The 281,606-nt window shown below is 43.6% G+C and overlaps 5 protein-coding genes and 1 long non-coding RNA gene across 15 annotated transcripts; 4 read left to right on the forward strand and 2 right to left on the reverse strand.

Annotated features, from left to right (window-relative positions):
• The first annotated feature begins 4,941 nt into the window (after nt 1–4,941).
• Nucleotides 4,942–17,140, forward strand: SCRN2 (secernin 2). Of its 3 annotated transcripts, none has more exons than XM_061592212.1 (9): nt 4,942–5,130; nt 5,786–5,964; nt 7,385–7,566; nt 9,041–9,240; nt 10,461–10,676; nt 12,683–12,848; nt 14,667–14,847; nt 15,539–15,712; nt 16,360–17,140. In XM_061592212.1, the coding sequence occupies exons 1-8, from the start codon at nt 4,977–4,979 to the stop codon at nt 15,695–15,697; spliced, it is 1,437 nt and encodes a 478-aa protein (XP_061448196.1). In that variant the 5' UTR covers nt 4,942–4,976; the 3' UTR covers nt 15,698–15,712; nt 16,360–17,140. The 3 variants fall into 3 exon arrangements, with proteins under 3 accessions (XP_061448196.1, XP_061448197.1, XP_061448198.1); XM_061592213.1 differs by having other exon boundaries at nt 5,038–5,198; XM_061592214.1 differs by lacking the exon at nt 5,786–5,964 and having other exon boundaries at nt 5,038–5,198.
• Nucleotides 16,697–26,186, reverse strand: LRRC46 (leucine rich repeat containing 46). 2 transcript variants are annotated; one of them, XM_061592215.1, is made up of 8 exons: nt 26,032–26,186; nt 21,426–21,528; nt 21,206–21,314; nt 20,893–20,939; nt 20,429–20,535; nt 19,218–19,287; nt 18,555–18,721; nt 16,697–17,506 (listed from the first exon to the last, which is right to left on the reverse strand). In XM_061592215.1, the coding sequence occupies exons 1-8, from the start codon at nt 26,075–26,077 to the stop codon at nt 17,142–17,144; spliced, it is 1,014 nt and encodes a 337-aa protein (XP_061448199.1). In that variant the 5' UTR covers nt 26,078–26,186; the 3' UTR covers nt 16,697–17,141. The 2 variants fall into 2 exon arrangements, with proteins under 2 accessions (XP_061448199.1, XP_061448200.1); XM_061592216.1 differs by having other exon boundaries at nt 25,009–26,185.
• On the forward strand, nt 26,077–31,243 carry MRPL10 (mitochondrial ribosomal protein L10). Of its 2 annotated transcripts, none has more exons than XM_061592217.1 (5): nt 26,077–26,218; nt 27,423–27,589; nt 28,738–28,902; nt 29,639–29,783; nt 30,581–31,243. In XM_061592217.1, the coding sequence occupies exons 1-5, from the start codon at nt 26,143–26,145 to the stop codon at nt 30,826–30,828; spliced, it is 801 nt and encodes a 266-aa protein (XP_061448201.1). In that variant the 5' UTR covers nt 26,077–26,142; the 3' UTR covers nt 30,829–31,243. The 2 variants fall into 2 exon arrangements, with proteins under 2 accessions (XP_061448201.1, XP_061448202.1); XM_061592218.1 differs by lacking the exon at nt 26,077–26,218 and adding an exon at nt 26,248–26,415.
• A 4,866-nt stretch (nt 31,244–36,109) lies between these two features.
• OSBPL7 (oxysterol binding protein like 7) lies at nt 36,110–87,004 on the forward strand. Of its 5 annotated transcripts, none has more exons than XM_061591294.1 (24): nt 36,110–36,381; nt 50,564–50,623; nt 51,018–51,234; nt 51,599–51,721; nt 52,744–52,797; nt 52,996–53,109; nt 54,421–54,552; nt 56,253–56,379; nt 58,280–58,383; nt 59,204–59,296; nt 59,516–59,645; nt 62,560–62,708; nt 63,794–63,889; nt 66,632–66,763; nt 68,929–69,022; nt 70,330–70,643; nt 71,451–71,588; nt 73,502–73,565; nt 74,141–74,219; nt 77,853–77,997; nt 79,215–79,359; nt 80,635–80,761; nt 80,985–81,107; nt 81,580–87,004. In XM_061591294.1, exons 3-24 carry the CDS (start codon nt 51,136–51,138, stop codon nt 81,686–81,688), a joined length of 2,691 nt encoding a protein of 896 aa, XP_061447278.1. In that variant the 5' UTR covers nt 36,110–36,381; nt 50,564–50,623; nt 51,018–51,135; the 3' UTR covers nt 81,689–87,004. The 5 variants fall into 5 exon arrangements, with proteins under 5 accessions (XP_061447278.1, XP_061447279.1, XP_061447281.1 ...); XM_061591296.1 differs by lacking the exon at nt 36,110–36,381 and adding an exon at nt 36,543–36,648; XM_061591295.1 differs by lacking the exon at nt 50,564–50,623.
• Nucleotides 86,952–179,735, reverse strand: TBX21 (T-box transcription factor 21). The gene is made up of 6 exons (XM_061591299.1): nt 178,555–179,735; nt 95,598–95,752; nt 92,454–92,575; nt 92,164–92,322; nt 91,331–91,392; nt 86,952–90,890 (listed from the first exon to the last, which is right to left on the reverse strand). The coding sequence occupies exons 1-6, from the start codon at nt 179,166–179,168 to the stop codon at nt 90,224–90,226; spliced, it is 1,779 nt and encodes a 592-aa protein (XP_061447283.1). The 5' UTR covers nt 179,169–179,735; the 3' UTR covers nt 86,952–90,223.
• Nucleotides 179,736–267,122: 87,387 nt separating this feature from the next.
• LOC133366218 (uncharacterized) lies at nt 267,123–279,123 on the forward strand. 2 transcript variants are annotated; one of them, XR_009758368.1, is made up of 3 exons: nt 267,123–267,250; nt 272,488–272,611; nt 278,378–279,123. It is a non-coding gene; the product is annotated as an uncharacterized LOC133366218 (long non-coding RNA). The 2 variants fall into 2 exon arrangements; XR_009758367.1 differs by lacking the exon at nt 267,123–267,250 and adding an exon at nt 270,907–270,991.
• Nucleotides 279,124–281,606: the final 2,483 nt, after the last annotated feature.

Consider the following 281,606-nt stretch of genomic DNA (forward strand, 5'->3'; position numbering starts at 1 on the left):
GGTACCCGGAGGAGGACCTTAGATACTGAACGAAGTGAACGGGTAGGTTCATAGCGGGAGAGGCGTTCCACAAGGTATTGCGGTCCCACACCGTGTAAGGCTTTATAGGTCAAAACCAGCACCTTGAATCTGGCTCGGAAACAAATAGGTAGCCAGTGCAAGCGAGCCAGGACAGGTGTTATATGCGCGGACCGATTGGTCCTTGTCAACAACCTGGCTGCCGCATTTTGCACTAGCTGAAGTTTCCAAACAGTCTTCAAGGGCAGCCCAACGTAGAGCGCATTACAGTAATCCAGTCTAGAAGTTACCAGAGCGTGAACAACTGAGGCGAGATCATCACTGTCCAGATAGGGGTGTAGTTGGGCTACTAAGCAAAGATGGTAGAACGCATTCCGTGCCACCGAGGCCACTTGAGCCTCAAGCGACAAGGAAGGGTCAAAAAGGACCCCCAAACTACGAACCTGTTCCTTCAAGGGGAGTGTAACCCCATCGAGAACAGGAGAAACATCCACCATCTGGGCAGCGAAAGAGCTCACCAACAGTGTCTCAGTCTTGTCTGGATTGAGTTTCAGTTTATTAGCTCTCATCCAGTCCATTATTGCGGTCAGGCAACGGTTCAGCACATCAACAGCCTCACCTGAAGAAGGTGAAAAGGAGAAGTAGAGCTGCGTGTCATCAGCGTACTGATGGCAACGCACTCCAAAACTCCTGATGACTGCACCCAGAGGCTGCATGTAGTTAAAGAGCATAGGGGACAAAACCGACCCCTGAGGGACTCCACAATGGAGAGTCCAGGGTGTCGAGCAATGTTCCCCAAGCACTACCTTCTGGAGACGATCCGCTAAGTAGGAGCGGAGCCACTGCCAAGCAGTGCCCCCAACTCCCAACTCCGCGAGCCTCCCCAGAAGGATACCATGGTCGATGGTATCAAACGCCGCTGAGAGATCAAGGAGAATCAACAGAGTCACACTCCCCCTGTCCCTCTCCTGACAAAGGTCATCATACAGGGCGACCAAGGCTGTTTCAGTGCCAAAACCGGACCTAAAACCGGATTGAAACGGATCCAGATAATCGGTTTCATCCAAGAGCGCCTGGAGCTGGCCAGCGACCACCCGCTCCAAAACCTTGCCCAAAAAAGGGACATTCGCCACCGGTCTATAGTTGTTCAACACATCTGGGTCCAAAGAAGGTTTCTTTAAAAGAGGTCTTACTACTGCCTCCTTGAGACTACCAGGGACTACGCCCTCTCTCAAGGAGGCATTTATTACCTCCTTGGCCCAGCCGGTGGTTACAGCCCTGCCAGTCTTCACCAACCAAGATGGGCAAGGGTCCAGAGCAGACGTGGTCGCCCGCACCATTCCAAGCACCTTGTCCACTTCCTCGAGCTGCACCAACTGAAATTCATCCAATAATAAAGGACAAGGCCGCGCTCTGGACACTTCAATGGATTCATCTGTCATAACATCAGAGTCTAAGTCCCGACGGATGCATACAATCTTGTCCTGGAAGTGCTCCGCAAATGGTCATTGACCATGTTTGCTGGGGCTGATGGGTGTTGTAGTTCAGCAACATCTGGAGAGCCAAAGGTTCCACATGCCTGCCCTAGCCCAACAAATTCACGTTAAAAAAACAGAGTTTTTGCAGTTAGGAAATGCTCTGAAAAGTATAGAATAAATTAATTATTAATGGGAAGATTAAGCAAATCAGGATAAATGCCCATTGTTATATAAACAAATCATAAACAAATCAGAATGAATGCTCAATAAAGACCAGACACAGGGTGCTTCCAGACTGTTGCTACTTTCGGGTGGGATTCAGTCATTAGGCTGGTTTCAGACATGGGGCTTATTCCGTTAGTTCAATGAATTAAAATGGTAGTGTTTCTGTCTCGATTTCTAAAATTCCTTTCACACAGCAGTACCTCTTTCATTAAGGAACAGTAACTTTTTCAGCCAGTATACCAGCGTTTTGCGCAAATGTCTTTCATACGGCTGCAATTAATAACGTCTTGTTTTCAACCCTCACTCATTATACACATGTGCACTGTAGTTCTCCACTGTGTAGGTCTAAGATCTCATTCCATTGCCATGCAACTCCTCCCCCTTTAGCATCTGACTTTTTTTGTTTAGTTGTATAGACACAGGGGTGAGTGTGGGAAATGCTGCTGCTACCTGCACTTAAGCTGGGATACTAGTACCATTTTCATTAGGCAAAAAACCCCACGCCTCTAGAAGGCAGGAACGCACTGCATGCTGGGACACCTTTCACATGTACGGCTGCAGCTAGTGAAAAGCTGTGGTTTTCCAGGTTCCCAAGCTTGCAAACAGATTATTTCTGGTATTATTTATCACAAAAATTAAGCCTAAATTTGCACTATATTCCACAACATTTCCTGAACTAACCTGTACGTCGTGTGAAAGATCAGATGTAACGCACAAATTACCAGGTAAGAAATCATCAGAATAACAGAAGAAAGTACACTGTGAAAGCAGCCAAATACCAGCAAATTCAAAATGTGCAATTATAGTTGATGGAGAGGTTTTGCACAACAAACCCACTTCCCCCAAAGACTGGACTTTTTGCAATAAAGAAAGTGATGTGGAAATGCATTGGCAAGTGTGGGATAACTTTTACTTTGGCACAATGTCATCTAACCTCCCCACAAACAAATCAGAATGAATGCTCATTAAATAGCCAAAGTCGTCCAATCTCCCTGCAAACTAATCAGGATGAATGATCAATAAACAGGTCATCTGGAGGAGCCCTGATAACTTTCCATGTTGAGCATCAAAATGTCTTGTTCCTTTCCTGACAAAGAGTAGTAGAGACAGAGTGGAGGAGAGCTGGGAGGAGGAGGAGGAGGGGGAGGGAAAGTGCTGGCAAGACAGGTGAGACTGGAGCAGATGAGGAAGAAGAAGCAGGCCTTAGCAAAGGAGGCCGTTAACTAAGGCTGTTTCCAGACAACCTATTCACTGAGCATTCATCCTGCTTTATTTGCACCAAGCTTGTGGAGAGGTTAGACAATGCTGGCTATTTACTGAGCGTTCTTTCAGAGTTGTTTGAGGGGAGATTATACAATGTTGTGTCAAGCAATCGTTATCCACGCTTTCCAGTGCATTTCCCCATCACTTTCCTTATCACAAAAAGTCTGGGTTTTGGGGGGGCAGGCAGGGGAAGTGGGTTTGTTGCACCAGATCAACTTTCAAATGCGCAACCTGAATTTGCTGGTGTGTGATTGAATCCCACCTGCAAAATAGCAACAATCTGGAAGGAGTCGAAGGCAGACCTGGCCCAAGACATTTTGATGCCTGAGCAAAGGACAAGATGGTGCTCTCTCTCTCTCTTTCTCTCTTCATGTACAGAAACTGACCAGATTGTGACAGGTGAATTAGTGGTGGAGGAATAGTATCCATCACACCCAAGGGCATCAGGGTAGCTTAGAGGGCACAGGATGGGCCATGTGGCATACATGACAACCCTGCCCTCCAGCATCTTGCCATTGCTGCCCGTTCTCTAGCCTCTGCTGGCTGATGCAGCTCCCTCCCTCCCTCTGCCTAATGGTAGGGCCAGCCCTACATTAAGGGTGTGGGTGGGGGACAGGTTTGCCACACGGAGCGCAACTCGCTGGGAAATTCTCCTTTCCCACCAAAATGATTTGGAGCTGCTCACGGGGATGCCAGAATCAAAAAAGAGATGAAGCAAGGAAGAGAAGCAAAGCAGAGAGCAAGGAACTGTCTTCCCTGCTCAGTGTTGACCAGTGGGGCCAGGTTCCTCCTCTCCACCCACAGGGATTTTCAGAACCAACTGCCCTGTGAGGAAGAGCCATAGATAATCTTCTCTGGGGTTGATGGTATTAACTGGGCCTCTGTAAGCTTTATCTGCTATGATAATGTTTTTCTGCTTTTTAATGTTTTTGATTGCTGTAAACCGCCCAGAGAGCTTCAGCTGCGGGGTGGTATACAAGTGCAATAAATAAATAAATGATGGGAGTGAAAAGATGCTGGCAGATTCCAGGAAGGTCCCAGAAGGTCAAGGCCCCACCCTGCAAGGTCAAGAAATTCTGGCTGCATTTATGTCAGACCCAAGAAAGGTGATCCACCAGACAATCTCTTAGGGGCCCACTAAGGCCTGTTTCTGAACTGTGAGCAGCCTGCTTCCATCCAAGCTGGCCATTATTAAGAACTTTATAACAGTAAAAATGTAGTACCTGAGTTTGTTTGTTTTTTTCTTCCCTCCCCATCCCTTTTTCCTTTTGTGTCATGCCTTTTGATTTGTAAGCCTGAGGACAGGGCCTGTGTTGTTTTTATTGATCTGGGAGCCTTTGCAACTGAAGAATGGGATAAGCCTTATTTAAATAAATAATAAAAATAAAAGAAGGCAGGCCTCCTGAAACTTTAATAGTTGTGCAAAAGAGGTAATTTTAGCAGATGAATTTCAGCAGGTGTAGCTTGCATGACAAGCTGTCAGATCTGTTCCGCCTAGCTCAAGGCATGACAAGCTATACCTGCTGAAATTTCCCCTTATATACTGTTAAAAGGCACAGGAGTCTTAGATCACTTTTGCATCTGGCCATTCTAGCTGTGCTAGAGCACAATGAGGTTTGTTTAGGAGAATGGCCAAGCCTGCCCAATGAGAATTGTCATGTGAGGAGGTGCTATTTGGTTTTTTTTCCATCTCAGGCCCCAAATACCTTAAGATAGGTCAGTTTTCTGCACGGTTCTAGCTGCCGAACACACAACTGGTAATTTAAACATTTTTTAAAAAATCGACCCAAAAAGAAGCAGGCATCACAATTGCCTATTCGACTGGGCCAGTACTGTATGGGAAGGGTTCAGTAAATGATCGAAGGGTGCCCTCTAGTGTCCCTCTGGGCAACAACATAATTTCTTCTTTCTCCCTCTCCCCCTGCCCCCCTTTTTAAAATCTTCCTGCCACCGTCAAATACAATCCAGCTGTAGCGCTGTTCTCCAGTCCGGATGTCAGCTTTGCAAAGTTTGCCCCCGGGTTGCTACGCTAGTTCCTTTCTAACTGCAAAAGACCCGGAAGAAGTGAGGGGAAAGATAATCGGAGACTGCTTCCTGCTGCATCCGAAGCCTGTAATACCCGAGGAGGAATTAGGAGTGGGAGAGAGTAAGGACGAAATCTAGTGTAAAGGGTCGTGTGCATGAGAGGACGCCCGTAACTGGGCAAAGCAGAAGGTGGGACGATTACGTGTCTAATTGCAAAGGATAAGTATCGGAGATTAGTATCGTAAAGCTCGACTGGAGGGGGGTGACAATGGGGGTTGGTGGAAAGGAGTGCAATAGGCGATAATTGCCTCCAGGGCCTGGACGGCAGAGGAACATGGGGTGGGGTCTGATCTGATCATTGCAAAGCAATGGACGTTCCGGCTAGGTTAGGCATGGACGAGTTGGTGCGTGCATCTCTTGGGAGAATAAGAAGGTGCAATGCTCTTTACCCCCCACCGCAGACACCGGAGGGAGGAGTTGGGTTTTAAGTATTACAAAGAGTGCATGAAGGATTTGGGCATTGCAAAAGGGTTCGTGGAGGGAGGTTATTGGGAAGATCATTGGCATGATTTCTTATAGCGCCATCAGTGGGCATGGGATGTTAAAAGTGTGAAGTGGCAAATCCTGGCCCTGAGGAGCTTGGAATAAAATGGAACTGAGTAGCGGAGGCCAGGGGGACCCTTCCCTCGTGTGAGAAAGCGAAGAGAATTTTATCCAAAGCTTGGAGGGTGTGAAAGCTGCAGTCTTCAGCTTTTGGCCTGTGGTTTTGCCTGTAGGTAGAATGGCAGCCCCTGGCTTCTGTGGACCCTCCTCCTGCGACTGCTTTGTCTCTCTTTCCCCGGCCTCTGCCGCCAGAGAGATCATCTTTGGCAAGAATTCAGACCGGCCAAGGGATGAAGTCCAGGAGGTAGTCTATTTCCCAGCTGGATGCCATGCCAAGGGGACAAAGGTCCAGGTGAGCTGGAACCACTGGGGGAGTGTTTGCCAGGGAGGCCACTGTTATGGAAAGCAACAGGGAGTAGGAAATCCAAAAATATTTGTTGCCATAACCCTCCCATGACCAGGACCCTCAAATTACTGGCATCTACATTCTCTGCACAGTACCTTCCAAACAGTGCCCTGGTCTGTGTGTAACACTAAGCCAAAACATAACTTACCACAAATGTGTGAGTGTGCAGGTTCCTGGAGAGGAGATTGTGGTCACTTGCTCCTGCTGCTGTTTTGCTGGGAGCTAAACCATGGTTTGGCTTAACATGCCATCCGAACCTGAGCTGTTCCTGCTACTGTTTTGCTGGGAGCTAAACCATGGTTTGGCTTAACATGCCATCTGAACCTGAGCTCACAGTTTGTCTTGCTCCAGATAAACCATGAGCTGTAGCCAAGGTTTGTTCTTGCCTTGTTCTCATGGTTTGTTTGGAGGAGACAGGGTTGGACAACATACTAAGCCAAACCATGGCTCAGCTCATAGCGCAATAGCAGGACCATCAGAGGAGCCCTCATGCTTAGAGTTAGGTGTGAACTGAGCCACTATCAGGAAAGAGGAGATGGAATCTGTCCTTAGTGCAGTGTCAGACCTAATGATCTGGAGTCTTGTGTTCCGATCTGCATACCACATTTTAAGAAGAACATTGAGAAATTGGAGGGGGTCCAGATGAAGGACTAAGATGGCAGGCTATCTGGTAACCATGCCCTGTGATGTTGAAAGAGCTGGGTATGTTTTCCCTTATGAGAGAAAAGTAAGGGGAGATATGATAGCGGTCTTCAATTATCAGAAGGGCTGTCATGCAGGAGATGGATCAGACTTGCATCTTCTGTTGCTGCAGAGAGCAGGAATAGAACTAGTGGGTAGAAAACTGCAGGGAAGTCTATTTTGGTTAAATGTTAATGTAAACTTCCTGATGAAAAGAGCTGTTGGACAGTAGAACAGACTACTCCAACAGATGATGGACTCTCCTTTGCTATTCAAGCTGAGAATGAATGGCCGTCTGTCAGGGGTGCTGCAGTTGCATCCTGCTTTGCAGATCCTTTGTTGAGCTTGGGGTTAGACTAGATGGCCTCAAAGATCCCTTCCAGTGCTAGAAATTCTGTCTCCTCCTGGCAGTAGATGAAGGAATAGGTCCAGCAGTATACTTAATGGCTCTGATCTAATTCTATACCTTTAACTGGAGGCACATGGAAATTAGTAACGACAGCAAGCTTTGAAATTCAAGTGTGGTTATAGGTGCCAGATTCACCCCCTTTTTTAAAAAAATCCATCTCAGACTCTATGTGTTTTTCTCAATGCAAACAGGGAAATGTATCAGTGTGTGTGTATGTAAACAAGAATGAAAGCGTCTTTAGCATAAGTGTGTTACAAAGGCTGACTTTCTTCCCAGTGCACTTATATTGAAGTGGACCAGGTAGAGAAGACACATGCAGTCATTTTCAGTCGACCAGCCTGGCTGTGGGGAGCTGAGATGGGGGCTAATGAATATGGTGTCTGCATTGGCAATGAAGGGGTATGGACCAAGGAGCCAGTTGGGGAGGAGGAAGCCTTGCTTGGCATGGATCTGGTCAGGTAATAGACAACGACATGCATAGCATGAGTTGATGAAGCCACACACAGCTCATGCTGGATTGTGTGCCATTCTGTGATTGCACTGCTAGTCTGCATGGAGGCTGAGCTATTGGGCCTGCTTCTGGCTCCCCACCGTGTCAGCGACAAAACAGATTATGTCTGGTCTTTGTTGTTTGTTCTTAACATCTGTAAAATGGGAATGACAGTGGCCTACCTCTCAAAAACTGGTGTGAGAATCGGTGAGCTAAGAATAGTTATAGCACTAGTTACTCATAATAGTATCTCGGAGAATCAGAGTTATTATTTTATTTATAGAAGTATTTTTATACTGCAATATCATAAAATATCAGGATAGTGTACAACATTAAGACATAAAACATTATTAAAGCAATACAGATGATCATTAAAGTGACTGGGACTTCAAAAGAGCCCTAAGGGACTTCAGAGGTCACCTAGTTCAGCCCTCTGTCCATGTGGGAAATCTGCTACAACAGGTGTGGGGACTTTGGGCCTCTGTATGTTGCTGAACTACAACTCCCATCAGCCCCAGCAAGCAAGGCTAGTGGCCAGGGATGATGGGAGCTGTAGTTCAGCAACATATGGTGGGCCAAAGGTTCCCCACATCTATGCTACAGCATCACTGATAAGTGGCCATCTGGGCTCTATTTAGAAACCTCCAACAGAGGAGAGTCTACTACTTTCCAAAGCAGTCTGTTCTGCTGTCAAATAGCTGGTACCATCAGGAAGTTCCTTCTACTCTTTCATCAGAATCCTTTTTTTTTTTTTTTGGTAATTTAAGCTATTAGTTCATGTCCTATTCTCTTGAATAGCAGGAAACAAATTTGCCCCATCATCTATAGAGCAGACCTTTAAATAGTAAATATTATCATATGCTATTATTATGCTTCCCCCAGTCTTAATTTTTCCCCAGGCTAAATAAGAATAATAGACATTGATAGTTGAAACGGGTGTCTTTTAAACCTGGATCTTTCACAGTATCAATAGGTCTTGAAAGCTGTTTATTTTTGAAGACATTTTAGTCTAGTAGAGTTATTGCAGAATACAGGGAGTTTTCTGTATGCCCAACTGGATGAACAAAAAAGTGTTAAATAGCAGCTGTCTTTTTAACAATGAACAGTCACTATGTGCAAATTATCTTACACTTAGAATAAACTTATCTTTTCTTCCTGATTCCCCCAAAATCCTCTTTTAAAATCTATATTGAGAAAATATATTACTTGTTTAAAATTACTATAAGTTAAATGCATTAATTAAGACAGGGGTGCTTAACCTATGACTCTCCAAATGTTGTTGGGCTACAGTTCCCCTCATCTGTGACAACTGGACATGCTGGCTGGTGCTGATGGCAGTTGGAGTCCAGCAACATCTGAAGGGCCACAGGTTAGCCATCCCTGAATTAAGTAGTTGACAGCCAGGTTTGCGGTGTAAATAATGGCTACATAATGTGTTTCAGGCTGGGTTTGGAGAGAAGCAGCAGTGCCCAGGAAGCTGTCCAGGTTATAACGGCACTTCTGGAACGCTATGGCCAGGGCGGCAGCTGTAAGGAGGAGTCAACCCCTTTCATTTACCATAACACCTTCCTCCTTGCGGATCGCACTGAAGCTTGGGTCGTAGAAACAGCTGGGCGGTTCTGGGCAGCTCAGAGGATTCAAGGTATTTTGTAAAGAGAAATGATAGGAAACTTGGATCTTACTGGTGCACAAAAGTAACTGGTGTTTTTCTTTTGCGCACAGTCAGGGCTTTGTTTGCTTGGTCTAGATTCTACACTGAGAATAGCTCAGTTCTGAAGCTGGATAAAGTCAAGCACGTATGTTTGCATGCGTATTTTTTGTTATTCTCATAATTATGTTCTTATGTTATTACAGAATAAATTATGAAAACAAGAAAAAAAAGGCATGCAAACATGCTTGAGCGGCTGACTCAGACTTGTGGCCCATCTAGTCCAGCATCCTGTTCTCACAGTGGCCAGCCAGGTGCCTATGGGAAGCCTGCAAGCAGGACCTGAGTGCAAAAGCACTCTCCATCCGGTTTCCAGCAACTGGTATTCAAAAGCTGCTGCCTTCAAGCATGGGATCAGAGCATAGCCATCGCGGCTAGTAGCTCATCCCGGCTGAACCGAAACCAGTGTAAATTATGCCAGCATAAGCCCTGAGACATTGGTGTTCATTCAGCTCAGTCACATGACCTGGCAACACAGCTGAATTTCCACTGGTGTAAGTCAAACTCTCTTTTTTATTATTCTTTGATTTTTATTTGATATATGGGTGGTTATAGTCTTGCGTTCCCTCTGTCAGGCTTGGGCCAGCTCAGCTGGCAGTAGCCTTGCTCCTGAACAGGGTTTGGATCTGGCATATATTATGCCGGCTTAATTTAAACTGACATAAATTACATCAGCTTCCATGATTCAGGATTGCACTCTACATTCCTGAGTACGCTTGCTGGAAAAAAAATTTCAGCAGATGTCTAAAACAAAATAGCGAGGGCACCTGTCTAATGTCACTAGGCAGTGAGTTCCAGAGCAAAGGTGCTGCTCAAAGATCGGCTTCTTGTGAATGTGGAATGAACATAATGGGGCACATTCTGCGGATTGAAGCAGCTGAATAGGTATGTATGGGGCAAGGTGAAACCTCAAGTAAACTGGTCACAAGCCATTGGCTGTAGATGCCAGTAGTAACACCTTGAACTTGGCTCGGGAACAAAAGGATGAACAAGGATGAAAATCCAGGAGTTTTAAGAAGCTGCTTTCAAAACTAGATCCAAAGTCTCAGGCTGTCACAGTGTATTATGGGACTGCATTCCAGATCAGCTAAGCCATTCTCTTCTTTCCACTTGTTGAGCAGGATCTCTTGTCTTTCCCCAACCCCTTTCCACAGAAGGTGCTCGGAATATTTCCAACCAGTTGAGCATTGGCACCAACATTACTGCTGAACATACAGGCCTAAGGGATCATGCCCAAAAGCAAGGATGGTGGAGTGGCAAAGGGGAGTTCAACTTCACAGAGGTGTTCTCGCTCACCCACCAGCCTGTCCGCATGGAGGCAGCCAAAGCTCGCTATTGTGTTGGCCAGCAGCTGCTGCGCCAACATTCAGGTGTGTTTCCAAAATTTTGGAAGGATGGGCTTTGGATGCTAAATTATTGGCTTTATTTTGTGTGGGGAGGTGGGGCTGTAGGATCTGGATGAACAGCAAAGGTGTCCCTTAGAGCTGCTAAGCTGGTCCAGATATTCAAAATGTTGTCCATGTCATTCACCTTAGCTGGTCATGTGATCCCCCTGCTGGCGACAGCTGAAAACTGCAGTACCCTCTTGGTTGCCTCCCAAGCATGACTCAAGATGGACAGTGCTGTAATCTGCCCCTGGCCTAGGTCCACTGAACATACAAAGCTGCCTAACCCAGAATCAGACCATTGGCCCATATAGTCCCGTACTCTGTTCACAACCAGCAGCAGGATTCAAGGATCAGGCAAAGAAAAGCTTTCCCTAATCCTGCTAGCTGAGATCTTTTAACTGGAGATAGGAACATAAGACTTTGCCTTATATCAAGTCAGGGCCTTGGTTCAAGTAGCTCAGTATTGTGTGCACTGATTGGCAGCAGTTTTCCCGGGTTTCAGACGGGGATACCCAGCCATAGATGTCAGGAATTGAACCTGGGGCTTTTTGCGTGCAAATCATGTGTGCTGCCACTGAGCCACAGCTCTTCCCTTGATGCTAGGAACGTTTCCCATGCTAAGGATAGGTGCAAAGAATCATGTGTGCTGCCACTGAACTACAGCTTAATCTCCATTGCTAAAGTCAGAGAGAGCGTTGCTACAGGACACTAGCAACCACCTGTAGAGGCAGGACACTGGTTCTGTTCATAAATTGTTCTTGGTTTGCTGTAATGTGGGAAGGATGCTAGCATGGGAGGCGCTTGTGTGGTCCAGGCTACCCACGTCATGAAAGCATACATACCGATACAAAATAGGAGCTGGCCACACCTAACACACCCCACAGGTTATGTTTGGGCTTGGCCACAGTTCTGCAAACATTTATGCTCCATTTACCCCGCATCCTTCATTATGCATATGGAGGATATTGGGATTGTGTGATGGTATTCTTTATGTCACTGTTTGACAAGTATTGAATGTGAGAAACCTGCTTAGACTGTTGCAATGTGTTGTTTCTGGGGATGCTTTTAAAAATGGCCCAGAAATTGCAATAGGGACAGAAAATTATTAGCTGGGACTATTTATGTTATGCCTGTGCTTTGTCAGCTGTGTTGGCTCCCAGCCTTTTTCCAGGCTCAATTTCAAGTGCTGGTTTTAACCCTTAAAGTCATGCACAGCTTGGGGTCCAGGTTACCTGAAAGGCTGCCTCCTCCCATACATGTCTGTCTGACCGCAAGATCCTCTTCAGGGGCTCTGCTCCAATTGCCCCTGCCAAACAAAGTATGGGCACCTTTCTGTTCACCAGACGTTCTAAATAATTTTTTTTGTACTATTAATGCTATAATCTAGTAAAATGAAATTTTAGATGTGGTTGGATTATCTATATGGTAATAATGGGTCTCTCCATAACACTGAGACCAAATTGCTAGATTCATTATCTTAAGATTTCTGACTCTTCTGATGCTGCCCATTCTTGAAGACCAAAAACTGTTTGGTGCGGTGGTTAGTGCATTATGTTTGGGAGTAGGTGAGTCCTTATGAGCACATACAGAGTGCTTTTCTTACCACTTAGAAATCCCAGCCATTCCCTCCTCATCTAGGCTTAGGTGGGACAGAAATCAGAGTTAGAGGTGGTTTCTGACAAGTATTAAGGCTGACAAAGGACATTTTGGTGCCTGATGCAGAAAATCCAAATTGTAACCCTCTTCCAATAAGGCTTGTGCAGGAGACCTTCCCAGGGGATTATGCCTAGTTGGGCACATCTCTCTGTCTCCCACTTTGACTCTATTAATGGTTTTCCAAATCTGCCACTTTGCCTTGACTTCATAATATGCCACCATCTTGCATTTGTGAGTTCTGACACCTAGGAATTTTTTTTTTACATGACTGATGGGATTGCCAGTTGTTTGGGTGTTTGTGCAGTTTCCCATCATCTTCTTTATTGTTATAGGGCAGATCACTGCAGAGACCATTATGACCATCTTAAGTGATAAGGCCAGTGGGATCTGTGTTGATTCTGAAGGTTTCTGCACCACAGGAAGCATGGTGTCTATTCTTCCGCAGGATCCTCACTTGCCTTGCATCCACTTCTTCACAGCCACGCCAGACCCATCCAGGTGAGCCAAAAACTCTTGCTTGATTAAAATTGGTGAATGTACCTAAGAAGTTAAGAAAGAGCACTGCAGCATCAGATCAAAGGCCCAACTAGTCCAGCATCCTGTTTCCCACAGTGGCCAACCAGAATACCTATGGGAGGTCCCTAGACAGGGCATGAGTGCAACAGCTCTCTCTCCTCTAGCCACTAGTGTACAAGAGACATGCTACATCCTATACTGGCACTCTATATAGGGATGCTTGTTCATGCTCTGGTAACCTCTTGATTGGACTACTGCAATGCGCTCTACGTAGGGCTGCCTTTGAAGACGGTTCGGAAACTACAGCTGGTGCAAAATGCGGTGGCCAGACTAATAACGAGGACCAGGCGGTCTGAACACATAACACCTGTTCTGGCCCGCTTGCACTGGCTACCTATATGCTTCCGGGCCAGATTCAAAGTGTTGGTTTTAACCTATAAAGCCTTATACGGCGCGGGACCACAATACCTTTTGGAACGCCTCTCCTGATATGAACCTGCTCGTACACTACGCTCAACATCGAAGGCCCTCCTCCGAGTTCCGACTCATAGAGAAGCTCGGAGGATGGTAACAAGAACTAGGGCCTTCTCAGTGGTGGCCCCCGAACTGTGGAATAGTCTTCCCGAAGAAGTGTGCTTGGCGCCGACATTGCTATCCTTTCGGCGCCAAGTTAAAACCTTCCTATTTTATCAGGCATTTTAGCTTTTCTTAAATATGTTTTAACTGGTTTTAGATTATGGATTTGCATTTTTTTTTGTATTGTTCTATGTGATTCTATTGTATTCATTATATTTGTTGTACACCGCCCAGAGAGCTATGCTAGTGGGGCGGTATAAAAATTCAATAAATAAATAAATAAATAAATAAATATGCTTTTGTTGGGAATGTCAGCTGGGCTAGACCGTAGTGGCCTACTTCTTATGGAAACTGGGACACTGTGAATGTATTACATCAGTAGTTTGCTAATGATTGCCTTCAAATTCAGTGTGTTTGTCTGAAAACTATATAACCCTAAACAGGCTGCCTTAATGTTCCATCTTAAAAAAACGAGAATGCCCTCTTGGACTTGTAGATGGCAGTCCCGGGCTAAAATCACATGGTTAAGCTATCTTGGATGGTCTTGGGCAACTTCCTTGTTTGATTACTGTGACATATTCTTAGTGGGGCTGCTGTTGAAGACAATGCAGAAGTTTCAGCTCATTCATAATGTAGTTGCATACTTTGTCTGCCTGTTCTGCACCAGTTACCCAGAAGTCAATTTGCTTCTGGGATCAACTGAAAGGACTGGCTTTAACCTTTTAAAGTCCTTCTGGACCCATGTACCTGAAGGGCTGCCTCTTTCTATATGAGGCCACACATGACTTGAGATCTGCACAATTGGTATTACTTGTTGCTTTGTCCTTGGGGCAAGTAAGGATAGTTACAGCTAGCACTTTTGCCTTTATAGTAGTGGTCTCTAGACAGTTGATCCTTTAATCCAATGAAACATGAAAATTGCTATCTGCTGGGATTACAAGAGAGCTACATAAGACTTTTCCTACACACTTTGACTGATTCTGCTTTAGTTTCTCTGGCCTATTTGTTACATTGTGTTTATAGTGGTTTTGTGTTTTGTTTGCCACTTTGAGCTTCAGAAAAGCAGCATTTTTATTTTTGAGTTTGGATGTATATATCATGTTAAGTTTGTTTGTTCCCCCTACCGTCTCTTTGTCATGCTTTAGGGATTTTGAAATGGCAAAAAATCAGAGTTCCGGAATGTGAATGATGCATCTGACAGACTTATCTTCTCTTCCTTCACAGGTCTATCTTCAAACCCTTTATCTTTGTTCCCAACGTCACTTCATTTCCTCAGGTGCAGTCGCCAAGCTTTAGAGACAAAGACCCCATCAGAGAAACCCCCCGCTTTCAGAGCCGGGTTGACAGACGGCATGACCTCTACAGGCAGCATCAGTTAGTCCTGGAAGTCATGGATCATAATGAGGTGACCCACGACACTTCTGTGCAACTCTTATATCTGTTAAGTCTGCTTGGCAAGAGGAGGGCCGTAGCTCAGTGGTAAAGCACTTTCTTTGCACATTCAGTCACCGGCTGGGAAACACCCTTGACTTGAAGCCCTGGAGAGCTGCTGCCAGTCTGCATGGATTGGGGATGGGGAACCTGTGGCACTGCAGATGTTATTGGACTACAACTCCCATTATCCCCGCAGCAATCTCTGGCTGCCCCCCACCTCATTCTGAATCCCAGACTCTACCCAGCTTCCCGTCATCCAGTATCTCCAAACTAACTTGGTTCTACTTTCCATGTCCTCTTTTATTCTTTCTCTGGGTGCGCTCTCTACACCACCACCCCATACTCCCTACTCCTTTCAGTCTCTGTACCATCACTTTTGCTCCACCTTTCACTGTGCCTGTTGCTCTGTAAATGCCAGTGCCTCAGGATGTGGTCCCACCCAGTAGTAGCCCACTGCATTATTCCAGCATGTCATGTCAGATTTTGGGGTCAGCTAATGCCTTCCAGTGCTCTGTACCCCCAACCCTACTATGACATAGGCTATGGGTGTTGGGGTCAGCATTGGCCATGGCAGGGGTGGGCAACAATGAGGTGTGGCAGCACCCTACAATCCTCATAAGTACTACCCCATTCTTTTTCCTCTTCTCTCCCCACCACTCCAGCATGAGCGCCAGAGACTCCAGGAGACTATGCAGAAACTTCAGCGGCAGGCCCTGGAGGCTATGAAAAACTTGTTGGCGGGCTCCTTCACTCTGAAACTCCAGGAGTTGGCAGACCTCTTCTATAATTCTGTGGACACAGAACTCAAATTATATAAATGATGAATGCCATGGCAGGTAATTTGAGGTTTACTCCTGCTACTAGGAGTTCCATGTGTGAATTTTGCCCTACTTGGATCATGATAACATTGTACTTTTTTAAAAAAAAAAACACCCTTAAAATCCTGTATGCTTACACAGACTTTTGAATTCGTTGTTACTGAAAGTTACTGCCATAGTGTTGTTGAAAAGCTCATGAAGGCTGGGTCTAATGGTGGTTATCAAGTGTGATCGCTAAAAGGAAGCCTCTTTGTCCAAGGACTACAGACAAATGAGAGGGGGTGAGTTAGTGCTGTAGTGTACTTCTAGGGGGTCTGACTGGTTACTGCCAAAGGTAGTGAACTGGGCTAGATGGACCAGTAGAATTCTAAAGGGTGAGCTGTTGCGGATCCTTTCGATAGATGGGTCTCAATTAATTTTAGATTGCCACTATATTCTAGTTTAGTGAATTTGGAGGGACAAAAAAAGTAATCTGGGAGAAGATTTGTATTTTCTAAAAACTGAGAACAGTTTTCCAGATTTTACCATCTGCCTGAGAAATGAGAAATCTCACATTTTTTTCTTAAAACACCCCCCACCCATTCCAGCATATACTATCAATATAGTATTCTGGAAAGAACATAGCAGAATAGCCATCAAAGGTATATTCCTGCTTCCCTTTGCAGTTCTGAGAACATCAAAGGATCAAGGAGAACCTCTTGCTGTCTTCAAGTCCTGCAGCTGTAGTCCTGACTTCCAAGCTCCATATCATCAACCTTCCTGCTGTTCTCTGTTGCTGAGATGATTTAAAATGGAGCTGCCTGAAGAACAAAGATCCCATCCCAAGCCTTTCAGAGTTGATGATGCAAATCTATGATAACCCCCACACCTTCGTAGACTGGCCCCTACATACAGCACGCATGTGCAGCTTGCCAGATTGAGGAAACTGGAGGTGATGCAGTCTCTCTTTAAAGGGCATATGTGAAGATTCAGACCCGTGTAACTATTTTACCTTCTAACCAAGTTTTAGAGAGCTCTAACCATCTCCCACAACAGAATTCTGCGCAGCCTTGTTAACTGTTTTCTTTCCAGGTTCCTTTTGAAATGGCTGTTGCAGTCAAACCAGTTTTCATCTAGTCAATATCTGTAGGGCAAAATTCCAACAGGCACAGGAAGCCTCCCTGCATTTCATTAGAGGGTCAAACCGCATTGGCCTGAGTAAACTTGCAATTGGACTTGCCATCCGTGCCCTTTTCTCAGAGGAAATACTGCCTACAAGTTTCAGCAGAGGCCATCTGGATGCCTGTTTCTGACTGGCAAGCTTCCTTGCCCTGCCCACACATGCACACTCTTCCTTGTATGATTAAAAAAATAGATGGAGAACAACCCATCTGCCTGTTAGATTCAAAGAAGTGTTATATTTGTTTGACGGAATAAAACATTTAAATAAAAATAATGCAATAATCAGTTATTTACTCTTGCTTGCAGTTTTTGCTGTACCAGAAACCTCTCCTTTAGAAATTTTTGACTGGGTCTGACTTGAGCCCCCAGCCTTCCCCTTTGGAGCTCTTATCCCTGTATGAAGTGTTGGATTTGCAAGTGGGTTAGGAGCAGGATGGTGCTCACTTTGGAACCTGCTGTCCTCCAGGGATGGGGTTGTTGGTCCTGATATATTCAAGGGCTGGGGCCTCCCTTGGCTTGTGCTGAACACCAGCTGTCTCAGATCTTGCCGCAGCTTCAGCTCCTCCAAACGGTCTTCATGCTCTTTCACTTCCTCCTTTCTTCTCTGGGCTGAGCGGCCGCTAAATTCATTGTGGAGGTCCATGAAGAAGTCTGCCAAAAGAAGAGGCAACAGCATGTATTTGGTCAAAACAAAATAAATTAGTTTCAATAAGATGGAATTGGCATCACCTAGAAGATGCTTGCTCAGCAGGCACAGGGAGCTCTGCCTCAGCGGTTGCTGCCACTGGTATACATGCACAGAGTGTTCCTTTATAATTTATATGAATATGACTAGTGGAACCCCATGAATTTTGGACTAGGCCATGCATCATTGGAAATATGACTCCTTTGGCTCAGACTTAGCTCAGCTGGAAGCTGGAGAGTTGCCAAAGATCTCCTGTATCTATAGTCCCAGGCATATGAGGTAGCCACCTTGCAGACGCTAAACAGGGCTGGCTCTGGTCTGTCTAGGGAAGGGAGACTCCCTGGAATCCCAGTTATGCCACCTTGAGTTCCATAATGGGGAGAGGTGGAAAATAAATGTAATTATTTAATTAAATAAATAAATATTTAATTAATTGAATAATTATTAATAATCTTGATTTTCTGTTAAACGCACACAATACAGAGATTAAGATCTACCAGCTCTTATTTTTTAATTTATGTAAATTAGGCATAAAACTGGTATACAAATAGGGCTGGTGGTGAAGATAAATGGTGTAAAGATTGCCGCCCTGGGCTCCTGCTGGGAGGAAGGGTGGGATATAAATCAAATAATAATGATTGAGAAAGGCCTTTTAAGAAGGGCTGTACAAATGATGGTCATGATATCTTCCTTAATGTGCATAATGTTCATTACATGTATATCATCTTTCCTCCAAGGCGCTAAGGGTAGTGTGCATGGTTCTTCCATCCCTACCCCTTAAGTTCTTGCAACAACTCTGTGAGGTAGAAGAGACAGTGACTGGGCCAGTCATCTAGTGAGTTTCATGTCTAAGTGGGGACTGGAACCTGAGTCTCCCTGGTCCTAGTCCAACACTAAATACTGCATTAAACTGTCTCTCAATAATATATTCTGACTCCAGCACCTGAAGGTCTTTGCCCCCCCCCATCTTCCTAATACCCAAAACCTGGCCTGGCAACTAAGCATTCAGGATACCTTTTTCCGTGCTCAGAGGAGTAGAGAGCTCAGGCCAGCCATCGTAGTCACTGTCTTCTGAACCTTCCTCCTCCTCCTCTTCCCTGTTTTGGACAGGGGCTTTCCAGCTTGGGACACCCTGAGTATCCAGTTCTTTCAGATGGGGCAGCGCCGCCAGCACACGCTCCCTTGGGGTGGCCAGAAGAAAGCAAGAGTTCTCAAGCTGGGGTCAAACAATAGGCTTCATCTTCAAAACACATGGCAGTCCCCATAGTGAGGTACAAGCTGTTGCTAAAGGAGATGCAACTTCCCGCAGATGCTTCCTAGGTGCATCCATTTCTTTTGTGCTTGAACACAGAGAGAAGAGCCTCTACACTCAACCCACAGAGATTTAATTTCTGAGAGAAATGCTAGAAGCCACACAGCCTGGCTTAAAAAGCCCTGCTATGTCTTCCCATGTGTCCATCAATTCTGAGCATTATCTTTATTGATTCCACTCATTCTCTGGTGCTCTGCATGGAGACCTCCATTGCTGTAGTGTGTCCAATGTGAGGACAACAGATAGGGAGGTCCCAAAGATGGGGCTGATGAGTGCACTCTTGATTCCTAAACAGGTACACTACGTGGCCATAGAGCTATTGGATGGGGTATTTTGGAGGAGTGTGAATTGCTTCCTGGCTTTACCTGTAGCCATTCTGCTTAGTGCATTTATTTCCTGTCAGGTCAAGGACCACGAGGCTCTGGGGCAGCTCATCTGTACAGAAAGTGAAGTAGAATCAGGGAAGCTGAAGAGGAGGGAAATAAATACAGGTTGCTATATAGTACTGAGGATGCAGGGCTGGCTCATTAAAGTCTGGCACCTGAGGGCAAACATCACACCTCCCCAATTAACATGGGGCAGCTGTGTCTCTGATGTCAGATTCTGAGACCAAAATAAGGGTGGCAGACAGATCTGATCAATATAAGGCACATAACCCACTGGGAAGTTCCCTTGTGCAAATGCAGTTTAAATTAATCGCTCTGCTATGCACAATATGACAGCTCCTGTTCATTGTAATGATGCTTGTGTAGGGACTCATCCTGGTACGTTACTTAATTTACAGCTTCTGCCAAATACTAAATACAGAAAAACACTAAAAAACAAACAGCACATATGAATTTTGCACAGTATAACGTGATAAATCAGAACTAGAAACTAATTAGAACCCCTGGAGTTGTGTCCGATGAGTCATATCTGCCTGTCTTTCCCCCACCCCTCTGCTACCCTCAATAGCAAAGTCATTGGCAGACCTAGAGCCTGAACCCAGGATGCTAAGATTCACATCTGGCATTCGGCATATGAAGCTGTTAATGCCTTTATTCAGAGCTGTGTTTAATCTGTGATATCACCACTGTACCAGACAAGTGCAGAAATAAGTATTGGGCATAGAATTACAAGTAGTTTCTAGTACTTAGGAGCTACACTAGGGGAAACAATAGAAACCAGAGGTGAGGTTGAATCAGACTTCTGGTGGCCAGGGTAGCAGGACAAGGGTGGTGCTGAGCAAATTGCCCTTGGCAGAATGAATCACACAAAATAAGTAAATACACATTAGGCTTAGTTTGCCTAATGCTGCAGTTCTACTGTATGTACATGTACAGGGAGTAAGCTCATTTGAGCTCAGTGAGTAGACGTGTTGCGCTGTAAGAGAATTTGAGTTAATATTACTGTTGGATTTTATTTTTGTTGTCAAACTGGCTTGACAAACAGCTGGCAGATTTGGTGTAATTAATATCCATCAGAGTGAATGGCTGAATGAGTTGTTTTCTACAACAGGGCCCTAGCTAGCGCTTTGAGAACTTCCAAATGATAGCCCACAGAGAGAATATGGGTGGTAGTGGTGGAATAGTTATACCTGTGTCCAGTGTTTCAATGCAGTTGTGTGAGAGATCCAGAAACTGCAGCTTCAGGAGAGCCTGGAGGTTCACTCTTCTAATGCAGTTCCCAGCTAATGACAGAAATCTGTAATTGTATGAGAAGAGGAGAAAACTATGATATCCAGGAGACCAAAGTTGGTACTGCCTTCCAGAGAAGGTGAATTCCTACACAGATACACTTCATGGCCATAGAGCTATTTCTGTTTTCCCCCAGTCCACCTCTTCTCTCTCCCTCTAGCTCATATTTTGTTGGCCTCCTTTGTCTTCTCTCACTCTGGTCTCTGGCTGTGAACACATTAATGGAAATGCTTTGTTGTAGGAGACTAGACAGATCTGGAAGGGGAACAGCTTGATCTGCTAGAATCCTCTGACAGACCTGCTTTTTGTTAAGCTGCTTTTTTAAAATTTGTTTCATGTTGTAAAAACAAGAAATATAACTTACTTCAAGTTGGGAAAGCAGCTTAGGTTTTCAATTTTCTCTATTTGGTTCTAAAAATGAAATTAACGTTGGTCAGCTTCAGAACCTCTGACTGATAAATAAGTTTAAAACATGCATGTGTGTGCATTAGTTAACTTATTTTTGGCTGCTTCTGTTTCTGTGCTGTTGAGTGCTCTTACGCACAATCTATGCGTTTCACTATATCCTTGGAAGTGGTTGCTATCTTTCTCCTGGGATGCTCCTACTACCCCTTCTTTCCAAGAGAGTGTTATTGTACCATGACATGAACCATGAACAGTGTAATGAAATATTTTACCTGTTGTAGGTATATGCTGTGGATCTGTTCTAAACCTTCCAGATTTGTGATACAGTTAATTCTCTCTCTGTCTAGTCGGAGGATCTGAAGAGAAGTCAAGGCTTGGGATCTGAAGGAAGAGATGCTTCTCAGAAATCAGCACTGTACCTCTTCTCCTTTCCTGCATTTTATCACCTGAGTAAAACCTCAACCCCAATTTAAACTTCCATAGGATACTCACATGCTCTCCAGGGCTTCATTCTCCACTGGAATGCTCAGGTTCCTCTGGGCAATGAGGGATTTTGTCAAGCTCACCCCTCCTTTGGAGGACCTCTGTGAGTTCTCTGGAAGCAAAAACACTGGAAGTCTTATTTGTCTGGATCTCAAAACGAGGTGATATTTAGCTAACAATTCACCTGAAGTACCAGATTAGACCAAGGATAGTAATAAAAAATAAGCATGTCCAGGTGGGGATTTGAACCTGAGCCCCCCCCAGACTTAGTTTGACACTCTAGCAACCACTACACCTCACTGCTGTTGTTAAATCTAGATAACCATTTAGGATGAGTTCCCTCAATTAGTTGAATTATGATTTTAAACATACCTGTTATTACTTTCTGTTCTTTCATTGTTAGTCTGATGTGATAATAAAAAATTGCTGAAAAGCACAGTTCTCATGTGTCTGAAAGCCAGGCTGATCTGTAGAGTTCTCTCTGCCCTCAGTCTAAGACTTGAGCATGAACTGTTATTGTACATGGGTCAAGAATAGAGAAACGAAGGCTACAATCGTATACACACTTAACTGGGAGTAAGCCCCAGTGAACTCAGTGGGGCTTACTTACGGGGGTGGTGGTGGAATATCCTGGGAAAAGACATTGTTGTCTGTCTAAGGTCCTGAACAGGAGGCCACTACTGCAACATTTTGTTGCAGGTTCCACTTCTATAGTATAAATCGTGAAGGGAGGGAGCTTGGTCTATGGATACTTCACCAATGGTAGATAGTTACAGGTGAATGGAAGCATTTGCTTTCCAGGAAAAATGTGAGTGTTCCCACATTAAGGCCCCTTTACACTATTCAATCAATGCTGTTCTACGTTCAATATGGTCCTTCTGCTAATCTTTATTTGTGCTAAGAAACACAAGGCTGCAGTAATGTGGCAGTCTCTGTAGAGGATGCCAGTTCAAAATATTCCCCTGTCTCCGAACTTAAGAGTAAATTTCCTTGTTCTAGAATGGAAGTTCACCAAACTGCACTAAAATGGCACTGAGGAGGAGACAGAGATTTCTACATATCCTCTTGGATTGTGATAGCACAGTTGAGCTGGTAATGTGCCACATATCCTTTCCAACTATGTTCATTTTAAAGAGAGTAGTAAGAAGTCAGTGTCTGGATATATCAGGGACTGGGAACAAGTGTCAAAGTTTAAGAGTCTAAAGGGGCTCAATACCATGGATCAATGCCAAAGAGGCTCAATGCCATGGAAAACTACCAGAATAAATCTCTGCTGTGTGCTCAGCCCCCCATGTTTCACTATGAGAGCTTGTTGTGGGAGTATCAGGGAGACCAAGTTGGACTGAACATCAACCTGCTTCTGGACATAATTGTTCATACTTTGATATTTATCAGCTCTCAAAGTGACAGTGCTTGTTGTGGATAAATAACATTGGAGTAATATCTGCGGCCCACCCCACCCTCACCATTCCAGAACTGAACGACAGGGAACCTATGTCTCAAAATGACCCACATCATTGTATTTTTAGTAATGTTTCAGAACTGATGATAATATCTGTTCTCCCTTCCTCCCACCATTTTTGGTCAGCACAGAGTACACATTTCCCATATAACCACCTCTTTAATTGGCATCTTTACAGTCAGGCCTTATGAAACACCAGAGCATCCAGACAGATAACCAATCCATCCTTTCATTCATTTTATTTTTCCCTTGATCTGTTTCAGTTGCCTTCAGATAACAACACAGGTCTCCAACTATTGAGGACAAAAAGAAGAATGAAGCGAAGTAGAGAAGCAGGTGAGGCAAGGTTTGCGTGTTGCAGGCTACACAGGCACCACAAAATGCAAGGGACCATAAAGGATAGACTCTCCGTCACCATCCTTAAGGCACATTTGGTTCCTTCCCCACAATGCACCCCAGATATCAGTAAGCAGATTTCCATTCCACAGTAGTAACAGCGGTCGGTCTGAGCCTTGTAAAGAAGGCAAGCTTTATGTCTGCAGAAGCTTTAGGCTAATGGAGCATTCCTTTCTTCCTGCTAAAATACAATTCGGTTACAGCTTCCAAAGTAAATTGTATGTCACAGGTGAAAGGTGACTGACCTGGTAGGCACAGTATCCTAACCCACATTTGTCTCATTAGTCAGCTATGTATGATAAATTCTATCTGCCAGGACTTCAGAAAACTGTAGTAGTACAAACTAAAGCATGCATTCCATAGCCACACAGTTGTGACCCATGGTAGCCGTTTCCATCACAAAATGTTTTAATAAAGTAATAATTATATTCACTTCCTCTTGGGATCTTTTGTGCACCAAGCAAAGATTTGAATGTAGGTCTCCCTAGTCAAAGCGCAAACACTGCTCACTAAACCAGAAGTGGGCCTTAAGTGAGCCTTCATATGTACTCTTACTTAAGAACACAAGAAATGTCTTACTAATCAGACCAATATCCCCATAGTCCAGCAGTCTTTGCAAGAATCCCAGGTGATCAACAGGCACTAGGTCAGCAATGGTGAACCTGTGGCCCTCCAGATTTTCTTGGGCTCCCATCATCACAGGCAAAACTGGCTGGGGCCGGTGGGAGTTGGACTCCAACAACATGTGGCGGGCCACAGGTTACCCATCTGTCTGCAAGGGGGTCAAATGGAAACTGGCCAATGATCTACCAGTAGATCAAGGACTAGTACTGGGGTTACCAATATGGTGCACTGAAGCGCCCGTGTGCCCCCTCCAGGACCTTGCAAAAGTAAACATCTGCTCAAAAGTTCACAATGCATGAGAAATTAGTTGCTCCTGCTCAGTTCCCCCTTGCGCTAGCTCAACCTTCCCTATCCTGAATACATCCTCTTAAACATGCTCACGATTCATTGGATGCTAGGACTAGGAACCCATCATCTCTGCCTTCTATTATGAACAGAGGAAAGGTGCATTGAGCTTCTCTCTTTGACTGACGTGATGGCAACAGTGGGTAATGCAAAGCACTTTTTTCCTGTTAATTTTTTATTTGGGGGGGTCAGGAACGTGTCTGCATCATTCTGTGGTCTTGTCTCTTTTTCTGCTTTTAGATGTGGCAACCATGTTGTGCTATCCCATGTTCCCATGGCAGCCATGTTGTGACTGCCTTCCATGGCACTTTCTCAAAACACCAAATGGGCCCACTGGCTCAAAACGGTTGGCAAGCCCTAGAATAGATTTCTGCCTATCCTTACATTATGTTACATTAAAAGGCCTCTAGTTAGAAAGTTCCACTTTTTAAAAGTTCTATGATTTCTTACACTTACCCTTCATCTATAACCTGTTTAATTTTTATACTGGAAAGCAAATAAGATCTAACAAAGTCTTAACTATTATCAGCACTTAGTAATGGAGAGTACCTGAGGTATCCATAATGTTGATAAGGAAGATTTTCACCAGTCGGATTTCTCCCTGTAATGCAGGTGTGAGAAGCCCAGAAGCCGCCCTTGATGCTCTTCCCTCAAAAAGCCAATCTTATGCAAACAGTTGTGGGTGCCTATGCATCTCTACATGAAACACACACACAAAGCCAGCCCCACTTAGAAGATGAGGCCCCTTCAGACAAGATTACTCACCTTCTGGCATAATTGATGAAAAGGTTCACCAGCCTGGAGACACACCTCCCAGTCATGCAACTGTCCAACAAGGCCTGAGAGATGTATGCGAGTGTGGGGCAGTCTGGAAATTTGTAGAGCTGGGGAATCTTGTGATAGCTACAGTTTGGGAATCTCCAACGCAACAGTTTGAAATTAGTGGTAAAGTCCCCCTAGCAACAAGCGCCCTGGGGTGGGGGTTGAGGGGAGAAGAAACAGCATTAGCAATAGCTTGGGCGTTGCTTAGCAACTGATGGGAAGTCGTGGGATCACCTTAGTAACAGACAGGGGTTTTTGTGGAATTCCCCTTAGGAACGCTTGTGCAGTCTCCCCTCCAAGGTTTGGTCCAGTGGGTGTTCTCTTGCCTAGCAATAGCTTGAGGCAGGAGGGGTTTTTTGTGTGGTGTGGGGATGAGGCCGCCCTAGAAACAACTTGGGGAAGGAGTCTGCAAAAGGATTGTCCTCAGAAATCTCTATAAGCGTTGAGAGAGTCTTTCTGAAATGCACGCTGGCAACAGATTGCGGCGGGATCTTTCCTAGCAAGGGGAAATGGATTTCTCGTTTGGAATGTCTGGCGCCTAGCGGGGTATCCCTTGTAACATCTCAGTGACTTGAGAGGGGAGTTTCTTCTTACCCCGTTGAGGAGAGGGGTGTCACAGTCTGAAGTGGGCATTAAGTAACACCTGAGGTGAGGCCTTGAGGAAGATTCTCTGCGCTAGCAGTAGCAAAATCCCGGAGGATCTCTCAATGTGATTTGGGGAGGAGGCTCTAGCAACAGCTAGGGGAGAGTAGGGCTGGCGAGGGGAACCTGAGCTGAGCTCGGTGCAATGGGGATTGATGGAGACCGTGAAGCTTCGGGGTTCACCTTAGCCACAACAAGAGAGAGATCGGGAACAAAAGTCGCTCTCGCAATGACTGTGGAGGTGCTGTCAGAGCCTCCGCCTTTCGCTTAAAAATGGCTTTCTGTGAAATAGTTACATTGTGTGAGACAGGAGAAAGAGCGTACCCGTTGCTAGGAAACAGAAGGTTTCTTTTGTAGCGCGCTTCTTCATTGAAAGGAAGGCTCCGTCTCCTTTAAATCCCCCCCAGAAGGAGGACCTTTGTTTCCCATCCCATAATGCTCAGCTTCTGTTGTCCACACCCCCTCAAGATGGCTGCCGCTACTCCTTGGTGCAAAAGATTTTGCAAAACTGGTAAGGGCAGGGAACTTTTGTTCTTGCTATTAATGTATGTTAATAGATGTCCTCTGCATGCGTTGTATCTTCTTCTCTTCCTATGTTTCTCCCCATTGGGATCCAGCGTTCAGGAGTCCTAAATCTCGTCCTGCTGAAATCCAGAATCTAATCATTCCTTCCCTTCCCACTCCCCAAGATCAAGCGGCTTTTCTAAGGTTGGTATTTTTTAATTGGCAGACTGTGTAGCGTCTCCACTCATTCATTTCAAGACGAATAAGATGCTTAACGCAGCTGTCTCCGTTTTTTAAACCGGTGTAATCATGAAGACTCTTCAGGAATGCCAGACTCAAATTTCGCAGCAATTTAGGTTCTCTTCTCCCCCACCACCCCCAGCCGTTGCACAAATGTATGCTCAAATTCCCTGTGGCAAGGGACATTTCCTTATATGACCTGTCATTCTTGTGAAATGTATTGTTACCCATTGGGATGTTTATTTAATATAACAAATCTGGACAAAATCTGCCCATAGACAAGGCATCCAAAGTACAAACAGTGTATAAAAGTACTTCCTTCCTCTGATGCCATAAGCCTTCCTAAATGTTGTTTGCTATTTTGTTCCTTGCTATTAACTACACATTCATAATTTATATTTACTTTCCCAGTACCATTGGGATCCAGGCTGTACTGTTGTCTCTCCTTCCAGTTCACTAGCATTTAGCATCCTCCTCCATTTGAAGATGTGTTAAGAATTCTTATGTGGATATGCACCCATGTGTGGACACACACCTGCCAAAAAAATTAATGCTCTTTCGTACCTTCTTCAGCACATTGGATGTTGAGCAACCAGAGCTGCATACAATACTTAAAACTATAGATATGTAGAACAGCATCACAATATTGCTATTTTCTTAGGCCTGGACATTTTTCGCCTTCTGCTGCAGCCTATAATTTGGCTGGTTTGTATGAGTCATCTGAAGCGATCTCCTCTGTAAGGTTAATGTTGCTGCCTTTTAGAGAACTGTAGGCTGGATTGTGTGAATTAATTTGTGGGGTGGCATCTTCTATGGCATGGGGTGACGATTTTATGCTGCTCCTTAGCTCATTTTTTATAGTTGAAAAAGATGGCTTTGCACAGTATGGGAGCCTATGTAATGTTCTACATTTTGGGATTGTGCCTTGGGGGTTTAACCAGTCTGATTGTTCTGTTTTTCCACTGCCCCAGGCTGGCTGCCCACCCTTCAGCTTATTCGCCATGGCTCCAAATCTGTCACTCGCCACTGGAAGCCTATGAACATTATGCGGCAGAAGTTGTTGGCGGTGACAGAATACATACCACCAAAGCCTTTGATCCCAGAGAAGTGCATCAAACCCCGTGAAAGAGTTGTTGAGGTAACAGCACACCTCATCCTTCTAGGCTGGTTGTAACTATATAAACTCTACATTACAGAGGCCCATTTGTGGGCAGAATCCTTGAGTAGACTAGCCACACTCCTTTGTCTGTGGCGTTGTCAATTGCAGTGGGGCTTATATGAATTCTGTACCAGATAACCATTTTAGCATGATGAGGATACCACACTAAATGCAAAAGACAGTGATATCTGATGCTTTGCTCTTTTTCTGAACTTTTAGGGTCTAGCTGTAGTGTACTGCTTTTGACCTAAAAAGCTCTAAAGAACTTGCTTCAGGATCTGCATCTTTTATTTTTATTTCTTTGTTCAGAAATTTATATGCCGCCCTTCATCCAAAGGCTACAAGGTGATTTACAGCATAACATACATATATGATATTATATCCCTTAAAATGCAAAAAGCTTTTCCACCATGATCTTAAAAAAAGTTTTGTTCTAGAAAATGGAGTCATTGGGAAAAAGGAGTCATTTACAACTAATCTTAATAGCTGGGATCCAAAGAGATTAGGGTAATGCAAGGAGTTTCAGTTACCTTGTACAATTCACTCTCTTAAAATATGTGGCATGGGGAGACTGCTCTTCAGTCTAAAGTCGGTTTTAGTTTCTGTACACTGCATAGATATATATTTATATGAGTTTGCAATATAGTAATTAATATATAATAATAATAACTCTACCAGTTTTGTACATGTTGCCTGAGTTGTTTTTAGTTCTTGTGCTTTGCTAGGTCTACTGAACATTGAAGTGTCTTATTCCCTGGTCAGGGTAGGTAAATTGAAATAAACATGTATTTTAAAAAATTATTTAAATCATTAAAAACTGTTGATCAAGCTTTTAAATTTTCTAATTCATGTGTTTTCTGAGCAAGCATGCATACTAGTTGCAGTTAAACGCATCTGTTTGCAACTAAACAGAACCTTTATGTTACCAGAAGCATAATTCAAAACCTCTGCTCATCTATCCTATGTGCCTTGTAAACTATAGAGTTTGCATCTCTATAGCTTTAGACAGTCTTGCAGTCAAATCAAATCTTTATTTACAGTCAACTGACCACAAATACTAGACAGCCTTGTAGTTTTTCACTCTTCTCGGATCTAATGGTGGCAAACAAAATTCTCCCCTCTCCCAGGAAAATGGCTACGTGAAGTTGTTGCGGCGACATGCGAAACAAGCATTCCTTGAGAGTAAAATGATTGCTGTGTGCCAATACAACTCTGTTCCTGGAAATGATATGGTACTCATGAAGCATCGTCTGCGGAAGTATAACATCCATGTCAAATTCTTCCCCAACGAGGTATAGTTCTATGCAAACAGTTCGTCTAGGAATTCAGAGTGCAATCTGCCTGAGATTCCATTTTTCTAGGCAGCTTCCCGTATCCTGTGAAAGCAAGACTCATGCAGAGCCAAACTTTCACATGTGGATCTGCTATGCTGGATGTGCATAATGCAGCATGGGGTGTGGGTATTCATTGATATCTTCATGATCTTTGTATCTAGACAGCAGGAAAGCACATGCTGCTTTTGGCATTTAATTAGAAACAACCAGTGCCACTAAATTTTGCTTAAGGTGAAATTTTGAGACCCATTTGAAGGTGGCTGCTCGGAAGCAACATCCAAGGAATTTTGAATGAGGCAAAAAAAGAGCTTGGATTTAACTGATAAAATTTCCCAGGGGGTCTTCTCACCCTCTCCAATGTATTCCAGTGATTTATCAAATGGTAATTCAAGACTGAGCCGTCGGTTGGGTTAGTCAAATCATATACCAGTGCAACTACCTCCCCAAACCCTTCTTGTTTTTACATCTTCTCCCCCTCACTAGATTGAGCCTTTCCTTCAACTGGATGCTCCTTTATAGTGAGAGGTGCCAGACCTCAACCCAGAGATTCTTCCTGGTCCTTTAAAAGTTCCAATATAGTAAAATAGGATGTAGCTGCTGCATACTTACTGTGTTCCTTGACTACTGTATATCAAAACTGAAGGCTTGCCATCTTAGTATGTATCTTCTCAATGTTTTGCTTCCACCTTTCCAGATCTTGAAACCCTTTCTTTTGGAATCCAAATATAAAAATCTCCTCCCTCTCTTTGTGGGGCGCAACATTCTACTGATGAGTCCAGAAGCAAGGGCACAGGAAATGCTGCGAATCCTGAGGAGTATGCCACAGATTAATCTCCTAGGTAAGTCTTGAAAGCTCTAATGAAGAACCTTGATCTGTGCCCTCAGAGCACTAGACACTTTACAAAATGCAGTGGTGGTGCAGTTCCTTCCCATAAGGATTTAAATCTGTGTTCAGTTAATAAGATGGAGTTGGGGAAAGAAGTCAAGGCTTGACAATGAGGAGTAGGAATGGCAGAGGGCAGTCGTGTAGCACTAAAAGAAGGCGCTTGATAACAGAGAGGAGACAGATAAACATAGTTAAGGTACTGGGAGAAACCCAGAGAATGGTCTGAAGACACATGATGCAGATTCCTTGCAGGGGCTAAGATAGTCTGGCCCTGTAAATTGCTTGGATGTGAGACCATTTGGGAAACATGGAAAGTTCCCTGGAAAGAAGAGTTGGGTATAGTGTGAATATATAAAAGGTCCATTAATGGTGTGGATACATGAAGCTTGGTTTCAGGGAAAGCCAATCCTTGCATATATTGCACAAACATGACGGTGTATGTAAATTTACCTCCTAGCATTAGTTTGATCTACCTAGAGATTATGGGTTGTATCCATTGCTAGTTCTGCTCAGAATAAACCCATTGAAGTTAATGGACGTGACTAACTTGGTTCCATTAATTTATTTGGGTATATTCTGAGTAGGACTTCGGGCCTATATCTCCGTTTTAAAAACAATTCAGTCAACACTGTGTGTCTACAGTTCTGTGTATAAGTTCTGGACCCAGTATTATAAAGTTCAGACTCTGTTATCTTCCAAATTAGTTTAAGTAAGAGTGTTACTCATGTTCCTGTTTTCTCATCCTCCCAGGAGCTTGCGTTGACAATGTCATCTTAAGCAAACAAGGTTTCACAAACTATGCCAAGCTGCCGTCCATGGTGGCTGCCCAAGGGGGTGTAGTGGGTGCACTCTCTCTCATGACATCCCAGACTAGCACACTTCTGCAACGTGGCCCTGTTCACTTGACTTCCTTGCTGGAACAGTATGTTAAACAGCAGAGTTGTGAAGCAGTTGAAGCAAAGAACACAGGGATGCCGGACAAGTTGGAAGCACTTTGAGAAATGTTCTTCAATGCCTCTTCATTGCTTCAGACATGAATTGCCATCTGTTTGTTGCTTGTTAATAGCTTGGGTGGGTGTAGCTTAGTTGGGTGGGCTAAGTAAGTTCTTTATATCAAGAGACTTAGGAAATGAGGAACAGATTACAAATGAGAGATGCTAGAGTACAGATTTCCACCTGGATATCAAGGCAATACTTGATTCACATCTTCATTGATGTAGCAAGCATGGAAGCAACCCAGGAAATTGAGCAGCCCAATGGAAGTTTATTATTGATCAAAACAGACTTTGCAGGCTGGTAAATAGAGAAGCAAAGTATTAAATGTGGTATAGTGCTCATCTCTGTGGTATAGCCTCCTAAAGAATTATGTCACATGCTTACCATTGTAATATTAAATATTTTTTAAAGATCCTACTATTTGTATTACTGTGTTAGATATCTAATATTAATAGGAAAAAGGTGGGCAGCACCTTGGATATGGTTTCCTAGACCAAATAAGAAATTCTGCAATCTCAATACATAAAACATTTTATTAATATAAATGCTGGCTTATGTGGAGTAATTTTCTTTTTTTTTTTTGGGAAGAGCAAAAACTCTCAGTGATAATTAAACTTTATTTATTTAACATAATCAGAATAGATTCCAGGGCAGTGTACAAAAATTAAAACAGTAACAGCCAGATCAAAATATAAAACTATTAGATACCAGATACAAGATACAGCAATATTTTAAAATGCCAGGAAAAATTTTTTTAACCTGGCACCTAAAAGCCAACAACATTGGTACCACGTAAGCCTACCTGGAGAGCTTTCCACAATTGGATCCTATCTTTAGATCAGTGACCTGCACCCTGTGGACTTTATTTGGTCCCCCAATACGTTTTTTGTGATTCTGCAAGACCCGTCCAAAATTCGTCATTAAAAAAAATAAATACTACTTTAAATAATTTACCAGCAACTCCCATAGGTCCCCTGCTGGAATATTGTGTTGTGGCCCTCTAAGGCTCTCCCAAATGTGTCCATTTTAAAAATAAATTCAAAATTTAAAATGATTCTACTTATTTTTTTTTTTACTGGTGGTGATGCCAGAAGGGTTGGTTGTACTCTTCCCAATTTGGCCATGCCCGCTTTTGCATTTTGAGCATGCCTACTTTGACATGTGGCCTCTAGAGGACTAATCATGGGTGTGACTCTCAGTCCAAAAAGGTTATCCGACCCCTACTCTTAACAATATGAATCATATCTCGGATGGAAGAAGTGGGTGGGTGGGCTTGACAGACGACCTTATGGACAGAGGTCTTCCATCAGCTACTTGGGTCCCAAGCTGTTTAGGGATTTAAAAGCAAGCACCGGCACTTTGGATTGGGCTCTTAACCCCCTTACCACTGAAAACTGCTGAACTCTTTCACGCATTTTGACATTTAACAAAGCATTGCCCACACACTTTTCAAGGCTATTGTCAAAGGGAGGAATTTGCTTTTTAAAAGTTGCTGTTCTGAGTAAAAACAGAACTGGAGGCAGTTTAATGGAATATAGACCTTTATCATCACTTTACACCTCTGGACTTCATGCATCTTTGCTATGTTTCCACTTGAGCCTTTGTGTCCTAGCAGGAATGTATGGCTAAACATGGCCAACCCTCTTTTTCCCTTGCATTCCTCCAACTGACCACTGAATGACCTGACGAAACATGTAGCTGTTTCCAGCTTCTCTGTGGTTCAATTCTGTGAAACCAGCCAGTAGTTCCTGAAAAGACAAAAATCCTTTCCCCATTTGTGGCCTCCTAAGAGACCGCTGAAAAGGTAATAGACATGACAGAGCAAATCATTGCTCTGGGAATTGCAGTGTTGGGAGGGATATGAGACTTTGCAGCCTTTTCAGAGTACAGTTGCCAGGCTTCTTTAATGGAGAGCCTGGACAATTAAAGCAGGTTTGAAACAGGTTAAAATGTGTAGTGTAGTCAGACATTAGGAGGTAATGTTGAGATAGACCAATGAGTCATCTAAGATGTGTTGTGGCAGGTTGTATATGCTAAGTGGTGAAAGAAAGGCATTTGGAGACATTTCCCCCTCTCTACCACCTGCATTATGTAGAGAGAGAGAAAGTATTGAAGAGATAGACATTCTGAACTCAATGCTTTTTCTTCATAATCCAAAATGTGCTTAGGCTGGTTTTAATTAATCAGTGGAGAATGAAAGGCACTTTGCAGATATTGGTCAGTTGTACCGCCTTTTCAGAACCTGACGGGATAACAAGTGTAACTCAGTTGCACACTGATAAATGCTATAGAAATAGGTAATGAGATTAGTTGAGAGGCTGAGGATGGTGAGTTTCAGCTCTGATAATTATCCTCCGCCAGAATTTAACACCAGAAAGTAGATATGCTTGTTGCACGTTAAGGGAACTAGGGATTTGTGATGTAATAGAACAGTAAGTAAACCAAATAAATGCTCAGCCTCCATGAGATTCAGCTATACCTTCTGCTAGTGTTTTTTTTTAAAGCCTCAAAAACAATTTAATTCCAAGGAAGAATGCACATCAGAGTGCATGTAATTGTATTGTAATAGCATATCACAGTGGAGAACTGTGAGAGGTGTTCGAAATTTAAAAATATATTTGTTAGTCACTTTCCTCACAAAAATGACCCAAAACAACTGACATTAAATGAATTAAAACAAATGCCACCTATAAAAACCTAAAAACACATCTATACAGATTAAAGACAGTTCTTACAGATCTGCCCCACTAAAAGAAGTCACAAATAACTGAAACCCTTCAAATTATTATTAATTCAGTATTTGGTGGAAAGGTGTTGTGACATTGAATTCTAGCATCAAACATTCCTGACCTAGCCAAATTAATGCAGTGAATAGTCAATGATAGCTAATCTGGATCACAAAGTAAGGTAAATGCAAATAAGGTAAAATGGCACCTCTTACAAGATCCTGCTGTCATAATTTATGTAGATAAGAACAAGTAATTCCTAGTACAGGGATGGGGAAGCTCTGGTCCTCCAGATGCTGTGGGACTACAACTCCCTTCATTGCTGGTGCTGACCATTGGCCATGTTGCTTGGGACTGATGGGAGTCCAGTACCATCTGGAGCGCCACAAGTTCCCCATCCCTGCTTTATATGACCAAGAAGAGGAATCTAGAGGAAAGCTATCTAGGTTGGCTTTGTTTTCAACAGTCGCATTTGGATGAACAAAGGCTTCATAAATCATGGAAGCTATGGATAAGTGTCTCCATCCCATTGCACACTGTCTTCAGAGCTAAAATCCTGGCATGCATTAAGCCAGAGTTCCCCATAAGCATTATTCTTGTTCTTGGCTTGTGGACATGTATATACAAGTATTTAAAGTAACACTTGCTCAATAATTTGTTTTTAATAATGTTATTTGTTATTTAATTTTGAGAACTGCTATTTAATTTTGAGAATTGTATTATTTTATTGATGTATTATGTTCTATTGATGTACTGTTATGTTTGTGCTTTTTGTAAGCCGCCTTGAGGGCCTTTTGGCCATAAGGCGGGGTATAAATTTAATAAATATATAAATATATAAATTTAATAAATAGATAAATAACATTTGAAGCGGGCAACTCTGGCTTAATGTTGATCAATAAATCAGGAAAAAAAGCCAGGACATCTTTAAATGGGACTGAATTTGAGACACAGTCAAAAGAGTTGGGGCAGAATCTGCCCCTTGCCCCAGACTCTAGCAAGGTCAAAGAGCAGATTTAGCTCCCAGCTTGGTGTGCAAAGGAAGAGCTGCTTTTCCCTCCTCCTGTGGGAAAAATACTTTGCTGATAAGATTAATCATCCTCGGCTTTTAGACACACAAACCATTGTTTTAGTTGCTATGAGAACAGCTGATGCTTTGGACAGGCAGTTGATGACACTTTAAAAGAAAAATATAAAATTAGTGGGCACAGTCTAGCAAACAATTCTCCTGCACAAGTCTCATTGGCATGAGTGAGACAAACACACTGACACCTCTCACTTTAATAGGGCCTGTTCAGGAGAATCTGCTGGATTATACAAATAATGTGTTTAGCATAGGAAGCTTCCTTATACGGAGTCAGACCATTGGTCCATCTAGCTCAGTAATGTATACTCTGACCAGCAGCAGCTGCCCACTTTTCAGGCAGGAGTCTTTCCCAACCCTGCCTAGAGGTGCCGGGGACTGAACCTGTTACCTTCTGGATGTAAAGCATGTGCTCTACCACTGAGCTTCAGGCCTTCTCAATTATTATTCATGTATTGTTTTATATATAAGGTTTTAATTGTGGATGTAATTGTTTTGAGATATTTCACAGGAGGTGATTAATAAATGGAATGAATAAGGGTAGTATTCAATGCTAGTCGTACTTACAGTAGACCCATTGAAGTTAGTAGATATGACTAATTTAGGTTCATTAATTTCAGTGGCTGTATTCTGAGAAGGACCTAGCTGAATGCAACCTTCAATAAATATTGTTTCTCTATAAAAGCTTGTCATTGCAACAGAGCATATCTTTTTGTAGCACTTCACAGGTATGTTGTATGGCGTAAAACCTTTTGTCAAATAAAAAGTGTTATCAGTGAGCAGACATGCACATGCACACAACTAAAGATTGAAAAAGCCCTGTGAGTCAGTTGGCCCTGGGAATGCAAGAGGTATTTTATATTTCAGGCCCATCTGATCCCACTGTTTATCATTTCTCCTCTGTAGTTGCATTGCTTGCTCAGGAGAGCATCTGATCTCCCAAGCCTCTTTCAGTAGTATCAGTAATTATTTAAGTAGGGATTTTCTGATTAGATGCGGCCAGAGTGCAAGATGAAAGCATTTTGGAGAATATTTAACAGGAATAATTGCACATACACTGGCCACAGTTCAGCCAAAATGGAGATCCTTTTGATACTGATGGGAGAATTTTGCAGAAACACACACACACCCTACTCCTACCCCTACCTCATGGGACACTTCCCCACAGCAGCTCAATAGGGGCTGAGCATGCTTAGTACAGTTGGGGGTGGCGGGTGGGAAAGAACACAAAAGGAAAGGGTGGATGATAAATTGAGTATCCCGGAGGAGGGCATGATTGACTGGCACTATGAACGAGCACTCCTAGACCTGAGGATGCCCTGCATTTCTTGCAGCCCTCATTTGTTTATTGTAGCAGCCCTTGAACTTACTGTTAATTTAACTTAATTTAACTAGGCTCCGCCCTGATACTGCAAACAGATACCGGGCGGAACCCCGGTTCTATTTGGACGATATCAAAAAGCCAACTTCTGCCATCGAGGTGCGCCCTGCACACGGAAGAAACGGCTTGAACCAGTCCTCCAAGAGGCAGGGCGGCAGATGCGAGCCCAGCGCAGGAGAGCTGCAAAAGGTGGATTAACTAAAGCGCACCAGCGAGAGGGAAAGGCACGAACTGGCTGCTTTCGGCTTAGCTTGGCAGCTGCTTCCTGATTCCGGTTTGCAGCAGCAACAACAGGCGTTGCTGCAGGAATCGCAAAACAGAGTGTCCAAAGGGGGGAGAAAGCAAGTATCGCCTCTGCACCCAGGTAAGGGGGAAAATCAAGAAAGGAATTGTTCTCTCCTCCCTCCCCTTCCAATGTCACTCTTGCCATGGCGTGGGTGTTTGGGAGGGCGTGCATCTCGTCCCAGAAAGGGAGGGTTGTTTAGGACTTTGCCCCATGGACTTGGCAGATGGGGAGAGTAAGGCGAGCCTGCGTTTTCTTTCTATTTTTAGTGGGGCAAATGTTGCAACCAGGCAGAAAAGGACAAGAGTAGGGGGAGGATTTCGCCCCCTCCCAATTCTCAAAGCTATGGTGTGTGTGTGTTGATCTGCGGTAAAGTGTTAAAAGAAATTTCGTCCCAAAAGCAAAGATGTTGATGGGGAAATGTAGAAGGAAATGAAGCGTTGTGCAGAAGTAGGTTGATAGGAATAGAGCCAATGGAATGCATAGATCTGGAGATTGTGGGATGAGATGGTTCTGGATGGGGGCATCTAGCCCATGACAAAAGCAGATAGGGATCTGGGGTTTAAGGGATTGGCAACAGATTGGCCCATGGGGAAAGTTTGTCCCCATTCAAAGATATGGAGGGGGGAGGAGAAAGGGGAATTTTGAGTTCTGGGATGGTGAGTGTTGACCTCTAATTTGTTGTTATGTGCCTTCAAGTCAGTTACGACTTATGGCGACCCTATGAATCAGTGACCTCCAATAGCATCTGTCATGAACCACCCTGTTCAGATCTTGTAAATTCAGGTCTGTGGCTTCCTTCATGGAATCAATCCCTCTCTTGTTTGGTCTTCCTCGTTTTCTACTCCCTTCCCCCCCCCCAGCTTTATCTAATATGCCTCCATAAAAAATCCAAAGGTTGGGGAATGTCGATCTTTGGCAGAGAGAGGGAGAGTTTGTCATTGGAAAGATTTTGCTCCATTTGCAAATATATAGGAGAGCTTGGACTTAGGGGTTGGGTTGACTAGGGAACTCTTGCCCTTTTGCACAAAATGGGCATCTGCAGGTTGAGAGACTGTCAACTGGGAGCAAAGAGAGATGGGAGGGTCAGGTGAATTGTGCTCCTTAGCGAATATAGATAATGGGTTATTCCAGAGCATAGAGAAGAATGTGGAGGAGAAAGGGAGGGAGAGGTTAGGTGCAGAACTACCAGCTTAGTGAAAGAGCAAGGTGCAAAAGGGAAAAATAAGTTCAGAACTGCAATCTTACCCAGTTTATCCGTTGCTGGATGGTTGGTTTGCACATGTATATGTATGTTGATTATTGTATGTTTTGGGCTGGGTTCACACGTGCATGTTCATCACTTGATGACTACAACATCCAGCAATGACTTGCATGCTTGAACCAGCCATCCCAAATCTACTGTTACAGACAGATTTTTCATATTGCCTCTGACACACTGATTCATACTGCAGTCCATTCGCACCATTAACTACCACTCATTCAGTGTCACCAATGAAGTGCTGAGAAATCAAGCGATGTGTGTGCTTGTGTAAACCTGCTTTTGGTTTCCTGAACCTAAATGTATGAATTATCTCTATGGAACAGTGTTGCATTTGGGTTGTCATCGGAAGATCTGGAAGTTGTCTGTGGAGTAAGATCTGTGATGGTGCATTCACACACATACGCACAAGTCATCACTTGACATTGCAGTCATCAAGTGATGAACATGCACTAGTGAATCAGATTTTATTTTTCGCTGCCCTTAGGAAAAGTATTCAAATATTCCAGGATCAATGACTGTCCAATCTTTGCAAGGAAACTCCTTGGGCCTTTATTCTTTTACTGAACTGATCTTTGCAGTTTGATAACTTATTGTATTTTAAAAGTTTTTATTCTATGGTGGTGGCTGTTTTTAACATGTTGTAAACTTCTTTGATGTTTTGAGTGAAATAGGGTTATACAAATATTTTTAATAAATAAATAAACCCAACAGGTAGATGTTACAACAAAATGTCACTGTGTTTCCCCCCCTCCCCAATCAGGAGTGCTTCTGTTCGGGATTCTAGCTAACTATTCCGTCAGGACATTCCACTCTTCGCACTCCCCTCCCTATTCTGTTTTTTGTTTTCCAATTGCCATTCTACAATCCTGTGGCTACTGAGCATGCTCAGCCCTCATTGGGCTATTTGGGTTGTGGTTGTCTTAGACACATTTGATTGTTTTTTTAATGGTACTTTTTCAAAATCTTGGAATGCTGATAGTACCCCGCTCTTGCTTCTGACTGGCCTTGCTTCTGACTGCAACTCTGGCAGCACTCACCACCTGTGTTTGCTATTGGAAGGAGTGATGTTTAAACTTAATTTGCTTCCTTGCACTTTAAGCCCATTGCCTTTTGTCCTGTTGTCAGAGGCATTGCTTGGTACTTTAAAAAGTCTGGGCCACAGGCCTCTCACACAAACGTGCATAAAATTTGCATGGTTGGCGATCACTCGTGGCCGAGTAAGATTGTCTTCCAAGATAATTTGGTTGGAAGACGCCTGTTTGTTTTATGTGGGGAGATCGGCACACGACGATCAACACACGATCTTGACAGAAAAAGACTTTGATCCAATGGCATGGATACCGCGATGATTGGAAGTCTTTTACATATGCTAATCTATATGTACAGATGCAAATTTAAGCCAACTTTCAAAAGCAGAAATATCAAGCTTTGTCTGTCAGGGCTTACTCTGAGCTGTGGGGTGTCAACAGATTTTCTAGGCCCAGTACACTTTATATGGATCTAGCCCTCTGTCCCACCTTGCAATTTGTTGGCAAGAACTTATGTAAATATTAAAACTAAAATGGGCAAATGAAAATGGTGCATGACTTGGGTCTCAGTGTCCCTGCACTTTGTAGCACACACAGTTGCCTGGAAAAACTGCAATTTAAAAATGGGAAGGGATAGGAGATTTGGGGGGCCGGCATGAATAATCCAGGGTTCAGGCCTCTGGGCCACCCCCTAAAAACACCCTTGCCTGTTGTTGATATTCCCTCCCTTCTCTTTCACAGTTCTTTAAAAAGATTTGCAAACCATCAGTGTATCAGTCATCTTTATGCATGGTCGCGCGCGCACACACAAACATCATTCCTTTTCAGTGAACTCTTCTGTAAGCTAAGTACGCCCAGTTCCTTCAGCCTTTCTTCATACAGTTTGCAATTTAAGCCCCTTTTCTTGCTTGTAGCTCTCTTTTGACTCCTTTCCAATATTGTCAATGTCTTTCTTGAGCAGTGGTGCTCAGAACTGAATGTGCTATGATTCTAAATTGAGCCTTGCCAGTCACCAAGTACAGCAATTCTATTAACTTCCCAAGGCTTGAGAACTATGCTTTTGTCTCTACAACAGAGGTTCCCAAACTGTGGTCCCTGAGCTTCATTCAGGTGGCCCATGGCATGTCTGCATTAAATATCCATGTTGATTTTTAATTGTATTTTTATTACTACTTTTATTTCTTGTATTGAATTTAGTGTATTACAGTTTGAGTTCTATGGAATGCAAATTGTAATACAACAAAATACTATATTAGAACTAAAAAAAACCCAAGTAGAATACAATTAAAAATCATACAACATCTAGCACAGCATGTTACAACAGGCAGAAAAAATCATTAAGTTGTCCACCAAGACAATCAACAATTTCAAGTGGTCCGTGGGGAAAAAAGTTTGGGAATCACTGCTCTACAACTAAAATGTTATTGGCCATTTTTCTGGCATACAGTCAGAAACCAGGGGCTGGTAATCACTGGACTTCTGGTTCCTGTTTATAGCTCCAGGGGCAAAATGGGATGTTTTGGGGTTAAATGGGGTGTTCCACCTCAATGTCTGGCAAAGGAAACTAATCTGAGTAATAGCTGAGGCTCTGAAAACAAAAGTAACCTTGGGGTGGTATTCAGTGCTAGTCCTGTTCAGAGTAGACCCAGGAAATTCTAACTTAGATTCCTTAATTTCAGTGGATCTACTCTGAGTAGGACTTAGCTGAGTACAACCTCTGTTGTGTTTCCTCCATTGCCACCTCTGCCACTGTTTTATAGTGCAATCTTAGCCACTAAATTGAATTCTATTGAATTGAATGAAGCTTACTTACAGGTAAGTGGGGTTAGGACTGCAGGCTTACTTTGGAACCTGGCAAAAGCTCATATGCATTTTAGTTAAGCCACATGCACATTGGCATTTGAGAAATGTAAAAGGTTACCCATGGGATTCTAATTGTAGTCATTGTTATTGCAACTGCTGTAGATGTCCTTGCTGCAACAGCCAGGGGTGTTGTTGCCCCATTATCCTTAAATAATATCTTGACTCTTTCAGTTCCTGCCTTAGTTTCACTTTGGTGTCACCTGCTTGCTAAAGCTCTGGAATGTGGTCTGAATGGGCTATCTAAATACCTAAAGTGCTCCTCATGATTGACACAGCTGCCCTCTTCTACAGAACCATACCTGTTACTGGAAGACAGATCTACCTAATGCTGGTAGCTGTATTTATTTTCACTATTATTCACTAATAGGCAAAAAACCTTACGGTTTAAGAATGTACCTATAGCCAACAGATATTTCTATCAAATGTTAAAAAGCAGGTAAATTGAGCAGCTATAGTGAATGCACCAGGGGAGCAGGAGACCTGACTTCCTCTCAGAGATATTGTACTGCCCTACAGATTTGTAACAATGCAAACACAATTTGGGTTGGTCTTTCACAGTCCAATCCACTTCCTGTGTAGCTTGGAAGAATTTGGTAACGTGTGTCTCTGAGCATATGGTGAGTGGTGGCAACATCTGCCATCTCCAAAGATGGAGAATTACATTTTTGTATGTTTGTTAGTGTTCTTCTTACTTTGCATCTTTCCTGTGTTACTACTGTTTCTACAGAGAATCTAACCTAGAAAATCATATTTCTCTCATTATTCATCCTAGAAATCTGTGTCAAATGTATTTTTATTAATTTCAAAGCCTTTTTATTTGTCAGTGTCATGTGATGGCAAAGACAGCCTTTTGTGTTTCAAACTGGAGGTTATGCTCTATTTCTGTTTTGGGTGCATTAACAGTTGAAATTGAAACTGCAGTTTGATGTAAAATCAGACTGATTACAATAGACCTAGAATTTTGCTAGAATATATTTTACCTAGTGTTGCAAAGTGTTGCTGTACTTCACATATTCACAGAAACTGAAACAAAAGAAAATGATTTAATATAGGAAACTTCACTAAAATTACAAAGTAAATCAAACATATTTAAAGTGACTATCTGTATATCAACTGTTTTAATATTGTTGCTTCCTCCCTGCTAAAACAAGATCAACACAGCACATGTCTTGTTTCTGTTCTTTGGGCTGATCGCGTTGCCACCACTCACCATATGCTCAGAGGCACATGTTACCAAATTCTTCCAAGCTACACAGGAAGTGGATTGGACTGTGAAAGACCAACCCAAATTGTGTTTGCATTTTTACAAATTTGTAGGGCAGTCCAATATCTCAGAGAGGAGGTCAGGTGTCCTGCTCCCCTGGTGCATTCACTTTAGCTGCCCAATTTCCCTGCTTTTTAAAGTTTGATAGAAATATCTGTTGGCTATAGGTATGTTCTTAAACCGCAAGGCTTTTTTTACCTATTAGTGAATTTCTCTGCTTTTTAATCCAGGAGGTAAGAAATGGGATCCTGTGCAAGTTTGCTGAGAATGGATTGATCATTTGCATGGTTATTGAGGTCACTGGGATTTACTCCCCTGCAATCATGCTTGAGATAGGTGAAACTGACCACAGGGAATGAAAAGGGGAGGAGGGGGATAGGAGCAGGCAGGAGGGGGAGGAGGAGGGCAGGTTTGATCATTTGCATGTTTATTGAGTTCAGTCGGATTTACTCCCGTAACACAGTGGGGAGAAGAGCCTGGCTGGGAGTCCAGAGTCTGTGAGTTCAAATCCCCACTCGTGTCTCCTGGGTGTCAAGGGCCAGCTAAAGATCACCCCACAGTGAGTGGCTCAGGGGTTACGTGCCCTGCCACCTGTGCAGCCGTGGGCAAGCTGCATAGTCCCAAGGAGCCCAGTTGCCCCCAGCTGGCAGTTGCGGACAAGGAAGGGGCTGGCTTGTGTAGCTGTGGCTAGCCAGCTGGGGAGGACTAGCCTCAGAGGGAGTCAATGGTAAACCCCCTCTGAATACCGCTTACCATGAAAACCCTATTCATAGGGTCGCCATAAGTCGGGATCAACTTGAAGGCAGTCCATTTCCATTTCAGTTATGCTTAGGATAGGTAAAACTGACCATGGAGAGGGAGGCCTGCAGGGGAGGAGGAAGAAGAAAGAGGGGAGGAGAGGAGGAAGGGAGAGGAGTAGGAGGGGAAAGTCATATCTGATCATTTGCATGCTTATTGAGTTCAGTGGGATTTACTCCCATGCAATCATGGCTACGATAGGTAAAACTGACCATGGGGGAGGGGGAGGGGAGAGTAGAAGGAAGGAGGAAGGGAGGAGAGGGGAGCAGAAGGAGGGGGAGGGGGAAGGAAGGGATTGGAGGGGGAGGGGAGGGGAGGGGAGGGTGAAGGGAGGGGGAGGGAAGGGGCAAAAGGGAGGTGATGGGAGGGAGGAGGAGGACAGGACAGATTTGATCATTTGTATGCTTATTGAATTCAATGAGATTTACTCCCATGCAATCATGCTTAGGATAGGTAAAACTGACCATGGGGAGGGGGAGGGGGAAGGAGGGCACTGGAAGGGGATGGGGAGGGAAACACAGGGGTGAATGAGGGAAGAGGAGGGGAGGGCAGGTTTGATCATTTGCATGCTTTTTGAGTTCAGTGGGATTTACTCCTGTGCAATCATGCTTATGATAGGTGAAACTGACCTGGGGGAGGGTTAGGAAGGGGAGAGGAGGAGATTGGATGGGTGGGCACTAGGCAGAGGGGAAGCCCCTTTTCTTTCCAAAAGGAAAACATTTTAAACAGTATCATTCGTTTTCAGGGTTTCCCCCACCTTTTTATTCTACAACAGGCACATGTAGCCTCCCACCCAAATTTAAACAAAAGTTGTCCCTGGCCACATCCACACAAGACCTTTATTTCACTTTAGAAAGTCATGGCTTCTCCCAAAGAATCCTGGGAAGTGTAGTTAGTGAAGTGTGCAGAGAGTTGCTAGGAAATGCCCTGTTCTCCTCGCAGAGCTTCAGTCGGAGTGGCTTAAACCATTCTGGCCACTGGAGCTCTGTCAGGGGAATAGAAATCTCCTCTCAGTACCCTTCACAAACTTCTTTGGGGGAGCCATGAGTATCTAAAGTGAAATGACGGTCTGGTGTGGGTGTAGCCTCCTGATTAGGCAAGCCCAGCAGCTGTGAGTCTGGCTTTTAGAACACTGACAGTTGGTTCTTAGTGAGCATGCTCAGACTTATTATTGAGTTCAATGCTAAATTTCTTAAATTAATTAAAAATCAGCTAGGCATTTTTTAAACTTTTAAACTGCAGAAGGTGAAGGTCAACGTATGGGACAAGGTCAGTAATAGGATTACAGGTACTCTGTGAACATGGCTGTTTTTTAATTACTTTCAACAAATTATGAGAACTCTGACAGAAAAAAGTCCAAAAGAGGTCTGTTTTTCCCCTCTCCCTTTTTACACTTTGAACTCCCAATTCTCTCTGACTGTTTTGTGTATTGCCATGAAAATTGACAGGGTTGTTAAGCAAGGCTTTCTGTGTTCAGGACTATAAGTTTTGTAAGGTTTTGTTTCGAAATGAGCTTGTGGGAAGCATCAGAATGGCATGTGGGGGTTATTTTCAATTTAACATTGCAGAATGTGAAAAATCCATGCTGACTATAGTATACAGCCACTCTTGTGGCTGTATAATTTTTATGCCATCTTTCTAGAAACCACTGAGGCAGTGTACAGCAAATAAAAAATGAGAACAACATAATAAAAACAGTAAAAAACCATTACAAATGCAACACTGTTAAAAGATTTAAAAGGCCAAATTTAACACCCAAGACCACTCCTGAAGAAACCCTCCTTGGACCCAGATAACTTGAACAACTATAGACCTGTGGCGAATGTTCCGTTCCTGGGCAAGGTTCTGGAGCGGGTGGTGGCCGACCAGCTCCAGGGGCTCTTGGATGACACTGATTATCTTGATCCGTTTCAATCCGGTTTTAGGCCTGGGTTTGGTACCAAAACAGCCTTGGTCGCCCTGTATGATGACCTTTGTCGGGAGAGGGACAGGGGGAGTGTGACCCTGTTGATTCTCCTTGATCTCTCAGCTGCTTTTGATACCATCGACCATGGTATCCTTCTGGGAAGGCTCACGGAGTTGGGAGTTGGGGGTAATGCTTGGCAGTGGCTCCGCTCCTACTTGGTGGGTCGTCAACAGAAAGTAGTGCTTGGGGAACACTGCTCGATACCCTGGACTCTCCATTGTGGAGTCCCACAGGGATCGGTACTGTCCCCCATGCTTTTCAACATCTATATGAAGCCGCTGGGTGCAGTCATCAGGAGTTTTGGAGTGCGTTGTCACCAGTACGCTGATGACACGCAACTCTATTTCTCCTTTTCATCTTCCTCAGGTGAGGCTGTTAACGTACTAAACCGTTGCCTGACCGCGATAATGGATTGGATGGGAGCTAACAGACTGAAGCTTAATCCAGACAAGACCGAGACGCTGTTAGTGAGTGCCTTCTCTGCCCAGATGGTGGATGTTCACCCTGTTCTGGACGGGGTTACACTCCCCTTGAAAGAACAGGTTCGTAGCTTGGGAGTTCTTATCGACTCTTCCTTGTCTCTTGAGGCTCAGGTAGCCTCAGTGGCAGGGAATGCTTTCTACCATCTCCGATTGGTAGCCCAGCTACGTCCCTATCTGGACAGTGACGACCTCGCCTCAGTCGTTCATGCTCTGGTAACTTCTAGATTGGACTACTGCAATGCGCTCTACGTTGGGCTGCCCTTGAAGACAGTTCGGAAACTACAGTTAGTCCAGAATGCCGCGGCCAGATTGTTGACGCGGACAAGAAGGTCCGCTCATATTACACCCGTTCTGGCTCATCTGCACTGGCTTCCTATTTGTTTCCGGGCTAAATTCAAAGTGCTGGTTTTGACCTATAAAGCCTTACACGGCATGGGACCGCAATACCTGGTGGAGCGCCTCTCCCAATATGAAACTACCCGTACACTGCGCTCAACATCTAAGGCCCTCCTCCGAGTACCATCCCATCGAGAAGCTCGGAGGGTGGTGACTAGAAATAGGGCCTTTTCGGTTGTGGCTCCCGAACTATGGAATGGTGTCTCTGATGAGGTGCGCCTGGCGCCGACGCTGCTATCTTTTCGGCGCCACGTGAAAACCTTTTTATATTCCCAGGCATTTTAATGCGTATTATTATATGTATTGTTGTATTTTGCTACTGTTTGATTATTTTTGTTTACCTTTGTTGGTTTGATTCTATTGTTTTATTGTATTTATATATTCCTGATTGCTTTATTTTATGTACACCGCCCAGAGAGCCCTTGGGCTTAGGGCGGTATATAAATTAAATTAAATAAATAAAAATAAATAAAAATTAAAAAATTAAAAAACAAAAACAAAACTTCAGAGTCAACAGGCAGGATGCATCTGATTATATGAGCAAACAACAGGGTATCATGCAATACATGCACTTCTAGCAGTATGGTGTAGTGCTTAGAGTGTTGGACTAGGACCAAGGAGACCTGGGTTCAGATCCTCACTTAGCCCAAGGACTAAGGCCAACCACTATCTCTCAGCCTAACCCTACAACACAAGGATGTTGGGGGGGGGGAATGGAGGCAGGCAGAACCATGTATTCTACCTCCAGCTCCTTGGAGGAAAGGTGGGATATGAATGGATTAAGCAAATAAATAAATAGCCTTTGCCCTGGTCTTACAAGGTAGTCTTTATGTTCTATGTTTTAGGAACATGTCAACTTGTTACATCCTGTTGCAACTGTTTTTTATACATCTATTTGTAATGAGAAGCTGCTGAATATTAAGTGCTGTCCTCTGAATAGGGCTTTCCCAACGCAGGTCCTTCATTCTCTTTACATGGCTCTGGCGGTTGTTGCGTGCAGATTCTAAAAACCCAAGTCACACTCAAATACACACACACCCCGCACGTGTGCGTGTGCATTGTATGTATGAATCTAAGAAAAGCAGGGGGATAATCCCATTGGGAGGGTCCCTTGTGCAAGCCAGAGATGAGCAAGTTGAAATGAGTGGGGGTTGCAGAAGAGCCACTCCTGTGCTCTTGATGGCTTCCCATTCATTTCAGCCGGGCGTGCACAAGAGAACTGTGGTGGATTGAGACGGACTGGTGAGGACTGGATTGCGAGGGAAAAGGAAACACAAATGATAATGTGGAGGAGACCATGTCAGGGCTTCCAAGCTACAAATTCACTCTCCCGGGCGAATTTGCTGCACCATAGGGTAGTTCCTGGTTGCTTCCTCGTTGTGATGCCATGCACCCTGTTTTACAGAGGACAGTCCTCTAGTGGCAGAAGTCCTCTGTTTGGAGGGCTGTGTGTGGTATAAGAAGAGAGAACAGGATCTTCAAGATGTCCATCAGGGGTGAACATAGGGGTGGAGAACCTCAGGCTTGGGGGGGGAGTCAAATACAGCCCACTAGGCCTCTCCATCTGGCCCTTAGGATTCTGCCCAGGCCATGTCTCCTTTCCCTAACCATGCCCCTCACTAGCCCTGCACTCTCCTCAGAGTGCTTTGGCCTGACTGGAATGTGCTCATGAACTATGAATGTGCTGTTCGGTTACCTAAATGGAGGATTGAGAGACAGGAGGGAGGTGCACAGAAAGCCTCTGACTTTTCCCTGGCTGGAATGTAGCCCACTCTTCAATGGAAAGAGTTGAATCCATTCCTCCGCTTACTTTTGTCTCTGGGCCCACCTACCACAGGCATGTGGCCCCTAGAAGGTGATCCATGAGGGAATGTGGCTCTCATGCTGAAAAGGGTTCCCTGTCCCTGGACAGCAGGCACACGGGACACCTTGTCAGTTTTCCTCACTAAGGTGGGATGGATTGTATTTTGATTTAAATTACATCAGTTATTTCTACATTTGCACCTATGTGTACATATTAGCATATGCAAATTTTATGCAAACTCGGGTCACCTTTAGTTCTCTTCAGTCCATGTGTCAGTAGCTGCTCTATTTTGTACCGAGGAAACCTCAGATTTTGTGCTAAGAGAGACTATTTTCTTCATGCAAACCCAATTATGTAAATCAATACAACATGTTTGCAAACGGGCTTCGTTTGCATCAACTTTGCTCAGTTTGTTCAGATCCAGATTGTTGCCCAGAGTGGTGGGTTTTTTGTGTTTTTTTGGTAGTTGCTAAATTTATAGGTTTTGGGCAAGGCACGGTATAGTAACAGAAGGAGAATGAGAAATGAGTGGCAACAGTGTGTGTGCATGCATGTGAGCAGAGATGGGGTAGAAGAAGAATATTACAGTGGCCACAAGGGAGGATAACTTTGTGGGGGGAGCAGGTAAAAACAAAAAACCTGTTCCCTAACACTGCATTTTATTTATTTGTTTGTTGAATTTCTATCCTGCCCATCCTCCCAAAGAAGCCCAGAAGGGCAAACACTGAATCAGCAAAATACACTTTTTGAAAGAAATCTAAACATATCCAAAAATAATCAAATGTAAGTCAGTACTGGTTAAACTAGGTAGTATGAGGTGGGGAGACTGATGGGAGCTTTCCTAAGGCCACTTAATGAATCAAATTCATGGCAATGGTAACTCGGGGTTTCCTGGTCCACAGCTCAACCTCTTAGCCACTGTGCTAACTGTCATGTATGGTGCTGAAGTGACTCCTTAGCAATGTCACTTTCCCCTTGCAACTCATCCCATTCCAGCAAACACAATGGGTGTGCAAAATCAGATTTTTAGGCACAAATCTGCTATGCAAAAGTCAACCCACTGTAAACACAACACATGTATTTCATTGGCTAGCTCAGACACAAAGGTGCTTCTAAGATTCCCTGGTATCAAACTGCTTCCTGTATGCTTTCTGATATTTGTCCGCAACCTGGAAGGCTGGAAACGGAAATTAAAAGCAACCACATTAAAATAAGAGATTCTCAGGAATTCTGTTTCTGCTCTCTGAATATCTCTTTGAACTTAGGCTGCTAACTTCTGAACAGGGTAGGAAACGGCCTTATCTGTATTTTAAGAGGTCCTGGAAATGGTGCCCAACACAGTGCAATGACGTCTGTGGACATGCACATTTTGGGGCAGACATCTTTGCACATTGAGTAAAGAAATGTGGTTAAGGTGTGTTAGGGACATGTAAACCAGGGATGGGGAACCTGTGGCCTTCCAGATGTTGATGGACTACAAATCCTATCAGTCTCAGTCATCATAGCCAATGGTTGAGCATTGTGGGAGTTGTAGTCCAGGATCATCTGAGTTCCCCATTCACTGGGTTAACTGGATTGAGAAAAGGTCCAGTAGCAGTCAGCTGCATTCAGACATCACACTAAAATTCATTGAATAAACCAAATTTATTAGCTCATCCTTGTGGGAAGTGATCTAGATGAGTTGCAAGTTTGTGTACTTCTCCCTCCCTTTGTCTCTGGCATGCCTGTGAAAAGATCAAACACTTTTGCTTCTGTTTTTGATTAACTTCCTTTTAGTTTTGCACCTGAACCCTAAACTGTGGCTAATTATATCTATGGTTTATTGAAGCAAGCCAGATTCATAATACAAGATTTGACGTTGGCTTGTTTTAGTAAACCATAGTTGAGACTAACTGTAGTGTTGCTGATTTCAGACATAATGCTAAAAACTGTGCTAGTCAAAAACAGGAGCCAAAGCTTCTGATTTCCTCTTGGCCATGCTGGAAAAGGGGATGCAGGGGATTGTGTGAGCCCAAGACTCACCTTGGCTTGTACTTGCCATGCTAAACTGTGGTTTATTGTTAAGTGTGAATGCAGCCAATTCTTCCTCTAACAGTTGCCCTCACCTCCTTCAGGCAGCCCAGCTTATGCTTTGAGATGCCTAAATCAAGGTCATGCTTCTCCCCTTTCGTCTCACTGCTTCAGCTTTCAACAAGAAACAGAGAGGGAATGAGACACTTTAGTCTGCAAACTTGAGCACGTTTTCTCTGAAGTAGCTCCTGTTGAATTCATTGGGGCTTGCACCTTGTTAAACATGTATAGGAGCAGGCTGCAAACTGAGAACTTGTTTGCCAAAGGAGGATAGATGGAAAGTAGGTGTAGCAGAGCAGTTTATCTTTAGCAGTAGCAGCTGCTGCTCCTGCAGCAACTGGAAAAGTGTTGTGGAACAAGTAGGTGAGATTGCTAAGAAGAGGGCAAGTTGCAAAGATTGGGTTGCAGGAGCCAGGCCTTTGGAAGAGGGGTACCATCCAGTCATCCACTTACTGGCGGGGTAGGGAAATGAGTCACATAGTTATGGCCTTATGATCTCTCTCTCTCTCTCTCTCAAAATCTTATATTTTTCCTCTGTCTTTGTCCTCTCCTGTGTGTGTCCTGGGTCACATTCACACCATGCTTTTAAAGTGCATGGCTTCCCCCCAAGAATCCTGGGAACCGTAGTTCACCCTTCACAGAGCTACCATTCCCAACACACCTAACAAACTACAGTTTGCAGGATTTTTTGGGAGAAGTCGTAAACTTCAAATGTGCCTTAAATGTATGGTGTGTTATGTGGCCCCCGCATTGTAGCTCTGAGGGGTAAACTACAGTTCCCAGGATTCTTGGGGGGAAACCATGTGCTTTAAATGTATGGTGTGGCTGTGACCTTGGTCTAGAGCAGCCTTTCTCAACCAGTGTGCCTCCAGATGTTATTGGACCACAACTCCCATCAGCCTCAGCCAACATTGCCAATGGTCAGGAAAGATGGGAATTGTGGTCCAATAACATCTGGAGGCACACTGGTTGGGAAAGGCTGCTCTAGAGGGTTTGTTTGCTAAATCCTGCAGCTGGATGAGAGGGAATGCAAAAGTCCATATTTTGCAGTCAGATCAAACATTGCAGATGAGGAAGATCTTCATAAGTTTACTTGGGTGGCAATGCTTTGTTCTGTTTGTAGAATTAGGGTTGTTCTTTAGGGATAGGGATGGGGAGGAGGATAGGATTCGGAGATCAGCTTGCAAGAAGCAGTCTGTCAGATTTTGGGATGTGTGTACTATTTACCTGGCTCTATTTGAGAGCCAGCATAAGATTTTCTCTCACCAGCCTTGCATTAAGGCATAAATAAATAAATAAAATCTTACATATCATTCTCAACCTTCTAGGAATCTGGGGGACCATGTGGCTGTACTGGGTGGAACCTGGAAGCGAAGGCACAAATAGAGGTAATGCCTTTTAAGAGGGCAGTAGCAGTGCCAGGATGCTCCTAATACTGTTTAGATACACGCAAATACAGATGAACTGACCAGCTCCTTGTATTGAAAATAATCAGCCACTGTTCCATCATTGAAAATAATTAGAGAATAGAAATACCGAACTGAACCAAATTCATCTTTCATTTCCAAAACGAAATAAAGACTAGCTGTTTAGAAATGTAATTATTCATTCTCTTCCTTTTATTTTAATAACATGATTGTTTTGAAGGTTCTCCCACACTTTTTAAAAGCATTCCTCTGCGGAAAACCCAGATTCTCTTTGGCTTTCTTTGCGCTATACTTGAATGAAGGTGTTGGGCTGTTAGTCAACCAGTCTGCTTCTTTTCTCTCTCTCTCTTCCCAGCCAGCCTTCTGAATGTGATGCCCAGGAGAGGAAGGCAAGGTTCTGACCAACAGGTGTATCTCTGAGACTTTCTTGACACCCAGAGGGAACATTGGTAAAAGAGACAGCCTCCACAGGAATGGGTAGCCATGAGAAAGATCCATCTTCTCCTAAAAGGGCACCACCCCCCTCCCGCTGCAACAGCACCGTGTCTTCCAAACACAGCGTTGCTCGGCAGGTGAGATATCTCTCCACTGAGTGAGAGTGGGCAGCCTGTGGCCCTTCAGATATTGTTGAACTCCAACTCCCATCATCCCTGACTGTTGGCCATGTGGCTGGGGCTCATGGAAATTGGAGTCCAGCAACATTCCAGGTTGCCCGCCGTTGGAGGAACCACATGACCAATCTTCATACATCCCTTAGTTTGTTGGGAGGGGCTTTCAAATCAGACGGTGTGGCATAAAACACTTTTCAGTTGAGCCATTAGCCAGTAGGTATGTCTTTTAATTGAGCCTTTGGGCTACAATGCAACGCTTCACCCAAAGTTTTTCCTTGGGAGAATGCACCTATTCTTCTTTCTAACATTTCTGCTTTTTTTCTAGGGCTCTGAAAGCTGGGAGGTGGTGGATGAGCTACGGATCCAAAGCGGAGTCATTCAGGAGCCAGAGAGGCAGGAGGGCTACCTGCTAAAGAAGCGAAAATGGCCTCTGAAGGGCTGGCATAAGGTGAGAGATTTAGGAGGTATCAATAATTGCTGCTGGTGGGTGGCTGTTTTGCTCATTTCTGCACAGCTATGGCTTCCTGTGATACTAAACGAGGAGTGGGAAACCTCAGGCCCAGTGGCCCAATGGGGTCCTCCAAGCCCCTCTATCTGGCCTCAGCTCGCCCCCCTCCCAGTCACATCCCCTCCTGGCCCTGCTTTTCACCCTCCCTGAGTGTTTTTGCCTGCCTGAGATGTATCCTTGAACTCAGAGAATGCCTCTTGCTTCTCTGAACAGGGAGGAATGTGTGAATGTTTGTAGAAACTAGTCTAGAAATTGTAAAAAATTGCATCCACTATTCCACCCACTTTTGCCTCTGACACTGCTTACCACTGGCATGTGGCCCTCGGAAGGTTGCTCAGAAGAGAATGTGGCCCTTGGGCTGAGAGAGGTTCCCCACCCCTCTTTTAAACTGTCATCTGTCTCAGGGCTTTAGAATGTAGATCCAGTCAGGTCAAGGCCAGAGTTGATTCCTCACAGCTTCCAGCGCTAGAGGGAAACCAGCACACCATCAGATGCACCATCAGCTCGGGGAGGCTTGCACCTTGGTGAATGCCAAGGGGTGTGTCTGAGCGTGTCATGGTACTCATGGGCACCACTTTAGGAATCGCAGCTGTATTCCAATGTGCATGGCACTATGATGACAACAACAGTAATAATGATTTATAATCTCTGGGATTATATTCTCACCCCTTTACCTTTAATACTCTTTAGAAACTTTTCTCTCACGTTTTGGGATTCTGCCAGTGGTCATGATGGCAAACAGCTCTGAGGTTTGGCCAACCAGCCTTTTCAGGATCTCAGAGGAGATGGCATCAGGTCATAGAATCATAAATTTGGGGTGAGGGTGGTGGACTTTTAGGGCATCCAGCCCAACACCCTGTTTGTTAAAGGAAAACCAGAGCTGGGACATTTTTAATTAATTCAGACAAGCCATTTATTATTGATTACTTGTGACTTCTTCCTTTTCTCTCTCTGTCTCAAAGCGCTATTTTGTTTTGGAAGATGGAATCTTGAAATATGCCACGACACGCCAAGATGTGAGTACAGGATGGGGAGTCTGGGATATCTGGATTTTGGTGTAAAAGCACTCACAAGAATCCAAGAACTGAAATGATCATAGGGGAACAACTGAGATCAATAAGAAGCACTCCTTTAGTAGGACAGAGCTCAAAGGGAGGGTCAGTATTCAGTTCCCCAGGGTGACTCCATGCTGTGGCTCCCTCCCTACCTCTCAGGTGCTGAAGGGGAAACTTCACGGCTCCGTTGATGTCCGTTTGTCAGTCATGTCAGTCAACAAGAAGGCCCAGCGTGTAGACCTGGACACAGAAGAGAACATTTATCATCTCAAGGTAATGGGTGCCGTCCTGGTTGTTGGGGTGGGGTACGGGATGGCATGAGGCAGATGGCATTGGAAATTGGAATGTAACATGAAAAAGGAAAGAATGGAAGAGTGAATAGGAAAAATCATTGCAGACCTGAGTTCAAATGCCAACTGATCAACTAGCCTTGGGTAGGTTAGTGATGGATTTCCAGTCTGGGAAATGGGAGAGCTAGCATGAGGATGGAGACGCTGAAAGTCCTGATCTGGCAAATGACATCCAAAGCCAGGACTTGAGTGCAACAGCCCTCTCTCCCCACTTGGGATTCCCAGCAACTGGCATCCGAGGCATATCGTCTCCAGCAGTGGAAGCAGAAAATAGCCATGGTGTTCTGCATACACAGACATTTACTGGGCAATGAGACAATGGTTTGCGGCTCATTAATGTGCAACTAATAATAATCATGTGTGTTGCTTGGTAGGGATCCCTGTGTTGCAGTCAGGGTGAAGACTTGTGTGCTGGGTCTCCACATGAATGTAACGGCTTACAGTTCTCTGGTTCAGGGCAAGGCTTGTCTTATTTGTGTGGCTCAACTGGTTTTTGATCTGGGTTGAAATCCAAACTAACTCACATCTAATGTAGGGCTTAGGGTCACCTCCCAGCTAACCCATGGTCATTGGGGCCCATTCCTGGGAGGCTTGTAGGGGCATGTGGAGTGTAGGGAAAGGCTATATCAGTGTCTCCCAAGCCATGACAGACCAACTGTGTGCAGCCATTGCTCTTCACAGGATTTAGCTTTCAGTGCATGTCTTCCTGGCAGTTCCTGAAACACGTGGAAAGCTGAATCCCATATATATCAGTGGCTTCATGCGATATATTTGCTACAAGCTTGGAGCTCTCACTTGTCTTTCAGTTTTCCCTGCTTCGACCATGAGCCAGATAGTTTTGTGGACTCGGTGGTCTGGGACAATGCCAATGAAGTCCTAATCCACTTTGAGGATTCCCTGTGCCTTTGCCTTCAAAAAAAGCTTTAATCTGCAGCCAGGAGGACTAGCACCATGCTCTCTCTTCTTCTCAATAATGAAAACTGAGATCCTCAGAATCTGATGGCTACACTTGTGTTGATAGCCCATCTATGCAAATTGCTATCATGAAATAAATTAATCCCCAAGATTTGTACTGAGGATTGATTGTATTCAATACCTACCAGCTCTTCTAGGCAGGCCTCCAATGTTTTCCAATTTCAAACATCAATGCATATCTCTACTTGGATGGGAATCTTAATTCCTCTGCACCCAAACTGTGCTACTAAAGTTTTGATGTCCACCTCATTCCTTCTAGATTAAATCCCAGGAACTCTTCAATAATTGGGTGGCCAAGCTGTGCTCACACCACCAAGCAGAGAAACTGGAGTCTTCCCAAAGACAGTACCTGACAAGTAGTCATGGCGGGAGAGCCTCCCATCCCACACAGGTGAGTTGTGGGGGAAGGGGGAAAAGAACCTCCTTGTGCTGTGCAAGGTGGATGGTATGTGACATCTTGGCTGTATCAGTGGCCCCTTGTGCGCATGTGTATGGGATGACAGCAGAGCAAATGGGCCAATAGGTGTACTCTAGAGTCCCTCCTTGGTTCTCATCACCTAGTCATATGCAGGAAAGGGAGACTTGGGGGCCCCTCTAGGCATCTTTTTTTAGTTGTGCATTTATGGTCATTAGTGCTCCTTATGGTGTTGGGGAGGCAGTGGCGGCTCCATGTCAGTGGGGCAGTAGGATCCGCTCCAGGTTTTAGTCTGAACTTTCAAGGAGCTGTCCTATGTGCTGACCACCACCACCAATTTAGGTTCAGTACCTCGGACAGTTCCTTGAAAGTTCAGGCCAGAACCCGGAGCATTCCACTGCCCCACTGACCTGGAGCCACCAGCCACCACTGCGGGGAGTTTATATGCAATCCCACTTTCCATACTGTTTGTGCCTGCAGCAGTTTCAGGGATGATATACTGCTTCATTTTCAATCAGTGCATGTCCTGCAACTTTATTATTTATTACATTTAGATACTGCTTAATCATTTGCATTTCTAAGCAGTGTATGTAAAAAGGAAAGAACAATAAAATAATCGTAAAACCAAATGTTGCCTTAAAATGCCTGCTGGAACAAGGAAGTTTTAGTTCTGCACCTCAAGTTCAACAAGGAGGGTGCCTCTCTAATCTCAGTTGGGAGGGAGTTTATTTAATTTAATTAATTAATTTATTTAATTTAATTTATATACTGCCCTAAGCCCGAAGGCTCTCTGGGCGGTGTACATAAAAGAGTTCCAAAGGCTTGGGCTCATTACACTGAAAGCACAGCTTCTTGCTGAGATCCTGTAACTTCTCACACCATGAATGTTCCAAGAGGGGGGAGGGTCCCACTTTTGTTGCACTGTCGTGCAGGAGTGCTCCTCCAGACGGCAATAACACAGTGTCATTCAGGAAGCATTGCAGGATAACTAATACAGTAGAATGATGTGCAGACACTCCAGGATAAATCCACCGTGAACATTCTATTCATCAATGACATGTTGCAGAATAAATCCACAAAAAAGCCAGTCTGAAAGGATCCTTTTACAGTTTTTGCAGCAAAGAGTTACTTTATTAAACATGAGCCAAAGCAATCTTAGTGGTTTTGGTGGATGTGATTAATACATCCAGCATATACATTTGCGATGTTCGCCTGCTAAGTTGTGTTGGCTGCAAGCATAATGGAACCTGTACTAGATGTTGCTGGACTACAACTTCCATCATATCTGACTGTTGACCCTACTGGTTGAGGCTGATGAGAGATGGAGTCCAGCAACATCGTGAAGGCCATTGATTCCCTACCCCTGGTATAAGGATACTTGTCCTCCTACAGAAATGCAGGTTCTAAGTTTATGTGGCACTGTGTAAGTAGAAGGGTAAGGTATTGTTTGCTAATGGTGCCCATCTAGTTTCATCTAGTGGATTTTTAGAGAAAAGTGGCTTTCGAGACCCAAACTGCCTTTGCCTCTGTTATGTAACCATTCACCCTTGTGCCAGAGTCCCAGGGAGCGCTTCTGGGTGAATAAGAGGCAAAAACAGAGTGAAATGGACTGAGCTATCAGAATCCTTTGCTCCTAGTTTCTGTTGTTCCTCCCCTCCCTTGGCTTGTTCTTGCAGGCCTGCAGCTCGCGGCACCGCATCCTGATGTCAGAGAGCGCCCCTGCCTTGTCTTCGCTGGCTAGTCCCCGAGACAAGGTGAATTCCTGGCTGAGTGACAGCAAAGGCCTGGAGAGGTGCTCGGCAGGTAAGATGGGATCTTCTTACTGCTTGCCTAGAATGACACCTGTGAATCCCAGCTCCCTCTCCTCTCTTCTGAGGCTCCTTACTAGCCAGCACTCTTCCTGGACCACCATCATTTCATGGGCCACATCTGCACTGTGCATTTAAAGCACTGTAATACCACTTCCCTAAACAATCCTGGGAACTATAGCTTCTTAACCATTTGCAGCACCCATAACAAACTAGAATTCCCAGGTTTCTTTGGGGGAAGCCTTGACTGTTTAAAGTGGTATCATATTGCTTTAGTGCTTTAAATGTATTGTGCGGATGTGGCCATGGTGTCTGTGCCTGCTCCTACTGGTTAACTCTTTCCTACTCCATTATTCCCTCTCTACTTTTTATCAGTCAGCGGGGCAATCTTCACCTTTCCAGTATGAAGGCTCTCCCCTGGCTGCGGAGGGTCAGAAGATCAGAGTAGGGCAGGGGAACCTGTAATCACCATGAGCCAGTCTTTAGAGTTAAGTACAAGGGAGCTTCTGATTAGAGCCTCTTCCTTGGTTCTGTACCTGTCATTGTTAGGATGCAAGTACTGACCTCATCCAAGGCACAAACTGATTGCTAAAGAAAGCAGAGCTCTAGCAGTGCTTATGCATCAGTCTTAGACTGAGCTTTATATAGGAACAGCAGTTCTGTCTTAAGTGTAAGCTCTGCCTTTACTGAAAGATGCCTCTTCATTTAAAGGGGCCAAGTCTTTTACTTCAATGGAGCATGGAAGACTCTGGTTGTACTGGGACTTCTGTGAGGGGGGTCCAAGGATAGCAATGTGACATCCTTCGAGTAGAGGGGTGCTGGTTCCATGTATTCATCTTAAGGATGTGGTTCTGGGGCTGGCCTTGTGTGCAATTCACCTGACTCAGTCCTCAATCTTGTCCCCTGATGCAGGGGAATCTGATCACAAAGTCATGACAGTCATTATGTGCACACCTGTCTCGGGCCTTGTTGAGCATGACACAGAATGGGCACATTTGGACTATTCCTAGTTTAATAATAAGCCAGGATATGTACAATCTCCATGCACCTGCCTTCACTCTCCTTTTGTGCAAATGGAGGAACAAGCTAACCAAATTTCCAGTTGCTTACAATCCAGGAAACTGGTTAATGGCTTCCAAACAAGCCAGGATAAGAAGCTGTGGTATTAAGCTGGTTTCTGAATCTTGGTTTGCTTGGAAGCCATTAACCATAGTTTCTTGGTTTGCATGTAATGGGAAGCTATGGTTTACTATGGTTCCTTGGTTTGTTTCCCTGCTTCTGGAAAGGGGAGGAGTGAAGGGGCTGTATGTGGGTGACAAGAGATTGTGCATATTGTAGTTTTGGTCATTGCAACTCAAAAATAATATTGTAGAACTGGGAAAAAGTGCAGAAAAAGAGCCACCAAAATGTTCAAGGGGCTGGAGCAGCTCCCCTATGAGGAAAGGCTACAGTGTTTGGGACATTTTAGTTAAGGCAAGTAAGAGAGGACATGATAGAGGTGTATAAAATTATTCATGATATGAAGAAAATTGATAGAGAGAAGATTTCTTCCTTTCTCATAGTCTTAGAACCTGGGGTCACACAATGAAGCTCATTGGTGGAAGATTCAGGACAGACCAGCACATAATTAAACTATGGCATTTGCTCCCACAATGTGTAGTGATGACCACCAACCTGGATGGCTTTCAAAAGGGATTAGAAAAATTCATGGAAGATGAAAGCGATCAGTGGCTACTAGTCATGCTTACAAGTCGTACTTAACAGACAGGAAGTCCTGCCCCCTGAGATCCTGGCCTGTTTCTGCCACATTAAAGCTGCTGACATTGCCCATGCAAGCTCCTTTCAGGCACAAAATGTCACCCGCTCACACACATGTTTGGCTTCCTCTTCCTCAGAACTCTCAGAATGTCAGGGAAAGCTACAAGAACTCAACCTTATGCTGCAGAGCTTGGACTCTCTCCACCGCATTCCGTCAGCTCCGCTCATCTCCAATAGTCAGGTACGTACAGTGGTGATGGCAACAGCAACATCCCGTCTGCCTAGAGAATCCTAATCTTTTACTTAACCTGAGCATCCTTGTTGCCACTGGCTTCACGGTTGCGTTCATGCTGCTTCATTAATGTAATAACCTCCCGTCCATGTGCTTAGAACTGATTTGCATGGTTATGCACCCACTCCTATAACTGCCAATTCAGGGAATTCCTGAGGATGTACAGTGCTCTGTGTTCTGACTCAGAATAAGCATTTGAGGGTACCTGGGATAGAAGACCCCTTCTTCATTTTGAATTTTTTAATTGCAAAATTAAAGCATATTCCCCCAAAAAGAGACTTGTCATCAATCAAAATGCAATATTGGTCAAAATATAATCAAAAATAATATAGGAACATAGGACACTGCTTTATATTGAGTCAGACCATTGGTCCATCTAGCTCAGTATTGTCTACACTGACTGGCAGTGGCTCTCCAGGATTTCAGGCAGGGGACATTCCCAGCCTTACCTGGAGATGCCGGGGATTGAACCTGGGACCTTCTGCATGCAAGGCAGATGCTGTACCACTGAGCTGTGGCCAAAGGATAATAATATAATATTCTATACAATAAATTAAAACAGATTATAAGAATGGCAAATACATTCTGACGATACTGTTAATCTAAACAGAATATATACATTTACTTGAATAACTTACACCGTCCCTAAGAATATATATTCTTACTTAGGTTCTTACTTAGTTGCACCAATACATTGTGACCATACTCCATTTTTCCACAAAACATTAGAAAGTTGCCTTTCCTCCCTAACTTTTTCTTGATTTTACAGAGTTCAGCCAGCACAGAGAGACCCAGGAAGGGGAAGAGATCCACCCGGATCTGGTGCACTCAGAGTTTTGCAAAGGACGACACCATAGGCAGGGTGAGCCAGCTGGGGACTGGTGGTGTCAGCTGTGATGTAGGGTGAGAGAGAGGGTGAGCCTAGCTTAGGAAGAGGGGATGGCATTTTGCTGTTACGGAGAACCCAACGCTTTTCTGAGTCAGAGCCATTGTAAGTAACAGGATGGGGAGAGGGGGTGATTGGAAAGGTGCTCTGCTGGGTGTCTGAACCTGAGTGTTTTGTCCCGTCCCCCCCCCACAGGTGGGACGTCTGCATGGTTCTGTGCCCAACCTCTCAAGATATTTGGAATCCTGTCAAAACCAAGCCATCTTTAGCATCCCTCCAGAATACAGCCAGCTGCAGAGAAGTTTCTGGATCTTAGCTCAGAAAGGTCAGATTGTGGCAGGTGTTGGCTGCTGTTCCTGCAGCACCCAGGGATGACAGTCCTACTTTACCTCTGCCACTTATTTTTGCTGTGGGTGGAGAGGGAGATGCTGATTTCCATCTTTTGGAGGTGGAAAGAGAGCAAAAAATTTGGGATGAAAGATTGCCTATGGACTTGCTTTTTTCTTTTTAGTTTTATACATGTTCACCATTTCTAGAGTCATGTATCTATTATTTGCTACGGTAAATCGCCATGTTGTGAAGGGGGGAACTGTCCTGCCCGAAGTTGAGAGACTCGAACTCGACAGTGGTGTTTTGTCTTTTTATTAAAGTAATAAACAGTTGCAATGCAGAGCGCCTCATGAAGCTAACTACTCTTTCTAGGAACTTAGTTTCTCTCTAGTACTAGCCAAGCATGACTTTATGACTACAGACGTTGACTTAGCAGCTGGGTTCCCCCCTGAGTCTGCTTAAGTAGGTTGGGAGTGCATGTACAAATGGAGGCTCCTCCTCAGTTGAGAAGGCTGTTGAACTGAGAGCAGGGCGAAGGTGGAGCTTCAGCCAGTCTTTTGTCTTCCCCTTCTGTTGGAGGGGGGCTGCCAACTGTCGGGCCAGGCAGAAGAGGTGGAGGTGTTGCCAGCTGGGAAGTGTCTGACGGGCCGGGCTGAGCTCCCACACAGGGGTCTGGAGTTGCGGGGGCTGTGGAGTCCAAGACAGGGGTTTATTTTATTTATTTTATTTTATTTCATTTATAAACCGCCCTTAGCCAGTGGCTCCCTGGGCAGTGTACAACATACAATAGTAACAATAAACAACAAAATCACTAGATATAAAATACAAATACATAATAGCACTACATTAATGTTAAGATAGCTAAAACATTAAAATACATACAAATGAATTAAAATGCCTGGGAGAATAGGAAGGTTTTAGCCTGGCGCCAAAAGGATAACAACGTAGGCGCCAGGCGTACCACCTCGGGGAGACTATTCCACAATTCAGGGGCCACCACCGAAAAGGCCCTGGATCTTGTCATTACCCTCCAAGCTTCTCGATGGGTCGGTACTCGGAGGAGGGCCTTAGATGTCGAACGAAGTGTATGGGTAGGTTCATAGCGGGAGAGGCGTTCCATCAGGTATTGCGGGCCCACACCGTGTAAGGCTTTATAGGTCAGCACCAGCACCTTGAATCTGCCCCAGAAACAAATCGGCAACCAGTGCAAATGGGCCAGAACAGGTGTAATATGTGAGGACCGATTGGTCCTCATCAACAGTCTGGCTGCTGCGTTTTGCACTAGTTGGAGTTTCCGAACCGTCTTCAAGGGCAGCCCCACGTAGAGTGCATTACAGTAATCCAATCTAGAGGTCACTACAGCATGAACAACTGAGGCGAGGTCGTCTCCGCAGAGATAGGGGCGCAGTTGGGCTACCAATCGAAGATGGTAGAACGCATTCCGAGCCACCGAGGCTACCTGAGCCTCAAGTGACAAGGAAGGATCGAAAAGAACCCCCAAACTACAAACCTGTTCCTTCAGGGGGAGTGTAACCCCATCCAGAACAGGATGAACATCCTCCATCTGTGCGGAAAAGGCATTCACCAACAGCGTCTCAGTCTTGTCTGGATTGAGTTTCAGTTTATTAGCTCCCATCCAGTCCATTATCGCGGCCAGGCAACGGTTCAGCACATCAACAGCCTCACCTGAAGAAGATGAAAAGGAGTAATAGAGCTGCGTGTCATCAGCATACTGATGGCAACGCACTCCAAAACTCCGGATGACCGCACCCAGAGGCTTCATGTAGATGTTGAAAAGCATGGGGGACAGAACCGATCCCTGAGGGACTCCACAATGGAGAGTCCAGGGTGTCGAGCAATGTTCCCCAAGCACTACCTTCTGGAGACGATCCGCCAAGTAGGAGCGAAGCCACTGCCAAGCAGTATCCCCAACTCCCAACTCCGCGAGTCTCTCCAGAAGGATACCATGGTCGATGGTATCAAAAGCAGCTGAGAGATCAAGGAGAATCAACAGAGTTACACTCCCCCTGTCCCTCTCCCGACAAAGGTCATCGTACAGGGCAACCAAGGCTGTTTCTGTGGCAAAACCGGGCCTAAAACCGGATTGAAACGGATCTAGATAATCGGTTTCATCCAAGAGCGCCTGGAGCTGGCTGGCAACCACCCGTTCCAAGACCTTGCCCAGAAATGGAACATTCGCTACCGGTCGGTAGTTGTTCAGATTATCTGGGTCCAAGGACGACCTCTTCAAGAGAGGTCTCACTACAGCCTCCTTGAGACAATGAGGGACAACTCCCTCTCTCAAGGAGGCATTGATCACTTCCTTGGCCCAGCCGGCAGTTCCAGCCCGGCTAGCTTTTACTAGCCAGGAGGGGCAAGGGTCCAGTACCGACGTGGTTGCACGCACCAGTCCAAGCATCTTGTCAACTTGTTGGGGCACCCTCTAAGTCCATTCCGCTGACAGCCCCCTCCCCAAGTGATTCATTCCAGTCCGTGTCCTCATCCTCTGTCTCTCCTCCGCCCATCCACTCTTGCCCGGTGGGGGTCATGACAGTAACCCAGATTCTGTACAAAGGAAAGCTGAATGTTGTGACCTGTATGAATTGCAGGATTTTTCTCAATTTAAATTCCTAGTTCAGCTTCTGCAGAACAAGGGGAGTGTGCAGGAAATAAACATCCTTGACTCTTGATCTTTCTCACATGTGCACACGTTGCTCCACTTCTTGAGCTTTTATTGACCATTGAATGCATTATTTTTAAGCTGGCCCTACTGGCCTTAAGGGCTGGGAAGCATGGGCTTCTTTCTTTACAAAGAAAGTTGATTGTACTAAGGATTCTGGAGTCCTTGTCCAAGATTGAATTCCCTAGAATGATGGGATTTACTTTGGTGTGTATTTTCTAATTTCCAGTTCATGGTTCCCTCAGCAGCGTGCTGGCCGTGCTGACTGTGGAGCGAGACCGTCTTCAAGAATTGCAGCGGACCCTGGATGTGCAGCATTCTACCATGCCTTCTGCACAGGGTGGCCGTGGGGGTGGCATTGGCACTGCAGCAACTGGGGTAAGGGGCCACTGCCCTCTGGCAGGGTTGCCAGTTGCTGGTTTAAAATCTGTATAGAAACTTCTTAAAAATTAATTTCAGGAGATCTGGAACATGGGAGCTAATACAGGGGGAAAAAAGGCCTGTGGAGTATATGCAGAATGCCCTACCATTGGTTCAGTGGAAACTCAGTCAGGGTGTATATGTGACCGATTAAGGACATGAATAGAGAACCACTGGCCCAGCAGGACAGGGGGCAAACATTGGCCTTTAGCCTGATTTCATAAAGGCAGGGCAAATCTGGAGGGAGAGAGAAGGGATGTGTGGAAATGGGGAGGAAGCGAAAGTGGATAGAATGATGGAAGGAATGGGGGGGGGACAGAGGGAAGCCCACTACAAGCAATCACTTTGTACTTCTGGCAAGAGCAATCTGTCCCTTCTGCTGCTGAGTGGGGAGGAAGAAAGGGAGGAAGAAAATGGATGGCCACACCCTCTTTGGCTCTGGCTCCACCCACTGCTGGTTTGGCCACTCCCAGCACCCCCAAGGGAATGAGGATATTGACCAAAAAAATCCTTGACTTTAAGTGTTCCAAAGTCAGAGAATGTAGGACCCCTCCAGATGTCCTTTTTATTGTGCATTCATGATGATTTGTGCTCATGATGGTATTGGGGCTTTCAATACTGTTTACACCTGCAAAGGTTTCTGGGCAGTCATGCTGCTTTGATTCCAATCAGTGCATGTCCCGCAACTTCCTGCTGAAATCCTGTAACGTTTTATACCACAAATGTTCCGGTTTATTTTTGGTCCTATGTTTGCTGCGCTACAGTGCAAGAGTACAACAATGTGATAACCTTGAGGAAGCCTCGCAGAACTACTACTAAAGAGGAATGGTGTGTGGACATTCCAGTATAAGTCCACCCCTAATGCACTGTTACTATGTCAGTGACATGTTGCGGAATACACCTGCAAGAAACCACCAGTCTGGAGGGATCCCATGTTTTTCTGGATATTCTGAGCACTGGTACTTCAAATCTGAGAAACTAAGTATTGCCTGGTTTTGATCTATGATGCTCTATCTACCTCTCATGGGCCCCCTTTTCTGCAGACACTGGACAATCCGGAATGTATGCGCCGCTTCCATTCCCTTTCCATCTCCTTGGACACAACCTTGGACTCTTTTGCCTCATTCAACCCTGATGAGGTGAGCTGTCTTTTTTTGTTTTTAGGGCAGAGAAAAAGACTGGTCTTTGAAGTTCATGCCATCCTGTAGGACACAGTAAAATCACAGTATGATTTTATATTTGTTTCTACATACATACATTTTTATTTTTTTGTCAAATGTTTATATACTTTTGTTCTGGTTGCTCAAAATGGTTTACAACGGATTTTGTTTTTAAAATGCAGGTAATAATACTAGTACTTCCAAGTGATCATAGTGCTTCACAGGCATAATTTAGTTGTAATCTTTACCATAGGGATGGGGAATCCTGGGGCCCTGCAGATGTTGCTGGACTACACCTCCCATCATCTCTGATCATTGGCTATGCTGGGTGGGGCTGATGAGGGTTGGAGTCTGACAACCTCTGGAGAGCCACAGGTTCTCCACTCCTGCTTTATAATCACTGTGTCTGGCAGCCTTTCCCAACCTTTGGGTCCCCAGATGTTGGACTTAACTCCCATCAGCCCCAGCCAGCATGGCCGTTGGCCAGGGATTATGGGAATTGTAGTCCAGCAACATCTGGGGACCCAAAGGTTGGAAAGGCTGGTGTAAGGTAAGCCATATAATTTCCTCCACATATTGCAGATTGGGGGTTGGTGGGTTCGAATCTGAAAAAGAGGGGTGAGTTTATGGCAGAGGGAAGATTTCAACTGGAGTCTTCCTAATTTGTAGGCCAGTCTCTTCGCCACTATGCTACAGAAGATTAAACTAAATCCCAGCTTTAAAAATAAAAGATCTGCAGCCCTTGTGCAAAGAATGCACAGAGAGTTAGGTATCCTAACCTTTATTGGAATGAGGTTCCAGAGCTTTGGAGTGCCTGATGCTGTTCTTCCATGCTGCAGAAATGGCACAGTTAAAAAAACCCTATTTACTAATTGTCATTACGTGATTGGGCTCATAAGAAGGAAATGGTACTTGAGTTATGAGAGTCCCAGGCGATGTACAGCTTTGAAGGTTAAAACCAGCCTCTTGAATTGGACCTGGAAATGAATTGGTAACCAATGTAATTGGCACAGAACTGGTTGAATATGGCCATACCTTCCAGCACTTGTCAGAAGGCACTCAGCAGTATTTTGCGTCAGCTGGATTTTCCAAGGACAGTCCCAGGCAAAGCATATTGTACTAGCAGGTCTGAAAGTTTACAGAAACATACTGTAGAAAGGTCTGCCCTGTTCAAAGAAGTCTGAGATGGAGTCTGGGGGAGGCAGTCATAGCCACAACTCCAACCTGCTTCTCAAAATGCAGCACCAGATCCAAGAATGTTCTATGCCAGCTTTTGCCAACTTGGTGCCCTCCATATGTTTAAGACTATAACTCCCACCAGCCCGAGCCAAGATGTGCTGGCTGAGGCTGATGGGAGTTGTAGCCCAAAACATCTGGAGGGCTCCAGGTTGGTGAAAGCTGCTGTAGATTCTTAACCTGATTAGAGAGAATTACAGAAAGCCGCATCAGCCACAGGCACGTTAGTGATGGATTAAGCAACCTAATACCATCTCATTTTAGTTTCACTAGTGCTCATTCTTACATCTGTTTCATCTTGTTGTGTATGGTTTTTTAAATGAATACACAAAAAGCCTGCATTTAAATTGTATGCATTTTGTCTGGATGTTTAATATAAATTACACATTTTCTAATGTTTTCAGTGCATTTCCCCTGTAAAATATGCATTTTGTACATTTTCTTTATGTATTCTTTGCACGTTGAAACTGCATTGTAAAATCCAGATTAAGTGCATAATTCAACTAGTGTAGTGTTCCAATCCACAAGCAAGTACTGGAGCACTGGATCAGGTTGGTTTACTGTGAAAAGCAGACTGAACAAACTCCTCCTCTGTTTCTAAGGCAAGCTGATCCCCTCCAAACCACTGAGAGCCATCACTTATGCAAGATATGACTCTGGACAATAGATCAGATGTAAGAAAAAAGCACTAGAGAAATTTGTGGAAGGATAGGTTTATCAACAACTATCGGCAGTGATGGTCAAAGGGGACCCCACCCCTGCCAAATTGTCCAAAGGCACTATACTTCCAATATTATTATTATTTATTTATACCCTGCCTTCCGTCTGAAGGCCTTCAAGGTGGCTTACAAAAAACACAAATATAAAAAATGCAATATAAAATGCATCAATAAAATACCATTTACAAAATACAATTTACAAAAGTTAAATAACTGCTCTTAGGCTAACAATGTAAGATGCACGACACATGAGGGAAAAGGAACAGGGAAGAACAAGGAAAAAAGCATGCTCAGGCACCAGTTCTTAAATTACAGTTCTTATCATGACCAGCTAGAATGGAAGCAGGTAGCCTGATAGCATGGTGGCTACTGGGGAGGGCAAGGACAGCTAGTCGCTCAGCAGAGGCGATGAAACAGCTCTCGGATGGATCAGCTTTGGCATGGAAACAAAACACATCTTTGCTGCTGAAGCCACGAGGCAAGTTGATACAGATGCTTTGGACAGTCAGGACCTCACCTGTGAGTGTGCATCAGGTTTCATTTGCTCTTCACAGGCTCAAGCAAAGTACGTGCTGTCAGTTAAGAAACTAATCCCCCAGTGTGCTTCAGTGTGCTTTAGTGTTGTCTAATTCCAAAGCACAGAAGAAGAAAACCACAGGGACTGCGGGGTGATGTGCTCCTTAGGCATTAAATGTCCCATTTAAAATGGCCATAATAACTCTTGCATATTGATCTGTTGGCAATGTTTTCTTTCTCTGCCCTGTAGCCAGATGCTGTGTTGGTTAAAGGTCAGGAGCAGCAGTTGTCCAATCGCAGCATTGTGTCTCTCTCCGATTCACACACGGAGTTCTTTGATGCCTGCGAGGTTTTCCTGTCGGCCAGCTCATCGGAGAACGAGGTTGGTGGACATAGTCATATAGAGTTTAAAATGGATGGGAAACCTCCAGCCATCCAGATGTTGCTGGACTGCCACACTCATCATCCCTGACTGTTGGCCATGCTGGCTGGGGGCTGATGGGAGTTGGAAGTCCTGCAGCATTTGGAGGGAATGAGGTTCTCCATCCCTGCTTTAATAGTTTCCTTGCCCAGTACCTACATGCCTCTCCCCTCTGTTGAAAGGGACATCTCTGTTGTGGGTCATACTCTGAATTACTTTGAACATAATCTAGATAAATATCATATCATCATCATGATACTGTTTAGAGTAAACGGGTGAAACCCAGCATTTATGACAGGACCCATTGACAGGTAGAAACATAGCTGATCACAGCATAATCTACCCTGCTGGAGATTAATTGCAATGTCTTTTTGCAGGCCATTAAGAGAGAGAAGTTGTTTCTGTGGAATATCTAATTTGAACACTTAAAATTGAAAAGCATCATTTGCATAGTCTTTCTTGAGAAGTTCAATTTGCATAGTCCTACTTTGTTTAAAATATCCCTAGCATTAGGAAGTCAAGGTTAACTCAGGGCAATAGCATTGTTTTAAGTGAAACAGTGTCTCCTCCTGCTTATGCCTGAAGAAATCGCCGCCAACTGCATGCTTTTGTTGTTGCTGCTGTTATGTGCTTTCAAGTCGATTACAACTTATGGCGACCCTATGAATCAGCAACCTCCAGTAGCATCTGTCGTGAACCACCCTGTTCAGATCTTGTAAGTTCAGGTCTGTGACTTCGACTTCATATATTTATAAATATATATGTATAACCCAGTTATACTGTTGGTGAGTGATTTGTTTTTAAAAAGATAGCCCTTTTCAGGATTTCTTTAAACAAAGCAATGGGAATGGTAAATAACTTGAATTTAGATTTTAATCCAGGTTTAAAGGGTATGATCTTGTGTTACATGTTCTTTATGAGATTTTCTTCTTTTAAAGAAATCATCACGTCTTGTTTTTACTTTATTATTGTTTCTTTTTCTCTCTCATCCTCTTGTGACTTAGCCAGCAGCAAAGCCACTCCCCCCTGCCTAGTAGCTGCTGTTCCCCCTCCCCCAATGACCCATCCCCCCCACTCCCCATATACAACCACAAAAATCTTTATGTCCACAGCCTCCCTCTCTCAACTTACTATTCCAAGTAGAAGGTGCAGGCTTAGCCCAGTGCACATTAGTGTAGGCCTTTTTTTCTTTTCCTCCTGCTCCACCCACCACCTTTTCTCTTTTAGAGACAACTTTAGGTGCCTGCTTCAAATTGGGAGACTCTGGAACACTACTGTATCAAATCCCACAATTCCCTGGGGCATGCACCTTCTCCTATGAGTCTTCAAGGCACCTGAAGAGATTGGTGGGCTTTTCCAACTTGCTCTTCCTTTTCTTCAGAGGCCTCAGGCTGTGGTTTCCTCTTTCTACTGCTTCAAAGAGCTCAGAGGTCCTGAGAAATATTTCTCTCTTGTTGATTCTGTCTCCTTTCAGCCTTCTTCCATCCTGCTTCAGGGCAGAAGCAGCCGCCACTTGCCACTAAACCTCTGGCTCTCATGTGCAGTCATTTTGCTGGGGATGAATTTCAGGGCATAATTGCTTCTACCCCATTTTCTCTACAGGGCAAAGATACCCAAGGCTCAAAGGTTGCCCAGCAGCCTCTTCTCTTCCATTTCATCAGGAATGGGGAACCTTTGGCCCTCCAGAGGTTGCTAAACTACAACTCCCATTAGCCAGTGGCAAGGGATGATGGGAATTGTGTCTCAGCAACCCTCTGGAGGACCATAGGTTCTGCACCCCTGCTTTAAAACATGAGTGGGAAGGAGAAGGGAGATCATGTTGATTAAATATATGCTGTGGCAGTGGCCAGAGGAGGACTCTCCCACCCTGATTACGCCCTGATGCTATTTTTTAAGCATTTTTTTGCGGCTTGTGCGGATTGCATCCTGCTTTTAATCTTAAATTGTGCTGGGTCTTTTTATAGGTGATCCACCTCCACCCAGCTTTCCCCTGCCTAAGTTCCAGGCTTTTATCCTGCCTCAGATTCCACTTAAACTAGCATGGCCATCTCCTTCTGCCCATAGTGCCTCTTCCCTGGCAAAACCACCACTTCCCTTGGCCTGTGTAACCTCTGTTGCTCCTTCAGGCAACGGATGACGAATCCTGCATCAGCGAAGTGACAAACAGCATCTTGGAGGAAACGGCAGACATGGCGGGAGGACCTGGGCATTGCCACAAAGGTATTTCATCCAAGAAACGAGCAGGTGGCATGCTTGTAGGGGGAGGAGCTACAGAACAGAGCTGTGGCTAGGGGAGGGGGATAAGGAGGAGGGGTTAAAGCAGGGGCGGGGAACATGTGGACCTCCAGGTGTTGCTGGACGGTAACTCGCATCAACCCTGGCCATTGGCCATGCTGCCTGGGGCTGATGGGAGTTGTAGTCCAATAACATCTGGAAGGCAGAAAAGAGGTATGGGCTGGGCTGTGTGTAATCCATCCTTTTTGAAAAACTTACCCTATGATGCCTGAGTATATTCTGACCTTCCAGAATAAGTTACTTAAAGTAACAGCAGTACAAGAGTTAAGACAAACACCAAAGAAAAAACTTCTTCACATAACAAATTATTGACTTTATGGAATTCACTCCCACAGGGGTGTGGGGCTGTCAAGAGCTACAGTCCCTGGGGGTAATCTGGTGGGGCTGGTGTGTGGGGCCAGAGCTGGAAGTGGGTAGGGGCACCCTCTTTTCTCTTTCTTTTTTTCTCCTGCCACCCCCTTTCTCTCTCCCTCTTCCTCTACACCCAGTGGGTTGCTAGGGAGGCACAAATCCCTCTTGCCAGAGGCCTGATCTGATCAATTGCAAAGGGCTTTTCCCTCTCCTCCTTTCATTGCTCCATCTCTTTCGTCTATCCTTTCCCCCCCGTTTCCCCCTCCTCTCCTCTTTCTTTCCCTCTAGGCTCACCTCCCCCACCCCCCGGCAAGGCCAGGGGTGCGTGTGCAAGTTTCTCCTCCCTGCACTACCACAAGGTGTGGTGATTGCTGCTAGGTTAGATCGCTTTAAAAGCAATAGAACAAACCCCTGGAGGCTGGGGGCTTATCCCCAGCTATTTGCTTCGAAGTGGAGCCTCCGCATTCCGAGGCAGTGTGCTTCTGAGTAGCAGAGGCTTGTATCCAAAACAGCAAGGAAAGGGTGGTACCTTCTCAGCCTCCCAGTGAGCTTCCCAGAAGCATCTGGCTAGATGCCGTTGCAAGCGGAAAGCTGGACTTGATGGACCTTTTGTCTGGTCCAGCTGGGCTCTTTGTGCGTTCTTAGGAACATTATGTGTAAAATTGGCAGAGTTTGCCTTTTTTTTTTCTGGCTCAGAATTTTTGGGTGTGTTTTTTAAAGCACAGAAGGCCTCGTACATCCCCACTCTGGGCAAATTATAGTCAGAGGGAGTGTCAGAAGTTCCTGCATGGAGGAGAGATGGATTTCTATCTCCTAATCCCAAGGCCAGCCTTGGGGACTCTTTAAGCCCTGACAGTGACTGCTTCTGTACCTCCCCACAGGCCCAAGCGCCGGGCACTGTGTTGGGGACTCCTCCGAGATGAGCTTAGGCCTCCCAGTGCCTCTTCCTCTGTACCTCCCTGGGCCGGGCCCTGGGATCACACGACGGAACTGCCTCCCTGCTTCCCACGTCCATGCCAGTGATGTCAGCCTCTGGAACATTCTTCGCAACAACATTGGCAAGGATCTTTCCAAGGTCTCCATGCCGGTTCAGCTAAATGAGCCCCTCAATACGCTGCAACGCCTTTGCGAGGAACTTGAGTACAGTGCCCTGCTGGATGCGGCCAGCCGCAGCCTGGACCCCTGTGAAAGATTGGTATGTACCTTACCTTCTATTTCCTTATCTCTTGGAGCAGGGTTTGTGAGGGCAGGGGTTGACCAGCTCTTGATAAAAAATGAAGCCATGATTAATCTTTCTTTCTTGCTCTCCCTTTCTACCCCACCACCACATTAGAAGTAGGTTGTACCTTCCCAGTATCCTTGTCCACCTGGGCAGCCCCATCCAAGGCTCACTCTTGAAAACTATGTGGAATGCCAGGGCTGAGCCCTGGAATGTAGAAGTAATAAGAGCAGCAAGTGCCGTTGAGCATGTGCAGAGTACTTTTCCCCATCAGCTGTCAGTGGCCGCAGCCAGCCTACCTGCATTTCTGGGATTACCAATTAAAAGGTTTTGACCATCAAAAGGCATTTAATTTCACAGCCTCATAGGATCTTCTCCCATATTGGCTGAAGCTTCTCCCTCCTTCTCTGAGCACTGAGGTTAGCTTGACAAAGGGTGCAAAGCAGGGCCGGTGACGGGTGTGGCCTGAGGAGACACCCTAGGGCCAGATAGAGGGGATCCATTTGGCACCCGGGCCTGAGGTTCCCCATCCCTGAGACAGATCTTTGGTCTGAACCAGCAGGAGTTTTCTTATGTTCATACAAGGGAGTGGCCTCAGGTTGAACCACACACCCATTTGGAGAGGCAAAATCTCCGATGTGATTGGTGGAACATGTTGGTCCTTTCTCTTCTTAGCTCCTCCCTTTGCAATCAAAGTCCCTTCCCACCTGGTTGTGAGCTCTCGCCTGCCCCGCCGCTCTCTCTGCAGCCACCCGTGACGATTCCTCTCCTTCCTCCCCGCAGCTCTACATGGCCGCCTTTGCCGTATCTGCCTATGCCTCCACCTACTACCGTGCTGGCAGCAAGCCCTTCAACCCTCTGCTGGGGGAAACGTATGAGTGCGTGCGGCCGGACAAGGGCTTCCGTTTCATAAGTGAGCAGGTAATGAGCTGATTTTGGGCAGGGCAAGCAGGATAGAGGGGAACACGGCACGCATCTACTGAGGAATACGGTTGATGCATTTGTCGTACAACCCAGAGGGGTTGGGAGAATTTTTTTTGCAGGGTGGCAAAACAATGGGGGCTTTAATATATTTTTTTAAAGCTTTGGAGGGACGGAAATGACAGTTGAGAACATGAATAATGCAGAGAGAAATATGGCTGGCCGATGGGACGTGGGTGGGATAGAAGGAAGTTTATTCTCCAGGCTCTGATTCACAATAGGGATGGCATGATCTGTCAATTTTGGTTCTTTCCATTTCTCATTTTTCTAATCTTAAATTTGGTTCTCCACGTTTCTGCAGCAATTAGCCTCATTAAAATTCTTCAGCATTTTAATGCAAATTTGTCCTAATAAATACATTTTTCTAGTTAGTTTTAATTAATGTGTGCATTTTTGCAAGCAATGTATCTTAGTATAATGCATTTTTGTATGTTATTTTCACCAGTATATCTATTTTGTACACACTTCCCCTAATACATGCAATTTTGTAAACTTTGCTTAGTTGGAGAACTGCATTGCAAAATTTGGATGTGCAAATTTCAAAGGATGGCTGTGTTTCAGTTCTCATGTTATTTTGGAAAGTGTGATAAATTGATAAATTTGGCTTTAAATGTGAACTGCATCAAATTTCTCTCCCATCCCAAATTCAGGACAGGAGAAGACATGCGTCAGTCTTGGGCTGGGTGAGGTCCATCTGCTCAGCCCTCCTCCCTTCCCTCAGAGGTCTACAGCAAGAGCATTTGCCTGCCAATTGCCAAAAAGAGAATAGTTATTTACTGAATTTGTATCCTGCCCTTCCTCCTGTATTCTAAAACACAATTACAGTTAAAAACATTGTTTCATTCAGTGATCTCTGGGTTGCCAGGAAGAGTTTCCTTCAGTCATCAAATGCCTAGGTAAACAGGAATGTTTTCAAATTCCTCTTAAAAGGAAGGAGACAGACACATCTCATTTTTATTTTATTATTTATTAAATTTATATCCCACCCTTCTTCCCAGAAGGAGCCCATTAGGGAGGACATAACACTAGCAGGGAACCACCACTAACAAGGCCCTGTGAATTGCCTGCAGTTTGGATTGAGTGAGTTCCCACCAGACAAGGGAGTGGGGCTGAGCAACAAGAACTCACTCATCCCAAGATGGACACAAGTCTTCCCTTGCTAGTGCTTGTTGGTTGTCGGGCAACAGCTCCCGCTGAGGACTTCTGAGGTGGGGATTTGAACCCAGTTCCTTCTAGTCCTAGTCTGATACTCTGACCGCTACACCACACCGGATCCTCCTCCTTATGTGGAAGTCTGTGAGCTCTAGGTGTTGGTTATCTACAGGTGGAACATTTTGATTGCTCCTCTTGCCTTGGGACTGATGAGTTAGAAGGCTGTATCCGCATCTTTATTCTCACAGAAGCAACTTTTGGGTACTTGGTCCACATTTCCAGTGGGCCATAGAGTAGATTTATTATATTTTCACCCTGCCTTTCCTTCAAGGACCGTACAAGCACCTCCTCTCTTTTTTATCCTCACAAGAACGCTGTGTGGTAGGTTAGGCCAAGTGTTTCAATCCACCTGCCTAAATTTGTGAAATCTGTGTTGCCTTGTGCAGAGTGTGATTCCTGGATCAGGGTGTTGAAGGTGTAATCCAGGGAACACTTGGAATCTTTAAATCCCATCTTAAAAAACAAAACAACCCACGTGGAACAGTACAGTCATGACCTGAAGTCCTCCTGATTTCTATGAAATTTAAGTAGGCAGAAATAAAAACTTCCTTTTGAGACTGCGTCCTTTTTGTAGGTGGCCGTCCTTGAAAGGCTGGTGCTTATTGTCTTCCTCCTGTTCCCCCTTGCCTCCCAAATTGCAGGTCTGCCACCATCCTCCTGTCTCCGCTTGCCATGCAGAGTCTGACAACTTCGTTTTCTGGCAAGGTGAGGCTTCAAGGTAAAAGCAAAGACATGGCTGGAAGGAGGGCAGAGGGGGAATCGGGGGAGTGGGGGGAGAAGGCACTCAGAAACTCTCCTTGGGGAAAGGGTTTGTGCTTTGCTTCTTGGGTCAAAAAGACCGTGCCAGATTGTTGCCAGAGTTCAGTCCCAGATGATACTTTTGGAGTCAGCTCTTGAACATAAAAGAAGAAGAAGGAAGAGTGTTTTCTGAGCAGGTGCAGAGTGATTACCTTTCATCACTGAGTCACTAAAGGAAATTTCATATGTATTTGACTTTAGGAGGCCAGGATTCCTATGTCAGAAAAGTCAACTTCCAGGTATCATTGGTCACAGCATTAGGGTGTTTTTGTTTCGTTTCGTTTAACTTCTTTTTTTACAAAAATATCTTCCTAGAAGCATACCTTTGGAGGAGAATCACCCTCAGTGCTCCAGTCACCCCTCCACCATCTCACTTCAATATTTGGTTTATGTCCCAAAGACATAGTTAGTGTGATCTGACTGCTAATCTCTCTTTCTGTCTCTCTCTCTCCATCCCCTATCCTATATTTTGTTTCACTTAGACATGAAGTGGAAAAATAAATTCTGGGGCAAATCCTTAGAGATAATCCCTGTGGGTACAGTGAATGTCCAGCTTCCCAGGTGAGTTGCCAATCCTGTTTCCTGCCCCTTTCATCCTTTGTGGGTACTTCTTCTTACCCCCACAGCTGTAAGATTTCTGTAATGCGCTCTATGTGGGGCTGACCTTGAGACTGATCTGGAAGCTGCAGCTGGTGCAAAACATGCCTGTGCAGCTGCTCCCTGGAGCAGGGTATCGCCAACATGTTACCCCACTGCTGAAATAATTTCACTGGCTGCCCGTTAGTTACCAGGCTAAGTTCAAGGTGTTGGTTTTGGTGTATAAAACATATACCGCTTGAGATCAGGGTACCTGAAAAATTATCTCACCCCTTATATACCCAGTTGATCACTGCACTCTGCATCTTATCAGGAGGTCTGCTCCAAACAACATAGGAAGAGGACCTTTAGTGTTGTGGCTCCTACCCTTTGGAATTCCCTCCCCTTAAATATCAGACAGGCGCCATCTCTGTTGTCTTTTTGGTGTCTGGTAAAGACCTTCCTCTTTCAACAAGCCTTTTAAATAGAGATGTTATCCCAGTCTGCATGTGTGTTGGAATTGTTTAAAGATGTTTTTAAAGTTTTTTAAAAACATTTTTTCCAGATGTTTTGTTTTTAAAGATGTTTTGTATTTAATATGTTTTATAGATGTTTTTAGTGTTTTGTTGTTTGCTTGCCACCCTGGGCTCCCTCTTGGAGGAAGAACAGGACTATACAGGCACAAGAGTGGCTGTATACTATAGCCAGCATGGATTTTTCGCTTTCTGCAATGTTAAATTGAAAATACCCCTCATGCCATTCTGATGCTTCCCATAAGCTCATTTCAAAACAAAACCTTACAAAACTTATAGTCCTGAATTCACAAATGCTTGCTTAACAACCCTCTAAGTCTTCATGGCGATACACAAAACACTCAGAGAGAATTGAGAGTTCAAAGTGCAAAACAAGAGAAAAAAATCCAGACCCCTGTTGGACTTTTTTCTGTTAGTGGTCACATAATTGGTTCAAATTAATTAAAAACAGCCATGTTCACAGAGTACCTGTAATCCTATTACTGACCTTGCCCCATTCTCTGACTTTCATCTTCTGCAGTTTAAAAATTAAAAAAATGTGTGGCTGATTTTTAATTAATTTAAGAAATTTAACATTGAAGTCAATGATAACATCAGGCATGCTCAGTAAGAACCAATTGTCAGTGTTTTAAAAGCCAGACTCACAGCTGTTTGGCTTGGCTAATCAGGAGGCCACACCCATGCCAGACATTTATTTCTCTTGAGACAGTCATGGCTTCTCCCAAAGAATAGGAAGTGTAGTTTGTGAAGGGTGCTAAGACTCCTACTGCCCTGACAGAGCGCCAGTGGCCAGAGTGGTTTAACAGTCAGTCCCTCTTCTGGGGATTGTAGCTCTGTGAGGGGAATATGGCATCTCCTAGCAACTCTCAGCACCCTTCACAAACTATACTTCCCAGGATTCTTTGGGAGAAGCCATGACTTTCTAAAGTGAAATAAAGGTATGGTGTGGATGCGACTAGGGACAGCTTTGGTTTAAATTTGGGTGAGAAACTACATGTGCCTGCTATAGAATAGAAAGTTGGGGGAAACCCTGAAAAATAATGATATTGTTCAAAATGTTTTCCTTTTGGAAAGGAAAGGGGCTTTCCCAGTGCCCACCCACCCAATCTCCTCCCCTTCCTACCCCTACCCTTTCTCCCCCTCTCTCCCCCCTCCCTGCCCCTCCCCAGGTCAGTTTTACCTATCTTAAGCATGATTGTATAGGAGTAAATCCCACTGAACTCAATAAGCATGCAAACGATCAGACCTACCTTTCCCCTCCCCCCTCTCCTCTCCTTCCTCTTCCCTGCTTCCTCCTCTCCCCTCCTCCTCCCTCCTTCTTCCCCTCCCCTCTTCCTTCCTCCTTCTTCCCCTCCCCTCTTCCTTCCTCCTTCTTCCCCTCCCCTCTTCCTTCCTCCTTCTTCCCCTCCCCTCTTCCTTCCTCCTCCTCCCCTGCCCACTCCAGCCCTCCTTCCTCATTCTCCTCCTCTCCTGTGGTCAATTTCACCTATCCTAAGCATGATTTCAGGGGAGTAAATCCCACTGAACTCAATAAGAATGCAAATGATCAAAGCTGCCTGCCTGTTCCCCTCCCCCTCCTCCCCTTCCTCTTCCTCCCCTCCCCTGTGATCAGTTTCATCTATCCTAAGTATGATTGCAGGGGAGTAAATCCCACTGAACTCAATAAGCATGCAAATGATCAATCCATTCTCAGCAAACTTGCACAGGATCCCATTTCTTACCTCTCAGATTAAAGAGAAATTCACTAACAGGCAAAAAAACCATGCGGTTTAAGAATGTACCTATAGTCAACAGATATTTCTATCAAACTTTAAAAAGCAGGGAAATTGGGCAGCTATAGTGAATGCACCATGGGAGCAGGAGACCTGACATACTCTCTGAGATATTGTACTGCCCTACAAATTTGTAAAAATTGGACTTTCACAGTCCAATCCACTGCCTGTATAGCTTGGAAGAATTTTGTAACGTGCTTCTGAGCATATGGTGAGTGCTGGCAACACCTGCGATCAGCCCAAATAACAGAAACATGACATGTGCTGTCCTGATCTTGTTTAAGCAGGGAGGAAGCAACAATATTAAGACAGTTGACAGAGTTCAGGTAGTCACTTTAAATATGTTTGATTTACTTTGCAATTTTAGTGAAGTTTCCTGTAGTACATCATTTGCTTTTGCTTCTCTTTCTGTGAATATGTGAAGTACAGCAACACTTTGCATAATTTACACTAAAAAAATTCCAAAAACATTTGTGGAATTATGGCACTGAATATTCTGCAGAATAGCGTCCAGTGGACATGAGGGGTGTCTCAGTTTGCACAAAATAAAACTGAAATATATTGTAGCAAATTTGTAGGTGTGCTCTATGTTTTTAATTGACCATGCCCACCCTTCCTTCAATGGAGTGGTTTAATCATAGCAGACTGAACACATGCATCTTGGGCAGGCCAAGTTTGTTTTTTCCCCAACAACTAGATTCATTGCTTAAGTAGCAGCGTATTGTAATGAGTCTGATGTTACATCAAACTGCAGTTTCAAATTCAACTGTTAATGCACCCAAAATAGAAATAGACACAAAAGGCTGTCTTCACCATCATATGACATTAACCAGTAAAAAGGCTTTGAAATTAATGAAAATAAGTTTGATGTAGTCTTCTAGGATGAATAATGAGGCAAATATAATTTTTAGGTTAGATTCTCTGTAGAAACAGTAGTAATACAGGAAAGAAGCAAAGTAAGAACACCAACAAACATATAAAAAATGTAATTCTCCATCTTTGGAGATGTAGTCCCAATTGCAGGTGTTACCATCACTTACCATCTGCTCAGACCGTGTTACCAAATTTTTCCAAATTGTGTTTGCATTTTTACAAATTTGTAGGACAGAGAGGCGGTCAGGTCTCCTGTCCCCCTGGTGCATTCACTATAACTGCCCAATTTCCCTGCTTTTTAAAGTTTGAGAGAAATATCCATTGGCTGTAGGTACGTTCTTAAACTGCAAGGGTTTTAGCCTATTAGTGAATATAAATTTAAATGATTATGATGATGCCTGGATCCCCTCTTTTGCTTTCTCTTTCTCCCAAAACAAAAGGTTTGGGGATCACTATGAATGGAACAAGGTGACTTCCTGCATCCACAATATCTTGAGTGGCCAGCGCTGGATTGAGCATTACGGTGAGGTGCTGATTCGAAACACGAGAGACAGCACCTACCACTGCAAGCTCACCTTTTGCAAAGTAAGTTCTAACCTGGGACTGCTTTGTCTGTGTTCCTGCCTCCCCTTGTGCCCTTTTTTCCCCTGTGCTTGCCCCTCTCTCTGGTGTCTTAGAATCCCACACTTCTTGGCTCAGAACCTACTCTCTTGTACCTGGATTTGAACATAACAAAGCTATATTATACTGGGTCTGACCCATTGGCCTATCTTGCTCAGTCTTACCTGCGTTCTGACTGGCAGCAGCTCCTCAGGGATTCAGGCAGGGGTCTTGCTCAGCCAGACCTGGAGATGCTGGGGATTGAACCTGAGACCCTCTGCAGGCAAAGTGAGTGTTGTACCACTGAGCTATGACCCTGCCCTCTGCTGCCTCCCTCCCTTTATCAGCACACCTTGTAGTGTTTCGTGGCGCCTGGGTTCTTTCTCTTGGACTTCCTCGCCCTTGCCCCACAGTGTCTTCATTTTGCACTCCTCTGTTCTCACTCCATCCTTTTTTGAGCCTTCAGTCTCTTCACTTTTCCCTCTCCTTGCACCCTGTTCCTTTTTCTGGAGATTCTTCACTCTGTAGCAGTGTTCACACATCAGATTTAACCCATTGTTAAGGTTAACTATGGTTTAAATATGAATACACAGCGGGGAGCTCAGGTAGCAACAATCATGGCCCTTTCACTCGTCCCTGGCTCCTGCTACTGCCACACTGCCTAGAGCTAAACTATGGTTTGGCTTAGCATCATGTCTGAACCCAGGCTTGTGGTTTGTTTCCCCAAAACAATGAGCGGTAAACCAAGAACAAACCATGGTTGTTTGGTGAGAGACAAGCCACGAGCCTGGGTTCAGATGTAATGTTAACCCAAACCATAGCTTAGTTTTTGGCAACGCTGCAGGAATAGAAGCAGGGGAGAAGCGAAGTGGCTGCAGTTTCATCCATACATCAGCACACTGCATGTTCACCTTTAACCCAGAACTAAGTGTAACTATGATTTAAAGTGACATATAAATCAGGCCTGTGTCTCTTTAACCATCCTGATATTCCCCTCTCCCCTCCATACCTTTTATCTCTCACACTAACACTTGATCCTCCAATTGATTCCCTCCCTTTTACTCCCAGATTTTTCCCTGTCCTCCCATCCTTCACTCTCTCTCTCTTTTTTTCTCCCTCCTTTTCCCATTCCTGCCTGCATTGATACCTGATTGTACAGAACCATCCTCCCTGCTCTAACCCTCCCCTCCCCTCTCTGGCAGGCGCGGTACTGGGGTTCCGGAGTCAACGAGGTGCAGGGCGCCATTCTCAGCCATAGCGGCAAGGTTATCCACCGGCTGTTCGGGAAGTGGCATGACGGGTTGTATCATGGCATGGCTCCCATTGGCAAGTGCATCTGGAGGCCCAGTAAGGAACTGATTGCATTGGGCAGCGGGGAAATTGCAGCTGTTGGTGCTCTTGTAGGTCTTGCCCCACAATGGTTGAGTCCATTCTAAAATAATCTTTGTAGCAATTCATGGAACCTGGATATCTGACAAGGAAAAAGATGTTTGGCTTTAATTTGAAGCCAAAAATAAAGTTTCTAAAGTTTCTAGCTGCCGTTGTTGAACCTTAGAAGTACATGCAAATGTTGCTTCTGAAGGTTTGGCAGCCAAGGAGATTCTTGCTCGGCAGGGTCCAACTGGCCAAGGCTGCACTACCATGAGCCAGACATCTTTGGTGGCAGACATTTGGTGCTGTTATGCGTACCAAGCTGATTTGACCCATGGGGCACAAACCACCAGGATGTCTTCCTGTGCAAGCCCTGTTGAAATGAATGGAAACCGTGTAAGAGCCACCACCAAATGGATTGTGTAAATCTGTATCTTGCATAACATCCTTCCATTCATCTGTGAATCTGTTTGTCCATCTATTCCTGAACCACTTTGTCATCCGGGAGGGAGTGATATCATGGAAACTGAGAAGGCAGGGAAAGGAACAGGCTGTGTCTGAGGAACCTGCGACCTTGCATTTGAGACACTCAGTGCCATACTCCTCTAGGAACTGCACAGGGGAAAAGAAGCCTTTCTGTGCTTCTGGGAGGCATTGAGGCCTTTGTGATGTCAGCTGCTATTATTCCTATCCTCTTCCTCACCTCAGACATATTTGCATGTCCAGCAACCAATGCACCTAACACTAAGGAAAGGGGAAAGGCTGCCTTGCTTGACATTCCTGGAAGAAAAAGTTCAAGGATGAATGTGGGTAAACACAAGTGTGCAACAAACCAGCACAGCTGTTGCCTGGAAACACAGCCAAATGATAGGGCATGGTTTTGGGAACTCGGAATGCATCATCTTGAGGCAAGCAGAGAAAATAATAACAAATTCTGCTCAACCTTCTGGGCCCACAAGTCTTGCAAAGTCTTGATCAAATGATAGAGAAAAGGGCACTTATTCCATCAGGCCTTTGTAATATCAGCAGCCACTATTCCAGTCCCCACCCTCATGTCAAACCAATTTGCATGACCATCAACTGACACTGTCCACAGATTTTGCAATGCGTTTGAGAGACTGGGGTGGGACTGACTCCATCCTTCCTTTCCCCCAGTGTTGTGAGGCTAGGTTGTCAGGGTGAATGGGACGCAGTGTGTGGGTACTTGATAATCTGACATGTCTCTCTCTGCCTGTGTCCCCCCTCTTCCAGACCCCATGCCTCGGGACTATGAGAAGAACTATGGTTTCACTCAGTTTGCCTTGGAGCTCAACGAGTTAACGCCAGAGCTCAAGCGCCTTCTGCCCTCCACAGATACACGCCTGAGGCCTGACCAACGGTGAGGGCAGGAAAGCAATTGTGAATTGTCTTCTCTTTCTTCATGATAGTCTGCTTTTCTTCTGGTAAGGTGTTCCAGGCAGCTTAACAATCGCAGAGCTAGCAGCATCAACGCTAAAACTGATACAAATGAAAGTATGAAAACAATATTCAGGAGCATCATAAGCTTTCTTGCATATCCTGACTGTCTTCAAAGCCCAGCAATCCCCTCTTCCCTTCTCCAGGTACTTAGAAGAGGGAAACGTGCAGGCTGCAGAGTCCCAGAAACGACGGATCGAACAGTTGCAACGAGACCGACGTCGGGTGATGGAGGATAACAACATTCTTCATCAGGCACTCTTCTTCAGGTACTTCCTTCCCTGCTTCCTGTTGTTCTTTCTCCAAAGAGACAGTGGCCTGGTTTACACATAATGCTAAGCCACAATTTGTTTAAGCTGTGGTTTGTTTAACAAACCACGAATTAGCCATGTGTGGTTCAGTGAACTGTCCTGTTTTGGGGATGCTACCTTGAGCCCCCTTGTCATTTATAGAAGCAGAGCAGGTCATGTAAAATAAATTTTTTAAAAGAGGTATGCAAATCAAGGAACCTTAATCTATACAGGTCGCAGAATTCACCTTGTCTTGATACATGATTTTTAAGCACAGACTACACCCATTATAGGTTGCAGCCTGTGAACACTCTAGTTTCCTGATCCCCTGGGATGAATCAGAATGTGTCAACTTCTCGTGAAACATGAGCTGCTAGTGACTCCAGGTGCCTTTCCCTTCGCTAAGCCGTTATCCTGGCTGCTAATGGGTTCCTTCCTTTTTTCCTGACAGGCGGCAAGTAGATGCCAACGGCAAGGAATCCTGGGTAAGCAACAGCACCTACTGGAAGCTGAGGGCAGAGCCTGGCTTTAGCAATATGGACAGCACTGTCTTGTGGTAGCGGTTAGGAATTGAAGGAGCGGCTGTGCCTTCCCGCCATCTCCCAAAGTGGGGGGGGGGAAGCAGACAATAAGGACCCCCTGCTGGATAAGCACAAGGTGATCAAGGCATGCAATTCTGAAATACCAGCACCTCACGAAGGGGAGGGGCGCCCTTCAGCGTTAACGCCATGCACTTCCAAAGCAACTCTCCTGCACGCACACTTTGAGAAAGGCACCCATGTTCCATCTCGCATTCTTGCACTGCTGCCTGCTGGCTAGGCAGACCTTAGCGGAGCCTTGGGATTGCCGCAGACGCTGACAAGGAAGCACTTTAGCATCACCTGGATGAAAAAGGGACACAGGGCAGAAGCTGTGGGGCAAGTGAGGCAGAATGCCCCGAAGCAACTTGAAAATGGGAAGACGCTCTTTTAATTTTCAAAGCCTGCCTTTTGCTCAAATAACAGTGGCAAATATATGCTCCAACGAAAGACAACTTACGGGGCACTGAAGTGGTTGTTTGCACAGAGGAGCCTGAGCGCTGGACATTTTGGGTCCTTTACCTAGCAGTGCCCTTCCGGCGTGGCTGGTTGTGCCTCCCCTCCTTCCTTTTTTTGTTCTTGTGCCATTTCCCTTTTCAGACAGATGCTAGGGGTTGTCCTGAGGTAAAACCTGGCCTTGGTTAGGAATTCCCACTCCAGGAGCAGATTGAATATCGAGCTGTAGTAGCCCTTCGAGGAGACTCTCTTTTCTTCTCTCCACCCATGGTGGCTGTAGTGTCGGGACATCAGATTGGGTTAATGTACCTGCACCCCAGGGATGCCTGGTACCTCTGTGGCTGCAATACCAGGGCCTTTTCCACACCTTAAGGCGGTGCTCCCTGAGTCCTAGCCTACTACCTGGACTGATAATAGAGCCAGGACATTGTGTGTGTATGTTGGTTTTCCACCCTCCCCTGTCTCATCTCTGGTATCACCCTTTCCCCTCCCTATTAGCTGGGAATGTAAGCCCCTCCTCCTCCACTACCACCACCACCACTACTGTTCTTCAGCATTTGAAGCAATAATTTTAAAGGGGTGGAAGGTGGGGACACACTAGCACTCCCCACAGCCCTTTGCAGAAATGCGTACCTCAGCTTCAGGTCATGGTCTATCAGAGTTTGTGAGATTCTGAGCTGCCTTATGATGAGTATGGCGGCAGTGAGGTAGAAATCAGTGGTGGCTCGTGTTACTGGTAAGGTGGAAGACAGGGGAGCCCATAGTCAGTGGGGCCAGAGCCAATGGCAGGCAGAGCCAACTAATTCTACTTGTGTCCATCCTGTTCCCTGCTGAGTTCTGCAAAGGTATCACTGAGAGTAAGGAGGAAGAAGCTGAGAGGCAGAGCCACCCCCCTGGACTGGGCTCCTCCTAGGAGGAAGGGCGGGATTTAAATTAAATTAATAAATAGGCAGGCAAGTGATTGGGAGACTGCCTGAAGACTGCCTGAGGTTGGTGGGGCAGTGCCCAGTTGCCCAAATGGACCAGCCTCCACTGGTGAAAATGCTGTGTGTGTCTTTTGGGTGTGCATGTTTAAGCCACCATTTTGGGTGTCATCATGTCACGGAAGTAAAATATAAGCCAAGTTGGTAGATAGAGGTTTGAGGGGAGGAGGAAGGTAGGGGTTGGTGGGTGGGTATCTCCCGCATGGAAGTAAAACAAGCCTGAAATTTTGAGCTCTTTTTCAGCTATGGCAAGAAGAATATAAGATATCCTGAGGCTTGGGTCTTGTTTGTAAGGTCCCAGGCTATGGTCTGAAGGCACATGAGGCCAGCACCCTGCTGAAGCTAAGCAGGGTCAGGTCTGGTCAGTGCCTGGATGGGGGACCGCCTGGGAACTTTATGTAAGCCGCCTTGGGTTTCTATCATGAAAAGAAAAGTGGGGTATAAATGTAATAAATAAATAAATAATAATAATAATAAAAAAACGGGAAGAGGAGGACAGGTTCTGTCTAAGTCTAGAGCAGGCCAACCTGAGTTGTGACCCACCAAGCCAACACAACCGTGCAATTGAGACTACCAAGTGCTTGACAATCTCCACCATTTTTTGCATTCCCAGATTTATTGAGCCTCTGATAGGCTACCATACATGCTTAGCGTTTGGCTTGGTGGGTTGCAAAATGCCGTCATCTCAGTTCCCAGTTTTGTTTGTTGTGGTTTCACACACCCATCCCTTTCAAACTGTGGGTAGGGAAGTAACTGGAAAATGCTGTGCATCTTTATGCTGATACAGGGTTCAGGCATAAGTATGAGACCTGCAGTGTGCAGAGCTCCCAAGACCACCTTCCATGTTCCTCCATTTTGCACATCTGTCTACACTTTCCCAGCACTATAAAAATGAACATCTCTTGCTGTAGTGGAGATATGCAATGTGTGAAGCGGCCCTTGGTTTTCTAAATTCCAGCTGTGGCAGCAGGGCAGTCTAGGGGCATCACAGCTTTTTATTTATTTATTTTAGTGTCCAGATTCCTGATTCTTTCACAGCTGGTCATTAGGGAGAGAAAGTTCAAGCAGGCCTTTCTGCTTGAAAAATAATAAAACGATTGTGCTACCCAACTCCCCCATTCACTCTGAGGTGTTCAAGCATCTTTTCTCAGCTCTTCTTGTTTACTGGCTCAGCCTCCCCATTTATGGAGATCTGAAGGAGAGGACATTATTAACTGAATGTCTGCAAAGCACTTTGGTTTCTTTTCTTGCTGGCAAATGTGTTGGGGACTGGGGCTTTTTTTTTTTGCATTCGAGGTTCAGCTTTGATCCCTTTTTTTTAGATACTTCCTGAAAAGGTTGTGATAATTGCTGCATGGGAGGGGGAACTATAATTTCTTTCCCATTATCTGCTCCTCCCACTCTGCCCTTTCCTGAGGATTTCTGCTCTACACACCCAGATAGGTGTCCTGTCTTTTTGTCTGTCCTTTCTCTATGTGTGCTGGTTGTCTTTAGTGTCTTGTCTGCCTCTCAAAGCAGGTTGGCCAGCCTGCTGTTGTTCACCCGGCTGGTCCGGTGCCGAGTCACTGTTCCATCTTCTGCGTCCACATTGATTGGCCTCTGTTCTGTCCTTGTGTTGTGGCTTGAACACTCCACGGCGTGTCCAATAATAATTAAAAAAAAATCAGAAAAGTTCCAGTGTGTGGCAGCCAATTTGTTAACCCCTCAGGTGATACACGTGTTTTTCTTCTCAGTGTTCAGAAGCTTATCCCTTAACCATCAACAATTTAATAACATCATCAGCAACAACAATAATAGCATTCACATAGTACTTATGCATAGTGTATATTATTTCAGGAAATTTTACAAGTTGCACTGGAATAGAGGCCAGTTTTTTTATGCCTATATTACAGATGGAGGACTGAGTCACTTTAAGAATTCATGGCTGTGGCAAGATTTAAAAAGGTGAATTACTGACTGACTATCTGCCACTATACTCCAGCACAGCAGCTTTTTAAGATCATTTTGACAGAACGGTGTTACTGCAGCCATCAGCCCTGCGCTTGCTCCATAAGTGGAGTAACAAGCCACCAGAGGAAGTACTTAGCCATTCCCATTATTAGTACTGAAGGCGCATATCCTGTTGCATTTGACAAGTCTGTTCCCTCACAGCTAGTTTCTGGCTTTTGATTGGCCATGCAACTTCCCAGCTCTTAGCATTTGGGGATCTTCCTCCTATGATTAGAGGCAGCCACTGAAGCTAATTTGCCTCTGCAGCACTGCAAGGGAGCACACCACTCAGGGCCTTGAGATGAATCCACTTGGGGCAGCAGCACCGTGGCTGCGTTTGCATATGTACCTGCTAGTAGGGAGTGAAGCAGGAAGGGCACTTGGCACAAACCATTGGAATTGGTTCATTTGACTAACAAACAATAATACATGGGATTCTCGCCATAATCCAGCTAGATATGTCAATATAATTGCCCCCATATTACGGATAGAGATTTTGTAGTGGTGAGTGAGTAGGTGTCCTCATGCCACCTAGTGAGTCCTGTGGCAGAGTCAAGATTCAAATAAGGGGCTTTCTGATGCACAGCTCAGGTCTCTTAGCCATTATACTAGTTCCCTCACAAGGAATGATGGTATCTATTTACTACCATCCTCCAAAGTTCGGTAGGGTGAAAAGTGAGGTCCATACCTGCATGTCATTTGAAGTCTGGAAGGCCCTCTTAATCACCAAGTACCCCACTGCTAAAACAGCCTCAGTCTGAGAGCTGGTTTGCCATCTCATTTCTTGATGAGGGTAATGCAAGGGTGGGGAGTGAAGGCAGACAGCATGTTTGAACCTATATTGTAGTGGGGGCTCCCCCCTTGAGGCAAAGGGGGATGATCCCCTGCCATAGCCTACCCACCCTCGAGCCCTGTCCAGTAAACAAAACTGCTTGTTTCCCAGAAGTCAGTTCTGGCTGCTGCACATACACTTCTGACTGCCCACTTGCATACCTCCTGTTCTGTGCCTGCCCATCTTTCTTTTTTTGGGGGGGGGGGAGAAAAGCTGTTTGTTGTTTTAAATCAGTGTAAAATTGCCTCAGGTAGGTTGTCCAAAGCTAGTGCTCTGCTTATTCCAAAATTGCTTTGATTGGTGCCCCCAAGGCCAATCAGGATGCAGCTTTTGTGGCTTGGTAGAGCATTGCTGATGGCCGTCCCCCAACCAATCATGTTGATCAGGGGCATAGCTAGGCTGTAGAGGAAGAAGACAGTAGTTGGCAACTCTTACTCAGCAGACAAGTGGCACGCATGAGAGGAAAGGACTGGAAGAAGCAAAGCATGGGTCTGTCTACCTGACGTGATTATTTTCAGTATGTTCTTTTTTCCTTTGGTGGGGACGTATTCCATCATGCGAGCACCCACCCGCAGCCTGAAATGGTACAGCCCATACCTCCTAAATGAATACTAATGTCTAGGGGCTGCTTCTTCACAATACTGTATATCTTGTTTCCTGCCCCAGACAGAAGAAATTCAACAGGTATGGAAGGGTACATTTGGCAAACTTCTGCATGTTGGGGAAGTGCTTGAAGGGACAAGAGCCCATAAAACATAGTGTCAAGTACCAATACTCCCAGTAACCCAATGGACCACTGGATGTTGACTATCTTGCTCCAACGGAAGGGTTGGCATAACAAAGGTCCTCTGAAATCAGCACCTGTGTCAGATCAGCCTCATGGACAACTGAGGCCCTGACAAGTGTAAGGTGCCATAATCAAAGGGGCACATGGTGACACATCCAAACACTTAACAGCTTTAGTTTTATTTAAAGAAATTCTTACGCTGAAACGAAAACTCACAGGCTTTCAATAAATATTTGCAATTGTCAAGAATTGTTGTCTTGAAAAGATTAAAAAAGAGAACCTCAAAACACCACAAAGACCATTGTATCTTTTACATATATATTTTGTTTTTAGAGTGTAAACAGTTAAGAGAGCTGAACCTGCCTCCTGCCTCCCCCTCAGAGAAGCTCGGCAGGATTTGCTGACAGCGCTGAACAGGGCAGAGAGTGTCCCATTTGATTGTCTAGCATAATTAAATTTACTTCACCAAATGACCATCAAGTCTTTCCAGGATCAGGGCTTATAAAATACCACCAAAATTTGGGTGGGGGTAATCCCTTTACAGGAAGAGGTTGAAGTATAAAAATACAACCTATATCTTTGCCCCGGTGTCCATAAAACTAATTGGGGTGGGTGGGGTTGAAATATAACTTTGGACACAATCCACTGTTCTTGTGTACCTGCCCCTTTCTATTTTTTGGGGGGGGGGATGCATGGGAAGATGGCCTAATGAATTTGCCTCTTTCCTTGCAATTGTCTTCTGCTTTGGAGATTTTCCCAAATTGGAGTATGTCCAGCACATAGCTAAACACTGAAGCAATATGCTACCGAATTAGCCAAAGGGGCTTGCTGTGGGGGTAATCTATGGTTCTGCATAAAATAAGGTTGCTTCTTCCTTACTTTCCCTTTACTCCAACCTGTCCAAGTAGACTGTTGCACATGTGGCACAGTAACGCTTCCTGGTTACTTAATGCTGGAGATGGGGAGCCTGTGGCCCTCCAGATGCTGCTAGACTACAACTCCTCAGCCCTGGCCCCCATGGCCAGGGAAGATGGGAGTTGCAGTCAAGCAACACCTGGAGGTCCACAGGTTTGCCAAGCCTGCTGTATGCTGATTACATTACTAAACTGAGGCACTGGCCTTCAACGGGGATTCATGGCTGTTGACTGGCATCTAGGAAGCAAAAAAAGGAGTGGGGGAAAGGCAGATGTTTGTGCTGTGTAACTCCCACCTAAGGTCTGTTCTGTTGTTACTTCGAACGGCTGAGAGCTGCATCCAGCATCAGTCCTTCCTCTATTGCGCAGGTATCTCAGGGCTGAGATGATTTGAAAGTAGTCCATGTTGCAGAGCCATCCCCCATGGATGTTTCTTTGATTTCCAGGAGGGGTGGGATGGAGTCATAGCCTGGAATCTTCCCATGTGACCTTGTGCCTTGAGACATTCCTAAAATCCTCAGTGATGCAAAAAGGAGCTTCAGCAGTGGGAGATGCCCAGCGGAGAATGGCTAGATAGCAGAAATGGTAGGACCTATTATCAAGCTTGCACGCCAGGTCTGTCCAGGCAATCGGCTAGGATGGGAGGAGGATCCCTAGGACTGGCTTTAACCTCTGGCTTGTTTACATGTTCTAGGGGGTGATGCAGCAGCTGAATTGAGAATGGGAAGAGTCAGCAACCCCTTGCCAAGTTCAGGGGGCATAAAACAGGTCATTTGTTATCTCTACAGTATGAAATTCAAGTTTGCTTGAGAAATGGTGACCCATTAATGACCCAAGAGTATTATTAGTGGAGCTTGCCTATAACACCCCTTGATTTCTGGTTGCAGTAAACACAGGCTGCAGCCTCAGGATAACAATTCTCTTGCTCTAAACTACATATTGTCACTTAAAATAAGTGCACATGACTCCAGGATGAGGATATGGGGATGCCCATTTGACTTGCACATTCACTGAAAGCAATGCAGCGTTGCTGGAAATAATCAGAACCCAAATGTACATTCTCATCTGTGCTGAAATCACATCTGATTTATGCCCAAGGTTACCAGTCCCTCTCTGGAATGGGCCGAAAGGATCTTGATTCTGGAACCAAGGTCTCAGACTGAAGTGGGTTTTAGGGAAGACTTTTCTCAAGCAAAGCTTTTCTGATTTCCAACAACTTTCAACAATTCTTAGTTCAGTCCCCACCCAAGAATCCCAATTATGTATGCTGTAGAGATTTGGGGATGGAACAGGGGTGGAGAAACCGGAACATAAAAGTAACTGTCCTGATCTAGCTCTAGTTGTAAGGAAGATGTTAATGTGCAACTAAGGGTAGAGACACACAGTTGTGCTTGTTCCAGTGCGCCTCTACCTCTCTTTTCTGGAAATGGGGTCACAACACCAGTCAAACTCCACCCCTTTTTATTCTAAACCCCTGGTTGGATCAGCTTGAGTGTGTTTTTAAAAAAATCATCTTCAGGCAGATTTTGCAACTGATTGGTAGATCAACCCATTTGTCTTCCAGGTGTGGCCAATGGAAATGCTTTGCTGCAGGCTCAGACAGAGACAGTGACCGGCCTAAGACTTTGCTGTGGGTGACCCTGAAAGGCCTGAAGTCAGCAGTGGGGAAGGGAGGTGTGGCACGTAGAGGGCAGAATCGCTTCAAAACGCAGCCAGAAAAACCTTTCTTGCTGCGTTTGAAGCGACTAGTTGCCCACAGTAGTTGTGCAAGAACGTGGCAGGGAATGTGCACTCAAGATGTACACCGGAATGCATATCCCATTTGAAACAATGCACTGCAGAGAGACGACATCCTCAGGGAGATGCACATCAGATTTCTGCCTGTGGCTCCCAATTCAGCAAATGATGCATACACCAAAGCCTGCTTCTGTACTCAGATCTTCTTAGCTAGCTCAGGGCAACTGAACTTTACAAGCCGATACTAAGCAGTATGGCCTTAAAAAATCAGAGAATTTTAAAGATATCCCTCGAGGTTTAATTTTTTTCCTGAATATCTGCCTGACTCTGAATCTCTAAGAAATGTTTGTTTCCATTCTCTCCTTAAGTGTGTAGCAATGATACAGTCTGGAAACTAAAAGTAGGTGGGAGCGGAGATGTGGAGATAACCTGGCAATGTGTGCCTGTCAGTTGCTGCATAGAAGAGCAAAAGGCCTTATACCTGACTATAAGGGCATTCAAGAGCCCAAGACCTGTGCCTACCCCCCATGTGGGCTTGTATAGCCTATGTCCACAAATGTCAGTGTGAGTTCATGCTTAACACCAGCAGACTAGCACCTGGCAGTGGCTGGATGTGATGGGGGTGGGTGGGTGGGTGAGGTACAACTAGAAAGACCTTCATTCTACACCCACATATTATTCTGGCAGTGCCCCTGAAGGAGTGAATCTTTCCCCAAACCAAAAAGTGGTCTGCCCCTATTTGCAGGTTATCCCCGATATGAGTGGAGGAGAGCTGGATGGTTAGAAGCCCCCCTTCCCTTGCATGCCTCTGCCCCCCCTTCAGTTGCCATAGAAGCCATAGTAGCCACCGTCGCCTCCTTCCTTGTCATAAAGCTCTCCGTTGCGGATGGGCGGTGAGCTCTCAGCGCTGGAGACATACGGAGACACCCGGCGACGCTTGCACTCGGCCTCGTACAACCCAGAGTCCGAGGAGTCCGCTGACTTCACCGAGCCTGGCTCAGCCCAATTCTCACTGTCCTTCCCTTTCTCGTCAACAGAGGGTACTGCCTGCAAGTCCCTCATTGGCCGGAACCAGCTCATGGCTCCCGGAGTGGGCTTGGGGTGGTGATACTGAGGCGGGGAGCTCCAACTGGTGGGGGAGCCAAAGGGGTGCTCCTGGTAATAGGGCAATGAGGGGTGTGGGGCAGCCTGCAGGGCAAAGGGCTTCATCCCATAGGGCATAAATTTGTTCCCTCTGAAGTCGCCCTCGTAGGTGCCATATTCCAGAGGAACAGTGGGGGGCTGCTGTGAAGCAAAATACCAGTGGTGGGTTTCCTTGGGCGGCAAGGGTAGCGGGGCATGCTCCCGGTTGTAGAAGCGGCTCTGGGGGAGCGTGTACTGATCGTGCAAGAATGGCTGGAAACGGCTGCTTGTCAGGAGCTGCTGGCAGCTGGCAGCGCTAGGCGGAGATGGGGTTGTGCGGTCTCCCTCGCTTGTGGTGTACATCCTGGAGCAGGATGGGAAGTAGAGAGACAGATGGATGGGTTAAACAGGAAGATTTTAGAAAATGGCTAGACAGGGCTTCATCATGCCATTTGCAAACTCACTTCAAGCCACCACTTCTCAGTTTTGCTGTCTGACTGCAAGCCGTGGTTTACCATTAAGAAATCACACCAAATCATAATTAAGCTTCCTTTAACCGTGGTTTGGTGTGATGTCTAAACTGATATCTGAATTGACAAAAATATCCCTAAGAAAGAGGGGGGAAAGAGAGTGCTCTTATTGAAATGGCTTAAGTAGGTGGTTGTAGAAGAACGCAAGCTTTTCAAGTTATTGCAGAGTATAAAAGCTGAAACCGGCAAGCTGCTACAGTCCTACTTTGGGACCAACATTTACTAAAACTGGCAGCCAAATGTGATATTAGGCAAGTGGAAAGGAGAGACTTACGAATCAAAGTTGTCCCGGAAGCCTTTAGCAAAAGGATTGTGGTCTATCTTCAGTTGGGTGATCTAAGAGAAAACAAAGTTATGGTTGTAAAGTTCACCACCAGAAATATATATTCCATTCTTTCCACCACCAAATGCTATCGTGGGATTTGGATAGCAATACACTGAATGAAAGCACATTTCTGCAAATGTGGTACCTGCTGCACAGAAATCCACTGCATGGAGGAGGGGGGTTAGATGGGATATACCAGTGCATACAGTAATCAGATAATGCATTTATAATCCTATGCCTTTACTCCAGAAAGAACTCCAGGCAGCCCAGCCATTGTTTTGCCTACAAGCACAACTTTCTACCATTGAGGATCTCTAACAAAAAAAAAGGGGGAGGATTTGTAAGAAGAGAAATCACTTTCGGATGTCATGCCAAAGAAATCATGTTGGTTTGTTTCTAACAAATCATAACTAAGTGAAAATGTATGTGGTTTACCTATGGCTGCACAAATATCACAGGCATATGATACCACTTGTGACAAATGGCACATCTCCCCTTCTTCCATACTGACTAGGGAAACACACTCTCATCTATGCTCAGAGGCATTCTCAACTTTCAAATACTTTCACATGTTCTGAGGTTGAGCCCTGGTTCTAAAAAGAGGATTGGGGACCTGCACTCAAAGGTCCCAAGCTAATGTACAGCAATGTGCCGAAAGCCCGCACAGATCCACATTAGATCATTTCCCAGGATCTTCCATCTTCTTCACCCCTCTGTTATCCAAAGGGTGAGCAGTTGTGATTTTGCGATGCAACATGTGCTCCCTCCCCATGAAAACTCACGTCAGCATTCTGATACGCAGTAACGGCGATGAACTGAGTTTCGGTGAAGGTGAAGGTCTGGCTGCAGATGGAGGGATGTACCTTTTCCACCTCGCCCTCCTTGGCCTCAGTGACATGTAGGCGTGGCTGATACTTGTGCAAGGACTGTAACACGATCATCTATCAGACAAAGAGGACAGGGCACATGATCTATGAGTTGCTTTTTCAGCATATTCCGTGACATTGACTCTCTTGGATTTTTGCCATGCAATTGTGTGTGTGTGTGGGAATTATTAGGGAGGCACCATTACCTGCGTGACATTGTTGGATGCTCCCTTGTTATTGGTGAGTTTCAGTTTCCCAAAGGAGATCTCCTGCCGCATCCAATGGGCTCCGGTGTTGGGAGAATCCGGGTGCGTGTATGTCCGATTCCCTGCCAGAAATACGGCATTTCTAGTAAGTTATCTCTCAGCCTTCCTGCCCAGGACCAAGGACAAAAGACTCAGGGGCCCTATTGTTGGACCATAACAAACATTTAAACTGGTCTAAAACCAATTTACCTGGCTTTTCCTACCAAGAACCCTAGGAATTGCTTACAGAGGAGTCAAGCCCAGCACCAGCACTGGGCATACAGGGCATTGGCTGGGGCATGTCCACCTGGTAGGGCCCACTAGGACTGACACTTTGACAGCCCCACCCCCTGCAGTACCTACCACCACTGGGGCTCTCAGTGGCAGTGCCACTACAACTGGAAGAACCCACCTCCCACTCCCGAGCAGGCATACATTGTGGTGCCAGACTTATAACAGGGAGGGAGGCAAGCAATCCCTCCTGGCTCATTGCAACACTGCACTGGATAAGTCCACTCACAAGTGAGGGGGAGGCTTGTCACACTCGCACTCACAAGCTTACCTGGTCTAATAGGATGGAAGAAAACCTGCTGCTCAGCTCTGTCCAACAGTGCTGCAGGTGGATAAGCCCATAAACACAAGGGAGCTTGGCAGCTGCAGCAGGACGGGGGGGGGGAGTAGCAGCAGGCACTAGGGGCAGTCATTGTTTGGTGCTGCAGCCCAGGCTTCCCACCCAGTGGCCCACAAAATGTGGAGCCAGGCCTTATAGAAGCTTTGTCCAAGACAAGCTAACCTGTATTATAACTGGTAGTATCATTTCAGATTTAAATTGCAGGTGGAAGAGGCAAGAATCATAGCAAGCTTCAAAGGCCAGCTCTTGAACGTTCTGGAGATTAAGTTGAAGTTACTATGCAGAATTTAGAGGATGATCAGTGGATACGTCCCTCAAATATAGGGAGTAGGGCAGTAGGGAATGTACCAATGCCAGCAAATAGTGTAAGGAAGAATGACTGTTGCAGAAGGTAATGTGATCGGTACAAGAAGACTTTTTGTGTGTGTGCATGATCTGCAGTTATTCTGAAAGGTTTTTAAGTAAGCTTAATGCTGCAAGTGGAACTGATGCAAGCATATTTAATATAATTTTACTGAAAATGAACTACAACATTTCATCTATTTATTTGTTCGTTACATGTGTACATGTATGTATTTTTTTTAAATCTCCCCTTAAGTGCAAATAACTTCCAGGGTGATTAACATTATAAACAATTCAAACAATAGAAGCTCAAAATTAAAGTAGCAGAGAATATATTACAGCAGATTAAACCATGCCCCACTAACATTTTAAAAAGGCCTGGGGGGGAGAAAGGCCTTTGCTTGGCACCCAAAGAGTTTCCCTGGGGAGAGCATATGGTTATATTACAACATAAACGCTTAATCTCTAAAAAGAAAAGTGCAAGGATTCAAGTTTAGTGAAGAATTATGTTTTCTTCCCTGTATGCTCTCCTCAATCCTAAAGGCATGGGGCACAGACTGGTGGTTTAGGTAGTAGCAATGGAAATGCACCAACGTTTTGGTAACAGTGCTTTAATGCTCAAATGATGTCATTTCTTGTCTGGGCCACCAGATGGAGCCATTGCCCCTGCAGACAGAGAAAAAAGCCGCGATGCAAATGGGGAAAGCAGTGGTGGATGGACTGAAAAAGCCATTTTAATTTCCAAACAAATTAGAGTTAAAGAAACTTTTTTTTTTAAAGTTAAACTGATGTGATGTTTTTTATTAATACCTTCTCCACTGATGTAAATGTTTTCAATATGTAAGCCTGGAGGACTGTTAAAAAAAATAAACAAAACAACTTGATGAAAGAGATGGGAGTTCACACTAGGAGATTATAAAGTCCCCCTACCTACCCTCTGCCAAGCAAATTCTACCTAGAAAACAAACAGCTTTTAGTATCTTCCCATGCCAAATTTGTTTAGGATCTACTGGAGACTGCCACCAGACGGGAGACTGAATTTGGGGTCATACTGATGCGACAGGGGTGCAAGGAGAGAAGGATCTTAAATAATTCAGCTAAAGATTAGGACAATTTCCCAGATCCAAAATTCTCATCACTTTCTCACAGTTAGAATGGTCAAATATGACCTTTTTTGAGGAGAGCCCTGACACTTCATGAAATTGAATTTGGACCAGGATTCACCGGAGCCTGCCCTTGAGCATGTGAAATAGGAGTAAATGCAAGAAAGCTGCTAGCGGTGTGCAGAGTGTTCTGCAAAATCTGGACCCTACCTCTTTGTCTGGCTCCTTACCACCCTAGCCTAGCAGGTCAAGGCCCTGACTAATTTAGGGGTTGTTGTTATTGGGGATATTTCGTTTCAATATGATATACTGTTTTTACTGCTATTTGTATTATGTTCTCGTATTTCTATTGTTTAGGCTTTAGTATGAAATATTAGTGGTTTAGTCTTAGTGTATATTTGTTAATATGATATCTTTGATCGCCTATCAATATTTGTATAACTATTTAAATGTCATTATATTTTGTAATTGTTTAATTTTCTTGAAATTATGCTACATTTTATTATGTAAACTTTTCAGATGTGAGCCAGTTTGAACATGGTTTACCATGGAAAAGCAGCATATGAACTGATGCTGATGAATTTATCATAACCTTCTTAGTATCTCTATAGGGTGATCTCTAAGTACTTATGGCTGCAATCCTATGCATACTTATTTGGAAGAAAGCCTCACTGAACTCAGTAGGACTTACTTCTGAGCAGCACTTGTATATGATTGCACTGTAAAGCACTTTTTACACATTATCTTTGTAACCCATACAAAAACCCTATAAGGCAGGCTGGATGTAGTGTAGTGACATCTAAGGCCTCAAGGCTGAAGAACACTGGTCTATACGAAGATGCAAGACCTTTATTGAAACCAACCAAACTGTCACAAAATTGGGACAAGCTTTTGAGTTATCCAGGACTCATAAATACATTGCCCAACTAATAAAGGCATTGCCCAGCTGTGGATTTTGAAGCCTCCCTACCTCCATAGACTAATATGGCTACCTTTACAGTGTACAGGAAGAAGATTTCTTCATCATACCTGGCATATTTCCCTCTGCCTTGCCACACTGCACCCATTTCCCGCCTTGGTATCGCCAGTGGTGCTGATCGACTAACACAATGTCCACACAGATGCTGTAATGAGCCACAGGGTCCAGCCCAGAGATGTTGAAGCTCAGAAATGGGAACATCCTCCTAGTCAGTGGTGCAGAGATCGCAGTGGTGGTGGTGGGGGAGAGAGAGAGAGAGAGAGAGAGAGAGAGAGAAGGCCATCACATCTCAGATTTGTCTCAGACTCACTACATTCCCCCATTCATGACAAGCCTTTATTCAGAGCTGAAACTGCTTTTAAGGAAACAGATCACAGCACTTCAGCATGTCAGTCTCTCTGTATGGCTCAGTCATTGAATTTAAGTATGAGGTATTTAACTAGAGGCTTAGAAAACAAGAATTTGTCAATGAATTGTGTTGTCCAGGGCTTCTGTTCTGTGGATATTGCGCCTCAAACAGTAAACAATGGACCCTTCCAGACCAGTGAGGGTATATTCTGCAACATGTTCTTGACACAATAATAGCCCATTAGTGGTGTATTAATTCTACTCTGTAAGTTATTCTGCGATGCATATTTGGAAAAGTGAGACCAAAAAAACCTCCAGAACATTTGGGCAGCTCCAGACATTCTTTTTATTGTGCATCCATGATGATTTGTCTCATGATGCTATTGGGACAGTTACAGGCTATCCCACTTTCAATACTACTTATACCTGCAGGACCTTTTGAGTAGACATTCTGCTTCGTTTCCGGCCCGTGCATATCTTGTAACTTCTGCTGAAATCCCATAACTGTTTATACCACAAATATTCTATTTTATTTTTGTCCTGCTTCTGCTGCACTGTAGTCCAATAATGTGGGAGGATTGGGGAAGCATCGCAGAACAAACTGAAGCAGAATAAATCCACCACGTATGCACTATTACTGGCCCCATCTGCACTGTATACATTTAAAGCAGTACTATATACCACTTTAAACAATCATGGCATCCCACAAAGAATCCTGGGAACTGTAGTTTTGTGAAGGGTGCTGAGAGGAGGCCCCTGTTCCCCTCACAAAGACACAGTTCTCAGAGTGGTTGCAGCACTCAGGTCCTGCTTGTGGTTTTCCCATAAGCATCCGATTGGCCCCTGTGAGAACAGGGTGCTGGACTAGATGGGCATATCTCATGTTCTTATGTCCTGGCCTGCAAAATGGAAGAACAGCAGGGATCTGCCCCACAGAGTTACAAATGGCAAGTCCATGAAGCATTTAAGTAGTACAGATGGAAATGGTTAAGAAAATTGTCCTACCAAAAAAATTACAATCCTGTGCTCCTGTACACGAAAGTACATCCTAACAGACTTCTCATTGCTAATCTTGCATAGGATTGCTAATTTTCAACTCCTAACTGCCATTTAGTCATCTCAGGGGCCTAAGGCAAGTCTCAATCATCTGTAAAATAGTAATAAAACAGGTTGCTATGTTGTTTTGAGGCCAAGGCACAAACACTTTTCAGAAATGAATCTACTGACATCAATTATAAGAGCTACTGCCCTTAAATTGAACTACAGCGCTCACAAATTTATTCAAATGGGGATAATCCCATAAACACTGGTTCAGAACAAAAGTCATTCAAACCCAGAACTCTACCTCTAAACTGTGGCCAGTCAGATATTTCCAGTAACCTCACAGAGCAAGATGGAGATAGACATTTTCTGTTTATTTCCATCACCTGGTAATCAGTATATTGTACTTCTGAACATCAAGCTGTTATTTAAAAGCCATCTAACCTACTTGCCATCACATCATCTTGACAATGAATCCCAACCCAGACATCATTTATACATTATGTGTGTGTGGGAAGGGGGTAATGTTCCTTTTGATGCCCTGAACCTACAAATGTTCAACTTGAAAATTTTGAACAAGAACAACTTGCACCAATTTTAAGGCTGCTATCCTATACTCACTTACCTGAGAGTTAAGCCCCATTCACCTCAGTGGTACTTGATTCTGAGGAGATATACAGGCATACCCTGCTTTAACGTAGGCAATGGGACCGGAGAGTGTACTTTAAGTGAAAATGTACTTAAAGTGAAGCAATTATCTTCACTTGTACTGCACGCAATCACCACCAGATGGCAGCGGCGTCATGCCAATAAAGTGTCCGTTATTGCGAAGTGCACGTACTTTAAGCGGGGTATGGTGGAGTATGGAGCATGTACTTTATAGCGAGGCTACTTTAAGTGAAGCTACTTTAAGCGGGGTATGCCTGTACATAGGATTGCACTATTACAAATTTATAGCCTCCCCACTTCAATTTTTTTTATGTTTGTCAGTGCATGAGCAGGAGGAGGCAGAGGTTAGTTTTATTTATTTATTAATTGCATTTGTATACCACCCCATAGCCGAAGCTCTCTGGGTGGTTTACAACAATTAAAAACATTAAAAACAAATATACAAATTTAAAAACACATTTTTTTAAAAAAAGCAATTTAAAAACACATGCTAAAATGCCTGGGAGAAGAGGAAAGTCTTGACCTGGCGCTGAAAAGAATAAGTGTTGGCCTCAGGTGCACCTCGTCAGGGAGATCATTCCATAATCTGAGGGGTTGATTATAGTGAGGATAAAATAGGGTGGTGGAAGAATCGTTGGGATTCTTTGGGGGAATCCATAAATATAAGAGCGGTATAAATGTGATTTAAATGTATGGTGTGAATGTGACCGATGTTATTTGCATCTCATCGTTCCCCCAGACATTGGGGGACGGGGTGCAAGACATGAAGATTATTCTGTCCTCACAACAGCCCTGTGAGGCTGAGAGAGATTACTCAGGGACAGCCAGTGATCTTCTTGGCACCATATGGATCTGAATTAGGGTTGCCAGCTTCAGGGCCTGAGGCTGATCCTGTATCTTTAGGAGAAGAGAAAGTCAGCCAAGTGCAGGTGTTTTTGCAACCCTGTAATGGGAAAAACCACAAGGTGGAATTCACCCTTCCCCCTGCACAACTTTTAAAGATACAGAAGACCTCTTGGTTGTCAGGCCCAGCCTCCAAGCCTCTGTCACCCTAGCACTACAAATCCACTAAAAAAAACAGATGTTTTGCTGTTAGGAAAGTGACAGGGAAATGCACCAAAAAGTGTGGGGTGAACAAATGATTAACGAGAATATGTGTAAACATCTCATAAGCTAATCTGGATTGTACTGTAATTTTATTTTGGCCAAAGACCAGCTAATCAGGATAAATGCTCATTGGCCTGTAACTCCCCACAAACAAATCAGAACAAAGGCTCAATAAAAACCGGGCATAGTCTAACCTCTATGTGAACTTTGTGCAAGCAAATCAGAACAAATGCTGTCTAAACAGGTCATCTGGAGGAGACCCAAGGATAAAAATGGGGCAAGAACCATGTATGCTACCTTAAGATCCTTGGAAGGGAGATGGGATATTAAGGTAATTAATAATTAAAAGCGACTAACATCCATTACTATGTTTAGTTGTATTTACACGATCCCTCAAAATCACCTTTCTGCAGTAGCAACCTTCCTTTCTAAGATCTGTGGCAGATGTTCTGTTTTGGGTGCCACCATCATCAGAGGTGAAGCAGGCAGCCTTGCCAGTTGTTGACTACTCAGGGGAGAGACACACTGCAGATGCCTTCTTTGCTGGCTTTTCAATGCCAGGGGAAGGCACTTTTATTCTTCCTGTTTCTTGTTTTTATGGCTGCTTTTTTTTACTGCCATTTTGTCTGTGTGTATGATTAAATTTTTGTTATAATTTTAACATAATGTCATTTGTTTGAATTTTTCCTTTGTTCTGTTTGGCTGTTTGGAGGAGCTCATAAAATCCTCAGGCCTGTACCACAGGAGCCTCTGTGATTCAAAGTTTAAGCAGAGAAGAGCCAAGATTCTTATTCTACTGAGGGCTGTAGCTGGATGGGCAGGGGGCGGGGTGGGGGAGAGGGCTGAATTACTATGTTGCATCAAGGGGGTCTTTTGCTCCTTATCTCCTCCCACAGGGGAAGGGAGAAAGGCCATGTCATCCTATTCCAGCTGGCTTCATCAATTACTGTGTCCAGCCGTAGGAGTTCATTTCTGTGATCTACTTTCCAGTGGTCAATATATTTCCAGGCCCTTCCTCACCCCCACCCTCCATTCCGGCAGAGCAGCTCCAACCGGATGACACGGACTCCATCTTTTCATTCTCCAAGTGAAGTTGCTAAAGTGACAGCGACAGATGCAAAAACAGCTCCATTTCTCTCTTACCCCCACTGACCTTTACCAAATTCTCTATCTCCCCACTTCCCTCTTGCTCCCCTCCCCCCCCTCTCCCCTCCATCACTGGAGTTCTCTTGCTACATTTCCCGTCCAGAAATAGATACAACTTCTATTTTCAGAGACAGCAAGAAGGGGAGAGAAACAAGAAAGACCTAGAGGGAGGGCCAAAGAAAACACAACCCACCACCAATGGCTTAAGAAATTTATTCCCAGAACATATGCGAGACCTTTTGATACCTGATGTAGATAATTTAAATGGCACCCCCCAATTGCCATGCATGCACGTGCATGCACTTAACACACACATAAATGTTAATATAGTACACAAGCCACAAAGAGTTTTCAGGGGCAAGCTGCACTGAAATGAACAATGGAGCCATCGGAGCAGGGCTTTGGGGCACATGCCCAGAGCCCCACTCAGCAGAATAAGCAAGAGGGCCCCCAAACACAGCAAGGCTGGCTTACTACATTTTGAAGCGAGTGAAGTAAAGCCATATCTGTACTATACATTTAAAGCACTATTATGCCAGTTTTAACAATCATGGCTTCCCCAAAGAATCCTGGGAACTGTAGTTTGTTACGGGTGCTGAGAGTTGTTTGGAGACCCCTATTTCCCTCACAGCTACAATTCCCAGAGTTCTCTGGGAAGAAGGACTGGTTGTTAAACCACTGACAATTGTAGCTGTGTGAGGGGAATTGGGGTCACCTAACAACTCTCAGCACCCGGCCTTAACAAACCACAGTTTTATACATCGCCCACCCTTCCAGGTGGTGAAAATCTGGCCCTTGAGACAGACACCTCACTTTGTTCCATAATACAACCGCTTATGTCAATCAGGGTGTAACTCATTAGCAGTGCCCCCACCCACCAACAGAGTCACAGAAAAGATCTAAAATCATAGAACCTAACTCAGCTCATGCCATCCATGTAAGGGAATAAGATTTCCTCAGGCTGATGTGCTAAACTGGGTGCAGAAAGAGTCATTGCATCAGAGGGCCCATCCATACTTAACCTTAAAATCCATGTTTTCCATATTCAGTTGGTGGCCTCAAGAGCCATACATGTTCTGTTTGTGCTCGGATTTATTTTTTAAAACCCGAATTTTCACATCCATATGCACGAATGTTAATTTTTTTTGGTCTAATTCGCTTCTGCGTTGGTCACATCCCTACGTTTACCCCTGCTTTTCCTGCATTTTCCAGAAGAGTGCAAAAGTATATATCTGATTTTTTGAATAAACATGCATACTCAGGTTTGCCGTGCTTTCAATAAAGTCTATTGGCCTTTGCATAATATCACAAAATAGCTTTTAAGTGGAAACGTGATTCATGAAACGTTTGATAGCAAAATAATAGGGTGGTTTTTTTAAAAAGCAATGCAATACAGCTACAGAAGCCAGAAGGTGGAAGTACCCTGGTTCAGTACCAGAAGAAGGAATGAACTGTAAGAAAGGAGGGGGCATGGACAGAGGATGGGATCTAACGTTATCCGCGCATAGTACAAAAAAGCGAGGAAAGACATCCTCACTACAGAGGTTAGAGTGGTTAATAATATGGACAGAAAAAATAACTGGTTTACAGCAGGGTATGGAAAGTGCAGATTTAACTAGGATAAAGTCCAAAATGGCGGGGAATGTCATATGGATGCTAGCAAATTAATGGACACACAAGGGGGCTAGATTGCAGATTAAAGGAGGTATGGATGGGCCCAGAGACAAGAGGCTGCATCCAGCAACAGGGCAAGAAATGCATAAGCACATGTGATAGACCTGAAAGGAATTTTCACCCAGATTTGGAAATCCATCAAAATGGAATTTTGATTTTCACAAATACTTCTGGCAATCATATGATTTAAATACAAACCAGGTTGGATCCAAATTAAGTTAGTTGCACTTAAATCCCACTTAAATTTGTTTACTTATAAATAAAAGAGTATAAAAGAGTATTTCTAAACCTCCAACAGACAAAACCAAACCCATGCCAGCATACCATATAATCATCAAAATATCATAAAATAATAAAATATAGAACAAATGACCAACACTGAATCGAATTTATTATCTGAAGGAAACGTTTTCAGCAGGCTATGAAATATCAAAACTGTAGGTGCCTGTTTGATTTCAGTAGGAACAGTGGGTGATATTTAATGCTAGTCCTACTCAGAGTAGACCTATTAAAGTTAATAAACATGACTACTTCAGGTTCATTTCAACAGGTCTACCCTGAGCAGGACTTAGTTGACTACAACTCAGTGTTGTTCTAAAGTACTGGTAGGACTTAAATCATGACTAACCTCTCCCATCAATTGCAATGGGAACTAAGTGCAACTTACTGGATCCAGACCAAGACGTGATTCTTGACAAATAACTTTACAGCAACAAATAGTAATTTTTACCCAAACCAATTATTTTTACATCAGTTTTTTTCCTTTGCTTTATTTTTTAACACATCCACCTAAATCGAACATAGGGTGGCCATGTGCCCTGCTTTACAGAGGACAGTCTTCACTTTGAAGAGCAGTCAGTCCTCTTTTTAGAGGACTGTAAAAAGGCCTTTAGATAGCCAAGTCCAGCGGAAAGATAAAGAACCGTAAGCATGGAGAGGGGGGTGTTGCACTTGACTGTCAACAGTGAGCACCTAAACAACACAACACACTTGGTCACAGTCTGTGAGACGGAATGCATTTCTATTTAAATTGTACTTATGATTTATAAATTTACATCTATGCATATAAATTAGCATATGCAAATATTATTCAAACCTTGACCTCTTTATCTGATTATGCTTTCCCTCTTTTTTTGGCAGTTCATATATGTGGCCACACTAATCTAAGTGGGGATGGGCTGGAGGGGAGAGAAAAAGTAGGATAACATAAATGTAAAATGCCTTTTGCTGCCGATCAATTTTTGGAAGTAGGGGTAATGGAGTGATTAAATGTAAGAACAGTACCGCCCCTAGGCACCGGGATGAGGTGCAGTTGCCCCGGGCCCCGCGCTTTGGGGGGGCCCTGCGCTAAGCGATCTGCTGGCCCCCTCCAGTCTGCCTCCCCAACACCTCTCTCTCGCAGGCGGGGGGGGGGTCTGCTCGGGATGGAGCTGCACTTCTCTTCTTCCCCTGGCCAGGCGAGAAAGCAGCACGCTCAAAGCAGGAGCCAGAAAGGGCTCCTCCGCTGGCGCACTGTTGCATCGCAACCTGTGGTGCGCTGGTGTCCTGTGGCGTCTGGGGCAGTCGGGAGCGGCTATGCAGCAGCAGAGGGACTCGCCTGACATGACCGTGAGGGCAGCAGTGCCAGCAGCAGCGACCTGCCTTTTGCAGCTCCATTGCCGCCTCTGGCCTGTGGAGTAGGTAGACATTATAAACAGCAAAAACATGCTCCGGTTTTCACCCAGTGCCCAGGAGCTGCCTTATAAAGGCAGAGAAGAAACAGCGCTCCTTTCCTGCCCCAACGGAGGGACGCTCTGTCGTGTGGGTGGATCTTCTCTTTGCCAGCCTAGAGAGGGACAGATATCCCAGGCACTTTGGGCTGCAATCCAATACATGTCTACTCAGAAGTAAGGGCCATTGGGTTCAGTGGAACTTTCTCCTAGGTAAGAGTGTACTGGTTTGCAGCCTTGGTTTCTGTGTGTGCAGCCTGCTGTCTGTTTGGGCAAAGCCACCTAGCCTTGCCAGGTCCTAAAGCCCCTCTGGTTCTGCCTCCACTCTCCCTTTTACCCATTTCTCTCAGGTTTTCTAGATCAACCCCGGGCTGTAGCTGCTTTGAGCAGCTGCCAAAAGGTTCAAAGGAAGGGGTGTGTCTCGGGGTCACAGGAGGATCAGGGTTAATCTGGATGTCTGGTTTTTTTCTTTTTTCTTTTTTGAGGCCCGATGCAGCAGTTGGTATGTTGTGTTCCCTGCTTCTACGGGGCGGGGTGACTGATTATGGGCAGGTCTGGCAAGTGATTTTCTTCCAAAGTCTGCCTTTCCCCCCCCCAATACCGGTGTATGCATGTCACTTGTGAATGTGAGACAGAATGTGGCAAAGAGCCATTTAAAAACAACAACACTGAATGTGCTATCTTGACAGTCCAGGATTTGTTATGGATGCAGGAAATTTTTTTTGGGGGGGGGATTACAGTGCAAAGCATGCTGGTGAAACAGATGGCGTTTTTCATGGAGGATGTTTTGAAATGTGTTGACTTGGGGAGGTTTCAAGCATACCCACACAGATGGGAATTGCCCTTGCTGCTGAGTCACTAGTCCTCATGGTTGAAGAGAAAGCCTTGGAAACAAAGGATAGAATAATAGAATCATAAATAGTAGAGTTGGAATGGGCCTATAAGGCCATTTAGTCCAAGTCCCTGCTCAATGCAGGAACACAGGTTAAGGGGCTGGATTTTTATAACATCCGGATTCCAGCAGAGTGAACAGGCCAGACCACCCCCATCCCCACCTGGTTTCATAATCCTACTTCACTGTTGACACATGTGTGTTTATGTTTGCGTTGAATTAATATTTATGTTTTGTAGCTACAGTAGAAAGTGGTATTGAACTGGGTTTGGGTGATGTGGAAAACACTCCTTAAGTGTTGCCACATCTGTTCTCCTGCCTGTTTCATATTCCCTCCTCTTTCCGAATGCCTGGGGCTTCGCACAAGATGCTAAATGTGAAATTTCCATGCTTCATTCACATACTTTTTGAATGGCATATCCACATGACATGCTCCTCCAGTCACTGTTCCTCAGTGTTTTCCCCATGATTCTTCCATCTGTTTGCAGACCAAAAAAATCTTGAGTTTTTCTTTTTGAAAGACCAAAACATAAGAACATATGAACAGCCCTGCTGGATCAGGCCAGTGGCCCATCTAGTCCAGCATCCTGTTCTCACAGTGGCCAACCAGATGCCCCAATGGAAAGCCCACAAGCAGGACTGAGTGCAACAGCACTTTCCCCACTTGTGATTCCTCGCAATGGGTATGCAGAGGCATACTGTCTTTGATAGTGGAGGTAGAACATAACTATCATGTCTAGTAGCCATTGATAGTCTTATTTTTGTGAGTTTGTCTAATCCAGGGGTGTAGTCATCTGGGGTCACAGGGGTCTTCAATACTTTAATTTTTTTAGGAGCAGGGACTCAGCGGGGTCGCTATGTCACCAATTGTGAGCCAATCAGCATGAAATGGGAGTGTGTTTGCCACTGAGAAGTTTTCTAACATGCTTCCTTGTCCTTTCCTGCTGATTGGAACCAATCAGAGTGAAAGGAGATGGGTCAGTCACTGAGAAGACTCTCCTCAATAGCTAGCACACTTCCCTTTCATGCTTATTGGCTCCTAGGGGTGTCCATTGTTGTGGGAGAAGGCATTAACAAGGACCCCATTCTCAACCCAGAAACAAACAAACAAAAAGGATAGGAGGATGTGTGACTGTGACTATCATGAAGGGACCTTCCACTTCTGAATTTGCCACTACACTATTGAACGAGAATGTGTCCTTGAATTGTGATAATGCCTCTTGCTTGCCTGCACCCTGTACACAGGTACAAATCATATCTGTTGCTCCACCCACTTATGCCTCCATCATTGGCATGTGGGCCCTGGCAGATTGCCCACAAGGAAATGCAACCCTTGGGCTGAAAAAAGGTCCCTCACCCCTGCTCTAGCTGATAGCACTTACAAGAAAGTCGGGGCACCTAATTTTCATCAATCCACCCTATCTACTGCAACTGTCTCCTCATATTCCATACTGTTCCAGACTGTACCCAACCCTCAGGAGCGCTTTTTGGGTGAGAGGCATTGGGGGGATGCAGTGAGTAGGGGGGATTGGCAGAAATCTGGTGTCCTGCCTTCTGTGAGTAGAAGTGCTTTTCACGACTGCAAAGCTACAATTGAATACAACCCATTATTGTTACTGGTGTTGGTGTTAGTAGTCCTGCTTGCAGGCTGCCCAGAGGCATCTGGTTGCCCACAGTGAGAACAAGATGGTAGATTGGATGGGCTGGTTTTCAAGCCAGTGGGAACCAAAATCTGCCCCAACTTCCTACTATGCCCATCTTGGAATGGTGATGCTAAGGCTATGGTGTAACTTAGCACCCAATCACAGCCCACCTCAAGTAGTATATAAACTGTACACAGAGAGAACGGAAGTCAGATGACAGGGTATGAGCCACTGCAGTGTAGTGCTTAGAGTGTTGGACTGGGACTTGAAGTGAAGGTAATTATATTTGTATTTAATAGGTTGTTAGCCTCATATGTAAATATTATAATTACATATATTTGTAAATAAAATCTCTCTCTCTCTCTCAATATATATATATAGAGAGAAAGAATGTGGGGGGGGGCAACTATGCTTTTGTCCTGGGCCCCGCACAAGCTAAGGGCGGGCTTGTGTAAGAGGCACAGAGGATTTTCCCTCCTGCCACAGCAAGTGTTAGAAAAAGTTAAGAGACTTACAGCATGCTAAAAATACAAAGTTTCATATATGACTAAAATATAAATTATTAGGAAAGTTTAGGCATGTATTTATAGCAATCAAGCGCTTAGTCATGAGAGTTGTACTTAGCGTGTGTGTGAATCAACTCTTAATGCCAGACCAAAATACTTTACAACTGCTTCTAGAAGAAGCCCCCAAACCAGAAAGTGGTACGGTAGATCATTTTAAGTATGTGCATACTTAATGTGGATTACTGAGTGTGAGTTAAGGAAAAAAATAATAGCCAAATTAATAGCCCCCCATTCACCCACACATGAATACAAATAGATGTTGCCATTTTAATAAGGTGGTGAGTGGAATTTTCCACCTATATAGCGGTAAACACTGTGTAAAATCATCATGGGATTAATCAATGGTGATGGGGGGAAGTCCTGATTTACCCCACAATTATGAATGAATAGAGTTTATTGCTTACAGCTCGTAGGCCACCGCAGATACATGTAAACATCATATAAACAACAGAAACAACCCAATACAAACACCAGAAGTCCTGCTAAAAACACATAAAAGGTTAAAAATTAAAAATAAGACAGAAGTCTATACCAATGGAACCAACAGTATATTTACAGAATTAAGAGGGTAAAGACGCTGGTGGCGGGGACTGTCTTTGGGTTTTAGCTCTAATTTTTGCTGCCACAAGGGCGAACTTAGCGACTTGGCGTGATATAAAAGGGTCATTGCCCACAAGCAGGGTGCAAACCTGTTCAAGGGGAGGCCTATCCTTAATGAGATTACTAATAGAGGATAAGAACTTAGCCCGAGGATCTTTGTAAAGGGGGCAACACAGCAAGTAATGAAAAATATCCTCCGCATCACCTGAGTTGCATGGGCAGCAGCGAAGGTGAAATGGGATACGTTTATATCTCCCATCCAGAAGCGTGGAGGGCATTGATTGGAAGCGAAGGGCAGTGAATGCGGTTCTCAACCATGGTGCTTCTAGGAAGGAGAGATAGGACTCCAGTTTGAAGGATGTTTTGTATATTGAATACCAATACGAGAAAGAAGAGTGTGAGGCAGAGACCAGGTACCATCTTGATGCATAAAAAAGAATTCTGTCCCTCAGCCAAGCCTTTGCTCTGGGGGATACGTATGAGGGGGCAGTTTCAACGCTTATCCCATAAAAAGCTAAAATTAATTTGGTCCTTGCTAGCCAATTTTCTTGCCCAGGGTTCTGAAGTTGCTCAAGATAACATTTCTTTGGCAGCCTTGAGTCATCCATGGCCACCAATTTTAGCCAGAAGGAAGCAAGGGCTACATGAGCCAATGCTTCTAAAGAGTGTAAGCCAGTTTCCAGCCTCAAAAGGGCAGACGGCGTCCCTTTTGGAAGGGCCAGGATCCTTCGAATAAAGGCATTTTGTAGCTTCTCTAGGGATGGGATCCTCACGTAGCCCCAAATCTCGGCACCATAAAGGAGAGTTGGAATAAGTTTCTTTTGGAACACCTCGACTGCAGGGGGGACAGCCTTTCCACCTTTAAAATAGAAAAAACGGCACAGCGATTGGATGGAATAGGAAGTTTTTAAATTCATTGCTGTGATGTGTGGATTCCAGGATAGAGAAGAAGTAAAAGTGAGGACCAAATATCTAAACTGGCGTAGTTGGAGAATGGGCTTATCATTTAGTTTCCACACATGCTGTTTGGACTTTTTCCCAAAAACTACCACCACAGTCTTGGAATGATTAATTTTGAGGTGTTCATTACGACAATAGGAACCCAGAGAGGATAACAATCGCCTCATGCCCACCTGTGTGATGGAAATCAATGCTAGGTCGTCAGCATAAAGTAATACTGACAACTTTGTGTTTAAAATTCGAGGGGGGAAGAATTAGTAAAGCACTCAGCATCTTTCTGATATTATATTAGCACTGAATGTCCTCGGGATAAAGTCCCTGGAACTGGGAATGCAACATGGTATTATCTAGCACTCAGAGCTTGGAAGATTACTTTTAAAAAGTAATAAATTATAGTTACAATTATTACTGTTACAATTACAATTGCTCTGAAAGTAACTGATTATTTTACTTTTTCTCAAAAGTAATCACTACAATTACATTTCGGTTACTTTTTTTAAACAAACGCCTATAAGGTGCTGGCCTTGGCTGCAGCACATCTAAGTAGCCTAAAACAACATTAAAAATAAACACACACAGAGGTAGTAGAATAATACTTTTTATCTGAAAGATAGCAATGGTGGTCTCTCCGCTGGTAAGGGAGATGGGGAGGGAGGCAGAGGCCACTACTCAGATCTCGCACATCAAACCCAGTGCAACCACCACCACCCTCAGCCAGCAAGCATAACCTCTCTTACTTAACCACCTCCCGGACCCTGCCCTGCCACCAACTAAGGGACACTCACCCAAGCAAACATTTTCCCCTGAGATGCAAAGAAGTTAAAATACTGCAAATGCAGCACAGTAGCCAGAGAGGGTGGTGGAGGCCACTTTGTGTGCCAAGTGCAAACACGGTATTCACTCACTCACTCACTCACTCACTCACTCACTCACTCACACACACACACACACACACACACATACATATCATCTTTCACCTCCACAGTTCTTTATCTCCATTCTGCTACTGTCTCCTTCTCCTTTATCCATGTTCTTGCCCTCTGGCTCCTTTTTCCCTCCACTCCATTCTTCACCACCATCATCCATTTTTTAAAACAATTGTTTTCTCCACTCCACCCCATCTCACTCTCCACCTCCTCCTTCGTAGCCTCCTACCCACCCACAGAGCATGAGGGAAGAGCGATGCTGCACAGAAACCCAGTTTGAGGCACATGATTTTCATCCACAAATCAGAGGAGCAGAAGACTTCCCCTGCTTCCCGCCCCCCCAAGTAATGCCCAGAAGTAATGGTGGAAACATTACAATTACTCCACAAAAGTAATAAAATTACTCCTAGTTCTGTTACAATCAAAATGTAAAGGAATTACGCACTTGTTCCTCAAAAAAGTAATGAATTACAAGTAATTACTTCCAGGCTCTGCTAGCACCAATATAATCACCCTGAGATCACATAGGCAGAGTAGTTTTCCTTGGTCTCTATTTGCCATGCAAACAAGCAGTAATGCAGTTTGCACAACAATTTTAGTTGTAGCTTGGGGATGGGGGTGGCAAGGCACTTTTTAAGTAACAGCTGTGTGTCCACTTTGGACACCCAGTGGCCACAAATGGACACACAAAATTTAATCAGGGAACCAAGACCTCAAATTCAGATTGGAAGCCACTGAAACACTGACTAGAGGTAAGAAATTTTAGTAAATAGAATAGAAACAGTCGAACATAGGGGCACATTACATAACAATTCTTAGGATTCTTACAAACCATCAGTCTTTCTGAAAAACTTAACAAAATCTCTTGCCCTGTACATTGTGATGTCTGATTCTCTGTATGTTAATTCTTTTTTTCCTTCTTTTTTGGGGTAAGAATTCTGGTACAATAGGGTGTGGATCATAATCAGCAGTTTTTAATTTTAATCCTTGGATCCCCAAGATCTGAACAACTTTCGCCCAGTCTCTAATCTACCATTTTTGGGCAAGGTGATCGAACGTGTGGTGGCCAAACAGTTACAGACACACTTGGAGGAAGCAGATTATTTAGATCCACTCCAATCGGGCTTCAGGACTGGTCATGGAACTGAAACAGCCTTGGTCGCTCTGGTGGATGATTTGAGGAGGGCGTTGGATAGGGGAGAACACTCATTCCTCGTCCTCCTGGATCTCTCAGCGGCTTTCGATACCGTTGACCACGGTATCCTCTTGGATCGCCTGGAGGGAATGGGAATTGGAGGCACTGTTTTACGGTGGTTCCGTTCCTATCTCTCCGACAGGCACCAACGGGTACCATTGGGAGAGGAGGTTTCAGACCCTTGGCCTCTTAATTGTGGTGTGCCACAGGGTTCTATCCTCTCTCCCATGCTATTTAACATCTATGTAAAGCCGCTGGGGGCCATCATCAGGAGATTTGGGTTGCAGTGCCACCAATATGCGGATGACACTCAGCTCTATCTCTCATTTAAATCCTCACCGGAGTTGGCTGTGGATACTATTTCCAAGTGCCTGGAGTCCGTAAGTGACTGGATGGGAGGAAACCGGCTGAAACTGAACCCCGACAAGACCGAGGTACTGCTTGTGGGAGACAAGAGAAGATTAGGAGACATTGACCTGGTGTTGAATGGGGTAAGATTGCCCCTAAAGGACCAGGTTCGCAGCCTCGGGGTCATTCTTGACTCCCAGCTGTCCATGGAGGCTCAGGTGTCAGCAGTGAGCTGGGCAGCTTGGTATCAATTACATCTGATACAGAGGCTACGACCCTACCTTCCGGTCCATCTGCTCCCACGGGTGGTGCATGCCCTGGTCTCCTCTCGCTTAGACTACTGTAATGCGCTCTACGCTGGGCTACCCTTGAAGACGGTTTGGAAATTACAACTGGTACAGAATGCGGCGGCACGGTTGATCAAGAACGGCCGCCGCCGGGATCATATCACTCCAGTGCTAGAAGATCTACACTGGCTACCAGTTGTCTACCGAGCCCAATTCAAGGTGTTGGTGTTGGTGTTAACCTTTAAAGCCCTATACGGTTTCGGTCCAGTTTATCTAAAGGAGCGCCTCCAGCATCACCAAATATGCCGCCTGACGAGATCAGCCTCATAAGACCTTCTTTTGGTCCCACCAGTGAAAACAGCTAGGCTGGTGCGGACCAGAAAGAGGGCATTCTCGATTGTGGCCCCCACCCTCTGGAACTCTCTCCCATATGACCTTCGCCATGCCCCCTCCCTGGTAGGTTTTCGCCAAGGATTAAAAACGTGGCTGTTTCAGCGGGCATACAGGATTCCTAGGTAATTTTAGTTTTATAACGTACAGATGTGGGTGGGCTGATTAACTGAAGATTGATGTTATAATTGTATTTATATGTTGTATCTTATTTTAATCTATGTACGCCGCCTAGAGTGGCCGTTCATTCGGCCAGATAGGCGGCCTAAAAATAAAATTTTATTATTATTATTATTTATGTATTTACTGTGGGTGGGTAGGCTAGTAAGAATGCACTGGAAAGTGAAGGGTAATACTCATCTCCCTGCAAACAAATCAGAATAAATGCTCAATAAAGAAGCTGATGTCATCTGACATTCCTGCAAACATTGGGCGCTGTCATTATTTTCGGATGAGATCCAATCACATTCCAGGAAATTCAGGTTGTACAATTTAAGTCATTTGGGAGGTCTTGTACAACAGACCTGCTTCCCCAAAAGACCAGTCTTTTGGCATTAAGGAAAGTGACAGGAAAATGCACTGGAAAGTGTGAGATAATACTTGCTTTACCTAACATCATCTAACCTCCCTGTAAAGAAATCAGAATAATAAATGCTCATTGAAACACCCTGCAAACAAATCAGGATGGATGCTGCTCAATAAACAGGTTGTGTGTTTTTCAAACTTGGGTCCTCAGATGTTGATGGACTACAACTCCCATAATCCCTGCCCATTGACCATGCTGTCTGGGGATGATGGGAGTTGTAGTACAACAACATTTTGGGACCCAAGGTTGAACAACAGTGGTCTAGAAGCAACTTAAGATGCCATATGATTTTTTGTAGTTTAAAAGATACTTCTACCTAATGGTTAAGAATTTGTTCCCTATTTCAGGAAAAGCAATTGACATTTTACACAGCATTTATTATATTTTATTTTACATCAACACCCATGAAAAACAAAAAAAAAACCCTTTTCTTAAAAAAATGGCACTTTTGTTATTTTCTACATATCCTCCAAGGGTATCTGCTTTACAGATTTACTCAGCACTTCTAAGAGGTCTTGGCTCTGCCTGGAAGCCATACCCTCTGCCCAAGAAACCCTTTCCCCTAATCCCAGATATGCAGATAGGCTTAATTTCACAAGGGCTCAAACCAAGCTGAAAACCTGTTTTCAGAGCTAGGGCTTAGGCCTGGTGTTTATGTAGTAATAACAAAGAGTGTGTCCCTGTGCATGTGCAGACTCAGCAGGTTACTTAGCAGATTACCATAAAGGCAAATAGCTATTTAAAAACAAACAAACACTGGGGCTGCAAGCTACACATCGATTAGACCAATTAAAGTTTTAATTGCAGACAGAAATTCTCCCTCACCCTGATCATTTGAAGGGCTGATGGTAAACATGTCCCACACATGGTCTGAATGCACAGTCACCTTGCTTAAACTAAACCTCTGGATTGGAGACTGCCTAAGAACCCCAGGTATGTTGTCTTTAATTCCATGGAAGAAAGATGGGATACATTATAAATGAAATAAGAAAAATTCGAGTGCTCTGTTGGTTGTCTAAAGGAGGCCACTACAATCCAACCCTCACAGGCCAGCTCTCCCTCCCTCTATCAAATTTGATGGGGAAAGAAACTAACAGGGAAATACAGGGAAAGCCCACCCAGTAAGACTGAGTATAGGATTCACTCCCAGGTAAGTGTGTGTAGGACTGCAGCCTATGTTTCCTTCTGCTCTATACCCAAAGCCAGAAATAACATTTTAGAAAGTGTTATTTCATGCTTAGGAGTGTCTGTCTTAAACCTGAAGGTCACAAGGTTTCTTTAGTGAGGTTTTTCAAAATGCACATTTACAAACTGGATTGCTTGACCTCCTTAGAAACATAAAATAAAATAAAATAAAATACAGCACTCTATAAAACAAGTATATTCTGCAAAAGCATCAGTGTCCTATACATTGATGATGCTGGTGCTGGTTTTGTTAATAGCAATATCAGACAATTCATAATTGCCCCAACCCTGCAAAAGTGATTAGCCTTATAGGGGAAGGGCTGTAGCTCAGCGGCAGAGCATCTGCCTTGCATGCAGAAGATCCAGGGTTCAGTCTCTGGCATCTCCGGGCAGGGCAGGGCATGGCCTGTCTGAAACTCTGGCGAGGCGCTGTGAATCCGTGTAGACAAAACTGAGCTAGAGGGACCAATGGTCTCACTCAGCCTAAGGCAGCTTCCTATACTCCTATCATGGGATCTGCACAACCAAAACAGCACTGTCAAGAGATAGCTTAAAAAGCTTCCCTCTTCAACGGCTGCCCTGCCTTACCGGTTATGCTATTGTTTTATTTATTTTATGTTAAAATATGTAAAAATCATGTAAAATATTTAAAATATGTATTAAAGTCAGAGGCCACCTTGACTTCATGAAACAAAGACAAGGTATAAATATTTTAGAGCCCCATTAGAAGTAAGTCCCACTGAATCCAGAATAACTCACTCCTAAGTGAATGGGTATAGGGGTTCTGCCGATTCTAGTCCGTCTCCACCTCCCTCTTCTGAAAGCGGGGGCACACACTAGTCAAACCCCACCCCTTTTTACTGTAAAATCTGGTGGGAGCAGCTTGTATTTTTTTTTAATTCAGCTTCAAAGAGATTTTGCAACTGATCTGCAGATCAACCCATTCCCCCTCCAGGTGTGGCTAATGGAAATGCTTTGATCTGGTGACTAGTGTGTTTACAGCCTAAATACACAGACACACCCAGCACCCAGGGCTGCCCACACTCTGTTCCTTGCTAAAACAAATCCATGTGCGAATTCCTTAAAGAAGCAGTTGGTTCAGAAAGTGTTGGTAGCAGTAATCTGTCCTATGACAAATGCATGGGAGACACTGAGGATACTTCCAGACAGAGACTTAATTTGGAAATGGGCTGTTGAGATATCGCAAATGGGTTGTTAGCCACTGGATTTTTGTTTGTTTACTTACTGGATTCCACCTCCACCCCCCACCCCCGTTACAGGTAAATCTAGATGGATGACCCCATCTGCACTATACATTTAAAGCAGTATCATACCACTTTAAGCAGTCATGGCTTCTCCCAAAGAATCCTGGGAAGTATCGTTTGTGAGGTGCTGAGAGTTGTTAGGAGACCCCTATTGCCTTTGCAGAGCTACAACTCCTCCCAGTGTGGTTTAACAACCAGTCCCTCATTCCAGAGAACTCTGGGAATTGTAGTTCTGCCTGTTTATTGAGCATTCATCCTGATTTGTTTGGACAAAACTTATTAGGCATTCATTCCAATTTGTTGGTGGGAAGGTTCTACAATATTGTGTCAAGCAGTTGTTATCCCACACTTTCCAATGCATTTCCCCATCGCTCTCCTTACTGCAAAAAGTCCAGCTTTGGAGGGGAAGTGGGTTTGTTGCCCAAGAGCACCAAACCAATTTTAATTGTGCAACCTGAATTTGCTGATATATGACTGAATCCTGAAAATAGGGACAGTCTGGATGCGCCCCATGTTATCATTACTCCTACTGTACTTTCATGGATCCTAGGAAACGGCCTTGTACCAAGCCAGATCCATCTACTTCTGATCCATCTAGTTCAGTACTGTTGACACTTAACTGGCAGTGCTTCTCCAGCGTTTCATGCAGAATCCTTTCCTCACCCTACCTTTAGATGCCAGAGATTGCAAACAGGTGCTCTAACGCTGTGCTACGGCCCTTTCCTGTGGAAGTGAACAATCTACACGGAAGGGAGAATTTTCTTTTCCTGTTCTGCATGCAGAAAAAACTGATGGAGGTGGTTAAGCTGAGAGGCACTGGAACCTGCCTTATACTAAATCAGACCAGCAGTCCATTGTCTACCCTGACTGGCCGTGCCTCCCCAGGGTTTCTGGACGGTTTCCTCCCAGCTCTACCTGGAGATGCAGGGGGTTGACCCTAGGGCCTTCTGCATGAAGGGCAGATGCTCTACCACTGAGCTATAGCCTTTCCCCATTTGAGAAGGCAGAAACTTCTCAAAAAACCCTCAGTTCATGATGACTCTTATAGCTAAGATCTGAACCACAACCAGCCTAAAATTCCACTCTCTATCCACTATGCATTGCTTCTCTCCTCCTAGTTTTCCAGTTTATTAGAGATAGCTGAGTAAAGATATTTTAATAGGGTATTTTTTAAAGCTACCTTATTTTTCAACTGAACCACATCGAGTATAGCTTTCTGGAGTCTAAAATTTGGGTACGTATTAAAATAAACAAACCGGCAGATACCATTTAACATATGTTCATAATTGTACCACTTAGGGTGCAATTCTGTTATGCACTTACCTGCCTTCCAAGTATACATATGTAATATTGCACTGCCATCTCTGCTGCGCCTTTTGAAGACTTTCCTCTTTCAACAAGCCTTTTAAATTGAGACCTATCCCAGTCTGGGTCTGTGTTAGAATTGCTTGTTAATATTTTTTTTAATAATGTTTTCAACCCTTTTTTTAAATATGTTTTTAAAGCTTTTTTAAAAATATGTTTTTAACGTCTTGTTTTAATGTATTTTAAGGTCTGTTTTTATGATGTTTTAAAGTGTTTTTAGCGCTTCTGTTTGTCACCCTGGGCTCCTGCTGGGAGGAAGGGCAGGATATAAATCAAATAATAAATAAATAAATTTATCTTTTTGAGAACTTTAGAGCTATTTTCTGGCAGACTCTTAGACTCAATGGACATCCAGATTTGTTCAGGACACAAGTGTTCAGGACATTCCACCCAGTGAAAAACCCTGTGCTGTTTGAAACTTGCCTGCTTCTATTTCTAAAAGAAAGTTGTCTTTATAAAACACACACACACACACACACACACACACACACACACACACACACACACGATTATAAAAAATTCCCCTGAAATTTTGAATCCGTTTTGCAATCACCATATATCATCATGATTTGGATATATCATCAATTTTTGCATTCTCTCAAGGGGGGGAGGGAGGTATGATTTGTTTATTTGATGTCATACAATTAATAAAACTAAAATTAAAAATGAAGCAAAAAAAAACCAGACCCAGAATCCAGAATCCACAGCAGCTATTTCTGAAGTTCCATATTTGAAATGAGGCTGCATATTTAAAAACTTTTTTTAAAAAGTCAAACTAATTTCATGGAATCAAGTTAAGCTTTCTTCTTCCGCCTTCTCCTCCACTCTTGTTTGTTTCTTCCCTTACACACACTCAGTTGCCCCCAGCTGGGAACATCTTTATGCAAAAAGAAGTAATCCATTCTTCAATGGCTGCTCTCCAGGAAGGGCTAGGTCAATATTTTAATCCCATTAAATAGTAAATTTAAATCCCAAGAGGAAACAGCCCATCCATAGGCAGGATTCCAGGTCCTGCTGTGATGGAGAGAGGCTGGTGGCGATGGCGGATATTCACCCTTCATTAAAAAAAAATATTGTGTCTGTTCCTTATTTACCCTTTTCTGATCAGTTCCCTCAGCCTCGCCCACCCACACTGCCTGCCCCGTAAAGCCAACTCAACAGCCACAGAAAGGTGCTAGAATGTTACTGAGATTAAAGTTTAAGAGGTCATCTGATAAAATCACCTCTGAGAATGTGCAGAATTCATGTTCAGTGCTAAAACACATAACTAAACAACCAGATTTATCAAATTAGGTGCAAGGGCCAGAATTGTCCTGGGACTGCAGAGTTTAAAGGCAGCACACTCTGGCCTCTGCTGTCATCTAGAGGTCCAAAAGCCACTGGGAGGCTCCTGCTGCTGCCAGCAAGAAGATCATGGCAACCCATCCATCAGCCAGAGAGGGAGCTTGCTTTGCTCTTCCCTGTTGGAAAGAGCATTTATAAGAACTCTGTAACTAGGAAATAATGCCTGAGTTTCCCAATCCCTTTTATTTTTGTGTCATGTCTTTTAGAATGTAAGAATGAGGCCAGAGACTGTTCTGTTATTGACTATCATGAGCTCTTTTGGAAGCCTTTTCTCAGCTGGAAAGTGGGGTAAACGTACTTTAAATAAACAAATACATCCAGCGGTTTGTGCTCCAGCATCTTTTTACAAAATTAAGCAAATAGTGGATGCAAAATATTTATTTATTTATTTGAAATATTTATATCCTGCCCTTCTACCCTATAATAGGGCACTCAGGGCAGCTTACAAAAATAAAATCAAACATGTACATAATAAAATTGTAAACAATAAAATCACAAAAATATTAAAATAAATTAAAATACATAAAATACAATTAAAATACATAAACTATACACACACACACATATAGGGAGTGGTACTAAAGGGGACTACAAGGGTAAAATTTAACATAGAGGGCAATAAAATAATAAAATCAGTGTCAGGCTCTACCTTCAGTCCCTCCTAAAGGCTCTCCGGAACAAGATCGTTTTCAGAAGTCTCCAGAAAACCAACAGGGAGGGAGCAGAGCAGACTTCTTGGGGTAGGGTGTTCCAAAGCTTGGGGGCCACAGCTGAAAAAACTCTCTCCCACGTGCCTGTCAAACGTCTTTCACTCCAGGCACGCAGAGGAGACCAGATGCAGATGATCTTTAATCCCGGGCAGGTACATATGGGCGTAAGCGGTCCCTCAGGTACATTGGTCCAAGGCCATTTAGGGCTTTAAAGGTCAGAACCAGCACTTTGAATTGGGCCCGGGAGCAAATTGGGAGCCAGTGGAGTCGATAAAGCACAGGGGTGATATGCTCCCTGCGCCATGCTCTAGTTAACATTCTGGCTGCTGCATTTTGATCCAACTGTAATTTCCGAACTGTTTTCAAAGGCAGCCTCACATAGAGTGCGTTACAGTAATCAAGCCTCAATGTCACCAATGCATGTGTCACTGTGGTCAAGTCAACTGCCTCCAGGAATGGACGCAGCTGGTAGACCAGTTTGAGTTGGCCAAAAGCACTCCTGGCTACTGCAGCCACCTGATATTCAGGCAGCAGGGCAGGATCCAGGAGGACTCCCTAATTGCAGACCTGCTCCTTCAAGGGGAGTGCAACCCCATCCAGAACAAGTTGCAACCCTGTCCCTGGTGCAGTTTTTCCCTTGACCAACAGTACTTCCATCTTGTCTGGATTAAGTTTCAGTTTGTTAGCCCACATCCAGCCCTTCACAGCCTCCAGGCACCGGTTTAGGATGAGCACTCCCTCCTTGCAATCAGGTGGTAGGGAGAGATAGAGCTGAGTGTCATCAGCATATTGATGACACTGTACTCCAAATCTCCTGATGACCTCTCCCAGCAGTTTCATATAAATGTTAAAGAGCATGGGAGACAGAATAGAACCTTGCAGTACCCCACAGGCCAACAGCCAGGGGGTCGAGCGGTAATCTCCCACCACCACTTTCTAGGTCCTGTCCGTCAGGTAGGACCGGAGCCACTGTAAAACAGTGCCTCCCAATCCCATCCCAGCTAGAGGGCCCAGAAAGATACCATGGTTGATCGTATTGAAGGCCGCCGAGAGGTCCAGCAGCACCAAACAGAGATGCATTCCCCCTGTCTGATGCACGGCATAGGTCATCAAGCAGGGCAACCTAGGCAGTGACCAGGCCTGAAGCCTGATTGAAAAGAGTCTAGATAATCCGATTCATCCAGGAAAACTGGATCTGCTTAAGTGATATAACTGTCACCATGTGTGGGTTCTGAATTCCTGTAATTAGAGGTGCTGAGGTTCAACACAGCCAGGTGACCCAAAGTCAGAAATGTTGTGTATCTAAAACAGGAGAAAACAGTGTGGTACCGTCCAGATATTGTGGGACTACAATTCCCATCAGTTCCAGGGCCCAGCCAGCATGGCCAATGGTAAGAAATGTAGGCTGTTGTAGACCAGCAACAGCTAGAGGGCACCATGTTAGCTGTCCCTAACTCTGATTTAAAAAATACATTGACAGAGGACATCAGCAGTCATACAAGTCAGCAACAAAAGGGAAATCTAAGAGGTTTCAATTACAAATAGTTAATTGATTGGTTTTAATTAAACAACATGAGACTTTAATGGTTGCAAGTGTATTCTCATTGGCCAGGCACAGAACACTGGAAGGCAGGAACCAGAATGGTACAGACACATGCACCCTCCTCAGGTTCACCCTTTCCTGCCAAGTTTGCAAGTCACATCCCAGAAGCCTTTTTCTCTAAACGCAGAGGTGTGAGGGTTGTTTGTGGTTGTGCAGTAGAGAAGGGAAAGCACTCTGCACATGCTCAGAGGCATCTCCAAAGCCTTGACACTGAAAGCAAGTTCCAGGGTGGAACCCTAGCTCAAATTATAGCTTTGTGGCACAGGGGAGTGCAGCACTTACCTCCCCAGCCTTTTTCCTTGCAGGAAAAAAGGGGCAAGCAATGTGAGGACCCCTGCATGTGTATCTAAAAAGGGGTTGCTTCTGTTCTGAACACCTGCCTGAATATTGCATTTCCAAGAAATTTTGGAAGAAGTCCGGATTGGCTCTCAAAGTCTGGTGCACCGTACCATCACGTTAACATCAGCAGGAATTCCAGTTATGAAGGAAAGAGAGAGAATGAGAGTGCATGATCCTCACCCCCTTAGCACTGTGTCTTGGTTTCACCCTTAGGGATTGACAACTGAAAGGGGAGGAATAAATACACTGCCAAGAATGGAGTATTTTCTAGCTGCTGAGTCATATTTTCCATGGAGCTTGCATGGGTCAGAAGTACTTCTTCTGCTCAGCCATCCTTTTGAAAGCAGGAAAAGTTTCTGTAAGGCTGCATTTTTCACAAGAGGAATCAGTATCCATGCATCCCCTTTTTACAGTCTCCAGAGGGAAAATATGACTGCTCAAGAGTATTTGGCTTTAGCCCAGAATTCTTAGCTTCTTCCTCCCAATGGAACAGAAAGTGGTTAGGACAAAATTACCATGTTGAGACATGGATGGACAACCAGAAAGTTTAGAAATGTACAGTGCCTTGCAAAAGTAATCAGACCCCTGATCGATGCTTTCATATTAAAGAATTACAAATTGTACATTGTAATTTTGTTCTGTATGATATTTTATTTTGAAACACTGAAACTCAGAATCAATTATTGTAAGAGGACACTGGTTTTATGTTGGGAAATGTTTGTAAGAAACATAAAAAACTGAAACATGTTGCTTGCATAAGTATTCAACCCCACACATTAATATTTGGTAGAGCCACCTTTCGCTGCAATAACAGCTTTAAGTCTTTTGGGGTAGGTATGTACCAGCATTGCACACAGTGTCAGAAGGATTTTGGCCCATTCTTCTTGGCAGATTCACTCCAGGTCATTCAGGTTGGTTAGACATCGCTTGTGGACCGCAGTTGTCCAAGAGCGCCACAGATTCCCAATGGGCTTGAGAACAGGACTTTGACTGGGCCACTGTAGGACATTCACCTTTTTGTTCTTGAGCCACTTCAATGTTGCTTGGGCCTTGTGCTTGGGATCATTGTCCTGCTGAAAAGTGAATTTCCTCCCCCAAGCTTCAGTTTTTTAGTGGACTGAAGCAGGTTATCTTGCAGTATTTCCTGTATTTTGCTTCATCCATTCTTCCTTCAATTTTAACATGATGCCCAGTTCCTGCTAATGAGAAGCATCCTCACAGCATGATGCTGCCACCACCATACTTCACTGTAGGGATGGTGTATCATCTTGAGGCAACAGCAGTGTTAGGTTTGCACCACACACAGCACTTTGAGTTTTGGCCAAATATTTTGGTCTCATCTGACCACAAAACCTTTTCTCACATCGCAGCTGGGACACTCTCATGCTTTCTGGCAAACTCCAGACGTGCTTTCAAATGGTACTTGAGTATTGGCTTCTTTCTTGCCATCCTCCCATACAGGCTAGTCCTATGCAGAGCCCTTGTTCTGGTTGACTGGTGCACCATTACTCCACTCCCAGCTACTGGGAGCTCCTCCAAAGTTATTGTTGGCCTCTCTGTGGCTTCTCTCACAAGTCTCCTCCTTGTTCGAGTGCTGAGTTTTGAGGGACGGCTTTTTCTTGGCAGTGCCTGGGTGGTGTGATGCAGTTTCCACTACCTGATTATTCAATCAACTGTGCTCACGGGATATCCAAACACTTGGATATTATCTTGTACCCTTTTCCTAATCTATGCATTTGTACTACATTATTTCTCACTTCTGTAGATTGTTCTTTGGTCTTCATTTTCCTTCAGATCCACAACCTAACCAATGATCCTTCAACAGTGGAGTTTTTATCCTGACAATGTGAGAGCAACTTTAATGGTTCACAAGTGGAGGCCAATGGTAATGTAAATGTGTCCTCAATGGGGCGATTTCTTTCATCTGTGTAAACTGGGAGCTTCCACAGCACAGGGGTTGAACACTTATGCAAGCAACATGTTTCAGTTTTTTATGTTTCTTACAAACACTTCCCAACATAAAACCAATGTCACCTTACAATAACTGATTTTGAGTTTCAATGTTTCAAAATAAAACATCATACAGAATGAAATTACAATGTACCATTTGTAATTCAGTAATATGAGAGGATTGGTCAGGGGTCTGATTACTTTTGCAAGGCACTGTATATATTGATAAACAACCGGGTGCTATAAAAAAATTAAAAGCAAGGAGAGTCAGGTGGATTAGCTGATGTAGCACACCAGCATCTTTTTGTTCAAATAAAACTGTGGCCAGTTGGCCCCCTACTAGAGTGTGAGCCTTGGCAGATGCCTGACAATGCCATCGCCTGATGACTCCAGCCCTTCCTCTACTTCCCTGCTCCTATGACTGCTACTACTAGCATTATTATTTATTGGATTTCTTACTTGCCTTTTACCACAATATCCTGGGGAGGGTTACAACAATGTAAAAAAAAAATTAAAATCAGTTAAAACAATTTATAATTCAGAAGGATAAGGGGGTGGCCCTAAAATATATATATGTCTTTTAAAAAGTATACAAAATACTCTGAACACCTGAAATATGCTCTATACCAGGCTGCAGTTATCCATATTCTAGTCTACGACATCCAGGCTAGATTACTACAATGCAGTGTACATGAAGGCTGCATTTGGAGACAGCATTCAGAAAATTCAGCTGATGCAGAACACTGCTATGGCTTGTAACTCTGATATCTCATTTTTGAGCAGTGCGCTGTTTCTCAAGATGAGAGGTCAGAACTGCATGAAAGTTACACCTAACCTGACCTTAGCCATTCTTCTTGATTCCGATTGTTCTGATTACATAATGATGAGATTACTGGTTGATGAGACCTGGTGATGGGACTTGGGCTGTTTGTGTACTCAGTAAGGAGAAAAAAGCACTTTCTACATGCTCAGAGGCACACTCTTATTCCTGAGAGTTGAGTTTGAAAATAGATCCCAGGATCCAGCCATGGCAAAACTGGCTCCAGTTAAGGCCTATCTTTTGGGGACAAGATAACCTAACTTTTTGAGGCCTATTTTGAGGCCCCAGGTTATAACAAACAGAAAGAGGTGGATCGAGGGGTACAGATCAGGGTGGGGAGGTTGCACTTTCCAAAATGGTAAATCGTACACTCATGAATCTTCTTCTCAGTTTCACCTATTAAAAATAACGTTGCCTCAGAAAAACATACTAAACAATTAAGAGTGAACAGAAAAAATAATAATTATGAAGATGACTTTGCAGCACACTGGTTTGGATTCATCACATAGGTTAATAAGCAAAGAGGAAGCTTCTTACTGCCAGGAACTCACAGCTCCTGGCTTAACTTACACATTTAAAGTGGAACTGGTGTTAAGAGACAACACTTTGTTGGTCTGTTGGGAGCCCTCCAACTAGACCAGAGATTCATTTACCAATCAGCCCATAGTTATGCAACATATACAATAAGTGCAAGAATGAACCTCATATTTATTGTTGGGGGAAAAGGTATTTGGATGTCATGACCGTAAACATTATAAAACAATAAAAACAACATTAAAATAATGTTACTTCCCGCTCTACCTCTAGTGGATGAACACAGGAAAACTCCAGCTGAATAGCATAATATTGGTCTGACTGAGACAGATGATAAGGCCTTGGAATGTTTTCCCCCTAATAGATCAGAAATTGCCTAGACTAAGAGTGCTTCCAGGTGACCTGCTTATTGAGCATTCACACAGATATGTTTGCAGTAGATTACATGAATTGGCTATTTAATGAGCACTCATTCTGGTATGTTTACTGTAAGGTTAAATAACACTGTGTCAAAAGAAGTGCATTTTTAGGGTTGCCATATTGCCCGGATAGCCGGGTTTTACCCGGATTCTATGCATGCCACCCGGCGCCCGGCTAGCTCCTTACGTGGCCCGGATTCTCAGCTTTAATTAAAAAAAAATTAAGTTTCTAGGTGGTCCGGTTCTCGAGATATACATAAAAACATCAGCCACCCCCCTCGACTGTTAAATCTTTCTTTAAGCAGTACTGTACTATAGCACTTTGTAGCTTTAACCCCGCCCATTCAGCATTGCAGCCAATCAGGGATTGTGTTTCAGTTTCATTGACCTCAGGCAGTGTCTAGAAAACAAAATGGTGGTTTCACACACACACACCCGTTTATCTGAAAATCTCATAAATTGGGTAAGTATATACATTTCAGATTTTTTTCCTCTTGTGTGCAGGAGTCAGAGCTTGGGCAGTGTTTTGAAAACCTTCCCAATACTTGCTTTTTGTAAAAGCAATGCTAATCCCATATGCCCAAAGGAAATCCCATTTAATTCATTTTTTTTTTTCAATAATTTTTATTCAGATTTTCATAAAACATACAAGACAAAATCATAAAACATTCAAAGACAAAAAACAAAATCAAAAATAGTTAAACAAAAAGAAAAAAAGAAAAAAAAAACAAAAATAAAAAATAAAGAGTAAAATATTGACTTCCCATTTGTCAAAGATCAAATCAGTTATAAGTCTATAATATATAACAATCCTGTCTCTTAAGTCATATTATAAAATCACTTTCCTCCAGTAGTTATCTTACTTAATCATCAAATCTCATAAACATTACTTTATTCTTTCCACAAAAAGTCAAAGAGAGGTTTCAATTCTTTAAGAAATATATCTATCAATTTTTTTTTCCAGATAAGCATATCGATTAATCCATCTCATTACTAATTATGATAATCTTATTGTCATAACCATAGTCAAAATAAACATTTCAATTAATCCATCACATCAGAATCTGTTAGGTTCAGTAATTTCAGTAGCCATTGTTCTATTATCCCTATTAGTTCCATTTTCCATCTTCCATCTTCAGTAGTCTTGTTAAGTCCAGTAATTTCAGTATCCAATCTTCCATTATCAGTATTCCATAATAATCTTGCTGTCAAAGCCATAGTCATATAGTAAGAGTCTGATGGGAATTACCTCTATCCCAAATATTTTCTTGCCATCCATTCTGAATAGGTTGCTGAAATACAGCTGTAAAATCATATCTCTGTTCTTTTTTTCAAAATACACTGGGTCATCTCTTGAAAGTTTTTCCATTGTCACATGGCTGCAGTTAATTCCATAGATTTTCTCTATATTGGGCTCCATCACATCATTCCAGTCCAGAAGATTATCCATGCCATTGATAACTTTATCTCTAGAATCTTCATTAATTTCTTCAGAGATAACATTGAGTTCCAAACAATAGATTTTATTTCTAAAGTCCATAGACTCCAAATCTTGTTCCTGTTCCACGTTTGTTCCAATCTCCGGGATCTCCTCTCTCACAGGGACCCCTGTTCCAGTCTCCAGGGTCTCCTCTCTCACAGGGACCCCTGTTCCAGTCTCCAGGGTCTCCTCTCTCACAAGGACCCCTATGTCTTTAATCTCCTGTGTCTCCAAACAATAGATTTTGTTTCTAAAGTCCATAGACTCCAAATCTTTTTCCTGTTCCACGTTTGTTCCAATCTCCGGGGTCTCCTCTCTCACAGGGACCCCTTCCAGGGTCACCTCTCTCACAGGGACCCCTATATCTTTAATCTCCTGCTTCATTTTACTCAATTCAATTTTCAGCTCCTTACAACCCTGTCGCAGGTTTTGTTTCGTTATCTCAATCTCATCCATTATTTTCTGAAACATAGTTATTTCCAGCTTCTCAGCCACTTTCTTAATTGCCATTTTAAAAGAAAAATATAGGAAAACCACTTCTTATTTCAGCAACTATTGGGTTAATACTCCAAACTTGGTGACATCACAGTATAAACAGAGCAGACAGCCTTATCTCTCCATGCTTAAGTAAACAAAATGCAGTTCCCAGGATCGAAACAATTAATGGCGGTCGTCAGGAAACAGATTCGTCAAAATAAAATAGACCAAAAAGAGAGTAGTCTCAGACAATATAATATTCTTCAAAATAAAAATCTGGAATAGAAATCCCTCTTCTGTGTATATCTTTAGAATGCAAATCCAGGACAGCTTTTTGCAACAAAAACAGAGATAAGCTATTAATTAGTGAGTAGCAGAGAGAAGTTATGGCTCCCCAGTGAGATGTCAAAAACCGATCAATCTGGCAAATCTCTTTTAAACAGCAACAATTTAAGTCAAGTAAAAGAAAAATATAGAAAGAAGGGTGCTTGCCTGTTAGTGCGTTCTCTCTTAGAAGATAAGATGAACGTTCGCTTTATCAGATAGAGCTTGTTGTTGAAAATCCGTCCCACCTTCGTCGGCTGGACCTCGTCCCATAAATTAATGAGATCTGGTCGTCCCAACAAAAATAGGCTTTGAGGTTAATCTCTTCGTTTCTCCCTACCCGGGAGAAGTTTAATCAGTCAAAAAAAAAAAAAAATCTGACTGATATATCTGAATAAGCTTCTTTTGAGGCAGGAGCCCGTCTCAAAAGCAGGCACAGGCTAAGTCACCCTTCCCGGAAGTCCGGAAATCCCATTTAATTCAATAGGACTTACTTTGAGTAGACATGTTATGAATGTGCTGAAAATCAATGGGACTTTGGAGTGAATGTAAAAAAGAATTATGTTTGTATTCTAACTCTTTCTGTCTCCAGTCCAATTTTAAAGCAAGTAGGCAGGGCTTACTTAGGTATTTGTCAGCTCTACACTGCGTCAGCAGTGCCGGTGGGGGGCTGGAAATTCCTGGGTGGTTGGCAGGGAAGCAAAGTCCTTAGCCAGCAGTCTGGTCATAAATCTGCCAGGTCTAGGAGGAGGGGAGCTGATAAGGGCCAAGCTTGTCCAAAGCGTACTTGCCGAGTCAGGAGTCTGGAAGTGAGGTCAGTAGAGGTCCGGGATCAAGTGCCAAGGGGTCAGTCTGAAAGAGGGTGCCAGGAAACTAGGAACACACAAGCCACACCTGACGTTGCAGTCAGCAACAAGCTGCAGCCAAGGTGTGCCTTATAAAGAGCAAGGTTGACATCAGGTGTGAGTCCTCAGCGTTTGGGCCTGAAGGAGACAGGCCTGCCTCTCTTCTGCCTGACCTTCTGCTGTCTACGTTCTGCAGGTGAGGGGGGAGTATCCTGTTCACTGTCTGTGTCTGGCTGCAGGGCCTCTGCTGTATCTGGGGTGCTCTGCAGCTGTGGGGGAGAAGGAGCTGGATTCTCAGGAGGCTCCTCCATGTCTCCTTCTGACTCTGCTGCTCCTGGGTCTGCTGCTGTTACTCCTGAGTTGTCCTCATCTGAGGAGTCCTCTGACGGGGCCATGACAGTATTACAGTTTTTATTCTGTAGGAAAGTAATACTGATTTTTTTAAAACTAATACTGATTTTTCTGCAATGATCAACTGGTTTCACAATAAACTATTATATGGCCTGTATGTATTTATACATCTGCTGTGTGTGCGTGTGCGTGTATGGAGTCTTTCCAACACCCCTGTGAGGTAGGGTTGGAAACCAATGCAGCTCACAACAAGAAATAAAGCCATTTAAAATCCAATGACCATAAAACAAGTATAAACAGTTGCAAAACAGCGTAAAGTGGCATGATTCGGAATTTTGGGTTGTGTGAATGAAGTTGCTTATCACTTGAGGTTGCAGTTCTGTCCCTGTTTGAGCAAGCCCCACTGAATACGCTGGGACTTGCTTCTGAATAAATAAACTTAGGATTGCACTATAAATATCTTTACAGTTTGTGTAAATAATAAATATATTTGATAGTCATGCTTATATACATATTTCTTCATTTATCATATTTTTGGTTTTTGGTTAGGAATCCTGACTGGTTGTGAGATGCTTAGTTTTTTGCCTTACTCATAGGAATCTTGTTGTGGTTGGTATGGTATTACATTTAGGAAAGTGTTACTGCCTTCTGTGTTTTTTTTTCCTATTTGCATTTCACTTATCTTTAACCTCACTCCGTTACAGCCATAGAAGCAACAACAGCATATGCAAGATAATTAACTCCCATTAGTGATAAGAACAAGAATTTATAATTATTATTTCAATTAAAACAAGAGGCTTATCAATACTTTGAAGAGGACCAGATATTTATTTTCTTTCTGAGCCCAGGACTGGGTCTTTCATGATGCCCGGGGAGCAGGAGAGTAGTCGATAAAACAGACATCCTGGCATTGGTAATCTAATTAGCAAGGTATTTGTGGGGTTGTTGCACACTTCCAGGCCCAGTTTCATTTTGAGTATGGAGGTGGAACCTGTGTAGATGTGGTTGAGAATTTTTGAGTTAAGCAAAGCTCTGCTTTTATAAAACCTAAGAAACATACAGATACTTTGAATGTCTGAGTGCCTGCACCAGTGGAACACTGGAGGAACTTGTAAAACTTGCTGCAACAGTATTTAGAACTGAGCATGTGGTGTGAAAGACTCCTTTTCCTAACATTTTGGCTTGTTTTTCTCCACCCACCACATCTCTGAAATATATTGTATATGTTATGGTTAACCGTGCTGCTGCCCTGACTTACTTTATGTTTGTTGCTATTTTGTGTTTTTATATTGTGTATTTTTATTGTTTTTATTATATTTGTAAGCTGTGCTGAGCTCTGTTTTTAACAGCAAAAGGGCAGGATATAAATTCTCTTAATCAATCAATCAATACTCCATAGTGTTGGAAACTAGAGTCTAGGCATTTAAGGCTGAAAATGTTGCTTAAAAAAAAGATTTCTCACATCTTTCCCCAGTTTTTGGTGGTAATTCCTAGGCAGAAAAACAAAACAACTGGACAATCGAAATATTAATATGCAAATATTTGCATAATATGCAAATAACATGCAAATAATTTGCATAATATGCAAATTAACCTACCCGGATTTATGGAACTGGAATATGGCAACTCTATGCATTTTCCCATCATTTTCCTTATTGCAAAAAATGTCTGATCTTTTGAAGAAGCATATTTGCTGCACAAGACCACTCTATCAAATCTAATTGTGCAGTCTGAATTTGCAGGTATGTGAGTGAATCCCACCCAAAAATAGCAACAACCTGGAAGTATCCTAAAATTCCAGTTGTTTGCAAAAGGGAAAAAATGAAGGGAAAGGGAAAGCATAAATCAGTAGTTTTATAGGTGATGTTTCCCCCTCCCTTTTTACACTCCGAGGGTTCTGCTTTCTTGTGCAGATGTGTATCAGAATAGTTCTATTAATATTGTCTGTGCTAAATAAATTAAAATAAATGAGCAAAAATAATGGCCTAAAGCTTTCTAACCAATCAATTCAGCCTGGTCATCAGCTTGGAGGGATCTCAAAGGAGCTGCTTCAGACAGGAAGTATGTATATAAAAAAAGAACAGGAGGTTGCCAACACACAAATGGAAACGTATGTTGTCTTCTAAAGTTTCCCAACCATCACTCTGAGCTATTGGTCATGTTATTAAATGTAATCACAGGGAGAGCACAGGCCAGGTGAGAATGTGAAAAAATTTAGTGCAAGCTTCTTAGGTTCACATACTTCTGTATCTACCAATAACAGAAAAACATTCTGATCTGGCATCTGCCTTTTAAAAAGTATCTACAAACGATCAAAGTCTTGGTATACTGTAGATGCTTTGTTTGGATATTCAAAGTAATACAAGATAACAGCTAAATACACAAAAACTACCACTCATTGGTAGAAGGAAAGGCCATCCATAATATTTTCTTTTTTAAAAATACTACATTCTTACAGACCCAAAATAGCCCCTGCAAATCAACAAGTGTGCCCTTAACTCTCAGCCTTGCCAATAAAAACTGGCCATCTCACTGATCAATCAACGAAACGTTTAATGATTAATCTAGGGCAATTAATAATTAGGACTGTCATGCAATTTAAGAAATCTTAATTAACTAGCCAGAGGAATATGACCCATCAATTAAATGTGTATAAATGTGCCTGTGTTTTAAAGGGGAAATATTTATTGTCAGGGTCACAGCATCACAGAGGAATAGAGGATGCATTTCCTTATTTGTGAGAGTGAGAGGAGACTGTTTCTCATAACAGGGTGTCTGCCAGGTAGTTTAGATAAATACTCATGTTAAAGATATTTTAAAAACAGAATGATAATGTGTTGCTTAGATTAATCGTCTATTATTTTTAGTTGAGTAAGGCTGCAATCCTACACATTCTTACCAGGGAGCAAATCCCATTACACTCCATGGAACTCTCTTCAGAGTAGACATATATACAATTGTGCTCTAAAATAAGTTTAAACTGATTGTCCTAAGCAATTAAACAAGTAAAGGGTGCAACATCCAACCCAAAATTCAGAATGAATTCTGAAGTCAAAAAGAGAGATAAGAAATTAAAAGAGCAAAATGCATAGTTCTCCAATTTAGTTAGGTCTTCTAGGCACTTGCTGGGATCGGAGATCAGGACTGGCATCAGCAACTGGCATCACCGGCCATCTGCCAGGGCCACAGCACCCCAACAGGACCCACTGCTAACACCTGCCCTGATCCTCCAATTCCATCTCGGCACTCTGAACAGTCCTGGCCAGTTGGGTCTGGCTGCCATCTCAGTTTTCCACAATGCCCCAGACATAGCATCATTCTACGGTATTGTATAGAATTAAAATGGCAGTTTGGCACAGCCACTCGGTGCTGCTTGCTGTGCTGCATAAAGCACTGCTGCCACCAGGTAAGCCCAAAGGGGTTCTCAGATCACAGAGGAGGCCTACCAGAGCTCACTTTGCTCAAAGCCCCATCAGACCTGGAGATGGCCTTGGCTGGGATGGGTGAGCAATGATGGAGTAGCTTAGAAAAAGAGGGGATGGAGATGCGTGCCATCTGCGTTAAAGAAAAGACATAACCTGAACTGACCTCCTGCTTTGTTTATTACATTATGTAAAACAGCATCTCCTAGACAGGCAACAGGAAATAGGTTTAGCACTATTAGTACGTAGCAGCAAGGGTGGCATTTGTCAGGTGTTGGAAACAGCTGAGCCAAACTAGATGTGAAGTGGGAAATCTGTGATTGGATCTTCTGATATCTCTGCTGAAAACTACCTGTGGGAGCTCTGTTTGAATTGCTGGGTGGGGCTATTTAACCCTTCTCCCTGTGCCGTTTCTCTGACTTAAATGCTCCCCCCTACCCCCTATTATTAGCTATGGAAGGTTCCCATGGGGGATTGGGAAATTAACTCAGGGAAACAGAGCAGACAGAAAAGGGTTAAATTTCTTTTTTTTAAAAAAAAACACCTTTCCACTCCCACCTCACCAGCCTATCCAAATTCAAATCTCCTGTAGCTAATTTTAAACCATGAAGACAAGGGGGGGGGAACTACTGGGATATCCAATCACAGATCTCCACGCCAAGTCTAATTTGACCCTGAGGAACTCACACAGCAACAATAATTGAATAAAATTTGGGAAGTTATCTCTATGGCTCTATTAATAGTATCTAAATTCAAATTTAAGCAAAAATTCCTGGAAAGATTGTTGAGGTACTTATCCCTATAGGAGTAATAAAGAATTAAAATGTATATTAAACCAGGTTTAGATAATATTTTCTTCTGGGATTTTATTTTCATGCTTTATTGCTCCTATAACAGGAGATAAGTACCTGACTAATCTTCCCTAATCTGTCAGGAATGCTTTGATTTGGATTTCTGCGTTGAGCAGGGGGTTGGACTTGATGGCTTTATAGGCCCCTTCCAACTCTACTATTCTATGATTCCATGGATTTGGTTTTTTAAAATTTTTAATGGTAGCCCCCCCCCTATTTATGCCTGGGTGTGGGGGAGGTAGGATGGTGCTTTTGCCCTGCCAGATGGGAAGCTACCACCTGCTATGGTTGAATTGTGCAATAAATATTTTGCAAACACTGGGCACAATCCAGTCCACCATGGGAAGAGGAGGGAAACGGAACGCTATACTGCTGTGGAAATTCTCTACACATAGGAACTGCAGCAGCCGCTGAATGGATCATGCCTCTGAAGTGGTGGGAGCAGAGGCATAATGGAATTTCCTGCAACTTTCTAATTCAGGTGTGTTTTTGACATTTGGATCCAAATTTTAAAAACACTGAGCATTCTCATATTTTGCTCTGCAAATTCATCCTTAAGATACACTTAAGATAATCATTCACAAAAATTCAAACAATGAAATAAAATATTTAAAGACATTTGTTTTAGAAAAGAAGGAAGCTCTAGTGGCAGAGACCATAGCTGAGTGGTAGAACTCGAGCTTTGCATTTGGAAGGTCCTGAGTTCAGTCTCTTGCATCTCCAGTTGGAAGGATGTAAAATTAGCATGTGATGTGAAAGAATTCAGCTTGAGACCCAGGAGAGCTCAAGCCAGACAAGTGGATAATACCTACTAGATGGACAAAATAGTCTGAGCTGGTATAAGACACTTTTCTATATTCCATTATGACTCTGCTCACTAATAAACATTTGCCTCCTCTCCTTCAATTAGCTAGTTCAATTTTAGCATAAACCATGGTTTGCACCCAAATTAGCAAACTATGATTTGCACTTTACCGCCAAACCAGGGTTCAGTTCAATTTATTGAATACCAAATTAATAAAAGAAAAACAGATCAGGCAACCAACGAGCCCCCCAAGTAAAAAGATTCCAGCATAACTGACACTCAGCAGCATTATTATTCATTATTAAAATCTATAACATGGGAATCAAAATATTTTTGTTGTTGCTTTGCAGCCACCAGTAATTTGGAGGTGGTCTGTGTGACGCCCTTCCCTGGCTCTCGCTGTCAGGTTCCTACCTGCTTGTGGCTACTGCCTTTCACTAGGCACCACCAGGGACTCCACCAGTCCGGACTGTCCTTTTTTATGGTTTCTCTCTCCGCTCTAGCACAGATCTCACTAGATCCTCCTGCTAGGCAGCACCACCAGTTCTATAACCAATGTTCTATAACCAATGTTCCCAGAGACGTTGCCTGAGTCTCCCTCTATCCGGTTACTTTTGTGACTGCGTGCTTATGCTGTTCCCAACCCCCTTGTATCAATGCAGATAACTCATATAACTCAGGGTTGCTCTGGATACTTGTAATGTTATTATTCTCCTCTTCACCGCTGCCACCATTTGTTACTGTTGCCCTTCAGCCTTGGTAATTACCTTACCCTCCCTTCTGGTCTGTGAAACCCCAGCCAAGGATAAGGCCTTCGGTAAACCAAAATAGTATTTATTAAATAACAGAAATAACAAGATTACTTTTCTAATGGTACTTAAGCATATGGTTTCATCTATTCCTGTGATACTTGACTTATCATTAACTAGAACTCCCACTCCCTCTTTCTCCACACTCTCCTGACATCCACCACCTAACACCCACCTCCAAACACCACCAAAACACCCCAAAACACCTCAGATTCAACTGTCATTCTTCCATTTATACTCTCAGCCATTCAAATGCTCAGCCAATCATCCAGCATTCTACTGCTCATCTACTCCCCCCTCCTCTTTCATTCCACTTACCATGTATCTTCTATACAAACAGCACTTACCATATTTACATTAATACAGGAACATCACAGTCTGCAATCCTGGTTTGGAGAGCCAGTGTAAACCTTAGTTAATTAGTTCAGAAGGAATGGCTAACTATGGTTTGCATAAAAGAGGAAAGAAATTATTAAGAGAGTGAGATGAGGGGGGAGCATACAAGCACAAGGTTCATTCTTGGAGCACCAAACCATGGTTTGGTGTTATATGTGAACCAACTCAGTTTTTTACACCCTTCTCTAAATCTAACAACATCTATAATTGATAATGTTGTTCAAAATTTGAATTAGGAAAATACTGATTTGAATTTTCACAAGCCAATATGAAATAAGTAAATTTTCCTAAGACCCTTCCCCAATAATTGTTCTAGTTGTATCTGGGAATAGACAGTATCTGTCTTGAGATGTGTGACTTGCCCAAGGCCTTTCTGTGTGCCCATGGATAAGGTAGGTACTGATGCCAGTTCTCACTGGTTCATATGTAACAACTTGCAGACATCTGTAACATTTCCACCAAAATTTTTGCACAGGTGAAAATTCAGTGATGGTCTATATAGTTGTTGATGTGCTGGGCACATGTAGAGATCTTAAAAGGTGGGTTATACAATAAACAAACTAAAACAGAGGGCAACACCCCAGCCTTTTCACCTTTTCTGTCTAGAACTTTGCATTTTAAAAAGATTTCTAAACCACTTTTCAGCAGATGTACATGTGGACAGGGCTGAATTCACAATGGAGCATAAAAGGATAAGTGTCCATCCCTCTTTACATAACTTGTATTTAAAGGGATAAATTGGGAATCTGTGGTCCTCCAGATGTTGTTGGACTTCAGTTCCCATCAGCCCCCATCAGCATAGCCAGTGGTCACGGATGATGGGAGCTGCAGACCAGCAATATCTGGAGGGCCACAGGTTCTCCATCCCTACCCTAAGGACTGATTCAAGCATGTGTGTTCATCATGTGACGTCTTTTATCCAGCAAAACACATATAAATGAGCCATTAAAGATTAAACACCCCAGAGCGAAAACAGGCATCACTTCAAATACCATCCTTTTCATTTTTCACACATTCAACTGCCAGTCTGCAAGTGCATGATAATCAACAGGAGAGAAACCAAGTAACATATACAGTTGTTGAGATCAGGAGAATGCTTAGGGCAGGGCAGGGGGATCTAACAGCTATGTATAACCTGAAGTCTCACAAGCGTTGAATCTGAGGGCTTGTTCACACGTGCATGCCGCCTACTCAGCAGTTTAGCACCTGATAACATGACAGTTGTGAGAGTAACCTGCCTCCATTGGAAAGTACTAGTTTGATTGAATGTCAGCCAACGGGATTTTTTGTTTGACTTGTAATCCATACATTCAGGGCATCATTTAATATTGCAGCCCTTGAGCAATGACAAGAATGTGTGAACTCACTTTTAGGCTTAGTTCTGAGATGCTAAACTGCTATACCGCTTCAAACTGCAGGGCTCTCTGTGTGTGTGTGTGTGTGTGTGTGTGAGAGAGAGAGAGAGACACACAGAGAGAGAGAGAGAGAGAGAGAGAGAGAGATGGGAATGCTCCTCTCTCTATATAAAAAAGTCCTTCCATATTAGAAAGCTAGCATGGCAGGGAGAAGGCCAGGAGAATCCATCTCTCCAACATCTAGTTTTCTACATGAAGAGACTGGGGAAGAGAATTCACTCATGAGAACATTCTCCTGAAAAGTATAGACTGTGATAATTACCTTATCAACAGTGACTATTCACCAAAAATGTAATCGATACACAAATATCATGGCATTGGTAAGCCAATCAACACAAGTAGTGTGATAAAAAGTCATTGTGCCAAATGCAGAACAGTGTATTTGTTGAATTTAAAACTGATACTGTGAAAAAACACATTTTAATTTAAACAAGCAGACTTATTTTCCCCTACCAAATGTTGAAGATTATGGCAGGTGAAAAGGGAGGGGGGCAGCTGTGAAATAGAGAATAATGGGAAGGAGAGAGACCAAAGGCCATTTGTGAAGATACAAACCATAATAACTGGACTGTAACCAGGTGCCCTGTGTGCCTCCGCAGTCTGTTGCTGAAGTGCTGACTACTGATGGGCAACTTCAAGGCTCCTGCAGTGTCCCTTCTTATGGTTTGTTATCTTTAAACTGGACTTGGACTGAACAACACTTCAAACAGAGGACTGCCACTCACCGTACTGAGCCCAGCTCTTTGTCATCTCTCTTTCCTGTTCCACTCTACAACCCTCTGGTGGGTCCATGGCATGACTGAGGTGGGGGGTTCAGTTTGCAATGCACAGATCGAACTTTTCAGAAGGGGAGCCAAAACCCCTCCCCTCCCCATCATCACACCACAGCAAAACAACAGAAAAAGCTAAACAAGGTGTGTGGTGGGCTGCTTACTTCCTGTGCCAACGTTGCTGGGGGAACGTGACATGGCCCACAATAACCACTCAGAGACAACGAGCGGGAGAACGTGCAAGCCCTTCTTAACCCCTCACCTCCAATCCCATCCTGTTGCAAACACTGAACTTTGCAGGTGTGGTAACATCTAGTCACTTCTACTGTACAACACATTCTCCAGATTTTAACCTTCCAAAACAATGCCATTAAACAGGTCCCTATTATGCCCATCTTGCAGAGAGGGGAGCTGAGGCTGAGAGACTCCACACCCATCCATCTAGACCAGATTTCTACAATGTATGAGGCTGATTTACCATTAAGTCACCCTCCTATAGCAAATCCTTTTGTTATATGTTCCTTTCCTATCTCCATAGATTTACATTGCAATACCATGCAACAGGCAGGAGAATGTATAAATTTAATTTCTGTGTCTGCATTACAAACTGTATCTGTACTGTATTGTATTATAGCTCATTTCACAATAGATGTGATGTGAGGATCTGAAAATCTCAGTACTTCAGACCTGGGGAAAATTATCTAATTACATTACATATTGATTTATACAGCCAGACTGATACTAAACTATGGCCTTGGGGAAGGAAACAATATATTAATTACTAATCTACCCTAGGGATGCAGAACTTTAGGCCTGGGGGCCAAATGTCTGGCCTTCAGGACTATCCAAGGCAATACTTCTTTAGTGTTTTAAAGGCCTATCCAAATTCAAACCTCCTGCAGGCCTGGAAGGCCACATTTGGTCCATGGGTCTCCTATCTTTCAATGCATGAAATCCACTACTGCAGCAGGATATTTGCTCTGTCAGGCAAAGCCTATGGGTACATGGAAAAACAGAAGAAATAGCAGATTTTCATCGGGGATTCAGTGCAGGGGGAAAGGGTTAGCCGGCCCCTTTTTCCCTGGCACCTTGAACCTGATCTCTGTTTTTTTATTTATTTCAGATATTTATATACCACTTAATATTCAGAATTTCTAAGTGGTGCACATTATAAAAAAACACACAGAGGGAATAAGAACTATAAAAACTGGAAACTACCTTAATATTCCTGTTAAAATAAGAAAGCCTTTGTCATCTGCCTGTCTCTCTCACACACAGAGACACTACACACACTCAAAAGCCAAGAGCAAGGGAGTAGTTTGGTCTTAAGACAGGCCTTTGGATGTTGCTGAATCTTGTTCCCATCACCCCTCCTCGGGATGTCAATTTTGCTTTCTCTCCTTTGTCCCATCTTGAATTCAGATCTTCACTTTTCCACAGCAATATGCAATTTAAAAAAATCATCATGGAAATTCATCAGCAATTTAGTGTGAATTTCTCACAAAAACACTTTTTTATTTGCAGTTTTGACTGATGTGCACATTTTTGCAAGCATTTCTCCCTAATAGAACATATTTTTGTATGTTACCTTCCCTAATATTTGTACACGTTGTTTGGTTGGAGAATTGCATCATAACATTTAGAGAAGTGTGAATTTCAAGCGAGAGCTGTGTTTTGGTTCATGCAGTGGTCTGAGAAATGTGGATTAGGTTGTTTCTCATTGAAAGGCAAAAAAATCAAGTTTCTCTCCTATCATTACTCCCTCCCCATCTGAAATAGCACTCCTGTGAATATTTTCTACCTCTCTGCAATAAAACGAAAGACTTAAGTGGTATTCTAGTAACTCTCAACATTGTCTTTTGTTCTTGAGTTTATACTACGCCACAAAACCTCAAATGTTTAACAGAACCAAAGGCACAAACCTCATGGCAACAAATCAAAAACTGTCTTATCACAAAGAGGTAGAATAATTTCTTTAAACATTCTATTCAACTCCCCACCTGCACCCCTAGAGATTTCACATACACACAGAGCCAGGGTCAAATGTCAGGGCACCTTTGGCACAGTGCTGCCAATGCCTCTCCTCAACAAAACACCTGCCCAATGCGGCCACACTTCCTCCACTTCTGTGCAGCAACATCAATACTTCTTGTCCTCCTTGCTGGGTCCTCAACTCGCGTTTTAGCAGTGGGTGAGCAGCAATGCCACTTTTGAATGACAGCCAAGCTCAGCCACTATCTGCAGAAGCCACCCACTATTTTAAATGTCTTTTATATATCTCTAAAATGCAATGCCTAGAGACAGTGTGGCGTAGTGGTTAGAATGTTGGACTACGACCTGGGTTCGAATCCCCACACAGCTATGAAGCTCCCTGGGTGACCTTGGGCCAGTCACTGCCTCTCATCAGAGGAAGGCAATGGTAAACCCCCTCTGAATACTGCTTACCATTAAAACCCTGTTCATAGGGTCGCCATAAGTCAGAATCAACTTGAAGGCAGTCCATTTACATTTTAAAATGCAGCGCTACTGTTCATAGATCTAGGGCTAGGGATTACATTTTGGGTAAATTAAAATGCCACCCTCCCACTGCTAAAATGGCTGTCAGGGAGTCCAGCGAGTGAGCTGCTGGGGCCCTGGCCAGCCACTGGTGCCAGGTGTGCACACACACATTATTTTATTCATTTATCTAACACAATTTACATACTGTTTGACTGTAAAGAAAAGACCTCTAAGCAGCTTACAAAAAAATCAAAATTATCAATAAAACATGTTCCAATGGTGTTCAGCCAGGAGTCACAGAGAAGTTCAGAAGCCAGCATTATGGTACATAAGAAAACAAGAAGAGCCCTGCTGGATCAGGCCAAAGGTCCATCTAGACCAACATCCTGTTCTCAGAGGCCAGCCAGATGCCTGCGGGAAACCCACAAGCAGGACATGAGTGCAATAGGCCTCTTCCCACTTGTGATTCCCATCAACTGCTCTTCAGAGACATACTAGCTCCAACAGTGAAGGTAATGGACAGCGTACAGAAGACCAGGGGCACTCCCAACAAACACCCTTGTAGGGCAAAGCGGATGATTGCATGCTATTGAGAAAATCATGGTGTCCCTGCCTTAGATCATGTTGGCCCTCAAGATATTATGGGACTACAACTCCCATCTCCCCTGACTATTGGCCATACTAGCTAGGTCTGATGAGAGTTGGAGTCCAGCAATATCTGAAGGGCTACAGGTTTCTTACACTGATCCTAAAGCTTAGAGACCAAGGAGGGCATTGTGTTCCCCCATTTTAGTGTTTTCCAGAGTACCCTAATACCTTTTAATTCTGACATGCCACGTAATGTCTATAAATGGAAATGGCCCTGACATCAGGTTGCCAAGTGTGACTGTTTGCTGAGGCACCTCCCAACAGGGACTGCCAGATCCACATACAAACCTAGATTGGCATATAGATTGTATTCATTGGACAGATTGCATTATAAATATGGCCATCACATCCTGCTAGAGAAGTGACCCAAGGGCTAATTTGGATTGCCACCTAATTAAATAGGTATTTGCTAAGGCGTATCATATACCTTTAATCATTTAATTGATTCAATCTGTAAACAGTTGAAATTTAATAAAGACAATATTTCTGAAGATGAAAAGCTATCATTATTCCTTCTTTTTTTAATGGCATGCAAGTGTCATGGCAGGCATTATCTTAAACTTAGATCTCACTGAGGTTGAAAACCAGTGTCTGGGTTGTACCACTTCACACTGCAGGTGAGGCTTTACATGACTGAATGCTTCCACATGAAGGGTAGCAAATGCACATGGGGAATGGGAAACAGCATATCAGCAAGAATTGTAGGCTGAAACTCTTCTTCATGGAATGCTAAATTTTCTTCATGGAGGAACAATGGCGTACCTAGCGTATTTGACACCCGGGGCGGATCATTTTTAAACACCCCCCTCCTCTTACTAGTCCCCTCCCACCAAGACCCTCTGCAATTTTGAAGTGGTCCTTGGGGGGAAAGGTTTGGGAACCCCTGCGCTAGATTTCCCTCCCAGTGAACTACAAACAGACATGTTTAAAAGTGGAAACAATTGACTCCTCTCTACTGGCATTCCCACAGTAACAACCTCAATGTGATTCCTGCTGCCGACCTCAAAACTGTCTTGGAATTTATTTAACAAGCTCCCATCCCACTTAAACCATGTGCAGGGGGGTACTTTATTTGCTTATATGATGGCATCACTGTGCCTAGTGCTTTACAGGGTACAAGAAGAGAGGTCCCTGCCCCCGGGAGCTTCCAATCTAAAACTTCCATGGGAGCTGAGGAAGTAGAAGGCGCCCCACGGAGGGTTACCTACAGCAGGGCAAGGGAACTTGCGGGGGGGGGAGAGATTGGCAAACCATGAACAGCAAAAGCACTCTGCACTCGCTCAGCCTCAGAGGCGCCTCTTTCAAATGGGAGGGCGCTCACTAGCGTTGCTGATGAGAAGAAGCCGCTGGAGCCGGCCAGCCCCGCCGCGGATCGCCCACCCAGCCTGGAGCATGCGCTGCAGCCTCTCGTCCGAGGCCAGGTTGGCTGGCAGGCAGGCCCTACATGTGCAGTGCTGGGCAGGCGGTGTGCAGCTCGCCCTCCAGCTCGCCCAGGGCACCGGCCGAGCAAGCCACCAGCAGCAGGGCCGAGCCGGATGCCAGCCACGGGGCCAGCAGGCATGCCAGGCTCCGGCCCAAGCCCCACGAGGCACCTGTCACGATGCACACAGCTTGGCTCAGGTCACCGCCACCTGGCTCGGCCTCCATAGCTGCACGTCCAGCTTCATAATGAACACTCCATCTTAGGGTTGCCAGGTCAGAAGCATCCCCAAAACTGAGTTTTTAGGGGCAGGCTCAAGTGATGTCATGGGGGCAGGCCTGAGTGATGTCACACGGCGGGCCCGAGTGATGCCATTAAGCATGATACATTAAGCATCAATCACAGTTGCTTGGAGCATACAATTAAAAAAAAATCTGATTGGAAATTAAGCTAGACATCTTAGCTAAAAGATGGAGCCTGGGTAGGGAACATTTAATCTAGCCTACTTGCTTTTGGCAAGAAGGGTTTAAGTGCCTTCAGGCCAGGCCAGTCACCGGAAAGCCACTGTAGGAAGAAAGGAGCCTAGTGTTTTGGAGATGTTAGATGGGAGCATTCAGGAATAAAGATGGATGCCCCTGAAGGCTGCAATTCTAAACTCACGCACTAAGGGACTAAGCCCCATACAACTCAACAGGACTTACTTCTGGGTAGATGTAGTTTGGATTATGCTGTTGGTAAAGCTTGACTAGGGATCCTCTGCAAAGAGATCCATATCCAAGCAGGGTTGGCAACCCCCTGCCTGGAATGCCCTGCCCTTATCTTTTAATGTGGCTGCTCCAATCTTCTTTACAGATTTGACCCTTCACTTCAGAAAGAGGTCTGAGAAATGAGTAAGAGTAAGAAGATTCTTACCCTTTCTGTCTACCCTGTGGGCAGCCAACCCAATTCCAGTGAGTAATAATTGACAGAGAGAAACCAGGCAGCAGCTTGGGAACAACAACTGCAGCCACACTTTCAGGCTGTGAATTCTCTTTTACCACTTTTGGGCAAGAAACAAACTGCCATGCAACCGACAAGGTGCATCATCAGTGGGTTTTAGGGGGTTGAGCTGAGCACATTCAACCACTGCTGTTGCTTCTATGTATGTAAGCGAGTGAGGTTAAAGGTAAATGAAATGCAAACAGAAAATGAAAAACAAAAGACAGTGATGCTTTCCTAAATGCAATACCATACCAACCACAAGAAGATTCCTATGAGTAAGGCAGACAACTTAGCATCCCACAACCAGTCAGGATTCATAACCGAAAACCAAAACTAAAAAAATCCTGGCGTGCCAGCCACTCAGTTAATGCAGAATACTGGGGCATGATTGCTGACATGAGTGAGATCCTATCAGCACATAATGCCTTTGCTCTGAAATCTGCATTGGTTGCTGATTTGCTACCAGGCCAAGTTCAAGCTGTGCTTTCCATGTTATGGGTACCACATAGTACTTGTTCTGTTCTTGTAAGAAATCAGTCCTGTAAAGTGGCAGCATTTTGGATACTCTGTTCATAGGGTTTTCGTGGTAAGAGGTATTCAGAGGTGGTTTTCCATTGCCTTCCTCTGACTTTGGACACATATCATACTTTGGACACATAATTTCGAATTTACCCTATTTCGAATTTACCGTTCTCGGGCAAGATCATTGAGCGAGTGGTGGCAAATCAGCTGTCAGCACACTTGGAGGAAACGGATTATTTGGATCCATACCAATCGGGTTTCAGGACTGGACATGGTACTGAAACAGCCTTGGTCGCTTTGGTTGATGATATGAGGAGGGCTATGGATAGGGGAGAATTCACCTTCCTTGTCCTCCTGGATCTCTCAGCGGCTTTTGATACCGTTGACCACGGTATCCTGTTAGATCGCCTGGGAGGGTTGGGAATAGGAGGCACTGTTTTACAGTGGTTCCGTTCCTTTCTCTCTGACAGGCATCAACAGGTAGCATTGGGGGATGAGATTTCAGACCCTTGGCCTCTCACTTGTGGAGTGCCACAGGGTTCTATTCTCTCTCCCATGCTATTTAACATCTATTTAAAACCGCTGGGTGGTATCATCAGGAGATTTGGGCTGCAGTGTCACCAATATGCTGATGACACGCAGCTCTATCTCTCGTTTAAATCTTCACCGGAGTTGGCTGTAGAGACCTTGTCCAAGTGCCTGGAATCCGTGAGTGGATGGATGGGAAGAAACAGGCTGAAGCTCAATCCTGATAAAACCGAGGTACTGCTTGTGGGTGACAGGGGAAAGTTGGGTATTGTTGACCTGGAACTCAATGGGGTAAGATTGCCCCTGAAGGATCAGGTCCGCAGCCTCGGGGTTATTCTTGACTCCAAGCTGTCCATGGAGGCTCAGATTTCGGCAGTGAGCCGGGCAGCTTGGTATCAGTTACACCTGATACGGAGGCTGCAACCCTACCTCCCTGCTCATCAGCTCCCACTGGTAGTGCATGCACTGGTCACCTCTCGACTGGACTACTGCAATGCGCTCTACGTGGGGCTACCCTTGAAAACGACCCGGAAACTACAGCTGGTACAAAATGCGGCGGCCCGTTTACTTACAAATAGCCGCCGCCGTGATCACATTACGCCGGTGTTAGTTCATCTACACTGGCTTCCAGTTGCTTTCCGGGCCCAATTCAAGGTGTTGGTATTAACCTTTAAAGCCCTATACGGTCTCGGCCCAGTTTACCTGAAGGAGCACCTCCAGTACCACCAACTTAGCCGCCTGACTAGATCAGCCACGCAGGGCCTTCGCTCAGTACCACCAACGAAAACAGCTAGGTTGGTGGGAACTAGGGAGAGGGCATTTTCAGTGGCGGCCCCCACTCTCTGGAACTCCCTCCCGTTCGATCTTCGACATGCCCCTTCCCTGGATGCATTCCGCCGAGCATTAAAAACCTGGCTCTTTGGACAGGCCTTCGGGACCTCCGGGGTGGGCTAAGCTTTTATCACTATTACTGAACGCCCGTTGTTTACATACTGTTTTATGCTGTAATTTAATCCTTTATTGTCGACTGTATTGTATTGCTATGTATTTTAAATCGTATTTTAAATTGTATTTTACTGGAATTTAATTGTGTACGTCGCCTAGAGTGGCCTTGGCCAGATAGGCGACACAAAAATTAAATTATTATTATTATTATTATTATTATGAGAAGACATGATTAATTAGAAAAGACAATACAGAAAAACAGAAGAGAGTAGACAAAAAAAAGAGGAAGACCAAACAAGAGATGGTTTGATTCCATAAAGGAAGCCACAGATCTGAACTTACAAGATCTGAACAGGGTGGTTCATGACAGATGCTATTGGAGGTCACTGATTCATAGGGTCGCCATAAGTCAAAATTGACTTGAAGGCACATAACAACAGCAACGAAGTGGCAACACCTATGCTTTGGAACTCCTTGCCTATTGACATTAGGCAAACGCTCCTTTTCAGCACCTGCTAAAATCATTTTTCTTTAGGCAAGCGTATCCACGCATGTAAACGCTATTGTGTTTTTAAATCTGTTTTTAACTCATTGTTGGTTTTATTAATTTGAATGTTTTTCAATACATGTCTTTGTTTTTGCCAGTAATTTTATTGTTTTAATTCTTTCAGTAAACCACTTTGAGATTTTTTACAATAAAGCAGTATATAACTGTTGTAAATAAAATACATAAATAATTTTTGGAGTAACAGCTTTTAAAAATGTTTTTAAATAAGTTTTGTTTTAATATATTTTAAAGTCTATTTTTATGATTTTTAAAGTGTTTTAGTGCTTTTGTTTGCCGCCCTGGCAAAATAAATAAATAAACTTCATTCACCCAACCCAAAATTCAGAATCATGCCACTTTAAGCTGTTTTGCAACTGTTTATACTTGTTTTATGGTTATTGGTTTTTAAAGGGATTTATTTCTCATTGTGAGCTGCCTTTGTTTCCAATCACCAACCCTACCTCACAGGATTGTTGGAAAGATTCCACACACACACACACTTGTAAAAATACACCCCATATAATAGTTTATTGTCAAACCAGTTGGTTATTGCAGAACATTTTTTTAAAAGATCAGTATTAGTTTCCTACATAATAAAAAATGTGATACCTAGATAAACCCTGCCTAATTGCTTTAAAAATTGGATTGGAGAGAGAGGGAAAGATTAACAACACAAACACAATTCTTTGTTATGTTTACTCAGAAGTCCCATTAATTTACAGCACAATCCTAACCATGTCTACTCAAAAGTAAGTCCTAATGAATTCAATGGGGTTTACTCCAGGTACATGGGATTAGCATTAAAGGCAATTATTGGATTAAATACTTTCATATTGCCAAGGTTTTCAAAGCACTGCCCTCTCCAACAGCCCAGGGTCAGCCTGGGGCACACAAGAGAAAAAAAACTTTAAGCCATATTCTTACTTATTACTGAAACTGAAGATCTGAAAACCACCATTTTCTGACGTTGCAATAAAGCCCAAGCACTGCCTGGGTCAACAAATCACAACCCTGGCTTCCTTTATTGGCTACAATCCTGAAATGGCGGGGTTAAGAGCCCCAGTTTGGGAAAGTTATTTTTTTGAACTACAACTCCCATCAGCCCAATCCAGTGGCCATGCTGGCTGGGGCTGATGAGAGTTGTAGTTTAAAAAAGTAAATTTTCCAAGCTCTGCTAAGAGCTGCTATACAGTTTCCTCAAAATAAACAGATTAAACAGTCGCAGGGGGCGGCTGACATTTTGGTGTATATCTCGGGAACCAGACCACCTAGAAACTTAATTTTTTTTTAAAAAATGAAGCAGAGAGTCTGGAGATTAAGGTACGTTAGCCAGAGACCCAGAGGTGACCCCCCCCAAACCAGAAACTCCTGCTGAAAATTGGACACCTGGTAACCCTACTCCATCTTGCACCCCCTTATTGACTACACCCGGGGTGGGCCGCCCCACCCCCACCCCCCCTTGGGACACCACTGTGGAGGAATTCCCCCCCCCTCCGATGGAGGAGCATTCATTCAGGCAACTCCACCTCCCCACCCCCATCTAAAAGTAGTTCAGCCTAGGCCAAGGTTTACTGCCTAAATTGAGACATTATTCCCAGACAATATAGGACAAAGGAGAATTGCCCCAATTATATCACTTGTGGATTTTGCCTTAGATGTACATGTATAAAAAATAGATTGGGGTTGTTGTTGTTTTAAATAAAATATGTTGCCCAATTAAACAGGGGTATTGTTTTCATCTATCAGAAGATTTCAGTGCACTGATCTAACTGAAGAATCAATTAAATGTTGCAGCCCAGTGTATTGTGCATTGTTCTTAGAAGCACTTTGTTTCGCTTATGTTAAATTTGCCATTTTCTCTGGGAAGCCTGGATATTTTTGTTTATGCAAGTGTGTGTTTCACATTTTGAGAGCAAATATATTACTTTTTCTCTTCCCCACACCACTCACGAACTTCCACATTTCTATCTTCTTGTTCTTGCAAGTTACTTTTACGTTTTTCCATATAGGATTCCAGTTCTATGACAGAAATTTCAGGGCCATACTATACTAAACACAAGATGTGGCCCTTGTATGTTTGGTATTTTAGTATAGAGAAGCCATGGGACTACAGTGGGTGGGTACGAGAGGTAAATCCCCTCTTATTCCAGGCTGTAGTTGTGCCCCCACCTAGTGCCCTCCAGATGTTTGGGACTACAACTCCCAGCAGGACCAGGTTGGCAAACGCTGGGGTAAACAAAACCAGGACACAAGGGCCAATTATGTCCTTAATGTCACACCTAACTTGGCCCTCAGTCACTTTTTTCTGCGCTGTCTTTAATTCTACAGTATGCTATTTTGAGATGAGATTACTAAAACAGCATACAGTTTTAAAACTGCTGCGCTGGTTACCAGCTTGTTTCCAGGTCCAATTCAAGGTGCTCACATTAGTGTTTAAAGCCATAACTGACTTTGGCCCTAAATATCTGAAATCCTGCCTCCATCCCTAGTAAAGACCCTCTCCAAGATCAGTAGAGGGAGCTCTCTTGGTAATTCCGCAGGCCTCAGAAGTGCAGGGAATGGTGGCCTGGGAGAGAGCTTTCTTTGTGGCAGCCCCTAAATTGTGGAGCTTCCTCCCCAAACAGGTACATCTAGCCTCGTTTTTGTATAACTTTCACTGCATGCTGAAGTCATACCTCTTTATCCTGGATTTTGACAGTTGGTAGTTTGTTTTGTGAGATCCACCTCTTTTGTTAAATCTGTACAGTTGTTTTGGTTAGTTCAGTGGTTTGAGGTGTTTTACTTGTTTTTATAATTTTAACACTTTTATCTGTATTTTATAACTATGGGCTCATCTACACAGGGTTTTACTGTGTGTCTGGTGCTACTTACATCCCCTTTTAATTTCATATGACGTTACTGGCAAACAGAAACTATCACACAGTTTCCCCCCTGTAAATCCGTACTAACCCAATCCTCCGATAATCCAAAAAGGGAAGGAAAAAATGACTTCACTCCGTATCTCTAGGGCTTGCAGACACTTTGCTCTGATGCTTTTAGGTGGGTGTGTCAGTCGTTCCCCTCTCCATGCCCACTCCCTCCTCCTCCCTTCTTTCATTTCATTTCCTGTGGGCAGACAAACAACTTCTGGCTGCTCTCCCCTGTTCTGCAAGCCTTTTTTTATGTTGCTGCAAACGATGCCTTCTTTTTCTTCTCCTCTCTCCAACTTGTGCACAAAAGCATGACACTGCTCAAACAAAGATTTGTATTTCAGCTGTATTGTACCACTGAAAATACAAATAATCGCACGTCTGGGTTGTTGTTTTTTTAAGTGAAACTTACTGGTAGAACAAACTGAGCATGCTTGGTTGCCAGGTAACGAGAGGGAGTGGGAATGTTAGAGGGCATGGTCTTTAGGAAACTGCATGATTGATGCTTCCCTTCGTGACTAGAAAACACTGTGTTTGCAGCTGGCATTGAGCCCTTACTGTGGACGGTGCAAACAGAAAACGGAGGTAAAAGCAGCATCTTTGGCACGAAGTTATGCTCCCATGTGTAAGCCCTATTTGTCATATTGTTGTAACCCATCCTGGGGCCTTATGGTGAAAGGTAAATATATAAAGAAAAATTCCACAGTTGAAACAGCCCACTATAGTTTTAAATCAGTATTTCCCAGATGTTAGGACTATAGGAAACTGTCTAATACCGAGTCAGATCATTGGTCTCTCTAGTTTAGTATTGTCTCCGGCAGTGGCTTTCCAGGGTTTCAGGCAGGGTTTCCTGGCCCTATGTAGAGATGCCAGGGATTGAACCTGAGACCCTCTGCATGCAAAGCAGTTTTTATTTATTTATTTATTTATTTGATTTATATCCCGCCCTTCCTCCCAGCAGGAGCCATGGGCGGCAAACAGAAGTGCTAAAAACACTTTAAAACATCATAAAAACAGACCTTAAAATACATAAATACAAAACGTTAAAAACATTTTTTTAAAAAAGCTTTAAAAACATCTTTTAAAAAAGGGTTAAAAACATTATTAAAAAATATTAACAAGCAATTCTAACACAGATGCAGACTGGGACAGGTCTCAACGTAAAAGGCTTGTTGAAAGAGGAAAGTCTTCAAAAGGTGCTGAAAAGATAGCAGAGATGGTGCCTGCCTAATATTTAAGGGGAGAGAATTCCACAGGGTAGGTGCTGCCACACTAAAGTTCCATTTCCTATATTGTGCAGGACGAACCTCCTGATAAGATGGTATCTGCAGGAGGCCCTCACCTGCAGAGCGCAGTGATCGACTGGGTATATAAGGGGTAAGACAGTATTTCAGGTATCCTGGTCCCAGGCTCTAGAGGGCTTTGTACACCAAAACTAGAACCTTGAACTTGGCCCAGTAGCAAGTGGGCATCCAGTGCAATTCTTTCAGCAGCGGGTGACATGTTGGCAATACCCTGCCCCAGTGAGCAGTCTCGCCGCTGCATTTTGCACCAGCTGCAGCTTCCAAACCAACCTCAAGGGCAGTCCGACATATAGCGCATTACAGTAATCCAGCCTGGAGGTTACCAGTGTGTGGACAACAGTGGTCAGGATATCCCTGTCCAGAAACAGTTCCAGCTGTCTCACCAGCCGAAGCTGGTAAAAGGCACTCCTGGCCACGGAGGTCACCTGGGCCTCTAGCGACAAAGATGGATTCAGGATCACCCCCAGCCTATGGACCTGCTCTTTCAGAGGGAGTACGACCCCATCCAAAGCAGGCAACTGACCAATTATCCGAACTCGGGAACCACCAGCCCACAGCACCTTCGTCTTGCTAGGATTCAGACTCAGTTTATTGGCCCTCATCTAGCCCACCACTGAGTCCAGGCAGCGGTCCAGGGCTTGCACGGCCTCTCCTGATTCAGATGTTATAGAGAAATAGAGCTGGGTATCATCAGCATACTGCTGACACCTCGCCCCAAAGTTCCTAATGTCTGCTCCCAAGGGCTTCATATAGATGTTAAACAGCATGGGGGACAAGATGGTACCCTGTGGCACCCCACAGCACAATTGCCAGGAGGCCAAAAGACAGTCACCCAATGCTATTCTCTGAGAGTGACCCTGGAGATACGATCGGAACCACTGTAAAACAGTGCCTCCAATACCCATCTCAGCAAGTTGGCCCAGAAGGATACCATGGTTAATGGTATCAAAAGCTGCTGAGAGATCAAGTAAGAATAACAGGGTCGCACTCCCCCTATCCTTCTCCCAATAAAGGTCATCCATCAGGGTGACCAAGACCGATTCAGTCCCATAACCAGGCCTGAACCCAGACTGGAATGGGTCAAGATAATCTGTTCCATCCAAGAGTACTTGCAATTGCTGCGCCACAACCTTCTCCATCACCTTCCGTAAAAAAGGAGTATTTGCAACCGGTCGGTAGTTGTCACAAACCAACGGGTCCAAGGTGGGCTTTTTCAGGAGTGGTCAGATCACCGTCTCTTTCAAGGTGGCTGGAACCACTCCCATAATGATGTATTGACCACACCCTGGATCCACTCGGTCAGTCCTCCTCGGCAAGCTTTAATAAGCCAAGAAGGGCAAGGGTTGAGAGGACATGTTGCTGGCTGCATCATTGGAAGCACCTTGTCCATGTCACCAGACTTCATCAACTGAAACCGTTCCCAAGAAGTTGCAGCAGACGTTGCGCTGGACACCTCATTGAGGACCACAGTAGATGTGGATGGGACATCAAGACTGCTACAGAGGCGAGCAACTTTACCCTCAAAGTGCCTTGCAAACAATTCACAGTGGGCCTCCAAAGGGTTTAAAACTCCATTTCCTGGAGTTGATGTCAACAGACCCCTGACAATACGAAAAAGCTCCACTGGATGGCTACTTGAGGATGCGATGGAGGCAGAGAAGTGGGCCTTCTTCACTGCCCTCACCGCCACACAGAAGGCACGGTTATGATGTTTTACTCATGCCCGATCAGCCTCACAGCAAGTCTTTTGCCACTAGCGCTCTAGCCGTTGTCCAGCCTGTTTCATTGCCCTTAGCTCACTGGTGTACCAAGGTGCAAGCCAGGCTTCACAATGCCAGGGAGGGTGCTCGGGGGCAACCATGTCAAGAGCCTGACGCGCCTCGCTGTTCCACAGCATGACAAGGGCTTCAACAGGGTCACCTGCTCTGTCTACTGGGAACTCCCCCCGGGCATTCAGGAATCCTGTGGATTCCATTAGGCTCTGGGGGCGGACCATCATAATCTGTCCACCACCCCTGCAGGGAAGGATCGGAGCCATTAAGTCTAAACTTCACCAGGAAGTGATCTGACGATGACAATGGGGTGACATCCACCCCTCCTATCTCCAGACCACCCCTTCCTCCATCTGGAGCAAAAATCAAGTCGAGGGTGTGCCCTGCCCTATGTGTTGGGCCAGTAACAACTTGAGACATGGTCATCATGGAGGCCATGGAATCCCGAGCCGGAACACTAGAGGCAGCCTCTGCATGGACATTGAAATCACCCAGCACTATCGTTCTGGGCTTCTCCAACACCACAGCCGACACAGCCTCCACTAGCATGGTCAGAGAAGCTGCCGGGCAGCAGGGTGGATGATACACCAGCAGCAACTCTAGCTTACTGTCTCCTCGGCCCGACACCAGGTGCAGTTCCTCACAGCCAGCTCCAAGACAGAGTGGTTTCCTGGTGACAGAGATGGAAGTTCTGTAGACCACAGCAACTCCTCCCCTCTGTCCCTGCAGCCTGTGCTGGTGTTGCACCGAGTATCCAAGTGGGCAAAGTTGGGTCAGATCAACTCCTCCCAGCTCACCCACCCAGGTCTCGGTAATGCACACCAAATCAGCACCTTCATCCATAATCAAATCATGGATGAGAGTGGTCTTATTGTGTACAGATCTGGCATTAAACAACAACACACACAGGCCAGTGGGCACAGCAGATGAGCAACAAGGAACCCATCCACAAGAGGAGTGGCAGCAAGGAACAAGGCACAGATAGTTCTACCACTAAGCCATGGCGCTTCCTCAAATATTTTATATCTGTAGAGTGGCTTTTATTTTTGGGATTAAGATTGGAGGCACACTTCAATATTGTACTCATTGCTGGATTCATTTGTTTGACTCATGTCCATCTTTCCTCCAAGGAGCTCATGCCAGTACATAATTTTGCCCCCTATGATGTAGGTTAGGCTGACTGAGAGATAAGTTATTGGCCCAAAGTGAGTTTCATGGCCTAGTGGAGATTTGAACCTGGGTCCCCCGCATTCCAATACTCTTAACTGCTCCACTGGGTTGGCTCATGTTTTAGGAGCTGATGTTCTAAGAGCTGTTAAGTATATATATTAGCTCCCTGAATAAGGGGCAGTAATCCTCCCACTGCAACTGGGGATATGCACAATCACATTCCCTCCCACTCTCTTCATTGCAGTGGAGGCTGTCCCATAAGGGCAAATGGGGTTCTGCTACACCAACCTCAGTCTTCTCTCAGCCAATCCCCACTCTGCCTGCCTTCTTACTTACAATCAGTCTAGGGCAGCCTTTCCCAACTAGTGGGCCACCAGATGTTGTTGGACCACAATTCCCATCTTTCCTGACCATTGGCAATGCTGGCTGAGGCTGATGGGAGTTGTGGTCCAGCAACACCTGGTGGCCCACTAGTTGGGAAAGGCTGGTCTAGGGGATGGCTGTGAGCTTCCTCCTTTTTAGTCTCCGTGTTGCCCCTTGTAGAACTCAGCAGGGAAGAGGATAGAATTAGATAAAACTAGAATTAGCTGGTTCTGCTTGTTATTGACCCTGGCTCCACCTACAGTTGGGCTTCCTGCCTTCTGCCCCATCAGTCCAAATAGACACTAGCCGTAACTGCTTCATTGTCTAGTCAAGTCAGGGTTCGGGAATAGGAAAAGGTGTTCTGAGCAACAGTGATGCTTCTGGGATGTCCCTGCATCTACCAATTGTAACATGGGTTACATAAGGGAATTCTGGGACAATGTTGGACACAGCTTTAGTCTTCATCCCCTATTGAAACCAATGTTGCTTCCAAAGTGGCAGTGCCTTGCGCTATACAATTGTTGCATGTCCAATGTAAGATGCAAGTGGAATTGCAATTTACTTTCTACACTTTGAGGGATATAGTGGGAACAGTTCGCTATCTTCCATCCACATGCCTGGTCATAAAATAGCCTGTGGGCAGGGAGGAGAATATTTCCCTATATGTGCTGGTTTTTAAAGCAACTTTAAAAAAAGTTTTTTAAGGTACATTTTTTAAATCTATGCTAAAACACTTCTTAAAAAAAATAGGTGTTATTGCATAATTTCTTTAAAAACATTTTTTAAAGGCACGCTAAAAAGTGTTTTAGCACTAATTAACAGATGGGAAAAATAAACAATGCAAAAACAGTGTCAACTTAGGAAGTGGTTTTTCTAACTTAACGTTTAAATTTGTACTAAAATACTTTTTAAATTTAACTGCTAATTGTGCAAGTTTTAAAAAAATTATATAGGTGAAAAGGTGTTTTATTGCAAATTAAAAGATAAAACTGAAAAATGCTAATAAAATGATCTTGACACAAAAGTTAATAGGGAAGGTGTCAGCAATAGGCTGACACACAGGTAAAAATGTGAAAAATCACAAGATGCTGACAATGAATTTATTTTAAAAAGCCCAACACATTTTGGCCTGCATGTATGTATTCTAGGCCTTCATCTGTGATTTACTGTTCCTGTTTTACAGCTGTTTTACCTGAAGGCCTAAAATACATGTGAAGTAGGCCAAAATATGTTGGGCTTTTTAAAATAAATTCATTGCCAGCAACTTGTGATGTTTTACTTTTTTACTTGGGTTTGCTTAAATGCTCATTGTTTTTTGTGTTTCAGTTAGGGATGGAAAGATCTGTCAATCAGCTTCTCATGTTTCCAAACTTAAATTCAGTTCTCCACATTTCTACTGCAATTTGCTATTTTTTTAAAAAAAATCCTCATGAAAATCCGCCCACCTTTTAGTGTAAATTACTAATAAACACATTTTTGTAGGAGGTGCTGACAAATGTACATGTTTGCAAGCAATTTCTCTTAATACAATGCATTTGTATGTTATTTTAACACATATATTCATTTTTATGAACACTTTCCCCTAAAATATGCATTTTTGTAAACATTGCTTGGTTGGCTAACTGCATTGCAAAATTTGACTAAGTGCAAATTTTGAAGGATGGCTAAGATTTGGTTCTCATATTGTTTCAGAAAAAGTGAATTTGATAGATTTGGCTTGAAATGTGACCTGAATCAAATTTGTTGCCCATCCCTAATTTTAATAGGCTCACACACTCATTACATCACTGCACACGTCAAAGCCATGACTCTTAGAAAAGACGGAAGAGCAGTACTAGGACAATCTTCACTTGTGGAGATTATACTACTGTTTTCTTCTTCATCCCTCCCCTCCCTGAAATATTGGAGTTTCTGCATTCTGAAAAGAGATTAAAAGAGCATGAGGAAACACAAGAGGATAATGATTCGATGGTGACAGTGCAGATGTCCCACAAAAGAAGGCATGAACAAAGTGTGGCTCCTCCACAGTAAACACTCAGAGTGGAAGCACTCTCTCTCTGAGTGCAATTGAGCTGAACATATTCTTTTCCTACTTTACCTTTATCTCCCTCTTTCTCTGTTTTCTCCTGTTTTAAATTTTACATTGGAAGTGTGATGTCCTCGTATATAGATATTACTGTAAATATGGTAAGTGCAAGTTTATTAAGGTATATATGGTAAGTGGATTGAGTTAGAGGGTGGAGTACATGGGCTAGAATGCTGGAGAATGCTATATGATGATTGGCTGAGTGTTTGAGTGGCTGAAGGTATAAGGAAGAGGATGACAGGTGGTCAGTTGGTTGTGGAGTTTGGGTTGATTGGAGTTCTGTTGGTTGTGGGCTGGATGGTATTAGGCTGGTATTGAGGCAGACTATATTTGACTAGAAACATAAAGAGTAACACAATATATGAAACCATACACTTGTTAAATATACCATATGTAATCTTGTTATTTCCTGGTGTTTAGAAATAAATATTTTCTTGGTTTACCAAAAGCCTAATCCTTGGCTGGGGCTTGCACAGACCAGAAGGGTGGGCAGGGTATTTACCAAGGCAGTGAAACAGTATAAAATGGTGGCAGCGGTGAAGAGATAGTGTATCATTAAGTATCCAGGGCAACCCAGAGCACAAAGATACAGGGGGGTTGTGGCCTGCAAGTGCACCCAGACACAAAGTAACAATAAGCCAGAAGGGGACTAAGGCAAAGTCCTATGGCAATATTGTGAAACAGGGAGTGGCTGGTGGTGCTGCCTAGCAGTGGGATCTTGCGAGATCTGTGCTAGAGCCGGTGAGAGAACAGATAAAACCCAGGATCCTGACTGGAGGGACCTGACAGGTGGTGGTCTGAGGTGGGATCCTGACAGGAAGCTCCTTGAGACAGGGACCAGTCTTCATGTATAAGCAGGACTATATAAAATCACAGGTAAGGAAGTTGTGGCCCTTGGTCTAATTATATGCAGCCTAATTTCAAAAACCCTATGCAAGCTACCCCCTCTACAATGCACACCTTAATGTGGTGAGGGGGTTTGAGAGTGTTGAAGAAGCTGAGAGTAATGCTGTCAGGAGTCTAGACCAAGAAGCTACACTCCTAGCAGGGGCACCCAAGGCGGACTGGTCAAAGCTGAGACACCAGACTCTAAACTCAAAGGAAGGCAATGGTAAATCACCTCTGAATAACTCTTACCATGAAAACCCTATGAACAGAATATCCAAAATGCATGACATAGTGCTGGAAGATGAGACCCCCAGGTCAGAAGGCACTCACCGAGCTACTGGGGAAGAACAAAGGACAAGTACGAGTAGCGCTGTGACTAATGACGCAGCTGGGTCAAAGCCGAAAGGAAGCCCAGAGGCTGATGCGTACAGATGCGAAAGGAGAGTTCGGAGTTGTACGATGCACACAATAGGAACATAGAATGTGAGAAGCATGAACCAGGGAAAGTTAGAAATTGTCAAGCAAGAAATGGAATGTATCAACATTACAATACTTGGCGTGATTGAATTAAAATAGATGGGAATGGGACATTTTCAATCAGGACACTACAAAATATTTTATGCAGGAAAGGAGAAATTAAGAAGAAATGGGGTTGCGTTAATAGTGAGAAGTGATGTAGTAAAAGCAATTAGGAGCTATAATGCAAGGTCTGAGCGAGTGATATCAATGAGATTAAACAGGAAACTTATTAAAATAACCATCATCCAAGTCTATGCTCCAATGGCAAACACAGAAGAAGAGGAATTGGAGAGATTTTACACAGAAGTACAGGAAGAAATTGATCACACACCAAAACAAGATGTGCTGATAATCATGGGGTACTGGAGTGCAAAAGTAGGGAACAGAGAAGAACTAGGACTTGTGGGGAAATGGGGCTTAGGAGACAGAAATGAAGCAGGAGAAAGACTAATTGAATTCTGTGAAGTCAATAATTTGTTTCTTGTGAACACATTTTTTGAGCAACCAAAAAAGAAGACTGTACATGTAGACATCACCAAATGGTCAATATAGGAATCAAATTGATTATATAATTTGTAGCAAAAGATGGAGAAGTTCTGTACTTTCTGTGAAAACAAGACCAGGAGCAGACTTCAGTACAGATCATGAACCGGTCGTATCGAAAATCAGAGTAAAGCTAAAGAAGAATGCCAAAATACAATTTTAATAACATCCCAGAAGAATATAAAGATCAAATAAGGAACAGGTTTGAGGCTTTAAACTTAGTTGACAGAGAACCAGAAGAACTATGGAGTGACGTCAGAGACATTATCAGGGAAGAATGCAAAAAGACAATACCTCTAGTTAAAAAGAGAGAATGACCTGAGTGGATGACTGAAGAGACTCTTCAAATGGTTAAAGACAGAAGGAAAGCAAAAGCAAAAGGAGATAGAAACACGGTCAGAACCCTAAATGCAACAATACAACAACTAGTACATAGGGACAAAGATAACTATTACAACAGTTATTGTATAGAAATAGAAGAGGACAACAAAAAGGGAAGAACAAGAGCCCTATTCCAAAAGATTAGAGAAATTCAAGGGAAATTTAAATCAAGAGGAGGGATATTGAATAATCAACAGGGGAACACACTGACTGACCGAGATGAAATAAAAGGAAGATGGAAGCAATACACTGAAGAACTCTATAAAAGAGATGCAAGGATGACAGAATTATTCAAGGAGGAACCATATGATGAAGAACCAGAAATTTTAGAATGTGAGGTGAAAGCTGCTCTTAAAATACTTGGAAGGAACAAATCACCAGGAACAGATAGCATACCAATAGAGTTGCTACAAGCTACTGAGACTGAATCAGTCCAAATTTTGACAAACATCTGTCAAGAAATATGGAAAACTAAACAATGGCCCACAGACTGGAAGTGTTCAATATATATCCCAATTCCAAAGAAAGGGGATCCCTGGGAATGCAGTAATTATCAAACTATTGCCTTAATATCCCATGCAAATAAAGTAATGCTCAAGATTCTACAAAAAAGGCTCTTACCATATATGGAGCAAGAAATGCCAGACGTCCAAGCTGGATTTAGAAAGGGAAGAGGTACCAGAGATCATATTGCAAACATACATTGGATAATGGAATGGAGCAAGGAATTTCAGAAGGAAATCACCCTGTGCTTTATAGATTACAGCAAAGCCTTGATTGTGTAGATCATGAAAAATGATCGAATGCTGTAAAAGAAATGGGGGTGCCACAGCATCTGATTGTCCTGATGCTCAACCTATACTGTGGACAAGAGGCTACTGTAAGGACAGAATATGGGGAAACCAATTGGTTTCCAATTGGAAAGGGTGTGAGACAGGAGTGTATTTTATCATCCTAGTTCTTTAATCTATATGCAGAACATATCATACGGAATGCGGGATTGGACCAAGATGAAGGAGATGTGAACACTGGAGGGAGAAATATCCATAATTTAAGATATGCAGAGAATACCATACTACTAGCAGAAACCACTAATGATTTGAAACGAATGCTGATGAAAGTTAAGAGGAAAGCACAAAAGCAGGACTATGGCTATATGTCAAAAAGACTAAAGTAATGACAACAGAAGATTTATGTAACTTTAAAGTTGACAATGAGGACATTGAACTTTTCCAGGATTATCAATACCTTGGCACAGTCATTAACCAAAATGGAGGCAATAGTCAAGAAATTAGAAGGCTAGGACTGGGGGGTGGGGTAGCTATGAGAGACCTAGAAAAGGTCCTCAAATGCAAAGATGTATCACTGACACTAAAGTCAGGATCATTCAGACCATGGTATTCCTGATCTCTATGTATGGATGTGAAAGTTGGACAGTGAAAAAAGCGGCTAAGAGAAAAATCAATTCCTTTGAAATGTGGTGTTGGAGGAGAGCTTTGCGGATACCATGGACCATGAAAAAAAATAATAATTGGGTGTTAGAACAAATTAAACCAGAACTATCACTAGAAGCTAAAATGATGAAACTGAGGTTATCATTCTTTGGACACATAATGATGAAGACGTGATTCACTAGAAAAGACAATAATGCTGGGAAAAACAGAAGGGAGTAGAAAAAGAAGGCCAAACAAGAGATAGATTGATTCCATAAAGGAAGCCACAGATCTGAACTTACAAGAGCTGAACAGGGTGGTTCACGACAGATGCTCCTGGAGGTCAGTGATTCATAGGGTCGCCGTAAGTCATAATTGACTTGAAGGCACATAACAACAAATGCAAACTATCAGTTCAGACCTCTAGAAAATGCAATGTGTCCATCACCTGGCAGCCTGCTGGGTGAGGAAGAAAAGAAGGAGGGGAGAAGTATGGGAAGGAGAGAGTGAAAAGGGGAATGCAGCCCACTATTTGCTCTGGCCCAATTAACTGCTGGCTATAGCCCTGCTCACTATCAGACTGTGACCCTTGTCATTTTGCTCCCAAGAGAATGCTGCCCTTGACAGAAATAAGGCTGCTCAATTATATAAATACAAATACATAATCTGCATCCCCTCCTTCCAGAGCCCACACACTAGAAGAAAGGGGCAGAGTCAAAGCTGCACAGGACCTCCCTGCTCCAATAGCCATAATGTAGGCCACATATCCAACATGGCAACTTAATTTTCCAAAGTACACACTTCAGCCCCTACAAAGATAAGTGATTCCCATCGACTGGGAAATTTGTGCTGACGTTATATGTCAAGTGGTTGTTACCTGCACTTTCTACTGTAGTTTTCCATTACTGCAAAAGTCTGATGGAGGGAGGGGGAGCAGATTTGTTGCAGAAAAACACTATTGCTGTTTATCACAATGTACCCACTTTCCTCGCAGTGGGTTATAAAGTTGCACTCTGATGACACAAAGGGCATACACTGGCACCTTCCCAAATGTGTGAGAGATCTATGCAAATGTAAGAAAAAACAGATGGCTGGCTGGCTGGCAGCTTGAACAGGAGCATTCTACACTGCAACATTTTATTGCAGTCTCCAATAGCACTTTTTACTATTCCCAATTTCTTTATTGATGCTTACTTATTAATTTATATATTCGGTTATTCTAAACTACATTCCACATAAGACAGGCTGTATCATTTATTTTACAATGTAAAAGCCCCCTCCAAAATAAGGTGTATCAAAAATACTTTTTGCGCCAGAAACATTTCAGAAAGCAATAATGAGAAACAAATGGAGAGTGTGTCTTTATGTGTTTGCAACAGTTGACTAGTTACACTTTCTGTCAGAGTAGAGATATCTTGGAAGAGGCAAAAACTCTTGGAAGAGGCAAGGATATACAATCCTACTATACCTATTTACCTAGGAGTAAGCCCCACTGAACTCATTAGGACTTAAACTTTTAAGTACACAAATCCATCATCTCAGTTTGTAGTCTGTACTGGCTTTCATGCTCAGGGTAGGGGACAACATTACTAGTTAATGGCCTAATTCTCATTAAAGTGGCAAACTGTTCTACTTCAAATTAAAGGCAGGAACCCACATAACTGAATGCTCCCACAAATATTTTTTTTTTAAAGTTCTGGCATACAGAAACTCTTCTTGATTCCTTCTCTCTGACATTCTAGTTTTCCATATGCCAGCCAAAGCAACAATGTCTGACTCATAGAGCTTTCTAGCAACTGCTTCTTCTGTTCCAGTGGAGTAATTTCTCAGAACATCCCCACTGAAGACAAGATAGAGGCTATCCGAGAGATGCCCTGCTATCCCCAGTGTATTCCCACAGCCTTTCTAGGCTTTATCTGAACCAAAGGTGAGCCCCAGAAACTGTCGAATCATCTGTTGAACGTATGGATAAAACGTGCTCCTGACAATGTGGAAAGTGTGTTTCCATAATCACAGCTTGCACCCACACATGTGGGATGAAGGGTCAGGCTTCCAGATCATATGGTATGGCAATGGTGGGACATGGTATGGCAATGGTGGGGAACGGAGTGACTCTCAAGATGTTGTTAAACTCCAACTCCCATCAGATCCAGCCAAGCATGGCCCCAGATTATGAACAAGAGGAGTTGTAATCCAACAACATCAGGAAGGCCATAGATTCTCCATCTCTGTGGCATGGCTTCCATGACAGCAAGAGCCCCAGTATCTCTTCCCTTTGTTTTAAAAAATAAAACTTCTTCCCCCTTGGTACAGCCCTGATAATGAAGTAAGAGTTGCCCGTGTCCTGGGTTAGGAAAAGACACTGAAGAAACCCGGATCCTCATCTTCCCTCCAAAGGTTTGGAATTTTTGTCCACATTTGAAGGAGACTGCTTAAAGAACATGCGTATTGACAGCTTTCCCCCAGGAACAAAGAGCTGGCATGGTGCACCAACAGTTCCTCTGAGAAAGGAAGATTCGATGAAGAAAAATTAACAAATATAAACACTCCCTGTGGGTGTGAGAAAGATGCAGCCATGATTTGTGTAGAAGAGACATAACTGGAGTCTTGGGGAAGTGGCAGGCAGGAGGGAGAAAGGAAGGGAGGAATGAAGAGGGAGACATTTCTAGGAAGGGGATAGGGTAGCAAGTCTATGACTGGCAACTTACTCCATGCTCCCAGGGCCATCTTGAAAACATATCGCAAGCCAAAGGCTTGCAGATGATTTGCATATATGGCACCAAACTTCATGTATTATTTATTTATTTATATGAAAAGTTATATTTCTGGTCTTCTGGTGCCTACACACCATTTAGCACTGCTAACATCAATTAAAACTAACCATAACATGCAATGTTTTAAAACTAACCATAACATGCAATGTTTTAAAACTAACCATAACATGCAATGTTTAGTGTGAGGTGGGGTGGGGGGCTGGGCTCCTTCTGGGAGATAAGGTGGGATAGAAAACAAACAAACAAACAAACTAGCGGTATCAGATAAAAGCTTATCTATCTGATTAAACAAAGACCTGCATAAACAGAAAGGATTTTGCAGCAAAATACCACATGAGGAAAGCACCAACTGCCACCATAGTCATCTGGGGTCTCAGGGGGTCTTAGACCCCTTACTCTTTTTGGAAGCAGGGTCCCAGCAGGATTCCTATGTCTCCAGCATCCTAAGAGCCAATTAGACTGAAAGGGGAGTATGTTAGCCACCGAGAAGAGTTTTCTAACGAGTTTCCTTGTCCTTTCCTGCTGATTGGAGCCAATCAAAGTGAAAGGAGGTGAGTCAGCCAATTAGAAGACCCTTTTAAGTAAGCTAACACTCCCCCTTTCAGGCTTATTGGCTTATAGGGACGTCCATTGTTGTGGGAGAAGGCATTAGAGGACCTCATTCTCAATTCAGCAGCAAAAAAAGGGTGGCATGGCTGTGACTGTCATGAAGGGACCCTGCACTTCTGAAGTGCACTATTGGCAACCACAGAAAAAGCCCTTTCTTTAGTCTCCGTCAGCCAAGCCTCCACTAGTCAGGACATAAGATCTGATTTCTGACAGATCTTAGAGTGTAGGCAGGTTGGTATGAGGTATCAAATCTATTTCAATTACTATTTGCATATGAACGTTTGGAACGTATGTTCATATGCAAACATAGAGCATCCATTTGGATTTCTTTGCAATTGTACCACTGTAATGCTGCTTGTATTGAGGACAGTATGAACTGGTTTGCCTCTCCCAGCATTCCTCAAAGAACTCTGGGAACTGTAGGTTTGTTCAGACATCACTGCAACATTGCTGCCCAGACTCTTCTGCAACTAGGAAATGCAATTAAAAAGAAAGAACCTTGCCCTTGGACTTGGAGTGAATTTCACTAATTAAATGTCATTGTCATAAGTTTTTCTTACATCCAGAACAATTCATGGAGGATAGGTCTCTCAAAAATGGAGGATAGCCAAAAATAGAACCTCCACATTTAGAGGCAGTGTACTTCTGATTTCTTCAGTTGAATTCCACTTGGTGAGTGCCATTTCCTGGAAATATACCAAGTTCTGTGATGGGGTAATCCAGCTGCTCAGCCTCACTCCCTTGCTTCAGAGGACTTCAAAGCAAGCTGACACCAGAAGAACAAGGATGAGTCCTGCCAGTTAAACAGTTCAGTTGTCTAAACATTTGTCCTATAGGGGAGCTAGCAGAAAAGGTGGGCAAAGCCAGTAAGACATCAAAAAATATGAGGATGAAGCATTAGTAATTGCATAAATAGCTATTTCCACCTAAGAAGTTATTACAGTTTCAGAATAGAAAGCAGCCCCTAGCAATAACCAAGTGCTGACTGGTCTGATGCCTTATATAACCAAAGAATACCCCTGCAAGAATAAGATATTTGAACATTTATAACAATACAAGCAAGTAACAACTAAATTGTCCCTTCTCAACAAGTGGGTTTTAAATAACTGGTTGCTCGGTACTGCCAATGTCTCTGCAAGCAAGACTGATTAATGTAGCCTATGAAGGTTCCTAAGCAGGAGGTTGATTAAAAGATGAACTAGACAAAGCTTTTGGTGTCCAGGAATGGACAACCAAACCAAGAAAGTAAACAGAACAATACTTCAACTTCTTTTAAAAAAAACACACACACAAGAATGTTTCTTTGTACCATCCAAGAGGGAATGGCTTGACAGAATAAGACAGAGTTTGCAAATGGTTACTTCACAACAAAGTTGGGAAGGCACAATCCTCAAAACTCTGTTTGCTTACAGTTACCAAAAAGTTTGGTTCAGCTGGAACTCAGCACATGCCCTGGAACTGTGTGCACAATTTGGCTTTGCATTCAACAATGACAGAAACATTGTGGTCACCAGAGGAAGCCTCTATTGGATAAGTCAGCGCTGGTATAAGCTTGAGGCACGGGCTACTCACAAGCACTCTAACCTAATTAATTCCAGAATCCAGTGCCACATCTAATGCAAACAACACCTACAATTCTGTTTCTAATCTCCCATTGTGAGCATATGGTTCACAACTAGCAAGCATATCCAACCTTAATTAAACTAAATAGCCTTGTTGCATTTCCTGAGAAGTCTAAGCCTGCTGAAGTCCCCTTTCAGGAAAGATGACAGTACCTTGCTAAAAAATAGATCTGAACAGGCAGAGATGCCCCTTTGCCTAGGCTTTCCACCTGTGACATGCTATCTAATTGACTCACCTCAGGATGTCCAATGAACTCTTCACCTGTGTGTTCTGTTTCATAATGTCTCTCATATCCAAGCTTGGATCTTTTGAGGAAAAGCCTTTTCAGATTTCAGGGTAAGGCTATCTGATAAGTTTTCTCCCTATTACTTGGTGTACAAGGCATCCCCAATTTTGGGGGGGATGCTTCTATGAAGCGGATTCATGTCACTTGTTTTCAAGACATGCTAGTCTTGTGATGGACTACGTGAGTGGGTTTCTTTCTTCTGCTTAAGCTTTAGCAAGTTGCCTTCTTTGCCTCCACGCTTTGTCATTTTGTTTTGGGACTAGTCAGGGCTCTGCTGCAGAAAGGCAGCCAATTATGTCCTTCTGGGAAGGATTTCATTTTATTATTCCATCAAATCAGAAGGGTTCCCAAAAGGAATTGGACTTTGGCTCAAGGGCCTTATTGGAAAAAGAGGATCTATGTTCCCTCAAAGTATATGCAAAGGAATCTTGAAGGAAGGTTATATGTATTTGCAATCACCTTTCAGTGAGCTTCTTTTGCCTTTGGCAACAGTGCGTTTCCAAGTTCCAGGGAAGAAACAAAGCCCTTTTCTCCCTCATTTCCCTTTTAAGGTAGCGTAGGTAATATCTGCACCTCAACTTTCCTACTTCTATCTCCTATATTTTCCTAATCTCACCCATACACAGATTTCTCTTCAGATCTTTCACCTTTTCCCTAATCTCACCAATTGCTGGCTCTTGCAAGATGGAAAAACTACTCTTTCCCATTCCTATTTCTTTCACTTTTCCCATACCAAAGCTGGCCTTTTTCAGACTCCATCATTCCATATTGGGCAGTTCTCTGCCTCTAGGGTGGTATTCAGCGAAGTCCTACTCAGACCCAACCCCCTGAAGTTAATAGACATGACTGACTTAGGTTCATTAACTTCAGTGTGTCTACTCTGAGCAGGACTTAGTTAACTACAACCTTTAGTTTCTCCCCCACCCCCTCTCTGCAATAGCAGTTAAGTACATGGTCCAGACCAGTGGTTCCCAAACGTCATGGACGACTTCAAAAATGCTAAGAGTCTTAGTGGACCACTTAATGATTTTTCTGCCTGTTGTAGCAATTTTAATGTGCTGTGCCAGGTGCACCGTACACACATTCCATAGAATTCAAATTGTAATACAATAAAATACAATACAAGAAATAAAAGAAGCAATAAAAATAGTTAAAAACCACTATGAATATTTAATGTGGACATCCCGTGGGCCACCTGAATTAAGCTCACAGACCACAGTTTGGGAACCCCTAGTCCAGACAACACATGGGTAGGCCCACCTATGTAAAGGATTATTAACCCTTTGTATTCTGTACCTGCATTCTGTTTCTGTAGGTGCATTCCATTTTGTTGCTTATAAAGCAATATATTTCAGCATGTTATCACCTTTAAATGTTTATTTACATATAATTAATTAATTAATATTACAATTGTAATAATGGCCTGATTATTTGTGGTCCTCTGGAACAAACATTTATTATTATTATTATTATTAATCTCAGGGTGGGTTACAACAGTTTACAAATAATCCTTAAAACCAATGTAAAACAACTTAAAATCACAAACATCACAAAAATAGGGCAGTCTGTGCTAAATCTCCTACATTTTACAAAGTTATTACAGCCAGTGCAATTATGTCTGCCTGCATGCAACTGTCTCCAGTAAAGATCCAAAGATTAGTATTACTAATTTCCCCAAATTAGCATTTTTGTGAGTACACATCTAGTATTTTTCATAGGGAAATGACTCATGAACTTGTGCATATGTGTACACTGGCACATCAGCAGAACTGGTATCATTACTAAACTACTCTCCATCCTATTACAGGAAAATCACCTTTTGAATTGCTGAGAGGATACAAAGCGAACACAAAACTTGACAACAACTCACAGGACTCTTCATGGCATGTATCCCATTTTAGAGATTTGTGATCGGGTCAAGGAGAAATAACACCTCTAGCTTTGACCTCACACTGAGGTTCAAGGAAGTGATTTTAAAAAACCCTCTCAGTAAATACAAGAGGTGAGAGCCAGAGTGGTGTAGTGGTGAAGGTGTTGGACTACAACCTGGGAGACCAGGGTTCGAATCCCCACATAGCCATGAAGCTCACTGGGTGACCTTGGGCCAGTCACTGCCTCCCAGCCTCATGAAAACCCTATTCATAGGGTCGCCATAAGTCGGAATCGACTTAAAGGCAGTACATTGCATTGCAAATACAAGAGGACAGATCACCACTAATCAGTTCTGTCTTTGACAATCCAAGTATCAGGAAAAGCTTGCAAGCCAGATCATCAAAAAGATTTTAAGCCTTTATCACCAGCTGAATCTAGACCCCATCCTGTTGTTATAAAGGGGAAGGATGTACTCTGTTCCACAAGTTCAGTTGTCTAGAAGTTTGTCCTGAAGAGGAGCTGGTAGAAAAGGGGACTGCCTTAATGAAGAAAGAAGGAAGGAAGGAAAGAATTCTCAGTTAAACTACACCTGATATCTTGTATTTGTGAGGAAGCCAAGACACAAAGGCAGGAAACACTGCCTGAATAATGCCAGTTCAATGTGGATACCATGTGATTTCTGTTCCTGTACTAGATTTTGAGTGTAATTTTATTTCATATCAATAGCTGTTTGGGTTCACTGGATTTTAAGGCAGTTGCTGCTGTGTGATTTAAGCTTACATGTTTCAATGACTGAATGTCACATCTAATAGGCTTTTGAGAAACATGGGGCTTTCCCAAAACGAGTGCTGGTTCCAGGTTGTGTGGGGTTTTTGGGGGGGGAGGGTGATCCTCGAGCAAGATGCTCTTAGTGGGGACTCCCTCCCTGCACGCCCCCTCCTCCTCACCGTTGTTGCTGCCCATTCATCTGATCTTTCCATCTTGGCCCAGTGTCCCAGATCGAAAGAGAGCAGGCATGCCAAGATTAATGCTCCACACCCTTCTCTCTCTTGTCACCACTTGCTTCCTCAGAGAGGTGAACAACTGGTGACAACAAGAAGGAAATACACTAGGGCAAGAAGACTGCAGGGACTGGTAGGGGGCTGCCCCACTACTAGTAACTGCCCAATGAGGCCAATCCCTGATGCCATCCCAGCCTGGAACAGTGTTTGACAAACTATTGCACCACAAATTAAATATCCAAAATATTGTATAATAATAAAGCTTAAAATTGACAGAAAAACTAATTTGGTCGCATCTCTCCCTCAGTTGCTCCCCTTGGCAATTGCTCATAGCTGCTCCAGGAGACTCTTTTCCCATCTTTAAGAGATGTGAGCTTCCATTTTATATCTTGGTAATTTTGTCCTTTTCCTCTTCCTTTAGCAATAGGGTAACCTATTGTGAGACACAAGCTTAAAAATGGAAATAATTTAATTGAAAAATACATCAATGGCTATTGCAGAGGCTCTAGCAGAAGGCATTCTTTGCCCACTCGGTGAGTAAGGAGCGATTTTTAAAAAGAGAACCATATCAGTCACTAACAACATAGCTCCACCCTGTCAGAACTCAACTCCCCACCACCATTGCAGCCAACTCATCATTTTATTTTTAATTGTTTATTACATTTATATCCCACCTTTCCTCCAAGGAGCTCAAGATGGTATACATGGTTCTCCTCTCCATTTTATCCTCACAACAACCCTGTGAGGGATGATACACTGAGAGACTCTGAGTGGCCCAAGGCCACCCAGTGGACTTCATGGCTGAGTGGGGACTTGAACCCTGGTCTCCCAGGTCCTAGTCCTACTGGGATCCCAAGAAAAGAAGAAACATTTGGAGCAGTGTAAGTAAAGTTTTATTATAGAACTGGTTGTGGACATTTTTATCAGTACTGTTTCAGAATAAAATTATCTTGTGTTGATGTCTTTTTCCTCCCCTTCTTTTCTCTTATGGTGGTGGTATGTTACTGAACCACCCTGAGCACAAGACGGAGAGGTTGGGTTTTTTCCCCCTCCTATTGTAAACCCTTGAAGGGCGTGCAGGAAATGAAGCTGCTTTAATGCATTTAGATTTTCAACACATTAGGAGCGGCTTGGTTACAGCATCAAAGTGACACTCTCTGTCTGGTGCTTGAGAGAAAGAAAGAAAGAAAGAAAGAAAGAAAGAAAGAAAGAAAGAAAGAAAGAAAGAAAGAAAGAAAGAAAGAAAGAAAGAAAGAAAGAAAGAAAGAAAGAAAGAAAGAAAGAAAGAAAGAAAGAAAGGAGAATCAAGAGGCTGCCTTACAAGCAGTGTGAGAAAAAAGCAAAGAAAGAACTAGAAAGTGAGTGAGAGAGAGAGAGAGAGAAGGGGGGCATTTCACATGGATTTCACAGACAAAAACTGCCAATTATATGTCTGCCATTCATATATCTTCTGTGCATTTTATACTTGAGAACGGAGTTCCATTGTGAGTACCAGATTACTTTTGCAGTCCCTTCCAACTCTATGGTCCTATGATTCAAAACATCCCTGATTTAAAAAAGAGAAGGAAAGAAAGAGTAAGAAAGAAACCAAAAGAAGCATAAAGAACAGAATGTCAGACTCAGAGACCTGCCTTGCTGGATCACATGAAAAACCCATCCAGCCCTGCATCCTGTTTCCAATAGTGGCCAGTCAAATGCCTCTGTGAAGCTCACAAGCGGTCTGTGAAGGGAATCGAACAGCCCTTCCCTGTTTGCTCCCCAGCAACTTCAGAGATATACTGCTTACAAACATGGAGGTTTCCTTCAGTTATAGTGCTAAAATAGACTGTTATATCTATCCTCCATGAATTTCTCTAGTCCCTTTGTAAAAACCAGCTACTGACAATTACTGCTTCTTGTAGCACTGCATAGAAAGAAAGAGAGAGAAAGAGCGGAAAGACAAGAAGAAAAAGTATTTAGAGGGACAAATAAAACAGAAGGGGAAGAGGAAAATGTGAGGAAAGGCATTGTACAAGCTGATCCTTTGCATCTTTATCCAGGTGTTTGTTGGAGTGAGTCCAAATGTGGTTAATCACAAGTAACAGCACAGGAATGCAGCCTTACAGAGCAGGAGTGGGGCACCTTTGGCCCTCCAGATGTTGCTGAACTACAACTCCCATCAGCCTTGGCAAGCATTGTCAGTGGCCAGGGATGATGGGAGTTGTACTTCATCAACATCTGGAGGGCTAAAGGCTCCCCACACCTGTTATAAAAGATGCTTCTTTGGCAATGGATGAGATTACATTCCCACAAATGAATGAAGGAAATGCACAGATCATCAGAGAATGGGCAAGATGAACTAAGGACAAATTTGCACAGGTCTAACTAAGGGTGGCACAAAGGCACTGGGAGGACTGTAGCCAGAAGTGGTATCATCCAGAAAAAGCTTTGCCAGTTGATTCTGTTGAATACTGATCCTTTTATCTATGCCTATAACAGTGCCTACTTCAGTGATGGAAGCGTGGGTACCCTCATCCCTGCCTCTTTCAATAGTGCGTACATACCATGCATTCAAAGCCATGACTTCCCAAGGAATCCAGGGAACAGAGCTACAATTCCCAGCACACTAAACAAACTACAGTTCCCAGGATTCTTTTTTTGGGGGGGAGTCATGTGCTTTAAATGTATGGTGTGTACACAGCCCAAGTTCCACCTGGGCCATCCCTACCATTAAGCAGAGTGAGGAAGCTGCCTGAGATGGCAGATGCTGGAGACTGGGGAGCAGGAGCAAGCTGTGCATACCATGAGACCTACCTTGCTAGCTTGCCACTCTCGGGGGGGGGGCTGTCTGGTTAACAGGGTTGAAGTAAAATTAAACTGGCTGTCCAGTCAGCTTCTGTACAGGGAATCAAGAGGGGCACCATCCTGTTCATCTAACTCCCACCCTGCCACCTCTTGCTCAAGTAATTTCTGCCATGAAGGCAATGGGGAATGATATGAGGGAGGGCAAAATGGAACACATTTGAAAAGTGATGTGGCATGATGTCACGGAAGGGACTCATTAATGGAAATAACTCAGTGAACCTTATGATGTTTAACAATGGAATCCATACCATTTTATCAGCAGGTTTCATTTCTTCAAATTTCCTTGCCCTCCCCAAAATATTAGCTTGAGGAAACCATAAATCAGAAACCATAAAGTTTCAGAATAGTTATTACTGTTCTCCCCGCCCCCTCCAAAATTTAAGTATTTCTAAAAACAACTTAATCAATTTGAGAGGCAACATTCTGTAATTTTTGCAAAAGCAGAAAAGCTGGCAGTAGTAACAGACAACCAACATTGGATTGCAATGCTATGCAGACTTTCATGGGAGTAAGTCCTATGATGTCAAAGAGACTTATTTCAGAGTAGATATGTATAGGATTGCATTTAACTGTATGAGTTTTAATCAACAAATAAAATTAAATCTACATATATTTGCATATTAATAAAACAATCATTAGGGAGGGAGCTTTTGTTGTTGTTAACTTGTCATAATGGCACTATCTAAACAGCGACATTTCCTTTTTGTGTGACAAAGAGGAATGCCTCTTCTAAAATGGCATCAACTTGCACGCCTTTTTTAAAAAAGTGCCTGCCTGGGCATTGAGATCTTATTTAGAACCTCTTTTCCAGCTTCCCCTGGCCTGGCTAATAATGTGAGGTGGGTGGCTGGTATAGAGAGAGCTTTCTCAATGATGAGGTATGGAATACCCTCCCCAGAGAGTCTCACCCAACACCAGCATTATGGTCTTTAGGTGTCAGGTGATCTCCCGAGGCCTTTAATTATAAGGAGCATGTATATCTGGTGCATTAGATCTTTCCACCAAATTTTACCTCTTGCTGGTTTTAATTTGTTTTAGCTGTTCTGCTTATCCTGGTTTTAGACTTTTTTATTTTTTTATTTCACAGATGTCATTCTTATGATTTATTTTAGGGTTTTATTGCATTTGGTTTGGACTGCATTTGTATATTTTAATGTCTCTGTAAATTGCCCAGAGAACATAGTTATAAGAGCAGTATACAAATGCAATAAATAAAAGCATTAAATATGCTGCTTGATTAATCAGGAGCACCATTTTATTTAGAGAATTTTAACCTTTTGATTAACCTGACTGATTAATTTACTACACATTGGAGGTCAAATAAGAACATAAGAACAGCATGTTGGATCAGGCTAGAGGCGCCCAAAGTCCAGTATCCTGTTCTCATAGTGGCCAACCAGATACCTCTGAGAAGACCAAAACCAGAACCTGTGTGCAACAGCACTCTTCCCTCCTGCAATTTCCAGCAACTGGTATTCAGAACCATACTGCCTCTGACCATATTGTGGCTAGTAGCCACTGACAGCCTTCTACTCCATGAATTTGTCTAATTTTCTTTTAAAGCCATCTAAGTTAGTGGCCATCACTCCATTTGTCAGTTTTGTGGGCTCTTCACAATCCCTTTTTGTTTTAATAACCTTGACCAATTTAGTATCATCAGCAAACCTGGCCACCTCTCTGCTCATTCACCCTTAATCATCCTCATGATACGTTTATTTATTTATATATTAAATTTCTATCCCGCCCTTCCTCCCAGAAGGAGCCCAGGGTGGCAAGCAAAAACACTAAAAGTACTCTAAAACTTATTAAAAACAAAAGACTTTAAAAATATTAAAACAAAACATCTTTTTTAAAAAACAGCTTTAAAAACATCTTACGAAGCAATTCCAATACAGACACAGACTGGGATAAGGTCTCTCCTGAAAAGGCTTGTTGAAAGAGGAAGGTCTTCAATAGGCACCGAAAAGATATCAGAAACGGTGCTTGTCTAACATTTAAGGGGAGGGAATGCCAAAGTGTCAGTGCCACAACACTAAAGGTCTGCTTCCTATGTTGGGTGGAACGGACCTAGGATCAGTGGCTAATTTATTTAAAATGTATTAGACTTGCCAGGAAAGCCACACATTCTGATCTGGAAGCCTGTCTTCTAATACAAGATTTGTAGGAACTTATTAGGTACTTATTTGTGAGAGGAAATACACTCTGCACATGTGCATGCTATAAGAAGAAGGCATGACAAACTCAAAACCTTTGTGATCTTTCATTTGACCCATGACTCACCAGAACATAACTGCTACCCCACATACCTGTTTTGAGATCCCTCTAAAATGGGATGTAATAATACATCTTGGGATGGCTAACAAAAATTCAAAAAGATAAAACAGTAAAACCAATAATAAAACAGCACTGCCATAGGCATAACATCCAAAACAAAACAAAACCATCAGCTGCCAGGCATTTGAAAGGCCTGGGAAAACTTTTTTTAAAAGGTCTTTTCCTGGCCCCAAAAGGCGGTAGTGGGCGGCAGGCAAATTTCACTAGAGAGGGCATTCCAAAGCCAGGGGGTGACAACGATAAAGGTCCTTTCCCTGGATGCCACCTGCCTAAAGTCTGATGCTCAAGGCATCCAGAGAAGGCCATCAGAAGACAATTTTACTATATAGGCAGGTTCATGTGTGAAAGGTGCTTCTTCAGGTACTTTGATCCCAAGCTATGTAAGCTTTTAAAGGAAAATACCACCACTTTGAATTATGCTCAGAAATAGACCAGCAGCCAGTAAAACTGTTGGAGAACCTCCAAGATAAGTTCCCAGTCAATAACCTAGTTGTAGTATTTTGGACTAATTAAAGAATTGCCATAACCTTCAAAGGCAGCTACACATACAACATATGAGTGCCTCTGAGCACAAATATTAATGGTTCCTTATTCTTGAAGAGAAATCGCTCTGTCAAATCCTGCCACCAACAAATAGAAAAGATCAGCTTTCCTTTGTATCAAAACTTGTTAGCATGGTGATTTGCAACCTGCCTTGGAACTGTGTTCTTGAAAAAGACAACAAAATTTAAATGCCACCACTCCCCCACATACACCCCCCCTCAAGGAACCAAATATCTATTCAAAGGTGAACAGAATTTGATACATCTGCTGGTTGCTTTTTTAAGAAAGAGTGCTTAACTTCTGTGTTCTCTCCCTCACACACACACGCACACTTCAGGAGTACACCCTATGTCATCACTGTCACCCTATAAAGAGCTTCACATTGATCAAGGCCAGCCGTACCATTAGGCAGAGTGAGGCAGTCATCCAGCAGATATTGGGCATCACAAAAGGCCAGCAAATTGTTAGTTATTCAATTTATCCTTTTTTCTATTTTTACTGACTGGGGGTGGGAGCAGGGTGGGCAAGGGGCATCTGGGATTTTCTGCCTCAGGTGCCAAAAATACTTGACCAACCTTGGGTACTATTCTGCATCTTGACTATGGGTGGAAGCCTTGGCTGCTCTTTCTGCCTCAGGCAGCAACATGTCTTCTCGGCCTCGCCTACAGCAAGTTTCTAAGCATTGTGGAGAGATTAGACCCTGAGAAAGTTTGTGTGTTTGTTGAAAATATTTCTCACCCACCCTTCATCATAATGTGCTATCAGAGCTGGGTATAATAATTTTTTGGAAATAAATTTCACAAACCCCAAACACAACACAATAAAAGAGCAGCAACTTCTGGGGTAATGTTTAAAAAGCTATTCAGGAGTGGCAGTACCTGCTCTTTACATGCTCCTTCTCTCTCTCTACATCAGCCTTCTTCACCAACCTGGTACGCTCCAGACGTTGGACTACAACTCAAGCTGGCTGGGCTTGATGGGAGTTGCAATCTCAAACGTCCTGAGGGCACCAACTCTCATATGCCCCAGCTGAGATGGCAGGGGATGATGGGAGGTGAAGTTCATGATCTGAAGGACACCTGTTGGCGAAGTCAGCCCCGCACTGAAGTTGGCCCAATTCAGTTAATCCTCACCGTCCAACTGAAATGCAATTACATTTGCACATACTCATCCCTACCCTCAGCCTCTCCCCTCCCTCTCTTGTTTCTGTCACTGTCGAAACTTGGGCCTCATTCAAAGGAGAAACTAAATGTGATACCAGCGTTCTGAGACTGCATCTCCTGAAACGGGCCCTGTTCTTTTCCCCTGGGGTAGGTTGTTCCTGTAGTTTGTTAAAGGTGCTGAGGGTTCTTAGGAGACCCCTATTCCCCCTCACAGAGTTACAATTTCTCAGAGTGGTTTAACAATTGATCCTTCTTCCCAGGGAACTCTGGGAATCGTAGCTCTGTGAGAGGAATAGGAGTCTGCTAACAGCTTTCACCACCATTTTAACAAACTGCAGTCCCCAGGATTCTTTGTGGGAAACCATGACTGTTTAAAGTGGCATGATACTACTTTAAATGTATAGTACAGATGGAGCCTTAGAAAGGTTCGAACAGAGGATTTCTTCAAATAGAGGACTGTGTGGTGTAATGGTTAAGGTGTTGGACTATGAGCTGGGACACCAGGGATCAGATCACTCACTCAGCCATGCAGCTTACTGGGCCAGTCTCTGTCTCACAGCCTAATGGTTGTTGTGAGGATAAAATGAGTAGGGGAGAACCATGTAAACTACCTTGAGCTCTTTAGAGAAAAGATGACATATAAATGTAAGAATGAATAAAAGTAGGGTATATAGTCACCCTATCTGGATCATGGCCAGAGTGCTGAGGGTTTTTTTACAATCCCTTTTCTGCCACACTATATTTTAATTGTCTTTTCCCCACCCTTTACTGCCAATAGACCATTCAGGAGGTAATTTAAATCAACAAATGGTGTATTAGCAATTTAAATGGCAACTTAAGGCAGCACAAGGGTTAAGAACCTTTTCCAGTCCTGCCATCCTGATCTAAATTGCCGTTTCCCAGTGCTTTTAGGAGGGGGTGGGAACCTTTTCAACCTGGGGGCCACATCCCCTCATAGAACCTCCAAGGAGCTGCATGCCGGTGATGGGCCAGGGAGAGAGGCAAACTGGGCAGATCAACAGATATAATCTTACTTATGTACCATAGGCTACATTCCAGCCACACAAAAGTCAAAGGTTTCTATATATACACACCTCACATATATATTCGGCCAGATAGGCGACTTAGAAATAAAATTTTATTATTATTATTATTATCTTTCCTCTGTCCAAACAAGCAAGAGATATCCTCACAGTTCAAGGGTACATTCAAGCTTGGCAAAAGCTCTTAAGGAGAGTCCAGAGCAGGACTGGTGAGGGGTGTAGCCTGATGAGATGGGTTGTGTTCTGGGGAGAGGCCTGAGAGCTAGAGAGAGAGGCCTGTAGGACAGCATTCAGCCCCCGGGGCCTTTGGTCTCCCACTCATTTGAGGCAAAGAAAAAGGCATTGGGAGATTGAGTCACAGATCCCCCACATCATGTCTGTCTTGGCCCTCACTGAAGTAGTAAACCTGTGCCTGGGCTATATCACTTCAGACTGCAGGTGGGGACTCACACAATGCTCCTCCTCACTGCAAAACATTCACTTCACAAACAAATGCGGCCTATCTAGCCTATCTTCCTGATAGGCTAGATTTCTATAAGCAGGGAAATGTTTTATATGTATGAAATAAAAGGCACCACCCTGATTTACCTCCTCAGTGAGAAATAAGAATGCAAGCTCATTAGGACAAGTACCTACTTTTTTTTTGCTGTGCGTTACTTCATAAAGCAAATTACATTACTGAAAGAACAATAATGATAATATTTTTTTAAAATAGTGTTACATTTTGTACTCAGGTGAACACAAAATATAAGCATGCATCTTCCATCAATTTGGTGGAAATACATTATTTTAAATTCCTTAGAAGCTATAACTCAAAAAGAATATCCCCTGCATTTCTGATTATTTTAAAGGAACACATTTTGACTTTAACATACACGTGTCCTTCAGTCTTGACATGTGCATTTGTATTTTATGAGTGTACTTCATACCATCCCAGAACAAAATGTGAAGTGAGAGCCAGCCCTCAGTTCAAACAGAGGTAGGCTTGTTAATAATTTGCTCAACTGAATTAAGGATCCATGTGAATGTGGCCAGAGAGAAAGACTCCCTTTGCAGGGAGTGTGCCTTTAAAAGGCTTGGTATTCAGTAGGCTGGAAGAGACAGAATGAAAGGATTTTGGTGTCTGATGCAGCTTCTGTGGCTGTGACCCATATCATCTACTGCCTGGGAACCTTGCCTATCTATGAACCTTGGCATCTATTCAATTCCTTTCTCCTAATCCTCTCTTTATGACTGACTCACACAGAACTCAAAACAGTCCCTTGCACTGGACAGTACAGAGAAAGTGCAGGAAGAATAGCTCTTCTACTCTCTTCTTCCCCATCCCACCCCCAAAAAACCCTAATAAGATTGTAGCAGGAGGAAACTTGGGTGATGTGTGTATAGAACTGTCTCCCCTTTCCCTGCATTGTAGAGCTGGTGCCTGGGGATTTCCAGCTTGGTTGAAAATCACCGTACCTATATCCACAGGAACTTGAAAAGAAAGTGAAAAATCATAAGGGGGGGAGGAGGAGGAGGTGGTGGTGGTGCTTAATAAAGATTTGCTGGCCTGACAGTGGAGGAGATATCAGGAAAGATGAGAAATGGGTAAGAGTGTGTGTGTATTCAGTGCTTAATTTCTAGAAAAGGTGATTCAGGAACAAGAGGATGTTCCACATGCTTATCTGGGAGCCCTTTCCCCAAACCCTGATGTGTAGGGACACTATAATTACTAAGTGATGAAAGAAATTAGCTAGGCACCTGCTTAAGAGGGACTTTATTTTTATGTTGTATGTTCAAACTTTAAGGCCTGGCACTGAAAACTGAGGATGGGGGACAAATTTGTTCGGTTCCCATTTTAATGTGAGCCTGCATAACTCATACTTCCTGAACCAATACACAAACCGAAATGCAGCTGTCCTTCAAAATGTGCACTTCTCTGAATTTTGCAGCATAGTTCTCTCACAAAAAATGCATTAAAATGTGTAAATTAGTAAAGGTAGGCAGAAAAATATGTATATGATAAAAAATTGCTTGCAAATAATGTGCACGTTAGGCACAATTCTGCAAAAAATGCATACATTAGGAGAAATGCGCATTAAAATGTGTATGACTTTTAAAAAACAATTTGCAAACTTGCAAAAATGAAACAAACTGAAATTAAGGCTGGAAAACAATGAGAAATGGAGTGAAACTAAGATTCATCCAACCCTATGAAAACAGATGCCAAGTCTGAGCTCTAGAACAAATCAAGTTAACTCTTCTCTTGCCCTCTCTCTGTATAACAGAGTGAGAAAATTATAACAAACACATTAATTTTATTTATTATAAATATGTATATTCCCTTCTTCTTTTGTGAAATCAGAGCAGCTCATCACAGTGAAATTTTTACCCCATTCTATCCCAGCCTTGAAAAGCCAGATGGTGTATTCACACATGCAATTCAATTTGCCCTTTGCATTTCCTGGCTCTGAAATGGGGATAGAACTCTCTAGAACTCACATTGGCTAATAGGACACATACATGTTCAAGTTTTAGAACAGCTTTTTTGCATGAATAAATAGGTGCCCACAAGCACAGTAAAAAAAATACTTTTCATGCCAAGTGGGAGAATACAAAGTCTGATGATGCAAACTAGGATTTTATTACTTTTAGACCCTGGGCCATTTCTGCCCACTCACATATCAACCGTCTCCATCCTTTTCATGCTACCTTCAAATGTCTGCAAGCCACATAAGCTACTCTGAGCTCTTTGGAGGAAGGGCAGGATATAAAACTCACAAATAATTTAAAATAAAATTAAAATAAATGCACACAACAATTAACAATCCAGTCTCTTCTTTTATTCTTTTCAGATTAGGCCAGGCATTATGGCAGGCTATAGGGCAGATCTGGTCTTCAAATCAGTTTTATCTATCCACTTATGTTCCTATCAAATTACAGTCTAGGTATGGCTTTTAAAATAAAATATTTTCAAAAGACAAAAAAACAGACATTCAATATTTTAATGTTACGTTTCTGCTTTAGATTTTGTATGTCATACATTTCTATAGTTGATGTATTTACAATGCTATGCCTGACCTCAGGTGCTCCATAACTAACTGGGATGCCATTCTTGCTAGACAAGAGACACTTAATGGGGCCTGGTTACTCATAAGGGTATGTCTGTTTGATTTGTGCCCCCTCGCCCAGCAGGTTGTTGTATAGAGAACTAAATTGCCCCTGAAAACACAGGCACTGGACATCTCTGGCCTAGCATGTTTTCATAAGCAGCACTAGGAACATATTTTGAGAACTCATGACCTATCGATGCTATGAAAGTAGAGCTGTCATCCCATTAAAGAAATTTTAATCAATTAATCATATGCCTTTTAGCTGATTTACTGGGCAAATTTGTACGTATATACCCAGAAGTAAGCCCCATAGAGTTAATTGGAGCTTAGTCCCAGGTAAGTGTGTGCAATCCTAAACACTCTTACCTGGGTGAAAGTCTAATTGAATTCAAGGGACTTATTTCTGAATAGACATAGGATTGAATTGTTAGTTACACTGACTACATATATATGTCCATATTACCAAAATGGAAATGGACTGCCTTCAAGTCGATCCCAACTTGTGGCGACCCTATGAATAGGGATTTCATGGTAAGCGGTATTCAGAGGGGGTTTACCATTGCCTCCCTCTGAGGCTAGTCCTCCACAGCTGGCTAGGGCCTGCTCAGCTTGCCACAGCTGCTCAAGCTAGCCCCTTCCTTGTCTACAACTGCCAGCAGGGGGGCAACTGGGCTCCTTGGGACTATGCAGCTTGCCCACAGCTGCACAGGTGGCAGCGCATGTAACCCCTGAGCCACTCATTGTGGGGGTGATCTTTAGCTGGCCCTTGACACCCAGGAGACACGAGCGGGGATTTGAACTCACAGACTCTGGACTCCCAGCCAGGCTCTCCTCCCCACTGTGCTATACCAGCTGTTCCAAGCCTACATTTTTTTTGGGGGGGGGGAAGCTGACTATTGAAGGAAGTGTAATTCAAAAGATAGCTCACAATTTACAAAACAAAAGTTGCCACATTGTTAGAAGGTAAGGCCATATTTAATATTTTAATTTCCTCTTAAAGTAAACACACCAGCCAAAATAGTATTTCATAGAAATACATAAGCAAATGTCTAGACTTTAACTCTTAGCCACATCCCATTAAATTGGCCTTCACATTGATCAGCTAAAGTTTTTATCAACATGGGTGTAAAAGATACCAGAAAGACAGATGACAAGTCCATAATTTGGACTCGCCTATCAGAATCAACCAACTGAAGCTTTAATTAATTAATCTACCAGTTAACTTAATCAAAAGTTGCATCCCTATGTTGGAGGGGTAGAAAGTGCAAGAGTGCCATTTAAAACATAAAGACACAAGTGTTACACCGAATGTACATTCCAAGTGATATAGCTTTCACAATTGTTTTTCAGAGGAGAGGTTTGGTGGAGATGGAGATAAATCTACTAAGTTTTGCTTATAAAGAAAGAAGGCCTACACCATGAAAAGACAACTATATTCAGCAGAGAGCTAAATTCTTATCCAACTAGGACCTGCATTTCCTTTTTCAGATTCCTTTTGCATCATTTCTTTTTTAAATATGCTATCATCTCACTGTTTTACACACTGTCATGCCTTTATCATTTTCCTAAAACATATTGTTAATCTTTTAAGCAGTAGCAGCAGTAATGGCCTCAGCAGACAGTTAGAGAAAAGAGGTGTGTATAGCCCATAGCCTGCCATGTGCCCTTTCAACCAGCCTGCTTCCCTCAGGTACAGGGAGAATACTGTCCATTGTTGAAGTAAAATTCAACTACCAGTCTGGTTGGCTTTGAGCACTCTTCCCATCCACCCCCATCTTGTCTTTTGCCACAGGCAGCAAAATATATTGGGCTGGCCCTGGCAGCAGTAGCAGCAGTGGGATACACTGCTCTTTTCCAAATCTGAATATTATTGCAATCTCAGGAGCCAAGCCACACTTTGGGAAACCTCCTGCCTTTTTATTTTCTCTGCTCTCACTTCTTAGGCAAGGCAAGCAACACTTCTTCACTTCACACCCAAGATTTAACTTGGAGCCAGAGTCACCAGGACTTAACCCTGTGCACTCAGTACTGCCTCACTTTAGGGGCATGTGTGTCTGTGTGTGTAACAGAATAAGGAGCATGTGCAGAGTGCTTCTGTCACACCACTAAGAAACAGAGCCATCTAGGATTAGGAAGAAGGGATTAGATAGCCGAGCCTGTGACAGGCCGGTGGCCAAAAGCAGCACTTTAAGGAACAGGTGAATGAAACCTCAATTGTTTTTGAATCGTGTTTGCGGTGTTGCCGAGTTTGTTTCATTTTTATTGTTTGTTACTGTATTTTAACTAAGGTGTGCCTGCGCGCGTGCTTTTGTGAGCCGCCCAGAGGACTCTTGTTACGGGGCGGCTATATCAATGTAAGTAAGACAACAAAGCGCCTCAGTGCTCCCCTACCAAGCTCATTTTCCGCGTGTATCTTCTTCAACCGCGCGCTCTGACTTAAGCGCCCTTGGCCGCTTCTCCATCCCCGGCGAGACTTCAGGATTGTTTGTGTCCCCCACAGCGACGCGCCCCCTCCCGTGCTCCCAAGAGAATATTCCTTGCTGGGCCCTTCCTAGTCAAGATGACAAGATCCTCTTTCCGGCGCGCTCCACCCCAGCCAGACCCGAAAGTTCTCAGCGTTAAAGATCCCGTTTCGTTTTTCATTTCCTTAATCTGGATTCCGCTACTCCCGATCCGCAAATACTCTCCCTCAGACTCCGCTTCATCCAAATCCCGGTCTCCTTCCCCGCCGCCACCCCACCCCGTGCTCATCAGAGTCTGCGCCCCGGCCCAACGTGCGCCCCTGACCCCGCGGCTCACCTGCCCTGTTTGGTGATGATCATTTCCGTCTGGTGCTTGTGAAACTTGGCCCAGAGAGGATAGTTGTTGAGGACTACCTGAATCTTTCCGGAGACTTGATAGCCTGGCACTGGGTAGAGGGGCCCCCGCGGGAACATGTGCTGGACTGCAGCCGAGTAACAGCCTTCTCCGCCAGGCGCGTTGGGGTACAGGTCCCCGGCGCTTGGATAGATCTCGGCAGCTGACACCGAGTAGCTAAGATTCCCTGGAGGCGCCGAAGAAGGCGCAGGAACTGGAGGAGGCGGCGGCTGAGGTCTGTAAGAGGAGCAGTTGCTCACGGCTGGCCCCAAAAACCTGCCCGATGGGGCCGGGCTGCTCACCCCAAACCCTCCCTGTACCATCTGTCCGCCGTAGGTCAGCCCTAAATTGCAGCCGCCTTCTTGCATGTGGGGCTCTGGGTAGTAGAATCGCTCCTGGTGAACCCCGATTTTTAGCTCGGTGGTGTCTTTGGTTGTCGCTCCCTGGAGATCTGGCGGTTCCTTGGCAAAACTTTGGCTCTCTGCCCCGTTCAGCATGGTGAGGGCAGCGGCAGTAGGACTGACGGTTCCTCCGGCGATGGAATCCAAAGCGCCCATTGAAGAAAGACTGAAGGGAGGTGTTCGGGCCCAGGATGGGGATGGAGGTGGGGGTGGAAAGCGGGAGGGAGTTGGTAGTGAAGCGAAGGAGGGTTTGGGGGGGGGAGAAGGGAGGAAGTTTAAAAGTCCGGCGGATAGGCTGAAGCCCTCAGAGGCTCATCGGGACTGGAAAAGGGGACACCACCAGGTGCCACACACCCCCGACCACCCTAGTAAATTTATGAACAGCAGTCTGGTCAGTTTCCCTTACTTCACCGAGCGTACTTGGTCAGTTTCGCTCCTCATCCTTCTTAAAAAGTAGACCTCTCATCACTGTGCGCAGCAGAAACACGGACAGAAATCTTTGTTGTTCTTTATATGCAAAGATCCGGAAGCGGCAGCTGATGGGTCAAGATCACAGCTGGAAACGCCGGATTTCTTCCCTACTTTTCCAAAGCATTTGCAAGGTTTTTTTCTACACTAGTTATCTTCTTCTTTGCTACTCTGCCAATCCATCCTCACCGCCTCCGAAAAGTGCTCTCTCGACCTACCTCCTATTAAAAGAACAGCGTTCCAGCTATCGTATCGGCTTCTCTTCCATTGGCTGAATAGAGTTTAGAAGACACTCCCCTTTTACTGTTCCTTCCCCTTGAAAGCTACAAGCTTAGCTTCTGCTCGAATGAATTAAGACAAGTTCTCCCAAAGTGATCGCCCACTACACATCTTCATTCATTTCACAACGTGCAAATTCTGTATTACTGTCTTTGCTGTAAAAGAAGGCTAATTGTCTCTGAGAAAAATCTGTATCTGGACTGTACCACTTTAGACACAACTTTCCTCCATTGAAAAATAAATAAACACAAATCCCTGCACACAGAAACCTAGCATGTCAGGGAGATGGTTCCTGGCACACTAATTTTCTATAGTCTTGTTCAGATGTTATACAAACTCATGGGGGGGGCAAGACTGTGGGCCCTCAACATCTGCAACCCAGGGTTGTTGTGAGGATAAAATGGGGCAGGGGGAGAACCTTGTAAAAGTATTTGGTTTTAGGTGCCAGGTAAAAAAATTTTTAATTAACCCAGACCTTTGGCACTTAATTCTTTCTTTGTTTTTAGTCAAGGTGGGAATGAGTTGGATCTTGTTTTTATGTCTTGTGTAGTATTTTTGGATGTTTTGTTGTTGTTTTTATTTTTTTGTAATATTTGTAAGTCATTTTGAGTTTCATATTGGGGGCAAAGTGACTAATGTATACAATTAATAATAACCATGTTCGCCACTTTGAGCTCTTTGGGGAAAAGGTGGAATATAAATGTAATAAATAAATAATATCCAAAAAAGCTACCACACACTTAACTATATGTACACAGGACTGTCTCCATCTCACTAGGAACCCTGAAAAAGCTGGGTTCCTGGTCATGTGACAACAGCCCTCTGTATGTACAGTTGCTGTTGGATATGCAAAGGTCAGGTGTGCCAGATCCCTCTCCCAACATGCAAAGAGAGTTTTGTTTTTGGTGTGGAGGAACATTTAGTTATATGAGCCCATATCAGATGTGGTACATCCCAGACACTGCTTACTTACTTACTTAATTATTTAATAACCGTTTTTCCTCCAAGGTGGTTAAGGTAGCATACAAGATTTTCCTCTGCATCTTGATCCTCCAAACAACCCTGCAAGGTAAGGTAGGTGGTGGTTGTTAGTAGTAGTAGTGGTAGCACTCTTCCAGAAAGTTGAACTCAAAGCAACTATTTATTATTATTGTTAACATTTATTATCCACCCTTCACCCAAGGGTTACAACAACTTTAAAATACAGCATAAAAACAATTAAAATCAACCTAAAATCACAGAATAGGATGGGTCCTAAAATATATGGCTCAGGTGTCAAAGGCCAGAGTAAAGAGGTGTGTCTTTAGCATTTGCATAAAACAGTACAATTAAGTTGCCAGACGCACCCCGGTGGGGAGGGAGGTCCATGACTTAGGGACCACCTCCCCGAGCTTCTGAAGGTGGAGGAACTATCAAAAGGACCCTTTTTGCTGAGGGTTTGTAGGAAAGGAGGTGGTGTTTCAGATATTTGGGACCTAAGTCATTTTTGGCTTTAAATACTAGTATGAGCACCTTGAATTGGGCCTGGAAATGAACTGGCAACAAAGGCAGCTATTTTAAAGCAGGGGTTATACGAGATCTAAAGGAAACCCCAGCCAGTAATGTGGCTGCTTCATTTTGGACCAACTGAAGTTTCCAAGTTGTCTTCAAGGGCAGCCCCACATAGAGTGTAGTGCAATAATCCAATATGGAAGTTACCAGAGCATGGAGTACTGTGGCCAAATCATCTCTGTCCAAATGAGGTTGAAGCTGCCAAACCATCTGGAACTGGGAAAAAGGCACTCCTAGCCACTGAGGCCACCTGAGCCTCCAATGAGGATGTGGGATCCACAAATACTCCCAAACTTACAAAAACAAAAATTAAAAACGAGAAAAAACAGTCTAAACTGCTCAGCAATAAGATGTGTAAAAGAGACAGACCAAGAGACAGTGATTTGCTCAAAGCCATCACCCAATAAATTAGCTTCATGGCTGAATTGGGATTTGAACCTGGGTTTCTCCAGTTCTAGTGCAACATTCTCCACCACATTGACTCTCATTCTAGTTTTATTATCTCACAAGGACTTGCAGCCAGCTCACCATGGTCTCCCATCCAAGGGATGGATCAAGTCAACATTTGCTTAGCTTCAGCCCTGCAGCAATATGAAATGTTACTATCAGTCCAGGTGGGCTCTGGGTTCTTACACTGGTTCTGTGGGACCTGTCGCAGCACCACTCCCTCCCACACTACCAGGGCTCAGACAAGGCAACACAAGCTTCCCATGTGGTCTTGGGTTGTCACATTATCCCAGCCAGTAGCATGGGAAGCAGCGAGACTGCTGCAGCTCCCACAAATTAACTTAATGTAAGAACCCAGTCAACTTTATAATGAAATAAAATCATATTACATTTTTAAAGTAGGGAAGGGGGGAACCTGTGGCCCTCCAGGTGTTGTTGGACTCCAACTCCCATCAGCCCCAGCCAGCATGGCCAATGGTCAAGGATGATGGGAGTTTTAGTCCAGCAACATCTGGAGGGTCACAAGTCCCCCACCACTGCTTTAAAGGATGGATCTTGAAATCAAGATTTACAATGTCAATTAATTTTCCAAAAGGTGGGGGAGCGGAATAGGCTCTATATAACATTACCAGAAGTGATTTGGACATAAATGTGATTATTTAGACACATGAACATACTTGGTGATCCTGTGGCTCAGGTGCAAATACGTGTACAGAGCTTATTACACATGGGGGATACCCCATTCTCCTCTGTGAAACAGTGGGCATTATCTGTGTGCAACAGAGATTCAGTGTCAATAACATGTCTCTCCACCTGACAGATTTGTCAGCCTTAGCATGTTATCCTTGCTAAAATGAACTGAACAGCCAAGTGCGTTGCTATCCTCCATGGATAGCAATGATAAATTATAATGATAAAGAAAAATCAAAGCCAAAAAGGAGGGGACAGGTGCAGTAAGGGAAGCTCCCATACACAATTTTTTCAAGCAAGTCAGATCAAAAACATACCTTTCTCCAATCAGTTTTCATAAGCACCACCTGATTTTGAAATGTTGATCTTAAAACTCATTGACAGGACCCTTTTAAAAAGAGGTCACTGCTTTAATATGAAAGAGATATACTTTTTTTTAAAATCAACCCATTTGGGGATGTCTCTGTCTCTCTCTCTCTCTCACACACACACACACACACACTGTAAACAAAGTAAAGTAAAGTAGGAAATAGTCCATGCATGGTAATCTGTTGTACACCGCCCTGAGAGCCTGTTGCTAAAGGGCGGTTTAAAAGTGCAATAAATAAAATAAAATAAATAAATAAATAATCTGGAGAGTGGATTACTGCAATGCACTCTGTGTGGAGCTGCCCTGGGGCCTGGTCTGGAAGCTCCAGCTGGGGTGCAATGCAGCGGCTACACTGCTGATGGTGGAAGATGGCCAACAGCATGTGACACACCTGCTAAGACATCTGCACTGGCTTCCCATACCCTATCCTCCCAAGCCAGGTTCAATGATCTTGCGTTGATATACAAAGCCCTGAACAACTTGGGTCCAGGATACACTGCCTTAGCCCTTTTATCCCAGCCCGATCACTGAAATAATCCGGAGGAGCACTATTAGTTGTCTCCTATGTTACAGGGGCCTGCCTGGCCTCAACCAGAAGTTGGGCATTTAGAGTTGTCAGTCCCATTTTGTGGATAACTCTTTCAGCAGAAAGTCAGCAGGCATCCCCACTTTTCACATTCAGGCGTTTCTTGAAGTCTTTTATGTCAACAGGCCTATGCAGTCGTTTAAAATGCCTCTTGAGTAGCCAGTCTTTTTAATTATTTTTGTAATGTTTTTATATTGTTGTACACCTCAATGATGTTTTGTGAGAGGATGGTATATAAATACTTTTATAAACAAACAAATTAACAAAGCTGAAACAATGAACAGCAATGGGCACTTTCTAATTTGAATTTACCTGTAAAGATTCTACCTCCTTTAATGTTTATCAGTATTCCAATTATAGAAACTGGACTGAAGGTATGGGGTGAGGTGGGGGGAAGGGATGATTAAAATGTAAAATTATTGTCCTCTACAAGCTGATGCTTAAATATCATTACCCAATATTTTGCTTAGGTATGCCTCAAAAGTCAAATTGCAAATACAAAATAATTTTCTCTCTCACCTATTCACATAGTAATTTGAACACTAACATTTTGCCAAGTATGTGTTTCTAGCTCTAGACATTGAGCTGAACTACAGTTTTCTAATTTTCATTCTTCTTCAGACTGAAGCAAGATGGTTAGGCCTCATCTTGAGTTCTGTGTCCAGACACTACACTTTAAGAAGAATGCAGACAAACTGAAACAGATTAATAGGAGGGCAGCAAGGATGATCAGGGGACTGGAAACAAAGCCCTATGAGGAAACACTGAAAGAACTGGGCATGTTTAGCCTTGAGAAGAGAAGACTGGGGGAGATATGACAGCACTCTTCAAGTACTTGAAAGGTTGTCACACAGAGGGCCAGAATCTCTTCTCAATTGTCCCAGAGTGCAGGACACAGAATAATGGGCTCAAGTTACAGGAAGCCAGATTTCGGCTGAACATCAGGAAAAATGTCCTAACTGTTAGAGCGGTACAATGGAACCAATTACCCAGGGAGGTGGTGGGCTCTCCAACAGTGGAGGCATTCAAGAGGCAGCTGGACAGCCACCTGTCAGGTATGCTTTAACTTGGATTCCAGCATTAAGAAGGGGATTGGACTCAATGGCCTTATAGGCCCCTTCCAACTCTACTCTTCTTTGATTCTATGAAATTAGACTTAGGACATATAATTGAGATTTCCCTCCCACCAACTCCCCAAATTCATATCAATTAAATTTTATTGTGTGGCAGGGAAGATATGCTCAGATGTCAACAGAATCAACCTCCAAGGAATAAACTAGAACTGAATGCTTCACATATTGTAAAACTGAATCCTGTCAATACAAAACAGCGTCCCAGTTTAAGCTCAGGTTACACTCAATGGCCCAAATTTATTCCCCTTAACATCACATCAATATTTCATAATGAAGAAGTGGTGGCTAATTTACAGAATTTAAGGGACTTTTCTATTTGGAAGCAAAATCAGGTTCAGTTCAGGATGATGGTGAACAAACATATACTCTCATATGAATAGTTATTAACATGGAAGGTTTAGACCACTCTCTTTCCTTTTTTTTTTTCACGCGTGGCATATTCTTGTTTACATGCAAAATCAAAATTTTGAAATATTAATTACAAGTCCTATGTGTAAGCTTATAAGGAAAGTTTCTATCTTGCTGTTAAACTGTGAAGGTCATCTTCCCATTCCTCTTTTTAAAAAATACAGGACACAGATCTTAATCCACATATCAGAGAAGGAATGGTCCTGGTTATTTAATAATGTTCCAACAAGACTAGTGCTAACGTAAAAGAGTTATTTAAAAAGTATAAATATTAGTTGCACCTTACAAAGCACATATTAAATGCTATTTATCCTAATGCTGCTGATACAGATTCATGCATATCTTTTGGTTATATCAATATATATAAACTTTATGGAAGGAAATCCTAATTAAAGTTTGAAAAATAACAGGACACAACATTCCCCACAAGCTGAAAAAAACACTATTGGGTTATTTAAAAGGGGATGTAGAAATAGTAGATTTAGAACTAATTCTTAACTTACTAGCTGCTACATGAACTTGTATAACTGCCTGTTTGAAAACACCACAAATATCAAATATTTCAAAATGGCTCACATATATCCTAATAAAATTAACATATTTTTGAATAAGGTATTTTTAGATATCATGTTGATAGGAAAAATGGTCCTTGCTTACAGATTTTTGAAATAATCATGTTCAAGATAGGGTGCAAGTTATGAAAAATGTTGGTTTTCTCCTCTTCTTCCTTGCTTCCCCCCCATTTAATTCATTTTTGTTTTGTTTATTATATCAATATAAGGTCAATGCAGTTGGTTTTGTACAACGCTGCAATGTAATTATAATAATGAAAATACACTTATGCAATCAAGATCATCAGGTTTCTGATATTATCATAAATACATAATGATGTCATAAAATCATAAAAAATAAGTAACTGGGGGTGCCCACCCCAAACTCTGCTCTAGGCCAGGATAAATCATATACCCCAGGAAAGGGGAGGGTGTTCTCTACGAGATGCCACTGCATCCCGCCTGGCCCAGAGCTTCTGCTGGGCGCAGGGGAAGGATGAGGGCATCTATGCAAAATCAAAGCAGACCAAAACATACAGGAAAAAATAAGTAACTGGGGGTGCCCACCCCAAAATCTACTCTGGGCCAGGACAAATCACATACCCCAGGAAAGGGGAGGGTGTCCTCTACGAGATGCCAGTGCATCCTGTCCGGCCCAGAGCTTCTGCTGGGCACCAGGCATGCATGGGTGCATCAATGCAAAATCAAAATGGAGAAAAACACATAGAAAAAAATAAGTAACTGGGGGTACCCACCCCAAAATCTGCTCTGGGACAGCATAAATCATATACCCCAGGAAAGGGGTGGGTGTCTATACAATGTATAGATACAGGGCATCTATACAAAATCAAAGCAGAAAAAGACATACAGGAAAAATAAGTAATTGGGGGTGCCCACCCCAAAATCTGCTCTGGGACAGGACAAATCATACACCCTATGAAAGGGGAGGGTGTCCTCTATGAGATGCCACTGCGTTCCGCCTGCCCAGAGTTTCTGCTGGGCGCAGGGGAAGGATGAGGGCATCTATGCAGACAGAAAGGGTAGAGAATCTTCTTACTCTTACTCATTTCTCAGTCCTCTTTCTGAAGTGAAGGGTCAAATCTGTAAAGACGTTTGGAGCAGCCACATTAAAAGATAAGGGCAGGGCATTCCAGGCAGGGGGTTGCCAACCCTGCTTGGATATGGATCTCTTTGCAGAGGATCCCTAGTCAAGCTTTACCAACAGCACAATCCAAACTATATCTACTTAGAAGTAAGTCCTGTTGAGTTCTATGGGGGCTTAGTCCTTTAGTACGTGTGTTTAGAATTGCAGCCTTCAGGGGCATCCATCTTTACTCCCGAATGCTCCCATCTAACATCTCCACAACACTAGGCTCCTTTCTTCCTACAGAGACCTTCTGGTGACTGGCCTGGCCTGAAGGCACTTAAACCCTTCTTGCCGAAAGCAAGTAGGCTAGATTAAATGTTCCCTACCCAGGCTCCATTTTTTAGCTAAGATATCTAGCTTAATTTCCAGTCAGATATTTTTTTTAATTGTACGCTCCAAGCAACTGTGGTTGATGCTTAATGTATCATGCTTAATGACACCACTCGGGCCCGCCCAATGACATCACTCGTGCCCGCCCTTAAAATCTCAGGTTTTGGAGTGCTTCTGACCTGGCAACCCTACTTGGGCCAGCCTTGTTTTTTTTCCTCAGCTGAAGTCCAATACTGGAAGTGAGATTGGATGGGAGGAAACTGCTGAGGGAGCAAAAGGCTACAGGGAGAGAAAGAGCAGATATGAGGAAAGTTCAGCTCCTCTCAGTGTTTTTGCAATGGTACTCATCTCTTTTTTTTTTCTTTTTTGCTCCCCATGGCAGTTATTACATGCTTGCACCCGCAGCACTTTTATCAAGATATGACTATCGGCACCTCATTTTTTTAACCTAAAAAGAACTGCCAATATAGATATGCAAACTGGTCTGTCTCCATCTCATGTAGTGCGACACTCCTATTTTGAAAGCAGTTATTACATTTATTTCTCAGACCAACAAGACCTCTAGAGTAACCAAGTGGCTGGTTCAGATACATGCAAGGAAGGTACGAGAGCATGGAGCTGCACAACAGGCAGAAGTTCACAAGGTGAAGCTTCTGCTGCCTCTGCCACTCCATACTGAGGAAACCGATGGTGCTGTACAAAAAGAAACATCTAAGTATCGTCATAATGATTAAAGCTATTGAATTTCTCCCTGCCATGCTCGTATGTAAATGGGGTTGCAGGGAAGGAGGAGAGTGGCAGCAATCAAAATAAAAAATTTTGTGGGGGGTATTATTCTGACAGTTTTCACAATCACTTGTTTGTCTTCATAACTGTTTTATGTTTAAGGTTAGATCAGAAAATTATTGCAGACAACCAGAACACCAGCAGGAAGGTCTGTCTGGTGCTATGTAAACCAAAGGATGTCCCCCTGTGAAGATGTGATCAGGGCTGATTTAATGGGCAAGGTTGTGTCCCCAGGGGGGGTTGTGTATTGTCCCATCAGACAGAGTTTAGCGGCCATCTCAGCCCATTCACAGCTTTCATTGTTTGGAGGTGTTTCTTCTGTCTCTTCCTCCTGTATGCAAAACAACAACAACAACAAAAACACCTTTCCGGCTTCCTGAAAGTTCTGCTCCACTCAACAGATTGCAAGATCTGGGGAAGCAAACAGAAAGAAAGAAAAAGATATAGGAAACAATAAAATGGAAGGAAACAACTGTTCCATACTAGGATTTTACAAGGGGAAGTGTAAGGGCAGCAAACAAGAAATCTGGAGACAGAAAATAGTTTCTGAAGGAGCTGACATATTATTATTATTATTATTATTATTATTATTATTATTATGAGCCAGTGTGGTATAGTGGTTAAGGTGTTGGACTATGACCTGGGAGACCAGGGTTTGAATCCCCAAACAGACATGAAGCTCACTGGGTGACCTTGGGCCACTCACTGCCTCTCAGCCTCAGAGGAAGGCAATGGTAAACCCCCTCTGAATACCACTTACCATGAAAACCCGATTCACAGGGTCACCATAAATTGGGATCGACTTGAAGGCGGTCCATTTCCATTCGTCATCATCATCATCATCATCATCATTATATCCTGCCGTAACTCCTGAAGGAGCCCAGTCAGGGTGCTCTATGTTGAATACACACACCTACCTTCTTTTGTTCTCCTATCATCTCTGTTCAGACAGGTTTTACTAGAACCCATTTTGAAGCACTGCAAGAACCTGCAGCATCTATTTGCCAGAGACAACAAAGGGTTGAATGTACATTTCATGAGCAAAGATGCCTTTTTAATATCACCTTCAGTTTTCCAGACAAACAAACCCCCCAAACCCTAGTGTCTGAATTTTATCCCAAACTTTTCTCTAGCAGCATTCACTTCAGACACAAGAAATCCACATTTTCTTGTCTGGACATGTTGTTGTTTAAAAAATCCAGGAAGTCCCCCTGAAATATGTAAAGTAGTAAAAAAGCAGAATGCCTCCAAACCTGTGAAGAATACCTTGCTCCTCTAGTGACAAGCTAGATTCTACCTGCTAAAGCCTCTACACTGCTGGGATCAGAGGACAAGCATTTTGGAATTCAAGGTTGGGCTTCCAGTCTGGCTTAAACCCAACACCTTTGTTTTTTTAAAATTGACCAATGCCTAGCAACCTCTATGAGCAGTAGTATTTGAATCTTAGCATTTTCCCCAGATTAGCAATCTCGCTCTTGTTCCTCTCTTTCCTTGGAAAGGAGTCGTGTGCAACTCAAAATCTAGTCTTTGCTCTTAATTATTATATCTATACTGCTCCTTTTCTTCAAGAAGCTTTTCCTCCCTCCCTTTTTATCTTCACAATAACCCTGTGAGGTTGGTTAGGCTGAGAGACAGCACTGGCCAAAAGTTATCTAGTAAGCTTCATGCCTCAGTGGCAATTTGAACCAGGATCTCCTCAGTTCTAATCTGATAATCTGTTCACCATTACACCACACTGGCTCTATGTTGGCAACTGACAGAAATTGGGCTAGTCACTATCTTTCAGCCTAACCTACCTCACAGGGTTGTTGTGAGAATGAAATGGAGAGGGGGAGAGCCATGTACACCACTTTGAGGGAAAGGTGGTTTATAAATGTAATAAGAGATCTACTTTGTTTTTTACTTGAACCCACAAGATTTACCAACCAGCTCCTGGTGCAAAAGACATGCATTTAGAGTTAAAGCATTCTTAGCTCAGGAATAATCTGAATTGATGAGAGCCCTTGATCTTTCTACACAAAAAGTCACCAAGCTTTGGTACACCAAGCTTTTTTCATTTCAACAATATAATTTAGGGTGGGGAGGGGGGAGTAATTTTGCTGCTGCTATTGTTAAACAACTGGAAGTCAGAAATTCTTGCTTATCTACCATAAATCACCAGGGGATCAACCAGTAGATCCAGACCTACCTTCTGCCCACCCCTGAGTTATTTTGGTACAAGTGTCCATGGACAGATAGATGCAGCACTGTTTCTGCCCTCTTAGACAAAAATCACATCTCCACCCTGTATCATGCAGCAGCAACAATAAGAAGGGGGAGGGGGGAAGGTTTCTCCATTTATAAATGTGCAGTTGTTGCCTTTTTGTCAGGGATTGAGATACAACAGGTACAATCCACTGCCATATACCCTTATACCACTCCCATTCATTTCAGCATGGAGCTCAATCAGGATTGTGCCTGGTGCTTTTGTTATGGAAGCACCACATTACATTCCCAGTCTTCAAAATGCTATTTAATTTTAGAGGGGGGAAATCCAGCTCTTCTGGTCACTGTGCTTATTCTGCCTATGTTGAAGCTTTGTCATAGACTGTGCCTTTTGCATTTCACTGAGAAGTGAATCCACTGTTTGCGTTTCCCTCCTCTAACCCATGTGTATTTATAAATGCCAGCTGAGGATTAACACTTCATACTTCTGATGTATTACTTATTAAATTTATATCCCACCCTTCCTCCTGAAGAAGCCTAAGCTGGCAAACATATCAATAAAGCCATTTAACAAGAAAAATAAAAGCATTCTAACAACAGTTAAAAACATTCTAAAACATCATTACAGTTAAAAATATTGTTTCATCAGCGATCTTCGAGTTGCCAGGAACAATCCCTTCGGCCATAAAATGTAGTGGATTCTAGTCCACTAAAGCTTTCACCAGGATGGGGAACCCATGGTCCTCCAGATATTTATTTTAATTAATTAATTAAGCATTTATAAACCACTCTATATTTAAGGAATACCTGAGCAGTGTATGTTTTTGAACTGCAGCTTCCATCATCCCTTGGTTGAAAGTAATGGGAGTAGGAGTCCAACGAAATCTGGATGGCCACCAGGTTCCTATCCCTGGTTTAGGTCAGCATAAATATGTTAAGTCTTTAAGGCAGAGGTGAGGAACCTTGGCCCTCCAGATGTTGCTGAACTACAAGTCTCATCAGCCCCAATTAGTGTGGCCAATGACCAAGGATGGTGGGAGCTGTGGTTCAGCAATATCTGGAGGGACAAAGGTTCTCCACACCTGCTTGAATGGTCCTGCATAGACTCTTGGTTGCTTTTGTATGAATTGCCGCTGCTTTCCTTATGGAATGTGGCCTTGTGAGCTTCTGTTGGACATCATTAATGAGAAGTAACATAGTTCCTCTTCTGTGCCTCTGCCACTTTTCACCTTCACTGCTAACAATATTTGCCCCTCCTTTTGTTCTGTTCTTGGTGGCTGTGGAAGATTTTTAAAGTGTGCCATCAAAGTGCTCCTCCTACAATAGCTGAAAACAGGGTGGGCCCTTCCAGATGTCCTTTTTATTGTGCATTCATTATGATTTGTGCTCTTGATGGTAACAGAGCATTTATATGTGATCCTGCTTTCAATACTGTCTGTGCCTGCAAAATTTTGGGGCTGGCATATGGCTTCGTTTTCAAGAAGTGCATATCTTGTAACTTCCTGAAATCCTGTAACTTTTTATACCACAAATGTTCCACAGTTTGTGTCTTGCTTTTGTTGTGCTATAGCGCAAGAGAGCCCCTCTAGATGGCAATAAAGCGATAACACCAGGAAACCATTGCAGAGCAACTAATAAAGTGGAATGATGTGCGGACAGTCCAGTATAAATCCACCACTATGCACTATGATTGTGTCAATGACACCTTGCAGAATGCACCTGTAAAAAACCCACCAGTCTTGAGGGGTCCTTGCACAGCAACAAAAAAGAAGGAATGTATCATTAAAAAAAGGACAAAAGAGGGCATTTACTACTTTATATGTATAGGTCTAAATTAAGAAATAATTACTATAATTTCAATAGCAACACAATATATCTCACTACAGTAGAGGTGGAAAGATCTGTCAATTTCTGTTCTCTCCATTACTAATTTTTCCAATTTTAAATACAGTTCTCCACATTTCTGTAGCAATCTGAGATTTAAAAAAAATCCTCATGAAAATTCTCCAACATTTTAGTGCAAAGTTCTTCCAATAATCACATTTGATAGGCAGTTTTTACTACTGAACATATTTTTGCAAGCAGGTTTTTGTATTGTAATGCAGTTTTGTATGTTATTTTCACTCATATATTCATTTTTATGCACACTTCCCCTAACATATACATTTTTGTAAACATTGTTTGCTTGACAAACTGCATTGCAAAATTCGGATAAGAGAGATGTGAGGCATCCTTCCCTGGCTCTCCCTGTCAGGTTCCTACCTGTGTGTGGCTACTGCCTGTCACTAGGCACCACCAGGGACTCCACCAGTCCGGACCGCACTCTCTTATGGTTTACCTATCCGCTCTAGCACAGATCTCAACAGATCCCCCTGCTAGGCAACCACCAGTAACGTCCCAATACTAGTATTCCCAGAGACTCTGAATACTGGTATTGTTATTCTCTTCACCGCTGCCACCATTTGTTACAGTTCCCCTTCAGCCTTGGTCATTACCTTACCCTCCCTTCTGGTCTGTGAAACCCCAGCCAAGGATCAGGCCTTTGGTAAACCAAATTAAGTATTTATTACAGATAACAAAGCTAACAAGATTAACAAGATTTCTTCTTAAGGCACATAAGCATATGGTTTTACTCAATACTAATCCGAACTCCACCTCCCTCCTGGTAAACAACTCTCTAAACCCCAACAAGCAATCCACTCTTTCTCTTCTCCCCCCCAGATTCCACTCTCACTCTTCCTTTTATACATTCAGCCATTTTAAACACTCAGCCAATCATCTCGCATTCTACTGCCCATTCACTCCCCCTCCTCTTTCACTCCACTTACCATGTATCTTCTAAAACAACAACACTTACCATATATACATTAATATAGGAACATCACATTTCCCCCCCCCTTAAACAACAGCAGAGTGTTATTCCTGTTCCAGGATTTATACGTCGCGTTAACAAATAAAAGTCTCTATGGGGAAAATGTCTTTCTTTGTTCCTCTGTCTGGTCACGTCACTGCAGTCCCAGCCACTTGCCTGGAAAGTCCATCGGCCAGTACATTGTCCTTGCCTTTTATGAACTGGAAGTCCACTTGATAGTCCTGTAGGGCCCAGGACCACCTCTGCAGCATAGTGTTATGGTTTTTCATAGTCTGCAACCATAACAAGGCCCGATGATCCGTAGTCACTGTGAATCTTCGTCCCCACACGTATGGGCACAACTTGTTCAGTCCCCACACGACCGCTAGGCACTCCTTCTGGACCGATGAACAGTTTTTCTCCCTCGGCGTCAGCTTGCGACTCAGGTACACCACTGGATGTCTGGTGCCTTCTCTCTCCTATAGCAAGACGACTCCCAGCGCCAGGTCCGACGCATCTGTAGCCACGATGAATGGTTTCTCATAGTCTGGTGCTATTAATATGGGTCCTTGGCACAAGGCTTGCTTCAGTAGATCAAAAGCCTTCTGACATTCATCCGTCCATACCACACGCTCAGAACACTTCTTCTTTGTTAATTCATGCAAGGGGGTTGCTATTTCCCCAAAATTTCTCACAAACTTCCTATAAAATCCAGCCACATCCAGAAATGCCCTTACTTGTTTTTTGGTTAAGGGGATCAGCCACGCTTGTATTGCCTCCACCTTGCTCCATAAGGGGGTGATTTTCCCACTCCCCACCTTATGTCCTAAATAGATTACTTCCTTTAGTCCAAACTGGCATTTCTTAGCTTTTATTGTGAGGCCTGCTTTTCTTAAGGCCTCCAATACTGTTGTCAGGTGTTGGACATGCTCAGGCACCGACTTGCTAAAAATGGCCACGTCATCGATATAGGCCACTGCAAAATCTGACATGCCTCGCAACACAGTATTGATTAGCCTCTGAAATGAACTTGGTGAGTTTCTTAGTCCCATGGGTAAGGTCACTAACTCATATAACCCATCTGGTGTACTGAAGGCAGTTTTGGCTCTGGATTGCTCGTCTAGTTCCATTTGCCAAAATCCTTTACAGAGATCTAGTGTAGAGATAATGGTTGCTGCCCCCAATAACTCTAACATAGCGTCTACCCTAGGCATAGGATACGCATCTGGGACAGTAATTTTATTGATTAGCCGATAATCAATGCAAAACCTTGTCGTTCCATCTTTTTTCGGAACCAGGACAATACTTGAGGCCCAGGGACTGATGGATTCCCTGATCACTCCTAATTCCAGCATCTCTTCCACCTCCTTTTTGATCTCATTCAAAACTTTCCCATTCACACGGTACGGAACAGATCTGATTGGGGCATGATCTCCAGTATCAATGGAATGTATAACTATACTGGTTCGGCCAGGTTTGTTGCTAAAGAGATTCCTATAGGTTTTCAAAACTCTCAGAATCTCTTCTTTTACTTCCTCCTCTACCTCCTCTGACCATTCCACTTGATCTACCCCTCCTTTGTCTTTGCTTTCCTGTACCAAATCTGGAAGTTCAGGCCCACTTCCCTCAGGGAATAAGGTAACTTGCAACACCTTTGCATCCCTGGTATGGTAAGGCTTTAACATATTTACATGAACCACTTTGCTTTTGTTTAATTGGTCTGTGGTGATTACATATGTCACTGTGTCAAGCCTTTCTCTGATGGTATATGGTCCTTCCCAGTTAGCCTGTAATTTGTCATGTTTCCTGGGTATGAACGCCATAACCATATCTCCCACATCATACACACGTTCTCTGGCTGTTCTGTCATACCAGTAACTTTGCTTCTCCTGTGCATGACTCAAATTCTCTTTCACTACTTTCATCATTGATGTTAATTTATTGCGGAATTCCAATACAAAATCTACTACAGAAGTTTTGTACTCTCCCAGAGTTCCTTCCCATGAATTTTTTTGCAGTTCCAAAGGTCCCCTCACTTTTCTAGTAAACATTAGTTCAAAGGGTGAGAAGCCTGTTGACTCCTGAGGGACTTCTCTGTATGCAAATAAGAAGCATCCCAAACGTTCATCCCAGTCTTGTGGGTGATCTTGAACATAGCTTCTGATCATGCCCTTCAAAACTCCATTGAATCTCTCAGTTAGCCCATTAGTGGCGGGATGGTAAGTAGTGGTCTTTAGATGTTTTAGACCACAACATTTCCACATACATTGCATCACTTCTCCCATGAATACACTGCCTTGATCTGTCAGCACTTCATGAGGGAAACCCAGCCTCATAAAGATTGTTAATAAAGCCTCTGCCACTACAGGGGCTTCTACAGATCTCAGTGCTTCTGTGTCTGGGTACCTGGTGGCAAAATCCACCACCACCACTAGATATTTCTTGCCATGCCTTGTGGGTTTGGAAAAAGGGCCCACCAAATCTATTACCACTCTGTAAAAGGGTTGTCCTATTATAGGAAGGGGCTTTAAGGGTGCCTTAGTCTTTACTCCACTCTTTCCCACCTTTTGGCATATTCCACAAGATAGACAATGTTGTTTTACATCCTTGGAGATATTTGGCCAATAATAATGTGTAGCCAATCTCCTCTTGGTCTTTTTTATTCCCAGATGTCCTGCACATGGGACATTGTGGGCTACCTCTAGCAATCTGGTTCTGTATTTGCTAGGTACTATCAATTGCTTCACTGGTTCACATTCATCCTTTCTCTCAGCAGGCATCCACAGTCTATATAAAATCCCATTCTCACACACAACTTGATTCCTCAGTTTGTCAGTGAAAGGAATCTGTTGGGTCAGGGCTTGTTCCTTTATCTGCTTCAAACTTATATCTTCATGCAGCTCTTCCCTGAATTGATTTGCTTCTTCCCCAGAGACCACTTGATACAGTTTGTCTTCTTCAGCAGGCCTGCTAGTGGTTGCTATGGTGACCTGAGGCTGGTTAACAGATTCCACCCTGTTTGTTTCAGCCCCCCTTAATATGGCTTCTTTTTCTCTGCCAAGTTGCTGTCTGGTCACTACATATATTTTCCCCTGTGCCCCCATAACATCTCTTCCCAGTATTACTGGTTCTTGTTGCTGGGCATTAATACCAACTTTATATTGGCCCTTTCGGCCTCTCCATTCCATTTTCACTAGGGCCACAGGCAAACTCTCTGGTTGACCCCTCACTCCTTGGATAGTCACTGTTTCCTGAGGTAATATTTCTTCAGATTTTATTAAATCTGGCCTCAGTAATGTCTGAGCGGCACCAGTGTCAAGCAATGCCCAATAATTTGCCCCTTGTACACTCACTTCCTCTCTCAGACTTGAATCAAGGTCTGTTACTTCTGTCCAGTTTATCTGGCAAAACTGAACCTTTTTCGCTGTTTCTAAAGCCTTGGGCTCTGTTTTCACTGCCCTTGTCTGAGCAGGATTACTAATGGGGTTGGCAACCTCACATTGAAAACGTAGGTGCCCCGGTCTACCACATTTATAGCATAATTTCTCCTCTGTTTTAGGGTACACAGATCCACTCTGGGGTGTCCTGTGCCCTTCAGATTTTAATGGAGGACTCACTCGCTGTGGTACCACATCCCTTCTGCCAGCACTATATGGTCTGGGTTTAAACTCTCTTGATGTTTTCCCCACCCAGCCAGTTCTATTGGAGGCGAAGTGATCCGCCATCTCTGCGGCCTCCTGCACAGATGTAGGGGAACGGTCCTTGACCAGGAGCCTTATTTCTGGTGGTAACTGATGGTATAATTGATCCAGTATCATGAGGCTTTTCACCTCTTCCACTGACTGAGCTTTGGCACTACTCATCCACTTTCCAAATATATCCATCAACTTTGCTCCCAGTTCCACAAAAGACCTCCCTGTCTGTATCTGGCAGTTTCTGAAAAGCTTTCTAAAATAATCAGGCCCCAGTCTGAATCTTTTAAACACTGCTTCTTTGAATTCAGCATAGGTGACGGGCCTGTCTGAGGGGAAATATTGGTATACCTCAGCCAATTCCCCTTTAATCAGGTTTGATAAATACTGCATGTATTTATCTTCAGGTAGCCCTCACAACTGAGCTGCTTTTTCAAAGGTGCTGAGGTAAATTTGAGGATCTTGACCAGGCTCATAGACAGCAAAGTCCTTTGGAGTAATTTTTATTTTTGCTCCATCTCTGTCCTTTCTTGTTTCATCAGAATGAAACTTCTCTCTTTCAAATTTTAACTTTTCTACTTGTAATTCGGCATCCACTGCTCGTTGCTTCTCCCTCTCCTCAAACCCCAATCTCATTCTCTCAGTTTCCATCTTCAATCTCTCAGCTTCCAACTCTCGCTGTTTATCTTTTTCCTCAGCCTCCCATCTTAACTTCTCTCTCAAGTACTCTATATAAGCGGGATTGCTTAAATATCCTTCTGGGGTCTCTTCTCTGACAGGTTGTTTTTGCTGGGCAGTTGCAAATCCTATAAGTGCTACCCTCAATTCATCTACCCCTTTACCATCATGAGGTAAATTGAATGTTATGCACTTCTCCACCAGCTCCTCTCTTTTCATTTTTATATATTCAGCCATGGTGTTTGAGTTCACTCACTCTTTGCCACACACTCTTTGCCAGTCACTCTCACAAGAAATCTTGTTTTGTTATTTCTGTTTGCCACACCACTGTATCTGGATTCTCTGTTGTTCGTATCTGGATTCTCTGTTGTTCGTATCCCACCGCTACTGCCACCAAGTGTCTTTGGGATTCTCTTTGGTTCGTATCCCACCGCTACTGCCACCACGTGTCTTTGGGACTCTCTTTGGTTCGTATCCCACCGCTACTGACACCACGTGTCTTTGGGACTCTCTTTGGTTTGTATCCCACAGCTACTGCCACCACTTGTGAGGCGTCCTTCCCTGGCTCTCCCTGTCAGGTTCCTACCTGCGCGTGGCTACTGCCTGTCACTAGGCACCACCAGGGACTCCACCAGTCCGGACCTCACTCTCTTATGGTTTACCTATCCGCTCTAGCACAGATCTCAACAGATCCCCCTGCTAGGCAACCACCAGTAACGTCCCAATACTAGTATTCCCAGAGACTCTGAATACTGGTATTGTTATTCTCTTCACCGCTGCCACCATTTGTTACAGTTCCCCTTCAGCCTTAGTCATTACCTTACCCTCCCTTCTGGTCTGTGAAACCCCAGCCAAGGATCAGGCCTTTGGTAAACCAAATTAAGTATTTATTACAGATAACAAAGCTAACAAGATTAGCAAGATTTCTTCTTAAGGCACATAAGCATATGGTTTTACTCAATACTAATCCGAACTCCACCTCCCTCCTGGTAAACAACTCTCTAAACCCCAACAAGCAATCCACTCTTTCTCTTCTCCCCCCCAGATTCCACTCTCACTCTTCCTTTTATACATTCAGCCATTTTAAACACTCAGCCAATCATCTCGCATTCTACTGCCCATTCACTCCCCCTCCTCTTTCACTCCACTTACCATGTATCTTCTAAAACAACAACACTTACCATATATACACAAGAGACTTTTGAAGGATGGCTGTGTTTCGGTTCTATTGTTTTGGAAAGTGCAAATTTGATAGATTCAGTGTGAAATGTGAACTGAATCAAATTTCTCACCCATTACTACCCCATAGTGAGGGTGACTGTGATCAGGTAACCTGCCAGCTCAGTCAGCTGTCTAGCTACTAACTGTTGATGGGCAATTTTAAGGTTCCTGTTCTGTCTTCTCAGGGTTCTTTCCCTTTAACATTCACTTGGGAGCAAACTGCCCTTCAAACAGAGGACTGTCCTCAGTAAAGTACAACACATGGCCACCTTAACTGGGGGAAAATTAGTACAAAAGAAGCAAGGATACCCCCTTCCTGCCCCCACTACTCTGCCATTTTACAACCTTTTGTAGAAAGTTCGCCCCCCCAAAAAACTTTCCTAAAGTGCTGTGCAAATCCAGATGTGTAGATCTTTATTTTATTTTATTTTTTTTTAAAAAACGTGATCCAACCCCATCTCCAGTTTGTACTTAAAACTAGCAGGTACTTTTCCATTTAAAATGAACCTGCAATGGCCTCTCCCTCTAACAAGAGCCACAAGCAACTGAAGATGACAGAGCTCATTTAAAATCAATGTCAACATATATTTAAACTGGATCTTCTATAATAACTGACATTCCTAGAAAATGTTATTTAAAAATATTATGTAGAAGCCATTCTGGCTACTTGGACTCACGATATATCACATGGGAGAAATATGTGGCATTACCAGCCCCCCCCCCGCCGGTCAAACTAGAGCAGCAATTCCCAATTACCTGAGAATACACTGAAAGGGCTCCTGTGAATCTCTCATACTCACCCACAAAGGAGGCTGTTCATCACATCTCTCCATCTGTTCTGGCCTTGGTGCCATTAAATCAGCCTGCACTGCTCCTGGGTCCTGGGTCATCTGGCTATGTGTCTCCATCAGGTGTGATTGGATCATTCAGTTGCTCCCAGTAGGAAGAAAGCACTGGAATCACCTGCCTTCATAGGAGGTTGCCAGTTGCACCTCTGAGTCACTCTTTTCAGCGAAGAGACACTCAGAGGTCAGTTGCTCATGCAGAAGCACCGGGAATGTGTTTCTCTGAGAGTGAAAATTCTTTACAATTACACAGACTAAAAGTGTGCCTCTAATTTTATTTGCTTGTTCAATTTATTGAATATGTATATACTCCAGCCTTATCACACACCCAGAGAGAGAAGCAGCAGCAGTAGCAGCAATCAAAAACACAGAAAGACAGCAGGTAGGCTAAAACATTCTAGGAACATGTTATGTTTTATTTCTAGGCCACCTTTTGGGCCAAAAAGGCCCCCAAGGCAGCTTACACACAAATAAAAAACAAATACAAAATACAAATACAATTTACAAAAAATCAAACTAACAAAATTATAGCATTTCTAAAAAGCATCAACAGCTATCCAAAAACATTCATCTTCCTGGTAAAGGACAGTCCCCAGAAATATGTCACTGAGAGCAGGGGTGAGGGGGCAAAGCAGGTGGAAAACCACAGTCTCACCCCAACATATCAGATTGAGCATGGCTGTGAACAGGGCCAGCTCCAGGCATGCCGGGGCCCTTGGGCATCAGCTTGCCCTGGGCCCCGGTGGGCGTGCGTGCACACGCACATGCGCCCACCCCCACCCCCTACCTGTCTCCTCTCTTTTACCATTGCCGTTAACCAAGATGGCGGCTGCAGTTTCCCTAAGGGGATGAAGCCTCCGGCACCATATTTGTTGATGGCACATGTGTGTGCTATGCGAGCACATCTCTGCCGTCAACTAAGATGGCGGCAGGGGCTTCAGTATCTTACGGAAACTGCAGCCACCATCTTCATTAAGGGCAATACTAAAAGGCAGGAGACAGGTAGGTGGGATGAGGGAATGGTGGGCAGGAGGAAGCTCCTGCCCTGCGATCCACAGCTGGTGCCACAGATCGCGGAAGGGGAGCAGAGAGGCCACTGAGGGGGCCCCTATAGCTCCAGGGACCCTTGGGCCAGTGCCCCACCAGGCCGCCCTTTAGAACCAGCCCTGGTTGTGAACACACTACTAGCCAGAGTAAAGCATTTCCATTAACCACATCTGGAGGGGGAATGGGTTGATCAGTTGCAAAATCTCTTTGAAGCTGAAACAAATGCACTCTAGCTGCACCCCCCAGGTTTTACAGTAAAAAGGGGCAGGATGCTCTCTTTTTCAGAAGAGAGAGAGAGGGAGACACTCTGGAACTGGCAGAACAGTGAGTGTGTTTTTACCTTATACTGATGCTGTGAGCACATTAGTTGCCTATAGCAAAGCATTTCCATTGACCACACCTGGAGAGGGAATGGGTTGACCTGCTGGTCAGTTGTGAAATCTGTTTGAAGCTAAATTAAAAAAACAACACTCAAGTGGATCCCGTCATGTTTTACAGTAAAAAGGGATGGAGTTTGACTAAGCACTGTTTGACTAGAGAGGTGGAGATGCACTGAAACTGACCAAACAGAAAGTGTGTCTCTACCCTCAATCAGACCATCCAACTAGCACATGGTTTTCTTAGGGTTGCCAGGTTCAGGGCCTGAGACTGATCCTGTATCCTTAGGAGAAGAGAAAATTCAGCCAAGTGCAAGCGTTCTTGCAACCCTGTAATGGGAAAAACCACAAGGTGGAATTCTCCCTTCCCCCTGCACAACTTTTAAAGATACAAAAGACCTCTTGGTTGCCAGGCCTAGCCTCCAAGAGGTCTTCTGTATCTTTAAAGGTTGTGCAGGGGGAAGGGAGAATTCCACCTTGTGGTTTTTCCCATTACAGCGTTGCAAGAACACCTGCACTTGGCTGACTTTCTCTTCTCCTAAAGATACAGGATCAGTCTCAGGCCCTGAGCCTGGTAACCCTATTTTCCATAGGAATCTTTCCAAGCCCTACATAGACATGCCAGGGATAGAACCTGGGACTTTTTGCATTCAAAGGCTGTGCCCTACTGCCGAACTACAGGCCCTTTCCCAAAGAGGAAACGACAACATATTCATTTTTTATTCAGGAAAAAGTGTGTGCCATAGCAGCTAACACCAGGAAACACCAGGCTTCCATAAACAGTCTTTGTTGGAGATTCCCCCCCATTGTTTTAAATAGTCTTTGGCTTGGGAGGTATATGGACTCCAACTTCCATCAGCCTCAACCAGCATGGCCAGTGATCAGGAATGGCCTGCAACATTTTCTGGAGGACCACAAGTTTCCTATCCTTTACTATAACACACTGGCTCTCAGAGAGTTTGTGACATTTGCTGTCAACCCCAAAATCTGCAAAAGAGTCCTGTGTAACTCAGAGGCTTGCTTCCAGTATTTTGAAGACAGATCAGTTTAATAAAAGGTGTCTCTCACTTTCTGTTTGTTATCAGAAAATAATGTTCCCTCTGTAATTTCCCGCCCTATGTTGGGAAGAATTTGTTCGTGAGAAACCATTAGGAAGAGAAAAGAAAGTGTTATAACATGAAGTTCCTTGATGTAAGAATGTGTTAATTCATTCTAGTTTTATTTTTTCCCCTGCAAAGGAAAATAAAAATAAATCTAATGAATACCTTGTGTAATCAAGGCAGGAAGGGAGGAAAACAGAGCACAACATTCTTAGAGCAAAAATCCCCCTTCCTTCAGCTGACATAAGTTAGCATGATGGTTGCCTGCTCTGGACACGCTCACATAAGCAAAGCTAAAGAGTGCTCAGTCCTTCTAGGAACATAGGAAACTGCCTTATACTGAGCCAGACCACTGGTCATTCTTGCTCAGTATTATTTACACTGACTGGCAGCAACTCTCCAGAGTTCCAGCCAGGGGTCTTTTCCAGTCCTGCCTGACGTACTGGAGATTAAACCTCGGGTCTTCTGCATGCAGAGTAGTTGCTCTACCACTGAGCCTTACCTCTACAGTCTGTATGCTCCTCGCCTGCAGTAGGGTGTTGGTCTTCAAATGATTGATCAGGAGAGACCCACAACTGGGTTGCAGCCTAATTCAAGGTGGGTCACAATACAAGATGCTAGGCAAGATAGGTCTGATCCCACAGGGTCCTCCTCATGTCCTTATCCCTACTGTGCTGTATTTTCCCACAATTGCTTGCAATTCACCATATCTATATAATGGAAACACCTGAGAAACATGTCCTGGGATAGTGGTCCAGTTCAAGTCTATAAGTGAAATCCCTTCTCTTGTTATATTGCACTCTGGGAAGGCAATGCATCCAGGCAAGCTGTTGCTGCAAAGGCCTGTGACTATTGAAAGAAACATGTTCACTAAGGACCTAGTTCTACCCTTGCTTGCGTTGTCCACATTGGGCTGGAACAACTCCTCTGTGATGAAAAGTTACAAGACTGGAGGCTTTTTAATTTAGAAAAAAAGGTGAGTAAGGGAGGTCATGACAGATGTATAAGACTATGCATGGTGTGAGAAAGTATTTCTTCCCATAGTGCATAGTAAAACTATAGAACTTGCCCCGACATTTAGGGATGGGTGAGAATTTCGATTCAGTTTGCTTTTAAAGCAGAATTTATCAAATTTGCAATTTCCGAAACAATATGAGAACTGAAACAGCCATCCTTCAAATTCACATTTATTAGAATTTTGGGATGCAATTCACCCACTAAACAACATTTACAAAAATGCATCTATTAAGGGGAAGTGTGCATAAAAATGAATACATGAGTGAAAAAATGGAAATGGACTGCCTTCAAATCAATTCTGAATTATGGTGACCCTATGAATAGGGTTTTAATGGTAAGTGGTATTCAGAGGGGGTTTACCATTGCCTTTCTCTGAGGCAGTGACTGGACCAAGGTCACCCAGTGAGCTTCATGGCTGTGTGGGGATTCGAACCCTGGTCTTCCAGGTCGTAGTCCAACACCTTAATCACTACACCACGCTGGCTCTCATATAAGTAAAAATAACACGCAAAAAGGCATGAAATGATGAGAAATAGCTTACAAAAATGTGCACCTTTGTCACAACTGCCTACAAAAATGTGTTTATTTGAAGAAATTCACACTAAAATGGTGGAGAATTTTCATGAGGATTTTTTTAAAATCACAGATCACTGTAGAAATGTAGAAAACTGAATTTAACATTGGAAAAATGAAAAACAGAGAGAACCGAAACAAACAGACCTTTCCATCCCTACACATGGTGTAGAGATGGCCCAAAACCTGTATGGCTCTGAAAGAGGATTATACAAATTCATGGAAGATAAGGCTATCAGTGGCTGCTAGCCATAATGGCGATGTTCTACCCCCACGGTTATAGGCAGTATGCCTATGAATACCCGTTGCTGGGAATCACAAGTGGGAAGGGTGCTGTTGCACTCAGATCCTGCTTGCTGGCCTCCCATAGGCATTTCCTTGGCCACTGTGAGAACAGGATGATGGAATAGATAAATGGACCTTTGGCCTGATCCACCAGGGTTCTTCTTATGTGCATAAATCAAATTAGATGACATTACTTTTGTATTCAAACCTTCCCTTCAAGAAGCTCAGAGTGGCATATATAGCTATTTCCCCATTTTATCCATCCAACTCTGTGAGGTAGGTTTAGCTAAGAGATAATGACTAGTCCTTCCAAAGATCACCCAGCAAGCTTGAGGCCTAAGCCAGGATGAGAAGCTAGCTTTCCCCAGTGCAAACCCAGCACCTCCAATGATGTGCAGCTGGTGAGTTGAGACCTAAAAGTGTGTTGCACTCTGATAAAAATAAAAGTGGGTCTCATGTGGTAAGTTGTGGCTAAAGTGGACTTCAATAATGAAGAGATTGGAAGCTACTGCAGTACTGTTCTCTGCACCAAACTGGCTCTTGAAATGGCCCATACATTTTATACTTCATATGTTTTTATATTGTATTTCACTGCTATTTCTTGTAATGGAAGCAGCTTTGGAAAATTAGTTTCTGAATACACAAACAAGTTAAATATATAAAACAAAAGATACAGGCCCAATAACTTCTTTCATATTGGTAGCAAGGATTATGAATGCAAGCTGCCTAAGTGAACAGGGGAAAGTGGGGGAAGTTGTGGGCGTTTTATTCTTATTCTTAATAAAGAACTTTGTTTCATTTTTGAAAGCACCAAACAAACTATGACTAAACTGAGTCTCGGGGTGGAAATGGGGGGTGTTGTCCACCCACGTGGGAGCATTTGCATCAAACTTCACAAAATTTTCCCATTTATACGCATACAGAGACATAGGAGCAGAAATAGTTCATTGGCAAAAGCTACATCTGTAACAGCTGGCAACCCCCTTGGGAAATAACTATCTTAATGCCCATACTGAAATAGCTGCTGAGTCATTGCACATATTCCCATCAGAAGTGTAGGGTCCCTTTATGATAGTCACAGCCACACCCCTCCCCCTTTTTTGCTACTGGGTTGAGAATGAGATCCTTGTTAATGCCTTCTTCCAAATGACAGACGGCCCTAGTAGCCAATAAGCATGAAAGGAAAGAGTATTTACTGAAAAGAGTATTTTCAGTGGCTGACTCACCTCCTTGCACTCTGACTGGCTCCAATCAGCAGGAAGGGACAAGAAAGCATGTTAGAAGACTCTTTTTAGTGGCTAACACACTCCCCTTTCATGCTGATTGGCTTGTAGGATGCTGGAGACATAAGGACCCTGCTGGAACCTTGCTCCCCAAGACATAAGGGGTCTAAGACCCCCCGGGACCCTGGATGACTACACCCCTGGTGTGCATACACATACCCCACTGGCAGCCTAAGATCAGTAGGTAGTGAGGATTACTGTGGAAGAGTCTAGCAGCCTAAGTTTCTAGTCCTCATGTTATGGTCGCAGGATATTGTCAAAGGCACGAGGCCACCACCTTGCTGAAGCGAAATAGGTCTGGGTCTGGTCACCACAAGTACACCACCACGGGCTCCATAACAGAAGAAAGGAGGAATATAAATGTAAGAAAATAAATACACAGCAATTAAAAATGATATTAGGGACCAATTCTAACATTAGATAGCCTTAGTAGGCAGGCTCATAGGCAGTGCTTAACTTCTCAAATCAAAGATTCCAGTGCTGTAAGCTTTCCAGGCAGCAGATTACTTTTTTGAGCAACGAGTGGGTAGTTCCTTTACATTTTGATTGTAATAGGAGTAATTTTATTACTTTTGTGGAGTAATTATAATGTTTCCAGCATTACTTTGGGGCATTATTTGGGGGGGGGAGCAGGGGAAATCTTCTGCTCCTCTGATTAGTGGATGAAAATCATGTGCCTCAGTGCAGCGTTGCTCTTCCCTCATGCTCTGTGGGTGGGTAGTAGGCGATGAGGGAGGAGGTGGAGAGCAAGACGGGGTCGAGTGAAGAAAACAATTGTTTAAAAAAATGGATGGTGGTGGTGAAGAATGGAGCTGAGGGAAAAAGGAGCTGGAGGGCAAGAACATGGATAAAGGAGGAGAAGGAGGCAGCAGCAGAATGGAGATAAAGGACTATGGAGGTGAAAAATGACAATGTGTGTGTTTGTGTGTGAATACTGTATTTGCACTTGGCCAGAGCTTGGAAGATTACTTTTAAAAAGTAATAAATTACAGTTACAGTTACATGGCCAAAAAAGTAGTAATTACCGTTACAATTACAATTGCTCTGAAAGTAACTGATTACTTTACTTTTCCTCGAAGGTAATCACTACAATTACATTTCATTTACTTAAAAAAACACCTACAAGGTGCTGGCCTTGGCTGCTGCACATCTAAGTAGCCTAAAACAACATTAAAAATAAACAAACACATACAGAGGTAGTAGAATAATTATTTGTATTCATAAGATAGCAATGGTGGTCTCTCCGCTGGTAAGGGTGGTGGGGAGGGAGGCTGAGGCCACTACTCAGATCTTTGCACGTCAAACAAAGTGCAATCCCCCCCACTCAGCTAGCCAGCATAATCTCTGTCTCTTAACCACCTCCTAGACCCTGTCCTGCCACCAACTAAGGGACACTCACTCAAGCAAACATTTTCCCCTGAGATGCAAAAAAGTTAAAATACTGCAAATGCCAGAGAGGGTGGTGAAAGCCACTTTATGTGCCAAGTGCAAACACAGTATTCTCTCTCTCTCTCTCTCTCTCTCTCTCTCTCTCTCTCTCTCTCTCTCTCACACACACACACACACACACACACACACACACACACACTCACTCACTCACTCACTCACTCACACACACTCACACACTCACACACTCACACACACTCACACACACACATTGTCATCTTTCACCTCCACAGTTCTTTATCTCCATTCTGCTGCTGCCTCCTTCTCCTCCTTTATCCATGTTCTTGACCTCCGGATCCTTTTTCCCTCCACTCCATTCTTCACCACCACTATCTGTTTTTTTAAATAATTGTTTTCTCCACTCCACCCCGTCTCACTCTCCGCCTCCTCCCTCGTCACCTCCTGCCCATCCACAGAGCATGAGGAAAGAGCGACACTGCACAGAAGCCCCGTTTGAGGCACATGATTTTCATCCACAAATCAGAGGAGCAGAAGACTTCCCCTGCTCCCCCCCAAGTAATGCCCAAAAGTAATTGTGGAAACGTTACAATTACCCTACAAAAGTAGTAAAATTACTCCTAGTTCTATTACAATCAAAATGTAAAGGAATTACCCACTTGTTACTCAAAAAAAGTAATGAATTACAAGTAATTCGTTACTTGTAGCTAGTTACTTCCAAGCTCTGCACTTGGCACACAAAGTGGCCTCCACCACCCTCTCTGGCTACTGTGCTGCATTTGCAGTATTTTAACTTCTTTGCATCTCAGGGGGAAATGTTTGCTTGGGTGAGTGTCCCTTAGTTGGTGGCAGGGCAGGATCCGGGAGGTGGTTAAGTAAGAGAGGTTATGCTTGCTGGCTGAGTGGGGGGGGGGTTGCACTTGGTTTGATGTGCAAAGATCTGCGTAGTGGCTTCTGCCTCCCTCCCCGCCTCCCTTACCAGTGGAGAGACCACCATTGCTATTTTATGAATAAAAAGAATTATTCTACTACCTCTGTATGTGTTTGTTTATTTTTAATGTTGTTTTAGGCTACTTCGATGTGCAGCAGCCAAGGCCCAGCACCTTGTAGGCATTTTTTTAAAAAGTAACTGAAATGTAATTGTAGTGATTACTTTTGAGAAAAGTAATCAGTTACTTACAGAGCAATTGTGATTGTAACAGCAATTACTACTTTTTTGGGCCATGTAATTGTAACTGTAATTCATTACTTTTAAAAAGTAATCTTCCAAGCTCTGAGTTTTAGTTTTCAAACATAATGAGGACTAGAAATGTAGACTGCTGGACTTTATTCATAATTGTTTTAGCCGTAATTTTATAATACCCATATCTGGAAATGTAACCTATGTGACAGCATTTAAGACCCATCCCTCAGGAAGAATTTTTATCTCACCATGATCTCTCCCATCATCTGAGAATGCACTCTTGATTATTGTTGCATTGGTTCACAGCTTCTGGGCAACAATTGTGTGCTGCAAGTAGAGGTGAAACAAAATTTCACATAAATTTGACTGTTCAAAATCTAGATTTTGGATTGTATCCAAAGTTTTACAGTACATGCATGTTATAGTCTATGTGTTGGCAACCTCAAGACTGGTGTTATTGCAATGTGATGTATGTGGGTCTGCCCTTGAATCTGGTCCAGAAGCTCCAACTCGTGCAGAATGCTGTGGCTAGACCGGTGATGGGAAACAGGCTATCACCAACACATGGCACCAGCGTTATAAGACTTGCACTGCATTCTTCACATCTGCTACCAGGCCAGGTTCAAGGTTCTTGAACTAGTGTAAAAACCCTGAACAACTTAAGTCCAGGATACTTTAAGGACTACCTTACCCTGTATGTTACAAGCTGATCACTGAGATCATCTGGGAAAGCACTATTAGTAATTCCCTACGGACCAGAAGCACAATCAATGTCAACAAGGAGTCGTGCGTTCAGTGCAGTAGGCCCAACTTCATGGAACTCCCTCCTAGTAGAAACCAAGCAGCATCAGTTTCAGAGTAGGGTTGCCAGGTTCATGGCCTGAGACTGATCCTGTATCTTTAGGAGAAGAGAAAGTCAGCCAAGTGCAGGTGTTCTTGCAACACGGTAATGAGAAAAACCACAAGGTGGGATTCTTTCATCCCCCTGCACAACTTTTAAAGATACAGAAGACCTCTTGGTTGCCAGGCCTGGCCTCCAAGAGGTCTTCTGTATCTTTAAAAGTTGTGCAGGGGGATGAGAGAATGCAAGGACCACTTGGCTGACTTTCTCTTCTCCTAAAGATACAGGATCAGTCTCAGGCCATGAATCTGGCAACCCTATTTCAGAGGCCTAGTTAAAACCGTTTTATTCCAGGAGGCCTTTTCACCATGAATGCTGCTCTGATGTTTCAATCCTCTCATATTTTAATCCTCTGGTGTTTAAATTATGTTTTAAACATTGTATTTTGCATGTTTTTATTTTGAAAGACACTTTGGGACCCAGATGATGAAAAGTAGGGTATAAATATTTAATTTTTTTTAAAAAAAAACCCACACATTTTCATGCTCAGAGTAGATCCACTGACATTAATGGACATGCATGACTAGCTTAGGTCCATTGATTTCAAAGGGTCTACTCTGAGTACAACTTAGGCTGCAATCAAATGTATGGCTACTCAGCTCCATTGGGTTCAATGGGACTTACTCCCAGGTAACTGTGTATTGGATTACAGCCTTAGTCAGATACAACCCTTTGATTTTTTTTTTTTTTTAATGGCTAAATCTTCCATTTGGAAGTTCATTTATTTAAAAGATTTGCACCCTGCCTGTCAGCAAAAGATTCCAAGGCAGACAACAATAAAAATGTAAAATAATAATAATAATAATAATATTAAATTTAAACAAAAAATGCAAATCACAAAAATGGCAGTTAAAAAAAGCAGCCATAAAAATGGAGAAACACCAAGAGTAAAAGTGCCGCCACCTGGCATTGAAAAGCCAGCAAAGTATGCATCTGCAGGGTGTCTCTGGGAGTCTGGGGAGAGTTATTCCACAACTTGGGGTGCCACAGACCTCCTCCTGTTGCCACTTGCCTCACTTCTGAAGATGGCGGCGCCCAAAGCAGAACATCTGCCACAGATCTTAGAAAGAAAGGTTGCTATTGCAGAAAGTTGATTACGAGGAATATTTTTTAATAAAACTAATCATTGCAATGGAAGTTAGTTGCTTTTTTATTATTAAGCGCATTTATTTCTGCAAAAACAAAAAACCTGTGGCCAAGGCAACATTCAAAACAAACATATTTTAAAGTTTTGTGTTGTGCAGCAATACTCCTTGCACATTGCTTTGTTTTTTAGATCATCCACCATCATCTATCATGAGAAATGTTAAACAAGAATTCCTGTCAGGGAATGTAAATATAAAATTTTGTTTGTGCGCATGCACACTGACAAAAGACTATTGAGTTTGGGGAATTTGTTAGATGTGGCTGTGGCTTTCCCCCCTCTTAAATGCATTGTAGCTCCAGCCGAGAGGCATTCAGAGTGGCTGTAACAAAGCTGCGGAACTACTTTCTCCTGCAGTTTCACCAGAGCTCAGGGGCACAATCCACTGGGAAGTTCTCCTGCATGAGCCCTATTGAAACAAATGGGGGCTGTACAAAAGCATAGTATGGATTGTGCTCCAAGAGCCTGCTCTTTCGTTTTAGTTTCCCATTCTTCGGTGCTACCGGAGGCAGTATTCCTCTGAACACCAGTTGCTGGAGATCACTAGTGGGGAGAGTGCTGTAGCATGCAGGTCCTGCTTGCAGGCTTCCCAGAGGCATCTGGTTGACCCCTCTGAGAGCAGGATGCTGGATTAGATGGGCCTTGAGCCTGACCCAGCAGGGCTGTCTTTATGCTCTTGTATGTCTTGGCTCCCTTACTTGATTTGATTAGAGCTATTTGCACTGCAAAGATTCCCAGGAATTCAGGCATAAAAAGGAGCTGAAGTGCCACATGGTAATACTTTCCAGAGCTTGGAAAAGTTACTTTTTTGAACGACAACTCCCATCAGTCCAATCCAGAGGCCATGCTGGCTGGGGCTGATGGGAGTTGTAGTTTTAAAAAAGTAACTTTTCCAAGCTCTTCTTTAAACATGGAGCCAACAGAGAAAGCTCACCAGCTTCCTTGTGTTTTCCTTATATGTGTGAGTATTATGCATGTGATCTAACATGCGGGTAGACCTGCAGGAACAATTCCCTTCCCCTCTGCCCCCTTCCAAATCTACTCACCAGCAGTATCGTGTTTGAGGTGCTTTCTGCGCTGTGGTCCCCTGTGGACTTGCATTTCTGCCTGCAAAAAAGAGTCATTATGAATGCGGTGCAAAATATCCCTGAGACAGCTGTTCTCCTGAAAGCAAAGTTAACACAACACTGTCTCAGCACACACACCTTCTTCGACACACACACATACACACACACACACACATGTACACAACACCACTTTGAAGAATCGTCCGCTCATTATAAGGTTATGGAAATTACAAACTGTTTCGTTCCAGGCCTGACATTTTGACTCAGCATCAGTGCATGCCTATTTGTCTCTGTGTGAATGCCACTTCTTGCAAGATGCATGCCCCCAAGATATTGGCCATTCTCCTGCCTTCGGTGCAAGCTGCCACATCTCATCAAAAAGTACCATCCTTGGAGATGTGGGAGGCTTTCTGGGGGCCCTCTGCTTGCTAGTTGGCAGGACTTGCCAAATACAAGTTCACCCAGACACTTTAAAAGGGAAGACTGGGAAGGGCCAAAAAAGGCCATCAAATGCACATGTGTACACTCACTCTCACAGAGAATCTACTCCCCATCAGTTAATGCCCAAAACACTGGGTGGGTCCAGGGGGTGGAATCAGAGCAGGTGGAATGAAAGCAGAACCTGATTGGTGAAAGCTGGAGCCTAGAGAAATCTGACAGGATGGGGTGGAGCCAGAACAGAATACGTTGGTGCAGGGCTGGAGCCAGGCAAAAGCTGGACAGATCTCCTGCAGAATGTGGTAGAATCTGAATTTTGCTGACTTCTCAGAAGCAATACTGGTTTTCTGTTGAGACATGGTTTTGCTGGATAAACAAATAAAGCACTGGGAGATTGATAACCCCATACTTAGGCCACAGGAGACCTGAGAACTTCCATGTTCCCTGAGTGATTAACAGCTGCTTGTTTAATCTCGTTTGAAAATCGTCTTGCAGTGCAATATCAATCGGGCTTATAATATGCAGTTTTCAGATGGCCACCTTGCCCCATCGCTCCCAGCCACTTTCAGTATATGTACCAGCTATGATGAAGTTGTAGTCATTTCCCTGTTCCCTGAAGAGGCATATTCCTGAGTGGCCATCATAGCAATGGTTCCTACTTCTCCTGTCCACCCTTGTAATTTATAAGCCAGCCTTCGCCTGAAAAGGCTCTTGATATGTTCAGTTAGACCAAATTACACCAATATTTTTGAAGGAAACTTAACTTGGGTGGCCACATGTCCTTCTCTACAGGCCACTATTTCAAGGGTTGTCAGAGGACAGTAGTCCTGGATTTGAAAGAGTCCTCTGTTTGAAGGGCTTTCTGGTACAAGTCCAGTTTAAAGAGAAATAATACTAAAGAAGGGAGAGCAAACAGGGCTTGGAAGTTGCTCATCAACAGATAGCAGGCCCTGGACAGCAGACTGAGCAGGTTGCCGAGTCCTAATCCTCCCCACAATGGTGAGATACATTGTATTTCTATTGAAATTATCATCATTATTTCCAAATTTGCAAATGTGCATGTAAATCACCCTATGCAAATTTTATGTAAATATCTACCTTCTGTTTTTTGTTTTTGTTTTGGCAATGCATGAGTGCCACAAATATTATTAAAAATAATATTTTAAGATGTTTTAAAATATTTTTTAAAAGATGTTTTGTTTTGAAGATGTTTTTAGTGCTTTTCCATTTGTATAAATGTATAAATAAAACAATAATAATAATTTGTATGCTCTCCTGGGCTCCCTTGGGGAAGAAGGGCAGAATATAAATTTAATAAATTGTACTCGTAGTAATAGTAGTAGTAGTGATAATAATAATAATGTGGCCACCCTAAATATAAACTAGCTGGGAAACTAGGCTGGAATACTAAAAGGGAAACAATTTTCAGGAAGTGGGCACTTCCAGACTGGTGGCATTTGGGGGTGGGATTCGATCATATATCAATGAATTTAGATTGCACAAATTAAAGTTGATTTGGAGGTCTTGTGCAACAAACCCCCCTCAAGTGTCCTTTTTGCAATTAGGAAAGTGATGAGAAAATGCACTGGAAAGTGTGGGATAGCACTTGATGCAAAGTCGTCTAACCTCCCTGCAAACAAATCAGGATGAATGCTCAATAAACAGGTTGTCTGGAAGTGACCAGTGTGAGACAATTTTGGTACTTTTCGTTAAACGTGAGCCAGGTCAACCTATTCTGCATGCTTCTAAGGATAAACAAAATGTCTTTCCATCAATAGTGAATAAACCACAGGCCACCCCTCTGGGATGAGATACAAAAGGCTTCTTGTGTTGATGAGAGAGTGAGGTTTTCAGGAAGCAGCTCACTTTTAGAAGTTAAATACTGTTCTCTTCCATCAGAGCCTTAAAATGGAATCCCTAGCATCCCAGAAGCATATGCTGGGAGAGACCAAAACATCATGGAAACCCACAAGTATAAAGTGGTTGCTATACTGGGCTCAAGATTGTGGGGTGGGGGGTAATATCTGAAAACATACACCACTACTGTGGTGCCACAAAGCAAATAATTCATGGTTCTCTAATGCACAACCCAGTTGCTTGCGCAGAAGTGGCATTGGAATTTTTGCTTTCATTTGTTTTTGAAAAAAGGAATGTTTCTCGTCCTCATGGTTTAGAGAAGTCTGAAAGGGCTGCTGAGCCTTATTTATACATTCTAGTGGTATACCACTGTGAAACTATACAGAAACCTGAGGCTGTCTTCTGATATATACTTAAATAAGAGTCAGTTCTGTGAATTCTACTGTAGACAGACAGGTCTCAAGCTTTCTCTGGTCATCACTACTTCAAAAGCAGAGGGTCCCTAAAGGAATTAACAGACGGGGTTGAGCCAAATGGGGAAGATTTTATTACACTGTGCTGGAGCTGGGTTGGGCTGGGCAGCTGAAGGAATATTGGCCCATGCTGAGGGAGAGGTGAAGATCTAAGAACCTGTTCTGAGATATTAATCACTGGTTTTCGCTGCTTGTCAACATCCTTTGGACAGAGAAAGCTACCAGGCAAGGGCTCCTTAATCTTCTGGAAGGAAGTGAGCTCTAGTTACAAGAGCACAACCTAATCCTTGCCAGCGTAAACAGAGAAGAACAGGAAGGAAAGCTATTAGCATAGTTCAGTTAATGCCATCCAAAAACAGCTTGAAATGGGGCTGGGGGAGGAGAGAGAGAAGATGCCACGGGGTTATTCCCTTGCCAGCCAATTCTCTTATTCAGTGTTGGACTTGAAGAAAGGAAAGATGAGGTCAAATCCTACTTCAAGGGCAGAAGGCCCTCCATTTGAGGCTTGTCTCTAACATCTGGCACTCAGAGGTACACTGCCTCTGAACATGGAGGCTCCATTCTGCTGTTGTAGCTCATTATTGTTCATCAACCTAACCTCCACAAATTTGTCTAATCCCCCCTCCTTTCAAGCCCTCTAAGCTACCGGCCATTGCCACATCTCTCAGGCAATGAATTGCACAAATTGATTGTATGCATTGTGTGAAGTAGCACTTTCTTTTGTCTTTACTGAATCAGCATATGGGTGATTTCTTACATGTATAGTGGGATTGTCCTGTAAGACAAGAATGAGGGTAGAGTGGGTTGGAGTGGGGAAATCTGGGCAGCAGAAGTGCTTTGAAAATTAAAATAATACCGGGTTTTACAATCCCATTCAATCAATAACATCAGTGTTTTCTGCAATTGGCCCCATGTTCACAGAGATCTTCATGAATTCATCTGGAACCCAGCAACAGCAGCAGCAAATATATTTTCAGGAACAATTGTGTACAGTTTGGGAAACAGCTGGAGAACAATCTATCTTCCTTACAGCTCTACTTTTCCAATAAGCCAGTGGTGGCCACTAACCACTGTGTGACACAGGAGGAAGGCACTCTGCAGATGTTCAGAGGCAAGCTCCTCTTACATGCTGCCCTTGAGCAAGCCCTAGAGTTTGAAAGAAGTTCCAAGGCTGACATTCGAACCTGGAAATAAATGCCTCCTGGTTTTAACATGTCAGGGTACAAGATGCAATTATAAGCAGGGGGGCAAGGGGGGAGCAGCTGGACAGAGAACGCTGGAGAGGGATTTGAGGGAGGCATAGTTCCAAGATTTACAGTATGAAGAATATGTGTGACCAATTCACCAAGTCCGTCCAGCTCAGGAGGGGAACTGCAATGTCAACTTCCTTGGAACTGCAAGAGAGGAATGTTGGTGGTGGGAGGGTGGGAGGCATGCAGGGAGAAACGCCCCCCCTTTATCCCTTACTTCTCGAACTTCCAGCGGAGACATCTGATTATTATTTCACATCTGGGGAAAAGAGATTTTACCCAGATTTTACTCCTAAATAAGAACACAGGAGCACAGGAATCTGCCTTATACTGTCTACACTGACTGGTAGTGGCTCTCCAGGGTTTTAGGTCGGAGTCTCTTCCAGCCATTCCTGGAGATGTGTGGGATTGAACTTGGGACCTTCTGCAGGCAAGGTAGATGCTCTACCAATGAGCTACATCCCTTCCCCAGATGTCTACGGAAAGGTCACAAGAAAAACCCAGGGCCATTCAACCAAGCTGAACGATGAGCTGAACGGTGGGAGATTGCGACAGACAAAAAGAAATACTTCTACATGCAACACAGGTAAATTGTGGAACCCGCTAGTGCAAGATGGGCAATGGCCACCAATGTAGACAGCTTTGAAACCTATTTTATGGGACTTTGTGTTTTATTATGCATTTCTTGTTATAATTGTTTAAGGTTTTTTGGATTGGACAGATACTGCTTTATGTATTGACACACTGCTATGCTCTGGGTTGTAAACCATCCTGTGGTCTCTTGATGAAGGGTGGTATATAAATTTAATACATTTAATAACAAATAAATTAAGATACAGTTTTTAAAAGGAAATTAAGACAAATTCATGGAAGATAAGGCTATAAGCATGATGGCTAATTGCTACTGTCAGGATCAGAGGCATCATGACTATGAATAATGAGGAATAATGATGGGGCAGGGCTATTGCCCTTATGTCCTGCTTGCAAACTTCCCATAAACATCTGCCGGCCACTGTGCGAAACACGATGCTGGAGCAGATTCACTAATAGGCAAAAAAAACCCTTGCAGTTTAAGAATGTACCTATAGCCAACAGATATTTCTATCAAACTTTAAAAAGCAGGGAAATTGGGCAGCTATAGTGAACGCACCAGGGGAGCAGGAGACCTGAACTCCTCTCTGAGATATTGTACTGCCCTACAAATTGGTCAAAATACAAACACAATTGGATTGGTCCAGCCTTTCCCAACTAGTGGGCCACCAGATGTTGTTGGACCACTATTCCCATCTTTCCTGACCATTGGCAATGCTGGCTGAGGCTGATGGGAGTTGTGGTCCAACAACATCTGGTGGCCCACTAGTTGGGAAAGGCTGGCGTTGGTCTTTCACAGTCCAATCTACTTCCTGTGTAGCTTGGAAGAATTTGGTAACATGTGCCTCTAAATCAGCAATGCATTTTTAAAACTTTTAAACTGCAGAAGATGAATGTCAGAGTATGGAGCAAGGTCACTAATAGCTTTACAGGTATTCTGTGAACATGGCTGATTTTTAATTAATTTCAACAAATTATGAGACCACTGACAGAAAAAAGTCCAACGGGGTCTGGATTTTTTTCTCTTGTTTTACACTTTGAACTCTCAATTATCTCTGACTGTTGTGTGTATTGCCATGAAAATTTAGAGGGTTGTTAAGCAAGCGTGTCTGAGTTCAGGACTGTACGTTTTGTAAGGTTTTGTTTCAAAATGAACTTATGGGAAGCAGCAGAATGGCATGGGGAGTATTTTCAATTGAACATTGTGGAATACAAAAAAACCATGCTGGCTATAGTATACACCACTCTTGTGGATGTATAATAAGGCCATTGGTGGGATCCATGTGGTCTAACCAGTTGCAGCTAGGTATGGACGGGGTCTGGGTGACCAGGATGCATACGTTCTCAGTTGAAGGCTGTCAGTGGCTGGGGCAACACAGGCCTTTAGCTCTTCTTGCTTCTACTAGCTATCCTGACTGACTTGGTGCTACTGACCCCTGCTAATATCTTGCTCCTGGAATCCTGCCTGCCTTTGGACTACTCCGCTGTGTTTGGTTTTGACTTTGACTCACAACTAGGGATGGAAGGACCTGTCAATTTCTGTTCTTCTCATTTCTCATTTTTCCAACCTTAAATTCAGTTCTGCAAAATGGAAATGGACTGCCTTCAAGTTGATCCCGACTTATGGCGACCCTATGAATAAGGTTTTCATGGTAAGCAGCAACTGGAAAAAAAACCCTTGTGAAAATCCTTCAGCAATACTTCAGTGAATTTCTCCTAATAAACACATTTTTGTATGCAGTTTTGACTAAAAATATTATTTTGCAAGCAATTTCTCCTAACATAATGCATTTGTGTATGTTATTTTCATGAATATGTTTATTTTTATGCACACTTTCCCCCAATATGTGAATTTTTTCTAAACATTGTTTGAAGAACTACATCACAAAATTTGGATAACAGTAAAATTAGATTGCAAATTTCACAGGACGACTGTGTTTCGCTACTCATATTGTTTCGGAAAGTGCGGATTTGATAGATTCAGCTTTAAATGAGAACTGAATCAAATTTCTCCCTCATCCCTACTCACAACCCTGCTATTGGACTGTGTCCACTCTTGGATGGTTTCACTGTGCATGACCTCGTTTCTCCTTTAAGACCCTGCATTTCTGGATTGCTCTGATGTCTGCTGCTACCAGACCAAGGCAGGAAAATTTGTTCAGCTCACTATGTAGATGCAAGAAAACATTGTCCTATGGAACCAGGGCCCCCAGCTGACATCCAAAGCCACTCACTACAGACCCAGCTGGAATAATCTAGACCACTTGCATTTATTTCTCCATGTCATAATTCTTGGTCTAGCATGCTTTGTATGTGGAACTGCCTCCTGAGGACTTCTCTGATGACCAGAACAGAGTGGGGTTCCTAATCAGTGCATTAATGGGGCCAGCCTGTATTGGCATCAGTCTAGCCCACTCTTAACTGACTTTAAGAACATAAGAAGAGCCTGCTGGATCAGGCCAGTGGCCCATCTAGTCCAGCAACCTGTTCTCACAGTGGCCAACCAGGTGCCTGGGGGAAGCCCGCAAGCAGGACCTGAGTGCACTTTGCTGGCTTTATGGCACAGATGTGTCTGACCTATGAAGACCCCCCCCCCAAAAAAAGCCAAGACTGCTGACCACTGAATCCGGCATCTCCACCAGGGCAAGAAATCTGTCATGGAATATGCAAACAATTTCAATCTGCTCGCCTAAAACTTAGGGTGGAACAAAGTGGCCCTTATGGACCGGTATCAGGAGGGATTGGCTATTCTCAATGGAGAACGTGCCCAGGTCAAGAGGCCATTAACTCTGCAGGGCCTGATCCAATTGAGCTGAAGGATGAATGGCCAATTGGAAAGCTGCACTGCCAGATCACATCCTACTATGCATTGTGGGATTCTTTGAGGAAGCTGCAAAGGCTTATAGGGAAAAAAGACTTGGTGCAAGAGCTCTACTACTGATACAGTGAAAGAATATGACATAGAAGTTAAGGCAACTACATTTGGAGCCATGTTCAAATTTCACCTGAACCTTATACTTAGATAGTTCTAAGTATGTAATAATTCTTCAACCTGAGTTCCTCATCTATAAAAAGAATATGATAGTGATGTATCGGAGGGTTAGTGTCAACTTAAAGTAGACATGCTTTGCAAAGCACTTTGCCTTTAATCAATTCCCTTCCTTTCCCCCCCCCCATTTGCATTTAATCTTCACAATCATGAGAGCTAGAAACTTGCACGTTGGAAGTTTATTTCATATACTGATGAAACTGGACTAAAAGACAAATTGCCTAAGGCATCCTTGCAAATTTGGATGTTGTGTATATTTTGTTTACTATTTTCGTTGTTCTTTTATGTTATTTTACTATGTCATTTTTATAAGGTCATGCCTATTCACTCGGATATTTGACAGATTGCTTTCTTGTTAAATCATTGTATCTTGATAAATGTTTGTTGTGTGTGAAGAAAGTGTAGGGGGAAAGATTGTGATAATTCCTACTAACCCAAGGACGACTGTTCAGGAGGGGAAGGTCTATTTGTGGGTTTATTTGCAGAATGGTTATGTTCCCTTTGTTCAGTTCAAAATCAATAATAATAATAAAAAGAAACCTGCATGCAAAATCCTATGCTGCTGTTACTGAGTTCCTTGTCTGCCTGTGTGTGAATACACACAACCCTGATCCTTGTTTGAAATGAATCTTTTACACGGATGCCATCAACACAAGACTTTGAGGCAGATCTCTAGGACCCCATGCCACAGAATGAACAGGAGGGCCCTAAATGCAGCAGGTTTACAACAACATTTTCAAGTAGAATCATCTAAAGGGAAGGGAGCAAGTTCAGAGTCTGTCTGGTCACACCACTGATCTTTTGCCCTTCCTCTTGTCCATCTTTTTTCATTCCATATTCTGCCCTCCACTCCCCTCCCCTCTCCTCTTGCCTTCCCTTCCCCCCATCCTGTCATCCTATCTCCATCTTCTTTATGCCCCCATCTCCCTCCTCCATACCTACCCAAATTCCCTGGTGCCCATATTCCAGAATGGAGGAAGGGGGCAGGCAGGCATCAGTATATGACAAGATCATTGACCCTATTTTGCTTTTGCTTTTTTCTTGTCACACATGTTATATTTAGCAGGTTTTTTCTTAGCAGTCAGTACCCATCATTTCCTTGCCTTTTAATCCTTCTGATGAAAGGAACAGCCCCTGTGGTCATCCACCCCAAAGACTCTGCTTTCCAGAGTTACACTGTCAGGCTGACAGGGTTTGAAGTAACCCCACGAGCAGTTAGATAGCAGGAAAGCTTGTTTTCAGACACAATCTGGTTTCCTCTGAAACAAATCATGGTGTACAGAATTCACTCAAGAGGTTTGAGGGAGAGGTGCAGGGGGAGTGGCAGGCTAAAGCGGCCTCTCCACATCCAAGCACAATTCACATCCTCCCTTTTGGGGGATCCAAAGGCATCCCTACAATGGGGGGGGGGGAACTGGGGCAGCGTCCTCAAGTGGCAGATTGTGTGAGAGATCTGATTTTACAGGCATAACCATGGAACGTTCTCCTGTACATTTCCCCGCTACTTGATGTGAACAGTTCAGTTCAATGAAGACTGTGCAGGAGAACTGCCATGCATTATGGAACCATGTTAATTAGTAGGAGGAGATACTTTGTTTGGATTTACGACCTCAAGACACCGCAGTGTTCCAGGCTGTGTACACGCCATAAATTGAAAACACATTTAAACCACATGGTTTCCCCTGAGGAATCCTGGGAACTATAGTTTACCCTTCACACAGCTACAATTCCCAGCACCCATAACAAACTACAGTTCCCAGAAATTTGGGGGAGGGAGTCATATGCTTTAAATGTATTATGCATGCAGCCCTAAGCAAACAGACCCAGAGCATTTTGCTACCTGAGGTACCACAGCAAATATCAGGCCGCTCTTCTCGTGAAGTAGGGCTGCTGCTTAACACATCACCAAAAAGGGGAACACATCACCAAAAACAGGACACAGATTTGCATAAAATGTACATTTACATATTGCTATAACTTAAAACAGAAATAGTCTATAGGCCCTATTAGCAGGGGTAGGGAGCCTTTTTCAGCCCGAGGGCCACATTCCCATGTATTCAACCATCCAAGGGCCACTTGCAGGGGATGCGGCCAGACACACACACTCACTCTATCCTCCATCCAGGCAAGCAAGTGGCATTATCCTATTTTAAGGACACATTCCACCCAGGTGAAATCACTAGAAGAGGATGCAAAGCAGGGGCAGTAAGGGGCGTGGCCTGAGGGCGTGGCCTGGGCAGAGTCCTGAGGGCTAGGGGGAGAGGCCTGGAGCAGAACTTGGAAAAGTTACTTTTTTGAACTACAACTCCCATCAGCCCCAGCCAGCATGGCCACTGGATTGGGCTGATGGGAGTTGTAGTTCAAAAAAGTAACTTTCCAAGCTCTGGGAGGGCCTAAGGTTCCTCACCCCTGCCCTGTAATATAGGGGAAAACCAAAAACAACCCTTTTTTACTTTTCTTTTCACCCCTGCTCTGGCGCACTGGTACCAGGTCCAATGTGAAGTGATACCCAATGTTAGTAATGCTAAAGCTGTAAACACACTAGTTGCCAGATCAAAGTGTTTCCATTAGCCACACCTAGAAGGGGAACAGGCTGATCTGCCAATTAGTTGCAAAATCTTTTTGAAGCTGATTTTTTAAAAATGCACTTATGCTGCTCTCACCAGGTTTTACAGTAAAAAGGAGCATGGTTTGATTAGTGTCGTGTGCCCCCATTTTCAGAACAGAGAGGTGGAGACACACTGGAACCGGCAGAACAGTGAGTGTGTTTCTACCCTAAGAGTAGGCCCATAAGTAATTTGCCAGCAGAAAGTCCCAGATAGGGCTGGGAATGTCCCCTGCCTGAAACCCCAGAGAGCCACTGCCAGTCAGTGTAGACAGTACTGAGCTAGATGGACCATTGATCTGACTTGGTATAAGGGAGCTTCCTATGTAACCTCAATCCAACAGGTCTGCTCTGAGCATGAATCAGTTGGGCATCATTACTAGGGTTGCCAGGTTCTTGGCCTGAGACTGATTCTGTATCTTTAGTAAAAGAGAAAGACAGCCAAGTGCAGGTGTTCTTGCAGTGCTGTAATGGGAAAAACCACAAGGTGGAATTCTCCTTTCCCCATGCACAACTTTTAAAGATACAGAAGACCTCTTGGTTGCCAGGCCCAGCCTCCAAGAGGTCTTCTGTATCTTTAAAAGTTGTGCAGGGGGAAGGGAGAATTCCACCTTGTGGTTTTGCCCATTACAGAGTTGCAAGAACACCTGCACGTGGCTGACCTTATCTTCTCCTAAAGATACAGGATCAGTCTCAGGCCATGGACCTGGCAACCCTAATCATTACCCAAATGCTGATACATGTACTTAGGCATGTTGTGAGCCAGTTGAAAGCTGCTTGTGGCAAAAGGCAGGATGCCAATTACATAAGGAGCAGAGAGGTGAGGGGGCAACACTGTGAAGGGCTCTGAAGATAACTTCGAGAAGCCCATTCTCACTGTAGAAGAGGAAGGGCTGGCAGTGTAGAGATCTGAAGAGGGGCAGCAGCATAGGCTACGAATAATGAGACTTGAATTATCTTAGCAGCCAAGGTCTGGATAAAAATGAGAGGACTGATGTGAAGTGCCTCTGAAATTGACATTTTCAAAACTTAAGTTCCAATTATGGATGCTTGTAGATATACACTTTCTAGGGGTGAAGGTGAGAGGGGGAAAGGTGCAAAATTATTGACTTTGACATACTGATGCTTATCAATATTGGTTTTATTTTTTAATTTCCCCCCACATTCCTCCCTTCCCCTACATTCCCTCCAAAGAGCTCCAGACAGCATCCATGGTTCCTCCTTCTCCATTTTATCCTCACAACACTCTGTGAGGTTGGTAAGAGAGAGAGAGAGAGAGAGAGAGAGAGAGAGAGATTGGCTCAATTTTCACCAACAATGAAGTTTTTAAAAGTCCCTCTAAGTCAAGTTTCAATAATGAAATGTAGAAAAGGGTTCTCAATTTTGTTTAACAAATCTTAGTTCTGAATCTGCTGCCCTGAGCTCCTACTAGGAGGAAGGGTGGGATATAAATCTAATAAAAATAATAATACTAAATAAATGATTATTGAATCTGTAACATTCACATTCTGCTCCATGGGATCCTCACACCCCACAGATCAGTTTCAGTTTCAGTTTATTTGCGGTCAAAGACCCATGTGCTTAGGGTATGGTAAAATAAATGTGTACAAAAATTATCAGAAAAGAACAACATATACATTTGATCAAAAGAAGATCGGGAAATTACATATCAAAGGGATTTGAGCGTAAACGTTGAGCAGTGTATAAGAATTTGGCCACATTCATAGTTATTTCTCTGTTAGAACCCGAGATAAGATGGTAGATCAATTTATCGGTCGACATCAGAGAGCAGTTTTCTATTATATTGGCTATCCCCACAGATCATCCGTACTTTTGTTCCAAGCTCCGTTCCCCTTTCCTGCTTATCACATTTTAACCTGTCGGATTCTGCTACTTCTGTGGTCTTATCCTGGGGCATTAGTGCTCTATAAGGGAGATTGTTTTCATTTTATTTTTGTCTGGTTGACTGGGCTGCTCCCTGTGAGGTGATGAGCATTAGAGTGTGTTCAGCTCCCCACAGGTGAAAGTGTGTTGGTGCAGAAGGGGGCGATCCTAAACCCTGGCTGGCAGTGGCAGGACTTGATGGAGTGCAGCAGTGGGAGGGGGGAAGAAAAGACCTCTTAATGGTGCCATCTCCCAGTAAAGAGGCCCATATTGGCCCTTTTGCTGTCATGTGATGGCAATGGGGCCTGCACAGGATTCAGTGGATTCTGTGCCAGCCCAGTCCCACCCCTACCTTGAAATGCCCCAACTGGGGGGGTTACCACTGGCTGCCACTGATGTGTTGATGCTGCCAGAGATAGCTTCCACCCACCATTTGGGCAGGTACAGCAAAGCTCCTCTCAAGGTTGAGACAGAGCAGAGGGACACCTCCACTCCATCCAAATGTTATTCAGCCCAGTGGATTAGGTGATGGTGATGGTGGATTGCTCTGTCCATCTCCCTGGGGGGGGGGGAGGGTATCTGTATTGATTCTATTGGATTTTTATTAAATGGACTTGTTTTTCTGTTCATGATTATTGGATAGTAGTAAGTTTGAGTGTTTTATTAGAGTGAGAATTCAGTGGACGGAGTGATGTGCTAGGTCTAAGGAGAGTGTGATTGCTGAGTGATTATGTACGTAAGGGTTGTGTATTTAGATTATTTTTGCATAGGGTGAATGTGCATACAAATGATTTTGATAACTGTATGCTTCTTTTTCTAATATTTATGAGATTTTAATGATGTACTGATACTGTGTACTGTTTTAATTATGGAATGATACTGTATACTATGATATACCGTATCATACTGTAATAATGTAACTTGATGTATTTTGATGTTTTGTATATGATTTGCATAGTTGCTTTACATAGTTTAGAGATGCTCAATGTTTAATTATGTTACTTAAAATGTGGAATTATTATTCAATTTTGCATGTGGAATTTGCATTGTATTTCCCATTATTATTGATTACATTTCTATCCCACCTTTTATCCAGGGAGCTTAAGGTGGTATGCATGGTTCTCCCTCCCCGTTTTATCCTCACAACAACCCTGTGAGGTAGGCTAGGCTGAGAGACAGTGACTAGCCAAAGGTCACCCAGCAACCTTCATGGCTGGGTGGGGATTCAAACCCTGATCCCCCAGATCCCAGTCCAACGGTCTAACCGCTACACCACACTCTTGATTCCTTTTTTGTTGGGATATGTAAACCACTTAGACTCATGTTGACATATGAAGTGTTATATAAAATAAATAAATGCTACAAAGTATACACTATTAACTGCAAAAAAAATTAAAAGCAGCAGTAACTATGGTAACAAGTTTTTCAACACAAACACACACACAGCTGACAAATAGCTGTCTGCCATCCGCCATCTTTCCCTAGCAGCCTATTGGGGTTTCCAGGGCGCCTTGCATTTCCTGTGATGTGATCATAGTCTTTCTCAAGTAATACTCAATAGTTTCAGTTGGAAGGGAAATGAGAGAGAGAGAGAGAGTCAATGTTCCAACCTGACATGCAAGCTTAAAAATAAAAATGAGATCCTGCTAAACAGACACAAAAACTCCAACAGCAGCTTCTGTAATATTTGGGGATCACTACTGTCCTGACTTCAACTGGGCCTGTACACAATCAAGGCAGGAAAGATGTTGGAAGAGGGATTATAAATAGGAAGTTATCTCTTTTGAATGGTTTACAAAGGTGGAATAGTACTAAGTGGATTGCCTAGGCAGATACAGTGCTCTACTGTAGGAGCAAATAAAATATTTTCAAGAGCAACTGACAGTGAGTACATTTGAGAGTTTGGAGTGAAATAAAAGATCACTGTGATACACAGGAAGATTGTTGCCCTTGTTTATTCACCCTATTCACTCCTCATTTGAGTGCAGATCTCTGGCCCCCTCTAGTGGCAATGGTTGGTTAGGAAACAAAAGTTGCTGCCAAAGATACCTGAGCTATGAGGGCTTCAACAGGCCACTGCTGGCTCTCAACCTAAGAGAATTTACTAATAGCACATTGATGTTCTTCAGGCTTGCCCCCAGTCAGTCCCACCTGCAGGGGCAGCAGTCTCCCTTTTGCCTCCAAAGTTTTCCCTGGTGGATGTCTCAGCAACTTCTACATTGCCCCATCAACATTGTCCCTGTTGTTGTTTTGCACCATTGAAACGACTGGAACACTGATCTCAACCCAGCTAAGTATAATCAATTTATTGTGGGGACGGTGGTTGTGCTAATGTCAGGAGCATGTTTTGGATGCGTCCATCACATCATTGCAAAGCATATGCCAAGTCCCTTCCTTGAATATTCATGACTTTTTTGTGCTTCTTCCATTTCAAACAATAAAAAATCAATCAATCAAAAGTCAGTGCAATGCAGCAGTGTTTAGAGGCTTGGTCTAGGATTGGGCAGAGCCAGCTTCATATCCCCTGCCCAGCCCTGTAGCTCCTTGGGTGGCCTCGAGCAAGTCACTATCTTTTCAGCTAGCCTACCTCATAGGGTTGTTGGGCGGGAGAGTAGAAGCAGGCAGGTTGCCATGAGATCAATGGAGGAAAGGTGCAGTAATTTAACAACTTCTCCTTATTAGGGTCTGGCCATGGCTACGGGCTGCCATACCTGTACCAAGACATGGAACGTGTGCCCCTCCCCTCCAGTTTACGTAAAGGCCAGAGCTGGGAGGTGGAGCCTGAAGTGTATGATGCCGGGAGTTGATGTGGCAAAGACACACGGTCAGGCTCCTACCACTTATGCTGTGCATAGCCAGCCCAGGGACCTGCCAAGAGTAGGCACAGCATGTCTCTCAATACCAGTTGTTGGAGATCATGAGCGGGACAGAGCTATTGCTCTCACACCCTGCTTGTGGGCTTCTCATAACACCTGGTTGGCTGCTGTGGGAAGAAGCAAGATGTTAGACTAGATAGGCCTTTGGCTTGATGCAGTAGGGCTCTACTTGTGCTGTACACTGCCCCTTCCTTTCTGCGCCTGTGGCTGAGCAAACACAGCCCTCATGTATGTTCTGAGTGCCTACGCTCAAACCACAAGGTTCCTTGTTCAAGCCTCAAGGTCCCTGACACCCCCATGTGTCTCACTTTTTAAAAGATTCGTTAGAGTCTGTGTGCTGTTTTTCTCTTGCACTCACCCACGTGTCTCTGGCTGCCACATAGAAAATAACTCTTATTCTCTTTGTGAGGCTGTCCTCCCAGAGCAAAGCTAGCCCTCCAACTCCCATTATGGCCACATCTGGACTACATACAAAGTATTCTTATACCACTTTTAACCGTCATGGCTTCCCCCAAAGAATCTTGGGAAGATTAGTTTGTGAAGGGTGCTGAGGGTTGTTAGGAGAGCCCTGTTTCCCTCACAGAGCTACAATTCCCACAGCTCCCTGGAAAGAGGGATTGATTATTAAGCCACTCTGGGAATTGTAGCTATGTGAGGGGAATAAGTGTCTCCTAACACCTCCCTTTACAGTTCCAGGATTCTTTAAGGGAAACCATTATTGTTTAAAGTGGTTTAATACTGCTTTAAATGTAAAATAAAGACATGACCCAGGTCTCTGCCCCAAGTCACTTAGAATGTAGAAAATGAAAGAGAGGAGACAACAGAGGAAGGGGAGGCAGGAATTAAGACAGCAGTTAACAGGGAAGAATATGTGATTACTGCAGTCACTTAGGGAAGTAGGGAAGCCTTTACCAAACGTGCATTCCAGCTGTTTGGAGCTACAACTCTCATCAACCCCAGCCAGCACGGCAAAGGCTGCAGTAGGGTTTGGGGACTAGGAAATTGTGTCAAATATTTCACAGAAAATATGGGTTTAGAAGAGGATTTTAAAGGTGGCTTCATGGAAACTTTCTGGGAAGCAGTTCCACACATAAAGGGCAGCAAGGGAGAAAAGCTGAAATTGTTTGAGAGACAAAGAGGCCTTTGAATGAATCACCCTCTTTAGCGTTACTTGAATAAGAAGTGGTTGGGTTTTCTGAAGACAAAGGAGGGATTTTAGTTACCTTCTTTAAGAAATCAGTACCTTGGAGAGCTCCTGTCAAGCATCAAGGAAGAAATGTAAGTTAATTTCATTGCTTCCCTCAACACACATTTCCTTAGACTACCACTTCTGTGTGGGAAACAGCATGCCTGCTGTGGTCAGTGTTGCTCTGTGTACAAGCAGCAAAACAGAGTGACACAGGAGCGCATGTCATGTGGTTCCTGTAAGGAAAACTGAAACAGAAAGGAGTGGAAACTAGCAACAGTCAAGAATGGTTTCAGTACATGCAATAACATCTATACAGGTCATTAAAAGCCATATAAGCAACTTCTGGAACAGTGTACAGGAAATGTGCTTCATGTATGAATAGAAAAATTGAAGGAAAGCTGAAATATATATATGGTGTAGTGCAAGGGGGGGACCTTTTTTGGATTGAGGGCTGCAAGGCCCACATATTAGCAGTGGTGGTGGATGGGGCCAAAGCAAAAGTGGGTGGAGCCAAAGCAAAAGTGGGTGGAGCCAAAGCAAAAGTGGGTGGAGCCAAAAGTGGGTGCTGCTCAAGTAAAAAGTGGGTGATAAACCTCTTATCTTCATTCTTCTATCATTCTCTCTGTCACACACAAACATATATACTTCTGTTCACACAAGCACCCACTCTCTCTCCCCTTCATTCATCCATTCCACCTCTTTCATTCATTCATTATTCCATTCATTTTCTCTCTCCCTCTCTCTCTTCAGGCTTGGGGGGATGCACTAAAAGAGGGGGAGGGCTGCACATGGCCCCTGGGCTGTAGATTGCCAAGCTGTGGCATGTTTATTTTTATGCATTTAGTTTCTTATTTTTATGTTCTGCCTTTCTACCATCATGGAACTCAAGGTGGTGTGTGTGTGTTTCTTAGGAAGTCACCCATTCACACATTGACCACACCCAGATCAGCTTTGCTTCTACAAAATGGTGGCCTCATGTGCCGTCAGAATATATCTTGGGTATAGTGAACAGGGTGTCCAGCCTAGACCAGAGAGACCCAGATTTCAAATTCCTGCTCTGCCAAAGAACTCACTGGGCAATGACCTTGGGCTGATCACCCCCCCACCCCCAGCTTAACCTATCTCAGGGGATTGTGGTAGAGATAAAATGGAATGAGCCCAACGTATTACAACACCCCCAGTTACTTGGAGGAAGGATGGAACAGAGAAGTGATCATCAAAGGTCAAGAGAAATATCTCAGTTCTCTGAGACCCAGTTTTCATGGATCTGGGAAATCCTGCCCTGCCAGGAAATGTGCCCTTGACAGAAAAGATTCCTCAACCTGATCTAGTCAGTGGTGCAAATCCTAGAGAGCATCTCAGTTTAGGGGCATGGGAGTGAGTTTGGAACTGAGTCAGCATTCCAGCATATGCCTTTTGTGGGTGTGATGACAGGCCAGATTTCACTGTATAAATGCTACAATAGGCTTAGGGTTTTTTAAAATGTGTCTGTGTTTGTTGCTGTTTTCAAAAAGAGTTATATAAGCCACTGAGCTCCCAGAGATGGGTGGGCTGGAAATGAAATAGTATCCGCATTCCGCAAGAGAAAATTGCTAGCCCCCAGAAATGGAAAGGAGAAAAAGTGGGGGCAGATTGATCATTTCTCTCCGCTTGTCTTCATCAACAATGCAGTGAGATGTGCCTGTGATTGTGCTCTGCTAAGGAGTTTCCAGCTGACCTGATGGAACATGCTCCCAAGTTGGAACCCTACTTGGTGGCAGTGGGGAATTTCACATCAACTAGGAAGCTGGTGGATCAGTCCTGAGACCAAATTGCTTAATGAAGTCTGGAAGGACTATATTTTCCATATGAATGGATGTAGCACCATTTAATTAAAAAGTAGAAAAAGAAAGATGATTAAAAATGTAAAGCACGCTTTGGCCTTGATTAATCAAAACAAGTCACTGCTTTGCTTGCACTTAAGCAATGATTCTCCTTGCTTTCAGTCACTCCTCTGCTTCTAATTCCATCAGGACAATCTCTAGTCTCCTACTGGCCAGAATGATCTCTTATCTTGTCTCAGCCAGTGACAAGTACGATGACTCAGGGAGATTAGATTCAAAGTAAGTGAAACTGACCAATGAAAAGTAGTCTCATCCTCTGAGATCTGAGGCTAGATCAACCCTGCAGTGTCATTTCAGTGTCCAAGACAGGCTCCCATTCTGTATCCCTTCTCTCCTGAGAACTGGCACATGAACAAATTAAGAACAGTTGTAGATACAGATCTGAAATTCTAAAGTTGCACAGTTCAGATAGACTGCTCCTGCTTAGAAGGTGTTGTGCAGAAAGTCTGCTGTCATAAGATCATAGGAAGAACTCCTGTTAGATCAGGCCAAAGGCCCATCTAGTCCAACATCATGTTCTCACAGCGGCTAGCCAGATGCCTGCGGGAAGCCCACAAGAAGGGCCACAGTGCAATGGTCCTCTCCGCACTTGTGATTCCCAGCAACTGGTATTCAGAGGTATACTGACTCCAACAGAACATATCTACCATGGCTAGTAGCCACTGAGGGCATTTGCTGACTGGTGTCACATGTTATGGATTTTCTTTGAATACTAGCAGTATGTATTGGGTGAAAAGCCTAGACTGTGGCACAGGGACAATGAGAAGCAGCATGGGTACTTGCTACCCTTTGAGCAAGTTGATGCTCTCATGTCAGGAGCATCTGTAGGTTGGTGCATGACCAGCTCCAAACCTGACTACTCATGACATTTTATAGCCTCTTTCATTTTTTTTTAAATTGAAAGTCAGTGTAGTTTAGTGTTTAGAGTCATGGACTAGGAATGGATGATCAGTCATAAAGCTTGAAAAGCCATTATCTCTCAGCCCAATCTTTACCTTGCAGGGTTGTTGTGAAGATGAAATAGGGAAAGGGGAAGAATCAGGTACAGTGCCTTGAATTCTTTGAAGGAAAGGTGAAAACTAAAAACAAATAAATGCCAACCAATGTGTGTTTGTGTGAGAGAGCAAAAAAAAAGGGGGGGGAAGAAAAAAAGAATGGGATTAAGGCTGTAATCCTAAATAAACTTACATTGTAGTAGGTCCCATTGAAATCAGTGGGGGTTACCTCTGAGTAAATATATATAGGATTGCACTGCAAGAGGTCCAAAGTGGCACCAAATTACAGTACCCATTCTCTACATGCATGGCTCTGAGCATGTGTGCAGACTGCTCTTCCTCTCCACCTAGGAACTATAGGGGACCCACATTAGGGAATGGAGGTGAGTCTTCCAGATAGCCTACGGCCTTAGCATATATCTTTTAAGAGATTAACTATATATGGACTATGCACCATACATTTAAAGCACAAATACCCAAATCCTGGGAACAGTCATTTGCTGAGGATGCTGGGAATAGTAGCTGTATGAGGAATAAACTATAGTTCCCAGCACAGAAATGGAAGAGTTTGCTGGATTGCCTTCCTTTGTTCTTTCTCTCCAACAGCAGCAGATAGTCAGGGATATACTACATCTGTAGATGAAGGTTCTACTTATCATGGCTAATAGCCCTGTTGGCAGACTCATCCTCCATGAACTTTTGAATTCTTTTTAAAGCCATGTAAGCTTTTGGCCACCACCTAATATTGCAATAGCTAGTTGCATAAGTCATTTAAGCATTGCTTGGGAGATCTGTCTTCTGTATTGCCTGAACTGAATGCCAATTAATTTTATTAGCAAACTAAATTTATTCCCATTTCTAGCATTAGGAGGAGGATGGGAGAAAAGTTTCATTCTCTTTGCTTCATTCAAAATGTTGTAAACCACTGATCATGTCCCTCCTCAGTTCATTTGTCTTTCCCCCTAAACTAAACCACCACCAGCAGCAGCAGCAGCAGCAGCAGCAGCATCACCACCACACTTTGACTTAAAATTTATTTATTTATTTATAGAATTTATTAGTCGCCCATCTGGCTGGCTGTCCAGCCACTCTGGGCAACGTACAACATAGGCATATAATACCTAGACATTGAAAATCTAAAAACAATGAAGATAAAATCTAGCCCACCCCAAAAGCCTGCCTGAAGAGCCAGGTCTTCAAGGCCTGGTGGAAACTCATAATAGAAGGGGCATGGCGGAGATCATTTGGGAGGGAGTTCCACAGGGTGGGGGCCACAATTGAAAAAGCCCTCTCTCTAGTCCTCACCAGTTTGGCTGTTTTGACTGATGGGATGGAGAGAAGGTCTTTTGAGGCTGATCTTGTTGGGCGGCATAGCTGATGCTGCTGGAGGCGCTCCTTTAGATAGACTCTCTCTTTGAAGAAAGAGCACAGACAGTTGGTTTAGTTCATTAGAAAAATGCCAAAATCCACATTAAGGCAATACTTTTATTAGGCCCACCAAAAATTTTCAAAATAGTGTGCAAGCTTTTGAGTTCTCCAGAACTCTTCATCAGGCTAGATTATAAACAAAGCAAAAGTGGTGTGTGTGTGTGTGTGTGTGCGTGCGTGCCATAGATGGAGTTAGTATTGAGTCACAGGCCAACATTCAACCTGTACATTTATTCCACTATTATTCCACTTTGAACAGTTATGGTTTTCCCCAAAGAATCCTGGGAAGTGTACTTTTGTGGAGGGTGCTGAGACTTGTTAGGAGATCCCTATTCCCTTCATAGACCTGCAATTCCCAGAGTTCCCTGGGAAGAGGGATTGATTGTTAAACTACTTGGAAAATTGTAGCTCTGTGAGAAGAATAGGGGTCTCCTAATAACTCTCAGCACCCTCACAAACTACACTTCCCAGGATTATTTTGGGAAGCCATGACTGTTTACAGTGGAATAACAATGGAATAAATGTATGGGGTTAATGTGGCTATAGTCTTAAACTGAAGTGTGGGAGGAGGTAGCAGACATTCAGATGAGACTCTGTTAGGTGCTTTGTAGGTTTCAGGCTGCTCTCAATTCTTGCTTGAAGGAGAAACATACAAGGGCAGAATCTCCATGTTTGGAAAATATAAAATCCAGCTGTGTTACCCAGACCTGTCTCCATCAAAACACCTAAGTCCTTTGGGAGGTGAAACCAGGATTATAGAAACAACAAAAGAGTCTTGTGGCACCTTAAAGACCTAACAGATGTATTACGCCATAAGCTTTGTGGGCTACTGTCTGCTTTATCAGATGCAACATGCAGGAATACTAAGAAACGAGACAGCTTTTATATTAACAAAACTGAAGATTAATTTTAGATGGTATGCTAAGTTAAAAAAAAAGTTAATGATAGCCAAATCAGTTAGCTTTATCTAGTAGTGGAGGTCCAGGGAGAGGCACCATCAGTCAGAGGCATGACCGAGCCAGATGGGCCAGAGGTGATCTCACACCAGGCTATCTGAATGGAGGGAAATACAAACATTCTACTCATTCAACCCGTCTTTGCATTTCGTGATCTCCCTTTTTTAAATGGGAAAACAAATAAAATTGCTTCTTTCTTGCTGTGTGTTGTGTGCAGGGTAGAATACAGACACTGAGCAATGGGAGGAGGAGAAATAACGCCAGCCCTGAATTAATAAAAGGAATTAATGGATGGACACACATAACGTGCATAATGCAATAAAACACTCAGTCCCATGCTGCTGGAGGAAGCAGGATGGGGATGGGAAGAGAAATGGAGAAGCATTTTGTGTTGTGTGAGAAAATTCACACTGCCAAATGATAGCCCCTGTGCTTTACGTGATGTGATGCTGGGCTGACATTGCAAGTTGGGGAGAAGGAGGCGGGGGGAGGATAACTAATGTTTAAGTTGGAAGGGCCCCCCCAAATCCAATCAAATGTTAGAAATAGGTCAGAAGGAAGGAGATAAAAGCAGTTTTAATTTCAGCAGCTAGCTCAGAAACATTTATCTCTGTACCACTCATGATGGCCTCCATCGCCAGGTCAAGTCTTTCCTTTTCTCCCAGGCATTTTAGCATGTGTTTTTAAATTGTGTTTTTTTAAGTGTTTTTAAATTTGTATATTTGTATGTTTGTTTTAAAAAAAAAATCCTCCGTGGCGCAGAGTGGTAAGCAGTGGAAACGCAGCCGAAGCTCTGCTCATGGCCAGAGTTCGATTCCAATGGAAGGAGGAAGTCGAATCTCTGGTAAAAGGGGTCAAGGTCCACTCAGCCTTCCATCCATCCATGGTCAGTAAAATGAGTACCCGGCATATGCTGGGGGGTAAAGAAAAGCTGGGGATGGAACCGGCAATCCCACCCCATATATACGGTCTGCCTAGTAAACGCTGCAAGACGTCACCCTAAGAGTAGGAAACGACTTGCACTACAAGTGCGGGGACACCTTTACCTTTTTAAACCACCCAGAGAGCTTTGGCTATGGGGCGGTATACAAATGTAATAAATCATCATCATCATCATCATCATCTCTCCATTCTCCCAGTTGCAGAATTCTTAAACACGGGTCCACATGGCAGTAACTGATCAAAAGCATTGGCCCGGTCTTATGGGAAAAGGTGAAAAGGGACAACTTAAGTGGGTTATGAAATTCACATACTCATGTTGTTAGAATCTTGGAGGGAAGGAGCCCAAAACATCCATGCAATATAGGCATGACCTTTGGCATAAGTTGTATGTGGGTTAAAGGGTAGCTATTTATAGCTAGGGTGGAGGAGAAATTCAGTTCAGCCTAATTCACACTTCTTAAAATAATATGTGAACCAAAACAGAGCTACCCTGTGACATTTGCACTTCTCCAAATTTTGTGATGTCATTCCTCATTCAGAAAATGGTTTGATTTAAGTCATTTCTATATCAGTTTGTGACTTTTTGTCAGCATTTTAGTGTGCATTTCTCCTAAACTTTGTATACAATTTTGCCTAATATACATATTTTTACAAGCGATTCCTCCAAATATAATACATTTTTGTATTTTATTTTAACCCACAATATGCATTGGTATGCATAATTTCCCCTAATATATGTATTTGTGTACACTTAAAAAAAATAGAGAACTGCACTGTAAAATTCTGCGAAGTGTGAATTTTGAGGGATAGCTGTGTTTTGGTTCAGATTAAAATGTGAACTGAACTGAACTTCTCCCCAAGCAAAGTCCAAGGGATAGAATTTCACTCTAGCCTATAATACAAAGTTCTAATATTCAATTCTTCAAGGATCATGTTGCTATACGGGGTGGTTTTTTTCAGGATTACTTAAATAATTACAGGGTGATTGCGATAATAAAAAATCCACCCTCAGTCTGGGAAAGTATTGAGTGAGCAGACTTTAGGCGGCTCTTCCTGATGAGGCTTTTGTTGAAAACTTACCCTGCCTTATTCACTGAATTTTCCAGAGGGTCCTATTCTTAAATTGCTCCTGTTCTTAAAACAAGCTATCATTCTTTAAATGGGTGGAGCACGCATTTACCCCACCCTGGCTACAGGGCTGAATTCTCTCTTGAGCAGTGAAGGCTCAAAACACCAATTTAACACTGACACACACACTTGTTTCACAAGGTGATGGGAGGATAAAATACTCAAAGTCACATTACAAATCTGTACCTGGCTTCTTAGACAGAGTGTTTTATTATGTTTATAATGTTTCTGTTAGCAATGGGAATGGGGGGAGTTGCACAGGACTCTGAAGCTCCCCCACCCCACCACCTGACAATGGGAAATCTTCTGGCTTTTGAGATTTCACCAGTTATTGCCCACACCTTTCCAAGACTAACCTCAAAAGTCTTAAGGACTAGAAAGTTGTTTTTGAAAAGAGAAAGGATCTAAAGGTGCTGACCATGTGGCCACAAATGGTTTCTACATTTCTTGAACACCACCCACACCATACATTTATACCACTTTAACAGTCATGGAGCCATATTTGAAGGAGCGCATGAACAGAGTTAATTTTTTTAACCTCTTTTAATGTGGCAACTGCTATTGGAATGCCATTCATGGCCATTTGGCAATGCCTGAGCACATTCTGAGATGATGTAAAAAGGGCTTTTCGTGGAGGCAAGCATTTGGAATTGAGAAGCTTGCCATGTAGATTTTCTGGTGTGATGTTGGGCAGACCAAGGGATTTGGGTGATTTTTCCACTGAGAGGTCTGAGTGCAATTTTTGACGGCTGCTGTACTTCTAAGTGTGTTGATTTTGTCTTAAATTCTGGTTTTGTTGTTTTCTTGTTTTTATATGTTGCCTAAATTGGGTTTTAATGACAGACTTCTAATAAGCATTTGTAAATTGCCCTGGGAGCTTGATTGGATTAAGGATGGTTTAAAAATTAAATAAATGAAAACAATACATTTCGAATAGGATTTGATTCTAGGAGAGTGTGCATAGGATTGCAGGTAGGAATGGAGGAGAAATACACACTTTCTGGAACTATATGAGAACTGAAACACAGCTATCTTACAAAATTTGCACTTACCCAAATTTTGCGATGCAGTTCTCCAACCAACCCATTTACAAAAATGCATATAGTAGGGGAAAATGTTCATAAACATGAATATATTAATAAAAATAACACAAAATGCATTATATTAGCAAAATTTTCCTTGCAAAAAGGTGTACAGTGGTCAAAGCTGCATACAAAACTGTGTTTATTATGAGAAATTTGCACTAAAATGCTGATGGATTTCCATGAGGATTTTTTTAAAAATCACAAATTATTGAAGGAATCTGGAGAATGGAATTGAACATTGGAAAAATGAGAAATGGAGAGAACCGAAATGGACAGACCCTTCCATCCCTAAATGCAGGCAGCCTTAGATGTATGGCTAAATCTGGATGTTTTGTGTGTGCTTTAATTCATTTATTAAGCACAGAGCTCTAACTCTCTTGATTGCATTGCACTCTTTTGATTGTCAGCAACCCTTCTAGCCTCAGAAAGGTCAGAAAAAGTTCAGACCAACAGAGATACCAACATTTTCTATTGACACATCTGGCTGTTGCAACCTGCCAGGCATGGGCTATATTTAGAAAGACAGAAAGAAAAATAAATAAAAAGATATTGACAGTGTTATTTATTTAAAACCATGTATCCCACTTTTCTTATCGGACTCGAAATTAGCTGACAATCACCTTTCAGAAAATGACAAAATAATAAATGGAGGGGAACATTATGTTTAAATAGTACTGGATAAGGCAACAGAAATGGCCATCACCCCTCAGTTAACATAACGTAATTAATTAAATATCCTGTCTTTCCTCCAAGGAACTCAGGGTGACATATATGGCTCCTCCCTCATTTTATCCTCACAATAATCCTGTGAGGTAGGTGAGGCTGAGAAATGGTGACTGGCACAAGGCTGCCTAGTGAATGCCATGGCTGTGTGGGTATATGAATGTGGCGCAGAGCTTGGAAAAGTTACTTTTTTGAACTACAACTCCCATCAGCCCCAGCCAGCATGGCCACTGGATTGGGCTGATGGGAGTTGTAGTTCAAAAAAGTAACTTTTCCAAGCTCTGAATATGGGTCATCTAGGTCTAGGGTCCATCTGCACTATATGCTTAAAGCAGTATCATACCACTTTAAACAGTCACGGCTTCCCTGAAAGCATTCTGGGAACTGTTACAGGTGCTGAAAGTTGTTGGGAGACCCCTCTTCCACTCACACAGCTGCAATTCCCAGAGTAGTTTAACAGTCAATCCCTCCCAATTGCGAGGGAACTCTTGAGTGCTTTTGCCTGGCTGTTATGTGGCCTTGACTAGAATGTGTTCCTTGCTTGCCTAGATGGAGGACAAAGAGATATGTGTGCCTGTGTATTTGGGGTGTATACATTGTGCATGGTTGTATTGTACACATCAGTTGCCCCACCTGTGTTTTGCCTCTGGCAGTGCCTTTATCTTGCTTTTGGCCACACACGCCACTGGCAATCACACATCCCCATCCCACGAAGGTTGCCTGTGAGGGAATGTGGCCCTTGGGTTGAAAAAGGTTCCCTGCCCTTGCCCTGCCAATTCAGATTCCTCCCTTGAAAGGTCCAAGCTCCCACTCCTCCTCAGGGAGACACAGGAGGAATTCCTCCTTGAGCTCGCTGCGGCTGGCACATTCAGGAGTTGGGAGACCTTTGGGCCTGCAATCCTGGCACAAGGTCTTTGGGCCTCTCTAGACATCCTTTTCAATGCACATTCGTTATCAGGGCATTCATACGCAATCCCACTTTCAATACTGTTTGTGCCTGCAAATGTTTTGGGGAGGTCATGCTGCTTCATTTCCAACCTATGCCTATCCTGTAACTTTCTGCCAAAATCCTGTAACCTTTTATACCACTAATGTTCTGGCATATTTTTATTCCGCTCTCATTGCATTATAGCCCCTCTGGACAGCAATAATATGGTAGCACTGAGGAAGCATTGCAGAACAAACTAAAGCAGAATAAATCTACCACTAATGCACTATCATTATGTCAAGAACATGATGCAGAATACAGCTGCAATGAAACACCAGCCTGGAGGGACCCTTTATTGGAGGAAATCACAGCAAGGCCCTTGTAGGGACTTCCATATTCTCCATCAGGGCTTGTTATAGCACAAGATTCTATAATGACAAACATAATGAGGGCCAAGCTAGGTGTGTCATGCCAGGCTTACAAAATCAAGAACAGCTGCTTTATCAAAACACAATTCTGTGGTTAAAAATAGACAAATCCAGCTGCTATGTTAATCCCAACATGTTTGAGTGGGCTCTCTTATTTAAAGGTTATACAGAAACACAATTTGAGAGGCTGCATCTCTTTGCTTGCCTAGTGAGCCAATCCTGAAACAGGATTTTAGAAAGCTTGTTTCTTTTCAAAAGCTCCAGGCCCCTATAGCCTTGTTTCTAAAGGGCTTATAGCTTCTCCCAGGTCAAGAAAGAGTAAATCTAACCAAAGTGCAACTATAACAGTATTAAATAGCTTCCAACAGGAACTGAGCTCTTGAAAGCTTTTCAAAGCTCACAAAGAAACATAAGGAAACCATAAAGATTCATGTGTAAATAAATAGATATAACCAACACTTGAAGAGTAAAAATAATAATAACCATCTGTTGATATTTGTGCAAATTTTCAAAAATAATAGGTATCTCAAAATTTGCATTAAAATATATAACTACAGTCAATTAAGAAAAATGCTATGCTATAAGAATGATAAAACAGTAAAATAACAAGGATTTATGGAGGTGAAGTAGCATATTACTATAACCCTTAAAAGCATAGGGCTGAATCCATTTCTACTAAGAATAGACCCACTGAAATGAATGAATCTATGTCCATTGACTTCACTGGGTCTACTCTGAGTAGGATTAGCACTGGATTCAACCCATGCAGATGAGAAAGGCTCATGACAATTTAAATTAATTCAGTTGGTCTGGCTAACAATTTTTATATGCTTCTAAAGAAAGAAGGGAAACTCTGAAAAAACAAATATCAATATCTGGCATAAGTAAGAGCATACAAATGAGGATGGATCACATAGGAAGGCTAAGCCCAGTGTGGATGAATGGCCGGTGTCAGGGGTTGGTATCATCAGGCAGCTGCTAAGGCCCCTTCATCTTTAGAGGGACCACCAGCACTAGCACCAAGCAACTGCAGGTGGGGAGCCATATCAGCAACCACCACTAGTGGTGGAGAACACTGTGTGCCTTGAGTGGTTTGAGTCCCTCATATGGGTGAGCTGCCCTCTTCTATTCACGCTGCCAACACTGCCCAACGGGAGAGGGCAGACAAGTCAGCAAATAGAGGCTGCTCCCGGTGGTGCCGTCAGGGTAGGACTTTGGGGCAGGAGCCCCACACAGCAGAATGAACAGGAGGGTGCTCAAATGTCCCATGGCTGCCTTACCATGTTCTGAAGTCAGTGAAGTGAAACACAGCATCATTTAGTCCAGTGGCTCCCAAACTCACCCCACCCCAGAGGACCAGCTGAGGATTGCTGGGGCCTTAGCAGACCACCTAATGGTTTTTATTTTATTTTATTATGTATTATTTGATTCATATCCCATCCTTCCTCCCAGCAGGAGCCCAGGGCAGATGAGAAAGTTTTTCTGCCTCTTGTCGCAAATGTAATGCACTGAGCTGGATGCTGGATGATTTTTAATTGTATTTTTATTGCTTCTTGTATTTCTTAAACATTGCATCTTATTGTATTATATTTGCATTCCACAGAAATCAAACTGTAATACAATAAAATGCAGTATAAGAAACGAAAGAAGCAATAAAAATACCATTAAAAATCAATATGAATATTTAATGTGGACATGCCACGGGCCACCTGAATGAAGCTTGTGGACCACTGGTGATCCACAGACCACAATTTGGGAACACCTGATCTAGAGCCTATAATTACCTGAGTCACTGACTGCTCCATACCACTGTTGCTCACCTGCTTACTCACTATCGGGAGGGGGCATGGAGGAGGGAAGAAGGGAAGTTGAGGAGGAGGATTGGTCCCCCACCAAGAGTATGTTGCTGGTAGCTCCCCAACACCTGGAACCAACGTGGATGAGTAATGGAAGAAATTCACCTTATCGTCATGCAAATGTCCAGATCTTGTCAGATTTGCTGAAGCCAATCAGAAACAGTGTTATAAAAGAACAAGCAACTTTCTGGAGAGTGAGGTGCTGCTGGTCCAGGCCCTTCTCTGGCCCAGCGAAGAGTGTGCTTGAGCAGTTAAACTAGTACTTGTCATTTGAGAGGTAGAAAGGTGAGTGCTTCCCTACATGACATGGTCTGTCAAGAACCATCAGTCTCAGTTTCTTGTGCATAGGTAGACACAAGGGGCAAAACACCCCCAAATCAGCCAAAGCTTTAGAGTATAAAATTACAGCTGCATTCCACTAGAATAATGATAAGAATCAGCAACAAGACAATGTCTTTATTACAGGGTGGAGAATCTGTGGTCCTCCAGATGTTGGACTCCAGCTCTTATAAGCCGCAACTAACATGACCAATGGTCAGGAATAATGGGAGCTGTAGTCCACCAATCTCTAGAGAGCCAGAGGTTCCCCAGTCCTGCTTTAGTCCTAATAAAGTTACCAAATAGCCAGCAGGCTTTTGTAAGGCTGTTCTTCAGACTAGATATCATGTTAAATAAAAATAGAAAAAGGAGTTGGGGGCATAGCAGAAAAGTCCCAGTGTGGGGCATGGTGTAATATCAGAAATGAAGAAAATTTCAATAGAAACTTATTTCATGGCATGCGATTGTACATGTCTGGGATCGTGGGAGAGGGCTTGTGTTACAGCTCTGTACTGGGCCACCAAGGAATAATGCTTGGACCTTGGTCACCAATGTGGGTGGAGCTCAGAGTTCACAAACAATATATGGGAAATTGTGAGATATATATTTCATCTGCCTTTTTGCATTATGCATGAACCTCAACTCTTCAACTTGGGCCTTGCAGATTCCTGTGGTTCTCATGGGCACAATCTGGTTAGCTGCACACGTCTAACCACCACTACCCCTCATCTGTTAATGTGCAATGTTTACCATCCTCTTACAGAAATTAATCTTATTTCTAGGCAGCTCCACTGGTTCCCTAATTGCCCTAATGCCCTGGCTGCAGATTGGTGTCTTCTCAACGAGCCTCACTTGTGTCTTGTCTCGGCATTTATGGCCAAGGGAGACTGAGCAAAACAGACAGCAACTGCCTCACACTCAAACACATTTCACAACATTTGGATTCTGACACCTCTGTTGACATGGTCATTTTTGCCCAACTCCTCAGGTCCTTAGCTAGGGGTTTTAGATTCAATACGTATTTCAGATTGGTGGATGTACTGAGAATGTGCTTGGGTACACTGGAGTGCTTTCCGTGTGTTGGCTTTCAAAAAGCTGAGAAAAGATGTTGCTCTTTTCCCCTTGAATTGCTTGGTTGCTAGAAAGGAAAGTTTAATTCAAGCTAGGCTTAGCAGGCTTTAGGCCCAGATTTGAACCATTTTTAAATTCTGAGGGTCAGCTCTAGAATGGGTGAAGAAAGAGTGGCTATGAGAAAGTTCATTTGCTATACCACTAAATAATCATAACTTGTCTCTAAGTGTCTAGTATTGGAGGAACGGCTTCCAAGTCATAGATAATAGCTTTCTGAGCCCAACTTTGAGGCTATTTCATTAAAAAAAACAGGTTTTGATTTTGGCTGCTTCAGGTGTTGGCGAGATGATCAGTATCTATCTATTAACATTAATTCACTTTCTAAAGATGGAACTCTCTCTCTCCTGCTGTAAAGCCTCATCTCTTCACTTTGTCTTTTGTTTTGGTCAGTTTCTCTTTCGCTGATTTCCCTCCCAAGAGCTTGGCTTGCAAGATCAAAACAAAAGCACTTTGCAAGATTGCAAGATTAATTATAACAATTAATGTTCAGGAATGGCTAGATCAAAGGATGTTTAAAAGATACCAGCAGCCCTCAGTTAAGATATGGTCTGACAAAGATGGTAATTGTTTCTAAGCAATATCACAGCATTTGGGGGAATTAATTTACATATATGTGCAGAGCTGTTTCTTCATTTGGAGAATCATTCTATCATCTGAGGCCCCACCTGTAGACTGAAGTAATATATAGCCCAGAAAGAAGTTATTCTTCTCATGAGTACTAGGCTTAAGATTTGGGCAGGGCCACAGCATATGTTTAAAGCACATCAAACTAGGGATGGGGGAGAATATTCCAAAAAAATCAAACCTGGTACCAGATCCTGACTGAATTCACTAGTGCGCTATTCCTTCGGAGCAGCACTGATCTCTTGTGGTGGGTCGCGGCTGTAATGGGCATGAATTTTGCGGCCATGACTGCAATCAGCAAGATTCCCCCCCCAAAAAAATCCTCCCCCTATTTTATGTAATTTTTTTCATAATTAAGATGTTGTGTCAACCACAGGATTTCCATTTGTCCATTATATGTTACGAAAAAAATTCATTATTATCACATTATTGTTATTATCTCTTCTCCCAAAGGGTGCTTCAAGACCCCCCTTTCTTTTGAAAAAAATAGATTATTATGAACAACACACATACACACTGTGGTGCTCATCAACTACTCAATTTTATGCAAGTAGCGATCAATCATTCACCCCGGAAAAGGGGTGGGTGTACTGTCCTCTCCTCTATGAGATATCAGTGCTTCCAAACTGGCACAGACCATATCCAAAAGAGAGTAAGCCTGAGGCAAGACATACTCAAAGGCAATTATCAGCCTCACTGATATGTAAAAATAGGAAAAAAACACCACGTGGAACTCTGTGATCAATTCATTCATATAAGAGACCTAAAAATTATGCAATGTTTTACCCTGCTGCCAAAAAACCATGTGGAACACTGTGATCATTCATTCACGTCAGCCACCTGAAAATTATGCAATTATTTTCTCCACCGCCAGAAAACTGCATGGAATGCTGTCATTTACATAAGTATCTACAAAAATAATTATGTAATTTTTGCAACCCCTAGAAAAAAAACACCTGTGGATCGAATCGCCGAAAAACATGAGCAGCAGATCGAATCAGCAAGTGCCAGAGAAAGCGGAAACAAAAAAAAGATGGACCGGTAAAGAAACGAAGGACTATCAAACTGCATGCGGATCAGCACCATGCAGTGCACCCCATCCCTGCATCCAATGCACATTTAAAGCATATGACTTCCCCCAAAGAATCGTGGAAATGGTAGTTTGTTAAGGATGCTGGGAATTTGTAGTTCTGTGAGGGCAAAACCACAATTCCCAGGATTCTTTGGGGGAAGTCATGTGCTTTAAAGGTGCATTGGATGTGTTTTAGCAAGACAGATCAGATGCTATGACTTGCATGATGACTTTGCCCAACATTACCTCTGCTTCGCATTAAGATGAAGAAGTCATATACCTAAGATCTAAAGTGTTGCATGCAGACCTCACAAGATCTTTCATCCACTGCAAAGGAAGGTGCACTTTGCTAACCAGCTCAGGTCTAAGGTTTTCCAGGCAGCCTTTTCCAAGGCAAAGCATGGTAATATTTGAAGCACCTCATTGCTTTTGCAGATGGCATACATTTAAGAATAGGATATAAAGGAATGTTAACCTTAAGATATCTATGCTGGTTGCCTTCTGTACCGTCCGTGATCCTGGCTCAAGTATTGGAAACTTCAGCTCAAGGGAAGGATACTAAGAATACAAGCTGAAGTGTTCCACTCATCAGTAAATCTCATTAAGTTCAGTGGGATTTACTCCTTGGTAAGTGGGTAACCTATTAGCTACTGGGCTAAGTTTAAGGTGCTGGTTTTGGTCTACAAAGCCCTATAGAGCTTGGGACCAGGATACCTGAAAGATCGTCTTACCCCTTATATACCCAATTGATCACTGCACTCTGCAGGTGAGGGCCTCCTGCAGATACCATCTTATCAAGAGGTCCGTTCCACACATGAGAAGCAGACCTTTAGTGTAGTGGCACCTATCCTTTGGAATTCCTTCCCATTAAATATTAGACAGGTGCCATCTCTGTTATCTTTTTGGCACCTAGTGAAGACCTTCCTCTTTCAACAAGCCTTTTAAGTAGAGACCTTATCCCAGTTTGCATCTGTGTTGGAATTGCTTTTTAATGCATTTTTAAAGCTTTTTAAAGAAAATATGTTTTTAAAGCTTTTTAAAAAAATGTTTCGAAAGATGTTTTGTTTTAATATGTTTTTAAGGATGCTTTGTTTTAATGTATTTTAAAGTCTGGTTTTATTATGTTTTCAGAGTGTTTTTAGTGTTTTTGTTTGCCACCCTGGGCTCCCACTGGGAGGACAGGTGGGATATAAACCTCATAAAGAAACAAATGGGGGCTAGGTTTATTCAGCAAAAGAGAAACAAGCATGGCTACATTTGAGCCAAACCTCATGTGGGCTCTAGCCCAGAACCTGTTTTGAATTTCAAGAGCCTAGAATATGTGAAATTATAGTATGGTGCTTTTGAGCATATGTAGGGTATATATCCCTCATCAGCAAATTACCACATCTAGCTCTCACACATAGCTGCAGGACCTATTAAGATTGTCCACCACTGTATGTCATAATGTACAGTCCCTTCCTGGAGAATCCTATGGGACTAGCCATCTCCGCTCCTGCCCCTTACAATGTTCTGAGTAGCTATAGGTTCATGTGGGCAGTCTTTTTCTTTTTTTTGTGCAGTCCCCCAGGAAGGGACTGCACATTGACATACTGTTACCACCTGGGAACATTTTCAAATCCTTTTTGTTATCATGTGGACATGGTGAAGCTACTAGCTGCTCCAAGCAGCTGTAAAGTATTTTAAAAGAAAGAATACAGCCCTCAGACCACCTCATAAGTACTGTAGCTGTTGTAGCAACAGAGGTCAGCTGCATGACTCTGCAGCAGTCCCAGAACTCCAGCCAGCTGTTATTTACCAACATTGGAAGAGACCAGAAATCTTGCCACGGATCTCTGCCACCCCATTTAGTTAGGCTCTGAGTGGCCACCAGTCCATTTACCTGAGGAGTACTGCCAATTCTGACAAACAGCAGCTCCCCGATGTCTCAGGAAGAGAGCTTATTCTCAGCCCTGCTGCTGCCTGCAATCTCTTTGACTTGAGTTCGAACCTGGGACCTTCTGCAAGCAAAGCTCATGTTCTCCCATGAAGCTACTGTGCCTCTCCACAAACAGGTGTTTCTTCAATGGCCACTAATCAATCTTAAGGCTAGTCTTTATCAAAACTAATCATGGAAATTACCCAGGGCTTTTTTTGTGACAGTACTCACCAGTACAGAGTACCTGCATCTCTCTTTTTGCTTTTTGCTGGCACCCACAGTACTTTTATTCATGGCCACTGGATTGGGCTGATGGGAGTTGTAGTTCAAAAAAGTAACTTTTCCAAGCTCTGAAAACCAGCACCTCATTTTATACTGAAAAAGCACTGAAAATACCTGATACCACATCTACATTCAGGCTGAAAGAAGACTGTGAAATTGGTTTGTTGAGTTGTCTGAATTCCGAGCCCAATTCAAAGTGCAAGTTTTGATCTATAAAGCTTTTTATGGCTCAAGACCTCAATATATTTTGAAACGCCTCTCCTGATACAAACCTTCCCAGATCCTTAGATCGTTTTCTGAGGCCCTTCTCCAGGTCCCCCCTCTGAGGAAGGCTCGGAAGGTGGTGGAAAGGACGAGGGCCTTTTCTCTTGTGGCTCCCCATCTGTGGAATATGCTCCCCAGTGAAGTCTGCCTGGCACCTTAATTGTCATCGTTTTGGCTCCAGATAAAGATATACCTTTTCTCCCAAGCATTTGATAGATTGAGATGATGTTTTGTTTTAATATGCCGCCAGACCTTCCTGTGGCTGTGTGGGGGTTCTATTTCTATTGTTTTGTTGTTGTTTATTGTTATGTTTTTATAGTATGTTTTATTTGTTTTTGTTTTAACATTGTGTAAGTTGCTTGGGGACCTTCAGGTATCAAGTGACTAATAAATGTAAATACTACTACTACTACTACTACTACTACTACTACTACTACTGAAAATGGAAATGGACTGCCTTCAAGTTGATCCCGACTTATGCCAATCCTATGAATAGGGTTTTCATGGTAAGCAATATTCAGAGGGGGTTAACCATTGCCTTCCTCTGAGGCTGAGAGGCAGTGATAGGCCCAAGGTCACCCAGTGAGCTTCATGGCTGTGTGGGGATTCGAACCCTCATCTCCCAGGTCATAGTCCAACACCTTAACCACTACACCACACTGGCTCTCTTCTACTACTACTAAAAAAATAATAAGTGCCAGGAGAATATTACTCAGTATGAATTTGATCAGAGAAAGAGAAAAAGTTCCAAGATGTTGGAGTAGTCATGAGACTCAGGAGTACTGATGATACTTTGGAACTTTTGCTGCCACATCTGCCTTCATAAGCATAGGCACCTGTTGCTAACTTAGGTCCCATTCACACCATACATTTATTCCACTATTATCCCACGTTAAACAGTCATGGCTTCCCGCAAAGAATCCTGCGAAGGGTAGTTTTTAAATGTGCCGAGAATTTTTAGAAGACCTCTATTCCTCTCATAGAATTACAACTCCCCAAGTGGTTTGACAGTTAGTCCCCCTTTCCAGAGAACTCTGAGAATTGTAGCTCTGTCGTGGGAAGTATGAGTCTCCTAACAACTCTCAGCACCCTTATCAAACTATAGTTCCCAGGCAGCCGTGTAGCTAGGGGTGGGGGAGAATGAGGGCACCCCCCACAGCCATCCTCTGCCCCCCTAGGATTTTTTTAAATCATATTTTTATTCTGTGACATGACAGAAAATGACAGCCCCCATTTAAAGAATGCCAGTTTGTTTTAAGAACAGGAACAATTTAAGAATAGGACCCTCTGAAAAAGTTAGTGAATATTAAGGCAGGGTGAGTGTACAAAAAAGCCTCGCCTGGAAGAGCCCCCAAAAGTCTGCTCACTCAAGACTTTCCCTGACTGAGGGTTTTTTTTCATGATCACTATCACTCTATAATCTGGGGGTGGGAGGGAGGCAGTATAGTAACTTGACCCTTGAAGAGTGAAATATTAGAACTTGATAGTATAGGCTAGAGTTAGACTCCAGCTCGTGGACTTTCTTTTGCTTGGGGAGAAATTCTGTACAGTTCACAAAAGCTCTGCTTTTCAGATTCAGTTTCAGTTGTGTTCTCTACCCAGCCAGCAAAAAATAAGCATTGTTTGTCTGCAGTAATAACTAAGAGCTTGCGTATTCTGCACTTGTTATGATGAGCAGAGCAGGATTGGGTGCTTGTTGCTAAAGGGTGAAATAAAGAGATAACCAGATCTGAAAAAATATCTACCCTAAGTAACCCTTTGCTCTGTTAAAGCATTTACTATACTCTCAGTCATACTGGCAGGTTTTTTCTTTTTCTTGAGTATTTGAAGGCAAAGGATGAAAACAGACCTAGAGAAATAGAAACACTGTTGTGCACACAACAGTTAGCTAACTGTAACTCAAGTCTAATTTCTGATTCTCCCAGTGTGGGCAGCAAAACATGAGGCCTTTTCTGGGTTCAGTGACTCACAAGCATTTAGCAAATTTGTTTTTCTTGCATTGGAAAAAGAAAGAACAGCTAACCTTAATTTTGATAAAGAATTTACTTTATTCTAGGAAAATCCAAACGTTGCAACTGTTATAAAGTATGACTTTTAAGTACTATGCATTTTCCCTCTCTGAAAAGGTGTATCATGAAACTGCCATTCAGAATGCTTTATTGCATGTTTATCAAGCATCTTTATACGGTTATGAAAGGAAGTTATTATTCAGTAAATATTTTACAGAGTTATGGACTCAGTCTCATTGACTTAAACAAGAAAGTTATGTACATTGTTCTCAGCACCATTTGCCCTAAATGCTTGACTGTGGTGCCATTATAGAGTTTCTAAACCCATTTCTTTGTATTTGTGTTGTCGTGATACAAGATCAAAACTGAATTTTTGAGAAAACAAGCTCCACACTGCTTTTCAACTTCTTGTTATAGCATAAACTGTTTTGTTTGTTTGGTATCCCTTTGTTCACTGTATCCTTAACATTCTTTTTTCTTATGAAACAGAAAAAAAGCCAGTCATTTAATTCCTGGTATTCATGCTACATTTTCATGATCCTCCAACATCAACATCGCTGGACCGGCCATGTTGTTTGAATGCCTGATCACCGTCTTCCAAAGCAGCTACTTTACTCCCAACTTAAGGATGGAAAACAGAATATCGGTGGACAGCAAAAGAGGTTTAAAGATGTTCTCAAAGCTAATCTAAAAAAATGTAACATAAGCATCGAGAACTGGGAAGCCTTGGCCCATGAGCGTCCCAATTGGAGGTCAGCCATATCCTCACCAGTGTATGGGGGGATTGGCTAGGACAGCCTTTCCCAACTAGTGGGCCACCAGATGTTTGTTGGACCACAATTCCCGTCTTTCCTGACCATTGGCAACGCTGGCTGAGGCTGATGAGAGTTGTGGTCCAACAACACCTGGGGGCCCACTAGTTGGGAAAGGCTGGGCTAGGGCTATGCACCTCCCCCCAATGCCCACCTAGAAATGTAGCTGCCCTACCTAACAAGGAAGGCATTATAGGCTGTTCCTAGGATTATTTGGGGGAAGCAATGACTGTTAAAGTGTAATAATATATGTACATATATGGAATATATGTATGGTGCAAATGTGGTCTTATACAAGGTGAGACCATTGGCCCATCTAGCTCAGTGCTGACTACCTTTTCAGGCAGCAGTTTTTCTCAGCTCTACATAGATGCCAAGCATTGTGCAGTCTTTTATCTCATTCCTTTCCACAACAATCCTATGAGGTAGGTGCAGATTCCCATTTCATAGTTTCATAGGGAACTGAGCCCAAGAGAGAATGATGTGCTCAAGGCCATAGAGTAAGCCCATGGCAATGATAGCAGAAGTGAGTTTGCTCACTGTTTCCTAACTGAGCAGAGCTGAGGGAACTGTGTCAGCTGGTCCAGAGGAGATACAAGCGAGCCAGCTCTCAGAGACCAAGTGAACAGAGCAAGCGAACAGGATGAGCTAACAGGAGGTTGGCAGAGGAGGTGTAGGGAGGAAGAGACAGACAAAGACAAGAAGGCTCTGAAGCCATGTGCTCTGACTGTGTGCTGTGAAGGCTCCATAGCAGCATGATTGGAAGGAGCGTGACCTGATAGCTGCTGAGTGCAACTAGGATCAGCTGTGTGTGCTGGGAGTTTTCGTTATGTTTCCTGACTCCTAAATGAGCAGAGCAGAGGGAGCTGTGTCAGCTGGTCCAGAGGAGATACAAGCAAGCTAGTTCTCAGAGAGTGAGCAAACAGGGAGAGCTAACAAGAGTTTGGCAGAGGAGTTGGTCAAGGAGGAGATCCCTAAAAAAATTTTTCCCCTTGTATGGTGCACCATATACCAGTGGAATTCTCCTATTTACCCTGAAGGAGGACAGGACAAAGCACAGGCCATTCCAAGAAAGAAAGAAAGAAAGAAAGAAAGAAAGAAAGAAAGAAAGAAAGAAAGAAAGAAAGAAAGAAAGAAAGAAAGAAAGAAAGAAAGAAAGAAAGAAAGAAAGAAAAGGCAGTAGAGACTATAGATGGGAAGGACACTTCAGTGGTGGTGACCTGCCAGGTGTGTGCAATGTTTGTATTCTTACCTGAGGACAACATAGTGTACATGTGCAACAAGTGCAAGCTGGTGGCACTGTTGGAAGAAAAAATGAGGGGCCTGGAATGTTGGGTTGCCACACTGAAGAGTATAAGAAAAGATGAAGAGTTTTTAGATAAAATGCTGGACAACAACAGCAAAGAGAAGTACAGGAGGTGGAAGAACAACAGCATGTTGAAGCAGAAGAGGAGATTGTTGTAGAGAGCAACAGTGAAGTGGAGGAAACTCTGTGGAAAAGGGTGACAGTTAGGAGCAGAAGAGCGAGAAGACATCCATCACGGAACTACACAACCGCTTCCAAGCACTTGCGGATGAGACTAGAGGACAGTCCGCACGGGAAGAGTTACAGGAGACCCCACGCGACAGCGAGCGAGAGGCTGAAGCTCAGTAAAACACAGGCAGTAAAACCATGCTCCACGACAAGAAGAAGAGAAGAGTAGCGGTGGTGGCAGACTCTCTACTGCATGGGATTGAAACCCAAGTATGCCGAGAAGATCCATGGACTCGCCCGGTATACTGCCTCCCTGGAGGATGGATTAGAGATGTGACGGGAGGGTTGCCATTGCTCATAAAGCTCACTAACAGATATCCCTTTCTTCTTATCCATGTGGGAATGAATGATACTGTCAAGAGGAGCTAAGAAGAAATCCTGTCAGACTTTGAAGCTCTGGGAAGGAAACTCAAGGATTTTTGGGCCCAGATAGTTTTCTTGTCCATCCTTCTGTTACTTAGAAGAGGACTGGAAAGGGAAAGAAAAGTACTCTGGGTGAATGACTGACTACAAAGTGGTGTCGATGTGAGAGTTTTGGATTCTGGGACCACGGGCTACACTTCCTGGAAGATGGACTGCTGGCATGTGATGGATTGCACCTCACAAGGACTGGGAAGAATGTGTTTGGCCACAGCATGGAGAAATTCATCAGGAGAGATTAAACTGAATCCCAAGGGGGAGGGAGACGTAAACGTAGTGGTTACAACTAACCAAGGCTTGTGCACAGTAAGATGAACTGAGGGAACAGCTCTAATGGGGTCCAGTAATACCCTTCATAAAAATGTAGGAAGGAAGCCAGGCCGTAAATCACATGATCTTTGATGTCTGTATACTAATGCCCAGAGTATGGGAAATAAACAAGACAAACTTGAACTCTTAATACAGGAGAGTAAATACGACTTGATAGGCATAACTGAAACTTAGTGGGATGACTCCCATGACTGGAATACAGCGATTGAAGGATATAACTTGTTCAAAAAGAACAGAAGGAATAGAAAGGGAAGCAGAGTCATGCTATATGTTAAAAATACTGTATTTATCACTGCACAGAAATACAGGAGGATGAGCTTGGTAGCTCCACCGAGAGTATCTGGATTAAAATTAATGGGGTAAGGAATAAAAGGAACATGGTAGTTGGAGTCTACTACCAACCACCCAATCAAGGAGAAGATGAGAACAAAACTTTTGCAAAGCAAATTCCCAGTGTTTTGAGGAGGCATGACGTAGTAGTAATGGGGGACTTCAATTACCCTGATATCCGTTGGGAGACAAATTCTGCCAAACGTGGCCCCTCCAAGAAATTACTGACTTGGGTTGGAGATAACTTGCTCCTACAGAAAGTGGAGGAAGCAACTAGAGGATCAGCTATCCTTGACTTCAACAAAGCTTTTGATAAAGTGCCTCATGATACTCTGATTAGCAAGCTAGCTAAATGCAGGCTGGATGGAACAACTATCAGGTGGATCCACAGTCAGCTACAGAATCATTCTCAAAGAGTGCTTATCAATGGTTCCTTCTCAAACTGGGGGGAAGTAATGAGCGGGATACTGCAGAGCTCTGACCCGGGCCCAGCACTCTCCAACATTTTTATTAATGACTTGGATGAGGAGGTGCAGGGAATGCTTATCACATTTGCAGATGATACAAAATTGGGAGGGATAGCTAATATCTTGGAAGACAGAAAGAAAATTCAAAGGGATCTTGACAGGCTGCAGCAGTGGGTTGAAAACAACAGAATGAAAATTAACAGGGATAAGTGCAAAGTTCTACACCTAGGAAAAAGAAACCAAATGCACAGTTATAAGATGGGAGATACTGGGCTCAGCAATACTATATGTGAGAAGGATCTTGGGATTGTTGTTGATCACATCAGTGTGATGTGGCTGCAAAAAAGGCAAATGCTATTTTAGGTTGCATTAACAGAAATATAGTTTCCAAATTGCATGAAGTATTGGTTCCCTTCTATTCAACACTGATTAGGCCTCCTCTTGAGTACTGTGTCCAGTTCTGGACACCAGGTGCAGACAAACTGGAATGGGTTCAGAGGAGGGCAATGAGGATGATCAAGGGCCTGGAAACAAAGCCTTATGAGGAGAGACTGAAAGAACTGGGCATGTTTAGCCCTGAGAAGAGAAGACAGGGGAGATATGATAGCACTGTTCAAGTACCTGCAAAGTTGCCACACAGAGGAGGGCCAGGATCTCTTCTCAATTGTCCAGAGTGCAGTACACGGAATAATGGGCTCAAGTTACAGGAAGCCAGATTTCAACTGAACATCAGGAAAAACTTCCTAACAGAATGATATGACAATGGAACCAATTACCCCGAGAGATGGTGGGCTCTCCAACAGTGGAGGCCTTCAAGAGACAGCTGGACAACCACTTGTCGGGTATGCTGTAATATGGATTCCTCCATTGAGCAGGGGGTTGGACTTGATGGCCTTATAGGCCCCTGCCAACTCTATGATTCTACGTCACTGGGTCTTGGGGGATGAGCTCTCTTCCCTTCTGGATTGTAGTGATTAAAAAAATAAGGTAAAAATCAAATTCTATATAGGTGATGGTGAAGAAAAACAAGACCAGCAGCTGGTGTGTCTGGGTGCCAAAGGGCATTAGCAGAGGAAAGAAGCCTCCCTGCTGGAAAGGAGGCTAGCATGGAAATATCTATGCCACTCGCTGTTCACAATTTCCATTTCCCATTGCCTTTGCTAACTTCACTTTCTGTAGTCTCTCTCTGTCTCCCTCTCCAGTGCCAATGGCCTACAACCAGCAAAGTTGATACACATGCCAGCCAGTTGGACTGAAGTCCATTGGAATGAGCACCTCAGATCAGTTCAGATTGGAGGTGGGGAAGGGAGGGTGGGAGGATGGCAGCAGCTGACATGGAGAGGGGGGAGCTTGCGGGAGAGGAGGAGAGGCTGGATTGATAAACAAATGCTCTTTGATGTTTGATACCAATGACCCCAAATTTAGCCCCACTTATCGCTTTGGAAAAAGTTACCCCCAACATAGATCAGCTTTGACAGCTAAGATCTACCCCTTTGGCTGGGTTTGCTGAGGAATTCTCCATACCAGAGGAGGGGGAAGACTCATGTATAGTAATGTCATAGGAAGTTCAGTTCTGTCACCTCCTGACAGTGAGATCACTTGCCCTACGGCTTCTCCGCACGCTCTCTGTCTTGGATATTTACACACATACACACAGACGATGGCGGGGGGGGGAACCAAATGTGCCATTTCCCCTCCTCCCCCAAAGCTGTGACCTGCCATTCCCCCTCCTCATCTTTTGCATCCTGTGATCTGCAAGAGACACGTACACATGCCAGATCCGTGCCCATCTCCACAGTTAATTTTAGGTCGCCAGCCTTTGATCTTTGGTGCATGTTGATATGTGTTCTGGATAAGGAGTGAAATGTTGGCCACTGGAGCTGGGGAAGCTTGGTGCTGTGAAAGGGAACTCTTCTCACTCTGGTATCAGTTGCTGGGGGCAGGGGAATGAAAAGGCTGTTACAAATCCCCTGGCAATGTATGTGTGTGTGTGAAACACAGAAAATTTGCTTCGCCTTTACAACAGTGCCTCCAAACTCCTCTGATGGTGATTGGTTGGAAAATTAAAAGGCCAACAACCATCTTCTGTGACTGGGGGCAGGGATGAGAAGAGAAGAAACCCTTTAAAGGGCACTGTTTATGGCTCCATAAAGAACATGGTTGATGTAGCTAAGACCTTTTTTCCTTCCATCCTCACCTGCACACTCTGAAATCAAAATGGCAGCAGGGGATATGGTTGTAGCAAGTGGAGAGAGGCCATTTGCATATGGGCCCATCAATTCAAGCAGATATGCATGGCATGTCCATTGTTAGGCCAACAGCACAGCACAGGCCCAGATAACATATCTGAGAGAGACCAGGAAGGCTGCAAAACTCATTGCAGGACCCCCTTAGTCATCTTTCTACCAAAATGTTGTCTTGCTCTTCCACAATTGTTTTCATTTTTACAGTGATATATATAGTCTGGGATGGTGATGGGGAAATGGCTCCCACTCTAGAATCTGCCACCTGAGGCTGTATCTGATCTATAGGCCAAAAAGGTCTGTGCACAGGAGAGAGAAAGAGAGATCTGGATCCAGATGTTGTTGGACTATAACTCCCATCATACCTGACCATTGGCCATGCTGGCTGGGGCTGGTGGAAATTGGAAGCTGAACAACATTTGTAGGCTACAGTTTCCCCATCCCTGGTAAAGGCTTCCAGCAGCTCTGGCAGGAGGTGGTGAATGGGTGACAGGGAGCACTTGTCTGCCCAAGCCTTTGCCAACCTGGTGCCCTCCAGACATTTTAGACAACACCACCAAGCTGTAGTCCAAAACATCTGGAGGGTGGCAGGTTGGCAAAGGCAGGTCTACCCAAATCAAACGCCATAGCTACATGCAAAGACTGTGCTCTTGCACAGCTTCCATTCATTTCAATGAGGCTCAAACAGAAGAACTTCCTGGTGTGTGCCTGAAGTTCTGTAGTAATTGAGATGCATTTCCCATTTTCTTTCTGCTTCTCCTTATTAGCTTGGTTTATCCGCCATAAGTGCTGGGGGTTTTCTCCTTCCTTTCCCCCGCCTCATTAGCGTGCACTGTCCTTCCCCATCTCACATACAAAGTGAACCAGTTTAGTGCTTTCTTTTGATAGATGAGCCGGGCCCTTTCTCTTGGTCTCCCTCTGGCCTACTGGTGCTCAAAGGTTTTTTAGTGCTTCTGATGTCTATGGACCATGTGATGCATTGTGACAAGGAAGGTACATTCCTGCTGTTGGGATTTCGGCTGTGCCTCCTCCCCTCCTCTCTTCTTCCTCCTTCCAAATGTCCCTAGAGGCTGATCATCACCTAGAAAGTGATAATAGGAGAAACACGTTTCATTTTCTCACATTAAGAATGGGAAGGGTGACGGATAGGAACTGTGATCCTGCAAAAGAAAGAGAGAGAGAGAGAGAGATTTTCATATAGCTCCAAGGTTTATAATCCTAAGAATATAGAGTTGTGCCAAGGTTTGTGGTAGCTGTGTATTGAGAATGAAATCTATAGACTTCAAACAAACAAAAAGCACATGGGGGAAAAGGAAGACATTTTGCATGAAATGTCTTGCAAAAAAAATATTCTGAGGAACTCAGTTGGTACTCAAATTTTGCTTGCAAAAAATCCAGTTTTTTATTTCCCTTATCAGACATTTTTATTTTTAATGTTTTGCATTCCCCCTTATGAATATTAGGGGGTTTAGGGTAGAAAGGGATAAAATATTACATTTAGCAAGATGATATTTTTAACATGTTTGCCTTAAAAAGTCATGCACAAAGTGTTAATTTCAGTGCATCTCTCTTAAAATGGGTCAAGATAATCTGTTTCAACCAAGAGTACTTGCAATTGTTGTGCCATAGCCCTCTTGATCACCTTCCCTGAAAAAGAGATATTTGCGTCTGGGTGGTAGCTGTCACAGACCAATGGATCCAGGATGGGCTTTTTCAGGAGCAGTCAGATCACTCCCTCCTGAAAAGACATATTAACCACACCCTACATCCACTCCATCCTACCCTGTCAGCAAGCTTTAATATGCCAGGTAGGGCAAGGGTTGAGAAGACACATTGCTGATCACATTGTTAATAATAATAATAATAATAATAATAAAATATTTATGAGTCGCCTATCTGGCTGAATTAACAGCCACTCTAGGCGACGTACATCAATACAATAAAATACAATATAAAACAATGAGGGCCACAATCAATAAATTAGACTAAACACTACCATTCTGATTAATAACAGTATTAAAAACTAACCCACCCCAGGGATACCATAGGCCTGCCTGAACAGCCAGGTCGTCAAGGCTCAGCGGAAACCTATCAGGGAGGGGGCATGGCGAAGGTCGAAACGAAGGGAATTCCAGAGGGTGGGGGCCACAGTCGAGAATGCCCTCTCTCTAGTCCGCACCAGCCTCGCTATTTTAACTGGTGGGACTGAGAGAAGGTCTTGTGTGGCTGATCTCGTCAGGCGGCATAATTGGTGATGCTGGAGGCGCTCCAGCATCTTTAAACATTGTTGCAAGCACCTTGTCCATATCATCAGGCCACATCAACTGAAACTGATTCCAAGAAGTTGCAGCAAAAATTGCACTGAACCTCAGTGGGGACTACAGTGAAAGTGGCTGTGGCATCAAGATTGCTATGGAGGCAAAGAACTTTACCCTCAAAGGTCCTTGCAGACAATTCACAGTGGGCTTCCAAAGGGTCTAAAATTCCATTTCCTGGAGTAGATGTTAGAAGAGCCCAGAAAATACAAAAAAAGCTCCACTGGATGGCTACTTGAGGATGCAATAGAGACAGAGAAGTGGGCCTTCTTTGCTGCCATCACCACCACACAGTAGGTACAGTTATGGTGTTTTGGCCTTCCTTGATCATTGTCCATGTAGTTTAGGGCTGATGGGAATTGGACTCCAACAACTTCTGGAAGGCAGCTTGTTGGCTACCTGTGCCATAGCCCATCCTTCTGGACTCAATTTGTTATTTCATAATTTCTCCCACATCAGTGACAAGAATGCCAAACATTGCAAGTAGCTGTGTTGGTGCATTAGGTGAAAAAACCCAGAAGGTAATACTTTTATCAGGACCAACTACAATGTGAGCAGACTTCCACGTTCATTAAAATATGTAACAGGCTGGATATCAAGTAGGGAAAATAGAAAGATTGCTGGGTATGATGAAAAAAGTCATCACCTGCAATTGTCTAATGATGTAATGAGGGAGATGTTCTGCAGATTCAATGACTTTAAGTATGGGCTAGCCAAGGTGGTTCCCTCCATTCTTTTGGACTACAACTCCCATCATCCCTGACCATTGGCCATGGTGGGGTGTGTGTGATGGGATTTGGAGTCCTACAGTATAGTTGCCTTAAGTCAGGGGTAGCCAATGTGGGACCCTCCCTATGTTGTTGGACTCTAACTCCCATTAGCCCCGTGCAGCAGAGCCAGTGGGCAGGGATGATGGGAGTTATGTGTGTTAATCCCCTTCCTCTGCTGCCACCATCACTGCCTCTCCTTGTGATCTCCATTGAGCGATGATAAGCTCCTCAGGCAGGGACTACAGTCTTTTTGCTTGTATTACCCTGTAAAGTGCCACACACACCAAAATGGTATTGTAAAAATTCATCATCACCACTTCATGGGCAGGTGAGATATTAGATAAGGCTTATCTATTAGATATTAAGGAATGGGCAGGTTCCTTTGGGGATGTGGTGCTCTTCCTCAGGAACGTGGGGCTTTGTGTAAGAGAGAGTTGTCGTTCACGCTCTCCCTTTTAGCCCCAGGCATAATAGGGAGATCCCTTTCACATCATGAGGACTTAGGCTCCATCTGCACTAGACAGTTAAATCAATATCATACTACTTTAAACAGTCATGGCTTCCCTCAGAGAATCCTGGGAACTGTAATTTGTTAAGGGTGTTGAGAGATACTGGAGACCCTTATTCGCCTCACAGATTTACAATTTTCAGATTGCTTTAACAACTAATCCCAGAATTCCTAGCTCTGTGGAGGGGAATAGGGCTCTCTAACAACTCTCAGCACCCTTAACAAGTTACAGTTCCCAGGACTCTCTGAGGGGAGCCATGACTGTTTAAAGTGGTATAATAGTGCTTTCAATGTATAGTGCAGATGGGGCTGTAATCCTCACCACTTTCAGTTCACATATTGGGAAATGGAAGTTCTGTATCTGAAATGCCATAGCTCTGTGGCTTGTTTCTGCTGCTCCCTTGCAGCTGGGTCAGTGGTGTTGGCTCTAGTCCCTTCTGTGTCCTGCCAGGGCCAAGCCTATCAGTGGGTAGAGTGAGGCAGGCACCTCAGGCAGCTGATTTTGGGTATCATGAAAGGCCTGCAAATAATGCTATTTATTATTGTTCTGTTTTGACTCTCAAGGAAAGGCACTTGTAGCATTTTCTGCCTCAGATGCCAAAGCAACTTGGATACTGTACTATGCACCTTGACTTGCGGATACCATTTGCTGTTCCTCCTCAGGCACCACAGTGCCTTGGCCTGGCTCCACCTGACCCATCCTGCAGCAAAGTCACACTTCTGAAGGCAAGGACATCACTTTCCCAGCTTCATCAACTAATTAATCTTTTTTTTTTTTTAAGTCTTTAAAACTCTTTTTCTGCGCAGGATACAAACCACACAAAATCTCCCATGTGCAGACATCTACATAATATCTTCCAGTTTTTATTAAAAGGGCAGAATGTACGCCCCTCTGTGTCCCCCAAACTGGTTTTTCCATGCAACCTTTGATACAAAAGAAAAGTTTATTTCTTTCCTCCAGTTCACATGACACAGCAGGTTAAAACGGTGGTTTAAGCATCGCACATTTCAGGGTTGACTCATGCCTGCCTCCGTGCGGACAGGAAACTGTGGGAGGGCGGGAAAGCGTTTTTGACTCCCTCGACAGGTGAGGAAAGTGTGTTGAGAAAGAGCGATTTCTTTGCAAAGCTTTGAATCTGGTTTCCTTTAAAAGAGGAAGCTTCTCTGAAGCGAGGATGGCGAGGTGTGTGGGGCCAGGAGTCCCGTGACAGAAGCCACAAGCACTCCCAGGGGTGCCTAGTGAGGTGGTGAAGATACGCGGAGAGGAAGCCAAGACTCAAATGTGGTCCTGCAAGTGCCTGCCTGTTTCTCTCGGCAAGGAGAGAGACAACAAGGCACTGGAGAATTATGGGAGAACGGGCCAAAGCCACGTCCCTCAACACTTTCTTGTGATCTGGGAACAGATTTTTTTTTAAATCTCTCTCTTGCTTTTCCATCCACTAAAACATTAGTTTTCAAGTGTTCAGACTGGGGGTCCACCTTAAATTTGTAATATCTATGACAACATGGGAAGCTGCCTTATACTGAAAGTCCCTCCAGACTAGTGTTTTACTGTGGGTATATTCTGCAACCTGTTTTTAGCACAATAATAGTGCATTAGTGGTGGATACTTTCTGCTTTAGTTTGTTCTGCGGTGCTTCCCCAGTGCACTAACACATGATTGCTGTCTGGAGGGGCTATGGTGCAACAAAAGCAGAACTAAAATAAACCAGAATGTTTGTGGCACAAAAAGTTATGGGATTTCAGCAGGAAGTCTCCTATCTCCTATCTCTCAGATAGGCACCAACGGGTAGCTTTGGGAGATGAGGTATCAGACCCTTGGCCTCTTAATTGTGGGGTGCCACAGGGCTCTATCCTCTCTCCCATGCTGTTTAACATCTATGTGAAACCGCTGGGGGCCATCATCAGGAGTTTTGGGCTGAAGTGTCACCAATATGCGGATGACACTCAGCTCTATCTCTCATTTAAGTCCTCACCAGAGTTGGCTGTGGATACCATGTCCAAGTGCCTGGAATCCGTAAGTGGATGGATGGGAGAGAACAGGCTGAAGCTGAATCCCGACAAGACCGAGGTGTTGCTTGTGGGAGACAGAGGAAGGCTGGGTATTACGGACCTGATGCTTAATGGGGTGAGATCACCCCTGAAGGACCAGGTCCGCAGCCTCGGGGTCATTCTTGACTCCAGGCTGTCCATGGAGGCTCAGGTCTCGGCGGTGAGTCGGGCAGCTTGGTATCAGTTACATCTGATACAGAGGCTGCGACCCTACCTTCCTGTTCATCTGCTCCCACGGGTGATACATGCCCTGGTCTCCTCTCGCTTAGACTACTGTAATGTGCTCTACGTGGGGTTACCCTTGAACACGGTCCGGAAGTTACAGCTGGTACAGAATGCGGCGGCGCACTTGATCAAGCGCAGCCGTCGCCGTGATCATATCACGCCAGTATTAATAGATCTTCACTGGCTGCCAGTTGTCTACCAGGCCCAATTCAAGGTGTTGGTGTTGACCTTTAAAACCCTATACGGTTTCGGCCCAGTTTATCTGAAGGAGCGCCTCCAGAATCACCAATTATGCCGCCTGACAAGATCAGCCTCTCAAGACCTTCTCTCAGTCCCACCGGCTAAAACAGCTAGGCTGGTCTGGACCAGAGAGAGGGCATTTTCGGTTGTGGCCCCCACCCTCTGGAATTCCCTTCCGTATGATCTCCGACATGCTCCCTCCCTGATAGGTTTTCATCAAGCCTTAAAAACCTGGCTATTCAGGCAGGCCTATGGGATTAAGGAGGATTAATTTTATGATGTTTTAATTGGAAATTGGTTTTAAATTGTTTAGGACTGTGGTTTGTTTTTGTATATGTATATTATGTATAGCTTTTTGCTATTGTAAGTCGCCTAGAGTGTCCAGTAACCTGGACAGATAGACGACCAATAAATAAAATTTATTATTATTATTATTATTATTATAAGTTATAGGATACAGACAGACAGGAAATGAAGCAGGATGACTGCCTCAAAATTTTTGCTGGCATAAACGGTATTGAAAATAGAATCGCCTACAATCACCCTGATCAGGGCCAGCGCCAGGTATAACTGGGCCCACAGTGCCCGAACACATCCCACCTACCTCTCCTGTTGTTGTGAATGCCGTGCACGTTGTGTGCTCATGCCTACCATCAACCAAGATGGCGGCGGGGACATTAACCCCTTAGGGAAGCCCCTGCCACCATCTTGGTTGATGGTAGGCATGCACACACAGTGCGCATGACATTCACAGTGACGGAAGAGGTAGGTGGGGTGTGTGTGTGCAGGCTTATTTAAGCCTGCACTGTCTGTTTGGGGGGGGGGGTCTGGGAGCTACCTCTCCTTGATCCTTGGCAAGGTAGGGAGCCACTGCTGCCGCAGATCACAGAACAGGAGCATTACCCTCCCAACCTAAGGAGGCCCCCTTTAGGGGCCTCTCTGGGCGGCAGGGGCCTTTAACCAGGGCCCAACCTGGCTGCCTTCTGGTGCTGGCACTGACCCTGATAGCATCATAAGCACAAACCATCACGAATGTGCAATAAAAAGGACATCTGGAGGGGCCCAAATATTTTATGCCAGGATTTCAGGCCAGAAGGTCTCTCAGTTCCTGAACATGCCAGCTGCAGTGAGCCTGAGCAGGAACACCTGCAAGACCTCCCTGAGGAGGAGTGGGAGGTGGGAGCTTAGACCTTTTGAGGGAGGAATCTGAATTGGCCTACCCCCACCCGCAGGTGTTAGGGCAAGGACACACATTCCCTCAAGGTTAACCCATTCCCTCATGGGTAATGTTTCAAGCCAAGGGTCACATTCCCTCAGTGTGATTGCCCCAGAACGTTTGCATGCACAAGCCATACTGAAAGCAGTGTGACCGCCCCAACAGCGTCAAGAGCACAAATAATCAGGAATGTCTAATAAAAGGGATGTCTGGAGGAGTCCTGAGTCAGACCATTGTTTTTTCTAGCTCAGTATTGCCTACACCAAGCGTAGCCAATACAGGGCCCTCCAGATGCCGTTGCATTATAGCTCCCATCATGCCTGACCATTGGCCATGCTGGCTGCCTGGGACTAATGGGAGATGGAATTCAGTAACATCTGGAGGGCACTATGTCGGCTACCTCTGGTCTACACAGACTGACAGCAGCTCTCCAGGGTTTCAGGCAGGGGGCTGACATTTCATCTGAAGATGAGCACTGCTATTGATGAACATAACAAGGGCCCTCCTGGATCAGGCCAAGGGCCCATCTGATCCAGCCTTCTGTTCTCACAGTGGCCAGTCAGATATCTATGGGAAGCATGCAGGCAGGACCTGAGTGCAACAGCACTCTCCCCCTTGTGATTCCCCAGCAATTGGTATTCAGAAGAATAATGCCTGAATCCTACTGTGTTCTACTGTTGAGCAAGAACTTAGCCATTGTGGCAAGATTCTCAGGCTAAGTTCTGGAAAGACTTGGATTAAATGTTAGGAAAGGAGGTGCGATGAAGGGGGGAAGAAGAAGAAAGCATGGATGTTCCAAGAACAGAGAAAACACAGACCAAGCAGATATTATGGCCTTGTTGTTATTGTTGTCATTGTTGTTAATATTATACAGCCACAAGAGTGGCTTTATAGTGTAGCCAGCATGGAGTTTTCTCATTCCGCAATGTTAAATTGAAAATACATCCATGCCGTTCTGCTGCTTCTCATAAGGTCATTTCAAAATAAATCCTTACAAAACCTATAGTCCTGAACTCAGATACACTTGCTTAACAACCCTCTAAGTTTTTGTGGCACTACACAAAACACTCAGTGAGAATCTAGAGTTCAAAGTGTAAAACAAGAGAAAAAAATTTAGACCCCTTTTGCACTTTTTTCTGTCAGTGGTCTCATAATTTGTTGAAATTAATTAAAAATCATCCATGTTCACAGAGTACCTGTAATCCTATTAGTGACCTTGCCCCTTCATCTTGTGCAGTTTAAAGGTTAAAAAAATGCATGGCTGATTTTTAATTAATTTAAGAAATTTAACATTGGAATCTATGATAGCGCAGGCATGCTCAGTAAGACCCAACTGTCAGTGTTCTAAAAACTAACCGCTGTTTCGCTTGGCTAATCAGGTGGCCACACCCATGCCAGATATTTATTCCACTTTAGACAGTCATGGCTTCTCCCAAAGAATCCTGGGAAGTGTAGTTTGTGAAGGGTGCTGAGAGTTGTTAGGAGACTCCTAGTCCTCTGACAAAGCTCCAGTGGCCAGAGTGGTTTAACAGCCAGCCCCTCTTCCAGCGACTGTAGCTCTGTGAGGGGAATAGGGTGTCTCCTAGCAACTTTCAGCACCCTTCACAAACTACACTTTCCAGGATTCTTTAGGGGAAGCCATGACTGTCTAAAGTGGGACAAAGGTCTGGTGTGAATGTGGCCAGGGACAGCTTTGGTTTAAGTTTGGGTGGGAGACTACATGAGCCTGACGTATAATATAAAAGTGGGGAAAACCCTGAAAAATAATGATACTGTTCACAATGTTTTCCTTTTGGAAAGGAAAGAGGCTTTCCCTCTGCCCAGTGCCCACCTACCCAATCTACTCCCCTCCCTCCCCTCCCTCCCCTCTTCTCCCCTCCATCTGCCCTCCACCTTCCTTCCTACCCCTATCCTCTTCTCCTCTCTCCCTCCTCCCCCTCCCTGCCCCTCCCCCAGGTGACTTTCAGCTATCCTACACATGATTGTTAAGGAGTAAATCCCACTGAACTCAAAAAGCATGCAAATGATCAAACCTACCCTTCCCTCCTCCTCCCTCCTGTTCCCTCCCTCTTGCTCCTTTCCTACCCCTTTCTTTGACCCTGCCACCCCTCCCCTCCTTTCAATCCACTCCCCCCTCTTCCCTCCCTTCCTCCTTCCTCTCCTCTCTGCTTCCTGCCTTCTCCTCCTCCCCCATGGTCAGTTTGACATATCCTAAGCATGATTTGCATGGGACTAAATCCCATTCAACTCAATGAATATGCAAATGATCAGATCTGCCTTTCTCCTTCCCTCCCCTCCCCCCTCTCCTCCCCTTCCCCCTCTCTCTTTCCCCTCCTCTCTTCCCTTCTCCTCCCTTCTTCCTCCCCTCCCCCTCTTCCTTCTTCCTCCTCCCCTGCCCACTCCAGTTGTCTCTTCCTTCCTTGTGGTCAGTTTCATCTATCCTAAGCATGATTTCACAGGAGTAAATCCCACTAAACTCAATAAGTGTGCAAATAATCAAACCTGCCCTTCTCCCCTCCCCTCCTCCCTTGCTCCTCCCCTCCTTCCTCCTCCCTTCCCTCCCCCTCCCCCGTGGTCAGGTTCACCTATCCTAAGCATGATTGCAGGGGAGCAAATCCCACTGAACCCAATAAGCATGCAAATGATCAGTCCATTTGCATGAAACTTGCATAGGATCCCATTTCTTTTCACCCAGGTTAAGAAGCAGAGAAATTCTGCAAGGCAAAAAACCTTGCAGTTTAAGAACGTACCTATAGCCAACAGATATTTCTATCAAACTTTAAGAAGCAGGGAAATTGGGCAGCTGTAGTGAATGCACCAGGGGAGCTGGAGACCTGACCTCCTCTCTGGGATTTTGTACTGCCCTACAAATTTGTAAAAATGCAAACACAATTGGATTGGTCTTTCACAGTCCAATCCACTCCCTGTGTAGCTTGGAAGAATTTGGTAACATGTGCCTCTGAGCATATATGGTGAGTGGTAGCTATTAGTGAATTATTATTATCATTTAAAAGGAAATCCTTCTAAATGCACTGCCTATATCATCGCTTCTCTCCTCCATTGTTGCCACATGGCAGGCTCTAGGTGCGCTAAATCAATACTGACATATCTGTGAACTTCTCCTGTGTTGCCCACACTTGGGCTGGGCAGGCTAGAGTTCCCAGCAGTGTTCCACTAAGTGCTTTGCACGTTGCAGCCATAGATACGAGGGTATTTCACCCAGGCCTGAGTTCCACAGAAGGGCAAGTGGTCTTCTTGAGTCTCCATAAAACACCTCTGACATTTTGCTTGTTCATTTGCTTGCTTGCTCTCCCACTTCCTTTCAACCTAGCCATCCTTTAACTCCCCTAGGCCACATACACACCAGACATTTATTCCACTTTAAATAGTCATGGCTTCCCCCAAAGAATCATGGGGAGTGTAGTTTGTGAAGGGTGCTGAGTGCTGTTAGGAGACCCCTATTCTCCTCGCAGAGCTACAGTTTGTCAGAGTGGTTTAACAGGGATTTCCTCTTCCCAGAAAACTCTGACAATTGTAGCTCTGTGAGGGGAACAGGAGTGTTCTAACAACTTTCAGCACCCTTCACAAACTATATCTCCCAGGATTCTTTGGGAGAAGCCATGACTGTTTAAAGTGGAATAATAGTGGAATAAATGTCTGTGAATGTGACCTTAATTACAATGCCAAGGCTGAGTCCTAGAACATAATAAAGAAGCCCAGTGCTTCTTACTAAAGGGCCTTTCAAGATACAGTAGTTTTGCATGGGGTGGTGATGAGGATGCCCACTCATTACTAATTTGCCTGGCACCTTGGAGATGCCGTGTCCTTTCCTTATGAGGATTGCTGTTTCTGAGCACCCCGCCTGTATTTAATATGAATGCTGGTGGTGGGTGGTGAGGGCTCTCAGACTGCAAATGGCTCATCCGCAGAAAAACAGTAATGCATAGATTGCTTGACAGGAAATTCCAGGTAATTCTGGACAATCTTTTATACCTTTTTTATTTGTCAGATCAAATATCCATAAAGTTTCTTGTTTTCCAGGATAGAAGAAACTCTCTCTGGCACCAGCCCTCTTGCGGTTAAGCATGGAATAAAGTTATGAAAGTTCACAGTCCCACAGCCTTTTCAAGGCACTAAGGCTGCATACACATGACATTTTATTCTAGAATCAATGGAGTACTTGTAGTTTTCTATACAGTCCACACATAAACTAGATCTACTGCATATTTTTTGCCCCTGAAAAGCACTTCTTGAGAAACTGGTTTCGTTCTGAAAACAAAAATACATTGTGGATTGATTCTGCATTACCCCACAGTTTGTCCGTTTCATAACAGATGTAGGCAGTCCTGGCAATGGGGGTGGGGTGTATCCATACCTGTCTAATGATGTGGTGGGTATGTACCCAGATAGGAATTAGAACGTCCTTCTTCATTCACCTGGGGCATGTGCAGAAAGGAAAATGTGTGGATAATCTAATCAAGAGGACGTTCTTTCAAATGCATAACACATAACCACATCCACCCTGGTGGACAGCAGGTTGTAGATCAATCTAGATCGAAAGCAGCTTGTTGAGGACCAGCATAAACAATTCTGGACTGATAAAAACAACATTTCTCCACTACATGCAGGTTAGTGTGTACACATCCTATGCCTGACAGCCAGACGTGCTGGTTTTCATGGCACGACACTGAAGATGAGTATAATAAATAATACTCAGAGTCTTTCTGACAATCTTACCTCTTGTTAATTGTGTAGGTCAGGGATGAGCAGTTTATGGGCCTCCAGATGTTATTGGAGCTCCAGCCAGAATGGCCAATGTTTCGAGATTATGGGAGCTGTAATCCAACAATATCTGGAGGACCATAAGTACTGACATACATCTTTTGCTCTTCTGCATTTGTGGGCCTGAGAAGACAGCATAATATGAGTGCTTAGCACTAGCCTCAAACCGGTGCTGTCAAGTGCCAAAACATGCGCCACATTGGTAGTTCTTTGGAATCTGGAAAACCTCCCAATACAAGGTGACTGATATGCTTCCAGCAAACCTGTTTTAATTCTCCACCACCATCAAAAGTTAATTTGTTAACTTGGTCATATTGTTATACTTCTTTCACTCACTCACTCACTCACTCACACACAGACACACACACAGAGAGAGAGAGAGAGAGAGAGAGAGACTGCACACATCCTGTGTTTTGGGTACAGAAGTGATGGTTTCTGTAGATACATTTATTTTATCCCTGCTCAGACTTTGTAGAACCCATCTCACAAAAGGACAGGTGAAACCACAGCATTCAATTGTGGTTTGGTCTAAAGATCAGTAAGAAGATGGTGGCTTTCAGTTTTAACTCATAGGAAGGTTGTAAACTAAAGACAGGGTACATGAAGTTCATACTCCTGATCTGCCAATTTAATTTCACTTTAGGGTTGCTAACTATATTGGACATAGTCACAGCCACACTGTACATTAAAAGTACTCTCATACCATTTTAACAGTCATGACATTCCCCAAAGAAAATGGAACCAAATGTACTTCTAAATGTGTACACAGAATGTGGTGTGGAGGGGGCATAGATGCTGATGTGTCACCATCAGGAGGGGCTAACTTGTGTGGCTCAGTGAAAACCCCCTCCCATGCGTTTTTTGAACTGAAGTCATGAAAGATGGTCAGTTAACGCAGGGTATATGAACTCCACCTTTGGAAATGCTGGAATCTCTTGGGGACATGCTGCAGAAATGTCTTCAAAAGTATTTCCACACCATCAGGTGTAGAAACTAGTTGAAAACAAACCGCCAAATCTCTGGAATTAATTTTTTGTAAGTTCTCTGCAGAATTACAGGGATTGTGATGCTGAGGATCAGGTTTGCCTAGAAACTTGATCCTTTAACCCAGGTATGTGTGCTAGGCATGAAAATGGAAATGGACTGCCTTCAAGTCGATTCCGACTTATGGTGACCCTGTGAATAGGGTTTTCATGGTAAGCGGTATTCAGAGGTGGTTAACCATTGCCTTCCTCTGAGGCTGAGAGGCAGTGACTGGCCCAAGGTCATCTAGTGAGCTTCATGGCTGTGTGGGGATTTGAACCCTGGTCTCCCAGGTCGTAGTCCAACACCTTAACCACTACTTACTTACTAACTAATCCATTTGTGCAGTTGGGACCTACTTTTTCCCCACTGGTAGAGGCTGTACTTTTAAGGGTTTCCTGGAAGGAATAAATTCAACAGGTATAGCATTCCTCTATTTTTCTATGCTGAGGGAAGAATACCACCTGTTGGTTGGAATGGGGAAGAAATTAAATCCAGTTCACATTTACAAAGGAAGCTACCTAATTCACACTTTCTGCAACAATATGCAAACCGAAATAGCCATCTATCAAAATTGGCACTTCTTTGAATTTTGCAATAGTTCTGTAGTAATGTGTATAAAATGCATAAAGGGTGCATAGAAATGCATATGTTAGTGAAAATAACATACATAAATGCATTGTGTTAGGGAAAATTGGTTCACAAAAATGTGTATATTAGGCAAGATTGCATACCAAAATGTGCCTGTTGGGAGAAATTTGCACTAAAATGCTGATGAGGCCTTTTATTTAAAAAAAAAAAAGCATGGTGATGTGGAAATGTGGAGAACTGAACTTAGGACTAGAAGAATGAGAAACAGAGAGAAACCAAAATTAACCAATTTGCTCATCCTTACCTGTTAGATTTCCACCTAGCACACCTAGTTAAAGGCATAAAAAGCTACACCCTTAGGTCTGCCTTAAAGCCTGGGTATATATCACTAAGTTGCTTGGGAAGCTCTTTTGAGGTTTTACACTGGTTATGAGTTTAATATAAATGTTAGAAGACCATTCAGATGAGGCAGGTTGCTTTTACCTTCACCTCCCTCATACTCCTCCTTGGTAATCTACATGAAACCTCTTGACTCACACGCTTTGCCCTTGCTGGAAACCTTGGCGAGGCAAGTGAAAAGTGAGTAATTACAAGTGAAATTGCAACCACTGTGGTGGCTTTGAAGTATTATCATGTGATTTAGGAAAACAGAAGGGTCTTCTCATCATGAACTGGATTATGTGTTTACAGAACCAGCACCAGTGAGCAGGCTTGCTCACTTCATGACCCAAATGCATCACAACCCTATGTGTTGCAGCATGGCAGGTGCCTGATGAGCTCCAAGGCTGGCTTCAGGTTTGAGGGGTCCCTCGGTCAAGTTGCTGTAGCGGGTCTCTGCCTCTGCTGGTGGGATTAGCTGGTGGATCTACCAGGTGGCAGGAGCAGCACTGTTCTGATCAGTGCCAAGAGGCTACCGCTTTAATTCCTCGTAATGTCTCTTTGTAGCAAAAGACCTATTGAAATTTAGACATCCATCAGACACGCTTTCTCAAAGAAACTACATATGTGGAGAAATCATATCTGGCTTTGGTCACGCTTGCCTTAGTTTCATCCAGGCCAGACTACTGCAATGCTTGCAATGCTCTGTGTTAGGCTGCCCTTGATGACAGTCCAGAAACTGCAACTGGTGCAAAATGTGGCTGCCAGAACATTGGTTGGTGCTTGATAATCTGAGCAGAATGTGCAGATTTTACAGCTGTTGCACTGGGTGCCTGTTGGCTTATGGGCCCAATTGAAAGTGCTGATGTTGACCTTTAAAAAGTTGAACAGCACAGAGTGGGCACTACTTTCACATATATCAGATGTGGGCAGTAGTGGCTGGTGAGGGGCATGGGTGGGGCTCCGTTGCAATACAGCATGTTGTTGCTGCTGACCCAGAGGGAGAGGGGGAGGCACAGGGAGCTTGGCAGGGTGCAGAGCGCAGTGACAGAGCCAATCCAGTGCTCCTGCAGCAGCACACTACACTCCTTACTCCTCGCCCCTTCCCATCTCCCTCTCTCTGAAGGCAGTGCCTGTCCTGAGGGCCAGATGTAGAGGTATGGCCCCTGGTCCTGAGGTCCCCCTCCTCTGTATTATAGGATTGAGCTGTAAATGCCTTATTTTACAAGGGAAGACACATCGTCATAGTCCTTTAGTGGATGCCTTATTCCCACATTCAGTGTTGCTACAAGACCCAAAGTCTGCCTCTTTTTCTTCACGCCCATGTCTTTTTGATCTGGAAGTTCCACCTCTTTAGTACCTCCCCCAACCTTTGCCAAGCTGGTGCCCTCCAGATGTTTTGCTGGCTGGTGGCTGATGGGAGTTGCAGGGCCAAAACATCCAGAGGGCAACAGCTTGGCAAAAGCAGCCCTAGCCACAGCCTCATGCGAACGATCCTTTACAGCACTTCTCTTTGTGGGTTCTTGTCTCTTTCTTCTCAAAGATTAGTTTCTGGCAAGCCTGCTTTGCCACAGGCACTGGAACGGGTTATCTCCTTCACACCATCTGGCCAGGGCTTTGTGCTGGTTTGTTGCGCTGCAAGCCACAAAAGATCTTCAGAATCAAGTTGAGCAAAAGGGGGAGGAGTAAAGGAGTGGGACCACAACTAAGGGTGAGGAGAAGCCTCAAGAAGGCACCCCAAGGGGCAAGCTGCACGTCAGACACAGAGGCACATAAAGATGCCCAAGCGGGTTTGTTTTTTAAAATGAAAAGCAGCCTTGAGAGACTGGATTTTAAGTGGAGCAATGGGATGGGATGGGGGAAGGGCTCCTTAACTTTCCCCCCACCCCCACCATTTCCCTGCTCAAAATGACCCCTCCTAAGCTGGGTTCTAAATACGTTTTATGTATCTCACATGAAGTATGGTTGTTCCCCCTTTTAAGGATTAAAAAAAACCCCTCATATTGGCAGGGTTTTGGGTTGCCAACTCCTTTCTGGGAGAAGCTTCTGTGTCTTTGACAGGAAGGGACTCAACAGATGCACTGATGTCACCAAAGCTTCAGTTCAAGGTGGGGAAACTACAGCTGCTGAACTTTTCAATCACACAGCATAGGAGCCTCTGTCGGAGAAAGGAGCTGGCAATCTTTCTTGTCATACTGATAAGGTGTTGGGGCCCAAGCTTGCCAAAAGCAACCATCTCTGACCTTGGATCCCTTGCCTCTTCTCCCAGGTCAGCAGACAGGGAGGGGGAGGGATTGTTGCAGTTGTTGAATGATCATGGAAAGTCACTAATTGCATGATCATAGTCACTCTTCTTCTACTTCTTCAGTATTTGAGGTTGGAGACAGATGGGGTCCATCACCAGCAGCAGCAACTGGAAGGGGGTTTAAAAGAGGGACTGGTGTATACATAACTATCCTATCTTTGCTCTCAGATAAACAGGTTTGCCAAATTTTTGTATTAATTCAAAAACCTACCCAGCCTATTTAACCCGAGGTGACACCAGGGCAAAAAACAAAAGTGTGTGTACACTATAGCAAACAAAACCTCTGTCAAATCACTCTTAAAAGAGTCTTAAACTGCCTCCAATCTCAGATAGCTGAGCTGAGATTATAAATGCTGTTTCACACATTATATGGTCTTTGCAACCCATGTTTGCCACTGAGACTCTGTTCAACAGGAAGCTGTGGCCTACCCCTGCTCACTGACAAGATCAACTACGTATGTGCTTCTAAACATTGGTTGCATTCAGTGTTATGTTTTAAGGTGTCAGGGCAAGCCCAAGACATTTTGCTGCCTGAGGTGAAGGACAAGATGGTACCTCCACCATTCTATGTGCAAAAGCTGACTGGGCTAGCAGCTGAATCTTATTTCAATACTGGCAATGGGAAAGTGTTTCCCACCATATCTGAGGGCTGCAGGCTAGTTATTGGGGTTCAGAACAAGCTATGTGGCACACACCTCTGTTCTCCAACCAAAGGCTACAGCCAAAGGGCTGATATCTCTCCCCAGTCTCTGCCACCTGAGGCAGTTGCTTCACTCTGCCTGATGTTAGGGCTGACCCTGGGATGTGTACAGACGAAATGCTCTTGGATATGGCACAGTCACAATTAAGCACACTTAGATTTCATTGATTTTAATGGAGAAGCTATGCACCTGTTCAAACTTCAATGGGATGTAAAAGTGCTTAATTTTCCCTGAATCATGTGCCTTGTGTGTATGTATCTGTTCTGTACCTTACATTAAAAGCAGTATGTAAACAGTCATGGCTCCCCCAAAGAATCCTGGGAACCGTAGTTAGTGGCAGAGAGTTAGAAGACTTTTATGCCCCTCACAGAGTTACAATTCTCAGAGTGATTCAATGTTACCAGGGAACTCTGAAAACTGTAGCTCTGTGAGGGGAATTGGGGGCCTCCTAACAACTCTCAGCACCCTTATCAAACTACATTTCCCAGGATTCTTTGCAGGAAAGCATGACTGTTTAAAGTGGTATAATACTGCTTTAAATATAAGGTGCACATGTAGCCATAAAGTGTGAAGTTTAGCTGTTTTTCTCATTAGTGAGGTACAAATGTTTGCACAGTTGATTTAGTCAATCATTTTTGTTAGCCGCTGTCTCATCTTCCTTTGTTACTGGAAGTCTCTCTTTCTCTTTCTGAATTGATGCCTCACTAGGGTTGTCAGGTTCATGGCCTGATCCTGATCCTGTATCTTTAGGAGAAGAGAAAGTCAGCCAAGCACAGGTGTTCTTGCAACCCTGTAATGGGAAAAACCACAAGGTAGAATTCTCCCTTCCCCCTGCACAACTTTTAAAAATACAGAAGACCTCGTGGTTGCCAGGCCCAGCCTCCAACCATCAGTCCTACAACTACAACTTCAATCAGTCCTAAGAGCATGACAATGGTGAGAGATTATGGGAATTGTAGTAAAAAAACCTGGAGGGTACCATGTTGGTTACCCCTGCTTTACAGCTCTTAATGACTCAGGACTTGTGTATCTTTATTCATTCCTTTACTGTATTAAATTTGTATTATTTTTATTTTTATTTATTACATTTGTATACCGCCCCATAGCCAAAGCTCTCTGGGTGGTTTACAACAATTAAAAACAAATATACAAATTTAAAAACACTTAAAAAACCAATTTAAAAACAAATGCTAAAATGCCTGGGAGAAGAGGAAAGTCTTGACCTGGCACCGAAAATATAGCAGTGTTGGCACCAGGCACACCTCGTCAAGAAGATAATTCCATAATTTGGGGGCCACCACTGATAAGGCCCTCTCCCTTGTTGCCAGCCTTAGAGCTTCCCTTGGAGTAGGCACCCACAGGAGGGCCTTTGATGTTGAGCGTAGTGTACGGGTGGGTTCGTGTCGGGAGAGGTGTTTCATCAGGTATTCCTCCCAAAGGAGCCCAGGGTGGCAAATCCCAAAACGTTAGAACAGTGCAATTTAAAAATCAAATAAGAACATATTTAAAACAATTAAAAACCATCTAAAACATTTAAAAACATTTAAAAGCAATCAGCTGCCCTCACAGTTCTTAATTTAATGGTTGCCATGGCCAGTATCTCTCAGCCATCAAATACCTAGGTAACTAGGAATGTTTTTACTTTTCTTATGAAAATCAGTAATGAGGGAGACAGGTGCACCTCACCAAGGAGGGCATTCCACAAACGGGGAACCACCACCGAGAAGGCCCTGTTCACAGGTCAACAGCAACCAGAAGTGACACCACCAACAAAGCCTCCCCTGCCAATCATAGGGGCCAAAATGGTTGATACTGGGGGAGTCACTCCTTTAGATACTTAGGTCCCAAGCTGTTTAGAGCTTTGTACACTAATACTAACACCCTGAATTGGTCTTCGTAGCTCACAGGCAGCCAGTGCAGAGCTTTCAGGACACATTGTCCCATCCCGGGCTGCCCATTAACCAGCCTAGCAGCCACATTCTACACTATCTGCAACTTTAAAGACCATCTTCTCCCATATGAACCCCTTTTCATGCTTCAATCATGATCCAAGGCTCTGTTTCAGATTGCTTGCCACTATAAGGCAACTTAGAAGTGGCTAGGGCCTTTTCTGTTGTGGCACCCACAGAGGGACGGATAAATGTGTCAAAGTTAGTTTCCCTCAATTTCTCATTTCTCCAGTCTGAAGTTCAGTTCTCCACATTTCCATATCATGAAAAGTCATGAAAATGTCCCCTAATATACATATTGCATGCAATTTTGTCTAACATGCAGTTATTCAACATTGTAGTGTGAATGTCTCTGAATATACATGTTTGTAGCAATTTTGTCTAATATACACATTTTTGCAAGGCAATTTTCCTAAATATAATGCATATTTGTATGTTATTTTTGCTAATATATTCATTTTTATCCACACTTTACCTTCCTAGTATACTGATTTTTGTGCACATTATTTGGCTGGAGAACTAACTGCATTGTGAAATTTGGAGAGGTGCGAATTTCAAAAGATGGCTGTGTTTTGGTTCACATATTGTTTTGGAACGTGCAAATTAGGTAGGTTGAAGTGAACTAACTTTCTTGCCCATCCCTACACCCACCCTGTGGAATGCCTTGCCAAGTGAGCTGCATCAAGTCCCCTCACTGTGGTGTTTTAGATGGCTGGTGAATACATGGCTGCTTAAGACCTTCAGTTTAATATCTTCTCTATGGGGTATTCTGATGTTTTAATTCTGATGGCTGCTTTGTCATTGTTATTGCATCCTTGGTTTTTTTATGCTATCATTTAGATTTATTTGTCAGTCAGTCAAAGTTTATTGCCAGGCCATAGGCCATCACAACATACAAATATAAATTAGATAAGCATAAAATCATGTAAAACCAAGTTAATCGGAGGTTAAGAAGAGGGAGAGTAAAACATTCATCAAAATAGCCTATACAAAATTTAGAGCCTTAGACAGTAAAACTAAAGTAAAATTGAATATACATACATGGAAAGAGTCTATATAATGTTTAAAAGCCTTGATCAATAATATATTTAGCCCTCAATTTTTGTGCCGCAAGGGCAAAGTGAGCCACCTTGTAGGTAACCCTATAATCAGTATCGGACAAAAGATAAAAAACAATTTGGGATACCCAGTCAGGCCCTTGGAGATTGGGAAGGGGGTTGAGAAACTGGGATCTTGGGTGGGCATAAAGGGGGCAATCCAGTAAATAATGTAGGAGAACTTCCACCATTTGAGAATGGCATACACATAGCCTCTGATCTCTCGGAATCTGGAGATAACGGCCAGTCATAAAGGCATTTGGCATCGTCTGAAATCTCAAAGACGTAAAGGCATGTCGTAAGTAGACCAGGAGGGGGAGTAAAAGATAGTTTGCAATGGAATGGTCTTTTTTATATAATCCAAACCATGGCGAAAAGTTGGAATTCAAAATTGCTAGGTTATCCATCCATATACAATGTTTTTGAATCTGATTACGAAGTTCAATCTTATCTGGTAGGGAGTTTGACTGATTTGAGATATGATAATGGAGCTGTATCATTCGCAGTTTTGAGCTCCAAAACCTGTCCTTAACAGCAATTTCATGGCACGCCTTCACTATTATCCTGGGAGTTGCGTTAGTTAAGGAGGACCAGTATGTTAGCAGAGATTCGTGGATACAGGCGCTGACAGGAAGTAAACCCACTTCTGCTCTCATCAGCGCTGATGGGGTGCCAGGAGGTAGATTCAAGAGCCGTCTTAAAAAGTTGTTTTGGACAGCTTCTAATGAAGAAAAAAAGGGGATCGACCAACCCCAAATAGCAGCCCCATAAGTAATCTGTGAAAGAACCTTATTCTGGAATATTTTTAGGGCAGGAGCAATCAGGTGACCCCCCTCAGTTCTGTAGAATCTAAGAATTGCCCCAAGGGATTTTAGAGCAGTAAGTTTAACGGCCGCAAGGTGTTCTTTCCAAGAGAGAGAATCTTGGAATAAAATCCCTAGATACTTAAACGAGCGACATTGGGTTATTGGATGCTCCCCTATGGCCCACCTATGTTTGGTAGATCTTTTCCCAAAGACCATTGTCTTTGTTTTATGGTAGTTGATCTGTAGAGATTCTTTTTTACAGAAATCGTCGAGCTTAGACAAAAGCCTCCTTAGGCCTATGGGAGTAAGAGACATGAGGATCATGTCATCCGCAAATAATAGGATTGAGAGTTTTCTCCCACCTATTGATGGTGGAAAAAATTTTGGGCCCATCAATTCAACAACTATGTCGTTTAGGTATAGATTAAATAGGGCCGGAGCTAGAGGACAGCCCTGCTTTACACCCTTGTTTGCCTTAATTGGTTCCGTCAAATTATTACCCATTCTAATTCGGAGAAAATTGTCAGAGTAGATTTCTCTGATTAGGTGTAAAAGACGTTTGTCTATATTGGTGTTAGCGAGCTTGGCCCATAAACGGTCTCTGTCAATAGAGTCAAAAGCTGCCGCCAGGTCAATAAAGGCGGCATAAAGATGTTTTGTTGGGCCTATCATTGACTGTCTCGCTATAAAATGAAGAGTGGCGCAATGATCGATAGTGCTCTGCCCTTTCCGAAATCCCGCTTGTTCTGGATGAATGAGTAGGTTGTCAGCTTCCCACTCCTCTAGCTTGAGCAGGAGAAATTTGCTATATAATTTGGCACCTACATTGAGTAGACTAATGGGCCGATAATTTTTAGGATCTTGTCTCTCTCCTTTTTTAAATATGGGGATGACAATGCTCTGTTTCCATCCCTCGGGCATAATGCCCGATTCATTAATCTGAGTAAACAAATAATAGATTTATTTGTTGGTTGAATTATAGATTTTTAAAAAGTTTGTTTTTTAATTGCTTTATTATTGTTATATGCCTTCAAGTCGATTATGACTTATGGCAACCCTATGAATCTTATATATATATATATTCATAGGGTTTTCATGGTAAGCAGAGGTGGTTTACCACTGTGTTCCTCTAAGTATTCCCAGGGATTCCCAGACGGTCTCCCATCCAAGTACTAACCAGGCCTGACGCTGCTTAGTTTCTGAGATCAGACGAGATCCGGTATGTTCAGGGTTGTATGGCTGAAGGCTTTTGATGGCTAACTGCCTTGAATTTCTTTAAAATATTAAACAATACGATATGCAATGATTCTCCCACACTTTATGGAGGATATACTTGTTATATGACATGTTTCTTTTAGCAGAAATGAAACTTGTATACTTTATGAAGTCCTCCCATTCCCACAGAAGTTTTTTTTTCTTTCCTTTTAAAAAAATATTGACTCAACGTATGAGAACAGCAATTGACCAGTTTAGCATTTATTTAAAAAAGCAAAATACAAATCTGCAGAATGAGGAAACGTGCATATACACGAACGTGTGAAGATCTCCACCCCCTTGCAAAGCAGGACTTTGGGAAAAGTCTACACTACAGACTTAAACTAGTTTAACAGTCTTCCCCTCTTCCCAAGGAAGCTTGGGAATTGTAGTTCTGCAAGGTTCAACTAGGCAGGGATTTCTAATGGAGAATTTTCAACATTACACACAAAACTACAATTTCCAGGATTCTCAGAGGGGATGGAAACCAAGACAATAAAAGTGATATAATGCTAATAATGTAAGTTAGGGCTTGGAAATCCATCACAAGAGGGCTGATGTGAATCCCTCTTGGAATTAAAAACAAATTCAGGCGTCAAGGCCCAACACCAGTAGAGCCATGTTTTAATGCCTGCAAACCTGCAGCAGCAGCTGTGCGATCAATTCTTCAGTAGCACACGAATCACTTGCCTGCTTCAGATAACCCTGAACCACTTCAACCCCTCCTTGAGAAGTAGTTCTTGTTTGAGTCAAATTGGGTCAGCAACACTTAGCAACAATAAGAGAAGTCGAACAGCCGTGCCTTTGTGAAGGAGACCGAGGAAGAGGTGTCACTGTCTTTACCCCAAAGAAGGAACAGCTTATTAACACCTTCCCCACATTCTTAATAATGAAACAGGCCTTTGCACTGTGTGGGTTAGGGTGGTATGTTCCTCCCCCACAACGAGCATAAAGAATCAGCCACTAATTAAGTTCTAATTATCCCAGGCAAGTTGATTTCCATTAACACATCTGATTCACAAGCAGGTGTATGACGCCTTATTCTTAAAGAAGTCTTCATTAGCGCTGCCCCTCACCTTTTTCCAGAAACTTCCACTGAGGTGGTAGGGGAAGCCATCTTGCCAATTTAACCACAGCAGCCTGGAACCAGCCAGTTGTTTTGATACAACACCACCCCTTGGCCTGGGTTATTTGAGACATTTGCAAGACTGTTATTTTTGATAAGTATTGGGAAGTCTTCTTTTACTATACTGGAATTTTAGATGGCTATTTGGGGACTGTCCAAACACTACAGTCAGTTTCTGCATCAAGTGTTTATTAATAGCTATAAGGGCCTGGTGCTATAAGCCTAAAAGGCAAAAATCCCCATCCTCTACCTGTTTCAGCTATGAACAAACAACAGAAGGATATGCTTGGCTTAATACTGAGAAAGAAGGTGAGGTTCTGCTAAGGAGACACTCCAGAAACTTATTCTACAGTTTTTTAGACTATGTGGAAATCAGCAGAAAAGATATATCCTGGAAGAAACTGGCAAACTTTACATGTCACACCTTTGATACATTAATGCACCTTTTAAAATATATGTGTGTTCTTGATATTGTGCGCACTGCAATGTATGTTTACTTAGAAATAAGTCCTAATGTGTTCTGTGAGGCTTGCTTCCTTGTATGTATGTATTTATTTGCTTTAAAAAAATTGCATATTTTTCAAGAAAAATTCTTCCCAAAACAGTTTACAAGAAGTTAAATTTAAAAGCTTATAAAACATCACAAAATCTCAAAATAATGTTTCAGAACACTAGTAAAAGCCAAGAGGACCAACACAAATCCAGCATAATGTAAAAGTGTCATAAACAAGGCAAGGTACTGATTCTGCCATTCAAATCACATTAGTTGTTAAAAGCCACAAGGGTGTTTAAGGCTGTAATTGATGTAGTGCGGTGGTTAGGAGACTGAACTATGAATCAGGAAGTCCCCAGTTTGAATCTCTCCTCTGCCATGAGCTCACAAGGTGGTTTTAAGCAAGCTGCTTTCTGTCTCTCTCTGAGACTCAACTCCCCCCCTATTTGCAATATGGAGAAATAATAGTAACAACCTACCTTACTTGGGGTTATTGTAAAGATTACATCTGGATAAAATGGGAAGCACTTTGAATACTTGAACTTGAAATGCTAAGTATGCTAATCCTGTGCACATTAACTTATGCTCAGTGTGGAAATCATATCCAAGTAAACATGTTTAGGATTGCACTGTTAGCAATAGGCTATAATTCTAACCCCACTTACCTGGGAGTAAGCCCCACTGAATTCAATAGGACTTCTGAATATACATGTTTAGGATTGTGCTGCAAATTAATGTTTTTTTGAATAGAAGGGGTATAGGAAAAAACCGAGCCTATCTGCTTCAGAGGAGGGTAAATGGAGATAATTTGTACTTATTTTATATATGTATATATTTAACCATGTACTATTTTATGGCTGCAGTGGTTAAGTGGGTGATAGTCAACATTAGTCATATCGGATTAGACCTATTGAAATCAATGAATCTACTCTATGGCATGGTTGGATATCACCCAATGTTTACAATTTTAGCTTTTCTAAGATTCTGTTTATTAGTTTCAAGCTATAATCTGGCATATTTTTCTTATTATATTGTTGCTAAATTTAATAAATTATCTTTTAAAAGTTGGGTTAATAACTATTGCAAAGGGAACTCATTTGTTCTTAAATGTTCCTCAATAAGTAACTGTAAAGCAGCAAGCAAATTTCACGGAACCACATTAGAAAACATGTTTTGTGCCTTTAATAGCTACGTGCCAGGCAGTAATACAACCCTAAGCCTCTCCTGGCATAGAGAAGTCTGTACCTGTTGGACTTATGCCTGCATTGCATCTGTTAAAGCTGCAGGGCCTTGGGCAGGGAAACAAAAGTGGCAAGCCTTTTATTGAACAGTAACTCTTTAAGAAATGAACAAATGTAGATTTTTCCCTAACGTTACTGCTCCATGCTGGGGAAAATGCCACTTGTTGATTTCCAGTCACAGAAGCTTGTGGCAACCTATTATTATCATGCTTTTAATGCATCCTGGAACTTTTAAGTAGTCCATAAACACAGCTTCATATTATTATTATTTTCATATAATAGAATTAAGCAACTAAAATGTTTTATAATAATATGAATAATCACCCACAGCAGAGAACTTTTTTTTTTAAATCTAGCTGGAGAACGTTGAAACAAGAATGACTTCAGTTGTTTCTGGAAACTACAAATGAATGGATGCCTGTCATATGTCTACACAGATGCTGTTCCACAAAACAAGCACAGGCATGCAGAACCCCCTATTCTGAGTTTCCGAGGAGGAGGCTTTTGATATTTTAGGAATTTCATGGAGAGACTCACTTGCAGAGCGCAGCAAGGGACAATTTCTCAAGTAACCTGGCCCTGAGTTGTACAAGGCTAACAACAAGAAGTTAACATCTATATAGCAGTTTAGAGCTATAGATCCATTATTTAAGTAATCCTTACAACAGTCTTGTAAAGTAGGGCAGTATTATGCTGGGTTGGCAATATCAACTCACAGGACTGTTTGTTTCAGATTTACTGTGGTACTTTTCACATGGTAGTAACCTTAGGACAAAAAGAGGTGTGTGTGTGTGTGTAAAATAAAAATAGGACAGTGTAAAAGGGGAAGGAAAGACTTTCAGAAGAACTTAGGAAATTCAGAGAGAAGAGATGACGAGATGATGTACCTAATTTGTCTCGGAAATGCTATATTAGTTTGTAATGTGTCTCTGTGTTTTTATAATTATGGAAACTAATAAAAAAATTTAAAGTAGAAGAGGCTATGCAGGGCCAGCACCAGGCATGACTGGGTGGGCACCATCCTGCCTGGGCCCATGGCACTCGCCCACACGCCACACCTACCTCTCCCATCGCCTCAGTGTGAATGCCATGCACGTGGCAGGGGCTTCCCCAAGGGACTGATGCCCCCGGCTCCATCTTGGTTGATGGCACGCATGCATACTACGCTACACGCGCACATGCCTGCCATCACCCAAGATGGTGGCAGGAGTGTCAATCCCTTAGGGAAGTTTCCACCACCATCTTGGCTGATAGCAAGTATGCGTGCACAGTGCACACAGCATTCGCTACAACAGGAAAGGTAGGTAGGACTGCGACCAGGCATCTTCGGCCCACACGGTTTGTAGGGGGGGCTCACAATTCTCTTTCTGTGATCTGCAGCAGGATCAGGAGCTGATGCTGCTGCAGATTGCAGAACAGGAGCGCTACCCGCCCATCCTAAGGAAGGCCCCTTGGTGAGAGCCCGACATGGCTGTCCTCTGGTGCCAGCGCTGAAGCTATGAGACATGGGCCTGTAGTGGACAGCCAGTTAGAGATTTTCACAACTAGACACAAATGCAGATTTGCATGTGCAGCATCAATGTTTTATTAACGCTGCTTACAATTTGAATTGTGGTTAAGCCTGGGGTATGATTGATTAATTAAGGAAATGTATACCCCGCTGTTCTGCTGAGCTATGGGGAGAGGGTATAGGTCAGTGAAAATGTACCTACTTTGCATGCAGAAAGTCTCCGGTTCAATCCACAGGAATGTGCCCGGTCTGACACCCTGGAGAGCCCCAGTCAGTGTAGATAACACTGAGCTAGATGGACTAACAGTCTGACTCGATATCAGGGATAGGGATCCTGAGGTCTCTCTATTTGGCCCTCAGGATTCTCCACAACTCCTCCCCAGCCACACCCTCTTCCCAGGCTTTATCCCACACCTGTCTTGCTTTGCACCCTCCTTGAGCATTTTTGCCTGGCTGGTATGCATCTTTGGACTCTGATAATGGCTCTTGTTTGCCTGGATGGAGGCTAGAGGGGTGTATGAGTGCATGTAGAAATGGGCCTACTGTACAAAGGCAGTATTTCCATTCATTGTGCCCTCCACTTTTGCCTATGGCCCTGCCCACCACTAGCATGGGGCCCCTGGAAGTTTGTCCAGAAGAAGGGAATGAAGCCCTCAGCCTTAAAAGTGTACCCCCTCTCTGCAATAGAAGGCTGCTTCCTATGTTCCACTGTGGTCATAACACTCAGGGCAGCACCAGAGTGGTTTTATAGGTGATGATGGCAATCCCTTCCGCAGGAAAGTCTAGATCGCGAACTGCAAAGGACAAGCACAGAAGCTATGGATACTGTACCAAATTTATAAAAGAGCTGCCACGCAACTGCAGTTAACACGAGTTCTTAAGAACTGTAAGCCATCTATAAAAGCCTATCTTAAAAAGAATCTTACAAGAGAACCAAAAGGACTACAGGATTGGGTTGCAATCCCCCCCCCATCTCATTCATGGTTACTTTTTCTTCTTTTAAAATAGTATAAGGATCTCCTTGCTCCTTCTAGTCCAGCATTTTGTTTCTAACAGCAGTAGGGTTGCCAGGTCCATGGCCTGAGACTGATCCTGTATCTTTAGGAGAAGATAAGGTCAGCCACGTGCAGGTGTTCTTGCAACTCTGTAATGGGCAAAACCACAAGGTGGAATTCTCCCTTCCCCCTGCACAACTTTTAAAGATACAGAAGACCTCTTGGAGGCTGGGCCTGGCAACCAAGAGGTCTTCTGTATCTTTAAAAGTTGTGCATGGGGAAGGGAGAATTCCACCTTGTGGTTTTGCCCATTACAGCGTTGCAAGAACACCTGCACTTGGCTGTCTTTCTCTTTTACTAAAGATACAGAATCAGTCTCAGGCCAAGAACCTGGCAACCCTAAACAGCAGCCAGCTGGATGCCTCTGGGTGCTCATACACAGGACATGAAAGCAATTGTCTTCCTGACATTTGTCCCCAACCTCCAGCATTGTGGTCTGCTGCCTCTGAACATGGAAGCTTCATTTACCTGTCATAACTCATGACTGTTGAAACACCTATCCTCCCTGAATTTGTCAAATGCTGCAGTCCTATTACACACATATCTGGGAGTGTCACACTAAAAGCAATAGTACTTTCTTCTGCATAGACATACATTAAGATTGCACTGTGAGGCTGCAATCCTGTGCACATTTTCCTGGGCATACATCCCACTGAACACAGTGGAATTTACTTCTGAGTAGATCCATGTGGGGGATTGTGCTGCATTTTAAATTTTTCTTTTTACATTTGTCTAAGATAGTAATCCATTTCCCTAACACCTTTGTACAATTGCTCTGGACCAGAGGTAGCCCTACCATGATTAAAGACCAACAATCAAGCACAAAGAAAGGAAGAATTTTATCACAAAGATGTATAATTCATTTATGGAATTCATGACCACATTATGTGATAGTGAAGTCCCCAAGTTAATTATACATGGGGTGAATTTGTTTCTTTTGTTGGCCTTAAATCTGCTGCCAGTCAACTTTCATTGTGTGACCCTAAACTGGGGGGGGAGGGGAATTGACACCTCCCCATA

Source organism: Rhineura floridana, chromosome 11 (assembly GCF_030035675.1).
Source record: "Rhineura floridana isolate rRhiFlo1 chromosome 11, rRhiFlo1.hap2, whole genome shotgun sequence".
Classification (NCBI taxonomy): Eukaryota; Metazoa; Chordata; class Lepidosauria; order Squamata; family Rhineuridae; genus Rhineura; species Rhineura floridana.

Coding starts and splice junctions, on each gene's coding strand:
- SCRN2 (XM_061592212.1), top strand. CDS start 4,977: ATGTCAGCTTTGCAAAGTTTGCCCCCGGGTTGCTACGCTAGTTCCTTT. Junction 7,567..9,040: donor CTTGGCATGGATCTGGTCAG/GTAATAGACAAC, acceptor AATGTGTTTCAG/GCTGGGTTTGGAGAGAAGCA. Junction 12,849..14,666: donor GCCACGCCAGACCCATCCAG/GTGAGCCAAAAA, acceptor CTTCCTTCACAG/GTCTATCTTCAAACCCTTTA.
- LRRC46 (XM_061592215.1), bottom strand. CDS start 26,077: ATGAAGAAGCGCGCTACAAAAGAAACCTTCTGTTTCCTAGCAACGG. Junction 21,529..26,031: donor CTTCTGTTTCCTAGCAACGG/GTACGCTCTTTC, acceptor TTTTGCTTCCAG/AGAACTCACAGAGGTCCTCC. Junction 21,315..21,425: donor AATGAAGCCCTGGAGAGCAT/GTGAGTATCCTA, acceptor CTCTTCCTTCAG/ATCCCAAGCCTTGACTTCTC.
- MRPL10 (XM_061592217.1), top strand. CDS start 26,143: ATGCTCAGCTTCTGTTGTCCACACCCCCTCAAGATGGCTGCCGCTACT. Junction 26,219..27,422: donor CAAAAGATTTTGCAAAACTG/GTAAGGGCAGGG, acceptor CCACTGCCCCAG/GCTGGCTGCCCACCCTTCAG. Junction 27,590..28,737: donor CCCGTGAAAGAGTTGTTGAG/GTAACAGCACAC, acceptor CCCCTCTCCCAG/GAAAATGGCTACGTGAAGTT.
- OSBPL7 (XM_061591294.1), top strand. CDS start 51,136: ATGGGTAGCCATGAGAAAGATCCATCTTCTCCTAAAAGGGCACCACCC. Junction 63,890..66,631: donor CCTCATTCAACCCTGATGAG/GTGAGCTGTCTT, acceptor TCTGCCCTGTAG/CCAGATGCTGTGTTGGTTAA. Junction 74,220..77,852: donor GTGAATGTCCAGCTTCCCAG/GTGAGTTGCCAA, acceptor CCAAAACAAAAG/GTTTGGGGATCACTATGAAT.
- TBX21 (XM_061591299.1), bottom strand. CDS start 179,168: ATGGGCGCTTTGGATTCCATCGCCGGAGGAACCGTCAGTCCTACTGCC. Junction 92,323..92,453: donor CATCCAACAATGTCACGCAG/GTAATGGTGCCT, acceptor TTTGTCTGATAG/ATGATCGTGTTACAGTCCTT. Junction 91,393..92,163: donor CTGCGTATCAGAATGCTGAC/GTGAGTTTTCAT, acceptor GTTTTCTCTTAG/ATCACCCAACTGAAGATAGA.